Source organism: Passer domesticus, chromosome 15 (assembly GCF_036417665.1).
Source record: "Passer domesticus isolate bPasDom1 chromosome 15, bPasDom1.hap1, whole genome shotgun sequence".
Lineage (NCBI taxonomy): Eukaryota > Metazoa > Chordata > Aves > Passeriformes > Passeridae > Passer > Passer domesticus.
The window spans coordinates 7,031,238-7,256,632 of NC_087488.1; the positions used below are offsets into that span (position 1 = coordinate 7,031,238).

At 38.6% G+C, this 225,395-nt stretch overlaps 6 protein-coding genes and 5 long non-coding RNA genes across 29 annotated transcripts; 5 read left to right on the forward strand and 6 right to left on the reverse strand.

Moving 5' to 3' along the window:
- Nucleotides 1-14,894: 14,894 nt before the first annotated feature.
- Nucleotides 14,895-24,584, forward strand: LOC135281539 (uncharacterized). 2 transcript variants are annotated; one of them, XR_010348145.1, is made up of 6 exons: nt 14,895-15,090; nt 19,671-19,750; nt 21,786-21,872; nt 23,367-23,428; nt 23,536-23,640; nt 24,453-24,584. It is a non-coding gene; the product is annotated as an uncharacterized LOC135281539 (long non-coding RNA). The 2 variants fall into 2 exon arrangements; XR_010348146.1 differs by lacking the exon at nt 23,367-23,428.
- LOC135281537 (uncharacterized) lies at nt 18,206-24,459 on the reverse strand. 3 transcript variants are annotated; one of them, XR_010348130.1, is made up of 4 exons: nt 23,951-24,459; nt 21,808-21,870; nt 19,852-19,933; nt 18,206-18,586 (listed from the first exon to the last, which is right to left on the reverse strand). It is a non-coding gene; the product is annotated as an uncharacterized LOC135281537 (long non-coding RNA). The 3 variants fall into 3 exon arrangements; XR_010348131.1 differs by lacking the exon at nt 18,206-18,586 and adding an exon at nt 18,885-19,309; XR_010348129.1 differs by lacking the exon at nt 18,206-18,586 and having other exon boundaries at nt 19,747-19,933.
- Nucleotides 24,585-24,999: 415 nt separating the features above from the next.
- LOC135281536 (uncharacterized) lies at nt 25,000-30,500 on the forward strand. The gene is made up of 5 exons (XR_010348128.1): nt 25,000-25,697; nt 26,563-26,685; nt 27,462-27,606; nt 29,161-29,235; nt 30,274-30,500. It is a non-coding gene; the product is annotated as an uncharacterized LOC135281536 (long non-coding RNA).
- A 1,118-nt stretch (nt 30,501-31,618) lies between these two features.
- Nucleotides 31,619-34,899, forward strand: SNN (stannin). Its single transcript, XM_064390502.1, has one exon. It carries the CDS (start codon nt 31,619-31,621, stop codon nt 31,880-31,882), a length of 264 nt encoding a protein of 87 aa, XP_064246572.1. The 3' UTR covers nt 31,883-34,899.
- Nucleotides 33,236-60,381, reverse strand: TXNDC11 (thioredoxin domain containing 11). 4 transcript variants are annotated; one of them, XM_064390499.1, is made up of 13 exons: nt 58,834-58,926; nt 56,013-56,087; nt 55,507-55,723; nt 54,688-54,785; nt 52,695-52,824; nt 47,700-47,793; nt 46,443-46,555; nt 45,295-45,495; nt 42,063-42,846; nt 39,478-39,623; nt 38,693-38,802; nt 37,205-37,285; nt 33,236-34,893 (listed from the first exon to the last, which is right to left on the reverse strand). In XM_064390499.1, the coding sequence occupies exons 3-13, from the start codon at nt 55,702-55,704 to the stop codon at nt 34,266-34,268; spliced, it is 2,583 nt and encodes an 860-aa protein (XP_064246569.1). In that variant the 5' UTR covers nt 55,705-55,723; nt 56,013-56,087; nt 58,834-58,926; the 3' UTR covers nt 33,236-34,265. The 4 variants fall into 4 exon arrangements, with proteins under 4 accessions (XP_064246569.1, XP_064246567.1, XP_064246566.1 ...); XM_064390497.1 differs by lacking the exon at nt 58,834-58,926 and adding an exon at nt 57,232-57,290; XM_064390496.1 differs by lacking the exons at nt 56,013-56,087; nt 58,834-58,926 and adding an exon at nt 60,149-60,321.
- Nucleotides 60,382-60,621: 240 nt separating this feature from the next.
- On the reverse strand, nt 60,622-88,368 carry ZC3H7A (zinc finger CCCH-type containing 7A). 5 transcript variants are annotated; one of them, XM_064390628.1, is made up of 24 exons: nt 88,214-88,314; nt 87,214-87,249; nt 81,965-82,068; nt 80,742-80,781; nt 79,793-79,990; nt 79,091-79,249; nt 77,408-77,488; nt 77,280-77,321; nt 76,503-76,530; nt 75,705-75,985; nt 73,807-74,014; nt 72,777-72,841; nt 71,883-72,075; nt 70,081-70,242; nt 69,253-69,449; nt 68,920-69,017; nt 67,746-67,927; nt 67,130-67,206; nt 66,438-66,571; nt 65,934-66,039; nt 65,374-65,482; nt 64,397-64,530; nt 63,900-64,063; nt 60,622-62,607 (listed from the first exon to the last, which is right to left on the reverse strand). In XM_064390628.1, exons 3-24 carry the CDS (start codon nt 82,030-82,032, stop codon nt 62,418-62,420), a joined length of 2,916 nt encoding a protein of 971 aa, XP_064246698.1. In that variant the 5' UTR covers nt 82,033-82,068; nt 87,214-87,249; nt 88,214-88,314; the 3' UTR covers nt 60,622-62,417. The 5 variants fall into 5 exon arrangements, 4 of the variants coding, with proteins under 4 accessions (XP_064246698.1, XP_064246700.1, XP_064246697.1 ...); XR_010348204.1 differs by lacking the exon at nt 87,214-87,249 and having other exon boundaries at nt 64,397-64,546; nt 88,214-88,346; XM_064390630.1 differs by lacking the exon at nt 87,214-87,249 and having other exon boundaries at nt 88,214-88,368.
- Nucleotides 88,369-89,051: 683 nt separating this feature from the next.
- Nucleotides 89,052-117,794, forward strand: LOC135281612 (phospholipase A2-like). 4 transcript variants are annotated; one of them, XM_064390639.1, is made up of 8 exons: nt 89,052-90,291; nt 90,462-90,620; nt 91,752-91,825; nt 108,237-108,641; nt 113,030-113,195; nt 114,676-114,782; nt 117,205-117,343; nt 117,591-117,794. In XM_064390639.1, exons 4-8 carry the CDS (start codon nt 108,437-108,439, stop codon nt 117,610-117,612), a joined length of 639 nt encoding a protein of 212 aa, XP_064246709.1. In that variant the 5' UTR covers nt 89,052-90,291; nt 90,462-90,620; nt 91,752-91,825; nt 108,237-108,436; the 3' UTR covers nt 117,613-117,794. The 4 variants fall into 4 exon arrangements, with proteins under 4 accessions (XP_064246709.1, XP_064246708.1, XP_064246710.1 ...); XM_064390638.1 differs by lacking the exon at nt 91,752-91,825 and having other exon boundaries at nt 89,052-90,397; nt 90,496-90,620; XM_064390640.1 differs by lacking the exons at nt 90,462-90,620; nt 91,752-91,825.
- A 612-nt stretch (nt 117,795-118,406) lies between these two features.
- BFAR (bifunctional apoptosis regulator) lies at nt 118,407-127,708 on the reverse strand. 4 transcript variants are annotated; one of them, XM_064390635.1, is made up of 8 exons: nt 127,288-127,708; nt 123,783-124,113; nt 122,745-122,943; nt 122,307-122,476; nt 121,546-121,690; nt 121,119-121,289; nt 120,460-120,662; nt 118,407-119,585 (listed from the first exon to the last, which is right to left on the reverse strand). In XM_064390635.1, the coding sequence occupies exons 2-8, from the start codon at nt 124,046-124,048 to the stop codon at nt 119,393-119,395; spliced, it is 1,347 nt and encodes a 448-aa protein (XP_064246705.1). In that variant the 5' UTR covers nt 124,049-124,113; nt 127,288-127,708; the 3' UTR covers nt 118,407-119,392. The 4 variants fall into 4 exon arrangements, with proteins under 4 accessions (XP_064246705.1, XP_064246706.1, XP_064246704.1 ...); XM_064390636.1 differs by lacking the exon at nt 127,288-127,708 and adding an exon at nt 125,266-125,416; XM_064390634.1 differs by lacking the exon at nt 127,288-127,708 and adding an exon at nt 125,189-125,399.
- A 148-nt stretch (nt 127,709-127,856) lies between these two features.
- On the forward strand, nt 127,857-170,239 carry PARN (poly(A)-specific ribonuclease). Of its 2 annotated transcripts, none has more exons than XM_064390633.1 (24): nt 127,857-127,970; nt 128,264-128,341; nt 129,196-129,275; nt 129,603-129,670; nt 129,764-129,845; nt 130,498-130,558; nt 131,178-131,343; nt 131,556-131,621; nt 132,389-132,427; nt 134,194-134,236; nt 134,871-134,951; nt 136,739-136,795; nt 137,644-137,721; nt 138,807-138,850; nt 139,337-139,379; nt 141,055-141,130; nt 142,215-142,325; nt 142,409-142,478; nt 146,488-146,543; nt 150,009-150,095; nt 154,528-154,602; nt 162,760-162,949; nt 168,934-169,127; nt 169,341-170,239. In XM_064390633.1, the coding sequence occupies exons 1-24, from the start codon at nt 127,952-127,954 to the stop codon at nt 169,391-169,393; spliced, it is 1,917 nt and encodes a 638-aa protein (XP_064246703.1). In that variant the 5' UTR covers nt 127,857-127,951; the 3' UTR covers nt 169,394-170,239. The 2 variants fall into 2 exon arrangements, with proteins under 2 accessions (XP_064246703.1, XP_064246701.1); XM_064390631.1 differs by having other exon boundaries at nt 127,939-127,957.
- Nucleotides 169,789-171,586, reverse strand: LOC135281613 (uncharacterized). Of its 2 annotated transcripts, none has more exons than XR_010348206.1 (2): nt 171,391-171,586; nt 169,789-171,261 (listed from the first exon to the last, which is right to left on the reverse strand). It is a non-coding gene; the product is annotated as an uncharacterized LOC135281613 (long non-coding RNA). The 2 variants fall into 2 exon arrangements; XR_010348205.1 differs by having other exon boundaries at nt 171,343-171,586.
- Nucleotides 171,587-199,923: 28,337 nt separating this feature from the next.
- Nucleotides 199,924-209,952, reverse strand: LOC135281614 (uncharacterized). The gene is made up of 2 exons (XR_010348207.1): nt 209,483-209,952; nt 199,924-200,540 (listed from the first exon to the last, which is right to left on the reverse strand). It is a non-coding gene; the product is annotated as an uncharacterized LOC135281614 (long non-coding RNA).
- Nucleotides 209,953-225,395: the final 15,443 nt, after the last annotated feature.

Sequence of the window (225,395 nt, forward strand, 5' to 3'; positions counted from 1 at the left end):
TCCCCTCACAAAAGAGGCTGTTATAATGCCTGAAGTCTCTCAAGCGAGGATTGGACATCCCTGCACCACACACACAGTGCTCCATTCATTCCTCTGGAAGGAATCAGCTATTCTCACCCAAACACAAAACAAAAATTGGATTCCCCACAAGAAAAGCACAGTGTATGTAAAATCTCCATCACTGCACTGTGATAACAAGCCTTGAAGAATCAAAAGGCACATACATTTTATTTTGCTGATGGATTGCAGAAACATTTCACTTCCTACATGGAATGCTAAACAGGACTTTGCATCCACCCACACACATACATTCATAAAGACTGTATGTTGTGATACCTAAACTCCACAGAAAACTGGCCAAATGCTGTAGGAAAAGTGAGGATGTGCCAATTTATGGTAAAATCGTATCTTTGTAGAGCTCTTCTTCAACTTTATAGAAAATGGCAATAGGAGACTATTGAAAAGACTTGAATACCATCCTAGAAATTACAAATGAAGGTGGTCTCCTCTTACTGGTCTTCATACATAGACTGTGGTGTTCCCCTGCCCATGAGCTGTGCCTTCATTCCCTGCTTCCATAAAACTCAGCATGGTGGGTTTAGATCTGTGGAGATTCTTACATAAGAGCTTGATTCCAAGTGTGTCATGAGTTCTCTGGAGAAGCCTAACATGCAAACTGAACAAATAAAAGCAATGACTGCACTAGACATTGGCTAAGATATTCTGTCTCCCTCTTTGTCACACCTTGGCTGGGTCGTTCTGAATGCAAAAACAGCTTTATAAAAAACAGGCAAGGAATTTATGGAACAGTATTGTATATGACCTCAGAATTTCTTACAGATTTCAAACAGACACTATTCCCTAATTCTGCTGGGCAGAAAGGAAAGATACTGGAAATAAACTGTTGACATTTTGTAATATCACTGCTGAGAGTGGAAGGGAGGCAGCAATACCTATTGCTATTCCTACCCCAGAAAGCAAGAGCTGCCCATCAGTGGGAATGAGTTGATATCTTCCTTTTTTTTCCCTAATGTTCTGTAAGTCATTTCCAACACAGCCCACTGACCAGCAACAATAGATCCACTAGCAATTATTTTAAGGATGGACATGTCTGGTTTAAAAAAAAATAAATTCTTTACCACAGCATTTGTGCAAAGAAACAAATTAACTCATATCAGCATTAAATTGTAGGTTCTGGTAGTATTGTAAGCCCTGCTGGAAAATCTGAATTGTGCAGTTCAGTTGCTAATCAGATCTTTAGTTTAATAAAACTGTTTCCATTTAAGGTTAATCACATTTGCAATTTGCTGCTGCCAGAGTTTCTAATTGCTGTTAGTAAGGGCTTTCAGGACACTGGGGAACTGCACATTCAGTTCTTGATCTGATCCTATTTTGTGCTCCATCATACAATGGATTGCTCAAATAATTATTTTTAAATAATTCTGTGACTATTCAGCTGGAGTTCTATGTCCCAGGCTATAGGGAGACTGTATGCCCTTTGAATACAGATGCAAGACCAAGAACTCTAGCTGCAAAAATATTTATGGGAAGTGAATTTCAAAGCAATTGCAGCATGCTGACAATCTGTGTGCAATCATTGAAATCACTGAAGTACCACCACAAGATGCTCAATTAAGCATTAGTGCCTAAATGTAGAGATTGTGATTGAAAAATTGGAGAAATAGCTTGGAGCTGTTTCAAAATTGCAGAAATTTTGAATATATACAAAATCACGGAAGTAAATAAATAAACATCAGTTCTGTGCAAGAAAGTCACTATGCTGGGAATAGTTTTTTCAAATAATTGTGTTTGGAATTCCACAAAACTGCAGCATGAGTCTTCCTCTTACACAAAAACTGTGTGGTGAATAGAACAAACACAGCTCTCTTCTGATAAGGGTACTTTTGAATTCAGAAATATTTCTTACATCTTGTGCTTGAAAGTGTACAACAAAAGCAGAAATCAGCCATGGAATTCTGTTGAGGGTTTGCTCAAAATACCAAACTTCTCTATAACTGTCTTACTAAAGCAGTAATACTTGATGCACTTACAGAAAGTAGATGCTGTTTTGGATATACAACTAGTCTTGTGTCAGCAGTGAAATAATCTTCTACTTTATTTTTCCAATTCAGCCTTCAATAGTTGTTTATTACAAGCACATAGCTGTAGAAGACCGATGCTTTGAAACTTGTGAGAATGCAAATATTTCTACAGGACTGCTGGCTCAGCCTATTTACTGCTGTCTTGCATACATATTTCTGAACAAGCAGAGTTTATTTATGTTAGAATCTTAAATTGTGCTATTAAAACATTGAATGTCCTGTGACTAATTCAAAATATTTTTGGTTCCTCATAATTGCAAATGTACAACTTTCTCCCTCTCTCCAAACAGTGGAATTAATTTTGCCCTCAGCTGTATCTATTCTGTTTCCATATTATAACTGCAGTTAGAACTGCCAGGCCTTGTTTTGCTCCACTGAAGTCAATACTAAACCAGCAGCTTAGTTCAATGATAATGTGCACTATATTCAGCCTCAGTCTTTGCTACCTATTGGAAAGAGAGGCAGGGAAATGGGGTCTTGCAGCTCCTGGACCCTCTCCCTGAGGAGCTCCTGCACGACTGCTCACATCTTCAGCTTGATGCCATGGTGACAGGAGTATTAGCAAAGAGATGGTATCAGAGGCAGCCTGTCTCAGAATTCCCTCAAAATGCTTTGAAAAAACTAATGGACTTTCATCCCCTGCACTTAGCTGTTTGATGTACTTAGATATCATCTTATCCTTATGTTTGTGGAGTTTTTCTTAATTTCTTGCCAAGCAAGAAGCTTTAGAAGCTTCATACTAAGTACAAGTGAAGTTGACAGAGCTTCCCGTCTTTTCCCTTTAATTTGGTTTTACTCTGACAAAGCACTTTCAGTACCTGTCAGGTGAAAGTCCCCACACATTGAAAACCACCAAAATATACAGAACAGAATGCTAATGCAATCTTAAAGAGATTAACAAAATCTTGTGAGCACAGACCTCATTGCACTAAACCAGCTGCTAGTTTCTCGTGCTTCAGAAATTATTTCATTGCCACAAAACTACTCAGGATCCCTTCTCTTGAGGAGAAGAGCCAAATCTACAGCTACAGCCAGTATTAGACCTGCCAGCACAAGATAAGCTTTGTCCTGCCTGAAGGAGGCAGCTCCCTCTATGCCTCACGACCTGTGCAGAAATTCCAGAATGTTGATGCAAATATAGGAAGAAGTGACAAACTCAGCAGGCAGAAGATTTTAAAACTGCTGAGAACTAACATGAGAACTTGAGTTTGAGACATTGTGATGATAAACTGCTCCAGCCATTGGGGCTGGTGCCAGACAGCAAAAATAGGCAGGACAGAGAATGAAAAACGAATCAAGTCTTTGGGTCAGAGACAATTCTGCTCCTGCCCCAGGCAGCCTGTGAGTGCAGCACAAACACAGCAGCCTGGGCTCACAGGGCACTGCAGGCTGCAGCTGCACACACTGCCAGCTACTGCTTATCTTCAACAATCACATTTTGGCAATAGTTTTTTTAAGGCTTGTTGAGTACAGAAAATCTCCCTCTAGGAGTGGAACAAGGACACTTAAAAAGATGAAGAAAAGCAACTACACTTTAAATTAAAAGCTGTTGCAATCAGTTCGAGATAATTAGGAAGAAACTAAGACAATTGTTTTACCCAGCCTGAAATGCAGTTTTCAATATATAAAGGAAGTGTAAGAATTTTATTCAAAGAAAATTGCTAGGGTGGTTTTTTTTTCCTGGATTTACATTTTTCTCCACAGAGTAGTGCATTAAACCAAACCAGTGAAATATTTTCTCCACGCTACAAGATGGGCAAAGTGGCAGTGGCTGTATACAGATCCTGCATAACATGCTTGTACCACAGGTAAACTTAGTTCTTGGTGGAGATGGAGGAGAAACAGACCCAGAAAATGGAAGAATATCCCTCGAGCAGCTGGCATTTACAATGTTATATGTAATAATCCCATGACAATGTGTGCAAATGCACTTTCTCTGAGAAAGATTCAAACAGCAGCAGAGCTATTATTTGTAATTACATGTTCAGTGTAGTAGTACAAAGTGCCTAATTTAGAGTTGTTCATTGTGATTTAGTCTGTTGTATTCCTGCAAAGGTTTATTCACTGAAACAAAGCAATGCCAAAAGTTAGTTATTTCCAGCTGTGAGTGTGAGGGTTATCCTCTTCAAAGAGGGAAGCATACTTTCATATCCTTTGCCCATCTGTGAGATACCCACTATCTGCTTACATCAGCTGAAATTAGCTGCCACTTGGGAGCCATAAAAAACTACCAATTACTTTTTCTCTCTTGCACTAAATGAGCTGTGGTTCTTCATATTATCTGAGGAGTAAATTTATGTCAATACATCTATTTCAAGGTGGTTCATGGTTCATATTTATACTTTATGCACAATAACCTGGCTATGATGGTTTGGATGCAAAAATATTTCAAATGTCAATCAAGTTGATTGACCATAATGCACCAGCACTTCTGATATCTAATAATCATTTATAAAAGTTTTGTCAGAAATCTGAAGTTCAAGATGGCTTCACCCTGGTCTTGGACAGTCAGACTGCAGATGAGGCTCTCCAAACTCAATATGCATTTATCTGTACTCCAGGCATGGTGATTACACCGTGTCCCAAAACAGCTCCAAACACTTCACAGTTTGAATGCCCAGGCTCTCCAGCAGGGGCCCATCCTGGATATACCTTGGCAAATTCCAAAGTCCATTGGGGCAGTGTTTGCACCTGAAGCACCATTACTGGTGGCATGTCCTGAGAAGTTAACTTTTTAAAAGCAATACATATGATGATGGATCTATGTACATAATTTAAAAATGAAGGCCTCATTTAAATGGAAAGATACTTTAAAAATGTTTTAAATGGAAAAAATGTTGAAAATCAACCCAAGGAGGTTATTTTGGTGAAGATATAATACAGTGGACTCAATTTTTAATTTTCTTTCCACATCTCAAAAATTAGAAACTCATAAATGAAACTTCAACAAGCTAAGCATGTCTTTTGTGATCTTTAGAAACAATTTGGCAAGTGGTTTAAGGGCTGCCCTTGGCCATGCCATAAATAGAAAGGAGCAGATGAAGATATTGTCCCTTTAGGCACTGACTGAAAGTGCAGGGCTGATGTTACTTTCCACAGAAAGCAAACTACACAGTGATAGTACCAAAAATATATGGCAAACTTTCTCCTTGATTTAAAAGACTCTAGACTCCTTTGTAGCATGGCAAAAATAGAACAAATATATTGATTCTGCTGCCTAATCCTCTGGTCCTAAACTTTTGATTCCTGTAAAGCAGGGCCAGGCGAGTTCTCGGCACCTTCTGCAGACTGAACGCTCTCTTATCAAGTTCTGTGGAGCAGAAAATGCTAATCCATTGCTGGCTGGGATATTTTAGGCAGTGGATGAGGAGAGGGAAAACAATAAAAATAGCTTTATTATCCCAGTCCTTGAAAGGTGAAAGTGACATACAGCAGGCTTAAAAATATTCTGTAGATAAATTTAAAAAATTAAATTTTTTTCTTCCATACCTATTTTTTTGTAACTTCTTTTGGGTTTGCTACACATTTTAAGGTCAGTCTGGCAAGTAATGCCCTTCACAGGAAAGCCAATTCTTTTATACTGGCCAAGTCCAAATTTTCTAGGAATCTTATGGAACAATCAGACTTTCTCCTGTGTCACATGGACACAGGATGTTAGCAGTGGACTCCTTGTTGCTCCTTCCCCCTCCTTTCTGCTGCCCTTCCCTCCATCAGGTTGAAGGGTAGTGATGACTGTCTTCAGTCACAGACTGATTAATGACATTTCAGATCTGTTCTTTCACTGTATTAATGCAGATTGTATTTACAGTTCTGACCTGGCCTGAATGACCAAGAGCTGTACTCTGCAAATGAATTGTCAGATCCAGTGCAGTATTTTAGAAACTTATCATCACAAGACAGTCTTCCTTCCAAATTTATAAACTTAGATGTTAAATCTAGAGATAGATGCTCCCTAAAAATAAAATGAATCAATTTTATTTGAAAATATCAGCATCTGTTGAGACTGCAGCATTAAGGTTTAGTTTGGAACTGGTCCAGGCAAAATAAATCTTTGCAACTGAAGGATAATATGACAGGAGAGGTAGATCTAAGCATTAGGAACCAAATAGTTCTTTTTCTGTAAATTACACAATTTTAGATCTCATATAAGTTCTTTTTGATCTGGACTTCTCAGTACATTTGGAATTAAACATTATATAAACAAGGGAGGAAATGGAAAAATAGTTAATCTTTGAGATATGTTGTTCAAAAAGGCAAAGTCATAACCCTGTAAAAGATAGAATTAAAATACATTCTTGGAAAAAGAACTAACAGAACTACAAAACTGTGTTTGAAATTTGCATTTTATTTTACTACTTTATCTTTGATTTGAATCCTCATATGTTTTAATTAAAAACATCTCCATTGCCCGAGTGCATGAAGGTCTGTTGAACACAATATCTATGTTGGTAGAGCCAATACAGCTTGACCTACCCTCTGTGTGTAGGGTAGATGGAATACAACCAGAAAGCACATTAGAACAACACAGCTCAATATTTATTGGATTCCAAGTCCAATCCAATTCCCTTGTTGCACCAAATATTCTGAAAAACTGAAGTGAAATTGGCTTAAAAACAAATAAAAGGATGCATTGTAAGGCAGAATATTTAACAAATATGAATCTACTGTGCTCAGGACTGAAGTATTATCTTCACATCTATTTGGATGACATTTTTCCTCTACTCACCCTGAGTTTTAATTCCCATAGGTAGGATTATAATAAAGAGCTGATCAATATAATACATTTATTCAGATCTGGTGGTCATTAAGGAACAGGAGTGTTCTGAAGCTTACAACAATTTAGATTGTTCACATTTTATGTGGTCACAGGAGTCATTATGTGCTCATAAAAGCATGTTACCTCATGATACCTATGAAATTAGCATTTGAGTTTGAAGATATTCTTAATATACGCAAGAAACACTAGATACATGTTCACTGAAATTACTGTAAAGCAGTAGGAATACACCTTCCACATTTCATGCATCTGTTAGTGTGGGTGGAGTAACAAGACAAAACCAGTAAACCTATACTTTGTACTTTTAATCTGAAACTTTATAAAAAACCCCATTATTTTATCATCAGTATATTTTAACAAAGTGTTTTGCACATTCCTAATTTCAATGCAAATAAACATACTGGTTTACTAGCACCTCTCAATAACTCCAGGAAAGGGCAACACTGATGGACCACCTGATTTCACCTAAATTCAGGGATGGTCACATAGAGATGGTTTTAGGAGCAAAGTGAGAACGCCTGTTCTGCCTCAGTGTTAGACAAGAGCCAAGAGCCATGCCTCCAGCAGGAGGGAAGGGGGTTTCCCTGCCTTTTGCCACACTTGTAACAGAGTCAAGTTAAAACATCTCTTGGATCAAAAGGGAGGCTTTTTTGCCAGTTATCTATGAACGAGACCCATTTAGGTCACAATTTTTGGAAATATTTAATAAGAGAATAATTTAATTGGATAATGTGCCTATGAGTACCTATCCAAATGAAGAGAAGTGACCTACTTTCACTTTTATTTCAGGCCCCAAGGAAGGATCACACTGTTCTCCAACATTAGAGCAGGAGTAACAATCTTTTCTATTCTTGTACCTCCTCACCAGCAAGGAAGCTGTGGGTGCACAGGAACTTGGGAGGGGATGGCTGATCCCACTGGAGCCAAGGGAACTCACAACACACGTCCTCAGGAAAGCATCCTCTGAAATACAGGTGTGATACCCACACCTCTGTGGGTCACACAGGTTCCACAGTGACCCTGCCTGGGTCATCACCATAACCCCAAATGCTGTGGCCAGGGACGAGGAAGGCCGTGCTGAAAGATGAGTTCCTTTGAGGCACGTCACATTCAGTTCTGGAAACAGAGGTACCCAAGCCATTGGTGGCTTTGGGAAGTCATTTTCCCTGGACTTTTCAAAATCTGACTCCTACTGCACACAGGGACTGACCTGAGCAGCTTGAGCTCAGAATTTCTTAGTGGAGCACATGGAATGTAGAGCTAATGCCACGTGCTTTTGTATTCTCTGTGTGTGTTTGGGGGATCCTGGCTGTGTCTTTGCACAAACACCTTCCCCAGTTCACTGGGACCAGCAGCCAAAATCCTCCATAAGTACCCACTGGACATGAAGTCTTCATTGTTTCATCCTGTCTGAGCCAAGCATGCAGTTTCTACAGTGTCAGCTATAACCCAAATTAAAGAAAGCGAAAACCTAATCAAACCAGCGAACAGCATTATTTAAGAGAAGAGCCTCTCATTACCCTCCCTTGTGTAGAGGAAGTGTCCAGAGAAATCCTGCAGTCTTAGCAGACTCAGACCAGAAATAACACTCTGGTACTTTGACATGGAATATTTTTCTAGACAAGACTTTGCTGTTCATACAATAAATTTCTGCCTTTCTGATGATGATGTACTGATTGCAACGCAGCTGCTTTTCCTAGGATGAGTCTGCTCCCCTGAAGATTTTCCTATTTTTTAAAATAAATTTACTGTTATTTTGATAAGGACAGAAAAATCCTTCACTGTAAAAAGGCTACAGAGGGGAATAAGAAAAGCCTGTGAACATTTTTGAAGGATACATTAAACAAATTACATACACAGATCAGATTTCTGGAAAGAAAAAGTGTTTGTTTGCTTGTCTTCATTTTTCATTCTCTTTTTACCCAGAGAGCTTTGATCATGACAAACTGAATCCAGTTGGATCAGCAGAAAGAAATAAGTCATTAATGAATTTAGATCTTGAGGAAATTCTTCTGGCTTCAAAGGTATTATAGTTGTTGGCAGTGAATGCTCTTATATTGGCCATTATTTGTTATTATTCAAAATTGCTAATTTTTATACATGTTAATCAGATTGCTTTGGATACATGGTAATCAGATCACCATGTATTTTTCAGCAGGAAATTATGCAAGCACTCCAACTCCTGTGGTGGACTGGCTGTAACCAGCCACTGAGAAGAAAGGTCAAACTTACACTGACTTACCTCCTGGGGGAAAAAAGGTAATGGAAAGGGAGAGGAAATGCTGGTAAACAAGTTTGCCTCAATACTCCCTTATACACCCCCATGAGTGCTTGGACATTCAAGCCCAGATGCTGCCTTTATTCCCTTCAGCAAGCACTGCTACAGCCCCAGAGAAAAGTGCGTCATATTTAATGTGTATAACTCAAAGAAGGAAATTGATTAATGAGGTCTAGAGGAATGCGTAGATTTTTTTCCCCTCACAACTGAGTCCTTCTTCTGTTCATTGATTTTTTTTCTGTGCAATCAATTTCATTTTGAATTGCTTCTAGCAGTTATTTTGTTGCTACAGGAGTTTCCACAGTTTTTCTAAGCTGATCTCACTATTCAGCTCCTAATGATAAACCCGTGACACTGAAATCACCTTGCTCCAAATGTTTTCATTTCTCCCACTTTCTTTTCCTTGTCCCTTGCAGCAGCACTATAAAAACCTCCCATGTACAGTGGTCTTAAAACATTCTGGACTTACTTTATTTACTGAATTTTTCTATACTTTTTTTTCCCCTAATATATTAGGGGTATAATTAAAAGTGTCATTTCTGTCTCTATGCTACTGACTTCCTTCAACAACACTTTTTACTCTGGTAGTTTTTAAATGATTCTGTCAAAATCTGCCTGAAAGATCTTTTTTTTATTCTTCTACCGTTATTCTCCAAAATCTTTCCTAATCTACCCCTACCTTATTTTCAGGTCATACTCTCAATTTATGTGCTCCTAGAGCTGATCTGCTGTTTGCTCATGTTGATCTGTTCACCAAGTTTCACTGATCACCTCTGCAGCCTGCTGTTTCCTTCCTTATGTTTATCATGAGCAGAAAGGATTCTAAAAATTTCCTGAGGAGCCTCAGGAGAGAAATGTAAACAATAACTCTCTGCTGCTGTGGAATGCAGCAGGTGCATCTTCCATTGGTCCGTGTGGATTGTTTGCACTTGATGACCAAACACAGCCACCTGTATTGAGGCTGTAAGCAGTCACAGGATTTTGTTGTGCATTCTATTCTGTTCTTGTTCTTTCAAGCCTTCTGATCATTCTTTTCTCTCTGTTCTTTTAGTATAGTTTTAATGTAGTACTTTAGTATAATATATATCATAAGATAATAAATCAGCCTTCTGAGAAAATGGAGTCAAGCCTTGTGTCTCCACACATGGGCTCATCTCAACAGGTATTCTCTTTTAAAAATTGTTAGCTTTACACCCTATGCTATCAAGTACACATTTTCCTTAGCATCTAGCACTTTTTTTAAAGAAAAGGAAAAAAAGTTTCAGCCTTGAAAATTCATTAAAACATATAAAGGATGGAAACACCTCTCATTGAACAATCTTTCCATTGATTGCCAGACTAGACATTTGAAAGTCTTGCAGCTTAGATTACCACTGTGAGTTTTGGCATAGTTAATTTTTCTGTGAATAAGATCTGACAGCCATCAAAAGCACCAGGATATCTGCATCACCAGTAAAGGACTGAAAAAACAATCTCTGTTTATTGTGGAGATGTTCTGGAGTATCATACAGTGCTGCCAAAATGTATCTGTGCTGCCCCTTGGCTGGTTGAATTGCACAGCTATTCACTGAATTATCATCCTGCAATTGCCATATCCCACTTCAGAGCCTTGGGAAGAATTTAATCAGTGTCTCTTCCCACTGGGGGCTCAACATCAATGAAAATGCAAAAGCAAATACTAAAGAATAAAAGGTCAAGCCAGCTAAAGCTGACTCACAGACGCAGGAAAGGGAATGCTAATCCTTGCTTAGGAATTGTCAGTGCATCTCCCTTTCTGCCAGCAGCAATATTTTAGGCCCTTCTTCAAAAAGGGTGCCCTGAGTATGAAAATCCTCCTGCCATTCTGAATGTCTTTGAACTGAATGCCTGTTGGAGCAGCTCCTCACATGCACAGAACCAGACACTGCACTACAGGCACAGGCACATGAGACTGTCTGGCTCACTGCACACTGTTGATCCAACACAGGACAGACACCCCAAAGGTTTCTGGAAACATCTGGAAACGTGACACAGCTACTATTTTTAACCTAGTTACATCCACTACTCTATGTCGTTACCAGTTCAGCCAGGAAGAGTAAAAGATGAGTATCTTAGTATTTCCTCAAAATAAACAGCCTATTGAAAAATAATTATAATTTGGAATTATGAAGATATACAATCAGCTTCTGTACAATGTTGGGATAAAAATTGGTATCAGTTTGATTAGTGATCAATGATTAGGGCTGCCATGCCAACCTCAAAGAAGACTAGCTGCAGAAACATGCAAGAATAAGTTGGTGGATGCTTTTAGAGAATCTGGCAGATTGCAATTTTTTTGTTCTTGCATGATTTTCTTAATTTCATGTATAATAGGACTGCTTATTTTAATTTAACAAGCAGTTTGTGTGCTGAATTGAATGCTATGTAGTCTTTTCCTAGTGCCCATTTAGGTAAGCAGCTGTCCAGGGCAGCCATGGGTCATTGCAGGAGTGTAGGGTTGGAGACTGAGCAGAACTGAGTGCAGACCCAGTGAGAGAAAATCAAGGAAATCCAGTTAACCAACTTCTAACATTTAAAATGAAAATAAAAGTATTGTGTTACTGTGGCAATACTTAAACTCCTCATTATTTTCAGTGAACTTTAAGTTCAGTTCCTTGCAGTCAGGTCATTCCAGTAACATTTATCTCAGCATTTCTATTCCAATAGCTTCCTATTTTAGAGGTTTTATAACTCACCTACCTATAAAAATATACTTCAGACTCACAAAGTACAGTCTCCTTTTCTTGGTATTATGAATGTAGCACAAATTTGATTTTAACCCAATTCCACATTAGTTCACAGGTGAGTAAGAAAAGCAGAAATCTTTAAGAGGGCATTGAAACAGGATTGATTGTATAGAGAGGGGAAAAAAACAAGACATGGAAAAGAGGAATAAAAAAGTAATAAAAATAGGATAGAACAGACAACAAATAAGTAGAAAGGGAAAATCTAGCAAATGAAATGTTGTTCTTTACATTTTCAAAAGTGTTTTTCTTCCCCAGACTACTTGGTAGAAGTGACAAGAAACAATTATTTACATGAAGAGAAAGACAGATTGAAAAGTTTGAATTTAAAGCCCCTGAGTTGGCTTTTCTTCTCTGGCTTACCAGGATGAAGATGTTGCAGAAGGGTCTGAAGTGCCCTTGTGGTGTTTCCTGGGCTGGTACAGAGTCTTTCAAACTGTTTTGCTTCTCTTTGGTCTTCACACCTCCAATCAGATGCAAGTTTCAGGGAAAAGGGAAAGCACTTCCACACTCTGCTCAGTGCAGAGAGGATAAATAAAAGAGGCACTCTGGAAAGCATTTTGAAAACTGACAGTTCAAAGACAGTCAGGATGTTCAAAGCTGCAGAGTCATAAATTAATCATTTTCCATCCAGCACATAAGTGCTATATTTTTACTGTGTTTCTTCATTTGATGTCAGCAGTCTACCATATCTGTGAGGCACAGCAGCACACAAGTTCATTCCCCATGATAGTAATCTGACACAATTCACTTTGAATCCTATTGCACATTTTAGAAATATACAAATTTCACAGTTTCTTTGTGTTTCCATTTTGTTTAAACAACTGTGGTGAAAAGAAAATAGTAAGTTGCATTTCCCTCCCCTCCACAAAATACTAATCTTGGTTTTCAAGTTTTTTCCTCCATATGTTGGTGTTTGCTTTCCCAATTGTGTAACCATTCAGACCTGTCATGCTGTAGGACTCAAGGCATGCATTTCCTATGGAGTCAATTACTTTCCATAAATTTAATCTTCTCTCTCACTCTTTTTAGTAGCATATGAGAGGGTTCAGTGTTATTTTTATGCTCTGTGTTAGAGAAGAAAAATAACTTGCTTTGAAGATGTAAAAAGGGGCAATGGCTGGGACAGTTTTATGTGTATTCTTCTACTTGAGGCCAAACAACTGGAACCTTTGTCTGATGTCATGCAGAACAGGGATGTATTCTGATTTAGAATTATATTGCAGTGGGGTGGATTTCTAGAAGATTTGAGCCACAGAGATATCAGTGGCTGCCTAGGGAGCTAAGAGACCTCAGCAGCTCCAAAACTGAAGAGGGCTGGGGTCTGTAGAATTAAACAGTCAAGCCATTTCATTCATATGAATGTGTGCAATAATAACTGAACTGAGGGTTCTACACTATGACCTGAATCTGAGTCTTAAGTTAGTAAATCCCTCTTTGAAGTCTGTGTTAGAATGTTGTGAGGTTGTTTAGGTTGTTTTTTATTTAAAAAAAAATTAAACCTAGCTGGCATGTGTCATATCTAATAGAAAAGTGTTTAACTTAATTATTCATTAATAATATGCATACAAATAATTATTCATGCAACTGGCCAGTGTAATTTATAACTGTGGAAAAGCCTGACTTCCTTCCCACATAATTCTAATTCACTCTTCATACTTCTGACAACCATGGCATCAGTCTCATTCTAAATGAAAATGCGTGCATTTCTCATTATTTCGATTACTGCTTTCCATGTTTAATCACAGATAGAAGTCATTAGCTGAGTTGCTTAACCTAGCAAAGCAGAAGTCTGAATAAACAAAGACATGGTATATAAATACAAAGAGATTCACTATGCATTTAAACACTTTCTACAGCAAGTAATATCATGGAGCTACAGTCCTGTTTCCCAGAAAAATTTAGAGATTCTGTAGTAATCTTTCTGTCTAGTCTAGAGAGATTAACGATTCATTAGAACATGAAAGTTTGATTAATATTTTCTTAAGCTCCTGTTAAAAAGCCAAGATGTCAACTAGCTAAAGCTGCTGTAAGTTTAGCACATTTGAAAAAAATGCGGGGGAAAGTGTTGTGGTAATCTGTGTCTTCAAGAGATTTTAAAGTGTCCCCACAAACTGTGCTGCTGCAGCCTATTTTTAAGTGGAAATTTAAGACCTAGAAAATTCAATAAAGCTCAAATACTGTGAATCTTTTATATATTTATATATAAGATGCCTGTCTATAGGGAGGTCAGCAGGAATCAACCAGAACCTTTAACAGCTTTAACAGGTACTTCCAGGTATGAACCTTTAGCAGAACGTACCTGGAGGGTCATAAAGAATGCCCCTGTAGCTTAAAAAAACTGTGGCTTAATTCCACCTAATGATCATGGCCAAGGGCTTGTCACTGTTGAAGGCATAACTTGGTCTGTTTTGCAAAGAGTTTTGCACAGATCACACACACGTGGCAAGTGGGGGAGCTCTCCCAGTTCCCAGACCGTGGTAGTGGTGGGTCTCAAAGGGAACTCCAGGCACTGCACTTAGTCCTGTGTGTGATATGTTCCCCACTGACACTGTGTGTGATATGATATGTTCTCCCCTCACACCTCTCTGTTCTGCATGTGTCACCACTTCAGACTCTGGTGATGCACACGTGGCTGGAAATAGCTGGGTTATTTCAAGTTCCTATAGCAGCAAATCACTAAAGTTTTTCACAGAGAAGCTTGGACACCATTAACACTTGGCACAAGGTAGAGGCAAGCTCACTGTTACAGGACATGGAAGTTGGAAATTTCTGTTATTTCATGTAAAAAACCCAGTTATCATCTATATTTGAATGGGTCACATCATGCAGAGTCTCTCATGCTGTGAGGAGAAATGAGCATTTGAAGACTTTTTGAAGAGTTCTGCCAGCACTGCTTTGCAAACTTCTGATGATTCCAGCCATTGGTACAGTTCATGTGACTCCTTTAGCTCACAAAAGAGCTGAGTTCATAAAGAACACATCAACAGCAGAAAATGCGGGTGTTGTATAAAGCATTTTCCAGAAGAGATGGGTCTTTGTGAGGGAACACCAACTGAAAGGCTAACAACATTTCCCTTTTATAATAATAAGGTTGCTGATTGAATTTTAAAGCTGTGCCCTAAGCTGATTCAGCAACAACCAAGAAAGCTGAGCCAAGATGGATTTAAGGTGCCAAGTTCTTGATCTCTAATTCTGCTGTTAAGTGTATCTAGTAATTTGGTGTCCTAATTACAGCTCTTTCCCTTTTTTTTTTTTTTTTTTGTAGGCACTTCTCTGGTATTGGAAGGGAGTAGTGATGCAAAAACTGGGAGGAAGGGCAAATGTAGTATCTACAAAGAATGAAAATGCCTTAAGTGCATTGCCATGACAAAGTCCTTTTAGAACTTGGAAATTAAAGTGGGCAAAAAAACCTCATTTAGAACACAAATATGTTTAGTCTGCCCTGAAAAGAATGCAACAGAGTAGGAGCAAGCTTCCTCCTACAGAAGAGTTTAATTTTCACCAAAAAAACCCCTAATTGAAACATCTGATAAATGTGTATAAAGTTTCTGTGTACACCAGGCTAGGATGGCTGGCTGCACAGTAAGTGCAGCTGTGTTTCAAGTTGATTCTTCCATGCTGCTAAGGAATCTCTTGATTGTAGCTTTACTTAAACATAGCTCCAAAGATTCAGTTGGCAGTTGGGATTTGGAGAGCACTGCACACACCCTCTGAAGAAGCATTGTGTTCAGCATCTCCAGCTGAACAAAACTGGGCCACAAACAGTGACCTAGACAGTGCAAAACTGCGAGTAAAAAAACCCACTGCTCCTCAGTCAAAGGAGATTTGAATTCTTTCTTCTGTTTCCATGGCCACCATTACCTTAGCCTCACAAAGTCAGAGCAAAGTTTTGGTTAAGGAAAGGGAAAAAGGAGGGGGGAAAAGACAGAAAGAAAAAACAGGTTTATACAAGGTAGTTTTAAAAGAAATTTTCACTGGAATACCCTCTCATGACTTCCACTAATGGATTTTCCTTTCCAGTATAGTAAATTAGCTAACATATGAGTGTGGGCCACAGTTTCTGTAACTGGCTGCCACTGTGTAGACAGTGACATGTGGTGGTGTTTATTTTTATTAGACTATCTATCATGTAATCAGAATGCAAATGTAGATCTGGTTTTTCTTCAGTGGAAGGAGAGATCTGGAGGAAAGTAGAAGAAAAAATTCAAATCTCTAGAGCTGCATAAATGACCAATAGTAATCTAATACAGTAGGAAAGGGGATTCTACCAGAACACGTGAAAAACTTTCACAATCTTGCTGTTAATCTTATGAAAATGTAAAAATCCCCGTTTTATTTTCAAACCATGCACTTTTATCCCCTTTCTGCCACATACAAAATAAGTTAGCTTATTTGAGGGAACACAACTAGCCTACACTGGACCAAAAGTGTTTGTGTCAAGAACAGACAGGTCTGCAGAGACAGGAACTAAAGTAAAGAAAAGGAACTCTGGTTATGCACTGACACTCCAGCAAACAGAAGTAATAATGACTACATAAAATAGAAATATGAGAACCAAATAATCACACTAATCACATCTCTATCCAGATATCTGATAAAAAGTTCCAAGAGAAGCCACACACCATATAAAGCTAAACTGCTCACAGCTATAAGAGTGAGCAGATCTAAATTATGCCCTAGTAATACCTTTTATGTTTGAATACCTACGTTTCCTTGATTTTTCTGTTTAAAAAAATGTGTAACTAAATCTGGAAGACTATCCCCAGAATGCCTTCATGTCTGATATCCTATATCCCACCTGAAGCTACAGTCTTTCCACAGAGTGCTTCAACAACAAGTAAAATGGAGAGGAGCAATGTTTGGGATAATCCCCACAAGTTTCTGGGGTGATACTCACACTGCCTCCCAGTGCTCTGTATTCTCCTTTAGCTTTTAAAGTATTTTTCTGGTCCTTCAGATTGCTTACTCTCTGTTTTTCTTACCATACTATTGTTGTTGCTACTATTCTTACCACAGAGTCCTGGACTATTCAGAAGACTACAGGAATTAAGGGAATTGCCCTGTGTTCATAAGTAACTGCTCTCCCAGCAGCAGCATTCACTCTAAGTCCTGTTACTCAATTTGCAATATCCCACAAGCCCCAGTACAGCACATTGTCCTTGCCAGCACTCAGCCAGTGCCAGGGCCAGCTGCCAAAATGGGAACAGCTACAGTGTCTACCTCTGGACAGTCCAGAATATTAGTATATTAGTATAGCTGTATATTAGTAATTAGTATATTAGTATACCATCATTAGTATAGCTGCAGTAATGAGAAATAGCAGAGAAACTTCACAGGAAAGTCCAGTAGACATGAGACTCTTCAAAAAACAAAGAGGTCTCTAAAATGGAGAGATGGTATTCAGATGGGGTGTAAGAACATCTGAGAACAGACAGGGGAAAACATAATGTGTCATTCTATTTAAAGGGTTATATATTTTTCCATGTAGCACAGTGAATCTGATTTCTTACAGCAATTAATATAAGCTTCAAAGAATATGCATGTCCAGTTTTGGAATTCTGAAATGCAGTGGAAGAAAAAAAATGAAATATTCCCTACAAAAGTTGCCTTGCAGGGAATAGCTGCTGACTGGAGACCTCACCATAAGGAATACCATATAGGTTTTCTTTTACAGAAAAATGCAGTGCTGTTTTGAAGGCCTGTGCATTCGCTCCGGGGAATCTCCAGAGCACTTTGCACTGTAAGAAAGATATCTTGTCATTAATGACTAATGACTGGTGGGTAATCCTGCAGCAGAGTTTCTTTATCTGACAGGGCTGCACACATGGATGACTTGCAGCACAATTACCCTACTGTGGTTGCTAGGTGGCAAATGTAGTGCCTAGAAAACATCTGATGCTGACAGTTACTGTAAACTGTTTTGTAGGAACAGCTTTACCACTGCATAAATTCTGCAATAGAGTTTTCTAAACTAGAGCTATTCCAAACAAAAGCACCACAAAAATCACATTTATACTGAACTTTTGAAATATACAACTTAACCCACATTTCTCAGGATAAAAATTTATAAAACCATCATTTTCTAAAAGCTGAGTCAAGAAAGCAGTCAGGTCACTAGAGAAAAGGCTGTTCTGATCCTTCCACAGTTTACAGGCACTCATAGCTCTGCCCTCCCAGGAGGGACTTGGCACTGCTCAAATAAGCATCACAGCTGATGAAACAAGGATGTAAAATCTTACTTGCAAACTAGTCAAGCACCAATGCCCTTCTTGTGTGCTGCTCACCATGCAGAGTTAACACCTTGAATTCTTGGTCTTCAAACTCCCCATTCCCTAAGGATTTGCATATGTTGTTAGCTGTAGTACTCTCCCAAGATACACACCTTGAACTCTGTGATCCTTGCAGCTTTGTGGCCTTCATCAGGAGATGTGATCCTCACACAATGACCAGTGCATCCTCTACCACTGCAAACTTCCATTTCATACCCTCTTCATCTCTGCTACCCCTGTCTAAACTGGTCACAGAATGCTACCAACAATTAAAATGTAGCAAAAAACACACACTCTTACATTTAGGATTTGACACAGCATAATGCAGCTACTGTAGCAGAATCAACCCAAATTATGTCCAGCTGCAGATATGCAGAGGGAGAGTACATCTAATCCTAATAAAGAGAAAAAAAAAATCTTTACTTGACACTTGAAACAATGGCAGTAAATGGAAAAGGGGAAAGTTACAGATAGATTAAGTTGCAGGAGTCTGAGGGAGAGTGAAGGTTTTTGAACAACACCATCAGAACAGCTTATGGCTCAGTGTGTAGTATAGTGAGTAATTGCTGGTATTCAGGAAATTAATCTGAAGATCTTAATTGCAACTCAAACAATTACTCATAATCAGACTGCTGTAATAGTCTTCCCTACTAGTAGATAAAACAGCTCCTTCATGTGTTAAATATTGTCTGTGTTAAATGTTGATTGCTCTGGTGCAACATTCCTATCCTGGGTTTCATAGGTTGTGTTTACTCCCAGGAAAACAGGAGGAGTAAACAACATCCAGGCCAAATTTATCAGGAAACTTGCAGAAAAAAAATCATGACCAGAGTTATCAAGAGACTAGATGAAGCTGTCTGGGTTGATTTGTCAGTTTGGGCTTAGTTTTTCAAATTATTTCCATGTTCCCTTTTTACATCACTCAAACCCCATTTTGTCTCTAAACCATCCCTACCTTCTCTCCTAGCATCAGGCAGTTAGTCCTAAAGTGCAGTAGCAAATGTTTCATTAGATTTCTATTCTGGGTAGGTATCAGCCATGTAGAATTTTCTGGTTTCCCCAAGAGCTGACCACTTGTAGTTTGAGCTGTTTACTATGATTTGTTTTCAGAAGTGCTCCTAAAATTCAAAGCTAAGTCAGGCAAATTGGCACAAATGTTGAAATAACAAGGGTTTTCTTGTTCTCTTTGCTACAGTAGGGAAGGTTCAAACTAGGCTTTATCTGGAGAGATGTTTCACTGCAATGCAATCTGTCACAGTAAATGCAATACACTGGGGGACACTGATTTGTGTCACTGCTCTAACACTGTTTCAGGAAGCACTTGCTGGAAAAAGCAGGACTATGGTGATAAAGTCTAATAAGACTATCAAGAAGTTACTAAATGTTTGACTACTCAGTCTCAAAACAATCCTACTCTAATCTGAATGATGTAAAGACACAAATTTGCAATCTTAACAGATTTTCTTTGGGTTTCCCCAGCTAACACGTCCAATGCCTTGAAGACAGGAAATATGGCTCCAGTAGGGGAAGCAGTAAACAAGGAGAGGGCTAAAAATCTGGTAATGTTCAAAGCCACTTTTTGTTTATTTGATGAAATTCATTAAAATAGTAAACTTGAAAAATAAAGTTTCAGTTTCAGTGTACAGGATGGAGTACTCACTTATGGATGTCTCCAAATTGGCCAAGGTCTAAGATCCATACATAAACACTGAAGACTTCTTTACAATTTGATTTTTTAATACCTGGAAGAAAGAAGTTAATAAAATTAGTTCATATGACCAACTCTTCCAGAAGGTCACTAAATCACTCAATTTTTCATTAAATGTTTCTTCACAAAATAAAGAAAACAAAAAATCCAACCACACACATAATGGTTAGCCATGTCATTTTTAAAGCAAATTTTTATATTTTGCTCCTCTGGACTATCTGCAGGCTATGAAGGTTGCTAAGCTTGTGCTTATCTAATCTTCCATTTTTGCAGCCATTCAGCTTCCTACTAAGAAACCAGTCAGAAGCTGATTGCAGACTGTTTGTCCTAAGAGACTGCATTGCCAAAGGAAAAGCATATTCTGGGCCACACTACTGATGAGAGAAGGAAATAAGAGCATTCTAAGTTCGTCCAGAGTAGGAAAAGGCTGGAACATAAAATATGTGGGGTTTTATCCATGGATGAGAGAAGGAATGAAAATAAAACTTTTTGCCTTTGCTTCCAGTCTTGCAAGAGGGAACAGTCTTGTTGCAAATCTCTTTGTGGCAAAGTTAAATTGAAGGAAATGCTGAACCACTCTAACAAATGTGCTTTCCAAATGTATATCAAGGAATCTATTTTTCAGCATAACAGAGTTACCTATAGTGCCAAGAGAACACTCTTCCTTTAAAGTGAAGTTTGTTACACTGCCAAATCTTTTAACTAGGAAACCATCCCCTCTCCTGTCTCCCACAGATTGGGCCTGCAGCCCAATTACAGAGCAACATTTGATTTTGCTAAAACCTGTCTGTTCCCAAGTTTAAAATAACATGTTTTAAAATGACTGTTGGATGCTAAGTAATAACCTGGAAGGATGGGGAACTGACTGCACCCAGATCCGTGGAGTGAGCCTGAGGTGCTGGCACTCTCACCAGATGTCTTTTCTCACTATGCTTCACTACTCTGGCAGAGAGCTTTAGAAATAACTGCTGCACAAAGGAAATGCTTTGTACCTTGTTCATCAGTTTTCAGGTACAAAAACAGCCTCCAAAACATGAGACAAAGATCAACATTTTGCTGTGTTCAACACAGGAAATTCATCCTTTTGCATATTTTGAAGCCATGGCAGTGAATAGGAGATAACTGCAGCTATTCCTAGGGTTGCAGCAAAATAAAGATTATCCTTTTCATTGTGAATATGATATATAGCACTGTTTCCACCTTTTATCATCTATGGAGTTACATATAAAAGCTGTCTTTTCAGGGCAGAATGCAAGGCATCCAAGCAGAACCACCTCTTTTCCCAGCTTAGGTTCTATGCCAAAAAAGGGCTACAGCCTTCAGAATCCTAAATTAAAGCTTATGGTCAGATGGGTTTTAAACAATCCATTTTTCCTGGACTGGATTCACAGTCTCTCATCATGAAGTACCACTTAACAGCACTAATCAGAATTAGAGAATGCACCATTCAATTATGCTGTCATATAAAAACCATCTTTTGAGGGTTTTCTTTTAAATAGGTATGGTGGGTATTCCCAGCACTGATGCAGAAGTGGATTGATTCTACTGTTCAGATATACAGTGAGTCTATTCTCACACTAATCTTAAAAGTGTTTTTACACTTCATGAGTCATACCCATAATTACAAATAGCTGAGTACAAAACCCAACAGATGCTTTCTTAAGCAGAAGGCTAAGAAAAATTGGTGGGGTTCCACAGCAAAAGAATGCAAGAAAAGATTTGGGGGCATGCTCTGGTAGAGGAAGCAAATCTTGGCTTAGTATTACCCTGAAGTTTTGCAAAACTTAAAAAAAAATTAAACTTTAACCCATACAAACTCTTTATATACTTTCATTTCTCTTCATGCACAGAGCTGGATTAATAATTTCTCCTGCATTTTTTCCCAGGTGAAACAAGAAAATATAAAACCTGCTCAAGTTGCTGGAGAGGGTCAGCTTGATTCCATTTTCTGTGTATGTGCTCTCCAGTGACCTGTAAGTAAAGGTGCAAGATGCTATTTACACCTCCTCAAACAGAGACAGCAGCAGTTTGTCCTTTTTAACAATCCCCCTGCAGACCTGAAAAACTGTTCTGTGTGGTCTCTTTCCCTGATAAACTTTCTAGAGTGCACAATGATTACTGAACACATTGTGCACCAAGGAGTGCTACAGAACAACAGGAAATGGAACAGATATTATAGGTGTAATATGCAGCTGCTGCATATTCTTTCCCAGTGGAAATAGAAGGAGCACATGGTTTATTTTACTGGCCACCATTTCAGAAGTAATACAACATATGTCCCTAATTAAAGGAACAAATATTGACAGTAATTGTTCAAAATTGAAGCATAATGAATATACAAACAATATACTTAGAGGGCACAGGATACAACTGACAGAAGGAAACTCCAAAAATAAGTACTTTTAAAATAGTCACATTAGAAGACAAAGAGTGTGTGATGTGAATTTGCAAACAATGGAAAAAAAATTATTTCTAACAAAAAAAACCAAACACAGGCATATCATAATCTACTAATTTATTTCTCTGGCAGTGGTATAGTCCCTGAAGAGAAACAAAAGAATCTCTATAATTAGCAACACTTAAAATCAACACTGCTGGAAACTATGCTTGGGTCAGAATAGCTCCAGCACTGTCTGTCACAGTGGCAAGCACAAGTGACCCCAGAATTCTTCTGTGGATAATTCCCAGTGACATCTATAAGCACATGTAATGGTTTAAACTCTTGAGTGCTTGTGATATGAAAACATCAAAGCAGAAGTGTGTGCTTTAAATGACAGTATAAATTCAGAAAATAGTCAAATCTCTTTATGTAAGTTATGAATATTTAAATTGTACTGATAAACTTGTAATTATTCTCCAAGGAAGAGAAAAATATCTCCTGTAGTAGCATGTTTACAGTTGTACATTACTTGTGTACAGCTAAGGAGCAACAGTAAATAAATGAGAGAAAACCCTGATTTTTTCATCCTTAGCACAGCTGGAAGCCATATTACTCAGTGGCTTTAACTGAGTATGCTTCAGCAGCTCCTGGTGAAGAATACAGTGGGTTCTTTGCTCCCCCTGTGTGGATCTGAGATCATTAGACCCTTGCTCCTGCTGAAAGCCTTAAGCTTTAACTGGGGATGGGTGAAGGTGGGAAAGTAAGAGGAGCTTTTAAAGCAATTTTGAAGGATTAACAGCCCTGCACTTTCTCCACAACAGACTGGAAATTTCCTATCCAAGCCTGCACAGAGCAAGCAGCCCATTTACAAAGATAAGAAACTGATGTGAATGAACCCGCTTTGTTCTCTGTGCCATTTATTAAATATAAGATACAAAATGACTATTAAAACTTTCTCAAAGGCAAAAAGTTTTCAAATTATACCAAAAAGAGACTGCCAGTCTTTTTCTCTTAAGGCTGTGCTATTATTGGATGGCTTTTACCAGTCAGCTTTGTCGTAATTGCATTCATGATTTTGGTACAAAAGGGCATGACCCTTCTCGCTGAAATGGATTGGGACACTTGGATGGAGACTCTGTCCATTGTTATGTAAGTAAACAGGCATCTCTGGGGAGATCCAAGTATCAAAATGATATTTAGATATCTTATTGAATTACTGGTCCAAAGGCTACCTCTTGCATCTGCTCATGTCACAGGTTACAGCCATGGCCAATGCTACTTTGCCAGACTACTCAGACCATTAGCTACCAACAGTGGAAGTAAACAGTGTCTGTGCTTATTCCTGCACTTCCTCAAAAAAGGTTAGGAGCTTTTAAGGTTTAGTAGTGTTTTGTCATCTCTTCTATGGTGGTTGATGCATAAAGACAGTAGAAACTGATGCTGCACTACTCTTATTAGATCCGAAGCTTAAACTGTTAATCTTACATTAAACAATGACTTCTATAAAAATGTTCTTAACTGGCTGTGGTATCTCAGATATTCCATGCTACCATAAATTTTTGATTAAACAAAATATAGGATGGTGTGCTTGGGGCAGTGTGTACCATGAAACAGTTGCTCTGCCAATGCTGCAAACTGGCTAGATAGGATTTGGGAGCAGTCCAGAGTTACCTGGCATCTTAGAAAGGTCTTCTGACACAGCAGCATAGGTGAAGGGGGCTGTACAGCCCTCAGGTAAACAATGACTTGTGTCTGGATGGTTAAAGAGCAAGTAGAAGAGGTGAGACATCCATAGGGGTACTGGGCCCCATTTAGCTTTCCACTGAATGAGAATGGAAAGAGACCACGCACCTTGTTTCATGCTTATGGTGGACACTCCATTTAAAGGAGGAAAAATTAGTTTTACCCCATAGAAAATTTTTCAGTTGTGCTGGTTTTGGTTAGAATAGAGTGACTTTTCTTCAGTAGCTAGTGTAGGGCTACGTTTTGGATCTTACTTGAAAGCAGGGTTGATAACTAAAAGTGAAAAATAAAATGAAGTCATCTGATTCTTTCCCCCATCCTGCTAATGGGAAGCTTGTTTGCTGACTGGGGTTAAATCACTATATAAACTGTTGTAAAACAAGTTTTTCTGTAAGTCATGGTGACTTCCAAACTTGATCTTCTGTCACAGTCTATTCCCTGAAAACTCATTCTGCCAGACTTCAGATGAACCTCAAACAAGTTGGGATCTCTGTTACCAGTAACTGTACCACATCAGAGGAGTCGCAATATCCTTTTTTACTCCAGTAAAGAGCAACTTCAGCCGAAGGTTGACAAATACCCGTATTGGGTAATTTCCTCACTGCATCACCATGTCATGAATTACCAAATAAAATTTCTGTACTGGGAACGAGACCTTTCTGCAGGTTTGAGGCAGACGCCCTCAGGGCGGCCGGCGCTGTTTGCTCGGGGAAAGGGAAGGAGGGCTGGCCGGGACGGCGGGGCCGTCAGTGCCACCAGCACCGCGCCCCTGTCCTGTGGCTGCCCGCTGAAACGAGAAGGCGCCTCTCGCGGGGCCACAGAGGTGTCTGAGGGCTTTTACCCCGGCGGGGCTGGCGAGAAGAGCGCTGGGGCTGGGTCAGCGAGGTCCGACACCCTCAGAGCCTGGCGGGGGCGGCTGTGCCCTCACGCCCTCGCCTCGACGCCGCGCGGGGCTCAGGGCTGAGGGCTGAGGGGGCGAGGGGAAGGAGCGCGGCCCTTCAAGGGAGCCCTTCAGCCTTCCGCGGGCCGCGAGACCCGGCAAGCAATGTCTGGAAAATATGTCCTGTGGAAAGTGGCCGAGGGAGCTGGGTTTGTTTAGCCCCGATGAGGCTCCGGGTGGACCTCATCACTCTCTACAACTGCCTGAAAGGGGGCTGTAGTTGGCTGGGGCCGGTCTCTTCGCTGTGCTCGGAGTGAGGGGACCAGAGGAAATGGCTTTAAGCTGAGACGGCGGCTGTTCGGGGTCGTCAGGCAATGGAATAGGTTGCCCAGGCCGGTGGTGGCGGGACTACCTCTGGTGGTGTATAAGAGGAACAGGCGTCTGGATGTGGTGCTGGTTCATGTGGTTTAGAGGTTTAGGGGTGATTCTGATGGTGCTGGATTGACGGTTCGACTGGATGCTATTAAAGACCTCTTCCAACCTCGCTGATTTCACGATCCCATGCCTCTATGATTCTCCGACTCCGTGACTGCCTTCTATGATTCCATTCTCCACCTCGCGGCGCGGGGCGGGACCCAGCGCGGCTGTCACGGAAAGGGAGGGAAGGGCCGCGGGCGCCCCGCCCGTCAGCTGTGGCTGCCCGGGCCCCGATTGGCGCCGCGCGGCGCAGCCCGGCCCCCGCTATAAGGCGGAGGCGCGGGCGGGGAAGGAGCTGCCGCGGCCGCGGCGAGGCTGGTGGGTGCGCTGGGCTGCTGCGGGATGGTGACCGCGGGCGAGCGATGCGGGGAGGCGCGGCCCGGAGCCCTGCGGGGCGGGGGTGGGCGGCTCGCCGTGCTGTGAGCCGGGGCGGGGGTCGGTGAGGCGGGCAGGGACCCGCGCTGCGGTTGGGGCCGCCTGAGGTCCCCCCGCCCTGGGCCGGGGCCGCCCCTTCTCACTCTTTGTGTCCGCGCCCGGGTTCCGAGCGGTGCTGAGCGCCCCGCAGGCCTCGCGTGGGCCCCGTGGGTGGCTCGGGGCTCCCCGGCCCGTGCTGTCTCGGCCGGCGCTCGGCTCCGTCTCCCGGCGATCGCAGCCGCCCTGCCGTGCTGCAGTCACAAGGCGATGCCTCACGGAGTGTCGGCGCCTGCTCGGGGCGGGCGCCGGGCTCCTCTCGGCCGGAGAGGCTCGTCCCTGCTCGCCCGGTGCGAGGAGTTCGGTACGTGCGGCAGGGTTATGTCCAAACCGACCTGTACGATGACAGTCCGGGAGTTTTTGGTAACTCATGTTGTTCAAACTGAGTCTTGTTCCTTCCTCTGAGTATCTGCAGTGTACCTTGGCATCTCGTGCACTTCCTTTTCCTGACGCAAGTGTAGGTGTAGACATTACGCTTGTCAGTAGATACTGCTTTTGAATAAACCTAAAGAACTTGAAACCACTTGTGAGACTGTTACCTTGATTAGCAGGTAGGTGAAACAGTTAGGGATCTTTCCCTGACTGCTAGTGCCAGACTGGCACAGTTTAACTACTGGCTGGTAGTTAAACATGATTATGTCACTGGAAAGCCAAAAGTGAAAGGCACTTAGAATGCAGAGCAGCTAGAGACCAATGTGATCACTCTCCACAGGGGAAGAGCGAGAAGGAAGACTTGCCAGACAAGATCCAAAACCGGTGTGACCTTTGCCTTTGTAATAAGGTGACTCAGAAATTCTGTGCATAGAGGACTCCTAGCCAGAGATGCTTGGTGCAGGTACGTGACTGACTCTTGGCATACTTGCTGTCTAAAGATTTGAGCTGTGTGTTAAAAACTGTTTGATTGTTGGGAACATCAGGTGCTGTGCAGCTGCTGTTAGACAAAGATATTAAAAAAACCCAAAATGACACATTTGGAGAGCTACCTTGAATCTAAATTTTAAAAAAACATTGTTTTTATCAGCAAACTTAATGTTGGCATCTCAGTAATTTTTCTAATATATCAAGAATTAGGCTATGCCAGGGGATATACAACATAGTACTTCTGGTAATGGAATGTCAGAAGTGACTCTTATCTTGTCAGACTTTTCATTAGAGCACCATGTGGATGTGACACTGACAGATAAAAATCTGGACTCTGACAGATGTTTTGCCAGCCATGCAATTGCCTCTGAAGTCAACATGGTGTTAACACTGTAAGCCTGTTTCCAGTTCTGCATTAACTGGCTGACTTGCCTGACAGGCAGTTACAGCATAAACCTCCTCCACTTACTGCTGCTGAGGAAGTCTGTCTGCTCTTTCAGCTGTTGTCATGTCTGGAAAACATCTCAGACTGCTACTCTCTCATCTCTCCATCTAGCTGTCTTCTGTAAACAACCAACTTCTGTGTGGTTTACCTTGGTGCACAGCTTTAAAAGTGAATCTAGATTAAGGTACCACTACACCTCATGTGGGGACTAACTGCTGTTCCAGCCAGTGCTGTTAAGTATGAGCTTTTGTTCTAGAGTGTCAAACAATTGCCTGAATGCTAAGTTCTTTGAATACTGTCCACAGCTAATTAGCCACAGAAAAGCCCTGTTCTGCTATTCCTCATCAAAACTACAGGAAGGGTTGGGAAAAGACGATTTGCATTGAAGCCTTCTACTAAACAGCTCCCTGATTCTAAAATAGCCTCTGGCCAAGCCCCAGCTTGTGCAAGGTAATTTGGCATTATCACAAGGAGGTGGTATTAACTGGAGTTAATGAAGAATAACAGTGATGTCATTTTTTATGTGCAAGTGGTGAAGCCTGAGCACCCCTGTATTGTAAAGGCTTTGCTTTCTGTGGGTATTGTGGGTGCTGTACACACTTGTGTGCCAATGTGTAAATGTACAGCACTGATCTTCCCAGTGGGTTCTCCCCTTGCCTTCCATTGGCAAGAAGGATGTTACTGTGATGAGTATGCAGTATTCCTCAAAAGGGATTTTACTAGAGAAACAGGAGAAAGCATTTTTCACAATTAGAAGCATGTTGATATAGAAGCTGTTGTTGGAGGCTTTTTAAGTAAACAGTTTTTACTGATTTTTTTTTTTAAATTAAGCTGAAAGTCACTCTGACAGTTTTATTCTCATTTCTTTACTGTGCCCCATTTAACTTACTTTAGGTAGAACACTATAATACAGTAACACCACCTCCCCCCCCAAAAAAAAAAAAGCTGACAGATTTAATACTTGAACCGTAACTGCTTGATGAGGACTTCAGTATATCTGGGTGAACTGTAGTAAACTTGCTTTTGAAGCCTCTCCCTACAGCTTTGGCTTGAATGGTAGCAGTGAAACATGCCTGCAGGCATTAAAAATAGTGAACCTCACAGCATAATGCCTGTAATAATGAAAAACTTGGTTTAGCAACTAATTTCAGTCTTGCACTGCATTTTTCCCCTAGCAGCCTTCTACAATTCAGACTGCCTTTGTTTGTCCTTTAGTTACAGCTTCTGAATTGGATAATAAAACTTCACAAATGAATTTCTGAGTAGAAGCTGGTATTAGGCAAAAAAGAGAAGCAAGTTAATTATGGAAAAATGGTTTCTAGCTGATGTTTTCACTGCTTGATTGCTGTAAGAACTAAAATAGGCTATTTGCAGTTCACACCAGTCATCTGACTAATCTTCCCTATGAGTAAATATGCTTAGATGCTTGATTTGATAGCAAGTGTGGTGGGAAGGGACACAGCTCTACAAGTGCCACCAGATATGGATGGTGCTGCCACCCCCTTTGAAGATCAGGAATTTACAGCCTCTAATATCTTCCAGTAAAAGTGATGAACAAAGACAATGCTCCTGGTATGCTCATAGGGGCTTTTTAGCTCAGGTAGCCTGAACAATTTGTGGCCTTTAAATGAATTTAAGGGGATCTATAAAATGCAGTATTTCCCTTGTCAAGAAGGGGAGTATGGAGACAGCTTAATCTGGATTCCAGTCAATTGCTGGTGGAAAGAATAGCAAGGTTGGAGTTGTGTGTCCAGAAAATAACACAATCCCAAGAGTTCTCTGGAAGTTCTTGCTAATATAGTTACAACATGCAAATGTGCTGTGCTAAGGGTAGAACTAAGACTCCAGGAGAGCTTTAGCTCTAGCTGTACAGTGACCTAAAGCCAGAAAAATAGCAGTGTGAGCTAGCAACACTATAGGTGCCAAACTATCTAAAGCTACTGTCACACACTATTAACTAGTTTGTGCCATCTGTACAGATGCTTAATACCTAACTTTATATAGGGTGCTGGCTCTCATGTCCCTGAGTGGGAAGAGGATATGCCTGAAGGAAGGATGCCTACACTTTTTCATTGAGAGGTGAAGTTCTTTAAAATTCCAAATGTTTTCTATTTGAGTTAGAGTTCAAAGGTAACCTATGGATTTGGCCAAGAAAATCTTTAAGAGGAATCTGTAAGTTGCCCTGTTGGACTCAAAATTATCTAGTCATAAATCAGTCTCCTGCATCCTGAAACAAGATTGCCAGGAAAGGCTGGTGATGGGAACAGTTTCATACTTTATATAGTTGATGCTGTCTACTCAAAGACTGGCAGAGGGGCAGCATCTGCAATAGTTTCCACTATGAAAAACTATTTTCAGGGTGACAGTAACTGCTTAATGTAAGGCTATATGCTGACCCAAACTGCTGTAGAGGAAGAGTAGGCTGTCACAATAGTGCAAGCTGCAGAAGAAGCCTCAGTGTGGCTTGTGCAGAGTCTGCATGTGAAGCAAGGTAAACTGTCTTTTTGGCTGGATCAAACAGTGCTGCTCTTCAGACCTGCCCTGAGGAAAATCAATTATATGAAAGTCACTCTTAATCACCCTCAGCTGATCACCCTGTGTTGAATAAGCATTTCAGAACCAAGGTGATTATGACAAATCATACAATTCTCTGGCTGCAGTGGGCACACAGCCCTGCTGAGGGTGTGTGGTGTGGTCAGGTTTGGTTTTACTACTTAGGCAAAATTGGGGCTGCAGAACTTGGCTGGTTGTATCAGATACACTACAAGCTATCAATTGCTGTAGTTTACAGGGCTGGAAATGTAACCAGAGTGTCTGCAAGTTAGGTGACACTGGATTCTAATGACACGTGCTGAACCCTGTAGTGGTGTCCTTGCTGAAATGGTGATACACATGGGTCTGTTATTCCATGACACATCAAGGAACAAACTTGGTCTCTGGCATGAGCTGTCTTGGTAAGGATCCTGCACTGTAACTGCCTTGACTGGTGTTGAAATGCAGATGAGACTTTTGGTGCAGTTGGGTGACACTCACTGTAACGCAGTGGTCCTGGGTAAGGGTGGGTTAAGACTGACTTCTTCTGAGGGGCTTTTTTTTATGAAGATGCTGTACTTGCAGCTGAGACTGCAGCAGTGGTGGTGAGGAGCCTTTCCTGGATAAGTGTATGTGACCCCCAACAAACTGGCAGCCAGAAGATCCTCCTGTTACCCCACTGCCAGTCAGTGGGTACAGGTCCAGAGAAAGGCACATGTGTGCTTCGAGCTGGCCTCAGCTCTAAGGACTGCATCTTTTGTACCTGAAATGGCAGCACTGAGCCCTAACGTGATTTTTACAGTAGTACAGAGGTAAGAGATGTTCCCAGGTAGGACTGGCTCTGGTCTCTACTACAGTCTTGCATGAATTTGTGCTTTGTTGAAGAGCTAGGGTAGTAGGAAATAAGCAAGTCACTCATTCATTCATTACCTTTTATGGCCTAGTTGAAGGAAGGAAAGTAAAACTATCACCTTTGTAAACAGTAACTTGGAAACTAAAGACAAGGCTCACATGACTTTTTGAAAATAGGGTTGTGAATTTGGAAGAAGTAGCAAAAGACATTACCTGTATAATTTTTTTTCCTGCTCACACTACAGCAAACTAAGGAAGTCTTGGAGCTCTTCAGTTTCCTGCTGCTGCCTCACTTCCAATTCCAGCTGCAGTCCTAACAGACTATGTTTCTAATATGGTTTTAAAGCCACTAAGAGGAGCAGATGCTTCCATTGTGCTTTTTTAGTCTTAAATACAGCTCTACCTGCTTTTTATGAAAATAGCAACAGATGTTTTATGTGCTCAATGAACAAACAATTAATTACCGTGTACCCAGCCCTTGTAAGCAGACCATTGTTATGGACAGACTTGTAGTAATGCATTAGCACTGCAATTACCTTCACAATTAGCTTACCAATCCTGGAATTGTTAGTATATAAGAAGGTTTGTAAATTTGATTTTAGAAAAGGCCAGGCACTCAAATGTACTGTTTCTGTAGGATTCCTTGAGAAAAACTAAAGGTAGCTGAATTGCTTGCCTCGTCATGGATTAGAGATTTCACTTGCAATACAGCATTTGTATGAACAGTCTTAAATCTCCCTGTGCTAAACTATAATTCCATAGAGCTTTCAGTCTTGTCTTGTACCTCCTAGTGAAGATTATTACCTCTTACGAGGCTGACCGTGTGCTATCTCAAGCATGTCAGGAGCCAAAACATGGTTCTGTGATGCTATGACTGAGCAGCACAAAGCCCTGGAGTGCAAGAGGATCACGTGCCCTTGTGGACAATACCAGCCATGAATATAATCTTGCTGACTGCAGTAAAACTGCACAAATTCATTACTTATTTTTAACCCTGCAGGAGTTTGAAGATGCATCAAGACTGGCAGTGAGGACAGAAAAAATCTCCTGAAGAAGAGTACCGGCTGAACTCTTGGCCATGTCCATCACGGATCACAGCCCCACCACCGGAGTGGTGACTGTCATCGTTATCCTGATCGCCATTGCGGCTCTGGGAGCCCTCATTCTGGGCTGCTGGTGCTACCTGCGGCTGCAGAGGCTCAGCCAGTCTGAGGATGAGGAAAGCATTGTGGGTGAGGGAGAAACCAAAGAGCCCTTTCTACTGGTGCAGTACTCTGCTAAAGGACCCTGTGTGGAGAGGAAAGCTAAGCTAACTCCAAATGGCCCGGAAGTACACAGCTAACTCAGAGCAGCACCTGCAGATGGGCTCTGCTCATGATGTGCAACCAGCAGAAGCATCTCCATACTGTGAAGAACCTGGTCACGTGCACTCTTCAGAAAACACCCTGATGAGAATTAAATAAGCTTTGTTTGCAACTGCATGCACTGAGAAGTTGCACTTTGCATCAGTGTATCCACTTTGTATCCAAATTCCTCTATGGAAGGAGCTGACTCACCTAGTGTAATGTCCATTGCTGGCAATGGGCACAGGGATATACTGGTGTGAAGAGACTACTACTGTTTTTTGTTACTTGAATGTTTTGCTGAGCCTATTTTGATGGATCTGCTACTGCAATGTGAACTACTTTACAACTGTGAACTGTAAATAGGCTGCCAGAAACTTCTTGCTTTGTGTTCTGTAACATATGGGAATATGACACAACTGTGTGTAATACACAGGGACTCCTGAGCCACTACCATGGATGGGACTCCAGAGCTCCAAAACCAGATCTGCAGTTAAAGCTTGCTTCTGCTACTACACTGAGTGTGCAGCCAGAACTCCTCCTTTGAACAGTTTATTGGACTGATGCAGAGAAGTTCATTTAAAAAGAAGGGATAAACCTTCAGTAATATGCTGAAGGAGGAAACACAGGAGCAAGGAAGGATAAGTTCCTTTAGCTGCAGCTATGTTTAAGCTTTTGGCTGCTAGAACCGAGTTCTTATGTAGCTACTGCAAGGAAACTGCCATTTTGATGGGTTCCAACCTGGGAACTTATGATGGATACTGAACCCTCAGGGAAAGTCCAGATGGTTTCCAGGTGTTTGAAATGGCAGTAGAGCAGGCTTCTGTCTTCCACAGGTCTGTGTGCTGAAACTGCATAAGTGGTTACTTAGCAAAACTGGCTTAAGTGCAAGTAGTATGAATTCTTCCTAGAACCCTGGTTTGTGTACTTAGGGTGTATGTTAACAGCCTGTTACAAAAAGGTATTTTGTAATACATACAGCCAGACAACTGTAGAATTTCAGTTAATGTATCTTGTATATAACTTTTGATGGAACTGTACTACAAGAGGAGAAGTTTCAGTCTTTTCTACTGTTGACAGGGGTGTAAGGGTTATTGCTGGTCAGTTTGTAGAAGTTTTTAGAGAGCAATGGCCAAGTCCTTCCAGATAACACATTTCCTGCCCTGTGCTGGAGATCAGCTGTAGGACCGGTAAAAAGATTTTAAATGGGAAGGTCTGGACTGCAAAGGTTTGGGGAGAGGAGAAGGAACAACACTGAGCAGCCAATGGCAGCTTATGTATTCTAATTCTTTGTGTAGGCACACATGCTTAGAGGTTACTGGCCTGTTTTCTATTACTTTTTACATGGCCTCCTTTGCTTATTGATGTTTTTAAACACTTAATTGCCTAGCCTTAATTCAGCTCCAGAGGAAGCATTAGACTTGCTTCCTGTACTTACACTTATGGAATAACTTAAGGCCTAGCAAGCTTGCTTGAGAATTTTAACAATATGCAAGACAAGAATGGCCTAGAAAAACTGTCCCCTTCTTCTACACTAAGATGTTGAATTGCTTTGTTAGTGCTACATTTGCCTTTTTAAAATTGAAAGTTGTAATGTGAAGCAAAAAAATGCTGTTAGTAGTAAAAAGCTCCTGCTGTTGCCTCTTGAGTACAACATTTTGGGTACAGCTGATAATGTTCTTACCCTGACACATGCTTTTTAAAATACCGCTCTCAAGAGACCTGCATGTATTGTCGGACCTGTACACTTAAATAGCTGTATTTGAGACCTCTTAAAAGCAAAGAAAAACAGGATTAATTCAGTAAGACTTCCTCGAGTTTTCAATAGAGAACAGTTCACACATGGCTCTTGTGGTATCCAGTCAGAATACCAGTATACAAAAGTGATACAAAGTGCTGAAGTTTGAGAACAGAACAGTTGTAACAAGATGACTTTGTCCATTCAAGTTTACTGATTACACAAGTGAAGTATCTATTTTAATTCAGCAAAGAGAATGCAGTGTAAAGGGCAAATTTCAGAAATTATGGAAAAGTATAAATCAAAGGTCTGATTTCCCTTCTAGCAGCTTAAGAGAAAGCCAGTGAAAACTAACTGGTCCTTAGTCAGAGGTGCTGCAAACTGCTGCCCCTACAAACCAGTATCTTTCATTTAAATGGGTAGGTGTTTGCAAGTTAGTGCAATAGTAAAGTGCAGAAAGTGTTTTCCATTCTCCTCTTCTCTTAAGATGGGGGTATCTAATAAGTTGTTCAAGTATACAAAAATATTCCATTTGATTTTTCTTTTTCTAGATCATGTGGGGGAAGTCTTTATTTACATTGAATGTCAATAAAATTTGCATAAATACCTACCCAATACGGCATCACTTGACTTTGTGTAAGCAGTTATTCTGTCCTATTTCCACTACTGTGCTCTGTCTCTATGGTATCAATATTATCAATCCTTTTTTCCTCTAAAGCAGCAGTAGCTGTTGAAAGTGATATATCATTATCTTCAGAAAGTGTTTGCTCAGATTGAAGGGGTTCTTCAACTTCATCTTTGCTCTGTAGCTTTCCTCCTCGTGATGCCAACAGAATTCTCAGTAAAGCATTTTCTTTAAGGAGGTTTTCTGATGCATCAGCTAATTCTTGAAGCTTTTCAGCCATTTCTAACAATTCTTGATTCTTCTGGTCATATGTGGCCTGTAACTGCTCACTGTGGAGCTGCAGAGTTTTGTGCTGCTTTTCCAGTGTGTGTTTTTGCTGCTGTAGTCTCTGTTCCTCTCTCCTGGCTTCAGAAAGCTGTGCTTCAAGCTGGTCGTGGGCCTGATGAAGGGCACTGATTTCTGATCTTAACTTCTGAATTTCTCTCTCCAAGTGTGAGATGTGTCCTTGCTGTAGAACTGACTCTTTATGTAGGCATTCTTTGGTACAGGGCTCTGACGAAGAAAGACTTGAGTGATGTAAAATAAATTTCAGGAGATTAGGAAGGTTAACGGAGAAGTCTTCAGGGAACTTCACACTTTGCTCCTTCCTAGAAGGACATAGCAAGTTAACAGTAAAATACTCTGGAAGGTTAAGCATAATTTTACCTAAGCATCTGCTGTTTAACTCCAAGTTGATGCCTCATTTTTTAGTACAGCAGCTAAGAGAAACCTAAACTCATGTAATAGACCTAGATCACACAGACTTTCTTTTGATGTTCCACTTTTCCACATGTTCCAGTCTTGGTGCTCTAAACATCTCTGCATGGGACTGGTATTTGAAGAAAAAATTCTGCTAAATCTCAGAAAACAGATTTCAGTCTTAAAAAAGAAATAGTCATGATCATGGGTTATGAGCTTCAAGTACATAGGGAAACATCACTGTATGATCAAGTACAGTGCCATTACTATTTATAAGTTGAAGGATGATGTTTAAATGTTCTTAACTCTACATATATTATTTAGAATTTAAGTCCAAATACATAAAGCTACACAATGGGAAATCACTATTTTGAATCTGTTTTCCTGGAAGCAGTAGCTTGGTGAGTTCCAGTACCTGAAAGCCATGGCAAGGGAGCAGTTTGCTTTTGAACAGTGAGTCACTTTAGTCAGAAGTAAGGCCCTTTTGCTGTCAAAAAATAAATCTCTTTACTTGTTCCTCTTACTGCTTTGTCAGAGATGATGAAGGAAGCAAACCAAACAAGGTTTCTCTGTTGGTGTTTCCCCCCCCCCCCGAAGCTGTGAATGCTAAGCCCAGCCTATGGAGCAGGTAAGCCTCCTTGCTTTCTACAACAGCATAAACTCTTACAAGAGAGGCCAAGAACAGCACGTACCAAATTTCTTCCTCAAGACTATCAACCACTAAAAACCACCAGCTCCAGCTGTGACAAATGTTACAATTACAGCCCTTGGTGAACCCTGTACACACATATGAGGCTAACTGTCCTCTGAGGACTAGACTGGAACTTGCTCTTGTTCTTCCCTTTCTGAAGCAGTTCCACCTTCAGCCTTTCACTCAGCATGTTCCAGTACAACACAATTTCACTTCTTCCTGCAGCACAGCCACTTCCACCTCAGCCTGTACAACTGGGAAGCCAGCTAATAGTTTATCACCTTGGGTCTGCTCCAGCTTTGCCAGCCAGCAGTGTATTTTTCTCTTTCCTGAGGCAGCCATCAAAACAAGGAAGAAAAGCTTAGTTTGCTCCTATCTGTCAAATATGTTGTCAAATTCATGACTAGAGTAGTGGTAAGTAGCATACTGGGATAATTATGTAAGTGAGAAAAAGGACCGAGAATAAGCCCAAACAAAAATAATTGCAAAGCAAGAAAGCCAGATTCAAGTATAAAGCCTAAAGTCTCCTGGTGCTCCTGTACAACACCATGGACAACTCTTATGTCCCCTTGTGTGAGTGACATCACGTCCTGAATTGGTTACAATGTGCACCTGGAACAGGGGAGTTCCTTACCAATTACACTTCCCACAAAAATACCTTCTGTAAAATCCAACTCCTAAACATGTGGGATATAAAAATGTTTCATTTCATTTACTGAAAACTACTTACTGTACAGCAGGTAGAAGACAGATACCACATTTTATTAATAATTCAAGAACTTCAGTCAGATGAGGCTCCTGCTCATCAAGATTAAGCTATTTCTGGCAGAGTGAGCACCATGAGTTTTCCTCCCCTGCTGATTCCTGGTGATGGACCAAGTTACTCTTGTAATTACCATCAGCAGTTGCTCAGCTGACTATCAGCTCCCATCCCAGATTAATGAATCATGACATAATTTAGGCAAAAAATAGTCTACGCTAAATCAAAATTGACTCACTATATTATGGTAATGTTTTATTACATCATCATCCATTTTTATTGATCAAAACCACAGCATGTATCAAAGAAGCTAAAAGGCTATTTAAAACAAATAGCAGAACAAAATATTAACAGCATGTGGTGGAAAGAAATTGAGAACAGAGTTAATTTGCAAAAATTGTTTCATAAGGCAAATGAATAAGAAGCTACATTAAAAGCCCTAATATAAGGCACCTTTATATCCAAAATGGCAAAACTTAAGGCACAGGTTTAGAGATTTTGTGGTATGTAACTGCCCAGTATCAGTAGACTGAATTCCCATTTGCTGATGGTAACAGCCCTTGAGGGAGAAGGGTGGAAATCTGTGTGGGTTGGGTTATTTTGTTGTTTTCCTGGTGGTTTTTTTCATTAGAATACGCATGTGGTGAGAAGGCATATACAGAAATTAATTACTCTTTGGCTTTTTTCCCTACTAAGACACGTAACCAGATAATTACTGCAGCTCAGTAAAACAGAAGCTAAAAAACCACAGGGAAAAGAATTACATTACCTCTGATAAGGAAAAAATAAAATGGTTGGGAGACGGTCTGTCATAAATTCCCAGGGAAGGTCATTTCGAGTCACATCAATTCTGTGAGGAAAAGACACACTGATAAAGAGAACAGGCAGATAAACAATCTATATTTTCTTGTAAAATACCATTTTAGGGATTGGGAAAAAGGAAATCTAAGGATCTGTGAAAGTAAACGTGTTCTGCCAGAAATACATTGTGCAGATGAGTCAGCAGAATTAATTACCAATATTCAAGAAGATGACTCTCAGTTTAACAAATATTGGTGTGGGTTTTTCTCTAGAATAGTACATTCAATACTGCAACTGCTCTCAGCCAGCAATTAAAGCCCCGTTGCTCACTGTGTACACACAGAGCACACATTGTGTACACATCTTCCTTCTGAGATAGGCACACCAAACATGAGACAAGTTATTCTTAGTCATTAATTTGTTCCTCAAGTACATCTCTTAATATTGTCCCCTCGAGTAGATTTGGGACTAAATTATTTTGCTTCTTCCAAGAACAAGCACATGCTTAAAGGTGCTTTCTTCCCTAAAGCTATGAGTAGAAAGGAACACTTGGTTTAACTGTTTTGCTACTGTTTTCTTCTTCATTTTAGGGCATCTTTTCACAAATAAATTTCTTATTAATTACAAATTATTATAGAACAAAACAGACAATCACATCAGTATACTGCTGTGAAAATAATGGAGCAATGGAGAGAACTTCAAAGTCAGGCAAGAGAATGGGTGTAGCCTTGGGACCAGCATCACATCTGCAGCAATAAAGATTTTTGATTTATTTTTTTCTCTATATCTCATGCTATCTCCTGGAGTAGTTTAGTCTGATTCAAATAAAGATGCAATCAGAGCAGATGTTTTAAGTATTTATGCATTATTATCACATACATGAACAAGAATGTGTCAGATGCACTAAAATATTAATAACCCTGGAAACACCAAAGAAAACAATGCTTTTTTTACATATAAAATGTATTTAACATATATACATTACACACATGCATCTATAGATATAAATGTATTTCTGTAAACTGGTTTGCCTGGGATAGTTAATTTTCTTTATCATAGGATGGAGGTTGCCATTTTAGATTTGTGATGCAAATGGTGTTGCTAACAAATATAAATATATATATATATATAGACACAGACACACAAACAGCATATTACTATTTGCTACAAATCATCACAAAGTTATGGATTCACATGGATTCACTTCCTGAAATTAGGAAGTCTCAAGGTTAATTGCCCAGGTTAAAAATCAATTTTAATGAAAGTGGATAACTACTGCAGTGAGATTGAAAACCACCAAATATATAAAAATGAAAACAAAATAATGCATTAAAAGATAAATTAAGCAGATGACATTCACATCTATATTGCACAGTAGTAGAGAGAAAAAAAATATCTATTTTCTAGGCTGATGACCTCAATGATCTCTGGAAAGATGAAATTAGAATCTTTTTACCTTGCCACAGTGAAACTGTCAGGAGGCAAAAGCCGAGCAAGTTGAATAAAGATGTGATTAAGAGAAGCACAGAATCCACACCACTGTGCGTAATACAGCAGCAAGACATTCTGGAAAATGAAATGGAGAAGAGTCTGATTATCTGTTGGAGGTAATCTGCAGAAAGGAGGACTGGTTTTCACACCATCTAGCATGGGAACTCTTGAAATGTGAAAGCAAGTTTTTTCCTAATATTAATGAATTTTATTGTAAGTTATTCAATTGCTGCTCTCTGACTACTGAGTTAACACACAAAATTATTATCTTTCCATAAAGTCAAAATGAAAAGACATTTAGTTTAGGATCATTCCCTTTAAGTGAAAATGCACCAAACTTTACTACGCTTCTGGAGATTCTTTTGCAATCTTAAATTCCTATATATCTAACACTTCATAATCATATATCATGCACTTCATATATCATACACTTCATAAATGGGGAAAAAACGATGTCCAGACTTCTGCTTTCTGCCTCTAACTGGCAAAGCAGGGCTTGGGGCTGCTGCAGATGCAGACATTCGCTGCAGACTTGAATGACACTGGATTTTCCTTATTATCACACATTTTACAAAATCAAGGCAATTTAACTGTACTCAGGATGACATCTGTTTTCATGGCATGCAATTGGAAAGCTTTTGAATTCTTACAAAACATCATATTTTATGTTACAAGTAAGAAAAGCATATCAATATTAAACACCCCCTCCTTAAAATCTGTGCCATGACCTGCTGAGTGATGAGGGCTCACCTTGGCACTCAGGAACACGGTCTGGTGAAAGGTGCTCGTGGTCACTTCAGTGACCACATGCTCTTCATGAAAATGGACTGAAGGGTCATCAACCAGATGCCTCTTCAAGGGACTGTAGAGAACGCTGAAATTTTTAATGAAGTTCTCTGAAATGAAATTGATACATACCAAAGTTATTATGGTTTTGCAGAGGTGATTTTGGCACTTTCTGCTTTAGAATTCAGAAGAACTTACAGAGAAAATACAAACTGAAATCTGGCTTCACGTCATTAAATTCTGACAGTTTGGTATCAACTCTTGAGTAACCACAACTGATGTGAAAACAGGATAAAGCTTCACTGTTTGTTTTTTATTTTACTCATTACAGTCTTGTCAGTTGCCATACCAGACTTTAATCTTGTGTCAATGTGCCATAATAATATTCTATTGTCCTAATCACACACCTGATAAATCATAAATAGTAACCTCTCCATTTTTTAACTTCTACATATATTGAAAGGCTCCATTTAGTTCTACATTTATTTGCATTTTTTTCTTCCATTTTTAATTACTTTCTCTGCAATTCTTTTCTTTTGACCTTTAAATATCTGCTATTTCCATGCCAATACCACCAATCCCCTTTTGTCTACCAGTGACCACCTTCCTCTTTGTTCTACTTGCTCCTTAATTTTGAGATATTTAGCAAGTAGCTGGCCACTGGTAAAAATTTAAAATAACCTCCAAAGCCCTCAACTACACTACTCTGAGCCTGAACTACATTCTTGAAGTTGTTCCAAGGTTTCAGCAATATCCTTCTTTTCAACTTCAGTAGAGAAATATTATTCTGTGCATTAAAAAATGAATGTATTTAATAATCAGGAAAAAGTTAAAATATTAAAAACATTAAAAATAATCATTTGATCAAATAGAAACCACTTTGTGCTTGTATTTCCAGCATAAAAACTAGGCCCAAGTAAAACTGGCACTTTTGTACTGACATACAGAATACCAGATCATCAAGTTTATCTCTGAAATGTGAATAGCAGTACATTTAGTTCCTTATTTACTATTCAGCATTTCATTTAATTCTCACACTAGGGCAAAAGAGGCTTTTTTTTTCTTTTCAGATCTCCAGACTTGGAATATCTGTGCATGATAAAATAGTAATGAAAGAAAGGAGTTAATTAAAATAAAATAACTATTCCTGAATTTTTAGAAACCATCTATAAAGACTGAGATCTGACAAGGGTATTAAGCACCCATCAGTATGTTTTGATATTATGAAATATTAAGTTAAAATCTTAAGGCATTAAAACAAAATTAAAATAAAAAGCACAAAACCCAATCATAAATCAGAGACTCCTTGATAAAATATGTAGAAGCAGAAGTTTTCTGGATGTTCAAATGATGGAACAGAAATGTACTGAATCTTACTCTGCAGAGAAAGCCTTATCATGCTCAGGAAATCCTGTGACCTAAAAAATGTTTGAGACAGAAAGTACCAGGAGCACAAAGGGGAAGGAAATTTCTATGTCCTCATTCTGATCTTAGTATTTCCTAAGTATCCTTTTATGGTTACTGAGGTTTTTGTTTGTTTTCCCACAGTCTTTTCCTGGGGCTTGGGACAGAGACAGGATACAGGGCTGCATGTGATCCTTAATAAGAATGTGGCTATTTATTCTATGCTGTGCATCTTTTTGGACTTAGATTTATGGCAAAAAGGAAATGTAATTGGTGCTGTAAGAATTAGAGTGATATATATTCTTGAGCAATTTATTTAATAGCTGAATTTTCTTCCATGTTTACTTACACAGCTAACATTAGGAAACCCAGTATTTTCTGAAGGTACACTCAGTTTTGCATATCAGCACAAATGCACACAGGAGTACTTTGTCTTATTCACAAACTTGCAAATAAATCAGAACTGAAATCCTTGAGTGGTTTTGTCAGGTTATTTTTTTTTAATTTTTTTTTGTTTTTTTCTGAGGGTTTTTTTTTCCTCCTCCAATGCAGACAGGAAATAACAATAATTGGCAGATTTGGCCACAACCACTTCAGAGCTCTATCTTTTTACCTTGAAAACAGACACACTTTTCAAAATAAATTTAAAGCAATTTAAGTTGGTTTTAGAGGACAAGAGGATGGGGAAGTCTCTGCTGCTAAGTGGTCAGTATCTCCCAAAATTCTGTGACATTCTGTACACAGAACAGCTGAGCAAACACCAACACTGCCATTAATATACAAACGTCTTCTGTAATCAGGTATTTTAGATGAACAGATTTTTCCACACACAAGTTAATTTAGATTTTACCAATTCCACCAATGCATGCAGTCAAGAATCACACATTTTAAGGTTCAATTCTTATAAAGCAAATTACTTATGGTATAAAGAACTTAGCTCTTACATCACCTAGAATGTGATTCTGTTCTAGCCAACAGAATCATTCATAAATGCATGGTTAACTACTAAATATAATAGAATAAATTACAATTCAAAATGTTAACTTCACAAAGTAGTCTCACTTTTCAAAATGGCATTAAGTTTTCTATTCCTGCTTGGAAACACAATTTTCTGAATGCAAGCATTTGTATAATGAATACTGTACCCAGGGTAGGTCCAACAAGTGACTGATTCTGGTCCAGGACATAGTGCACTTCCTCTTTCAGGTCAACAATGGCAGCAAACTCCTTAAGATGAGTAGATCTTGATGCTCCTAGTCTCTCTGCATATATCCAAAAAAGATTTGAATCCAGTAGATAGAGATTCAAGGTTTTGTTGGTCCTGCAGCTCAGACCAGTAATGTTCGTGCTACTAATATTAAGGTCAGGAATAAAACAATTCCTATCCTCAATGTGAGGAATAGAAAATTGAGTGCTATCTTTCTTCCCATGGGAAGAAAATGCTACTTTGGGGGTCTGAAAGATGGTCTTCTCAGAACTAATGAAACTTAAAAAATGCCTGTTTACTGTCCTGCAACATGCAGTGTAATAGCTAAAGGGACTATAGAAACTTAAGAAATTGCTGCATTCTATGGTATTTGATATTACTTGAAAAAAAGTATGTTCCTGGAGGTAGAAAGAGTCCAAAGCTGCTTCTATCTCTAAAAAGTTACAGTGTGGCACATGGACTTTGTTTGGTTTGACACCAAGAGTCTGGTTAACGCAGAGCTCACAGACGTTGTGAGTTCTGGAGATGGAGTGCCACTGCGGGAGCACCACCGTGTTACAGCACGGGGACTTGGCGATGGGAAACGTCTCGGAGGACTTCAGCTGTGCATCTGTTACAGAGGAATCAAAAGCTGGTGAATCAGAGTCTCCTACGTGCTGAAGAGCTGCCTCAGCTGCCTGGCTTTTATTACACTTGTGGTATTCCAAGGCCACTTTGGTAATCTATGGGAGGGAATAAAAGAGAGAGAAAAATAAAATCAAAACTAACTGTACATAGTTCACCCAAATGCAGTTATCTGTTGCAGGTTTAACAACATTACATGCAATTAGAAATGGAATTTCAGAAACATGAAGCTGAGTAATCTTTGTTCTTAAAAAAAATTACAGGGGGCTCTGACTTGACAACAAAGTTAAATTTTCAGGTATTTCAGTGTATAAACATTGAATATACAGAACAATAAAGTCACTTTAAAGTATTTTCAGTCCACCACACTGATTGAAAGGTCCTCTATGCAAACATTTACTACAGTGCAATAACACTATATTTTATGGCTAAACCCCACTACATGAAGCATCACTGGATAGAGGCTCCTGAATCTCCTTCATTTTCCAACAGAAGGAGAAAATACATTAAAGCATTCCCATATGGAAAGGGAACAGAGATTTCTTCTGGCTTAGGTGGTGCGCAGATTTTGTAACAATCACTGAGAGTGTTGAAGCAATGTTTGTATTCTCCCAACCACTGGCATTTCATTGTAATACTCCAAGTGTACTCTGCACATCGTAACTTGGTGGGAGAAGAAAGGAAACGGGGAAAAACCAACCTGTCCTTCCATGCAAACACTTCTGTGCTACATCACCAGTTTGCTTTTCATGACCAAGGGTAAACAAGCAGAGAAAAAGGGACATGTATGGACCATAAAAGGAATTCCCTTTCTGGGAGACAAGGAACAGAACATGCAAGAAAGAAAAAGGAGAGAGGAAGTTTCCTATCATCCTTATTAGGACACTAAACAAAATACAGAGCATACACACACTGCTCTGTGTGTGAAGAACACTTTGACAGAAACTGTTAAAATTACCAAAGGATGTTGAAATGTCACATCCTGGAGGGCTGTTGTGTCACAGGACCCTCAGTATTAACATGTGGTCTACAGCAATGCTTTGTTACAGTCTTCGAGAATTAGTTGTTAGAAATTTTCATCCTGAAAAGGCTTAACTGAATACTTGAAAAAAATTTGGCCCCTCACACTATAACCTAGCCTGGAGATCTGGACTACCTAGAGAAACTTGAGAAGAGATTATGAACACAAAACCAGATGTGCAGTAAGAAATCTTATTTTAGTGAGCTGTGAGCAGAAAAAAAAAAATTGCTGTGAGATCTTTCAACATTCAACTTGAGAGCCTTGTTCCCTGCAACTGCCTTACAGTCAAGTAGTTTCACTGCTTGATGAAATCCACAGGCTGGCTGCAGTAAACAGCTCTTCCCAGGGTAAACAAGTTGCATAATATCTCCCTGTCAAAGTGAAGCTATACAAGGACAACGGGATTATTTTGTATCTCATTTCACATCTTGATAAACACTGTTATTTAGCAGAATGGAATTTGAAATGGAACATCCACCTTACGGTGCACTGATTTGATAGAAGTAAGTGGTACCTGTTACTAGAATGTTCGATCTGTGAAAGCACCACTGAACAAAGCCTGCCAAACAGAAGACAGGTTACTACAAGAGTAATGGCAGTTCTTCTCCAGGCACAGACTTCCCCAACCCTATTTCACAGCAGTCTAGTGTACCTTTTATTGTGTCTCTTTTGTCTGGCTAAATAGTGTATAATAAGTTACTTTAATTTTTTCCTTATTGTTTCAGACACTGCAATATTAATTATGCCTTCTTGTGGAAACTACACATTCCAGGACACAGATGCCATGTAAATAAATCAGCACTGTCACAAAAACTCAGTCCTGCTTTTGGTCTTTCACAGATGCTTGTCTGTTCCACACTGCTTAGAGCTACATTATCACACTGGGATGTGCAGCTTTTTGTATACTAAATGGGATGATGGCTTCCAACTGAAAAATAGCCCAGGGACAAAAGGCTAGTTTTCATTCAAGTTAGTTTCCCTATGTCATTTCTGCACAGCTCCACAAACTCCTGCCCAAGGCAGTTCAGAGGAAGAGAAAATTGGAAGGTGACTAAGGAACACACAGGATATAAAAATCAGATTAGCTCTGAGTAGTTTGATGGGGCTGTATTTCAAATAACACTGTCTGGTTTTACAAAAGATCCATTCTGCGCTGCACAAGCACCTCTGGAAGGACAGCAGAGGAGAAACAGAATGGGGTGGACAAAACACACCAGTCTTCAGCTGTAGCTGGGAAAGATCTGCATCTCTTACACTGCACGCACTGCAAAAAGCAGGAGGTCAAGGAAGAGTTAGATGCTTGTTCTGAACTGCTGCTGACAAAGAGACAAAGGCACGTTGTGTGGGATGCAAACCAGTGTAAGGGCGGTGTGATAATATGGCTTGAGACAGTGGTTTTAAACAAAACCAGATAACTTGGAACAGGGAGCTAAAATGATGCATCTGTCACAATTAAGCTCAGACTCTTGACCACAGCTCTCATGTTTTAGTATTTTTGAAGTAAACAAAAAAATATTTCACTTACTTCATCTAAGAGAGGATGAATTTCTGCTAGGGGATTATAAGGTATAAATATGAGAAGTGCTGGTCCTTTCTTCAGCTCATTGTTTAGAAGAAGGCTTTTCCCACCATGTGGTCTCAGCCAGCGTATGAGCATCTCCCGATTTTCCAGAGCCCACTTGCAAATGTTCTCAGCAGTGAAGTTCATGATGTCTTTTGGATAGATCTTGGAGGGGGAAAAAACAGTTTTGTCCTCACTTGATTTAGTAACAAATGCAGTTCTTCAGTATGGTATGTGCTGTTACTGTAGTGACTAGAATTTTCTTTTTAAATGCAATAAGCTTCACCAAACGTCAGCATTTCATACAAGATTTCCCTTTGGGAAAGCTTTCCAAATGCTCATCAGATTATAGTAACATCCACAAGCAAAAAGGATTCTACCAGGGAAGCTCCTCTTTCTTTTACTACATCTTTATAATCTTGACTTTGCTCAATAGTGCAAAATTTCTTTGTAAGTGAAAGAGCTTTGAGCTGATATCACCATATATTTTAATTTATGCAAAGGTAGAACATTCTTCCCACTATTCAGTCACCATATTAACTCATTTTAAATTAGCCTTTTAGACACAAACATCAAGGCTGCATTTAAAACTGGTGTTTCTCATTCCTGAATGCAAAGGAAAGAAATATATACTAAAAGGTGTTCACAGGTTCTAGGATCAATTTTAATATATTCAGGCAAGTTTATCTTAAGTAATTAGCACAAAAAAGTAATTTTTATGTGTTTTGTGCTATTTCACCCAAATCCCTGTTTGCCATAGTCTCAACTGAATAAAATACACATCACAATACTCTGTTTGCACAGAGTTTACACTCATGGTGCCAGTGTGGGTAGGTAGTGTCTCTATGCCAAATAGTAAATCTGAAAGTTAGTAATTTCAGCCTTAACTTTTCAAAAAGCAGGGCACATGGATTAAGAGTTATTATAAATTCATTTAATTTGTGTGATTTTTCTAATCAGTGCCATCTTTAAGCCAAAATGGAAGTTTTCACTGTTCCTATTATCCCTCCACAAAATCTCTGTCAATATTCTCATACAAGTAGTCTTCTAATTGTGATCCCTGAGCACCCCAGTACCACATCAGAGTCCCTACAGCACACAGCAATACTCACAAGAGATGTGTTGGCATGTCTGTGCAAATACACACTGCCAGAGTGCACCAGGGAGATCTCCTCTGCCACACGTTTATCCGTGACCACTCCAAAGCGGATTGTCCCAAGGTAATCTGAAAGGGCACGTTGGCAGTCTTTGAAAACAATTACACCCTGAACTCCCCTGGAACACCACCCTCAAACCAGAACACACAACAGTGCTGTGCAAAGGCACAGAAATCTGTGAAGAGCTACTGCCAGCACTGGTCATTATGGCAGAAGAAAGATGGCAAGAAGCACAAACGTGTTCCCCTTCTGCACTCCAGGTATAGAGACCTGTCTGTGTAACCTCAATTGTCCAAATTCTCCATTTGCTTAGGAAATACAGAATCTGCTATCACAGATGCACCTTGCTGTGGTTTACAGCATCTCAAAAGCCATGATAATACACATAAGGGAAAGGCATGAATGTTAAGTGATGTACATTTATAGTAAATATGTACTGTTTCTAAATATACATTCTACATTCATAAATATGTACACATAAAGACTGACTGCTTATCTTTATGTTGCAAAGAACTAATACCACATACAAATGTGAAAATCACAGAACAAAATATAGAACAGGCTCTTTATCACATCAGTGGCAAAAATAAGAATGAGTAAGTATGAATAAGAAAAAATAAGTATGAATCTCCTTCATTTACTGACAGGAAGGAAAATTCAAAAAACATGTTAATTTTTAACTTTACGAAAAGTCGATACCAAATTCATGACTCAAAAAGGAGGTATTAATCATCACAAAGTTTGCATGTTGGAACACAATCAAGAGGGTTTGTATTTTAGATTATCAGTCCAAAATAAGAGGGGGAGAAAGGCCTTCTCAGGCTGCCCTGCAGCAGCTCTGTAACTCCACCCATCACTGAATTCAGTTTCCAGGGCTGACACAGTCCAGCCCATCCCAGTGCCTCTGACACTGCACAGGACAAAGACTCCTGGATTCACTTTGAACAAAACCAGTCTGATTATGGTCCTGGATAGGCTGCAGCTACACGTGGGGGCTTGAGGGAACTCTGTCCTGGTGTAAAGCAGGCTGATCACATTGTAAGCTTTTCATGTAAGCAACCCTCAACTGTAATGAGACAGCCTCACAGATCAACACCAAGAAACACTCAGAAGGGATTCATTCCTAAGTTACAAAATATTGCAAAAAACTACTGCAGCCCTTAGACATAACTCATTCACAGACACCTTAAATTATGAAAATGGAGCTTTTACCTTTCTTTAATGAATGTAATGCTGATGTGAAGAATGTTAAATAACCAGGTGGTTGAGGTGAAGCATTGAACTCAAAAAACCCCACAACTCCAGGCTGAAACAATAAGAATTACAGTTAATTAAGCTATTTTCAAGTATAAATATATGGGACTACAGTAAGCACAACAGACTCTTAAAAGACAACAATGTTTGCTGAAGAGCAGTCACTTTATGCTGCAACAAAGATTTTAATATTAAAAGACTGAATGGAAATCAGTTCTCATTCAAAGAATGAAGCTGTCATTCAAAAGCTATGTAAGAGAAAGGGGCTTTATGGATGCTACATTTCTAACGGTGTGTTTCCCACGGTGAAGTTCACCAAAAACAATCACTATTTGCTTTAATTATATTTTAAACCAGTTCTAGCACCAACGTAAGAAGCATAAGCATCATAAAGATTTTTTTAGAACTGAAGTATCAAATACAGTTTCTCAGAGTACAAAGGGCTTAAGCAGTAACACTTTAATTGTTTATGTGGCACATAATTAGTATTTACATATGAATTCACAAATTTAGTGTGTCAATACTTGAACTACTAAGATAAGTGATCATCTCATCTTTAAGCTACAGTCCCTGTAAATCCTTTCAGTACATCCTGCAAGAGTCAGCGAGACCAACTGCACAAAAGTCTTGACAACTCCAGATCCCATCTGCATATCCATAAAGCTCTTCAAATTGCCAGACAGACAATTCCAAATTTAAAAGACTCATCCCAGAACAGGCCTACTGATTTTTCCAGGCAAATGACTTCCTATTAAACTCAGGAGAGAATCTGGGAGAAGCTGACTTGGAAAAAAGTGGTACACACTCTAGATTTTTCTTTTTCCAATATTTCAGTTAAGCTTTGGTTTTAATTTTTTCAAAATATAATCCATTAAAAATTAATATTAATTATGTTTTTGTTCATCACTCAAATGGGCTTAATAAACTTTCAGGACAGAGTAAGCGATGGCATTTGGTTATTTGGTGTTATTTGTTCCTCAATTCAACCAGGGCATACAGAAGGCATTTGACACACAAAGCAAAGCACTTCAGGGACTGCTGTGGAACAGGAGATTCCAGACTCACCTGGCACCCATTTGTGTGGCAAATACATCCTCACATGAGGACTTTAATTTGGTACTTCAGAGGCTGCTTTTTCTTTTTTTTTTTTTTTTTGAGCTCTACACATAACATTTTAAATTTCTTTTTAAAACAGGAACATACATTTTACCTGTTATTATTAATTAATGAATTAATATTAATTCAGTTATTCATATCAGTCTAACGCACTGATCTAATTCAGTAGAAATTAGCAATTCTGAAAATGCTCACCAATAACAACATTGCCCATTCCAGCTCATGACTTCTCTTTTTAGGCAGGAATCCTCTTTCATGCATGAATGCTAAGCATAAACCCCTTGTTCATAAAGATTCTTTGTGAGGTACCCCAAAAAATTATCAATAACAAAAATTAGTTACAAGCAATTAGGGAAATTTCTGAAATTTCTACCAAGAAGAAAATTAAAACAGAAATAAAATAGTAGCAGAAAAACACAGGAAAATAATAGCACCTAGTGTTCTTTTTTAAACAACATACAGGTTAGTAATTAATGATAATTTTTTTCTTTTAGTTCCAAACTAAGACAGTAAAAAGAAATAATCCCTTCTAAAAGACTTTGAAAGCATTCAACTGAACGAAAATAAGAAGACAGATAAGATAATCAAAATTCCCATTTCCTAGGACCATTTTTGAATACTAATCCTGCACCAAATTAATTTAGAACACCAAACAGTGAATGAAAGAAGAGTCAAAAGTGACAGTAAAATGTGGCAAGAAGCCTGAAGTCAGATGCAGAAGTATTTATAATGTTATTTAAAAGGTAACATTCTGATTCAGAGTGCCAGTTCTGCTTTACACCACCAGAAGCTTAAGATTTCCAGATTGTGAATAATGTTTCCCAAAAGATAATTTTTGTAAATTGTTTTTTCAATTAAAAAAAACTGTAGTTAGAGAATAAATGCTACTACACACTAATATATATTATACTACTATATATACTAGTATTTACTAATGCTCTATGCCTAATCAGTAATCTGGTTAAATAAAGTGCTGTTAATCATCATCCCAGACCACTTAAAGTTTTTGGCCTGTTACAGGGTGCAATTATACACAGGAGGAAAGGGACTAAATTACTGTATTTCTTCTCAAGTGCCAAGTAAGTTTTCCTGCTCATAAGAATGAAGTTTTTAACAAGACTGAATGCTTCCAGGTATTGCAACTAATAACAATTCTTGCTCTGTACAAGTGAGGCTCAAGTTTCACAGATGAGGAATCTCAATGTGAACAAGAAGCTAGGGCCGTCAGATGAGGAATGAGACATGCCAGTTTGGATTACAATGAAACCGTTACATCTCTGCAGTTAAGAAAACAAAGAAATCTGATTACAGGTAGTCACAGGTACCTTGTACTATGGCAGAACCGCACATCTTCCTGCTCACTTAACTTAGGTCTTCCTTAACATTCCAAGATTTTAACTGCTTTCCAAACGGCACATTTTCCTTGCTCTCGAAAGTGAATTCTTACCCGTTTCTAGCTTCACACTAGTACCATTCCACAGCCCCAGGGAAACCAGCCTTAAAGAGCGCCAGAGAATGCAGGAGCTCAACTTTGGAGTCCTCAACCGGGCTTGTTTCATGGGGAGTGAGCGCCCTCTACTGACAGCAACTGGAGCGAACCCACGACCAAGGAACAACCACCACCGGCTCCTGCGCTTCACTGGATTCTGCTCATCAGTACCTCTGCTAGCCTGCTGAATCCTTTTGCTATCAGAACACAGGACTGAAAATTAGATAGTGATGATGACAAATCTTGCAAATTATTTTGAGCTTGAAATTAATTAGCTTTTCAGTGAAATCACAAAGTCACGATCCACCAGCAGAGAGTTGACAAAGTGCCCAACAGCAATCCTTGACAGTCCTCTGTCCTTTTTCCCTTCTGCTAAAAATTAGTATTTTTTTTATACAGAAATATCAAAAGTCAAAGGAAGACACTAACCAAGGGTCTCAAAATAGCAATTAGTTTGTGCCATACATGTCCCAGTTGCCCATAGTCTACTCTATTCCCCAAGCTTTCTCACTTCTTAAACACAAGACTAGCCCCTGGATTGTATCTTCTCCTACAAAATGTATCAATTGCTAAACTCGCAGGGAAATCTTTGTAACAAACATTCACATTTCTGACTGAAGGGATGAAACAATCTGTTTATTTCCAGTTTAAAACTAACTTTTCCTTTGTGCCTATGGTTTTCTCTGCATCCATCTTCATAAACAATTAGGTTTCTTTCATCTTATCTGTATCTGTTACTTTTTTATCGCCTCCTTCCCCTCTTGCATAACTTTACAGAGGCAAGAAAGACATGGAGCACCTCTGTTACTTTTTTTGTCCCCTCCTTTCCCTCTTGCACAACTCTACAGAGGCAAGAAAGACATTGAGCACCTTGAGCCATGGTCTGAGACAGAACCTCAGGCAGGAATGACTGTGGGCAACATGAACAGAAGCAGCCTCTGCTCTTGGGCCATTTCAGGTTAAAAACAAGAACCAACAAATGCTGAACATAAACAGCAACTCAGCTGCTGGAGCCACAGAACTTCAAGCACAGGAAGGGGGGAAAAGTCTGAATGCAGAAACAAAAATATCTGTTCAACTACTAAGCAGTATTTAAAAATATCTTTGTTGCTCCTAAATTTGTCTTTTATCTTAGCCGTTTTTCTTAGAGGTGGAAGTGCACCTCCAACTGTAAAGCAAATTTAAGCTTAATGACAACATGCTCATTGGTAACCTTCTGCAGTCTACCAAGAAGTAACACAAAACCAAAAACCAAGCATGGCTTTCTTCAAATCTCTCTAAGACGCAAAGAAATGTTTTAGAATTTTAGAACAGCAAAACTGAAGGAATAGAAGGACAACAGCAGAAAGTACCAGCACCAGAGACAGGCCACAACTCACTACTCCCAACTCACAGTCCCCACTTAAAGCACTGGAAAACCAAACCCAGTAGTAGTTCCTGGCATGAAGAGCTCAGCAGCTGCCCAGGGGAACTCCCAGTGTGTGTCCCCTAGGCTGTGGCAGCTGCCACTGAGCAGCACAGGCCATGCTCCATCCTGCAGCAGAACCAGGCACTGCAGTGTGCTCCACTCACACAGAATCTGCTCCAGCCCCAGACTGGAGGGTCCCTCCCGGGCTGTGCCCACTGCCACAGCACTGATTTGTTGATCAGGTTTTCCACACTGCTCTCACAGCTTGGGCTTCAGTAAGATTATGGTACTTCTGTACTGTGCACTGCAAGAATCAACAGTTATAAAGGGATTTTAAATGGCTCTGCTGTAAGCATATTTTGTTTAACTGGAAGTTATTATTCCACCAGTATTGCTACCAATCTTGGCACCCCTGAACACAAGAGACAAAAATGAATAAAACAACATGTAGCAGTGGATTAAAAATCATCGTTACCACATACAAAGTGATTAGGAGCTCTTGCTTCAACTGGTTTCATATTTGTTCTCTGTTAAAAGACTTATCCTACTAGAAAAACTTACTATTCTTTAAAAATTAAAGTAATAATTATATATTTCTCAAAAGCTGTCCCAACATAGACTGCAAGATTTCTGTGAAAAGATTTCTCCCTTCTTTCTTGTTGTACGTAGCAGTTTGGTGAGTTAACAACTTTGACTGTTGTCTCTACATACTAAAGTAATGTAAAATTAAGAGCATCACTAGATCATCATAGCAACTATACAGGGAATCAACACTATGAATTTGTAATTTCATATTTTTATGATTTTAACAAATTTATAGGGCACTGATTTCAGAATCCTGAAAATAAACTAGTACTTTGGAGCAGATCAAATTTAATCCTTAAACAAGTCAAACTCTTTCTGAACCACAGTGGTAAAGCTAGAGAAGAGAGACAAGTACCTCATAATTTGAGAGGAAATCTAGTAATTTTGATCGAGACGAGATGTAGAGTAGTGGTGTCATCACCCGGCGAACAAACTTTTCAATATAAACAGCACTCATAGGGCCTTTGTATTCAATTGGTCCAAAACTAGTACCAAAAAAAATAATAGAACATTAAGACTTAAATTAACAGTAGAGTCCCTCCTGGGGGTGGCAGATAGGAGTTAGACAGACAGCATGCTCAGCCTCTAGGGAATTGCTCTGTGCTTTACCAGTGGCTTCTGTAACTGATGAGGCAGTTGTGTTACCAGAGGGAAGCGCCAGAGTATCTGTGGAAGGGGCAGAGTATTGGTGACCTTGGAGGGATGGAGACCCCTTCTGAGTCCCATTAAAAACTCAGTAAAACTCAGATATAAATTACATGACCATACACATATCTTTCCACTTTTTCTGAAGTAAACACATGAGACTTAAAAATATAGATCTGAAAAACGTCACTATTTTCCTTTGTTTTTTAGTGTCTCAAACAGTATGTCTGAAAATGTGCAATATTTTTACACAGGCTTTTATGAGCAGCAATCAGTAAAGCAGGGACAAATTCAGTCCTGCTGATGAAGAGACTCAGCAAAGCTCCAGTTTCCCCCAGCCATATGATAAAAGAGCTCACACAATGTTAGTGCTAAAACGTAAGGTGGGCTGGAGCTTGCAGCTGCCAATTCCAGAGGTTCTCCTCCTAATTATAAATGGATTGGACAAAGCATCATTGTCCCACATAAATCAAACACAAAAAGCATAAAGAATTAGTCCTTTTCCACTGAAGAATTTAATGTGATGCATTTTTAATATAGTTTGTACATACAGATACACTGGAAATTACCCAACTCAACACTGAGATACTTGTATTAAGGTGCTTCAAAATGGTCTCCTAGAGCCCACTAGATCATTCTACATCCTACACCAGTTTATTACAAACCTCTGTCTTCACAGCAATACTCACTGCTCAGCATGTCACATGCCCAGGGCACCACATGTGAGGTTTAGTATTTGAGGCATGAGGGGTGCACTGCCCTTCAGGATTTTATGAAGTATCAATAGGGATTTATACCTCATCTTGTTACAGCTCTGGTTTAGGTTACTGATGATACCAAGTGCATTCATCTACTGTGTCGTAATTTCAAGGTCAAGTAAGTTTCAGTCACAGTACATCCAAGTGGGATCGTAGGGCTCTTTTATTACAGCTTGAATTATGCCAGTGTCTCGTGTCTATTACATGTTCAGCTAACAAAGACCAGGACTGTTCCTCCTCAATGTAAAAATTCCCCCCAAAACTCAAAATCAGCCTCTACTGCAATGAAAGAGAGCTGCAGTTCAAGACTAGTAAAATAAAAAGCAAAATACAAGGGATAAACACTTTTACGTAGTGTTAGAAACTGTGTTTCCTTACCTTCTGCTCCACATAGAGGAAAAAAACCCAGATAATACATACAAATACTACAAAAATCAAAGTGAGGTTATATAAAATTTTGTACAATGATATCTTAGCTTTGGGGGAATAAAAAAGTGAGTACAGAGTTCAAAATTAGAACAAAGTCTTCACTAGGTAGGGCAATTTAAATACACACTTAAATTCCACTAACTTCAACAACCCTTAGGTACATTCTTTAATGCTGTCATAAATTAGGACCAGTTGTTATAATCCATCCAGAGAGCAAGCAGACATCTGAAACTAATATGCAATGGTGAATTATTTTCATTGGAGGCAGAAGTTCCAGGAGATGCACAGGCAACCCAAAATTTCCATAAGGATGAAGAATTGCCCAGCGTGTCATTTAACTGACAGTTACAGCCCTACCTGGCACTTGAGTAGCATACAGGATGAGCTCACCTAGAATCTACCCAAAAACTATTTACTGAAGCCAGAAATGTAACATTTTCAAAATGCAGCACTTTATATGACACCTGTTTCCCAAAAGAACAATAAAAAACCTAGACTGTACATATGTAATCTTACCTCTGATGGTACAAGTGTATCACAGGAAAATAAAAGAAATGCTTCTGTTTCCTGCATTTCCCCTGGTTCCACCAGCAATTTACAGCCACAAACAGCACCTGCAAAGCAGGTAAAAATTCACAGCAAACAAAATACATTACTGTGACCTACTTTATCCAAGGTGTACTTGATGTACTTTTTCCAATCCATTTCATCTGATATTTTCAGGGCCTTTTCAACTCAGTATTCCATCTCTGTCACAGACAGACCTTTTTTTATTCTTTTTGTCATTTTGCAACAGCAATCCTTTTGGTAACTGTCCTTTCTAGCTTTTATGCTTAATCCAAATCTTTCAAATTTATTAATTTAATCATAACCCACATTAATTACTTTTTCTGCAGAGTGGAGCTCAACAAGTGGAGGTTAAGGACAGCTGTACCTGTGAAGTATTCACAGGCACTCAACTGTTTGAAAGCACTGCTATGGTTACAATCTTTATATGATTACCAGTGTCCCCAAGGATCCCAGAACTGGAAGCAAATTCCATGGAATCTCTGTCTGAAGGCAGGTGAATAAATCTGAAAACACTTTACAACATGAAAGATGTAGGCTTCCCCATTTAAAAGTAGAAATAACAGACAGCTGAGCAGGAATCACAGGCTGTCTCCATTTATTCTACCACTCTCTATGCTAAATTAAATTTAAGGTGACTGATGAGTTTCCCTAAAATGTGAGCATTCAAGTCCTACTGTTTCCCACGAGAAGACAGAAATCAGCATTAAATTGGACACGGAAAAGCTACCAGGTCATGTTTAAGATTGGTATTTTCTCTGGAGTTACCTGGTCTGACAATCTGTTGGCCACGTGTTCTATTTCTTCTCTTGCTGCAATGGACTGCCCACACCACGGCGCATAAAAGAAATACAGCACAATTTCTGAATCCTGACGGAGCTGCTCTGCATAGTCTAACTGCCCCCGGAAAAGATCAATCACTGGAGATCTTGTGGAGAAAAAATTCACTGGAAGCTTCGCTGGCATTGTTACATCTTTTGCTCGGCTGCAGGAGAAAATTAAGAGTTGTTATTGAGACTGTACAGCAGTGTTAAAAAAGTGTACCCAAAGCCCTAAGTTTTACTCTTAGCAAGAGTCACACGATGACAAAAACTTTAGAAATTGATGCAGAACGACTACAATTTATGTTATCTGAGTTAGTTTCATGAAATACTATAAAAATCTAAAGATCACCCTTCACAAGCTTTAGAAAGTCACACTCTGATACCATGCACTATGTTTATGGGTAGTTAGCTCACACTCTTATGGCTGCTTGCTGTAGAGCATAAAATTACCAGGAAGAGTGATTTCTTTTGATTTCTTCCCTGGCCTCATCCTCTTTTAACACTTGTACTTTAGGTAACAGCAGCCTGATAAGAAAAGAGATACCGGTCATAACGTTTGGTGATGTGTTGTTTCTATAAACAGAGCCTATTACCACACCTTATGCTTTGTTTTACAGTATTCTATACATACATTGTTTTATATTCTATTAGGAAAAGATACATAAATGTGCACTAGTTTATTTTACTGATCAGAGCAGGGACTGCAAACTGTGGGCACATCAATGTAAGGACAGTATCAACAAACAGAGAGTCCAAATTTAAAGAGATTATGACAGGTGAAGTTTTTAAAGAGAAATCAGACTGGCCAGTAAGTAATATGAAGAAATAAACCAAATACTCAGGAAACCCTTTCTATCCAATCAGCAATCAAACAATCCAGAATTTGGGACATCCCAGGTGTTCAAAAATTGCCATGATACAATATGCCTTAAATGCAAGTGAATGATTATACCCTCTTTTTATATTGTCTTCATTTTAAATTTTTTCCCTAGCTATATTTACACTAGAGTAAACCAGACTGAAAACTGGACAGCACTGTCATGCTCAATTTTGCCATGGTTCATAACAGGGCTAGAAGTTTTAGGAAAAACTGTGCATTTCTTTACTTTGTGTCCATTTCTTTTACTTTCTTGCAATAAAAAGCTAATACAAAAATCTTATTATCTGATATTTGATCCTTGTCAGGTTAAAATTTTATTAATTGTGATAAAATTATTGAACCCTGAACATTGTCAAACTCATATATTAAGCAACCTCCTAAAAACTCTGCCACACTTTCAAACTTTACAATCTATCCAGTTTTTAAGAAGTAGCTTTGTCTTTATAATACAGCAAAAAAAATTATTGTAGCTCGTCTCTCACTTCCAGGCTACTCCCTTAAGCTTTAACATTTCAGAATTGCCCTCAGTATATATCACAAGTTATAAAAATTCTTAATTTGTATATAAGAGAAAATTGCTTCAAAATCAAATCTTCAAAATCAGAATTTTGAAAATTTTAAATGGTTCCTCCTGTTTATAATTCATTAATTCATCTAGTCACAACATTACGTTTTTGCAGAGATTATCAAAAATCTACTTTCTTCTACAGACTTCTACCTGTGCTCCTTCCCTTCTCCCCCAGCCACCATCTCAGCACCTCCTTCCCAGCCCTCAAGCTCTTCAGTCACCTCAGAACCAACACCTCTGGTTCCCTGCCATTCCTGCAGCCCATGCTCATCCAAACTGCAGCTTCTTGCTGTGATTTGTGCCAGGCAGCTGCACAGGACGCAGCTCCAGTGCGAGCCCTGGCACACACTGATCAGCTGCTGAAAGCACCACACTTCTTCAGAGACAGCAACTCGAATTTCTCCTCTCCATCTAGTTCAATGAAAACAGACAACCTCAATATGTTTAAAATCTCTGCTTCCTCTACTGAATTAAAGAGAAAGAGGATGATTGGTTCGAGAATTACAGCATAAGACTTAAAAAATAGAAAATGAATTGGCTCCAAATTTTAAGACTGGGCAGAACACATCAGCAGAAGTCCCGTGACATGAGTGAGTCAGAAACTACATGACAACCTTCAAATATGATAAAAACTCCAGTAACTATTAAAACCCAAAACATAATAAATCAATTGCTAACAGCTGCTAAGTAGTGTCTTCCTCTGCAATACCAAACATAAAATAGAATACCTTGATTAATTTTCCTAAGAAAACCCCTAAAATTTACACACATATAAATTGAGGATTACATAAGAAATGATTACACAAACATAGTAAGAACAAACTGTTTATTAAAACTCTGCTTGTGTTATTTAGCTGCTGCCAGAGCCTACAAAAACTTAAACTTTCTATGAGAACAGCCTGGTAATAAAGGGAAGCATATACAAGTGCCAACAAGACCAGCAGCCCCTTTGATTGCACAATCCTGAGAGTGGGGTTGTTTTAAAGACATTTGCATAGTGCCAGAAATAATTCAGTTTCTAGACCACAGGCTTTCCATACCAACCCATGCTAGGTCAGGTCTCACTTGGCTATTCCTTGAGTCACTATAAACCCGCAAGACATCAAATCCCACTAATGGACTGCCTTACAGTACAGGAATTTTCCTTTTCTGTACTTTTTATCCATTGATACTGAAAGTTATATATTGTAAGAGCAGCGCAGTACCTATGCCCTGGTGCTGTGTCTTGCTAGTAAATCACACTGACATGTGGTGAGAAACTATGTCCTGTATTTATAGTTAACATGTGCAATTAACTATGCTCCAAATTGCACAAGGAATTTTAACACTGGAATTTTCTGTATTTCTGACAGCAACCAAACAGGGAATACCTAACTGATATTAGTCTATTTAGCTACAATCTGAAAAACTGAACCCCTTTAATCAAACTTCTAGATTACAGGGTGGTGAGAACCACATACCAATCACATTCCATCAAATGCCAGCTTTCAAACACAGCTAGCAGTAAAATGAAAGGAATATGCAGGTTTTGAATACAGGAGAGCAGGAAGCATTAAGTACAAAAAAAAGTATTATTTTCTTAGTAATGTAACGCCAGGGAGGTGATTATGTTCAGAAATCCTTCACCATACATTCTGAAATATGGCAAGAGCTTTACAATTTCATCTACACTATCTGGTCACTGTGAAATACAGTCTACTGGAATGGAAGCACAGCCACTCAGAGGCACTCATACACAGACCTAAAATTCATTCTGATTCAAGTAATACACCCTTTGTGGATAGGTAAGCAAAGAAAGCCTTAGCATTTTTCAGACGCATTACCTGTGAATCAAGTGTTTTGTGGAACAAAAATTTGTCAGATGCTGGGGAACAGGGACATAATCAGCACCTTGTAGCCTTCTCCTAATCTCAAAATTAAACCCCAAATGCAGTAGATGTTATTAATATAGTAGGACCTGGAGCATGTAACAGTGACCTTGACCTAAAACCCATCCAAAAGATTTAGATCCTGGTTTATGCTCCAGAACCAGCAGCCTGTGCCCACCGCACACTGCCGCTGCTCCCCGCCCCTCCAGCGCAAACATCTCTCGGCTCCACGTACACCAGCTCCGGGCAAACAGGAACTGGAGAGCCCTTTGCAAAGAAGGAAGTTCCAGCTCCCAAGAGGAGCAGCACCAGACTGGCAGGGAAACCACAAAACACCTTTGTGTCCGAAGCAGGTGCGGGCAAAGGGAGGTGCTGACATCAACACATGGGCCAGGGCAGACGCGTTTGGCCCCGGCGATGCAGACAGCGCTGAGGGCAGGGCAGCAGCCCGGAGCCCCCTCGGCAGCACCGAGAGGTCCCAGGTACCTCCGGAGATGAGCAAAAAGCGGCTCCATCCCAACAACGTGCCTGTCACAGGCCCACAGAACGGGTCAGGTTGGAAAAGACCACAGCAGGTCCTTAGGTTCCACCTCCCTGCTCAGGCAGGGTCACTCCAGAACACATGGCCGAGGATTATGTCCAAATGGTTCGGAGTATCTCCAGAAAGGGAGACTCCACAGCCTCGCTGTACAATCTGCCCCAGTGCCCGGTCGCTAACGGAGGAAGTTCTTCCTCGTGTTCAGGTGGAATTTTCTGGGCATCAGTTCCTGCCCATTGCCTCCTGTCCCATACCCGAGCCCCACCGAGCAGAGCCTGCTTCACCCTCAGACACCGCCCTGCATACACTGATACTGTCCTCAGAAGCGGGTGCCCCCGCGAATCTGCCGCCGCAGCACGACACCCGCGGTGGGGCAGATGTCTCCTAAAACTCTCCGCTCCCTCCTTATCGTTCTTATCGCCCCTGCCTGCCCCGTGCCATCCCGCTGAGGGAGACACGGCGTCCCCCCGACAGGCGAATGGTCGCGGTTGCCCTGGGGACCGCATGTGGTGGGACCCGGGAGGAGAATCCGTCCCCCAGCCCGGGGATGCCCCCGCCCGACGCGGCCCGGCCGCAGCGGGTACACAGCACCGCTGGGCGACCCCAGCCCTCCAGGCCCGGCCGGCGGCTCTGCTCCAGGCCCCGCAGCAGCACCGCCTCTGGGAATGGCGGCGGACCGGCGGCCGCTGTCCCCTGGCCGAGCCCCGGGTCCGCCCGCTCTCCCGCCGGTACCTGCAGGTGACTTTGAGGGCGATGAGGAAGGCGCAGCCCAGCACGATGGCCGCGCCGCAGAGCAGCTCGGGCCGCCGCGCCATCAGGGCAGCGCGGGGCCGCAGTCGCGGGGCCGCCGCGTCGCCGGGGCCGCCGCACACCGACATGGCCCGGCCGAGGGGGGCAGGGCCGCGGGCCCCGGGCCGCTCCCGCTCGCACACGTCTCCCACCGCCCGCCCGTGAGGGCGCCGGGCCGGGCGGGGCGGCCGCTCCGCCCGCCAACCCGCCGCCGCCACGTCCGCCCGCCCGAGCAGGCGCACGGCCGGCCCGGCGCTCCGGGGGCAGCCCGCGGCACCGGGAAAACCGGGACGGGGCGGGCCGTGCTCGCCTCCCGCTCTCCCCTGGCCGGGAGCAGGCGGTGAATAATCCCCCAGCCCCCCGGCAGCTATTCCCCAACAGCCCCACCCCGCAGCAGGAAAGATTTCACACCGGCCTTAGAGAACAAGGATGTCATGTTTAGTTTTGTCTAGAATTACTTCCAATGATTTACAGAGCACTTACATTAAACAATGAAAGCATAAAATTGAAAAAACAATTCAGAAAGGCACACGATACAATCAGGTTTTGTCACACAAATAACAGTGTCCACAGTACTCTGTCTCACACTCACTTTATTACAAATAACGTAAAAAATCAGCACTGCAGCGGGTGGCATTTCAAGCACCAAGCTAGAGTCCTCCAGTGTCCTGCAGCCCAGCCTGGGGGGAGCAGTCACATAGCAAGAGCCCCAAGCCAAGGCTGAAGCACACATGAGGTGTTGGTTTCAAATTAGTTGTGCTTTTGTGAAGTGAAAGGTACACAGCATCCATGTCATGTGTGGGTTATCACTGAACTTTGGTTCAACACTTTTTACATATCCAATGCATGCCCAATGACTACATTTGAACTACAGAGGTCATCGTTAAAGCTCTTGTAATTATGTAAGATCAGCGGGAACAGAAAAAAGTACCGGGGGGAGTGGGGGAGGAGGAGGGAGGGAAGAAGAAACCTAGTTTTAGTTATTTTAAATGAATGGCTGAAAGAAACTTAGTTGGGAAAGAAAAAAAAAAAAGAAATTATCAAACACAAAGAAAGCAGAAAGCAGCATCTACAGAGAAGCCAAAACAAAACACAACAGAAGCTCCAGTGACTGGAAAGCCCAAAGGCTCAGCAGTCACCTCAGCCTGTAACTTGTTTTCCATTTCCTGTGCTGCAGGAAAGGCAATGGGAAGCACCATCCACCGTGCAGCTGAGGCAGTGGTTCATGTCCATGTCCAAGGCTGAAAAGGTGTCCCAGCACCACGTAGCTCCAAACTGCTTGCCTACACCACAACTTACTGGCCATTTCTGTTACTTCAGTGATGCCATGAGCTAATGACAATACAGAACTGCAAACGAGCCACTAGCGACACAAATACCAACTCAGTGAATGTTTAGTTACAGGTGCTCAAGCTTTTGCTAACTGGCAAATCATTGTTTTTACAAAATCTCTATCCTGAGAGGCTACATGCAGAAAACAGCTTTGTGTAAAGTTCTCTTTATTACAGGCAACATTAGTCCATACAATAATACACAATACTGACATACAAGTGTAATCTTTCAAAATCATCATTTAAACAGCAAAGACCAAGAAACAGAATTTTAACTACTTCATTTTCAAAAATTAATACTTTTTTCCTCTCAAGATCCTTTTTCAGTAAATTATATTGAAACATACAAATAGAGAAAAAATACCCATTCAACATATATTGTAGTTAAATGGTTATTTTGTTTAAAATCTTTAATAAGAAAATCATTTTTAGCAACCTACATATAGATAAGTAGCAAACTTTGTTTTAAACAAATCCTCTCCATTAAAAGATCTGAAGAATTTCATCCATCATTTTCTTAGCCACTAACACTCTCTTTTGCAATACCTTGATACCTTAAAGTTTTTCAACTGAAGGTCTGAGACTAGGGGGCTTCCTAGATATTATAACCACTCTTCCCCCCTTCTATTTCCTAACTTTCTGTCCAACAGGAGGTGAGTAAGCACATAATACTTCAGATTTTTTTAATCACCACTCTGTTTCATGAGAGCATAGACAGGTCTGCTCCATCCCCCTAAATCTACCATACTTTGCTGCTCAGGAGGAACAATGTATGCCAATAAAAGCAGAAAACCTGCAGCTTTTCTGTCACATGCTTTTGATTATTGTCAAATTTTCTGGTTTATGCTTCCAGCTGATAACATGTATGTGTCATCTCAGTATTAGTTTAAATCTTTAAACAAAAAACTATATTTTCCAAAGTCATTATCACTGGGAGCAATCAAGTGGTCTTTTCTTGCTTTGCTGAGTTTCATTCTTAAAACTTGTCTTCGTTCTTCCCACTCACGGAGTTCAGCATTTCCATGGGCAAATTTACAGTTGTTTCCTTCAGTGCAAGTACCAGCCATATATCTGTTAAGACAGATTTTGAACAGTGTTTTCATAGAATTACCATGATCACTACTGTGTCTATATTTTCTTCAGGTCGTTTTTCAAATAAACTGCACAGTAAGGACAAAAATAAAATTGGAAGAGTATATACTTTTAAAAGTTAGATGGCACTAACTCTGTTTAGCATTTGGTTGTATTTTTGTTTCCCAGCTGACAAATATATACAGAGGACAACAGATGGCTCTTTTCTTTCTATTCTTCATGTTCCTACTTAGACTGAGACACTTAATGCTTGAAACCATCAAGTTCATCATGTTAATGAATATCTTACCATTTAACTCACTAAGCTAAAGAACGACTGTTGTTTAAAAAATCCAACTAATTAATTAGTTGGATAAACTAAAATTAGTTTGTTAACTAAATTTGAGATTAGAATACAAAGAACACCTTAACATACCAGACTGTATTCACTTTATACTGCATATCCAAGGTCTGTTATGTTCAAAGCAAATACATTTAGAATGCTACTTAAAAATTTAGTCAAGGGACATGTAAGTTTCCATGCAAAGACTGCAAATGAAAAATAACTTGCTTTCTCTGCTATGCAGTTTCTTAAGATCTCCAAGACACTCAAAATCTTCAACTGAAAATGGAGTAACAAAGGCAGCTGTACCAGCAAACTCAACCTTAAACTCCAGAATGCTCAATTCCAAAGCTTTTAGCTTTCCAAAAGGATTCCAACAGTGGAAGAAATTTTCAACATATTTACAAAAAAAAAAAAAAAAATATCTAATGAAGTCAGGTAGTAACAGGCTGCACTTAAGAATTAAAGGGAGCAGCAAAATGTACAATCAGTTCTGGGAAAAACCAACAGATCTTGAAAGTCCTTTTCCACCTGTTCATAAATAATTTCTAGTAACAAATACTCAATTTTAACAAATTTGGTTTGATGCTAACATGATTTCTACTTGCCTTAAGCTCCAATATCACTGTCCAGCTAGGTACTGTTCTTGGGCTCTAATTAATAAGCAGATGCCTAAGGAAACTTGTAATAATACCAACAATATTCACACAGCTGCAATGAACTTGTTACCATTCATTAACATCACACAGTTAATTTGGTTCCAAAATTAGGCACCTTGTCACTCCCTGAGTTCTAACATGTTAAAATAGTTAATTATTTAATTTCTTGTTGAAAGATGTATGCAAATCAAGAAATACTAGAAACTTTGTCAGAACTATATATCTGCCTTAATTATTTAAACTATGAACTTTCATTTTTCAACATTTTTGCCATCTTACAAAAGACATACCTATCACAAATGCTAAAATATCCAGTTGGAAAGCGATACTGCCAGCAGTTCTGATCATCCTCAGTGTGGAAAACCTTCTCCTTATGCTTTTCAGAAGATATGTGACCCTGCCATTGCTTCTCACTATTACAGTTCTTCCCACACATCCAGCAATGAAAATCCACCTGTTTTAACAAGGAATTTGAAAACAAAACATTGCAAATTCAATGCTGTAATGACAGAACTTTTCCTAATACATTTTGAATGTTTTCTTTATGTTGGCCAGCAGGATATTCTTTACCTAAACAGACACAATTATTTAAACAAGCACCTAAAGTTTATGATGTCCCCTGGCTTTAGAAGAACTGAGGTACAGTGTCAATTACATTTAGTACAGTCATCTATGGCCTAAGGAAGCACCAAGAAAATAAGGGAAACAACCTAAGTTACTGACTGGGAAAAAAAAGCCCAACAAACCCCCATATGCTTGGATTTGGATTATACCCATGACTACTTACTGTAACTTCAGCATAGTCAGTTGGCATATGAATTTGCTTCCCATTTTCTCTGTTTGCCTGAGCAGCTGTATCATCTCCTTTTTCTGGTTTTTGAGTTTTTAGCCATATGTCATACAACTGCTCCAAGTCTTGAACTAATGAGAGCAGAAGCTAAAATAAGTAATTAGCAATTAAGGCAAGAGTTTGAGAACACTAGATAAACTACTGAGTTTGTGAGCATAATTCAGTCCCCACCTAGTCTAAGAAGAAAAAGGAAGGAAACAAATGTTGACAGTTACACAGAGATTAAGAGCCAGGGGAAGAGGCATCTCTGGCTACTCACCAAAAGCCCTCTGTGCCTCTTGAGGGGACAGAAAGAGATTACAGGTTTCTGAATGGGCACCCAAATTACAGATAGCAACTCTGCTTCTGCATATCAATTCTGAATTTCAACAAACTAATCTCGTGTGCTACAGCTTTTGGTAAATTTAGTTTGCTTTCTTGCAGACCATGATCTTATCACTTGTGTCATTTATTACTTCTGATTTTTGATGCTTTCTCCCTAGTAACACTGATGGGATAGTGAACTCAGCCACAAAAAGTGAATGGTGATTCCCAGTAAATACACTGGGGAGGATTGTTCTGCAAATAGTTTCCCCCATATGTAATTCCATCAATCCATGTGTGTGCACATGGCAATACAAACACCAACTAATATTGCTGCAAGGATCAATATTTCTAAGACACCTAAAAAAACCAACACAGACTACTTTATTGTTAGAAAACCCATCAAGCAGTGAATACACAATACAGCTATTTTTATTTAATACTATTTTTGAATGCCTGGTCTTGGTTTATTTAAATTCAAAGACAAGGGCACCTGCAAGGTTTACTACAAGAGATAATGAAAGAAATTAGATTAAAAAGTAATTGAAGTACAAGAATGAAAAGCAGAACAGTTGGATTTACAACATGTTAAGATTTACTCTTCTACTTACTGCTGTTCTCCTTCATATAGGTCCACATCTCTCTCTCCTCAGGACTGTGAGCAAATGAGCAGTTTCCATCATACTGACATTTCTTGCCTGAAGCAATATGATTGCACAACTGGAACATGAATTTAAAGAAATCCTTAAGAATATAAAGCAGAATGGATGCTAGTAGAATTCTTAATATTTTTTTCAGTCTTGGATAGTGTTTCCCCTCCAAGTCAAACATTTATATAATGTGAAAAATAAAAATGTTTATTTAAAAAAAAAATTAATTTATAGTTAAAACAGAGAACTGCTGAAAGTAAGTGCCTCCCACCACACTACCAGGCCCCAGATATGTATAAATTATTTCAGAAATATTTACTTCCACTGACAAGTAAGGACTTCAGTAGTAACATAAGATCAGTGCTTTCCTAAGGCTGAACATTGTAGAAACACTGTGAACGTTTTCCTACAAACTCCCATGGGAATTTCTACAGAACTGATGAAACCAGCCCAATTGCTAGTATTTTCCAGTGACTAGTATCTATTTCCTTAACCAAAATGTTAGTTTCAGGTTAACATACATCAAACTGCAGAGGCACTTGTTTCTTTGCAGGCAGAGGACGAATGGTCATCCACTTCTTACGTTCATTAGACATTACCAGCACCACACGGCGATCTTTGCTCCACCTGGAAACCACAAGCATTCAATGAAAGAAAATACTATTAAAAAAAAAACAACACAACTTCTGCACAAAAGCAGAACCAGGGAAGCTCAGACAGTTTGTTTTTAAAGCTTTCATCATATATTTAAGATTTCTTAAAGTTCTATAGAAACTTGACCAAAACACTTAATACAAAAAAAAAAACCTCCAAAACCAAACCACAAACATTTTGGTAGCCATCAAAGTGTTCTCAGTACCAATTACTGGCATACCACAAAGAGATAACTCTGTTCTACTTCAGTATGTTTGGGTTTGTTTGCTTTTAATTCCTGTATGACTCTTTCCTAAGAAGCAACAGCTTCCCAAAAGAGGTTCTAAATGGCTGACAAAACAGTAGAATTTTCACTGTTTGATCTTACTTACGGGTGTCTTGCCTTTGCACTACAGTATTTTTTGTTTCTGTCTGGCTCACTAACTTGACCATTTCTCCAGCACTGCCCACAAACAAACTTCATCTTCAAATTAAGTGATCCATATTTCATTTGATTCCCAAGAATCTTAAGCAAAAAAAAGAATAACAACAACAATAAAAGGAATTTTTTATCTGCAAAGAAATCCATACATAGTTATTAATTACGCCCTACAGCAGAGATTTCAACACACGTTGGGAAGCAGGTATTTCACTGCATGCCTTCTAACAGCTCAGCTTGTCATTTCAAACTAGACATTTCTAAACAAATTCATTTTTTTTATTGAACTTATTTCTGATTTAGGTACATGTGCCCTGAAGTTGTGATAATGTGTACAGACTAAACACATAAAAGCATTACATATTGAAAAGATAATTAATTGCCCTAGAGCAGCTGACTTTGAACTTATATTTACATTTTATGTTCCACCTGGGACAGAACAAGGAAAGCAAAAAAGGAGTTGCACAGCAGCAGAGCAGGCATTTTAGTCTAAGTGAGCAAGGTGAAGAAAGCCTATATTGAAAGAAATAATTTGGAAATAATTTAAAAAGTAATTTCTAAAATAAGCTACATTATATACACACATTAAAAAAGTATTATTACCACAGTCACTGCAAAATTAGTTGAATGGAAAAATGAAAATACCTGTGATCCATGTGCACTAGCTTCCATGTTCTGCCAGTACTTCTTTGATTCTTGAACTATAGTATCATGTGAAATACCTGTAAAGGAAGGGAAGCAATCTTTGAGTACTTATGACTCTTGCAGCCTTACAGACAGGCTCAAAGTGGAATGCTACTGAAGCCCCAAAGCTTTGACCCATTTTTCTTTTTGTGTATTGTGTAAGTATTCACACACATGTGATATACGTTATATACATTTACATCACAGATATGATGTGATATCCATACACACACACAAATGCATACACACACACACACACTCTTAAGAACATTGTAAGGCATCCAAAACAGAAATGTTGGCTGTATCATCCAATGGAAAGCATCCAAGGTTTTTAAATTACAGATTGCTCACCTAAGTTAAGGGGCATCTTCCAGTATTTGAATGTACTAGAGCTCTAATGCCAATGTAATCATAAAACCTACACTGTATGTCCCTCTCCAAAATGCAAGCTGAGAGGCACCAGGCTGCTCCTGCTTGCTTCCTGCACTGATTCCAAGCTGCTGATTTCAGAAGGAGTCAACAAAAGGAGGGAGTGACAATACAATGAAGAGTAAAGTGAACATTTTACTAAACATACCTGATTCCTTTTGCATTATCCAGACTTTAAGCTCTACCAGACTGTGAGCATAAAAGCATTTATCCTCCCGTAAGCAGCCATAGTGCACCTCATGTCTGCACAGGTCCAGCTGACACCGAGCTTGGAAAGGGCGGATCTTGGAATACTTCACCATCGTCTCTCGCAAAATGTGGACAAGGCACCTGTTTTGAAAACAGTCAGTTTTAGACATTCTTTAAAATAACCATCCTTCACTACAGCTTATTCAAATATCCTTTAAACACTTCTTACTTGAAAGTTCCCAGAAAGAGGCCACATCTAAGCATTGTTTCGAGGCTGAGTAAACACTAAACAGCACTGAACAGTACTCTTGGGAATCCAGAGTCCCTCTTCTGCAAAGCATTACTGAATTCAATCCAGATGGATCACTGGTTTCCAAGAAGGAAAGCAGATCATGCCCACTTTCAAGTATATATCCAGATCTAATTAGTAACCCAGGTACTACAAAGCAATATTTATAGAGCACCAATTAAGGAAGAGGTGATGCAGAACAGTAACAGGCTAGCTCTTGCAGCAGCAGCACTTCCTCAATACAGGGCATTGCAATACAAACAAAGCAATTCCAATGCTCCCATTTACTTTTAGATCATACAAGGACAAAAGGTTCTTTGTTCTCCAAAACTTATTTTCTACTGTTACAACCATAAAAACTTTTTAAACTTTCCAAGAACAATTAAAGACACTCCTCTCACTTTTTTATCAACTGAGTTAATAAGGACTATAGTCTATTTTATAGACTGTAATTAAGGTAAACCCAAGTTAAAACTACAGCAAAATAAGCAAAACATCAAAGAAAGAGCAACTCTGGAATTCCTGTTTTAATTTAATATTACCCATCTATTTACAGCAATACAGCTCACCAGGTGGATAAGCTATTAACAACCGGACACCAAATCCCGTAAGATTCAAAGTTGAGGGTAAACACCACTAATTTTGAGTGATTGATAAAGAAATAGCTCACTTTAATTTGGTTACATTTGTCAAAGCTTGCTCTTTATGTCTGTCTCGCCTGCCCTGCCAACGCATAACAGTCAGCAGGAAGAGAAGTTGACCAACAGGTAAGAAATTAAAGTCAGTATTAAAAACTGCCCTTGCTTTTAAATTGCAACTTGTAGAGATGGTATTTCAAACATACTTGTTATCTTCAAAGTCATGCATAGCAGGGTGAGAACAAGAAGATGAGTTATCCTTGTTCCTTTTGCTTATTATTCTGGGCTTGTGATCAAAACATTTCTGGAACAGAAAAACAAGTAATTTTACAGTATATATTTTAGACAATTAAAAATAAACCTTACCCTAAAGATTTTAACAGATACTTCATTTAGTCTCTAATCTAAAGGCAGCTAGATAATTACTGAAATCTGTTTCAAAAGTTACAAAATAGTCGTGTGTAAACCAAAGCATTTCTTTCCACATATTTTAATTATCTATTACCATTTTTACTGTGTTATGAGAAATAAAGCAGCACCTCACAAAGGAACATAAATAATCCGTGGTATTCTTGAAGAAGTTGGGACACAGTCAAGTTGATCTTCCCAGGTCCCCCAAAAAGAGCTTCTCGACTGAAGGCGCCCTTGCGCTCCAGCGTCCACACATCGATCTCCTCCTGGCAGTAGGCAAACGTGCAGTGCCCTGGGTACCTGCACTCCTCCTCAGCAGCCACATCTCAAAGGACAGCATCAAACAGGGCATGGCTTTTACACAACTTTTCTTGGAAATTCATCTTAAAACTTCCACTCTTATCAGTTTCAAATACTTTTAATAAAGAAGTTACATAGATCTGTTTTAATTTTTTCACTTAAATCTAACAGAAGCAAAACCTTATGCTGAATGACTTGGTGGAAATGTAAAACTCCTCCAAACAGTTAATGCACACCTCTATCAACTATCCTGCACTAATCTAGGGCAACGATGCCAAGAACCCAGAACACTCCCTGCTCAAATAAAGCTGCTCATTAGCCCACAAGTCATCTTGCTTACATCCTAATTAGAGGTTCACATTGCAAAAGTCTAACAAAAATGCTTCTTTATTGCTGTGTTTAACAGTAATCATCTAACACTCAAAAGCAAAATTATTCCTGATGGAGAACAGTACAGAAGTACACTGCCTGTTCTCTAAATAATCATATTAGTGGTCAAGACATGGCTCTCCTTACAGCCTCTGAAATTATAAACAACCCAAAATTAACTTCTCCACCTCCCAAAAGCATAAATAAAAATTCCTTCTATACTTCGCTATGGAGAAGCTAAATTGCATTACTCTGAGCATTACCAGGTTCCCCTCTGTAACACCTACCTTTACATATATGATATGGTCCCACATACTGGGTCTTTGTTGGTCTTGGACGTATTTTTTTCCATGATTTATCTTCAGAGTTTTTTATTCTGCCAATTAAAATATCCTTCTTACATTTATGTTCTAAATTGGGATGATAAGCATAATCCAATAATTTAGGACCTGAAACAATCACAGAAAATTGCTTGTATTGGCATAGATTGCATCAAACATGAACATGTCCATACACATATTGGCACAGAAGCCCAAAAGCAAAGTACACAAACATTGTACAAAATTCCTACTTGCACCAGCAGCTCTGAAGAATCAAAAGTCATTAACCACCACACTGAGTAAAATAGAAAACCCAAATACTTACAAAAGGCAGTCTCAGCAAGAAAAAACCCACAAGCTATATTTGGGGAGGGTTGCTGTGTTACAACCTTAAGATTTCTCGGGGTCAGCAAATTGCTGCATTTTTTCAAATTATGAAGTATCAATTTCAGAAACACTAGTTTAACATGTAAATTGCTTATGTATAGTAAGTCAATGCAGGTGAATTCCAGTGATCAGTAAATGGCTCTCTTAACCTTCAACATTTATTTTATTAGGAGAGGTACTAAGCTCAGAGACAAAACACACTTGGTAGAAAGTTCACACGTGCCAAAAAGATAAATGCCAATCCCAGAACCTTGTGATTTTGGAAACAAAAATATGCCTAGCTTCAAACTCTGTCTTTAGGATGGTACTAAATGAAGACATCAGGAAGAGCATCTGAAGACGAGCAAAGTTCAGTGAATTTTGCTATTCATGAGACTGAAAAACAAGAGCATGACCCAGTTTTCTCTGGACAAGAAGATGATGGAACAGTGTCATTTCAAAAGGCAGTAAAAGCAGGAGACACTTAAAGGCTTTAACAGAGATGGAAAGAAACAGAGGAAGTAGATGCATTGACACAAAAAGTGAAGCTAGGAACATGCTAAGTACTCTCACCAATATGTTATAGCTCCAGCTTTAGCAAAACATGTTCTGTGGTTTTTCAAACTTCCCTTTGTGGATTTTTCTAGTAAAAATAATTTAAAACTAGTACAGAAGTTCCTAAGGGTACAATAGTCATCCCCGCAAGGTCTCAATACAATTGTTTATTAGTATACTGATATCAATGATACCTGTAACTTCAAACACAATGCTTATTTTTAAGATTAGTTTTAATAGAAGCTATTGCCTTTAGAATATGGCTCTGTTTAACAGCAACAGCTCAGGCCTAAAAGATTAGTTATATTAATGACCAATACTGGTTAAGCTCCTTTAAGTCAATACAGTGGAGTTAATTATTACTAAGGTTTGGAAGCCTCACGATTATGCTTTAGAATTAGTTTGAAAGAACAAGAAAACAGATGGGATGTGAAGGTTACCAGGTACTTTGAACTGCAGTTCAATTCCCCATGGCCAATCAGAGAGAGTATTGCAAGTTTTATTTAGTCTTGAGCAAAGGTGTCATTCTTCACAGTACCCTGGGGTTTGGGAGGAAAGCGGATACAGAATGTGAATGACCTTACACACAGGGAAAGAGTGTGGTCATTTGTGCTGGGTTTAGAAATCAAGAAATCTATTAGGACAGGAAACAAAGAGAGTAGGAAAGAAGATAAAACAGTGGCTGAAATATTTCACCAATCATAAGATCGTGCTATATCTGCAAAGAACAAGTCAGGATTAACAGGGTTTAGAAGCCAACAGTGTTAAATTATGAACATGAATATTTTAAAGGTATGCTCTTTAATTTAAAAAAACAATCAACCCCATCAACTCAAATAGCTCCTTACCTTTTTTGACAAAACATAACTGGCAGGCCTGTCTTAGCTCATGTGTGCCTTCCAGTGGGTTCCTTCCTGCCAGTGCTGGAGATACAGGTATATTAGCAGTTGTACTGCTAAAAACATTGGAAAAGTCATTTCTAGTTTGGCCTGCAATTCCCATGTAATTTTCGGACCCAAACAGACTACTAGGACCATTTATCTGTTGAAAGAAAGTGTATTTTAGTTGATACACAGAATTTATTTATCTACAATTAAAATTTAACCTACTGAGATTTTTCTTCATAGCCATAATATGAACTTCAAACATACGTCTGAGAAGGGACATGGAGATTTTACAAAGGCCACATACACAGCACAAACTAAGCATAAAACAAGAGCCACTCAGGTACAGGCAGAACAGCAGCCTTTGTGAGGATAATTATTACTCCCTGGCTCCTGAGGATTCAATCCTTCCTGCCACCCTTCCCCACAATCAGCGCCAGCCGCGCGACTGCAAATGCACAGCACGACTGCAACACAGACAGCACAGATCCTCAGGCACACAGTGGCATCTGCTCTGCTCCTGTACTGGGACAGTTCTTCAGGATGCCTAGTGTTTGCTACTCAGATCATAAGGGATTTTATATTAGTTATTTTACAATTCAACAGCATTTTACAGCAAGTTCCTCAAAATGGAATAATGGTTGTGATATCAGTCAAAATCTGCATACATAAAAGAACCTCCATAAATTTTTTTCTTTGTTACCATTCCTGTAAGTTCCCCAAGCCAGAACCCACTTTTAATGGTAGAAGTGCTATTTTTCTGAAAAGAAACTTCAGCTGTAAAAATGCAGATCTGTGTAAAGCTTCCAAGGTGATAACCTTTGAACTGGTGTGAACAAAAACATGAAAGATACGTACAAACAATGGGGAATTATTGCTGTTAAGTGTTGGTGTTCCATCTCTAGAAGCTGAACTTGAGATGTCTAAAAGAATAAAAAGATATTTTGATTAAATGAGTTCCCAAGAACACCCCATGCAAAAAATAATTTATCATTCCTGAGAAATATCAGAGGTTTGGTTTTTTGGACAAGCACCAATGTTTTTTTGTTTGCTACAGTAAGGTTTTTTTTCAATTATGTAAAAGCCCCTTGTAAACGTCTGGGCTGAAAAGTTATTAGGCAATCATCTTCAAAATATACACCTGGTTACCATCAGCAGTACTGGCAGACACTGAAGGCAGATTCACAGGCAGATACTGAAGCAACATGAAAATACTTGTTCAGTACAAAAAGGGGAGCAATATCTGACTATGAAAAAATGAGTTGATGAAAGAGGGGTAAGAGGATTCTTCAACTTTTTATTTCATTTTGTAAATCTGGCTTTGTTCCAAAGACAGCATAGTCCTGTAACACTGATAATTTAAGACAAAATTTTCTCTATTTTATCTTTTGTAGTTTGTTACTTGTATCTTGTTAGTTCACATACCTGATTTCACTACATAATTATAGTCTGTGCAGTTTGAATCCAAGCATGTAATACTGATACCTTTTCAGAGTACACAGTAACATTACCCTTTTAGAACTCTTGTTTATTGCCAAATCATGACAAATGGTTTAAGCTGTAAGAGCAAGATTGTTTAAAAAAGAAAGTTTGAGAGAATAGTATTTCTTCTTTAACCTTATTCACCTGCAACAAATTTACGTAATGGATACAGAAAAACCACACAGAGGGAGCTTGAAGCATGCTTATGCAGAGCCCAAGGAAACAAATACTTTATTTATTAATTCTTATATACAACCAACACTCAAAAACTATTAGCACAGCTCAAATGTTATGTGTTAAATATTACTAACAGTTGTGCAAACTAATTTGTTAAAAAGGAAAACCACTTGGCTCGTGCACAACTCTCATCACCATAAAAGGTTACATATTAAGACTAATTTCTTACCTCTTTTTGGGTCACTGATTGAAAAAGTGCTTAATGGTGAACAGAAGTTTTCCAGAGATGAAGCCAAAGGCTGTGAAAAGATTTCTGAAAGAGAAGCTGAAGGAACAAATCCTGCAGTAACTGGCAGTGTCCCCAATAAAGAGGCAGAAAAAGGTACACTAGGAGCTACATTCCCTGCAGGAATGGGTCCTCTGGCTCCTGTAGTTTGCTGGAAAAAAATGAATTAAAAAAGAATGTTCAGACCAAGCAAGAAAGGCCTCAGGAACACAATCTGCCACAGTATTTATTTTAGTCAAGTTTGTGCAAAGTTTTTGTAAACCTACTGGAAAACATCAATGACAGGTACACCACAGAGCTGCAGTAACCAAGCCCTGAACAATGCCCCAGGTGCAAGGCAATATCCACTGATCAAACACTTTAAAGGTTCAGTTACCAGACACTTACTAAGTCAGTAAGAGATCTGGATTTTTTTATCCATCAGATTATGGCTGAATTTCCAAATTATGGTAAAAAATAGACACCACAGAAGAGTGGGAAGAGTCAGATACCAACAGGATTTGTTTCTAAATAAGGAGACTGTAATTCAATTTTGCTGTTGCACAGCAAAAGAGGTATAGGTTGGCTTTGAGGTAAGCCCTCAGATCCAATCAAATGACAACACGTTCTGCAAAGGCCAGGTCACATTCCATCCTCCCATGAAAAGTAACATATCCTTCTGTACACTTCTGTTAAGGACATACCTAGTGGGGGAGTTTCCCCTCCCTTCCTGCCATCCCAAGGAGCTCCCTCCTTGTCTGGGTGTTGAGTGAGCAGGTCTGCACAGAGTCTGCCCAGTTAGACACTCCATGTTCCCCCAGTTATCAGTCTGCAATTCACTCAGTTCTACACTCCATGAGACTGCAGTCTCTCTTGGAAGACTGCATTTCCTCCTGGCTTTTACTATGGTAAACATCCTAGGATCTCTTAAAAATAATTACTTTCTCTATTTCTGACACATTTTTATAAAGCACAAAGTGCATAAAATAGAAAATAAGAAACTCAAGCATTTTTGATTTAAAGTTTTGCAACTGTAAATCAGAGTTGAATGAGGAATTAAAATCACAACTGCAGAACTGAATGTGCCACAGCCTCATTTAACACTGCAATACAAATGCAATACAAAATAAATACTCCAAATGACTGGCAGGGCCAGAGCAGGGAGTCAGTAACCTTGGTAATAGGTTCAGACATCTCTGCTCATCAATCAGAGCTCTCAGTTTGACTAAAAACTGCAGAACTCTGGAGGCTTCACAGTCTGCCCTAGGTCTGGCATAATGATGTAAGTAGGAACAACACTTCACAGAATTACATTTCTCCAATATCTCTTCTAAAAATACAGAAAAGTCAGACTCCCAATGGTCTATTTCTGTTCAGCCAGGTGGTAGATCTGGACAAAGTTCTGATTGCAGAGACACCAGTGAGCATCCTGGATGGCCACAGCCCAAGTACTACTCTGCTGCAAAGCTTTTTGCTTATGTTTAACTATAGTTTCTACAGCTAGAGGGTCAGCATTCCAACACACTGTTCATGTTTTCTAAGAGGGTTTATTTGCACAGAAAACCTCCCAAAAAGCCACACTAGCCCAGACTTCAAATGTCCAATTCACTTTTCACAGTACTTCCTCTGAGTAGCATTGGTAGTAGCATAACAGTATTTCTGAAGCAGGAGTAGCCCTGCCATCTTCACAGCCACATTTAGAAGAATCTGAAACAAAAAAATCAACCTGACTATGCCCAAAGACAGCTCAATGTAACTAGGAAAGGTAATACAAACATCACCACTAGCACACCTGATAAAAATATGAGATCCCACTCATAAAGAGAGTCTTTCAAGAAAGAAAACAGACAAAAAAGTCTTACCATTACACTTTCATCTGGATCAGGCACAGAATCAAGTAACTCATCAAGTTCTTCTCCAATAATTATATCTCCATCTCCACAATCTAAACATGCTTCTGGCATAGAGAAAGAAACATTCCCTCCATTTGCCAACACGGCAGAAGGCAAAGGAACCTTTTCCATCTGAAGAGGCATAACAGTAGGTAAAGGTGGTACAGGTACTGGTGACACTTTAGACACTTCAGAAACAAAGTTTGATGAAGAAGCAGCAGAAACCATCTCTTGTTTCTGGTCAGATAAATCTGAAATAGGTAAGATGGGAATGACTGGAACCTTTGTTCAAAGATGTCAGAAACTCCTGCATTGCTTTTACCCTGACAACGTGGACGGTGAGAGAGCGAAGAAATGCAAAGAATGTTTAAGCAAAACCACAACAAATGTTTTCAGCTTCCATCAGCTGCCAAATTATGTGCATCTTTATCTCAATGTTTATTTATTACTCAAGCTAAAACAGACGGAAAAAGTTACAGACCTGATACTTTACTAAAGCTTTGGCATATTCTCCCCTCCCTATTTTTTGAAGCTGAAGAGGACATGGAGACAATCACTACAGGAGCAGTTACAATCTTATCAGGTTGAGGAGGCCAAAGCAAAATCTGCTCAGCTACCTAAATATGCAGTTTTAGAGATAAACAGATCAGACTTTTACCCCAGTACTTTCAAATGACCAGATGAATTTTCATCCAGATTTTCCTAATGCAATGGAATATGTATGGCATATCTAGCTCCCTAGCATTAGTAATGTAACACAAGACTCACCTAACTCAATATCTTCTACAGAAGAATTCTGTAAATGAGAAAAAAATACCTCTCAGCCACAAGAGCCATTAAAATTTTTCAAATACATATTTACAGATAAGGAATATAAGCCCTCTCAAATTTAGGTTTTATAAAATCTCAAATTTACAAAGTCTAATGTGTAAAGGTCAAAATTTGCAACCAACCAACCGAAGTGAGAGTGATACTCAGGGAACGAAAGAGTCTAAGTGGTATCTTACATTAACTGTTCCTAAATTTCCTCATCACTTTACACCTAAACTGTCTATATTCCTGTGAAAGAAGTCTGTAAGATAAAGATGAACTCCTCTTCACTACTGCTATTCAGACACATTACAAAGAGCAAGATAAATGCAAGTTCAGCTGCTAACAAAGATCAAGTTTGGACAAATGCATGTAAGTAAAAGGGATTTTATCCCAGCACCCTTCATTTTGAAAATTATCAACTAAATAAAATTAAAAATAAATCCATTAACTTCGCTCTTGCCTCAGGACATGAAAAAAATATATATGCATTGCATTGGATTTAATATTTTAGATAACATTTATTCAACAACGATAACTTGAATAATAATCTTATGTCCTAGTCAGCCATACGTGTCCAGCAAAACTGAACACAACAGAACCCCAAAGTCCCAAATAACAGCCTCTAATATAAAATGTCAATTGCGCTCCTGTCCCTTTATCATCATGAAATTATGAAACAATTATTCCCTGTAGTTTACAGTCAGCTTGCACTTGGAACATGTAAAACCTTACCTGAGTTGATACATCACTAGAAACTGAATTTGACGAGGGTGGCTACAAAGAAAAGACACTTATATTAAATACAAATTTGACATCAAAAGAGGGAAACCTTAACATAAAATGTTAAAGTAAAATCTTACCTTTGCTCTAACATATGCTTTCCTTATTTTTAACCCTAGTTTTTGAGCTAGTTCTTGAGTAAGCTTAATCACACTTTCATCCTAAAAGACATAAATAAAATTTCATAATTTACATGTACTATCATCAAGCAAAGACATCTGTTTATATCTCAGTCTGTATTCTGCAAGATCCCTACATGCAGGATGTCTGAAAATGCAGCTTTATTCTTTCACAAACACAGGACTGAAATCTGTATCTGAAAATATAGCTACCCTCAAGCAAAAACTATGGTGACAGAAAATGGACAGTATCCACTTTCTCCTTTTATTTGGATTTAAAATAATATAAGACTTTCCAAAGCCAGAGAAATTCAAAGAAGTGTTTTATTGGTTTTTTTTGTTTTGTTTTTTGGGGTTTTTTTGTGGGTGGGCATTTTTTGTTTGTTTTTTTTGAGGAAGGCATTTGTTCTTTAAGGGGATGGGGGTTTGTTTTGTTGTTTTGCTTTCACACAAATTGAGTGCCATATTCCTGATTAGCATATGAGCTAGTACATGACACTGATGAATATTTAATGAGCACTCTGTATTTTGGGAGGCATTGCATCATACTACTAGAATTAAAAATGTCATTGTATTTCCCTCAGTTCTGCAGTTATAACTACCTATTTAAAATATTTTAAGATTTAGTATTCAGATCACGCCCTACAGCTAGAAAAAGCTATTTATAAAACTTACATAAAGGCTTATTAACCTTAAGCAAAAACATTCAGATCTGGAGATGCAAAGTGAGGATCAAAGTCCAAAGTTTCACATTCAGATGAACTGTTTATGTCTTTGGAAACACAACTGAAACCTTCTGTCTATCAAGAGGCAAACCTATGCCCAACACTTTGTCTAGTGTCTCACTGTAGTTTTGATGCAGCAAGTCAGTATTTTATCCTGTGATCAGTCTACTTTGAGCAAAGCATGTAAAGATTCCATCAGCATGTAGAGTTCAAATCAGGAATGCATTTCTGAAGTGAAATCTCTCAATCATCCTCACTCATAGCATTTTAGTTTGCATTGTGAAGTGTCCCAGAGAACCAAAGTGGGTTTGGATGTAACTAAAACCCTGCAGGAATGCACTTGATGCACTCCAGCTCCTAAAAAACCCAAACAAATAAAAAAAAAACCAACCCAACTACACAAACGATCATGGAAAGCAGATCCTCAGGACCAGCATTTCAGGGTACAGATCATCTCCTACACCATGCAGGTCTGCTGACACATACAGAGCCCAAGATTCAGGGTGCACTGCAAGTGATTCACAGTGAGAACAATGCACTGTAGCAATGTTACTAAACACTTGGAAAGCTAAAATGCAGTTATCAAAAGAATAAATGTACATTATAATTATGGTGGGGTTCTCTTCACATCATAGAGAATTTTAAACAATTAATTCAATGCTTCTAGTGCTTACTGCAAACATTCATGGCACTTCAACCCCGCTGCATTTCTTCTGCTGAAAAGTTAACACAAGAAACTGAGCTTGGGGACTATAATCTCTGCCCTCAGTCTGCACTTCCACAAGAAAAAAATAATGCTTAGAGGAATAAAAAGTATTTTCTAGCAAAAATTAAAAAAACCCAAACCAAAAGAAATAACCTTGGTCTTGAAATAAGTGTATGTTTCAAAACTTTAATCACCAATACACAATTTACCCACCTGTGGCACAGCAAGAGAACATTTTGCTACAGCATCATAAGCCTTCTTATAGCTTCCCAGTTCATTCAAAGCTTTTGCTTTACGATAGAGAGCTCTGAAATTGTTTTCATTCAATCTTAATGCTACCTCACAGTCCTCTAGAACTTTTTCATACAAACCCTAGGAGGAGAAAAAAAAAAACAAAACCACTAATGAGAACTATTATCATGGAAATAGTGAATTGAACTGCATTGGACAAAGGTATGGAAACACTACCAAACAGTCACCAAGGCCACTGCACAGGGCATGTGTAAGTTTTGCTAAGTCACCAAATTAGGCAACTAAAAACAAGCAGTGCCATCATTACGTAAAATGCAGTATCAGTCACAAGGAAAATGCAGCTCTTTCACAAGAGCCATCTTGTTCCACAGAGAAAGCAAAAGCAGCCAACTCAGTGCAGTCAGCAGTGTAAATGGATAAAAATACAATTCCATCAAATTCCAAGCCCAGTATGACTCTTTTATGTCAATTCTAGTATTAGTAACTAAAATACCTCCATTATACATGTAAAAAGCTTTTCAAGAACGTGCCAAAGAGATTATTTGAAACATGTCAATCTTCAAACTGCAACCAAGAGCTTTTCACTCACTAAACTTTGTGTCTTCATACCCTGTTTGCATCCTGATCTGGAGAAATCCAGATTTAGTTTAAACAGAACCTTACCATATTTGAAAAACACGCGATCCTGTTCACATGTAGCTTCTCTAAAACATCATCAGAAACATGGATTTCTTCTGAATTTGCATAATCAGCTATGTTAATAGCTTCTGTATAATGACTCAGTGATCCTCTCCAATCACCTTCTCGATATACATCATTTCCTTCATGAAAAAGATTTCTAACAAGATCTCGTATAAATAACTGCAACAAAGAAAAGGAAGATTCATCAATAGCAGTTGTTTATCTTCCATACTACCAAGAAAAAATTTAAACAGAAAATTTGTACTTGTAACTCCACAGAATCAGAGTGAAATGTAAAACTTTTGTCTACATTAGTGTTTTTCTTCTGACATTTTTCCTATAATCTCCTATATATATATATATGTTCCATATACTCTTTCAGCAAGCAGCAGCCATAGCAACTGACAAAGCAGGAGAACACAAAAGCTGCTTTGTAAAAAGGGTATTTTCGTCAAAATGTGAATGGCAGCATTTTCATCTAATATGTTCTTAAATCCAGTGAAATCACCTACCACTGGAAAAAGAACTAAAAAGACAAGTCTGAAAATACAAGCCGAAATTACTCAAAATCATAAAATATGCAGAAATAAAATACATTCTGAAGGTTTCTGTGACTGAAGTCCTGTTATTTTACTTTTTCTGTGCTACTCTGAGCTTTACTCAGAATAACACATTGTTTTTTTCCATTAATGCCCAAAATTCATCCACAATACCAGCAGAGAAATACTTCATCTCAACTGCTGTATGAGTAAATTCAGGACACCCAAATATCTGAATACCTGTATCATAATGTTAGTAGTTGTCCAGTTCCAATTTTGAGACTTTTTAAATTACCATTCATATCACATAATCACCTAAATGATGATTAAAACCAAGATTAACTATAACAATATAGGTCCATTTAAACACTCTTCTGGAAATTAAAAATTACCTCATATTGTTCTTGCGTCCCTGGATAGGGCAAAGTGGATCTAGAAAAAAAATTACAAGCTTCACTTATTATACATATTGCTTAAAAGACAATCACACTGAGGAATGCTGGTTCTTAGTAAAAGCAGCCTTGCTTCTGCAACAGGCAAATCTCTGAATATTGCCCACAGCCTGCACTGAACAAGGAAAAGTGCTGTAGATGAGTTTTGATTAAAAAACTGAGTTTTCTTATTACTAATGGCTTACTTTCTTTTGAAGTTACATGGTGAATCTGACTTTGCTGTTCAAAATGTATTGAGATTTTGAATGCTTTGAGAATTTTAGACACACTGTTCTTTAAAAGTAATTTCCATCCTCTCCTCTCCTGTGCAGAGCCATGTTATAGATGAGGAGAACTGCAGTCTTCCAGTAAATACTATAAAATGACAAATTATCTATCAAAAACCCACATCAATTTTAATTAAGTCATACCAATGACACAACAGGAATTTTAAGAGTCCTTTTGTATGACATACAACAGAGATTTTCTCTAGGACAAAAAGAAGGCCTTTACATCTACATTTTCAGGAAGAAAAGCAGGAATCCTTTCCTTCTGCATACAGGTTAACTGAGATTCTGTTTTAAACAGTTTTTAAATGGTCAGGGTTTTGTGGGGAGGAAGTTTTGTTGGGTTTTTTTGTTGGCTGGTTGATTTTTGTTTGTTTTTGTTTTCTAAGAATGCCATATATGAGCAGTGAACAAGTATGAAATTTCAAAATTATTTTAAGACAGCCAGGATCTTAAAAAAAATTGGCATTGACCCAAATGAAAGTTAAATACTCCGATGATTTCTCAATAGCTTAAATTTTAGCTCCAGAAAGTTAAAACATTTAGACAGTCATGAGTAAACCCATTCCTTTCAGTAGCAACCTAGTTTTAGGAGTAGTTATTCTTAAGGTGGATTATCAGGCTACCAACATTTTCTACCCACCAAAAAAGATTAAATGCTATTTTTTCTTCAAATCAGGAAAGGAATAACCTGTCACCTTCAAACTGCTCTGTTTAGGAACAAAGAGAAGTGCTGTCTTTTCTTTAAAGCTGCTCCCTGTTTAACATGTTAGTGCTAGCAAATATTCTAAGGAAAATTATTCTAATTCAAAAGGCCTTTTCCAGAGCCATCCATCTCATAGAAATATCTATAAACATGTAAACAAAAATACAAGAATAAAAACCACAAAATCATACTCTATAAACTGGAGTCCTTTCTTAATGTCCTGTTGTCTAGTGCTTCTCTCTTCCGAGACATTGGACATGTTATCCTGAACATCCACTTTTCGGATATGCCACTCCTCAAAAAGGAACAAAGACAAATGGCTGTTATAATGTGCTTCAGTGTGCATTTGGCCCAGAAGGATCCACTCTCACATCAACACTGAGTCCATTGTACAAAGATGATTCTGCACCAAGCTTCAGAGACCCCTGCAGAAAGTCCTGACACAGCTGAAGCACCCAGAGCAGCAGAGGGAGAAGCCCCAGGGCACAACCAGCATCCCCCCACCAGTGCCCAGTTACACAATATTGCTGCAGAGAACCTTTCTTCCAGTTTCTAATTGATCTTTGGTTTCCACTCACTTCATGCAGAGGATGCAGAGTCCTGGCAGTGTAACTGCACCAAGCCACAAGCCCATCTTGTCAGGGATTACTGCTAAACTGAGCTGCAGTTCCACTGTCCCCTTGTAAGAGCTTTACACTTTTATTTGCTTGCTGAAGTGGAAATAAACTCAAGATCCTGGTATATTTATTAATAAAAACCAAACTGATAAGAAAGGCTATCATGAAGTCTAGTTCTACAGCATCTAATCATCCCCCAGCACTAAGGTGAAATTAGAAGCAAACACTGCTGCTTTATCAATATCTAGGGCTCAGCCAAGAAAACCCTGGACACTGGACCAGTAGCAAAGACTACCTACTTCGCTTGAAAAAACTGAATTACTTCAAGGTAATTCCACATTTCAATTAAATTTGTTTCAATAATTGATTTTTTTTTCAATTTGTGTCTTTAACTGACTGAATTTACAAATGCTCAAGTTAAACAAGATAAAATGATCTGCATAACCTTCAAAAAAGGCTATTTGAAGTATGCTGTCACAATTGTACATTGTTATGCCCAACTGTGATGTAAGAATACAATTTATTTTTCCAAAAAGCTACCAGTAGGACAAAGTTTTAGTCTGAAAATACTCAAGTTCAGAAAAAGGCTTTTAGCTAGAGGAACTGTGTATGCTTTGTGAAGAAAATAACTTTTATGTAGGAATTTAAAGTTAAAAAAAATCTGAACTACATGCAGTACAATTATGTTAGTCTGAAACAAAGTTAAAAAAAAACCAGTATTTTGTGCCAGGTTGCCATTTCACATCAGTCGCAGAAGAATGACAACAAAGTAAAATGAGAAACACACTAACCCCTCCCAGCAAGCTCCACAAAATCCCAACTGAGGACAGAAACATGCTGCAGAAGATACCCTATTTTCTCTGAATTATTTGGAATAAGGAAACAATTAAAGAATCTTCAGCAATAATAATAGTAATAGTAATAATCTTCTCAAAGCCCCTTGAACAAATTTATTAAGTCTAGACTACTTCAAGTCATTACAAGTTATTCCTATTGTAATGCATTCCTAAAATGAGCATAAAAATAAGCAATTTTCTTAAGGTCATTAAACAAATTATTGGAAGCACTCCAAGGTCCCCATTTCACCTCACTTCCCACTGTGACCTCAGAAAGGGCAAGCTTTATAAAAAACATGAAACCAAAACTCAGTCTTTAGATAAATATCATGGACAGCTCTGGTAGTTCACTAACAGGAACTTCTCAGCTACTGCTTGCTTGGGTGTATAAACTGCCCTCAGTAATCTGCTTTCCAGAGAGGAATTAACTGTTTCTCATGACATTTTATGCACCATGTTTTCTTCCATAAGTAAATAATATATACTATGCTTTTGCTATATGATAAAAGTTTTTAATAAATATCAGTGCACCCACGGAGAAATCAAAATATAAATGCCTAAAGGACATTTTATTGGGCATCTGAATGGTTTTTATTTATCACTCATGGATTAGGTTTTAGAATTCAAACAAAGTCTTCTAAGAATAAGAAATTATCACACTAACCAAAGAAAGCAGGAATAGTAGCACATGTTTTCCCTCAGAAGTAAGCTTTGAAAAACACATTTTAGTCCTGTGAATTAACAGCTGACAATGTAATACCTTGCAACACACAAGTATTGCATATGCCACAATCTGGGCAAAATTAAAATCAGCTTCACTAATTTTAAGAAATCCCAGTATTCCATCTCAACTTGCAATGACATGAGAAAAGTCCAACAAAGTGACACCTGCATTTATTTATCACCTCTAAGAGAACATTAAAAAATGATATATTGAACTTGTGGATGCGCAGATCCCATTTCTCCACAAGAATAAAGTTAATGGAAATGTTACAAACTGGCATCGCATACATAAGAATAGCTAGCAAATGATGAACATATGTGAGTGCTGAAATTTATTATTCGAAGCAGTTTTCTAATTTTTTCCTACTCATTTGCATCCACACGATATTCAGGCAAAAATTACCTTTTCTTTGACACTCAAATTGCCCCAATATTTGATAATTTTGTAGAGGATTTAAAATTGTTTCAGATAGCACCTTTAATAGTAATTTTTCCACCCAAATTTTCCTTATATCCTCTGAAGCAACCAGAACATGGTTAAGACTCAGTTACATACAAGGCAAATAACAATCATGTCTTGCCTTTTAACGTCATCCATCCACTTTCCAAGATGAAACCCCTGCCTATGTAGCAACTCCCCTTCCCCATTTGCAGGGAAAAAAAATAAAGACAAATAAACTTATGTACATACATATATGCAAACAGTCTAAATGTTGCTTTGTTGCTTGAAAAATTACAAGAAAAGCAAAGCCTGAACTTTTGTTTTACTCTTTGCGCAATTCACTGAGAGAAACAACCTAAAAGAAAGAAAAAATAGTATGAGAGCTGAAAAAAAAAAGCAGACTAATGTATCACTAATTAACATCACAGGCAGAACTAATTGTTGCATTAAATGCAGTATTTCTATGACTGCTGCTATGAGAGAATTGAGCTATACAAGCTCAATTTAGTACATGTAGTAAAGAAAACAAAAAGCTGCCTAGACATTTTAAAGAACAATTCATCCTGTTTTATCTTCATCACAGGCTTTAACTCACGCTGTTTCTCAGAAGCAGAAAGGACTCTGCCAGGAACCAGTGACACCTCTTGTGACCATGGTCCACCCATGCAAACAGGAGGCACGAAGGACAACAGGTCTGTGCAGTGCAGGCAGGCAGGAACACCTCCACTTCTCTTGCTCCACTTCTCCCTTTCACAAAGCCACCTATGGCTCTCACTGGCTATCTGCCTTCCTTCCAGCACAGGGCAAGACAGTTTTTTTCTGTTCTCTATCTTAGCACTTCTAAGGCATTCAAGATACACTTTAAAGGATGTTTCCATTATCTAGCATATACCAAGTGTCATATTCAGGCACGAGGGTGTTGAGTACAATTGCTAAACTACCTTTGCAAAGCAAATCTCTGGAACACAAGTGAATTAATTCATACAGAAGGTAGAAATTGAGTTTTTCTGTAGAGAGAATATAGGCCTTGGCTATTGTAAAAAGGAAGGTTCCACTGTGTAAAACTATAGAGAATTGAGCCTTTCCATTTCTAAACTGCAAAAAACTGCAAAACCAGAGAGCAACTATGTACAGTTTGCCATGCACACAATTCAGTCCCACAAGACACGGAACTGGGACTGATCCTTTCCCCTCTTGCACAGAGTTTTGCACATTGCTTCTTCAGAGATGAATGGAGAATGCTGTGAAAATGCATAACATCATTTGGGGACAGAACTACTCCCTCTGGGAATTACCAACCTTCAGCTGACCAAATAATTCTGTTATTGTTTGTTATAGATATTTATGGCTCTGGCTATTATAAATGCTTCAATTAAGCATTCTCTGCACCTTCAGGCCTAAATGCTGAAAACAACTGGAAGTCAGTGATCCTTGCTCCACTTCTCTCTCCAAAGAACTAAAACTTACAAAGCAAGGATAGTGTATAGATGTGTTCTTTTAAATTACAGGAGCACATCCTCCTGCCATGAATCACCATGTTCACTATTAACACATCTACAGAAATCTCAAATTTCTATACAGTACAAAGCACATTGAAAATTTTCTCATTACTGCAGCTGACAGATCTCTACCAGCCTGAGTGGTTCAGCTGAATTAGCAAATAAAATTATGCCAAGTGAAGAGACCCTTTCTGTATCCTGGCATCAGCCTTCTCCCCCTCAATTCTGACAGAAATGATCCCACCATCTACACCATCATATGTCAAAACTTTGGTCAGAATCCATGAAACCAGAAGCCTGTGTTATAAAATAACACCAACAACAGTTTACCACTGTTTCTATATAGGAAAACTGTACTCCAGAGAAGAGAAGTTATACCCTAGAATAAAGGGAATACTGCAAAGAGAAGAGCAAGACTGAAACAGAACAGCAGGAGTGAAGACATGACTAAGAGGCAGGCAATATAAATCCCTCTCACCTACTAGAGGCAAAAGCCTGTCTCTGCTGCTACCTCCTGCACCACTAACAGCAGCAACAAGCACAATACATTCAGGCATTCAGATCCAAAAGCTACAGACGTGTAATTCCCACCCCAGGGGCACAGGAAAGCAGAACTCTGCCCCTACAGAGCCAAGTGAGAAGTGGGACACACACCCAAATCGGTTCCTCAAGAGATGCCACCCCCACAAACAGCTCCACTACCCCAGCCCCAGCCCAGCCAAGGATCCAGCTGGACATCGAGCACGAGCCATCACAGAATAAGCCTTGCCAGAAAGCAGACTTGTCAGAGCCGTTTTAGTGCCCATCCCAGTCATATGACAGATTAAAAGCATAATTACAGATAATAAAGTACTGTGCAAACTAAAGCATGCCTTACAGAGATTGTAAACTGCTCATCAGACTTGGACTGGCATCAAAATAAGGAAGGGAAAATAGAAACTTTAATAAAAAAATCTGTACAAAATGAATGCGTTCCTCAGACAGCAAAAGCACAAAAGAGTTTATGTTCATGTTTACGCATCACTGAGCTGTTATATGAGACATTTGAAATATGCAAGATGCTGGGGGAGACAGGAAACACATTACACAACATACATTTCAATAGTCCCAGGTTAACTTCTCTGCTTAATCTAGTACTTCTGGCCACAATCACAGAAGTCTGCTATGTCAGCTCAAAAAACCACCTAACACAGACATAACACAGTTCCACCTTTTACTTCTAAAAAGTGAACTTGACTGGAGTCAAAAAGAAATATCTGAATAAAAGAAAACAGAACATACAGCAGTAATTTAAGACCTATTAATTTCCCACTCTTTACTTACCTTCGGTATTTAGCTGCATCTCCTCCCACTTCTTCCCTATCCACAAAATAATAAGACAGTTTTCAAGATTTATTTTCTATTTTCACGGCTTTGCTACATTTCTTTAAAATCCATGTAAGAAACACGAGAGAACAAATACGCTTTGTGAAGTCATTTCACTTCCCTAGGAGATTAAGAAGCAGGGCTGGAGGACTTCGGTTTCCAGTTCTCTCAGATACTTCAGTAAAGAACAGATCCAAAAACCTAACCGCAGGAAGACCACCTTACCAATAAATCCAGATTTATCAACAGGCTTTAAACCAAGATAAACGCTGATACTCGATTTTGGTCACTACAATCGACAATATTCGCGTTTCGTCGCTGGTTTTGGTTGTGGGGTTGGTTTGGGGTTTCTTTCCCACTTCCCGTAAGGCAGTTCTGACTTTCCGTAAGGAAACACTGCCAGCGCTGCCGCCGGGCTGTCCGGGCTCCCCGAGGGCAGGGAGCAGGCAGCTCCCCGGGGCCGGAGGCTCGGCGGAGCTCCGGGCGCACCTGCCAGCGCGGGCAGCCCCGGAACTGCGCCGGGGGACGCGGGCAGAGCGCGGGCCCGGCCCGGCACTGTCAGCGCTCCGGGGGTTTGCTGCAGCCACGGCGCAACAGGAGAGCTCCCGAGCCCCCGGGCTGTGCTGCACGGCGCGCCCGCCCGCCGCCTTTGTTCGCGCCGAGCGGCCCCGGCGGCCGGGAGAGCCCTCCGGGGGGCCGGGCCCGGCCGCGGCTCCGGCGGCACCGGCAGCGGCCACGGCCGGCAGGACACACGACCCCCGGCGGGAGGGGCGCGGCTGCACCGCGGCGGGGAGCGGCGGCCCCGCGGCGTGGGAAGGGACGGGCGGGAGCGGCTCCCCGCGCCCCGAGCGGGGCGGAACGGCAGCAGGGCCGGCCGCGTCCGGGCACTCCTTCCTCGGGCGGGGGGCGCCGCGGGGGCACCGGGATGCGGCGCGCCCGTCCCTCCCCCCGCCCGTACCTGCTGTGAGGCCGCGGGAGCGCAGCGGGAGGCGGGGCCGGCGGGACGGGCGCGACAGCGGCGACGGCGATAGCGACACCGAGAGCGGCGGCAGCGCCTCCTCCGCGCCGCCCGCGCAGCGCCGCCGCCCCCGCGCGCCCCCTGCTGCCCGGAGGCCGCGGGCACAGCCCGGGGGCGGCCCGAGCCGAGCGCGAGCGGCGCGGGCTGCTGATTGGCTCGCCGCGATTGTTTTGGGAACCGCTACTTCTGATTGGGGGCGGCTGGGAAGCTCTTGGCTGCTGATTGGTTGGCTGCCTGAGGCCACGCCCCCGCGCTCCTTCCCTTCAGCGGGCCGGAGCCCGCCCCAGCCGGTTGTGGCCCTGTGCGGGCGGTGCCGTCTGGCCGATCGTGCAGCCCCCGGTACGACCGAGCTCGGGGCCGCCACTACGCGGAGCCGCTGCGCCCCTTTAAGGCTCCGGTTGGTTCTCCCGGAAGCCGCCTGACGTGAGCAGCTCCCGGGACTCCTTCCGCCCAGTGACGTCACTCCTGGCCGGGAGGGCGCTGCGCGTGCGCGTGGCGCCGTGCGCGCGCCCCGGCGCCCTGAGGGTGCTGAGGCGGCGGGGCCGCGCTCTGCGGGCGGGAGCGAGCGTGAGCCCCGGGGCTTGCTGCCGGCTGGGGTTTGTCGTGTCGGAGCGCACGAGATGAAAATGCCTTTGCCCGGTAAAAGCCCCTGAGTAAGCACGAGGCCCAAGGGGCGCTGTGTTGTCGTTCCTTTAAGCCGTGGCCCGTCTGACCAGCGGCAGGTGCAGGCGGGGACACCTCCCCTGAACCGGGCAGTAACGCTGTCCCTGGGCCGGGCAGTAACGCTGTCCCTGGGCCGGGCAGTAACGCTGTCCCTGGGCCGGGCAGTAACGCTGTCCCTGGGCCGGGCAGGTGGCACACACCCCCTGCCCACGGCACGGCCAGATTGGAGATCTCTTCAGTGCTTCCTCAGATGAGAGGAATTGGGTTTTCCCTTCTCTGGACATAATTGTGTTCTGGATAGAACCATGAGGAACATTGTGATGGGTCGGGAGAGGAAGCCATTTGAGGAGTACCTGAGGACACTTGGCTTGTTCAGCCTGGAGGAGACTGGAGTCAGACACTATGGTGGTCTCGGAGCTTCTTCCTGAGGGCCATGGAGGGGCAGACACTGATCTCGGCTGTGGTGACCAGTGGTGGCACTCAAGAGAACGGCTGAAGTTGTGTCAGGGGAAGTTTAGGCTGGACATAAGGAAAAGGTTCTTCCCCAGAGGGCAGTTGGGCACTGAAGAGGCTCCCCAAGGAAGTGATCACAGCACCAAGCCTGACAGAGCTCAAGGAGTGTTTGACAGGGCTCTCAGACCCATGGTGGCATTCTTGGGGCTGTCCTGTGTAGGACCAGGAACTGAACTCGGTGATTTTGTGAGTTCTTCACATCTAAGGATTTTCTGATTCTGTTTCCTTTTGTTCAGCAACGTTAGTGACAGCAATGTCAGTAGTGCAGTTGACCAGTCTTGAACAGATGCCCCACAAATGCTGTGGTAACTGATGTGGCCTGTATGGCAGGACTCCATAAAGAAATCTTTAGAAGTTCTAACCAGTATAGTATGAAGATTATACTGCCACTAATCAAGACAGGAAGGAATGCAGCCAATTAGTAGTTTATTGGGGGAAGTTATGCTGATGGAAAGTTTGTTGACCTTGTGAGGCCTAAAACATTAATTATTAATAAATTAATGTATTAAACATTAGTCCAGTTTAATTACCCTAGAGGGACTATGTATAAATTGTTGAAGCTTTGCCTTGAGGCTTTTCTCAGCTCCAAAGTGTGAATTACCTCCTGCTGATCTGAGCCCAGTGATTCCTGAGACTGTGACAATTCAATCACAGCAGTCAAATATTAAATAGCAGTGCTTAAGTGTATAGCATGGCATTTAACAGATCCCTAAGAATGGTGAAATTGGGCCTTTGCTTGCTGCAGGATCTAAAGGGACATGAGAGAAACAGAAAAAAAAGATCATGCATAGAAGAACAGTTACATCCATGGATCATAAACCATGAAATAGACCATAAAAATGGTAAGGAGGCTTATCCAAGTCCACATTACAATTGTTTAAACACTAAGCAGCTTAAGAAAGCAAGAAGTATGATCATTCTCATCCAGAACAACAAACCACTGCTGAGGTAAAACCTTTTGGCTGGTAGTAACACGATGAAAATGTTAGCTGTTAATCCTTTTGATTTATAGGTATTACATAAATCATGCTGCTGATTTTTCCAAGCCTGCTGTTAGGATTTGCTGCATATTGTTCACCTGGAGAGAATGGCCTGTTGGGAATTCCTGACTACTTTGGGAATATTTCAGATATAATACAGACTGCAAATCTGAGCTTGAAAATCAAATCAGGTAAAGTTAAATTACTAAAATGTCTATATAAATATGCTGCCTTTCAAACTGTTAGAAAGCAAAATAAATTTTGGGCTAGAATTAGGAGGTTATTGAGCAAGTTCCTGACTTTAAAAGTTACATTCCCATGAAATCTGGAATAAATTTATGAAACAAAGCAAGCAAAGGGACTTCTCTTGACCTCTGAACAGACGTTTGGAGAGGAGACAAAACCAGTCTGACTTTTTATAATTCAAGTATTATAAACTGTTTTGGAACCCATATTTATTGTGTGCTCACTGATCAAGAGGATTACATGGGTGTGAATGATAGTTCCAGATGAGTGGAAGACAAGTACATTTTTCCAGTGTATTCCTTAATCTGCAGCTTGGAAGTCTTTATCATGCAGCACTTTCTGACATGAGGATTACAGTTCACTTGAATTTCTGACATGAATAATATTTATGTGTGGAGATAATTTGAGGAATGTACTTCCTTCAAAACACTTCTGATTTTGCTGTTTCAATTTTTTTTTTTATTTGAATCAAGTTCTTGATCTTTCCCAGGCTCAGAATTACATACTAAATATATGGATGGTGCCATTGTTCTCTTTCCTCAAACACTAGTTATGGAGTATATGGTTACTCCAGATCTGCATGTGTCATGGGGAGGAAGAAAAATCTCCTTGAATAATTAAACCAACAAATTTCCATTTTTTTTTCTTTTAAACATCTCTAAAAATAGTCAGTTGTGATCAGATGTAAATTTATGTTATAATTACCACCTAATGAAATATTCCACAGCAAAGGATGTGTGCAGTCTGTAAATTTCACCAAGACAGAGCTTTATACAAAACGAGAGTATGAAAAGGAGAACCCATTTGGCAAAGTCATACTTGGAGTATTGACCCGAATTAACCACACTGACATACCTAAACCATATTAGAACTTAATGAGAAGAGAAACCTGCAAAATTAAACTGAACTAAATTAGAGTATGCACAATTCTCTTCCAAAGGGGACTTAACCAAAATAGTGGTGTTTAGTCTAGGTAATCATGTGTATATTAAATATAGTCTAGTGCAATCCATTCCGAAAGTCAATTTGCAGTTGTTCAAGTTTGCTGACCCCACCTGACACAGCTCTTTGCTTAGGATGCCCAGAGGTGAGTGAGCATGTGGCACACTCCTGTAGCTGGCCACCATATGGAGGAGGACTCTCACTAAAGGTATTGCCAGTGTTAGGTTTTGTGTCTGCTTTTTTGTTGGTAGTGATGGGTTCTTAATATCTCTGTGATAAAAAAATGGAGTATTGCATGCAAGTTATGCTCTTTGTGGTATTTTATTTGTTCTCTCATGTGCGTACTGTGCTTTTGAAAACCTGACCCACTGCATCACTGAAACTGCAAGAGCTTTTTCTTTTTAAATGCTAATGAAATTACACATAATTTCCAGCACTTACCAGTCAAATTATGGGTTTGAGCCTTGAAAACAGGATGGCTTTTACTTTAGCAGAAACTACATCAGTCTATGTTTTTTTTAAATCCATGCAAGAAAAAGTATCCTATAGTAGACAACACCTGTGTATGAATGAAGAGCTTTTTGTGTTTGGGTTTTTTTGGTTTTTTTTTTTTTTTTTTTTTTTTTTTTTTTTTTTTTTTTTTTTTTGTTTATTCTTTCCTAAACATCTATATATTATAACTTGGTTTCCCTCAGACTTGAGCTAAACAGTTTATCAGTATCTTCCAACTACACAAGTGGGATGTTGCAAAGCTGTGTTTGTGATTTGTCAGTCTAACAACTGTTGAAGTTCAGTTCCTTTTACAGGCCATTCTTGCCCTGGCAGAGATGTGACTTCTGCTGTCGCTGGCAGATTGACCCTGGTGGAGGGGGAGCAGAGTATTTGACAGCAGCCACAGGACAAGTTAAAATGTAACTTTTGTGGTATGAGTCCGAGGTTACCGATGAATGTTTAGTTTCCTTGGGAAACTATTTAGCATTTTAAAAATTAAACTTAGATCTCTTGCATGTTAAAATTTTGTTGGAATTGGTGGAAGGCAGTAAAACACCTGTAGGTTTTTCACAAGAGATAATATCTTGGATTGATTTCAATGTCTCAATATAGTCTGCGGCAAAAATTAACCCCGGTACAGAGCCGCTCCGTGCCGCCTCGCCTGGGTCGTCTCGGCGACCCGAGGGGAATTGCGCTGCCGCGGCTGGCAGGGGGAGAGAGGCCTTCCGGGGCGGGTCTGAGCCGGCCCTCGGCAGGGAGGGACACGGCTCCTCTGCGCTGGAAGGTGCAGCGTTACAAAAGATGGCTTGAATTAAAAAAAAAAAAAAAAGTCAAGCCGTTTCCGTGCAGACTTCGAGCACACAGAGGGCAGCCTGTGGCAGACTCAAGCGGGGCTAAGCTGGAATGTGAATGGCAGCCTCCATCAGGAGCATTAGCTTCAGGCCTCAGGACAGCCTCGGAGGAGAGCCATGAGTAACACACGTTGCATTGTGACAAAGTCAGGGATGACTGCTCTAATGAAGATGTGAGCAGAAAAAACACAAAACCTTTTTTCAAATGGGTAACTGGTTAGAGATCTTCTGTTAGCCAGAAATAAAACAAAAAGGGTGTGGGGTACTGGCAGTCTGTGTTCAAACCTCCTCTAAAGGGTGGTAACAATTACAATGGGCAGGTGGAGATCGATCCGGCTTTTTTCCTCCAGCTAGCTTTGCTCTCTGAGGTACCTAAGTTACTCAAACCTCTCAGTATGTTTGGCAACAAATCAAACTGCACCATCTGACTTTGGCAGGGGGGAGGATAAGAGACAGAATCATTTGGCCGTGGGTGGTGTTACAGCTTAGACTGTCTCCTGATGGTGACACACACACTTGCACAGGAAGAGGGGCAAAACTGAAGCCATTCCTGAAAATGTCTACAGCAAATACCCAAACCATCTCTTCCAGCACGCTGTTCTAAAAATGCAGTATTAATATTTTAATTGTTACAATCAAAGTGCCTAGCTAAAACAGCCTTCCTAAGCATTAGTTGTCCAAAGTAGGTAAAAATTTGCAAATAAAGCTTTTTGCTAGACTGTGAAATTGAAGATTTGTTTGCAGTGCTACACACAGAGAGAACTTTGAAAATGTGGTTTAAAAATGAAGTAAAAGATTCTGTATTGATTTAAACAAGGAACACTAAAGAGTAAATAAATATGAGAGGCTGATACAAATATAAAAGTTCTGTTCTGCAGGCTCTTAGTAGATTAAATTCAGTTTTCTGCCTTATTGAGCCTTGACACTGCATACTCGGAAGATCTGTAAATCTTTTAAGGTGCTTTACTATTTGCTTTAGAGAGGCATACATTTGCAAAATTTCTTACAATTGGAGAAATGTATCTGTGTGGACAAAAAGGCTGTATTTCAATAGGAATCATATATACTTTGCTTCAATTCTTGATTTGACCATAATTTATTTATCCTAGCTATTACAGGTAATGAGCAGTCAGAAGTTCAGCTAGTTCTGAGAGCAGTTCTCTCTTCATGTCCAGTAAGCTAAGGATCCTTTCTGAAAGTGCAGGATAAGCACATAATGTTGTTTTTAGTTTGTCATCTCTTCTTTCAGAGACATTTCTCATTTTGTTAATATTATGTTAGTCTTTCAGTTTCTCTAAAAAAAAACAACCTAGAACTTTTCCTTCCCTTTAAAAAGAATCCTTTTTTCCTAGTTATTTATTTTAGTGAGGAATGATTAAATGTAGCAATCTATGTCCTACATTATTTGATTATTTTGTTTTATTCCATTTTCTCCAAAGTGCTGTTTTATTTGTATGTCATAAACAGGCTTTGGAGATTAAGGTGAGGAAAATTACACCTATTTTCTGACCTGTTTGCTAATATAATATTTACCTCACTGTTGTAACTAGCTAACCCATTATCATGAGCTTCAGCTGTTTACATCACGTCTCAGTTTTATCATTTGCTTTTCTGTAACTGTGGCTGCACTAACTAATTTGGCAATATAAGGTGTGTCTCATTACTTCCTCTGGAAGACAGAGACTGTCACTCCATCCACTGCTAACATGAAACTCAGGAAGTGTTTTATTCAATACATAATGCTCATTGCAGCTGTACTTTAGAGCTCTGTTTTAGTTACCTTCAATGTCTTGATTTTTCACCTGACCTTGTCCATATTGCTTTGCTTTCTATTTAGAGGTTAACTACAACAGGTCTTTAATGCTAGAGAACTCTGCTATAACTGGAAAGATGGAATAGGGGTAAAGTGGATTGGTCTCTTTTCTATCACAGGTTATATATAAGGATTAAATCTGCCCATAAAGATGGGGGAGGAGGAAACAATGGTTTGTTGTCTACTTCAGTTAAAGAATGGTGCTTTGCCAAGTAACACAGCAGCACTGAGGACTACCTCTCTCCACAGGGAGTTTCCTGCCAGAATGAACCTTTCTTTGGTTTTTAGCTTTGCCAAGATCTAAAAGATCTCAATCTCTTGGTAATGTCAAAGGAAAATTAGTGTGCCTTAGGAGTGTATATTTAGTGCAAGCTGTCCAAGAGAGACCAGAGAGGAAGGTGTGTGCTGGTGCTGCTGGTTTTGCACGTGCTCATGCCTGTGTGCAAGCAGACTCATCCAAATGAAGCCCTTTCATAAAGCAAATGGTGTGTAGCTGTCGAATGCTGAGCCTCAGTGCACATTTCAGGGGTTAACTGTGGAACAGCTTTAGTCTGAACACACAGATTGAATGTCGTGGTTGGAGGACACCTTCCTGTCTTATTCCCCAAAGGAGTCCCATGCTCTGAGACAGCTCTATCAAATGAACCAAAGCACAGTGTATGAGGACAATCAGCTTGGCTCAGTTTTGAGCCACAATGATGTGCTAAATCACACACTTGGTGAGATAGATTGCTCTGAGCATGAATGATCTCTCCAAAGCAAGTTTTGCAGGAGACTGCTGAGGGTTGCTTATAATCCTCTTGAAGCTGGCAAACAGATTATCCTTTTTGTAGGTGCGCTAAGTAGGTTAAACATCTTCAAAGCCTCTAAACTGTTTCTCTCGTGTCCTGAGAGCTATTAGTGCATCAGCACTGAGTCTGCTTCCCTGCAGTCTTAGGTCAAAGAGGCTAAATGGTACACCTCTCTTCCCTGCTTAACCATATCCATGTGGCTAAAACAGAAATTCCCAATGATCATATTGGCTCTTATGAATTCTCAACTTTCTACACGTACTATGGAGGAAACTCAGGCCTTCTGTAGAGAATGCCACCATGATGCTCAGTTATAGACCAACACCCTAATTCCTGCAAACAGGATAAACATTTATTCAGCAGCTTATCTTAACTGTCATACTTACTCCAAAAGGTCAAGGAGTTCTCCAAATGGCACAGCATCTTCAAGCTGTCTGTGTATAAAAACATACTTAAGGAATTCTTCATCTTCACCTCTGACACTTTTTGCAAGCAATTGGAGTTTGAAGTCCCTGACAGTAATATTTGCTTTTTGTTTTCTCATGTTGCAGAAAATACTGAAAAAAATAATAATGTCTCCTGCAATGTAGTGAAACAAAAGCCATGCTACAAAACTAATATTTTCTATATACACTGAATAATTCTGAATTTAAATAAAACTAAATAAGGAGTGGCCAGACTTGAGTGGGGTCTTTCAAAGAAAATACCTCTGCAGAAACACAAGGAGAATGAAGTTAATTGACACATTCAGTGCACATACTTTTGATTCTATATTGCTGAGCATCAAACTGATAAGAGCTTTCTTTGTTTTCTTTAAAATCATTACCAAAATACGGGATTCAAAATACATCTTCAGAGGGCAGGGGCAAAAAGATTCCTCCCACCCTCCTAAAACACTCACACTTCTCCAGATTAAACTTTGTAGAATTCACCTTTCATTCCTTCCTGGCAATCTTCATTTAAATTCTTGACTCTTCTTGGGCAAGTAAGTGTTTTAAAATACAAAAACGGTAAAGAGTATTTTAGTTGTTGCTTGTCCAACTAGAAGGATTAGCATTTTAAGGAAATCATATAAGTAGAACAGGAAAACATGAGAATTCTTTGAATGCATCCCTAAAGCATCCTGTGCAAGTGGAGTGTGTCCCTGCCTGTGACAGAGATAATCTTTATTATCTGGAACAAGATAATCTTTAAGGTTCCTTCCAACCCAAACCATTCCATGACCCTATGAATGCTGCCATAGCTACCCTAGGAAAGTATTTGCCATAAAGAATTGCACATTACATCCCTCTGTCCTGCATTCAAATCAATATGACACTAAAATTATAAAATCTTGGGCTAAAATTGATTTGCCATATAAGCAACACTATGCTTGGAAATTAGTGATTCCTCAGAGAATTATTCTGAAGAAATTAATATATCTAAAAATAAAATTAGCACATTTTCTTCTTCTTTGAAAGAGTCAGTATTCCCTAGTAAGCACACTGCCCAAGACTTTTGGGACACCAGTGTGAGCTACTGTTTCAGCACTGCCTGATTTAGTAGTGCTGACATAACTGCAGCTGTCAGCTGGATTGGAAGCATCCCAGTATGTACAGCTTACTCCTACAAACTGGCGTTATCAGAAGTGGTGAGGGTTCCATGACAGTGGGCTAACAGACTAACACAGTATCCATGGCTTCATGGAGTTCTAGTTCTGGAGTATGGAAGAGAATCCAGAAGGACACCCAGTTTACAGTAGCCATTACCCATAGTGGCACTGAGGGAGCAGCAAAGACCTCTCACACAGTCCACACAGCTATTGCAAGGCAGGACATAGGTATGTGGAGTAATGTTTTTAAGAAACAATTGTAGTTGCAACAGAATTGCACTGCCATTAAGATGGAAGTTGCTACAACAGGCAGAGTCCTGCTGTTTCTCATACTTCACTCTAATCAACTTTTCACTTTTTACATGCTTTTGAAATCTGTTTTGTAAATCCATTTTTGTGTTTCTAACAGTGTAGGTTTTCACAAAATTTGAGGTTTGAGTTTGTGTGCTGTAAGACTCAAAACAAACCTTGGATGGTTGAGGTTTTAACTTGAATGCTGCACTCTCAAATATGGCACCCCACCCACTGGCTGCATAAAAAGAAGGTTTTTGATTGACAGGAGAGTTAATGTTCTTCCAAACCTCAGTCTGGAGCATGTATAATTATACTAAAGCAATGTTAGAAGCTATTTTAAAAGGAAATGTTGCCTGCCTTCTGAGGTTTTCCTATATTCATGTAGTCTGGGCATGTCAGCCTTTCTTTAAAACCACAGCATTGTTATTCTTGATCAATAAGCAGAATTAGCACACTTCAGCACAGAAAATGACAAGCAGTTGGGCTCTTCAGATTTTCAGCTTGCCACTGACTTTGTAGAGAGCTTCAGTTATCCTGAGTCTCACTAGTTAAATTTGTAAAATGGGACTTATGCACCTGTGATTATTAATTTCCTTTAAAATGTATTTTTTCTGTAAACTGCTGAATCTTGGGCATTAGATAATTTTATACATTTTTGTTACCTTTTAGATATGTACTGGTTTAACTGAGGTCAGAATCCTACCTATAACAAATGCTATTTATATTTTCTGAAGACTAAACCTTCTCTGACTGTCAGTTGAAACATTTTATTATTGAACTTACTACCATTCCTTCCTTTTCTCAAAGGTCCAAATTATTGCTTATAATAAATATTTCAATTAACAGCCCACCTTTTTTCTGAGGGGATAAAACGTTGTGTTTATTAAATTTTGGTTTTACTATAAAAATATGACGCATTCTGAATGTCTGTAGTCCCATTTTACTGTAAGTCAATCAGTTTTGAATAAATCCTTCCCTAATTAGGTTGGCCTGTCTCTACCTCTGGTGCCTGCTCCATTCAGCCTTTTTCCCGACACAGGCCCCTTACAAGATGCTCTTCTGATAACAGAACAGGAAGTTCTTTATCTTCTAATGTTGTGTGACTCCAGATTTAATTATATGCTTTAAGCAGGTAGAAAATATGCCTTGCTCAAAGAGAAATTACTTGGGCTGGTATAAGAAATTTCAGGGCCTGTGGCATACAAGTCAGATCAGATGATCTATCCTTCAGCTCCTTGAACAAATGACAAGTGACTTTAGAAGCCAAAAACAAAAAGATGATGGGCAGAGGCCAGGAAAAAAGTGATGAAAAACAATTCAAAGACCAAAAACTTGAAAGCAGCAGCACAGCAGTAAGCTGTGACACTTCTTTCGATGTCAACCCTTCTCCAAGGGATTGTGATGCTTGGTGTTCTCACATAGGTTTCTAAATCCAGTATTTCAAGTAAAATTAGGACTGCTGCAGCTCCTCCTCTTCCTTCAATTTGCTGTCATAATGATCGTAAAAGGACCCACCTCATTCCAGTCCTTCCAGTTGTGCACTAATCAGCTAACTATGCAGATTACAGAAAACTGAGGGAGGGGGGATGCAATATATGTGCTATGGTAGAAAATGTTCCTCTCCATACATGAAAGAAGTGATCATTTAGTTCTCATATTATTTAGATCTTAAGATCCATTCCCTCCCCTGGGAACAGGAATTAAGTCATTACAGAGAATTAACTACTTTACATTGCTTTACATTTGAATTCAACTTTATTGTGAATATGCAAAACATGTTTGCATGAATATGCAAAACATGTTTGCACACATTCATAGACAAACTGTGTGTTGCTTCAACAAAAATAAGTACATGAAAAAGCCCAGTTGATGGCAGGGAAATGGCTGTTCAGCAGCATCTCTGCACACAATTATCTGTGAATGTCCATGCATTTGGAAGAGTGACGTGCAGTATTGGCTGTTGGGTATTTTGATAAAAACTATACAGGTATTTTTTTGTGGCTTCAGAAAGAACCAATCTAAACAAAAATTCAATCTAGTACTTTAGAATAAAAATTTTAGAATAAAAAAACTTTAGAATAAAAATTAGGCCTGCTTATGTAATTAAGTTGACCCTCCATTCTAAATAAGACTTCAGCATAAGTGAAGATTATCTGTCCCAGGCAAATCCTTCCTAGGGATTACATGGTCCATAAACTAATAAGGGTTTATCTTTTCTTCTTTCTGAGAGGGAAGATAACTAGAGGAAGATTAAAACATTAATGTGGCATTAAAGAATTGCAAACAGAATTGGGAAATTGGGTGGTTGTGAGCCTCACAGCAGCACCAAATCACCATTACATTTCAGTATGCAGATCCTATGTGCAGACACACAAAATTCAGAATACTCTCTGTATGCAGAAATCTTTTGCTCTGTGAAGTAAAAATGTCAAGTATGCATAAACTGTCTATTTAGAAAAGGTAATCTGAACATGGCCAAAATTTTGTATGTACCATATTATTCCTATTTTTGAGGTATCATAGTCACAAAAAGAAGCTAGACAAAATTTTTATCATTCAGCGTAATTTAGATGACGTTACTTTTGGTTGAGTAACTGAGACACAATTAAAATGTGCTGGTTTACACCCTAAAAAGGTAAAAATATATTTAGTACCTACCAACTGAAAGACTTTTGTGAAGACTGCAATATGGCTATTTGGGCTATTTGAGAAAATGTCTGTTTATTTAAAAGGCTAATCAGGGAATGCTGTAACCTGGACTTGAAACTAGAAAGCTACCAAACAATAAGGCAGAGGAGTGAACTACTTTACTTTGTGAAACCAACAGTCACTTTTGGACTGCTGGTTTGAGATCACCCTTGACTGGATGCTACATATATGTATTGTAGGATAAGTACTCAGAAGAATTTAAATCTGTTTGGTAAGATTCACACCTCTAACAGCTGAAGATAAAAAACCTCATTTTAAAGCTTTTCTGAGACTGGTTCCTCACTCCCTTTTTTCCTTTCTGTCTTGCACATCCTGATGCCAGTTAGCAAGGCCTGGTACACAGTACAGCAAACTCCCTTGTTCTATGTAGTAAATGCAAGGAGGCATTTGGTATATTGCCATTTCATGGCATTTGGCCTTTTCATTTTATTATAGCATTTCATATGCAATTAAAACCTTTTCTCCTTTATATGTAGGAACAATAGTCTTCATACATGTTATTTTAAAGAATGCAGCTCTACTTGTTTAGGTTGGTATGAACTTTATTAGTCACAGGGTCTGTAGATAAGAATTTTTCTAGATGGCTCACAATAAAATTCTGTAAATATAGTATCACCATGAGGAATTTGTTTTATATTAAACCCAGGAAGCAATTTATGTATTTGGATTAGGTCAGAGAATGACAGAATGGGTAAGGTTGGAGGGGACTGCAGTGGGCCATCCAGTCCAACTCCCCTGCTCAAGCAGGGTCATCCTGGAGCACATGGCACAGGATTGCATCCAGCTGGCTCTGGAATATCTCCAGTGAGGGAAATTCTACAGTCACTCTGGGCAATCTGTTCTGGTGCTCAGTCACCAGATTATCATCCTCCTTGTATTTAAATAAAATCAAAAAGAATGACCAAGTCTGAAGACTCCCAAACCCTTGGTGTGCTAGTTTTCAATCTGTACTATGGAAATTATGCAACAGTTCTTCATTTGTCTTTGAAGATTCATTGAACTCTGTAAGAGTTAAATATCATCTTCCCTGAGCACTGTAACATGTAGAAGGCACTGGAATTTCAATTTAGCAGCTTCCTTCACATTCCACTTTTCCTTAACTCTTTGTGGCAATGAGTCTACAAATCTTTTACTCATAAGTGTCCTGAATATGTCTTCTTTTGTCCATAACTGATCTTTCTAAAGGAAATACAAAGTCTATAGAATTATAAAATCTTTCTTTGTTTTAGGAAAATATATTGTTAAGACAGTAATTGATACTCCAAAGAAGCATAAGCTTAACTCTTTATAATTATAGGTTATATAAATAGCTCTAATTTGTTTATCTTGTATAGTACCCATGACATTTGTTGCCTTCCAACACAATACTGAGTCCCCACTTCTCACTGAAAATCAAGCAGCTCCTGGTGCCTAAACAATATTTTATTGAACATTAGCCTTCCTGTTGTGCACTGGCACTTTGTGCATGCTCTCAGCAAATGACTCTTGCATCTTGTGGCTGATTTGAAGTATCTGGTTTATTTCAGGTATAGCAAATCATGATCTTAGTGCTGACAGTTCTCTGGTTCAATTACTCCTCATCCCAACCACTCTGCAAAAGCAAAGAATAAAAATAGGACTCCATTCTACAGAGACCTGGAGATGAGAAATTCAGAACCTACTTGACAAGTGACACATACTCAGTTCTTCAGCACTATTCTGCACCTTTTTGATCTTACATGTCTTAAGATACATGTTTTCCTATACTCACTTTTTTCCTACTCCTAAGTTCTCTAGATAATCCCCGTGTTCCCTACCCTCAGTACTTCCAGGGATTTTTTTGACCCTCAACAAGAAATTTAGTAACTTCCCAGTTCCCAAAGCAGTCTGGGCGGTGTTTAAAGACAGAAGGCTCTTGTGCAGATTAGCCTGGAACAATCAAGGGCTACATTCTGTTCACCTTTCCTTTGATGGACACATTATTTAGGGATTTCATCCTGATGGGTTCAGTTGCCATAAAACTGCACAGATGCAAGACAAGCAGACCAGACCAACAGGGCATTCACTGTTGAGAGAGTGAAGAACAAAACAACTAAGAAGTGAACAAATGAACAGGTAATGAAAATATCTTCATTTTATTTTCAAGCATTTTAAAACATTTAGAGACAGTGAAAAAGCCAGTGGACATGGTAAAAGTTACACAGAACTGTGAATTCATTTTTCTTCTCTCTTAAATGAAATATAGTCTGTAATCTCTGTAAATGCATGTTCTGTCTCCACCCTGGATACTGCATTCAATTCTGCAGCCTCCCCCCAGTCTCAGTAAAAATAGAACTGGAAGAAAATTCAGAAATGGTCAACAAGGACAGAGGGATAGAAATGGGATTTCATAACTGTGAGTTAAAATGGTAGGCAAGTATGAAAAAGGCACTGCTTCTGTTTGTGACAAAGCTGTCTAGATAATAAAAGCAGGCAAAATCTCAAGTCTCTTTGAATTCAGCACAGATGATTTCCCCAGTGCATTTGCATCTTTTACTTGGTGATATATGGAAAAAATTATTATCAATTAATTTGTTATTGCAGAACAGGCCTACTGCCTTCCCTGCCTACAGGCCATAGTTGTATAAAAACCTTTATGCAAAAGGAAGTGATATTGGAGTCTCCTTCCCCGGCAGGGTGGAACTGCTAATTTGAAGATATCTGCTATCACATCACAATATCAGAATCGTGTAGGTGGCAAGGGACTTCTACAAGTTTTGTAGTCCAACTTTCTCCTCATGGCAGGTCCCATTAAAGCAGGTTGCTTTTAGTCATGTTGAATTGAGTTATGTATATCTCAAAGGATGGAGTTGCCATAGCCTTTCAGAGAAAATTGTTTCAGTATTTGATCCTTAAAAAAAAAAAAGTTTCCTATATTGAATTGCTGTAGGTTGTGCTCATTGCTTCTTGAGGACCTCTGGGAAAAATGTGGTTGCATCTCTTGTACACTCTTCCTTTACAAAGTGCTCCACAGCACGATGATCTCCACTCACCATCTTCTTTAAACCTGGGCAAATCCAGCTCTCATCTTCTTGGATGTCATGAACTGCAGCTGTCAGAGCAGTGTGGTAGTTTTGCTTTAGTGTGTCAATGGCTTTCTTAAAATGAGACACAGAGCTCCAGATGTGGTGTGACAAGTGTCAGATGGAGGGGAAGAATCAGTTCCCTCCAAACCTACCAGTGGTACTCAGCCCAGCTGGCAGCTCCAAGAGCCCACGGCTGACTCACATTCAGCTTGTCCACCACAACCCTCAGCTCCTTTTCTACAAAGCTGTTCTCTATCCAGTCAGTTCCCAGCCTGTCCCACCTGGGGGTTGTGCCAACCCAGTTGCAGGACTTTGCATTTGTCTTTGCTGAACTTCATGAGGTCCCCAAGACCTCATTTTTCCAGTCTGACTAGGTCTGTCTGATACACCCTGCCTTGCAGTGTATCAGCCACTCCCCCCAATTTGGTATCACCCACAAATGTGCTGAGAGGTCATTCTATCCCATCATCCTGGTCATTACATCAGCCATTTCAAGAATCCAAGGTGATGTAACCTATATAAAAAAAGCAAGTCAAATATCCTTCCAGAGATATGCTGGAGACTTCAAATTTTGTTTTAGAAACATGCACACATGGCATTGCCAAGTCTTTTTTTTCTCAAGATGTAAAAAATAAGAAGTAGCCCTGGATTCCACAAGAAGCAGACCATGAGTCTTTTTTTGGATGCAAATGCAGAATGTAGAACTTGACTTAGAGAGTGCAAACCTGGAAGGCAGAGATGACTGTCAGAACCTAAGAGCTAAGCAAGCTGTAAGTTATTTATAGAGTCTTTCCCCAGCATCTCCAGTGTGTGCCTTTGCTCAAAGATAGGCAATACATTTCCATGCCATAAAAAAGGACAGAACTGCATGGGTAAATACGTGGTGCTCTGAGGACATTCTTGCAATCTGCCTGCCTGGGTGGTTGTGTGGATGGAATGGACTCTGTGCTAGCAGCTGTTGTACTAGAGGAGCAGAGGGGAGAATGGGGATCAGGGAAAAAAAAACAAAACTAGAGGGAAGAGAAAACTGTAGGAGTAATTCAGCTCCTCTGCAGACATTACAGCAGTTTCAAGAACATTTCTGTAATAACAACCTTTCCAGCACACAACTGTCTGTTATGGGCAGTGACACACTACATGGTGTTTTTGCAGCATGGACAGAGTAACATTGTTCCTAAAGGGCAGGAAAGGACAATGCTGCAGGCATGACCCCCAAAACTCTCTTGGGACATATTGTGCTACTCAGAGACTTACTATCACCAGAGACATTACAAGTTATGCTATAGGCTGGTAGAGTTTTAAAGCTAGATTTTGTGGCGTATGCTGGAACTGCATTTGAGATAATACATGTACATTGCAAAATACTCTAAATCAGCGTAGCAGAATGTTTTCTTATCTTCCACATGGAGCTTGTTTCTCCAAACTTGGCTTTATAACTCTTGTACACTTTGGGACAACATCTCTAACAACATGAGCTGAAGAAAACACTGGTAAACAGGAAGCATTGGTAGTGAAAAGGAACTAAGAGAAGATGGAAGGACATGAAAGTGAGGAAACCCAGCCAAAATGGGAACAAAGGCACTGAATGTTTCCAAACACTCAGATAATTAAGGCTGTTTGGTTTGGTATGTTTATGAAGACAACAATGATAAAGAAGTTGTGTACTACAGGGACGTTCAGTATCTGAAGGAACATACACTTGTAAAGGATATAGTCCAGGAAAAACCTGTGTCCCAATCCAATGTTTAAGAAGATGTGGGATAACTCAGAGATGTTTACCAAGTATAGCAATAAGTAAACACAGTCATTTGACTTAACTGCTGGGAAACAACTCTTCAGTTCCAATTATTCTGATACCCTCACAGTAAGGCACATGCTTCTTTCCTTATTTTCCTCCAGGAGACAGTGCCACAGAAGAACCCAATCTGGAACTTAATCTGGGATGCAAAACATCAAATTCCTGTTTTCCAGCTCTGCTACAACCATCATAAAGAATCTTAAGTAAATCATCCTGCCTCCATTCCCATGTCTGACAATGGGAAAATAATTTCTTTCACCACTCTATTAGTTCATTAATTCAGTGAGGCAGCAGGTATGCCCTATGGCTTAAATGCCACATGCTTAATGCTGTAGGCATTTTTTAGGACTTTGCTTAGACATCTACAGACCCTAATACTTCTGTACTCATCAGCAGCAACACTACATTGGTTCACAACAAGCTAAATGCAGAGTATTTGTAAATTTGACCAAGGTAGGTGCCATGCCTTTTCATTTCTCAGGAAAAATAACTGCTGTTACTAAATAAAAATTTTAATGGAGCTATTTTTACTACAAAAATATAGCTTTTCAGCTGTTAAGTTAGCAGTAAATCTACTGTTACACTTAAGATCACTACCTTCACCTGATCACAGGGTAGTAGATAACTTGCACTTAGATTAACCATATTTTAGACCATTCTAGCACTTTCCATAAACATGTTAATATTTTGGGTTATTATACCCTGCCATTTTCCTGCATGTACATAATCCCGGACCCTGAGAAATGAGGTTTTTAGAACTCATTTAACAGATTTCCAATAACAGTGTTATGCTGTGAGAATGTTCCTCAGTACAGCCATGTGTCTAAATTACATTAATCTATTTCTCAGATTTAAAAACAATTAAAGCAATCATAAGGCACATGCAGCCTTTTTTGAGAAAGTACATTTGAAAAGCAAATGCTTCTCTCCGCCCCTGCACAGCTCCAGATGACAGACAGAAAGAATTCATCAGAAAGAGGGAAAATGCCATTTGTCTCATAGGACTTAGGCCAGTTTCCAAGTGCTTCAAATAGAAGAAAAGAAACACTACAAAAAGAAATATGACAGGTCTACACTGCTACGTAAGTTTTTAATTAAGAAATTTAAACTGAACCAAATCTAATTTTAAAAACATGACTCCATGATTTTAATCCATATTTTCTTAGCCATATGCCTGGCAATTAACTGGACAATCTAGCTCTGCCTCAATAAAAGTATTTCCTTCTATCAGATTTCCTCCCCTCTCACCAGCTTCACTGGATGTTCTCCTTTGAACTTTTACTATACTCACAGGAATCAGAACTCATGACTTGCATTCCTTATTTCATCACTATATACAGTTTCTCTCCCCACACATCTTTGTGTACTTTCTGATAGAAGCAGCTGTAGTCTGAGCATTTCAGTCTTATTTGATTTTTCAGTGGTTATAAGGTTACTTTCCTTTCTTCAGAGAAAAACATATCAGCTGTGCTAACACATTGCATCAGTCAGCATCCTGAAGAACAACATGAAATGTAATTCATCTTGCTCCCTTGGATACTGTTTTCATTGTCATATGCAATGGCATGCTGAATGGGATAGTGTTCAAGTGGAAGTTTCATTAAGCAGCTCTCGGACACCATTAAAGTGTTCTAATAGGTGTGACTTATTGACCGGAAGAGTCGGTAAACAAATGAAGTATAAGTGACAGTGCGAGACCAGAGTAACAGTAATTAGCGATGTGACTCCATGAGTAATAGGAAAATTGTCCTGACCCAGTTGATGGCAATAGCAACAAAATCTTTAAAAAATGTAAAAAAAAAATAATCCCCAACAGATGAGTTGTGTGCCAACACGTCTAAGGGTCGTGAGCAGCCTTTCTGGTTGCCACACAAGCCACTTCACTCGTGTTCCACTCCAGCTGTGCTGGGGCACACAGTGGCAGTTGTGCTCCCCATGCTGGCCAGAGCCACGCACAGGGGTGCAAGGAGAGGGACAGGCTGGCAACATTGTCCCAGCACGCCTCACCTGCAGCTGCTTGATCCTGCAGGCATCAGGGCTTCACAGGAACTCTCCACCTTCCCCTCTCTGCAGAACACCGGCACTCTGGTGGGAACCCTGCTTATCTCTGCCGTGTGGAGCTCCCACAGGCACCCTCTGCCTTGCAAAGCGCCGTGCACAGCCCTGGCTGAGCTGCCACACCTTGCCTGGTGTTCTGCAGGGAGTTGCACAAAGGCCCACCAGGTGTACAATGGCATATCAATATCCTGCCTCCAATCAATGTTCCACGTTTGTCCCATGCTCCCCTCACTTCAGTGCCAACACAAACATTTCAGAGAGCTTGGATTAATGAGAGCATAACAAAAACAAATCTGATCTGTCTGTGCATGTTTGTTGTCTCCTGGAATCACATCACATGATTTTCCACCTCTCCTGAATAAAGACAAATGTTATAACACAGAAATCAGAGTATTTTAATGTAAAAATATAATTATTCCTCAGTATGTGCATGAAAAAATTATTTTACTTCTTTGATGAGAATACCATTCACAAAAACCCCTCACCAAACTACCAGCTTCTCTCCAAGAGTAAGATGACATGACAAATAAAAAATTCTTTGTAAATTCCATAAATAGAACTAGTTTTATTTCTCTTTCCATATCCTAGCAGTGTAGGCCTCAATGGGATCCTATGGGGGTAATATCCTGGAATATAATAATGCCAAAAAATAAAGAAAAAGTATGAGCACCACAAGACAAAACACATGCTCACATAATCAATACTCTATATTTCAGGGCTCCTGATTGCTTGAACAACTGACAGGAAATGCACTGGTTTCAGTGCAATAATAAAAGGTCTGAAGAAACACTTGGAAAGTATGAACACAGAAAAAAATCACATAAAAGCAAGTCATATCGTCTGTGTGTTGAGAGAAGCAATGAAACTGATTGTAATGTATGTTTTACAAAATAATACAAGAGTTGGAAAGGGAATGGGAAAATATACAAATATACAATGTACAAAAAATTACTCACTTTTAGAGTTTCTTTTGTTTGAGGTACAATTAACAAGTTTTTATCAAGCTACAAATATCCGTAACCGGTTTAGGAGTTGGTTGTCCTTTAGTCATCCAAGGAAAGGAGCAATCAGTAGATGAAGTCTGGCTGATACAGACTCCAGATAGAGCACGTCTTCAGCACTGGTTATAATTAACCACCAGACTAACTTACAACACAGTTCCTGCTTTCCTCTTCTAGATCTGGATTAAACTACCTACGAACTGCTGTAATTCAAAAAGAAAATCCAGCTGCCAGAGCAGGAGGTGTGGAGGAGCGGAGAGGCGGCCCCACCAGAGCTGCGGGGTGTGACCCCCCGTGCCCGCGCTGGCTCCGCTGCCCGAGTGACAGCTCGCAGCTCCCGCCGGCTCCTCCAGCGGCAGCTCCTCCCTTCTGGCCAGATGGACAGCGCAGCTTGGACTTGGGCTCCGGGGGACCCGGCTCGGGGCAGAAAGCAGCCTTTTATAGCCGGCACGCCGGGCTGCGGCTCACACCTACACACTGCGCTGCCGAGCAGAGCGGCGCTGCCGGACCCGCACCCCCGCCCGTCGCTGCCCATGGCGCCGCTGCCCCCGCTCCTGCTGCTGCTGCTGCTGCCGGCGGCCGGTGAGTAGAGCCGGGCCCCGCGGGGCTCGGCACCACACGGTCCTTCCCGGCGGGGAGCGCCTCGTCCGGACCCGGCCGGATGGGGCTTGGCAGGTGGGAAGAGGGGCAGAGAAAGGAGCGTTAGGAGAAACGCTGACGGGAGGTGCCTGTGTTCCCACGGAGAGCAGCCCCTGTGACAGGTGGCCAGCGCTCGGGCACAGCTGGGTGGGACTGCCCAAGGGAACCCCGATTTGCGCTGCCAGCGGCGGCTGGAGCTGCCCCGACAGCCCGGCCCGTGCTCGGACCGCGCCGGCACAGGGCAGCGGGGCTGCAGGGGCGCACAGCACTTCTGTGAAGTTCATCGGTGATGTTCAACTCCGCTAACGAAGTTCCGTGTTTGAAATCAGTGTGCAGCTTGCACGTGCAATACCAATCTTTCTATAAAGCCGGGAGCTTTACCCCGCTCTTCTCTGGGTACTGGAGTGAGCTGTCACGGAGCAGAGTTACCAAGCAGTTCAGAAGCAAGAATTGCTAGGACTGAGATCGCCTACAAAACCCTAATTGGGTTATTCTGAAAAATGAATCAGTCTTCATGAATAAGTTATGATGTGAGAATGTAATTAAAGGACCCCTGCCTCACACCTTCACACAGCCAATTAGTCACTTTGCAAATATTTAATTATTTTTTTTGTCTCCTACATCCTATTTATTAATCAGTGTTAAAGACTGGTTGTAACAATTCACAGTCCATTTCCTCTTAGGTTTTCTGAGGTATTCATTAGTACAGTATCTGATTGTACTAGTTTCTCTGAAACTATATCACCCCTCTTTTTCAGATATGTATGTGGGCTGACACAAAAAAGCATCCTCTAATTTTAGGTTCCCATGGTGACATGGTAGAACCCAATTTAACTTACAATACATAAAATTATGCAGAACTCCAACTACTCAAAGCCTTCTAGTTCTACTGAGTGCTGTGGTAGCTTGGTACTCCAATCCCAGCATATTCAGCAGGCTGGGAGCCTACTATTTGTAAACATCAATAGGCATTGTTTTAAAGTGATTAAATTAACCTCATGCTGAACCTTTGTGACAGCTGCAAGGATAAAATCCTATCTTCCAGAATAGCAATCAGCTGCCTTAAGTAAAAGATTCTCTTGCAGTTTTTTTAATACATTCCTACACAGTTTGCAAATTTTGCAAATAGCAGGATCCTAAAGAAAAGAGCCTCAATTAATTCCTACAACAGATTCCAGGCACAGAATGGAGCAGGGTCTGGGGAAAGGCAGTCCTGTGATTAAAGCCCATAAGGTAAGGTGCTTGCATAATGGGGCCAACTTAGGGCCCCCCAAGCTCCCTGCCCCAATTCTACTTCCTGACCTTATAACGCCCTTTGATTCCTTCTGCATTTTGATCATCCTCCAGACTTCATCCTTTGCATGGGACAAACCTCAGAAGACCATTAAGGAAAGCAATGAAATCACAGTTTCTGCCAGCTTGGGGTGCTCATTACAGAGAGGCTGGCTGCGCTCCGATTGCTCTGAGTCAGGCACCTCAGTCACCCACTCCGTGGGCAGTGAGGAGCACGGGAAATGCAATTTACCTGTTTCCCAACTGGTCCAAAGTATCAAAACAGGCAAATTTAACCTTTCAGAAAATTTACATGTGACCAGAGTTTGTGGAGATAGCACATAAGTTGTCTGGGCAATAAAACGAGGTGAAAAAGGCCATTCCTGATGACTTATAAAACAAGAGGTAAAAAGCTAAGCAAAAACTAAGGTTTCTGTAAGGCATACAGTTATTTTTTGTAAGATTTTGGAAATGCATCAGAAAGTCTGCTTATTCCCAAGTTTCAAGTTCTGAACTACTGGAGCCTTATGACTGTATGGAGATATCCCTAAAGGACATTTTACACATATTTACCATAAAAAATGTTTCTGTACCCTCAGTCTTTAAAAGAACAGCTTAAAAATTCTTTTTAAACCCACAAAACAGCATATACTATCATCATATTGATACTCTGATTGTTTCCATAGCTCTGTGCATTCTCAGATGGTATTTCATTGCTTTTATTAACTCAGCTCATAAAGCTGTTGTGACAGAGTATCATATTCAGAGTATCTATGCCATGCTGATTTACAACTGGATGAGAGAGATGCTGTAACACAAATATATTACAAGGACAAAAAGTTTATGTTGTTTTCTTTAAGACATGTGGCATATTATACTTGAGCTCCTCAGGTCAGAGAGTTCATCAGAGAGTTCATCACTTCTACTTGTCATGGATTTAAATCAGGGGACTAGGAATTGTCCCAAGTTAGCAAACAATTCTCAGATGAAACCAGGAATATGATTTGGAAATTCTTGCTTTCTTCTTCCTGACTTGTATCTCTCCTACACCATCCTTCCTAGTTACCAGGAACTGAGACACAATGTAAAAATTCTTCACTTTTTTCAGAATCCCCAAGGTCATGCAGAGCAAACACAGCTTTGCCATTAACCATGGTTCCTCCAGACATTACTGGCTGTCTACAAGAGTAACCATTACTGACACTAAGAGCATAACCAGTTGTCATTGTAATGCTGCAGCCTGATTAGAGGGTTTTCAGCTCAGAATTTACTGAACTTGTACTGACAATGAAGATAACACTCTCAATGCTATCATAACATGAATCTGTTTATAACCAAATGGATGCTTCTGCTACCCAGAACCAAAATGTCACACTAAACATTCAGGTAATGTTCTGGAACAGAAGCCATGCACAACAGACACTGTTCACTGTCTCAGCAAGGAGATTTAGGGCCAACTCAGCAGTTTTGAACTGAAACTGCAATCGACTACATAGCAAGGAAGCTTTTCTTAACTCCTCAGGATATGATTGCTTTTAATCAATGGCCAAAGCTGTATGTGCAAGTTTAAACACCCTTGTTTCAACACTTCTGCCCCTAAATCACATGTTCAAAAAGCAGGAGAGACAAGATCTGGGAGTGCTCACCAGTCAGGAAAGTGATGCTGCCTCAGGATTCTTCCTGAAGTGTTTTTTTTACCATTCTCACTCACAAACCAATTGAATTTCTTACTGAGGTGATTCCATGAGGTGTTTAAATTCCACTGTTTCATGACATTACAAGTGCCAGAGGTCACCAGCATCCCACACGTTTCAAGTTACTCAACTGTGCTGGGACCGGTATTTTTTCTGTCAGATTTTCCATTAACTGATTAGAGTTAATCATATAATCTATTATGATATAATCTATTACAAAAGGTTACTCTATTATGCTATTATAATAGATTATGTGCTTACTTAGATTATATAAAAACTGCATAATCATATAGTTATTTTGTAGGAAAGTAACCATCAAAGCCTTCAACAATGAAGTCTAACTATTTTTTTTCTGCTGTCTCCATCACAGGTATTGTCAGTTATTAAAACTTAATGCCTTTTGGAATCTGTAACCAGTACTGGAGTTTAGGTTTATAAACTGTTCTCCTCATACCAAAATAAGTAATTAGTTTAATTAAAAAACTCTAATCAGAAGCCTTCTAAAACAAGTTTGTTTTGTAGTCATTCAACTTTCTAAAATTTGCTGTGAATAGCTTGGAGCCTGCACTGAAGGAGAGGCTGCCCATTACCATGGGGGTCTTCAGTGAGTTAGTTCAATCTCCAAGCATGACATGAACCCCTTAAAAACCCAGAGTCTCAACAGTTTTCTGCTGCTTGGGACCTCTTGCTTTAGTACTGATATGGGATGATTAAATTATAGTTCCTAAAGTAAATTTTGTTCTGGAGAAATAATAGTGAGAATCACTTCAACAACAACAACCCCAAACAAAAATAAACAGGAAAATAACCAAACCCCACCTTTCTAATTTCCCTGGAAAAAACTCCAAGCACCCATCCATTTCCCTGCCTTACATCCACCACACCATCCCCACCAGTTATTTGGCTTCTTTGTCTAAAAATCAGGAAAACAAAAACCCTATCATAAAGGACCTTTTTCTTCCAACATAAAGCACTACATTCTACAAAATAATATGGGCAAAATTACACGTTAAGTTAAAGAGAAAACACTGCAACCCTGAGGCAGCTAATCTTAGCAACTGGGCGGGCCTGGGCCACAGAACACACGCTGGCCCTCACCAGCTGCAAGGCTGGAAATGACTGCTCTGCCATTGTACACTGCCTCCATGGGAGGAAACCTCTGCAGCTCTTCTCAGGGTTCAGTATTCTGCTCACTGTGGGCTGGGGACAAAGGGACTGGGTCAGGCAGCATGGCCCCAAAGTGCCAAAAATAAAACTGGATTATTTTCAAGTACTCTAATTTATTTTCAATGCTTTAAAAAACCCAAACAATCCCAACTATTTTATATTTGCGTGTTGGATTCAATAATAGTTTTTCTTCCACAGTTTATAAGGGCACTTTTGGGGAAGGCCATCTGAGAAACCGCAGAGGAATTCTGGAGCTGGCTGGAGCCATCAGATGCACCACAGGGCGCTCTCCCTTCGCCTACATGCGCTACGGATGCTACTGCGGCCTGGGAGGGAAAGGATGGCCCAAGGACAGAGTAGACTGGTGAGAGCAACTGTTCAGCTGAGTAATTAAGTGCTGAATGCAGATGACAAGCAAAAGGACTAAAATATAAATTAGGCCTATTTGAGAGAGGGAACTGAGTTTAAATACAGCTCAGATTGCTAAGAAACTCTGAGGCATTCAAATTGTGTTGATATTGATCTATACAATCTTCCCTTTAATTCAAATTCTCGTTGCATTAGTACAGGATTCACAGTAGAACTGTCTTTGCTGTTGCATTTCAGCAAAGAGCTAAATAACTAAAGTTTTGTGGGAGAAGCTTTAAAGTTCAAACATTGAAGCTATCTAAAGTAAAAATTAAAAAACAAAGGCAGTAAAAATCTTTTGATTTTACTATCTTCCATGTTATTAGTATTCAAAATAATACATAAGAATTATTCAACCTGCTGAAAAAGAATTCTAAAACCCAAACCTTTCCATTTAGTACTAAATCACAGCATACTGACTATCATCATTGTAATTTATAATTGAACATTAACTGACAAGAAGATGATTTGGGGTTTTGTTTTCGTTTGGTTTTGTTGTTGCATGGTTTGGGGTTTTTAAAAATTTCTGTGCATGAAAAGGAGTTACTGAGCTGTGTTGTTCAACTGTTATGTACCACAAGATCTTTACACAATGATTTGTGGGGAATGACCAAGTAATTACTTAATAAGCACAGGAAAAACAGTAATTGCAAAGTGAGAGCTCACAGCATTAACTTTTCCTGTTGCAGACACAAGTTTCTCAGGCAACCTAAACACCATCTACCTACTGCAATCTGATGGTTTTAGTGTGCCAGGAGGAAACTGAATGAATGAATGAATGAATGAATGAATGAATGAATGAATGAATGAATGAATGAATGAATGAATGAATGAATACTTTGTGGATACACCTGGTTCTTCCAGCAAGTCAAAAAGAAAGGATGTAATTAGTTTGCAGCAAAAACTTACAAGCTGCATAATTTCAGGTCCTTGTTACCACCTCTCCTTGCTTTTCTGGGCTTGCAGTGACTCCACACCAGAGACACTACACTAGTATATTTTAATGCCTTTTTTAAGCATTAAAATGCCATTAATTCTTACCTGTACTGTTCAGTTTCACAAAGTCATAGGAAGCTTAAAAATTCTTTGTGCCAATTATGACAAGAACAATTTTGAAACAATAATTTTGAGCAACTTTCCAAATTTTCTGATGATAATAAGCTTCATTTTGTGGAAGGGGCTAGGAGAAAAGCATACTCACACATAACTGAGAATGCTCTGAAGATTCAATTAGCTCAATGCATATCAGACATTTTTCTCCTCACTTATTACATGAAAAAGTAGTAAATTTTTCCAAGTGATCTATTAAGCCGTTACCCTGGTTTGGTTCCTGAGCAGGTAATGTTTGTACACTCACTGATGCTGTTTTATTGTTCCACACTGATAGAGCCCACCCAGAGTGTGTGACCATAAACCACCATCTCTGTTCCTCTCAGGTGCTGCTTTCACCACGACTGCTGCTATGGGAGGGCAGAACAAGCAGGCTGTCAGCCAAAGACTGAAAGTTACCACTGGGAATGCAAAGACAATTCTGCTGTGTGTGGTGAGTGAGCACTTGGGAGCTTTTTGGTGCTGGGTTATTAGTTTGGTTTGGTTGTTTCTTAATTCTACTAATTATCTCATTAGAAAGGTATTTTCTTCATTAACTCTAAGATTCTTAGTTTACCATCCTTCCTTTTGTGACTTTTTTTGCCACTGTGCCTCCAGAAAGCACAGCTAAACCAATCAACTGAATGTAGTTCCCTTTTCTTAATCCTCCCTCTGACTGACACAAGCAAACAAAACTGAGCTAGAAGCATCTATTACCTTCTCAGAAAACACAACCATAACCATCTTTTTACATCCAGCATTAACATTTGCTGAGGAACCCATGTTATGCTACTCCCTGCAAGTCTCCACCTGGAGAGCAAGTACCAACAGGAGACAAGAAAATTGGAACAGTTTAAAAAGGAGGTTTTCCCTACTTAGCAGAAAATGACAAATTCCCACTATTTGTAAGTTTATAAGGGACATGTTTTTGACATATTTATCCCTGATCAGTTGCACTGATAGCTGTAATTCATGAATGAACTCATAATTACAGGTTACAGTTTCAAACAATGAGGTAATAAAATATTTGATGAGTTTATTTCTGGAAGTTAAATTAACAAATTTAATTTGAAAATATTTACATAACACAAGCGTACAAACTGCAACAGATTGCTGACCACATCCTGATAAATTTTGTTTGACTGCTCCAAAATATCCTTGCCATGCTGAGGTAAGGGAAGGACAAAGAGATCACAAAGAAAGAAAAACCCCAAAAAATGGCTATCAGGAAAATGCAGCTTTTCTTTTACATTATTTGTTCACAACTTCCAAAGTTTTGGCAAATGCTTTCTAATATACTGACTCATTGAAACTGTAGCTTAGCACAAGCCCCCAGTATTTACAAGGTTGTTTTTTTTTCTTCTTGTTGTCATGTTTTTATTGGTTTTTTGTTTGTGTGTTGTTTGGGATTTTGCTTGCTTGTTTTGTTTTTAAAATCAGGTACTTGGTCAGTCAATTTGCATATAATTTTATACTTCTACTTAGAATGCAAATGAGCTTGAAAATTGATTATTATTTGCACTACAGAAATGCAAAAACCCTTACATAAACTTGTTTAAAACAAGTCTGAGTTTCTGACTACCATGGTTTAAACACAACAGTTACAGAGAACACAAAAGCCTCTCATTTCATACTCAATTTAGAATTTGCCTGACCTGAAAACAAATGAAAGTTTGGACATTACTTCCTTTCCTCCTTCATATTCAATCTTTACTTTGCCCAAGTAAAAAATTCATTCAGAATCTCTACTTGCTTATACCTTCCCCTGCTCCAGATGGACAAAACATCTTCTCTCTCACACTAATTAATCACATTACAGTCCACCCTTATTTGGCTGTAAAGATTTTGCTCCTGACAATATTCAAAATACTGGCCAAGATAGCAGGCGTGGTGTCAGGAAAACAAGTCCCTGGCATAGCATGGAGAAGATAAAGTCTGGAGCAATACCAGGAGAAGAACAGAAGAAGCAATAGTTCTCAGTTAGCATGTTTTCATTTTTTATCCTATCATGTTGTTCATGCTACCTGTGCTATTGAGCAGCTCTTAGGGCAGCTAGCTGCAGCATCAGCACATATACATTAAGAACACTTCCATTTCATGGCAGAATTTGAATTTTCATTCACAAAACTGAACACTTGTTCTGCTCCTGGACAAATCTCAAGCAGTGATTTGGCTAAGCTTTTAAAATGGTAAACACTCAGACAAAATGTAATCAAGGATTCTTCAGTTTACAGACAGTTACAGAGAGAAAAAAACCACACACTTCTGGGTTGGCACACTGAACCCAAAATACGTGGCTGTAGAAGAAAATGTTCATGCCAAGAAGAAACACTCATGCCAAGAAATCTGTTAAGTTACAACACTACAATTATAAAACAAACATGACAAGACATGGATTTATCACACAAACACACTTTACTGCACGCCTTAATAAAAAAAGGTGGGCAGTTTAGGCTGGACATGGAACACCCTTACATGCCATGTATACATCCCATATATCATTTTTAATGCTATATCCTATAGTAGATTATAAAGAGTATGTGAATGAAATTAAGTTTCACTAGAGCAAGAAGGGAGGCAGGGAGGGTCCCATGTCACTTTCTAAACAGAGATCAGTTATCAGAGTCCCTTTATTAAAAAACTGGAAGAGTATTTCAGTCTTTATCTGGCTGTTGCATTTTCACCTGCCAAGATCAGTGGTTACTGACTGATCCACAGGTTCTCAGTCTTACCAAAGCTTACAGTTCCTATTGCACTTGAAATGTAAGGCATTTGTACTGCAAATAGGGAATGTGAGGGAGCAATTCTTGGTAAAAATTCACTGGGGATTTTTAATTTCTTCAGACTAATATCAAACTTACTGTGTTTTCTTTCAGACTCACTAGAAGATACATGTCAAAAAATGGCATGTGAATGTGACCGTGAAGCTGCCAAATGTTTTTCTAAAGCTCCCTACCATAGAAAATACCTTTTGTGGCCAGACTTTATGTGTGGTGAGATTCAGCCTTTGTGCAGGTATTAGATACATGACTCTTGTATATATTTAAATCTAAAATGACTTTTTTTGGCCACAGTAATGACAAGAAATTATTTTTCCCCTTTCTTGATACTCCTTCATTCCACCTCAGCCTCTCCACCTCAAAACAGCCAAACATTTTTCCTGTTATTTACTTTCTCCCATGCATTTATTATTGACTAAATAGAAGTCTGAATTTATCTGCTTAAGAAGTAACTGACAATGTTAATTTTTGTTTATATTCAGATTCACAGATTTTTCAGATTGATCATATCATTTGCTGTGAACTTTTTACCCCCCTCTCCACTGGCTAGAAGATACAAATCAAACTTCTCCACCAACAAATCTTAGCATTTGTTAACTTTGAACTGGCTGGGAAAAGTTCATGAAGTGACAGTGTCAGCACAAAGAATCCTCTCATCTACATTAAACACCTACTACAAAGCCTAATTTAAGTGTTGAATTTCATTCACCTGGAGTAATGCTACCTGCATTGAAGAATCATATAATCAGGTTTTTTCTAGAATTCACTTTTTAAACAGAGTTTTCTAAACAGCTGTTTATTTGATAAGGCTCAAACTCCTTACTCTATGTACACCCTGAATTCCCTGCAAGCACAGGGAGGAATTCTACTCTTAGAACTTCAATCACATTTAAAAATGCAAATGCAAACCATCACCAAAACAAAACATGAAAAAAATGTAGAAGTTGTTGGGACCAACTGGCTTTCCCACAAGTGCATGATCCTACACAGCAACAGTTTATGAAGCTCAGAAGTGTATACACCTCATCAGGTTGTAAAGGTAGGGTCATTTCACAGATATTTGGGAAGAGAAATCAATACCCTGCACTGATGAATAATACACTTTTTTGTATCTGCTGATTCGAACACTTATAGACCCAGAAGTGTTTTATGTCTGCGTTCACCCATCTCAACTTATTCAGAGGTGCAGGGCTAAAGAACAGGTTTGCACAAGTCAAAGCTAATGACATGTACTTCAGTATTAAAAAAAAAATCAAAACCCAAACAAATATCAAACCCCAAATTCTCTGTAGGAATAGTGAAGATTTCAAGAGAGATCTTTAATTGTGAAAAATATTCATAGGCAAATTTAGATCACATTACTGACACAAATGAAATAAACAAAACAACAAACCAATGCAGACTGCAAGGGGACAAAGTTCTTGAAAAAATCTTTTGATTACCTTTTGATTCAGTCAAAGGAACATACATTAACAAATGTCAATCCTGCTTACACAAATAACTTTCCAGTCAATATTTGCTGACATAGATACACACATTATATTGCCATAAGTAATTACAGTGTCAGGTCACATTTCCAAAATAATCCTTTTTAAGAGATATTTAAGAATTTAAGAATTAGCAACAGAATTCAAGAAGAGAGAATGAAAGGATTTATTGATGAAGTCTAACTGAGCTGAATAAAAAATTTCCATGGTAATTATCACATTTTCCAAGACACAAGAAAATTGAAGTAGTCTTTGCCTTCAACTGCAGGAATTTTGGAGCAAACTCTACTGTGAGATTGTGTATAGGGCAGTCACAATGCTACATGTAAAAGAAGACTGAAATAAATGAAGTTCTTTCAACATCAAGCCTATCCAGGAAGGGCATTCCTTTGGCAAACTGAAGTTGAGGAACACATTGCTGGTATGAAATGTTAAGTTTAAAAAGAAAAAGAAAGAAATCACTGTAGCAGTGCAGAAGACACTGACTTTAAGGCAGGCTTGAAAAAAACCAGAATGCTCAGGACAGAATGACGAAATTTATCTGATACAAATAGGGAGAGATGACTGTATGAGTTTTACATGGCTATACAGGAATGTGCTTTTTTTTTTCCAATGGAAAATTCCTTTTTCCTTCATCCTTCAATTTGGAATCAGCTGGTTTAAGAGTAACTTATCTTAAAGCTTTTTTGTATGTTTAAATTAACATAATCCACCATTTTCACTGCCACATCCATAACGAAGAAAAGTGAAGTTTATTTAAAATGTCCATTTTTAGAAGCTAAGAGTTCCAATGCCAATCACTGCACTTGTGTCTCCAGACGCCTTATCTCTGTAACTACAAGATCAATGTTTATAACTGGGTTAAAATACAAGGCCCAGTAAAACAAACAATTGCAGACAAACTGAGGAATAAAAGGCCAAAAAATGGCAACAAAAAGTCCCTGGGTTGAGACTTTCCAGAAATGTCTCCACATTCTGTGAGGAATAGTCCTGTGAAAAAGGAAAGGGAAAGGCTTAGAGGAACTTTGTGGATTCTTCTTACCCAGCTTTAAGAAATCCTAATAGGTGCTACAGCTTTGCACTACTTAGCCCTTACTTGGGTACCTGTAAAAACACCATTTTGCACTCCACGATAAACTTTCCTAAAAGCCAGCAGTAGCAGATTTAAGAGGAAGCACTGTGCCAGTGCACTCAGCCCCCGCAGGCTCCAGTGCCAGCTCAGCCCTGCCTCAGGCCGTGCCCTCTCCCTGTGCTGCTCTGGCACCTTCTGCCCTCTGTCGGCTGGCAAAGGGAAACCAGCACACACCAAAACCAGAATTTCTCCCGTACCATTTCCAAAGATCACACCAACTATGAATGTTAACATGCTTGCATTAAGACTGAGGTAGTAACAGAAAACAGAAATTCTGATATATTACCAGGACTAGTATCAGTACAACTGAACTTATTCATGATTCTGAGGACTAATCCCAAAATAACTACACTGTATCATGGCTACATTCTGATGTATTTAGTTCTCAGCTGACAGCTAATACCAGGCACCATAAGAGGCAGTTCTCAAGGTAAGGTTTAATATCTCCCAGTGGTTAAGAACATGCTTGTTGCCATCTCCACATTTGCTACATCTGATAAGTAAAACTATCTCTAAGAAACCCTTGGAAATAGCCATGTGCTTGGAAGCATGCACAGAAATAAAGGTATTCAAGAGCAAGCAGTAGCATATGTGGGAATGCAGATTCACATGTTATTAACCTCAGGGTTTGGGTTAGACACTCATTTCAGTCAGCAACTGTGAAATTGTAAGGCTGTTACTTTCTAAGGCCATGTACTTCCTACCCTCTTCCACAAGCCCTGTAAGACTTACTTCAGTTCTCTTCTTGACCACAGCCTCCAAAAGGAGAATAATTCCAGAACAGACAGCAACATGGCATTTACAATTATAAATCTTGATGTCCAGTAATGCACATCTAGCCAATCCCAAGCAAATTCAGCTATCAGCTGGTATGGCAAAAATAAATACTTTACAGTGAATTCTCTCCATTGCCTCCAAGAAGGATCTTCAAGGTCCTGTAAATTAGGATAAAAAGACTGTTAATCAATTTTCTATTAAACTTACTTATTACTGGCTTATTTCCACTAGTCTTTTGTTGAAAAGCTGGGGGTTTTATACACTGAAAGCAGTAATTTATCTTTATTATACTCACTAGTAGGTAATACTGTAATGCAGTAATTTCCATTAGATTAGAACATCACTTTCTATAGTTATGTGAACTTCAGAAGAATCAGTTTCACACATTTAAAGTCTTAAAAGCCCAAAATCAATCCTATTAAAGGTAATGGTTGCAACACTGGTGATTGCATACAATAAAATCAAAGAACCACTTACCCTGTAGGTCTGCTGTTTTTAAAGCCATAGTGTAAAGAGATGAAATGATGAATAATTACATCATGTGTTTTTATGCTGCTAGTCTTAAAATGCTTATAACTAAAGCAAGTAGCACATTTAATGTTTTGAATACTTACAAGTAGTTTTGTGACAGTATCTTCATACTTGTCTTCTTGCATAGGACAAATTGTGTGGATGAAAGGTAGGAAAGCTTCTGCATAATCAAACAAATATAGATATAACATACTGAGTCTTGGAGAATTCTTCAGTGCATACAGAAGAAAGAGTGATTTTCCTGGGTTTACAGCCTAAAAGGTATCAAATTATTAAGTTTCAATCAGTAAAAAAATAAAATGAATGGGACATGCCACTTCTTAGATTTTGTGACAATTATTTTTCAAAGGTTTGTTTTTCAAATACAACAGGTCATTAAACTGAGCAGTTTTTACATAGGAAATTCCAGTACTTTAACATTCCTCCTGGTTTTAAGAGAATCTTGTTTTAAAGGTATTACTTTTAAAATAATTAATATACATGACATGACACACATTATATAAAATTTACCTTATATTCCCAAAGGTTCTGTGGTGGTTTAACACCTAAAGTTTTCACACATTCCAGTTCTGCCATAATAGCTCTCCTGTGGTTACTGTTCTCTACACTGTAAGGCTCTTTGGTGAAATCCTCTTCAGTCAGTGTTAGGAGGAGTCTACAAAAGCAGAAGAATTAAGGTGAACAGTGCCTACTCACCAAAAAGGATGACAAACAAATACACAACTCCACACTGAAAAATAAGCTACTGATACAAGGTAGCACCTTCTGGGTTAAAGAATCATAGAATACTTTGGGTTGGCAAACTTTGGGACTTTAAAAGATCATCATCACATTGCATATCAAGTGTTCCACACCAACTGCATCTCAGAGCCTGGGTTTTAAATTTCCTTCTTTTCCAGTTTCCTCTTGCCTGCTTTCAGCGTGGCTCTTGGGTGGAATACATATGCATATAGCACATGCATATTTCCACAAGAAAGGAAAAGTGTAAGGGTGGATAATACATCAGTAGAATTTTACTCTTGGTATCATTTCAGTCTGCATTGTCAGCATTTTAAAAAGTTCTTAGAAAATTTTCAGGTAGCTGACTCTCTACTACTAAAAGTTTTCAACAGCAATTGTTAAAACTTCTTCTGAAATTTATTCTGACACATCAACAGAATATTCCCACAATCTAGGTAACACAGTACAGTCATTTCACAATAAGCCACCCCTAATGAACCTGTCAGTAGTCCAATCACATAACAGCTGTGCTTGACCACAAGGCCTCTCACCTTCCATTGACTTTCTCCAGTAAAAATCTTTCTTTGTAATGTGAAGCCCACGGGCCCAGCTGCTCCAGCCAGAGTATCACTTCCTCAGCAGTCCACTTAGCAACAGGCTTGTGGACAAGATGATCATCTTCAAATTCTCTGCTACTCCAGTGATAGCCAAGTAGAACTACCTACAGGCAGATTACAAAGATAAATAAAGATCCTTTACTTGCAAAGCAAATACATGAATTATATAAATAAACACACAACAAGAGCCTTGACACATAGAATCTTCCATTTCAAGGAGACTAGAACATTCAGGTTTTAAGAAAGTATTTTGAAGTTTTACCCACTAACTTCCATTTGCTGTACACTGCAGTTGTAGTTCCTGACAGACAGCTCTGAAGGCCACTTTACTGACTCAGCCCAACCAGGGAAAACCAACCAGGTGAAACTTACTGCTACACAAGTTAAAGCTGTCAGAACACCTGAGAAGAACCCTCCTCGAGGGTTAATTCTTGCTGTGTTTGGAACTGTAGGCATCTGGTCGTTCCCATGCTTTTGGAAAGTTGCCAAGCTGCGTGCTACATCACTGTTCTGCTGAATATCTTCTTTTCTTTGTTCAATGGCATCAGAGAATAGCTTTTCAATAACATCCCTAATAGGAAAAATATTTGTCATTATACTGTAACCACTGAGGCTTAGTATTCAGAAAAGGGAGTCATTTTTGGATTTTTGTTTTCCAATCTCTTACTAAAGACAATCATCTTTAAAAGCAAGAAAAAATTAGTTATTAAAGCTTAGTAAATTTAGAATTTTATCAATCACTGCAAAACAATATTTTCCTTAGTTTCCAAAGCTAAAATACCACATAACTCCCAAGTAATTTCTTATATAAAATTAGAATTCTGTGTGCCACTGTTATTGTGTGCCAGCCACAATTATTAAAAAATGCTAAACAAAAGACAACATAAATCCTACCATAAATCAATCCTACCATCCATTTATTTAATGTTATTAACCCCAGATAAAGTATTATTAACAAAACAACTTGTGGGTAATTCAAGACAGCAAGTAGATTTTTTTAGCTTTGTTCTGCAATATGATCACATTCTTCCAATAAATAGTTCCTATTACAGAAATTACTACACAATTATCCAAGATCAATCTCACTTAGAATTATTAGAAAACAACCAGCGATATTGAAAGACTGAGGATCCTGCCTCTCCATCTCCCATAAAATGTAGAAGGGGGGAAAGCCCTCCCCCAAACAAACCTCCTCCCTCAAAACAAAACCAACCAACCCATCCCTTAATTCCATGTGCTTGAACAGTTCATGACAAGTGCACAAGCTGAAAGTCTTTGGGATTTAAATTTCTTTGTGACAGTTCAGATTACCAATTATCTAAGAATATCTGCAGCAAACTCAAGAAACAGACAGCAAATTTCTGTGGTTTCATTTATGTAAAAAAGACATTCACAAAACAGTTCACTCACCTGAGGAGGATGTTGACTTTGGGGAATCCTTCCCATTTTTCTCTGCACTCAGGACATTCATTCTTCTTGGACGATACCCACCACAAGGCCAAGCAATGCCTGCAGAAGCTGTGCCCACAGTTCAGGGTGGTGGGATTGATCAGAATGTCGTAGCAGCAGTGGCAGAGGAACTCACTGACTGATATCTGCCGGCCCAGGCCAGGAGCAGCACACGGTTCAACTTCTGCCCTCTCTGTTTCCCCTTGTAAAGTCTCACCTTCTTCCATTTTCCTTTAAGCCTTCCACAAACAGAAAGCTCTCTCAGATCTTCAAACCAGATAAGGCACTACTTCTGAAAAGCAACATGAAAACAGCTATTACAGAAGTTTAGAATTGTAAGCAATGTGATTTATCATTGCACTGCTTTTGACACCCGGATGTTTTTAAATTTTTTTAAGTAACTCAGCCCTCCCCAAAATGAAACATGATCTACTTCTTCAACAATATATTCATTGCCAACTACAATCAAAACCAGATTCTAGATGTAAACAGCTGGGCTCAATCTCCCTATGCTTTCTTCTCCCATGTTATAAAATACATGAAAGTGAAACAAAATAATTCACTATGATTCACATGACTTTTGACAATAGCTTTAATCAAGGTTTTAGTAAAAGAAATCAGTCAAAGAAAATATAATTAAAAAGTATCATCTGAGGATACAAAAATAAAATACCAGTATAATGTCATGATCTAATTTACTTCATCCCTTTTCTTTCCAAGCATATTGAATAAAACATTATTAACAGAGGTCAATGCTGGATATTGCTGGGCAATGTTGAAAAAATATAATAAAAGTTTGATCCACCAAGTCATATGCTTCAGAATCATAAGGGACTGATCTGCACACCTTTTCAGCAAAGGTCTAAACTCCACATAAACGTTACTTGTAGTTACTTTGTCAGCATTACAGAAAATGCATAGATAAGAGTTTAAGATGGTTCCAAGTTTACAAAAAATATATTTGCTTGATGTTCCTACTCCGTTCTCTTAGACAGCAGTATATAGATTCTTAAGAAAAACACTGATCCACGTCATTAACTCATCACTCATGATATGTTAGAAGATATCAAGAACTAGACAATTTTCTCCTCAGACGCTACCAAACCAAAATATGATTGCACTCTCCACCTTGTGGCTCCTGCTTACTACTAACTTACCAACTTGCCATCCAGATCAAGCACGTAGAAGCAAGCACGCAAGCAGGTAAAGAACAGAAATCACGAAAAAAAGCACAAGTTCAAAAACAGAAACCGATAGTGAAATTAGAATCCTTAGACTTCTAAACCTGCATTTCCATGGCACATCACAGGCTGTTGTCTTTCTAAAACAGCACTTGTAAGAAGAGAAATAAAGACAAGATTTTGCACCTAAAAACATTCTTCTAGTTTTCCTGAAAGACAGAGGCAAGAGGATTTCTGTGGAAAATAGAGGAAAACCATTTCACCGCTCAGCCTGCGCCAAGTCAGAGCCAGCAGCAGAACGACTCCTAGCTCCTGTCTGTTGCCAGCTCCAGCCTCCCGCACTCCGCGCTGCCCCCCAGGCACGGCACAGCCGCTCCGGGCCCGGCGGCCCCGCACGCCCGGCCGCAGCCCCGGGCCCGCCCCGCCGCTTCCGCCCCGCCAGCAGCGCGGCTCCTCCCCCGCCGCTGCGCCGGCCGGGCCCGCTGCTTTACCTCCAGCGTGTCAGGTCAGCGGACACCAGCGCTGCCGCACTGCCGGACCTGGGAATACACACACCTCCGTATTCGTGGGAACTGAGCTACACTACGCACCCAGGCAGCCTTCCTTCGCAGAAACTATTCAAGGTTGATTTTACAGCAGAGATTCCAGGGGTAATCTTAGAAGTAAATGAGACTTTGCAGTCCTAAAGCATCGTGCACAGAGACTGTTCTTACCGCATAAGAGTCTATCTCTCCACACATGCACAATTTACTTCTATCAGTCTCTGTTCCCTCACTGAAATTCTTTTCCACTAGTCCAAAAAAATTTGATTCACTCCTTACAACGCCATGGCAGGAGGTTGTAGCCAGGTGGGGATGGGCCTCTTCTCCCAGGGAACAGTGACAGGACTCAGCTTTACTCTGCACCAGGGCAGGTGTAGGTTGGGCATTAGGAAAGGGCGATCAGACATTGGAAAGGGCTGCACAGGGAGGTGCTGGAATCACCGTCCCTGGAGGCCTTTAAGGACTGGACATAGCACTGAGTGCCACGGTCTAAATGACACCGTGGTGCTTGGTCACAGGTGGGACCCAATGATCCCAGAGGTTTTTTCCAACCTAATTGATTCTGTGAATTTTTAAAGTGTACCTCTGAGATGTATTTTTTTCAACTCTTCGACACAGTGACATTTTCTTTCAGGATTTTGTTTCAGTTTGATACAAACTACAAGTCCAGTTCAAATGACATTTCAGTTAATTATTCCAGCCTATTTCAAGAAAGAAAATAGTCTCTCACTGTTTTCTCTCTCATATTATTCATTTTTTTTCCAGAGAACCAATGAGTAGATCTTTAAAGTACTCTAGCATGAAAGAATTCAACCTCTTCCAGATCTGAGGAAGTGCATCTAGATCTACCTTGGTATGCAAGGTGAAAATGCAGCCCAGAATACTTGTTCTAGAATATAGTTTTTTGCTACATTTTTGTGTCTTTTCACTTAGTTTCACATTCAATGTTCAATAAAGTACAAGAACATACAAGTGTTTGATAGGCTGTGCAGCAGACTTGAATGATGTGAAAACATGGCCTTTTTGTTCCAGTTTATAAAATTTTTGACATACAAAAAGCCATAGAATCTCGAACTAACTGCTTGTATTGCCCTCTCCCACTTTTTAGGGGCTCCTTCTGCTTATGTAATACATACATGTTGAAGTAAAAAATGTCTAATCTGTAAAACATAGTGCTTCAATTCCTGTTGAAGCACTTAATTACAGTACCTTACTGTTTGACTTGCAGCTTATTTTGTGGGTGAGGGAAGCAGAGTTCCCAGATTTGTCAGCTGCTTGTGGGAAAATGTCAGGCTTCTAAAACAACCATCAACCACTTTAACGTGCCATGAGCACTTTAATTAGAAAGTGCAGAAATGCATCGTAAAAAACTGAGGAGTAACACGACAATTTTAGGCTTCAGCCAATTTACTGCAAAACAAAAACATCTCTGCCATGTTAACTAATATCTTACTGGGAGCCATTTAATCATACTCAATGATTTCCTGGGAATGTCTCTTGAATAAATTGCTTATACTGAAGAATCTTAAAAAGCTCTCTCCACTAAATCCTGCGTAATTATTTATCTTTTTCTGTATGCAGAAATTACCCGCCCCAATTAGTGGGAATGTTTCATTTGTTTTCATTCTGCTGGAATTCTGGAAAAGATGCTTTGTGAGCCGTGTGAGCTCCAGCCCTGCAGCACAAACTGCGAACTCCTGTGCCGCCCGTGCCCACAACTGCAGCCCCGTGCCCCTGCAGCACCTTCTCTCGGGGGCAGCCCTGCCTGGCACCGCGCTGCTGCGGGCCCATCCCGCCGCGCCCTCCCGCCGCCAGCTGCCACAGCGCCGCCTGGAACAGGAACAAGCTCCTTCTGCAGCACGGCAAGGCCTCCGGTTCCCCTGGAACTATCATCATTCAGGCATCGTCGCTAGCAGTTCTCCACCATCCTCCTGGTGTCTCCTAGGCAGAGTCCCATGCCTTCTTCCTTGCTGGCGCTAGTTCCGTATTTCTGGCTTTCAGGGCAAGGCCCACATCCATGACATTTCACCACACCCCACAGAACGGCGGCTGGCCTAAGACTTCCTTCGCCCCGGCAGCCCTGCTGCAGCCCCTGCGGCCCGCTCAGAGCGCACGGCGGGCTGCTGCAGGCACCGTTCGAAGCTGTGGGAGCCGGGCCCACGGATGGGGCGGTGCGGCCCTGCGGCCCGCTCAGAGCGCACGGCAGGCTGCTCCAGGCACCGTTCGAAGCTGTGGGCGCCGGGCCCGCGGACGGGGCGGTGCAGCCCTGCGGGCTCCGCCCCGGTAGGAAATGGCGGCGGCCCGGGCTCACGTGCGCGCTCACGTGCGGCGCGCGGGGCGGCCCCGGAAGCGCTCGGCGGCGGCGGCGGGCGGTGCCGGGCCGAGCTCCGGCGGGCGGGGGCGCGGGATGGAGGTGATCAGGAGCAGTGAGTGAACACCCGGCCCCGCGTCCCGAGCTCTGCGCCGCTGGCGCTAAGCTGTCCCGGTGTCCCGGCGTCCCGGCATCCCCGCCCTGGGCTGGCCGCTCCTCCGGCCTCAGCCTGTCCTTCATGGCGAAGGGGTCCCCGTTGCCCCGCGCACCCATGAGGCGCAGCCCTGAGAGGGGAGCGCGGCCCCGAGGCTGAGGGGGCGGCGGGCAGGCCCTGCCCGCCCGAGGGGCGCCGGGCTGCCGGGGGATGCCGTTTGTAGTCTCAAGTGTGTTTTAACCCTTTACCCGTAGATTTTAAGGATAATCTGAACAAAGTGTATGAAGCCATTGAAGAGTCGGACTTCCTGGCCATCGATGGAGAGTTTTCAGGTACAGTTGCACCTGTTTTGTCTTTGTGAACTGTTGGCAGTCTCTGAGGGGGGGTGGTTTGACCTCGGTGCCCGAGTTCGCTCCTGTGATGCATCTCAGCGTTGGCTTGAAAAAGGTAAAGTTGAGGCTACCACAAAGTGGTTAAACCACTTGTTACGTGTGCGATAGCAAGGCTTTGATTAAAGGTACATGTCATGTTTGTGCTGCTTGTGCTCCCACAATAATCTTTCAACGTGACAACTGATAGTTGTTGCAGCTCAAGGTAAAAAAACCAGAAGGTTTCTATGTGCCATGAAAGCAATGGATTCGGATAAGTGGGGCAGATCCTGCAAGTGTTTGGACAGGGAAAGGCAGCACTAAGAACCTGTGTGCTCGTGGAACCCTGAGGGTACGTGCAGCAGGAGATGCTTTAGTAGGTATTTCACTTTAGGGATGTAGAGTTCGGTTCACCTATGAGACTAGGTTTTGTTACATGTGGTGTTTGTGGAAGCACAGTTGTTGCATATTGCTTAAGGTGACTAAGTTATTCAATAAGTCTCTGGGCAACACTCCCCATTTTTAGTTTGGCTTTGATCCTGCATTGTGTTGTAAAGCCCATTTACATTAGGGTACTGGTAGGTCTTGGCCTGCTACTGACATGTTGAATAGGAGCCAGAATGACAGAGCTTTTGCAGAACAGTTTTACTTCTAGAACACCCTTATTGGAATGAGTGGCTTATTGCAGTAGTATTTTTCTCAAATTAAATAATTGTAATGCATGCTTTAAGTGAAAGCCTTTTTCTCAAATTGCCAGTTCTTTGCTGTGGTTAATTTTGAAAAGCTTACCCAAAGCAAAATATGTTCTACTTTTTCAGGGATCAGTGATGGGCCTTCAGTTAGTGCATTAACAAATGGCTTCGACACTCCAGAAGAAAGGTATCAGAAGCTTAAAAAGGTAAAGTGTTTACATGGACTAAAATGAAAACTGAAGCTGCTTTTAGTGCAGCATCTTGTTTGTGTGACCAACAGGAGGAAAGAGAGATGGAACTTCCCTCAGTTCTTGTCTCTTTGTGGAAAGGAAGTGCATACTAAAGTCATCTTGGGCCAACAGTAAGATGATTAAATGGGGATGAAAACTAGCAGAAAAACTCTGGTGTGTTTACTTTCAAATTACCAGTGAAACAAACATTGATTAAGAAGATTCACTTTACTTAATTTTGAAATGGAGAGAAATCATATGTGGCTGCAACCTGGTAATCTTTAAATTTCCTTTCCTTTACAGCATTCCATGGATTTTTTGCTCTTTCAGTTTGGCCTTTGCACTTTTAAATATGATGACACAGAAGAAAAGTACGTTATTCTCTTATTTCTTGTTTTCTTAACTGAGGATTTTCTAAGTAATCCTGATAAGCTGTATTGACATGTAACTCATCTTTTCTACAGGTATATAATGAAGTCATTTAATTTCTATATTTTTCCAAAACCCTTTAACAGAAGTTCACCAGATGTCAAGTTTGTCTGTCAGGTTAGTAGAAAAACAGTTTAATTTTATTTGGTTAAGGTATACCTGAAACAAACTTCAGCTTAAAAGGTAGAAGAATGTAAGTTTCTGGGTTGAGGGTTGTTTCTTATAAAATAAGTAAGCATCAGTTAAGACCAATCCCAAAAATGGGAGCTTTAAGGGAATATCCTTGACTTCAGTTTTTAATTCTTGTTATGCATTACATTGTGTGATTTCTGGAATTTGAGATAATGTTCCAGACGTGGCAAGATGATTCTATTTTTTTCCCCTCTTCTCATTGAATTTCCAGTTTCCTTGCTTTTTTAATCCTTTATTCTCATCTTGTTATCTTGCTTTCACTGCTTCCTAGACTTTTGCCAACATTTTTCTGGTCTCAGATTTGTTCTCCTGAACTATATTTTGCTTTCTTTAGTTTTCTCTCTCCACATAGTTTGTTCTTTCATCTTTATCCTTTACCATATTCATCATTCTTGTACCTTATGGAAGTTGAAAATCAGTTAGTAGCAGAGCCTAAACTCTCAGTGGCTTCTTTAGGGTCACAGACTTGGTTGTTCTTGGCTTTTGACTTCGTATAATTTCTTAACAAGTGTGAAAATAACTGAACTGATGCCACAGCTACTTTTGCCAATTGTAAAGCCTTTTTCTCTTGTTACAGAGTTCAAGTATAGATTTTTTAGCAAACCAAGGATTTGATTTTAATAAAGTTTTTCGCAACGGTGAGTTGTTTTGGTTTGTTTTCAATTTCTTTTAATGTCTGCAAAATTTGTTATGACACCTTTCACTGTTTTCTGCAAAAGAAAACAGGCTGCCATCTGTGGCACTGTCTTAACATGTAATGAAGTTCTTGAATTATTCTTATCTAGTTTACTGTTGTGCTGATGGTAACTCTCTTTCCAAGAATTCATGGCATAGTTTAGCAGATCAGAATTCCCACTGACATGAGAGCTTGGTTGGTTTTTTTTGTATGGAGGCAAAGCATGTATAGAGAGTAACAAGGTGTGGAGCTGTGTAATACATCAGCAGGAAAGCCTAGGAAGGGGATCCCAGTGCACTGGGGCTGCTGCAGGCTGTTACTGGTGAGGCACAGAGCAAGGAGAGCAGTGCTCAGTGCTGTAGTGCTGATGTGCAGCTCTGCAGTGCTGGGGCTCTTGGCCTGTGCAGAGGAGGCTGGGGAGCAGTGGTACCAGCCAACCTGGCATCTCCTGGGAGGCTGCACAGACACACATCTACAGCAGGGCACTGAAAGGGCCTGCAGGTGTAACAGGTGCAAAGGCTTGAACCCAGTGCATCCCTAATTAGTCTCTAATTATGATGAGCTTTTACTTTTTTTGTTAGGAATTCCGTATTTAAATCAGGAAGAAGAGAGACAGCTAAGGGAACAGTATGATGAGAAACGCTCTCAAGCCAACGGTGCAGGATCTCTGTCATACATTTCTCCTAATTCCACAAAGTGCCCTGTAACAATTCCTGAAGATCAGAAAAAATTTGTAGAGAAAGTAGTGTAAGTAACACTGTTTAATATCCTCTGATGTTGTTAAAACTAAAATGTGAACAGTAGTGATATTTTTGCATGTTGAAGCCGTGTCTATTATTTCACTGTTTGTAAAATGCTGCTCTTTTTGTTCTGAAGCATTTTCTTGTCTTTTGGAGAGAGCTGTAAACTTCCAAAAAATAAAATACTAGATACAGAAGCAAACAATCTGTTTCTTCCAGGGATCAGATAGAAGACTTATTAAAGAAGGAAGAAAGTGAAAGTTTGGAACTGGAGCCATGTACAGGGTCAGTTTCTGAAATTGCATTTCTTCTAAAATTTTTTTTTAGTTTGGTCGTATAGAATTAGGGGAGTGATAGGGAAGAATATGTTGACTTGGGTTAACTGCAGCAAAATCTACATTTGACTAACTTTTGAATGTTGAGAATACATGGTAATGTATATGGGTGTTGTAATTTATTTTCAGCTGTAACTTCTGCATGTAGTGGCAAAATATTTAAGTATAGTCAAGAAATGTCTTTTATGTGTGAGCTGCCTTTTGTTACTGCTGAAGTGATGCATAAGCATTGGAAATGCATTTTATAAATAAACTTTTCCAATCTATTGAGCTATTGGTTGTTCACAGTTGGCAGTATGTGACTGGTTTTAGTAGGTTTCCTTCCCAAAATTCTATTTAGCTTTGGAAACTAGATATTTGGAGAGTATGATTATTTAAATTTTTTAAAAAAAAAATAATTTAGGAATAGTAGAAAATGGTGAAGCTGGGGATAAGGTACCATCACTGTATCTTTATTGAATCATCATGACTACAGAATACTCTCTGATGAGAAGATCATGTGGGTAACTTTAAACATAGTGTAAATGCCTTTCCAGTTTGGCAGCTGAACATCAGAACTCAGTAAATCTCTTCCTAGCCAGTAGTTCTGCTAGCAGTGACTCTTGCTTTAAAAATCTTTCTACGAATGAGCACTTAGAGTCAGTTTAAACTGGAAATCATTCCTAGGAGATACTCTGTAAAAGGATTATTAGTAACACGATTGTCTTTTGGTTTTAGATTTCAAAGGAAATTAATTTATCAGACCTTGAGCTGGAAGTAAGTTACTGGTAATACTGCCTTACTGTATACTTTTAGTACTTTTGATAAGAAATCTGGGTAAGATATATCTACTTAACCTTGACGTGGTTGATTTAGAATTTATTTTTGCCTTTAAAACAAGACTTCTGTAATGTTCTGAAGATGAATTACATTAAACTTATTTGTGATGATTAATTTAGATATTAAAGCTTAGTATTTGTTTTATCCTATGTAAAATCTCTGAATAGAAGGGCACAGCCTAGAATTATGTAACAAATGCAGCATGCTAGGTTTTTAGTGAGCAGAAAGTGCTGTGCTTATACAGATTGTGGGCTTTACCTGAAAAAATAGTTGTTCTGTAATAGGTACTGGTATGGTTATAGTTTTCTGTTGGATGCCAAGCATAAGCCCTTCTGATAAATTAGTATATTGCCAAGGCTTTAGAGTAAGATTTTCACTGTTCTGACTGCAGTAGTAAGATGTGGAAAACATGCAAGTCTTTTTTTTATAGGTTTACTTAATTCAGTGTTGTGGCACTGAATCTGGCTTTCTGTTACTTACACTGGAAGCAGATAAAATAAAGCTTCTCTCTAGAAAATGGGATCTCAAGAAGTGAGCTCAAGAACTAATCTGAAAAAAAAAGCAGACGTGTTTTCAACAATTTTTCAGTGTAATTTCTTTAACATGTCTCTAGCTTCCTGTAGCATGTAGTTTTGTGTGTTTCTGATGCTTATCCTTGCAGCTTGTCTGAGTGGATGGAAGAATGTGTTCTTGTGTTTTTTTAACATTCAGCAGTGTTGCTTTGCAAGAGTACAGCTGTGTACACTGTATGTGTGTACTGGAGAGAGAAAGCCAAGCTGTGAAGGTAGCATGGAGCTAATTAAAGCAGAAGAATGAAGTTATTGATTGCCCTTGTATTCTGACCTCTTCACAGGTCCTTTTCTCTTTTGAAATATTCTCTTGTGCATCAGTGGTTTGATGCATTCAGGATTTGTGGCATGAAGCAGTTCATAAATGCAATGGAGGCTCAAAACTGTGTGAGGAGTGAGGGTGGAAAGGACACAACAATCCTTTGGAGTGCTCTCCAGTAGCAATTTTAGGAGTAGCCAGAGGACAAGGAAACTTGCTGGTTCTGAAGTGGTTGCACAGTTGTGGTTAGTTTATTATGATGAGATTATAAGAGTAATTGCTACTGGTTAAGCAGGAAAAGGCAATACTCTTTTTTGCTATCAGCTGGATGCTCTATGGCTCTGTGTATGGTGTTATTTTGAAATTAAATGTGATTGTAGTGGTGTGATGACACTTGAGTTAATAATTCCTACTAAAATCTACTGGTAGCAGAAAGTTCAGGGTTGTTAATAAGTCCTCAAATAAGTGATGTATTAAAGAGAAGCTGTCTTCAAAGAAGCTGTCTTGGGGTTAGAAGTAAATGAGAACATTCTTGTTTTGAATTTCTTGAAAGCAAAGATTCTAAATTGTGATGAAATATCTTGATGATGTTTACTTAATATCACAAAATTAGAAATTACAGGTTCCACAACAATAGCATGGGAAATTGTGTAAGTGCCAGTTGCTGTTAGGTAATGTAAGGAGGCCAGTTAAACTAGCCTATTGCTTCAAAGCTTGCTTTATTAGAATTAAAAATAAACTTGTAATGGTTCTTTTACACCTAAAACTTATAGAAATAATGAAACATGAAATTACTAAATTACTGTTATGGTTTCAATATGCTAAATGCCAAGTGAATAACTATTCATATTCACTTTTCATTTGTTTCTATGTAGATATCCAAAAGGTATCCACGTGGAAACTCTGGAGTCAGATAAGGTAACTAGGCCTGTTACTGCCTCTAACATTTGTTCCGTTGAAAGGAAATTATATTTCTCAGTTTCACCATCTCTCCTGATTTTTAGATCTAACTTGAGCTTTTTTATGCAAATTCAAAGCATTTAAAATGAAATACAATGAACTAGTTTCTATCTGACCAACATATGGAGTGTGGGTGTGTATTTTTGTGGCTTAATATTACTTTTTAAAGGGTACTAAAAGGTGTTTTGAAATACAGTGGATCTGATGTTCAGTCTTAGTGAAAAGCTGGTTGTGATCTCAGAGGAAAACCAGCAGCATCACGTGCTGTGTCCTCACTTCCCAGCATAGATCTCTGCTTCAAAAGGTATTTGAAACAAACTGTTTACAAGGAAATGCTGATAATCTTTTTTGAGAAGTAAAAAGAGGGTTTAGGAAAAATTATGTTTGGTGGATGAATAAAATACAGTTTTCTAAAATAGGCTTCTGGGAGTAGGTGATAATGTGGTGCCTACAATAGAAGCAGCTGTGTTGCCAGGTAACTGCTGCTGAGGTATGACAGTTTTCTTTACAATGTAAATTTACAGAAAATTGCAGCAACCTTCAATCTGAATTTCTCAGAGTCATTCCTCAAACTCTACATTTTTTGTTTTAGAAGGAGAGATATATTGTTATTACTAAGGTAGATGAAGAGGAACGAAAAAGAAGAGAGCAGCAGAAACAAGCAAAAGAACAGGTAAATAAATTCAATTCCATTAGTTTATGTGTGAGAGGAAGGATGAGAATCTCTGACTTCACTCAGCAATGCAAAAATACAGGATAGGGTTTGGTGTTGATTCCCTTTGGTTTGCTGTGGTTGGCTGAATTTTTCTAAATTCTACCAGATAACTTAGACCTTGCAACAGATCAAGAAGAGTTGCAAGGCACTCTAAAATTTTTTTAAAAATCAGAATTTGTGGAATACTGAATGAGTATTCTGGAGTAGTGACCACCTTCTTGTATGAATCTCCACACTCACAGAAGTTTGTCCCAGTAAGAGGAAACATCAGTTTCTTGCAGAAATTCTTGAGCAAGTTGTTACATGGTTTGGATTCACAGTCTCCCCTCTCTTACAAAGCCTGCTTGCTGAGTTAGTGTCCTGTACAATGAATGGGTTATTTCTTGCTAGATCCACGCTGCACACTGCTGCTGTGGTAACAAGCTGACCAGGAGGTCACGCCTGGTGTGTTCAGACACTCTCACTGTTTACTAAACTTTGTATTTTGATTACTGAGTGATGTAAATTTCAGGAGGTCATAAGATTTGAATTGTGGGAGTTCCTGATCAAACTCTTATAATTTGTGCTTTCATATACCAAGATGAAATCAGTTTGGGTGGAGCAAATAATACTTCTATGCAGAAAACCTTTTAAGAGGGAAAGAGAATTTAAAGAGACATTAACTAATATGAAATCTCTTGTTCTAGAAGGCAGGTCAGGAGCAATTTACTACTACAGTAGGGTTTTCTGAAATGTTTTTAGTGGGGTATTACTTGCTCAAACTAGCAGCATTCATAGCTGAACTAAAGTAACAGTGAATGTTTTTACTGAATTTTAGTTCTGATTGAATAAAGACAGATAACACAAGGCAGAAATTGCTTTTCTGGACCTGAGAAAGAAAAATCTGTTACAGAACTGTGCTGTAGTCAGGACCCCCCAAATTAATCAAAAGTCATTTTATACAACTACAGTATTACATAATGTGAGTCACATACTTTGATGTTTCTCCTTGAAGAATGTTTCTTCCTCAGTCTGTGGCACCATAAAAATACAGTCTGATTTAATAGGAGTGACAGTCAGGATTCAACCTGTTGCATATGTAACAATACATGTTAAAAGTGCAGCTGAAAACATGTAGGTTAATTTTAATACCTTCTGAGCAGTTTGCAGTGTCACAGCTGCTGAGCACTATTGGAGATCATGTGCTGACAATGAAGTGACTGCAGCTGTTACTGCTCTGCCTGGGGAGAAGTTAACCTTCTTTGTAGCAGTCTGTATTTTGCTGTGCTTTGCTTTGTGGCTGAAACACCAGTGATACCATCCATATGTTTTGTCTGCTGCTGAACAGCATTTGCACAGTGTCAAGGCTTTCCCTCCCACCCTCCCTCAAAAGCAAGGAGGCTGGAAGGGATGGGCTCTCATTATCTTTATCCACAAATCTTATCTGCCTTTGAATTTTGGGTGAGGGGAGTGAGCAAAGGGCAGAGTGTGGCTGCTTGGCTTCTGTCCAGGGGCAGCCCAGGACAGCAGCTTGCCACTCATCCTACTTGACAGTGAACTAGAGCTACATATAAAATGGAAATACTGTGAGCTGCATCCTGCTTTAACCCCTTGTGTCTTCCAAATATTGACATTTCTTTTATGGTCTGTTCTTGGCTATGACTGAGAAACAGTTTGAGGCAAACTGGGGGCATTTGGCAGTTTGCAGATACAGTTGTGGCAGTATTTTCATTTGCTCTCACTAATGTCAGAATCTTTGCTTACAGGAAGAATTGAATGATGCTGTAGGATTTTCCAGAGTTGTTCATGCCATTGCTAATTCTGTAAGTTAATGTGATTTTTAACCTACCTTTGTTTGTAAGAAAAAATAAATACTTCAAAGAGGGTTTTTTGCCGTTACATTTTGGAGGAGAAGATGAAGTACAAGTTTAAGTGACATTTAAAGTTTATGTTGTTTCATGTTTTACAGTGGTTGAGTGTAGTAGGTTAAGTAAGCTCAAACTAAAGAATGATGTGGAGAATCTTACTATCTGTAAGAGTCAAGAATAGCAATTTCTTAGGGCTCTTACATAATAAGCTTTGGTGGATTTTTTGTTCCTCTGTCGTAAAAAGATTTTGGAGTTCTTTTCCTTTTTTTTTCTTGGCAGTTAAAGGCTGTCAAAGAAGGACTGTTGTCATGTCAAATGAATCAAAGATAACATTTAAAAAACTGGTTGAGCTCTTTCAAAGAGCTTGCTTGTACAACATCTGGCATGAAAGGTTCTGCACTGTGAGAAGCCAGACCATGCCCTTAATAACTATTGTATGTTACAACCACAAGGAATATATTGTGTGTTCTTGTATAAGTAAATTAAAAGGCAATGGATGGAGAAATGCCTTAACTTTCATTTTAAATAGATTACATTTGGGAACCAAGTTGTAAGTAGCTGTTCTAGTGCATCTTCTCAACACATGAAGCTGCTGTGAAAGCCTGTGATAAATGGGTGGGAGTAGAGGAACAAGGAGTGGCTGCTGTGGGAGAATGGAGGAGTCTGTGGGGCAGGCAGAGAGCAAATGGAGAGGATTGATATGTTCTTGTTCCCATGTGCCTTTGGCTGCCATCTGGGGTAGGGTTTTCAGATGCCCTTTGCCATGGCCAGGACTGGAAATTTAATTAATGTTATTTTCACAGGGCAAGCTTGTTATTGGGCACAACATGCTGCTGGATGTTATGCACACCATACATCAGTTCTATTGCCCCCTACCTGATGTAAGTAATCTTTTGAGTGTTCAGATGATTAAATAAATGCCTTAATGTATTTGTCTTTTAGTATTATCTCCACACTTTGTTCTGAATGGAAGAATTGGTCAGCCTGGGAACAAGTGTAGAAAAGTATTTTAGAAAAATCTGTTTGGTACTTCTGGGCTACTACCTTATTGTCATAAATATTTTTGTAAAAAGTTTAGTTGGATTGTTCTCCTTTGCATTTTTAAAAGGTTCAAATCAGATAGTAGAATAGTTTTGCTTATGTCAGGTATATGGAACTGACTGACATGTTATAAGATACTGGTCTGGAGCTTCAGCACAATTACGTGGCATTTTCTCCTTTGTAGTTTACAAAATGGGAATGTGTGGTTTTAAATAATATAGTACACTTTCTAAAATGATAAACAGTCTTGTAGCAGGATGATGTTCACTGGGATGAAGAGGTACAATGTCAGAATAATTGGAGGGAGCACACTTTGACTGCAGCAGGGCTGTCTAACAGTTCATGACTGGACTATTCTGTTAAACTGAGCAGTGTGTTGGCACCAAAACCACTGTCTGAGGAAGCCAAAGGTCTCATTGGAAGGATGGTTCACATGGTGTTTGGGGAAAGACATGGTCATAAGATGGGAAAAAGAAGTTTGGGACGAGTTTGGATCTTGTTGGAATGTAAGCAATTGTCAGTAGTTCCTGTATTTTGACCCTTGGCAGATCTAAACCTGTAGGCAGTCCCTGCATACCTGGAGTGACTGTATTCCATTGAAAGGCAAAATGCTGAGAACACTTCAGAACTGTTAACTGGGCTGGAATCAGAGCTAGCCTAGGGTATGAAATAGGACAAGGTGTTGGCAGTGAGAGAACATTTACTACTAATGACAGACAAATCAGAAATACGTAGCCTGTAGTTGTGTGTAATTGCAGGTGGTGTCTATGGTAGTGCTGACAAATACATCTCTTACAGTGAGAATTCAGTTACTGTAGCTCACTTTTAGAGGCTGTTTGGATAATTGTAGCTACTGCTCTCTGTCCTCCGAGACTGTAAACAGTTCACTGACTTGGATTTTATCTCCGGTTTAATGTTAAATTAGGACCTAAGTGAGTTCAAGGAAGTAACGTCTTGTGTCTTTCCCCGGTAAGTTCTTAGTTCAAACTTTCAACCATTTCAGTATAGTTGTAGCAAGCTGATGTTTTTTGTCCTAGCCCTGTACCATAGCTGTTACTGGAAAACAAATTGGGATCAAGTTAGATAAATACAATTTTAAAGTAATTTTGAGCAGCTTTTTTTCAGAAAAGCAGTGTTGTTTGTTCACTTCTTGGCAAAAGATGCACCCTTGCTATTCCCTTGGGTTCAACATGATGTTTGGTGTTTGGAATCTACACTTCATTTGGAACAAAATTTATATGCTACTAGTTATTTGCATCTCTTGCTGTGCCTTGGTTGCTGTCCATTTTCATGCTGAACAAAGCCAAGGAATGTTTTGGCTGTTCCAAATCCAACAGTAATTTTCAGTAGAGTGTATCTGCTGTTTACCAGCTAATACACTAAAATATTTTTTGAGGATTTGGCAAAATGGGCATTCTTCTGTTTCAACCTATTTAGCTCTTATTTTGTTTCTAGGTTGCTGGATACTAAACTGATGGCAAGTACACAACCTTTTAAGGTAAGTTAATATTATAGAATGATTTGAAGATGCAAAATTGTATTAATACATGTATGTTGAAACAAATGATACTTCTTTGTAGAGAGAGATGTTGAATAATGTTCTCTGTGATGTTCTTTTTATTGTAGACAAATGATTTTTCTTTACCCCTTATCTAAACCTACAGAATTTATAGAATGCAAATTTTTACTTTCTTACTAGTGACTTTTGTCACTTTTGTTTGAAGCTTTATGGTAACTTGGCAGCTCTGGATTCCAGAATATGTAGAGTTTTTGCTAGGTAAAATGTGATTAGTAGATTATTTTCTTCTTGTTAAGTAGCATGTCCCCTCAGGATATAAAAAAAGTGCTGTTCATGAACAACTAGAATCTGGAAGCTGCTTGTATATTCAAAGCCTTAGAGTACTGTGAATGCTGACTTAGATTTGTGTGGAAAAATGCTTTATCATCATTAGGTTCTCTTGTGGCCTTTGCTCAGTGGGTAGTCAGCAGGAGGAAAAAAAATTACAGGTTTCTCTTAAAATCTTTTACAGCATGAGTTATTCCTCTAAAGAAGTATTGAGATAAGTGTTCATAAGCTCTTGTTTTCCCATGTGCCCTTGAATTAATTAAAAAACATGCTGAGGAAGCAGCATCTCTCTTTGTGCACAGCTCTGTGACTCTAGAGCATTGCATAAAGAATTGCCATTAAATACACTTGTAGGTATTGTCAGGTTTGTGTTGCTGGGGTAAGAATAGAGGCTTTGGCATTCTGAAAAGTAAGAAACCTCCACAAGTTTGTTTGGTGCAGCTATGTTGATATTTGTAATTCTACAGCAGATGCTTGGGTTTTTAGCCTGTTATGAAACTCTGCTTTTGGGATGCCAAATTAATGCATCATTTGAGCTTGTTCATTGTACTTAGTTCTTGATAACTTTTCAGTCTGCAGACTTGATGAGTGTAAAAAGCTGAGCTTGATTGAGAACCAAAGGAAACCTGGTCCTCATAGATCTCAGACAACTTTAAGAAAGATTGTGTGAGATGTTTTGCTTTCTCTGGCTGTTGATTGTGCATGTTTCCATTGTACTGACTGACAACATATATTTGATTAACAACTTCAGTAAGGAATTAATCTGTAATATATTTTTGTGGCTCTTTATTTAATGCATATAATTCATCAGTAGATTCACTGATGCTACTCAGCTAAGTTGACATGTAGGAGCAACTTTCTGATTGTCAGATTCCTTTCACAGTCTCTGTATTACTTTAAATCAGCAGTATTTACATTGTAAAACTATTCAAGAATGTCCAGTCAGCAAGCACACAATACTCACCTTGAATGCCTTCAGCCATTATGACCAGTATTTAGAATATTTGCCCTGCTGTTTGTGCTACCTCTTCCCTTGCCACATGTACCCTGCAGGAAACCAGATTAAAATAGAAATGTTATTTTGGCATAATCTCTCAATAATTCTGGGCAGCATTAATAAATGCTTATGACTCATTATGGTGCAAGTGAGGCAAGGTAACTGAATTTGTCTTGACACACCTCTGGTGCATTAGTTTGAAATAGGGCTGAGTGTAGATCCTTAGAGAACACCAGGTGGCACCAGTAAATGCTCATTTGATCCTGGTTGATTTCAGTTTCCAGGGAAAATGTGCTTGGCCTTGGCAATTAATGATGCCTTTTCTTGCAGGAGATCATTAATAATACATCACTTGCAGAACTGGAAAAGCGTTTAAAAGAGGTTCCATTCAGCCCTCCTAAAGTTGGTGAGGATATATCAAAATGCTCTTATTTCTGAAATGTTTTGATTATTTTTGATCTTGGTATGAAATATAAATTCCCCTACTAATACTTAGTGTTTTGATGAAGGGACTTTAAATGAGGGCACTTACATACAGTGCAATTATATTTAGAAGTATACCTGGAACTTAATAGGAATCTAGACAGTAAAAGAATGATGAGTTCAGTGAACAGCAGTTTCATCGTCTTCTAATGATGGATTTTTTTTTTTTGAAGGTTGATTTTTGGGGATTAATTTGAAATTTATTTGAAACTCTTATTTGGTGATTGCCCTTTAGATCAAAGCCAGAGCACTCCAGGAGGCATTTGGATAAACAAAACTAAAAAAACTTATACAGCAGTGACCAGTCGAGTGTGTGTGTGTGTGTTCTAAAAATTACTAAAGTTCTTTTAGTAGGAAAGGGGGATTTTTGCTTTGAGGTGAACAGAAGGATATTTAATCAAAGGGCAAGCTTAGCTCAAGGTTCTGGAATTTTTCTTAAGCTGCTGATTTGGAAGAGGGAGAGCAATACTGTAGAGTGGAGTTTGTTGAAAGGGAAGGTTTCAATGCTTGATCAAAATCAAGATGAGCACTACTTTTTTATATTGCTGAATGTGCAGAGCATAAACACCAAGTGCATTTGTCAGTAAAGAAATCTTTAAATCACTCAATTTAATCTTCATTTAAATATCTTGAAAAATCTGACCTATCTGGTTAATAGTAAAGTTTTTAATTAGACTGTTCTCTTAAATGCAAGTCAGGAAAAAAGATACTCTTTGTGGGGAATTCTGCTGTCACTGTCTTACAACTAATACTCCATTTTGGCTGAGTAGGTCTGGGAATTTAGGGCTTTTTAATGGGAAAGGCTTACCATCTTATGAATTTATTCTTATTTAAAAATGCCAAACAAAACTGCTTTTTTAAGAACTGAAGAAAATTCAGAGGTTCTGAAAGTTGTATAAACTTTCCCAAATGATGTTATACTCTGACAAAATAAGCCTGTGGGTAAGCATACAGGACTGTCTTTATCTTCTCTGATAGTGTATTTATAATTGTCTTTTTCCCCTCAGAAAGTGCAGAAGGATTTCCAAGTTACGATACAGCATCTGAACAACTCCATGAAGCAGGATATGATGCTTACATTACTGGACTGTGCTTCATTTCCATGGCTAATTTCCTAGGTACATGTGAAATCTTTTCCAAACCTTCTTCCTGGTGCTCTCTGTTTGCTTATTACATACTGAATTTATTCTTCATTCATCAGGTTCATTCCTCAGTCCTCCGAAAAACCATGTGTCTGCTAGATCAAAACTCATTGAACCTTTTTTTAACAAGTAAGTAGTTGTATAAAAAACCTGCTAAAACAAGGAAGTACAACACCAGCTTCAGCAGATCTACCTCTAACTGTGGAATCAATAGCTTACTGCATTTTTCTTTAAACTGAAGTTTTTTTGGCTTTCTGATTCATGTTGGTAATGCTGGAGAGGCTATGAAGTAAATACCTTTTCTTTTGAGGAGGATGGTTTACTTTCTGCTGACCTGTGAAAGGACACTTAGAAGAGTACCTGGACTGCTTTAATGGGCTTGCCATTATTTCTGGAGTAAGGTTTGGAAGTGGTGAACTAAAGAAAAACTGGTCAGGGGTTCTTTGTTATAGGACCCTCAGTAACTGGTAATAGTGAAAACTCAGAGTGCTCAGCAGTCTGGAAAAACTAAAATATCCCTACAGTAATGTCAGTCCAAATAACACAAAGCATTGGTATTAACATTGTTGGGTAAGCCATTTTTAACATGGCATAAGAAATCTACATGTATGATTTATGGGATGATGCTGTGAGCAGTATTTTGCTTTTGAATTGGATCTTCTTGCAAACTCCTTGAACAAATTGAAGTAAGACTTGGGGAGTCTAGAATCCTTTATGCACAGAGTCAATCCTTTACATAATTAATCTGTAGATTTTACCTTAGGAAACTTCTAAAGATGCTGCAATCTGTCACATAAAGGAAAAGGAGTTGAAATTAAAAAGATTCTAGTTCTTACCCTGTCTGTTTAAATTCAGGAGAAATCCCATCCTTTCAAACCTGTAATACAAGAGTTGGCAAAATTAATTGTTTTAGCTTCAGATGGCCCACACAAATGAGAAAATCATGGTAATCAATGCTTTTGCCTTTCTTTGTTCTGAAAATCATATCATTATAGTGACAGCAGTTATGTAATTCTCTTGACACTGAGACGTGAGCCAGTAAGTCCATATATTTTAGCAGATGCTACAAATATTCCCTAGATGAAACATGGACCCACAGTGACTGCTTGGTTTGGATGTGAAGGTGAAGATAGAATTGATCAGCACAATTTCATTTTAGGATGGATTTATCACTAGGTTGTTTTCAGGAACACCAACACACATGCCAAGTAGTAGGTGCCAATTGAGCAGATTAATTTTTCAGTCATTAACCAAAATTCTTCCTAGAAATGCATATTTGCTACAAGTACAAACAGCAACTTCTAGAGCTGTCAGAATAGTACATTCAATTTAAGCTTTTCAAATTAATTGTGTACTTGAAATGTGACATTCCTCTAGGAGTGACATTTCAAAGTCGTGAGAGTAAGTGAGAGGAAGCCTGCTGTGTCTGTTCTGGCTTCAGGGTTAACTGCCTGACTGTAAAGAAAAGAAGAGTTAACAAGCTGTAGGGAGCACAGCTTCCTTTTTAAATTTTTTTCTTTTTTAAGAAAGAACTGAAAATTACTCTTTGTGAGAAAAGAATGTTTGTCCATTCTGCCATTATTGAGAACTTGTACCTTCTTGTGTCAGAAAAGCTATATATTATTTTTAAATCATGGAAGCTTGGAAGACTTGCCATGTCTTACTTTCACATGATTTTAGAAGCTTTGCCATATTCTAACTAACATCTGCTATGTCACCTAAGTCAGAGCCTAGAGGTGAGACTCTCTCACCTTTTCTTACAGTAAGCAGACCAAGGCTTGTATTTTTCATGCTAGTTTTCTTTCTCCTATAATGTAAAATTAACAAAACAGAATAAGACAACTCTTTTTTAATAAAGAATGTTCAAGTACATGTCAGAAGTCAGAGCTGTGGGGTGTTTAAATGAGCAAGTCTTCTGCTGTGTTCAGTCAGTCCTTGCAGGTCTCTGTGTGCAGCACGTGGTGTTTTTAGCACCTGTAGTAGCATCCAGGGCTCTGCAGTTCAGAGTTCCCTGAAGGTCCCTTAGTGAGTGTGTTGCTGCTGGGGCTTTTTGGCAGCTATGCTCTGGGCTGCCAGCCAGCTTCCCACTACACCTACTTGTCTCTAGTTTGTGGTCTAGACTCCTTCCCTAGCTGAGCATCCTCTCTTCCTGCTGGGGAGAAAAAGCTGTCTTCCTCCTTCCTCCAGAAGTTCTACCTGATCCTGTGGGCAGCAGTCAGAGCAAGGAAACCTTTTCCTTTGTGCTGTAGTCATATTCTTCAAGCAAAACACAAACTATAACATGCAAACAGTAAGCTAAACAAATGAAAGTTACACCTTGTGTCTCAAATTTTTCCTGAAAGAAGCTGAGCAGATGAGTTTAGTGTAAGGCAACTGTTTAGAAGCAATGTTCTCAGTTTGAACTATTATCCAGATAGTCTTGAAAATGTTCTTTAAAACAGACCATGATTCTTTGAGTTGCTTATAAAGTCTTAATTTCAAGATATCTGTATATTAGATGTTAACACTTAACCACAGTTTAGTGATTAAACTTTCACGTCATTGCTAGGACTTTGGAAATGTTTCCTGTTTTAATGGGCTTGTCACTAATGTGATTTAAATTAGTACATTTAAAATGGAAAAAATCAAGCTTTGATTTTTAGTAACTTAGCTTTCAAATGAAGGGAATACTTTTTTTAAGAGTAATTTTGATGTCTTTCATTATGTCAGGAAAACTAGGGAACTTCCTGGCTGGCTGTTCAAGAATGACAGCCAGGATATACATTAATGTTCATATAGGTTATTGATGAACATAGGTAAAATCTTTAGTTTTAGGGCTTTTGTGAGAGTGGAACTGATTAAAAACAGACTTTCCCTTAGGGCTCTTAGGCTCTTCTAGGCATAATGCAGTGAGTTATGTGATAAACAACTCAATAAGATCGGAATTCCAGAGATGCATTTCTGTAATCTTTATGCTGTATTTTATAGACAACATCTTTGAAAAATCCTGTTTGTCTGCTGTGAGTAATCCCCAATGAACATTTATGAGTTGAGATGATGGGACTCTTTATTGCAGTATCTAAACTCCTATGTGTATAATTTGGATATTGTTATTGTCTCACAAACTTTCAAGTTGGTTTGAAATTTTTTGACTGGTTTAGGGCAATGGCTCTTCCATATCTTCCCTCCCCCATCCACAAGCCCTTCACAAACTTTTAATGACAATGTTCTTTTGTATCTCCTTGGGTTGTTTGAATGCTGTTTATTCTTTTGATGTAGCTGGAGGCAGGGGGTGGAAGAGGTGTAGAGAAATGAGAACACCATGTTTTATTGAGCTAATAGCATCATGGTCTGTAGAAATAGAAATTAGCTTAGAAATGTTTTTTTATAAAATGGATACCAGAAAGCAAAATCCATGCAAATCACTTGGGTTTGTGCTATATTTGTAGAAAGTTTCTCATAGGGAGCTATGTTCTCTGGCATGTATTGGAAATCCCTCAGCTTTTCTATATTAATTTAGTTTTCTTTGCAAAATTACTGCAAAAAGAGATTAGTGTGCTTTTGTTCAGTTTGACCAATAGTTTCCCATTCTCACTGCAGGAGTAAACAGTCACTGTTCTTGTGCTTTTATTGAAAGCATTTCTTGAATGTTCTGAGAAACTCTTCAGATACATGTTAAAGAGGAAAAGACTCATCCCAGTTATCTCCAAAGAAGTCATGATGGCTTTGCAGTTTAGGGTTTTGAGATCCATTCTGTCTAAAGCATGTTGAAGTGCTCAGAAAATGGGGAGATTTACGTGTCTTTAGAATGATGCATTTGCACTACCCACTGTGCAAGGGGCTCTTACTGCATAAAGCTGCCACTTGTTAAATGTTCCTTCCCCACTTGTCCTTACTGTTTTTAGCAGTAACAAATTGGGCCTTTTTTGCCCTTGTTTTCTTGAATAAGTAAAATTCCTGGTACGATGCCAAGTAACTTTTGAATCTGGTTGTTGGATAAGAGATTGGGCTTAGAGGGTCTGTTTTGTTTTAACATACCTTAGGATAAGTTTGGGATGGTTAATTCTGCATCTTTAGGAGAAACATGTAAAAAAACTACAAAAAGGAAAAGGTCTTCAGGCAGAAATTTGCTAATGGTTCTTTTCCATTTTGCTTCTAGGCTATTTCTAATGAGAGTAATGGACATACCATATCTCAATTTGGAAGGACCAGACTGTAAGTAGCTTCTCTCATTGTAAAAGTAGTACCATTCTGACACACTTCCTGGAGAAGGAAGTGGAAGGATTAATAATGTATATCTAAAGCAAGGATGTCAGCTGTGTTTAGGTTGTTAGCTACTTATGAAATGATTTAAATATGTCTGCTCCCTTGTTTCTCTTTAAAAAAATAGTAAACCCAGAAATTCTTCAACTTTGACTAGAGAATCTGCATTATGAAGGGGGCTGATGAAAAGAAATTAAGTTAATGTTCCTAAATGAGAGAGTTTGAAATTAACAGCTTTATTGTTATTTTGGTTTACTATTCTTATGTACCATATCACATAAAAAGTGGGATCTTAACACTGTCCTCTCACACCAGCAGTAAATACAGAACCAGTAAATAGCAAATGGTTCTGAAAATCTTGTGGCCATTTTGTTTCTCAATTGCTGTGCAGGAGTACCTCTCCTTAACTTCAGCCTAAACATCAGGATTATTTTGCCACATGGGATTATGATAATGGAGAAATACTGCTTAAAACATTTTTACCTTTCTGGTTACTTCAGTTTACAGACCAGGAGCTGTAATTAGTTGATAATGTATTTAAATTAAAATAGATTCTACTAATGTAAATGTCTTTATTGTTATGGGATGTTCCATTCTGAGGGGGAAAACTTTGGATAAGGGTTCCCACTGTTGCCTTGACTTAAAATGTGAAGCCCTTGAGGTCAGTCTGGTCCTTGATTAGATAAAAGCTTAATTTTATATTGAGGAGTCAGGTACACGATGTCTTTAAAATTATATCCATTTGGGAGCAGTGCTGATGTGGACACATTTTCCACTCCTTGCATCAGACAGCTCAGACTGGAGTGTGACTCTATCAGATGCCAGTGTAATAGTAACAAAATGCAGTTCCAGAGAGATGGAGGTAACTGTTGGAGAGGAGAATACATGCTGTAAGGGCATAAATTTAATTTTAAATTCAGTTAGGTGGTCAGATCACTGAGCTCTGGCTCTGCTGGAATGGTAATCTAATTACATTGCATCTTCCTTCCCCAACTGTTTGATACTGAGTGGAAGAATGGGTAAACACTTTGGGTCATTGAGAGAGTGCCAAAGCTACTAATTTGTAAAGATGCTGCTTCCACTTGCTGGCCAACTTACAGGATTGTTTTGATGCTTTGCCAAGAAGGGTTGCCAAAAAAGAGTCTGCCTCTGAAAGTCTGTCTCTTTTATCTGAAAGCCACTTCTGTAGAGCAGACTGAGGCAGATAGTCTGGGAGAGCCTGAGCCAAGGAGGCTTTCTAAGCCTCAAAACAGAAAGCATTGCAGGGGTGGCATGTTGGGCTGGCTGTTGCAGCCACTTGAGTTGCTGTTCTGAGATGTAAACACCACTGTAGGTTGAGGTAGCAGTCTGGTGGTTGTTTGTGGGGGACTGCTTTGCAAAGAGGCAAAGCTGCCTAAAGAGTACAGCCAGGTTTCTGTGGGAGGTGCACTTGGAGTCTGTATTTTTGAAAAAGAGATGAGGCACAGCTGACAAGGTGACTGTTGTGATTTGTATGTTTCTGTTTGTCAGGTAGTGTGAAACAGCAAGTTTGTGCAATTTTTCCTGAAATAATGGATTTCAGTAACATGTGCTAAGTCAAATAGTATTGAATATGTGAATGTGACTTTAATAATCTTTTGTTAAAATGTGTGTTAAAAACTCATTTAAAAGAATGAAGTTGCTGCACAAAATTACTGAAAAAAAAAGAAAAGAATCAAATACTTTTCACCTGAGTAGGGAGAATTTAGAGATTTTAAGAGTAGACTCACTGTGAATTTAAGAATAAACAGATATGGGAAGATTAGGAATAGTTTCTTTTCTCTAATCCATGTAAAAGGGATGTAATATCTGAAACTGGAGTTGTTCATGCTATGATTTTCTACTACTGGATTACAAATAATTTAACTATGAGTTACTCGCTGTGCAGTAAGCTCTACAGCAATGAATTGATCTTGTGTTGCTGTTTCACTTGTATGATGCAAAAATACTGAATTTTAGTCTTTAAAAAATATTGTGTCCTTTTGTCTAAGTAGCAGATTTAGGGAACAGGATTTCACCTGTGCTCATGCTTTCCTTAACTACTTGTGTCTCTGGCCAGCCTGACTGCACTCTCAGTGCTCACCTGTAATTATCATTAGGGAGTGTCTGGTCAACTCAGACTAATCCATTTGTTAGGTGAAACAAAGTAAAACACTTAGCAATAACAAGTGGCTGATAGTCTGCTATGGACACCTGCTCTATGAATGAGAGACACCTTGGAAAGCTCTCCTGTTCTAATGCTGAAAGCTAAGGAGATCAGAAACCAGAAAAGTTTGTATTACAAAGGAATTCAGGAGGATAAGTCACTAATCATTCACTAAAATGAAAAACAGTCCCTATGTCTCTATAGCAAAAGAGAGAAGATTTTCCTGAGAGTGTTACCAGGTGGTCAGATTAAAATCTGATCACATGGAGCTGTTTGTAGTTAACCCTTGAGTTATCCTGAACAAACTGGAGCACTTGACTTCAGTGGTTCAGCCTCTGTCATCAAATCAAAAACACATAAGATTTAGCCATGTGTCATGCATAACAAAAGAGATCTCTGCAGATACCTGTGGAAAGGCTATCTGCAGATAGTTCTGTAGGAAATTTCAGGCAATATTTCAGTATCTTTGTCCCTGAAAATGCAGTGTTCCATTTGTTTCTTTTTAAAATATGATAGGAATTCACAGGTTATAAAAGCTCACATCCCTAGTGAAAGGAACTTTGGGTAGGAGAAATGTGTAAAAGTAAGGTACATAGTAATAATTTCTGCTGTATTCTTACCTCTTCCAGAAGCTTGATTTGGATTCTCTCTCAAATTCACAAACCTTAAAATGACTTTCAGCAATACACTAAAGACTTCTTCTGCACTTGATGTTGGCCTTGATGAGCTGTCTTTTTTTCTTGGTGTAATTTTCAGTAATAGTGAGAAGTGTGTCTGTTCTGGCTTGTATCTAATATTATATGAAAACTGAGTTGAACATTGTTTCACAGAAAGTTTTTAATTAACAGAAAAATGACAAAAATTGAACCATTGCTAAGAATTTTTTAAAGGTGGAGCATGAAGAGGTTGTTGTGTTGGTTTTGGGGTTTTTTTTTCTCCTTTTTTTTTCTGTCCTTGGACTTGGTTTGGTACAAGGGATGAGAAGGACTACATTTGTGGACATTTCCCACTACAAGAAGTGCTGTTTCAATTTCATAAGCAGATGAGCTAGTAGGATTTAGTATATCTTTCATGCCTGAGTGCAGGCACATTTTCACTGTACCTGATGCAGTTTCATAAACCTTTGCCTGTTTTCTTATTTAAAAAGGAAAGGAAAGAAAAAAGCTACCTGACCACATTAGATGACTGTTTTAGGATATTCTAAAGATACTAGCAGTGACTCTTATTCTAACAAAAAGATTTTTGTTTTGTAGTGCAGCCCAAACGAGATCACGTTCTTCATGTTACTTTTCCCAAAGAGTGGAAGACTAGTGACCTATACCAGCTTTTCAGTGCCTTTGGTGAGTGATATAGTCTGTCTTTTTTTGATTTTGTTTTGTTTTATTATTATTAACAAGTTAAACTTCTGGTTTGTTTTGTTATTTTTAGTCTGTTGGTGCAGACTTATTCCTAGTGTAAGGAATGATGAACCTCTTTTTGTAATTTTTAAATTTGGTGTCCTGTGGACTTTGTAATGATGTGTTGAAAATTACTGTTCTTATTAACTGTTCTTTAGAAATCTTTATTTGGTGCTTGTTGAATATTGTGGATCTTTTATCCTTTTATTTACAGCTTCTCCTGATAGGACGAGTTTGTATAGGTAAAAAGGGTATATAGGTGAAAAAAGGGAATGGTGTGGGGCAGGTTGAGGTATTAGGAACAAGGTTCATCCTGCAGCTGGTAAAGCCAAACTCCAGCATACGTGAGTCTAGGCAAGCAAGCAAACTTGAAAATAACGAGTTTGATTTCCAGATTGTCAACACCATCCAAATGAGAAGAAACAGCAACAAGAGTAGTTAACAACTGAGGACCAGTAGTCCTGTTGTTGCTCTACTAAGTACAAGTATGAAATGTAGGTTAGTTTCTGTAGGCTAGTGTCCAGGTTAGTTACCTGGACAGCTGAACTAACTGATGGTGGTCTCCTGCTCCTGATCTCTTGTGGCGTGGTACTGTCTGTGCAGGGTCTCTGGAGCTGCATCCAGCTCCCTCGGTTCCTTGCGAGCATCCGATCTTCACTGCAGCAGGGGTCAGGGTGGTGGCTGGGACTGCACAGCCCCGGGTGGGCGATGCGGGACGGGAGAGCGCAGCGGTGGCGGGGCTGTCCCGGTGCCGCGGCGGGGCTGTCCCGGTGCCGCGGCGGGGCTGTCCCGGTGCCGCGGCACGGCTGTCCCGGTGCCGCGGCGGGGCTCTCCCGGTGCCGTGGCGGGGCTGTCCCGGTGCCGTGGCGGGGCTGTCCCGGTGCTGTCCGGGCCGGAGCGCGCCTCGGGCACCGCCGCCAGGGGGCGCGCTCACGCCCCGCTCCGGGCTCGCTGTGGGGCTGCAATTCCCGCGCTTCTGATTTTAGAGCTGAATGTTTTCATATTTCCACTTACAAACTCCAGGCTCGATAATTAATCTATATTTTTTAAAAGTCTTTTTGCCGTGGTATCTCAAAACAAACTGCGGATTATTCCTTCCAAAATTCTGGAATGCAGAAGTACCCATGTTTTTCCAGTTGTAGGTGGGTAGGGGCAGAGTGGTACAGCGTGAGGTTGAGTGATTTGCCAAAAGCTTAAAAAAAATAAAAGGCAGTAACAGACATGAATTATCCTTAGGAATTACATCAGTTAAAGCAAAGCATCTTGAAATCAAGCAGTGTTAGTAAAATTCTACAGAAAAAATATTTTAGAATGAATTCAAGCAGAGTTATACTCTTCCATGGAGCTTCTAACAAAATATGGTGAAACAGCTGAAAGGGCTGCAGTGTCACACTTGGAACTGGCTTACATTTGCCACTCTAGAAGGGCTGTTCATGATTCTGAAATCCTTCAGGACTGCCTGCGTACCAAGTGGACACCTGTTCATGCAAGATGTTTTTATGGTCTCAGGGGTGAATGTAGTTTCACTGTACAAGTACTTGCAGCACTATGCAGTCTCTTAGAAGACTTTAAATTCTTAAATTTGCACTGTTTATTTGGTCATGCTGGTGTGAAATAAGAAGTCATTAAAATTTGATTTGCTAGAATACAGCTTTAGTGTATAGCCTTAAGTTCTACTTAAATTAATGTTTTTGGGCTTTTCATTAAAACTCATACTATCGAAGCATTATAAAAACTACTGCTTAATTACCAGTAGAAGTCATGTAGGAAATGTACAAGAACAGAGTATAAAAAGGAAATGTTTCAATTATGTAATCCATCAGTATGATTTTATTCTTAATTCTTTATTCTAATTCTGGACTTAATCTTGTTTGCATGTTTGAGTTAATATATTTAGAATTTTCAAATTTCTTTATGGAAGAAATATATTTTACTTGCACCGTCATGTCATAGTCCACCAGTGCCACCACCCAGTGGCATTCTTCAAAGTATTGAAGACTTGATGTATTCTAGAAGTGCAGAGAGAGAAATGTCCTGGTTTATTTCTCTAGAGCTGGTGTTCCATTACATTGCTGTCCATGGCTTATCTGCACTGGCCTTGCAGTGAGCTGGCACAGGGCTCTGGTGATTGCTAAATACTGTACTGAACTGCATTTGCTTTCCAGCTCTTTATTTGCATTTCACCATACTTTTGAAATGCACAATATTTACTGAGTGCTTAGCAGTATTGCTGAATGATTTAATTTATTAATCTTATCTCTAAATTCTTACTTCTTAATAATGGTGAAATGTGGCAGTCTGAAGAGAGCATTTCTTAAGCATGGAGAGTTGCATAAGAGCCTTTGTGGTTTGCTTCAGATTGGCATTCATTGTCTGCTATTTAATGTTTGACTTTCTTTAAATTGTATTTAAAATGTATAAATCTGAGTATAAAAAGCAAGATATGTTGGCAGGTGTTGAAACCCTTTATTAGCTAAAAATACAAAGTCAGAAGTCATATGGAATGCATCAGCCTTTCTGCAATAATAAGGATCTGATACTGAAATTATGTGCCACCAATAGGTTGGATTTTTATTAATTTATTATTTGCCACTTAGTGAAAATATGGACACTGAAGTCCATTTGAACAGTAGCTGAATGCTGAATTCCGTTATGAGATTTTTTTTTTTGTCTATCACTGACCTTCTTTCATATTTTATATTGAGGGCACAATTGCAAGCTATTCTGGAGAATTTTTCTTTTTATCTTTCAGTTGACTCAGGAAGGTTAAAATTAATAAACTGTACATGTAGGAAAGGGACACAATCTGGACAGCATTTCTGTGTTCCAGAGTTACAACAGGATACAACAGGTCTCAGAAATGATTGTTTGGAAAATTGTGTAATTAGTAATACAAAATTGGAGAACTTCATGCATAAATAATTTTAGAGCAAAGACTTATCAATGCATGTAGAGCAATATGAATTTGTACAGTAATTTCTGTCCTTTAAAGGAAACTTTGCAAATTGCACCACAGTTCTGAGCTGCAGTCACGAGTCAGCTTGGGCCTTTGTTGTGGAATGTTAGTGTCCTGCCAAAAGGATGTTCTCCCTACACCAAACAGCCTTGCCCATAGGCAGCAAAGTCCTGTGTTCTTCAAAGGCAGAATTATTAGAAATTGAATTTATGTGCCCTAAAAAATGTTTAAAGAAATTTTAACTTCATGGTGTAGGCTCATCTTAATAGCAGCCTTGGCCCTTCAGTACAGGGAGATGTCAGAAACCATACTGAATTAATTATGGTTTTGGCAGTGATCAAAATGATTATAACTTAAACTCCTAAATAGCTGGCTACTCAAATGTATAGCATGCGAATGAAATCTATCTAGGCTTTTATTTTTTCATAATTAGAAAATCTGTTTATAATCTGGCTGGATTTCAGAAGAGATTTCTATAACCTTGTAACCTGTAGACTAAATTAGATTTCAATAGATTAAACAACTGAGAATAAATGTATTTTAAGCCCTTTTGCATCGTTGTTTTTAACCTTGTAATGTCTGAAGGTTAAATGGTGGTGTAATGTAACATTATATATAACTTGATTTTCTAGTCTACATGAAAAAAATTGCACCAGTTTTCAATATCTGAATTGTGCTAACAGTAAAGCACTTAGATAAGGACAGGAGATGTAAGCCCAGGAGATGTAAATGGGTTTCAGACTATAATAAGACCTTGTGTCTGGAATGGGAATCCTTTCCTCTGCTTTTGCTTGATTATGAGCTCTTTTAGTGCTAATGTGACATTTTAAGCCATTCACATAGAAAATGCACTAACTGCTTGATGAATAGAGGGACTTATTTCCAGTCACTGTTCCATTGTAACAGCTTCCAAATGAGGTCCATGATTTTCTGCATTTGTCTTCATATTGACTCAAATTAAGTTTTTAGTTCACATCCAGGAAATTATGTATAGTGGGATTCAAACAAATCAGAGGTTGAAGATTTAGTGTCCCAACAGTGGAGTTCTCCATTGATGTGATCAATCCTCTACCTACCCCTTTTGACTGTAATTTTTCATCACTCAAAGAGATGTTATTTATTTGAGTAAAGGGCTGAAATTCCCAGAAAATCACTTCAGTTTATTTTGTAGACTTGCATAGAAGCCATGAAGGGAGGATGTGAGGGCCTGGGGTGTACAGGATGCTCATGCTGTCCTGACTTTCTGAACAGTTCCAGGCTCTTGTGCAACTGGGTATGAACTGCACACCTGTACAGTGGACAAAAGCCTTCTCAAGTGCAGCTACTCTTAGTTGGCTTCTTTATGTCATGTCATATCAAATAAAAATCTGTGACTGAGTCTAAAATAAAAAGTCATACAAATTTCTTTTGATTTTCTAGGTAACATTCAGGTTTCGTGGATTGACGATACATCAGCATTTGTCTCATTGAGCCAGCCAGAGCAAGTACAAATAGGTGAGTGTTTTTCACTTTTATTTCAGCATTAAGACTTTAACTGGCTCCTGCAGAGTGCTCTGAGCCAGCAGGGTCTGTGATTGTAATGGCAAAACCAGTGACTTGCTTGGAGGAACTGGACTTCCATAGCAGCAGCAGCCCAAGCTGAACTTGATTGAGAGTTTTGTGTTTCATTCCATGATCCTCCAAGTACCTAAACCTGTAGGTAGAACAGTGCTGATTTCTTCACTTGGTGCAGTATTTATTGAGGCTGTTTACTGTTACTTTGCACAGAGTATAACTATCAAAGGCTTTTGTAGTCTTCACCTCCAAGTACCCTTTGGACTGATGCACATTAGTTGGGTTTACATTTTCAAGGGACGAATGCAGTGAGAAGCCTTTTGGTGCATTGTAGAACACATGCATGTGCCTACTGTCTGTGTATGAACAATGTGCAGCCTCTCCAGACCTAAGTTTTTAAATTTTTATTTGAACATTTGAAAATATTGCTGATAGTTATGTGGGAAAACAGTCTTGTTGGTGTGTTGGGTATTAGGCTGGGTTTGTTTGTGGTTTGGGGATTTTATGTTCTTTTGGGGGTGGCTTTTTGACTGTAGTTGAATCCACAAGCTCTTCGTGGTTTCTCTAGTTCTTTGGGGCATTTATTTGAGTTCTGACCCATAATCTTACTTCAGGGAACAATGGCTGGAACAATGGCCATTATAGATGATCATCTGGGATATGTTCTGGTAGTGTCACCCCCATTTACTGAAACACTTGCAGCAAATGCTGTGGGGCCAGTGAGAGCAGCACTTGTAATTAACTGGCTAAAATTTTATTGCACTTAAGAGCTATTCAGACAGAATTCCCACAATTAAAAAAAGAAATAAAACAGATTAGAAAACCCCACTGAGTTTATCATCATCTATCCTTACTGAGCTCAACTAAAGAAGCTTTCAGGGTGTGCATGTGCCATCACTGCAGCTCTGTAATTCCTTGTGAACATCCTGGGAGTGTTTATCATACTTGCTCATACATTCATAGCTCTGCAGAGGATTTTGAGGGCTCACCAGCAGCCTCCTTACAGCAATTGCTCCATAGCAGCAAGAGCCATTGTTTCTGCATCCATATATAGATATAAGAATGAAATAACTTCTAATGTGAGGTTTCAGATAAAGAATTATGTCAGTTAAAGCCTTCCTAGATGCTGATACTGTAAATTCCCCACTGCTGTCACCTCAGGTACTTACCCATTGTCCAAATGCTTGGTGTATCCACTTCACCACTACTTTTTGTTGTTGTTGTTAGGTTTGGTTTTGGTTTTTTTGTTCTGCTTTTGTTATAGCAACTAGATATTTTGGAAAGAACTGAATGTCTGCAGAACATTGAAACTGAATCTTTCTGGCACTGCTTTGTGTCTTTTTTTGTGCTTTGACAAGCAGGGGGGCTTGTTCTGTGGCCTACGTGCTGGGAAATGTTATTTGTCTGAAAGCTCAGGTGATTATAGTCTTTCATAGATTTTTATGAAATCAGGTTAGTAGAAATTCATGTACTGAAAGCAGTGAGCCTACCAAGCTGATAAATTAAAGCAACCTCACTTACCAAAAATTGTGTGATTTTTACTGTAATTTTTTTTTTTAAATTCTTGATATTTTGTTGGTTTGGGTATTGGGGTTTTTTTCCCTGTAATAAATGCATTCTAAAATCAATTCTGTTATTCTATTCCCTCATCTTCAATTCTTTATGAATTGTTTTGGTAATAAAAATCCCTGTTTGTACTTGTGATTTAGTGAGATATGCTTAAGTGAAGGACCTAGGAGAAACTATAATGTGGCCTGTTTTTTAACCTGTTCCTATAAATGTCTGCATTTTCTGGACTTTGTAGAAAGCCTTGGAGGACTGTGAAACAACATGAATACAGGCAAGATGTTGCTACGTGTGTACTTCTATGCTTACCTCTTAAAGAGGTTTCTGACTTTGAGCTGGTATTAAAACTTAGAGTTAAGTAAACACAAATGCAACAAGAACATCTATGGGACATAAATGGATCAAGGACATGAAAAGTGTGTGGGATTTTCCCCTAAAATGTTCAGATTTCCCTTACAGAGGAGTCTTAAGTACTGTAAAAACATGCAGACTCACTTTGCATCTTTTTAATAAGGAAATTGTGTGTGAAAAAGCAATGAAAATAGGACTGGTAATTATGTGCATGGAGTGTTAATTTATTTGGGTCTATCAGATTTTGAAACCCCATTCACAACTGGGAGGTGTCTTTATTTTTCTGTTGCAGCAGTGGTTCAAACACTGAATATTTGGCTGAACTAAGGTAAAGTTAGAGACTTGAAGAGCAGATCATTTAAAAACTGATCTGCCATCCTCCCTGGGTGTGCATGCTCAACATAACCAGTCAATGGATCTGCCTGGTTTCTTAACAATTTTACTCCAATAACTTTCAATTTTGTTCAGCTTTATAGGTGTTACAAGAGAACTTGAAATATGATTTGTCTCTGTGACTAGCTTTGTGTAACTGTATCTAAAGTGTAGTATTCAAATGGTGGTACTTGTCTTTCATATTTCAAATAATTAGTTATCCTGCTTAACCTTAACAAATGGCAGACCTCTCAAAATGTGGCACTTTGTGTAAACTGTTGCTGCTGTGCTGTTTTTGTTGTTTCTTGCTCTCCTGGCTTCATTATTTTAAATTGGCTAGAAACTCGTTCATCAGCATCCTGGGAATATGTTGGATTTCTCACTGATTCAAAAATCCATTTTGAACATCTAGAGAATAAAATATATCTCTTCATTCCCCAGTGCTCTTTAAAACAATGTGCCCGAGTTAAGTAATATAATGGATGGTAACCATTAAAACCTAGTCCAAAACTGATTGGTAAAACACTGGCCTGTAAGATTTTCTGTTTATAAACTATACATTTGATTAGCTGAATTTAGCTAATAAGCAGCTCTTCAAATTTCACATGGTAATCAGTAGTGTTTATGTTGCTAGGGAGAATGTGCATTCCAATGTTTTAATTGTTCAAGTGTTACCCTGAAGGACCTATGAATCTTTGCATAATATAAAAAGACTTGTTTTCTCTTCCACTTTATTTCCTCTGAAAAACTAAGTAGGGAAAAGGGCAGTATTTTTATAGGCAATTTTGGAGCAGCTCCTAACTTTCCAGCTGAATATGGCATGCTTTAAAACACACAAACAAGAAACCTTGGGAAACAAGAGTCAAATGCCTTAAACTTCTCATTTTGTTGCCTATGATAATGTCCAAGAATCTTCACTTTATTTGGCTATTCATGCGACTCACACATTGGCAATATTAGGCTTGTTCTTGTATAAAATTATATTTATTCACTCTCCATAGCTGCAGCAGGACAGATGCTAGGGAGCATTGCACAGTCACTCTGCCGTGCCTGTCTGTGCAAGCTGGACCTGGCCCTTGCCAGGGGGAGGCTCTTGGCTTCTGGTGGCCTCTGTGTCACTCCTGCTGTTGGGCTGCCACAATGTCTTCTTAAAGCCTGTAGCAGGTTTATGAAAGTGGTGGTTATATGGCTCTGATTTGTCTTTTGGAATATGCTGTGCTGTAAACTGATTTCCTGGCTACAAGCACCTGAAAACTATAATGGTTACTATAATAAACATAGTCTATGTTCTCTTGGAATTTGCTGTTCAAGTAGGTAATTAATAAGAATTTGTTAAATTGTTGATATTCCTTTAGTTGGACATCTGGGAGACAAAACTTTCTATTGCCAAGTTACACTGCAAGTGGCATCAGCATTTCTGTCAAACATGAAGCACATATTTAAGTGTGTGGCAAAAGATAAACCTGTGCACTGTTAGAGCTGATGAACACAAGAAACTTCAGCACTAACTTTTTGCATACAACTTCTGACTCTTAAGATTGTTGTCTTGCTAAGATTGTTGTCTTGCTAAGTAAGTTTGCCTTTGGATGCTGTTCAGCTTTATGTATTTATAAAGCTGGCTTTTCATTTGGAGAGCTTAGTATGGAGTAAGTACTGTTTCAGTGATCCACTGACTTAAAAGGGTCTAGGCTTCATCCAGATAGTCTGGAAATGGTGGGGAAAATGGGAGAGACTTCAGCTTGTCTTGTCAAGTAAACCCAGTATTTTGTTTCAATGAATAAATTGGTATAACCTGAAGTATTTGTGTTTCAGCCACTTCAGCCCCTCAACTGTTCTGTGCAGTTAACTTGTGAGTCCTCAGTTAATGTGTTGGATTGATGTTAAATCCTTGTTTTTCATTATTCCCTTGAATGTTGCCATCCAGCATTGACTGTGCAGGTTGCTGGTCTAAAAGGAAGGGATAGCTTGAATTCTTTCAGTAATTAAATAACTTAATCTGTAAGGGAGTTAAAGTGCTTTATTACAATCCACATACATGTGCACAGCATGAAATGTGTGCTGTCCTCTCCGTTCTTTCTTAAGGAAAATATCTTAAGCTTTGCAGAGGATCCTTCCTCTTTCTTTGCCATGCTTTGTCCTTAGCACTTTATCTTCCTTCTGTGAAACCATTTTCTTTCACATCACCTGTCCATTTTCCTCTGCTCTCCACCATGGAGGTTCAAAGTCTCATTTGGTTTGCTCTCTGACTTGCCATCCTCCTTTGCAAGGTGAAGATCTGCTTTGTCCCTGCATTGCCCCTTGCTCTGCATTCAGATACCAAGAGGGAGGACAATCTTTGTACAATGCTCTTTTCTTTAGAGTCTGGATAGGCCCCTTCTATCTTAAGCTGATACAGGAGAGGAAAACAAAGGGATGGGCAGCACCATGTACAAATTGGTGTTATCATTTTGGGTACAGCCTGCAGATAGTTGCTGTTATCAAGTATACTTAAGAGACTCTGGTCAATTAGTCATGTGTGTTAACATTTTAATGCCTTGCAGCAGAAATTGTCCTGGTGTGCTTGAAAGACTGAAAACTGTATACAGGTTAACAAAAGGGGCCATTAAAAAATGTTACATTGACAATTTCACTAATATTTAACAAAATATTGAATTCTGCCTACACCTTGATAATGTCCGTGGTTATGTGATCATGTACATGTTTCTTTAGGATTTATGGCTTCTCTGGGAATATATTTGTACATTTGCTGTGGAAGAACTCGGCCCTGAATGTTCTGTAGGGGACAATTTAATTCCATTTAGGTTAATTTAAAAGATGCCCTCTAATTTGGGATGTTGAGTCTTCTGCTTTCTGTTGATAAAATAGGCACACAGCACTGCTGCTTCCACTCCTGAGTTTTACTTTGAAAACTGGACTATGCATGTGCACTTTTGTCATCATGGCAAACTTCTGGATTGTTACATGTGGCATGAATAGCCCTAGTAGTCAGTAAATAAGGCTGTGGAACCATATGGTGAGTATTGAGAGTAAAAGAAAATACCACCTTAGCTACTCACTAATTGCACACTGTTGCTCTGGCTGAGGCAGTGGTCTCATGTTTTAAGTAGAACATGATCAGATAAGGTTAATGCAGCATCTATACAGAGGTCACTTAAAGCCTTCACAAGTGAAATTCTACTGAAGTATTTCATAAGCTTAAGTGTTTAGTGTTGCAGCCTTAATCTGTATAGCTCTGTGTGTTTATTATATTTATATATAGTGGCTTTTCTTTTACCTACAGTTCACCAACATATTTGTCTTTTTATTAAGAGGCTTAATATTGTCAGTGGCCATCTGTCAGGATGTTGCTCTGCATAAAAGCAAGGACTTGACTAAAAGGTATCTTTGTACACATTCCTCTTGGACCACTCAATGACAGTCAGCCTGTTTGATGTCTTCCCTAATAACGAGGGAAGGTGCCATCCTCTAGAAACGCTTTTCCTAAAATAATTTGCAATTGCTGTTATTCTGCTATGAGACAGAAACTTTAGGGCTGCAATTAATGTGAAATGCAGCCACGTGGTGTTGGTTACTAGGTCAGGTTTCTCACAGAAAGATTTGTCTCATCTCTTACAATTTAAAGAAATAACCAAATAGCCCCCCCTGAGTTCTCTTTAGTTTTTTAGAATTCACAGAGTATTCTAGCAGCGCATTTCTTCTGTTGGGAGTGCAGTACAACCTCACTGTATTTGCTTTGTTTGGCAATATGGACAGCATCCATCAAAAAAGCATCAGAGAAAATGTATTAAACTCCTACAAGGAGCTGCTATTGCAAGCTTGTTTTATCTTTGTGGCTCCTTAGACTTCTCCATATGGCTTCATTTCAGTTTTTCAATGATGAAACAAAATACTCAGCATGCAACATTTTATATTAAATATATATGCTATATATGTATATACATATATTTGTGTGTGTATGTGCCACATGAATGGATTGCTGTAAAATTCATGCCTTATTTTAAGAAAGTAGAGTTGACTTTGTACAAAAATACTGACTCCTGCACAGATTTATTTTACAATTATATTTAGACCTCAAATTATTTGTTTTTCTTCTTTTAGAAAGGGCTGAGTTTATCAGGGAATTAAATGGCAGACCCATAACTTTGGCTCATATCTTGTAGCAAAACAAATAATGTTATTGTGTTTTAACAAATGAGTATGTATCAGATGATCCATGGTAACTTTGTGCTTGATTTTAGCGAGTACAAACATGCTTGAGTTTAACTAAACAAATTTTACCCCAAGGAATGTTGGCTGGCATGCAGTAAACTCCAGTGAGCCTTATTAATTCATTCATGATGCCTGCCCCATAACTTCATGGGCAATAAATATTGTCCTAATTCTTACAAACAGATCCTGTAACTTCGCAGTTCAAAACAAATATAAGGGGGATGAAAGGAGGTATGTGTGACACTTGTTGGTTAGTGCAACTATCCCATGGGGCTGTTAATCATAACTACTGCTGTCTGTGCTTGGGATTAAAATTAAATAGTCAGCACTCTTGCCTGGTCTTATGTACGCTGCAACAGCAGCATTTATATACCATGGCAGGTGTTACAGGTATCTCATTTCAGTGTTACACAGCAAGGATACAGAATGGATGATCCATCCTGAAAGAGGAGAAAAAGCTACATCCACCCATCTTCCTCACCTTTTCTGAAATTTGTTGTTGGAGCTTGCCATCTCTAGTGCTTGCACCAGAGGTAGCACAGAATACCTGTATTTAAAACAGCTCAGCTAGAATCCCAAAGTGGGATGTGCATCTGAAATGGCTCTAAAAAATTGGAAGTACGTAATAAAATCAGGATTTTTGTCTTCACTACAATTGCAGTATTTTAAAATGTGCAGAAAAACAATCTGAGGTTGGAAGGGGGTTTGTTTTACTTTGTTTACATTTAAACTGGTTTATTGGTTGGTTTACAATACTTTCTTTCAGACAGCTAGGCTGAAAGCAGCAGAAGACACCAGTTGACAGTCAGTTTAATTTGCTGATTCATCTGTTACAGGGATGGCATCAGGCCAGAGCTTGGCTCGCAGACTAAAGGCTGAGAGCTGTGAAGATGCTGGGACTTGAAGGAATGTTGTTAAATTGTTACTGAGTGGAGGCAGTGAAAAGTTTTTTTCTTCAGTTTTAAAGTGCTTCTAATTTTGCATTGACAGAAATCTTTCTACCTTGAACTTGAAGTGTTTTTTGGTTAAAGGGAGATGAGACAATAGAAAGATACAAGGATGGAACAGCTGGCTGTTAGTTAAGTGCTTCTTCCATGGATATCTTGTGCAACCAAAAATGCAGCTCAAATAAGCTTATGTTTCACAGCAATCAAACAGAGTTTTGGCAGAGGCTTTGCAAATGTCGTCTTTTCCTGGCAGACTTGCAAAATAAACCTGCTGGGTTAAGTAATGAGACTAAAAGGGAAAAAATCCAGGAAATCTTCTCTTGCCAACAAGCAATCTGGAAGAGGGTTACGACTGAAGAACTGATCGTTTCTAATTTAAAAGAAATGTCTTAAGTAGATTTAACTCTTTTTGCACAAAGTCTGACTTTGAGAAGAGCTTTGAGCATCTAGTTCAACATTGTGACTTCTAGAGAATATGGAATTTTGGGGTTTTTTTGTTTGGTTTTTTTAATTGCTAACAATGGAACTAGAAATTGTTTTATGAACAGAGCAAATAACTTGCAGCCTTCTGCTTTTCAAAATAAGCTATTTCAGTAGAGGGCATGCTGTCATTTAAGTGTTTTGTATATAATATCATTCTCCTCCTCCATAGCTGTAAACACCAGCCGGTATGCTGAAAGTTATAGGATCCAGACATATGCAGAATATGTGGAGAAAAAACATGAAGAAAAACAGGCCAAGAGAAAATGTACAGAAGATAGTTGGAAGGAGATGGAGAGGAAGAGGTTAAAAACCCAGTGCACACCTTACGTTTCCCAGAGTCGATACTACTGTGTTAACAGGTGAGATGTCTGCGCTGCCAGCTCGTGTTCTTACTGCATTTCTCTCCAAAATCTAGCAATTTCCAGGTAGTTCTTAACTAATACAGGCCATTTTTTCTGTATGTATTTCTTTGCATATAAATCAGCAGTGGTACATCAGCTGTCAAAAGACGATAGGTAAAGGAGCAGAGGGAATTTTCATCACAAATGTGATCAGACAAACTTAAATGCTGGACTTGAGGGCAGGTCACATCACAGCTTCTGAGCTTGGTGTAGTAGCATCATTTATTGTAACCAAAATTTCAAAATTATTTTCTTTAGTCGTATGACACTTGTGAATGGCTGTGCCATGTTGACACTTAGTTGTCATCATATATTCTTTTAAAGACCATGTTGGTTTTGGGCTGACTTTCCATGGTGCTAATAGTGCCACAAAGAATGGTATAAATTCTCTTCTAGAGCTGTCCTGGTGAAGTTGTCCTTATGCTTCAGAAATAGGATAGCAAATGATGATACTTGCAAGGCTTTAAGCTTTCAGTATAAAACTTGAAAAGGGCTTTAGTTCATTATTTAAGGACAAAATTAAGTGAGGACATGTTCCCTATGTTGCTGTGTGTATTTGTTTTTCCATATTTATCTCCTGATATTAATGACAAGTTATGGATCTGATGGTAGCAGGCAGCTTCTTTCTCAGTCATCTGTGTAGCTGAGCATGTGAAGAGATTTTTCGTGTTAATATAAGTGTATAAGTAACCTATCAAGTTATTGCCATTCTTCCCCCTCCCTTCTCCTGCACTGTCCCCCCAGTGCTATGAATTCTGTATGAGAATAAGTTTGAGTGGAGTGTGTAAGTTACATTTCTCTAAGCAGATGTTTTGCTTTGTTTTTGAGGGGTTTTGTCTCCTCCTCTTTGCCCTGTGGTTACACAAAGCAAATTTGGTGGTCATAAAACCAGTGCTGAGGTATTTCTGCTTTATCTTTCTTGGAGATTAAATTCTAGTTCTCATTATATCTTCCTGTAAATGTTAATTTGTCATGTAACAAATTCACTAAACTTATGATTTTGCAGGTGTGTGTTTTGGCAAGCTGTCAGATGTTCATGGCTTTTGTCATGGTGGGAATTCTAAATGCGTTATAGACGTGTTTGATTCAAAAAAACATATGGAGGAGTGATGATACGATCCGTGTCAAATGAAGCTGGTTTAATGGAACTGTTGTACTCAGGGATCCTGGGAGTCCCTGCTGTGAGGAGATGAGGAGCTTTTAGGATTCTCCTGGAGCAGCCTGCACGTGGCTAAGGCTTAGCTCTATAACTAAGGTGGTAGACTATTAAGTAGTCTGGAAATACTTACTACTCCTTGAGTTTGCTGCAGAAACACTTAGTTCTAGTTTTGTTTCTGCCAGAGGAAGTGTCTCCTCTCATGGATGCTGGAGTTTGGGTACCTCACAGGCTCCAGGCAGATGTAATGATGGCAGCTCATGAAGAGCAGGAAATGCAGAAAGCTGATTTGCTGTTGTCTTGCAAAGAAGTTTAAGATCCACCACAAATGAGTCATTTGGAAAATTGCTGAACAAAATTTTCAGTAAATTTTTTTCCCTAAAAAAATTTGAGATACCCCAGTGAGTTGGTTGTCTGAGTACTTACTCTTCTTGAAAATTTTAAATGTATTTCTTCATCTAGTGTTGTAAAATTCTACAAGAAGTAGGTTTTTGTTTTCATGTGATCAGCATTTTGATAGCCTTGGATAGCAGCCTTTATTTTGTTGACAGATCTCTTGTAATTGATGTTACATAATTTTTTGTTCTCTTATTATTCCATTAATAAAGTGATTTGGTTCTGTCCCACATTTCCTCTCATGCTGGTCTTTTGACATTTTTTTCTTAATTTATTTTTATTTTTTACCAGTTATATTTAATTATTTTGTCAACTTATATTTTGTAAATGCTTCCTCTGAAGTATAATCTGTTTAGATTGAACGTGGAACTGCAAACCATCTTTGATTTCACTCAAGATGAACTCTTTCTTTTCCAGAAAAGGTATACAAATATTTATATCTAAAGGTATATAAAATCTTTCTGTTTTATCTATTATATACAATTACTTTGATATAAAATATAATATCAATATTTATATGAACAGTCAGGACAAATAAGTATGTGTGCATGTATATTTGCCCAGATTAGTTGAAGTCATATCTAACTCAGCACTGTGATGTGTCCAGCAGCTGATCCCTTATAATAGCTTCATGTTACTACATCCTTTATTTATTTATTATTTAATAAACTTGCTGCATCAGCTTCTGCCAAGGAGCACAGCTGCAGGAGAGCTGTTTCTCTCCATGATGACAATGTGTCCTGGTTACTTTTTCATTCAGTAAGGAAGTTGTTGAATATTTCTTGTAAGGAACTTGTCTTAAATTGACAGACTGATAAATATGTAACAAAGGTTCTATAATTCTTGTCTTGTTGATAAAACTGTAGTTCTGTATGGTAGAGGAATTTCTCTTCAGAAAATAAAGTTTAATAGTATTAATAGCAGTCACAAGGTAAAATTATTTATAATTGGTATGTATCCCTTGCATTTAACTTAATACTACCCTTAAATATAAAAATTTATTTCAATGGAAATATGCCTAATTATTAATGTAAGATGGAGAAGTAGATTAAAAACTGCTGCATTTGACCACACTTCAAGTAGTAAATAAGGTGCCCTTGTCCAAATCTGTTGCTATTCAGGACACACATAGGAAACAGATGGAACTGGCTATGTTGTGCTTAGCAAATGACTGCCTGCCAGCTCTGCCATGACTGTTAAATGCATGGCTTTAAGAGCTTTGCCTTAGCAAAATAGTGTTAAACCATAGCAGGAAAAGTCAAATAGGGTATGCTCTATGCAAAACTAGGTACCCTGCTCTATTTGTACTTACTTATGCTCCTGATCATCATCTGGAAAGAGTAGAGTAAGGGCAGTGCCAAAAGACCCGTATGAAGTACAAGGAAGGGATGCAATATTCTGCCTAAAACTGAGTGCTGCATCTTCTGTCAGTTCAGGGTGCTGTTTGTAGAACGAAGATTTGCAAAATGTCTTCATTTTGCCAAAGATCTAATTTTTGAAATGTGCAAATGTTTCTACTTGGTTTATTGATTATGATTATTTTGGTTTATTACAGAAATGCTTGTTTATAGTGGTTTATTACCAGTAAAGAATAGGAATTGCAAAAGCTGAGGTATTAAGGGTATAGATAACAAATATTGCAAGTAAGTTATTATAGTGTTCCTGCATGTAGTGTTATTTTAGGTGAATTCACCCGCTCTTCAGCTGAAATAACTGATTTTTATGATGGATCAGTATCTATTCCCACACCTCAATGTTGTTTCAAGTGTCAAGAGAACTTGTAGTTTTGTGTAAATGAAATTTATTTGAAATTGTAGGTCCTCATATATCCAGGCCAGTTACAAATACCTTGTTGTGATGAAGTGTTCCTTTGAAAACTCAGACAAGCTTTTCCAAAACAGATGTTCAATGCTACATCATCATCATTGTTTTCCTGCCTTTTGCTCCCCTCCACTTGCTGATTCTTTCAATTTAATTACCATAGTACTATTTAGATTGCTACTGTTTAGTATGTCTTGAAATATATTCTCTAGAAAATAGAGTTATTGCCTGGTTAGCTGAAGTACAGGTGTGTTTTAAAACCTAAGTGTTACATGGTGAGAGGATGGTGTAAATCTGTGTCTCTGCATGGTCATAAGGATCATAAAAGAAATCTCTCTGCATTGGGCAGTGACTGAAAGCTATTGCTGTGTTTGAATCTTCAACTTTGTTCAGTTGTTTCTCAGCTGAATGGGGAGGTTGAGGCAGATATGTGGGCACATCCAAAATAACTGTTATAATTAGAAAACTGAACTTTGAGTAGTGCTCTAACTCATCTATGCAACCATACTCATTTATTACTAAGTGCATAACTAGTGTTGCTCTAATCTTTCATCTTATTTAAGGTTAAAGAAGAAGAAGACATAAGAAAATTAACCCTTTCTCCTCTAGAAGCCATGCAATCAATGAATGAATAGAAAATAAAATTATTTGGGAGAGTAATGGTTCTTCATTTTAAAATATGTTTATTTCATATTTTGTGCTGCCACTTTTTGGTGCTGGGCTATGTTTTTTCCCCATGAGGTATCTGCAGGAGGACCATAAGGGCTAAAATTAATTTTTATGTTGTACTTTGGTACCCAGCTAAATGTGCACTGAAGGTCAAGAACTTGTTTCTCTTTATTTGCAATAACTTCACAAGAGTTTTATGGTGGAAAAAATTAAATTCAGCCATAAGACCATTCAAGAAGGAATCTTCTTCCTACAGTGAGTGCAAGTTCCCTTCTGAGAGCCAAGTGCTAAATAAATCCTGAGATCATGATTTATGGTTCCTGAGTTTTTTCTTCATAATGTATTTTTCAGAATGGCTTTCCCCAAAGTAGAATTCTTACAAGCTTTTCTAAACTGTATTTTTAAAAAATAGTAGTTTTTCATTTCCTAATGCTCCTTCTTCCCTAGACATTTTTTCTTTCCAACCCTAGTTTTTCCCTGTTTTGCAATCTTGAAGTGTGTACATAGGATTAACAGTTCTATCCAGCTTTTTATTGGTGGTGGTTGTGGTATGACTCAAAATGATGATTTGTAAGAAATCATGCAAGAAGGCCTTCTGTGTGTGAATGTTTGGAGGAAAAACCAGCTATTCATCAAAGTAAATGGTGTTTGTGCTCCTAAAGTGGATGTAAGAGCATGAGATGTAATCATATGTTTCATCTTTGTTTATTGCCTTTGGACATCCCAGACAGACTCTGTTTTAAGTTGCAAAATGTTCAGCTGAAAAAATTCCATTTCAAAGCCAAAAGTATACTGCAAAATTTAACAGTTCTTCCTTTAGCTGAAACCTTATTGAAACACTTTAATTCACTGCTATTGATTAAAAAGAAAAAAAACCCCTTGTAAAGTTTTGGTTTATAACTTAGTATTAATATTTATTTAGCTCACAGAACAGAACAGGGCTTAGATGCATACAGCCATGTTGTGTAGTTCTAATTAAAAAACAAAAGTTCATAAATCTAAACCTACCCTTTTTAAAATTGGTTGTTCTAAAAGCATTATATTAGACATTTAAGTAGCTGGTGTTTACATATCTAGAAGTTCATAATTGGAACTGGTTTTTAATTAGCCCCTTTGCTACCTCATTCTGCTTTATACTCATGCTAATTTGATTTTAATATTGTCATTTGTCTTCTAAGGAAATTTAACAATAGCATTTCAGTGGAACAAAAGCCTACACAAGGTTATTTCAGTGTGTGCTGAATGGAGTGGGGCTCTGAGTTCATCTTTATACTGTGTTAGTCAGGCTTCATTCAAATGCTACTAATGAAATGAGTGTACAGTTTTTTGTGCTATTTATTTTACTGGCCCCATGAAAAATAGGACTCTACCACTTAAAAGCCAGATTTAAAGTTTATATATGGAGCTTGATGGTTTTCTCTACCTTTATATATAAATGCTTTTAAAGCTACCTGTAGTTCCAGGAGAGAGGTGAAGTTAGCATGTTGACTCCTTCAGTTTCGGTGTGTGGTTTTAAGGCTTCAGTTGTGCATGGTTTGGTGTCTACTGACAGTGCTTTTAAGAGCTTGCATAACTATGAGAACAACATGTAAAACTGTGCAGGGATAGAGAACTGATTTAAATACATTTCAGATGGGTGATCTCATCAGAATAGCAGCTAAGTCTGAGACAGCAGTAGTACAGAAAATGAATACCTTGATCTACGTAAGATTGGATTAGGTAGCAAATTTAAGGAATTTTATAGTTAAGCCAAATCTTTTAGATAATGTAATTTCATGGTACACCACTTAGGACAGTTTATTCTTATACATTCTTAAGCATTTAATAGATGTACAACAACGTGTACCTATGTAGTAGTTACTCTTGACTTTTTCCCAATCATCTTTCTTCTGTGTTCCAGTTTTACAGGTACCAGTACAGTGGGAAAGAGAAGCATGAGTCCTATTGAGGAGGAAACTGTTTCTGATGATATGGAAGAGGGAGAAGGCCAAGATCCAGAAAATGATCAGACAGACCCCTGCGTAGAGTCCCTTCCAGATGGTAAGAAGAGAGCCAAAAAGTTGAAAAAGATCAAGACAGAACAAGTTCCAGCAGGTAAGTGCTAGAACCATGTTAATGCACATGGTTTTCTCTTCTGTTTGGAAGTGTTCTAGGCCTGAACAGAACTGAAATTCTTTTCCTGAAAGTTGTTGCTTCTAGCAGTAACTTACTCCATACGTTCAAATTTCTTCTTGAAACTGAAGACTGCATCATATAAAAAAAAATAAAATCTTGATGTAATTTTTATTCCATGATTCTGTCTTCTAGGAAGCCTCACAACTAGTTCCACTGGAATTTTTGAGGTCCCTGAAACATGGTAGGAAACAACTGCCTTAAAAAGTGGAGTTGATTGAAAGCAGTTGAGAGAATACACCTCTTGGAAGCCATACTTTATTTAAATAAAGTGGTGTTAACAAAACAGTATGTGTCCTGAAAATCAGTTTAATTATTTTAAACTGTTTCTTGAACAATCACTGTCAACTTTGCTCGTGTGTACATCACCTAGTGTATGACTTGTCGTTGATCCTGTGAAATCCTTGCTGTTGTAACTGATGTTAGGTTTAAGAAGCAAGACTCATTGTCCTTTGGTCACCTCCTTTGGCATGCTGGCTGTGAACTGTACAAGAACTGGCACTCTGTGATTTTGTGCTAGGCTGTTTCCTTTGCTTGGGGAGTGAGCACAGCTCTCCTAATATTTAACTGTTTTTTCAGGCAGCTTCAGTATGCTGTCAGCATTCTGGGAACAGGTGGAGCTGCAGTTTTACTTACTGCTTTCTACCTGTTACTTTATCCAGGAACATTTCTTGAATTTCTGTTCTCTACCCCCACCCCCAGTGCAGGTGGTATTCATCTAAATACAGCCTTACACATACTTACCCTGTCAAAAAACTGTAACTTAAAAGTTTCTCAAACATTAATTTCCTGGTGGGAGGTAGTTTTTCTTTGTTTTCACATCTGTTGTTCCCACTTTTAAATCCTGATTCTGTAAAAAATGTTTTTTGGTAAATGTGATGAACCTGCTAACTGCACCAGCCCTTTATTTGTTTAAAAAAAGATCTGCATTGGTAGATTTCAGAAAATGTTTGATATTTAAATTTTTGTATCATGGAAATAAAACCAAAATATGTATTTCCATAACATGAAAATTAAAGACATTTTCTTAGGAACTGGTTTGTTTTTATTTATTAGCGCCTGAAATGGTTTGAGTGAGTTATTTTTTTTATTTTCCGTCTTCCTAGTATAACAATTTTTTGTCATCCTGTGAGTAGCAGACCATTTTGTTCCATGGACTATTTTCAAGATGTTTGTGAAATGTAACCAAGAAAAGCAAGCCTATTGTCATAAGATTTAAATTGCTATGTGTTTCCCTTGGAGGGTGAAAACAAAAGAATTCTACAAATCAGCAAATTCAGAACCATTTCTGTGGAAGAGTGGAATATTAAGGCTTCATTATATCATATTTACACTAGAGTGGGAACCACTGTCTATTAAATGTGGAACAACCTGTTTGAAGCTATGTCAAAATTCATGGGTTTTTAAATGATTGTCAACTTGCATTAGAAAGGGAAAAAATAATTTCAAGATGTTAAATGTGAAATGTTGCATTTCTAACCTTAGAATACTCCCAGAAGTACTATAATTAAATTGTTTAAAAGCAGCTCTATCATCACATTCTCACATTAAAATGTGGGAAAGAAGACTTGCTATTAGTGATGCAAGGGAAAATTAGTAACTGAACTCTTCTGCTCTCCAGAATCCAGAGACTTTTCTTCCCCAAGACTCATGACCTTGGAACTAAATACTTGAATCACTTTCATCTTGAGTATCCAAACCAATTGTAAATTTAGTTCTGAGAATATGTGCAACATCTAGTACAGTCAAATGGAGTCTTCATCTGTCGTGGAGGTGATGCAGGTAAATCACATGGTGTTCTATCCAAATGTTGGAGCGAGTTATTAACTGTATATCCTAAAGAACTGGCTTAGCATGATTTGGGACAGAGCTTGAGTCATGATGACAAAAGGTTACAGAAGCATTTAAGGGGATTGTCAGAAGTACAGGTTAAGGGGCAAGGAATTAGCTGCTCAAGAGACACAAAGGGCCTCAGTGTCACAGAGAAATCCACCTGAAGTCTGTACCCTGAGGCCATTAGGATCTTCTTCACTCTTGAACAGCAATGCTTACATACCTGCAGGGAAAATTCAAGTCTTAATTACATTATAATCCAATGTCTTAAAACTTGCTTCTTCAGAATAGGCTGCATACATACCTGTCTACACTGCAAAGGTTAACAGCTATACCCACTATTTCTATGCACCTCCTCTCAGGTGTCATTTTGAGAAGCTGGATGTTGATCTCTATCAGTAATTAATACCGCTTAAGAAAACAGGGTTCTTGCATGCCCTAGTCTTTATGTGTGTTTGATTTTACCAGTTGACACCTGGGTAAGCTGTTAAACGGTGCTGGATGGGGCTGTAGCGTTGCTGGCACTGAGTGTGGGTGGGTGAGTGTGGGAGTCGGGGCCGGCGGTGTCCTAAGCAGGGACTGACGCCGCTCATCCTGCACCGGACCCCGCTCTTGTGTGGGGTTTGGTCCGCTTCCCCACGCCTTAAATGAAATCATTAATTCTAGAAGGGAAAGAATGTAGCTTAAATTAGATCCACATTTATTTCATAATGTATGTTTGAAATATGTGCATAGAATTTGTTTTGGGAAAGCAAAGCTGTCATCACTAGTTATGATGACTCTGGGGCTTCCTGGTCACTGGGGGTTTGTGCTGTTACTGACTCCAGAGGTCAGTGAATCACAGAATATCCTGAGGATCGTCGGGTCCAGCTCCTGGCCCCTCACCGGACAGCCCCGAGCTCTGCCGTGTGCCTGGGAGCGTGGTACGGGCGCCTCTCGCCCTCGGGTGCCCCGCTCCCCTCAGGGCCGGGCGGGCGCTGGCGGCGCGGCCGCCGCCCCTCCTCTCCCCGCCGGCGTGTGGGGCTGGGGGCTGCAGCCGCCCTGAGTTGTGCTTGTGCCTTGCGACTGTCTGAAGGAGCCGGCATGACCTTGCCCTCGGTAGTGCTGACGTGGAACGTTTTCCTCGGCAGCCGTGCAGCGGCTGTGCTGCGGCGCTGGGTTCCCCGCGTTCCTGCTTGGGGCAGGGTCCGGAGCGGCCAGTCCTCCCGTCTGAGGGGACGGAGCTGGGGGGACGCTGAGGAGGTGTAAGAAACAGCAAGCAACCATGTATAGAAGTGCTGGAAGCAGTCGCTGGAGGAATTGAGGAATTGCCTTGAGAAAATGAGGGAATTTTGTAAGTGTTTAAAAAAAAAAAGGACACTTGGAAGTGTAGGCCTGAACATGGCAGTCTCTGACGAAATTGTGTGGAGAAACGTGAGGGAGGTGAGCTGAAATCCTGCCACTGCACACCAACGAGAATTAGCTTATTTGGCTGGAACTGAGACTTGACAGTGATAATTTATCTGTGGTGATGGAGTACTTCAGTGTTCACCTCAGAAAGCACACTAAAACTGTATTTGAAATTATAATTTTCAAATTCATCTCAAGTACTTATGGGTGGGAAGTGTTAACGAGTCAAAATGCCCAGGATTGCAGCACAGGATGTAGGAATTTGCTGGTATACGAGAAATAGGGATAATTGTCCTGTGGACTAAGGGAAGAGTGTGAGTGTCCCTAAAGCAGGGATTTGAGTGGTAACAGGTAAGAGACTGAATGAATCTTATATGAAATTAAGATTGTGAGTGCAATGGCCTGTTTGTGGTCTCAGATTTGAGCTTATGATTTGGAGCAAAAAGTTAAAAGCTTCAGATGATTCAGATGGAGACCTAAATTTTATGATGGACCCAGTGGTAAAACCATGAGAGAGATAGAAAGCTGAAACTTCTGGTGATTGTGGGAAAAAGTAAATGTTGTAATTCTTTTTTTCTTTAAACTTTTGAGTTCTGTCATGGTGCCCAGAAAATGTCTGGTACCCTGGATGTGTTCACTGTCTTTAAATCATAGTAAATGTAATGCAGACAAAAATGTCCTCTGTGATTCAGAGTCAGGACATAAAGACTCCTGACAATCAAAAGTTCTTGGCTTCTGATGTTTTAGACTACTGCCAGCTGAGCAGATGTGTACATTGAAGAAGATTCCTCAAGTTACTCCACAGTACATTTAGTAAATGAATAAATATTTGCTTGTTTGTATTGTACTTACAGCTTTAAACTAACGCTACATGTGTGCTTTACAGATATACTGCTACATGTTCATTGGATGAGGAGCAATAGATGGTGGGTTACACTGAATTTTATAGGGTCAATGAATACATATTTAGGATGTTCTTTTTGCTGCAATAGGTATGCAGGAAGCTCATTTTAAAAGGGTTTTGTTTTTGTTTTTTTTTTTTTTTTTTTCCATCAGAGTAATTGTTGGCAGCCATGTGCTTCCATGAGTGCAGTGCTGTAGCAGATCACAGGTCAGTCCCAGCTCAAGGCAAACTGGTATGGAACACATCTATTCAGAAATGCAGTATAGAAAACATTCAGCCAAACTGGGAAAAGTTAGTTTCCCTGCATGTATATTAATTTCTGAAAAGAGCTGATAGCTGTATTTGTACACAAGCAGTCAACAGTCTGCAAGTTTTGCAAACAATGTTGTGGTTTATTACCAGAGTGACCCTGTATGATGGGGCAGGTGTGGTGTGCAGCTGAACATGAAAGTCTGGAGGTTGCTGCTGTGCTGAGCCACTTGAACCCTAATCTGTGACCTGTTTTCAACCCATCAAATGACTGAAAATACAATTGTATTAAAGCTGATTGCTTAAAAAAAACCTTTGAAGTTAGCAATTCCTTTTATTAGCCTCAAAAAGCTTTGCACTGTTACTGAGGTAAGAATGGCTATTTTATTTGACTTTAATATGTATTATAACTTTGAATAATTCCTTCAGATGGGGTTTTAAACTTAGAATGTTTAAAGATGACTGAACATGTTTAGTTCGTGTGTATATACTCAGGGGTGGTTTTTTTAATTTGTTGTTCTTTTTTTTTTATTAGATGTTAGGTGACTTAATTGTAGGATACTTCTTACTTCAAAAATACGTCTGCTCCAAACATATGCATATGTCTACAATTTAAAATTTTTGCATTAGGGGAAGTTGCTTGCATCATTTGCAATAAAAAACTGATACATGTTTGCTAACATTACCACAGCAATTTAAAATTGACCCTCCATTCTGTTTAGAAAAGGTCTCTGCTTCAGCCTTTCCTTCCAATTCTTTCATATGCTCGATTTAATTTCAGTTGTCCAATTTTTGATGTGCTGTTGAGAAGCTGCCAGTTACCATCAGAAACCTGCTACAATGGTGTAGAACTGCTGAAAGTGGAAATAATAGTTCAGTTGTTTGCTCCTGTGCTGAGCATGTTGTCTTCAATGAATAATGCAGTGTTGCAAAGAGATGATTTGCCAGAGAATTTCCCCTCAGTATTGCTGGACTCCCTCACCCACAGACTGGTAACCCTTTCTGCTGGGTTGTGCCACAGTCCCCTGGGCTTTTACAGTAATTGTTACTGTAACAGATTAAGGGTGGTAGTACTCAGTGATGAGTCTGTGAAGAAGTTAATGGGAACTGGCAAATTTTAGGAGGTAGATGAGGTGTTGCTTGAAATGTTTAATATTCCATTCTCATAGAACAGATCTGTATTTTTAGTGTACTGTATTTTTAGTGCTTTAATCAGGTTCCTTAACTGAAGTAAATTCTTCTGTCTTGTAGAGGGTGCAGCTCTAAGGTGTTCTAAAGTGTTTATAACATCTTAATAATAATTTCTAAGGTATATTTGCAATTATGTGCAGAAGAATTTTTGAGACTCACACCTTTGGTTTTAAACATGTCCAAGAACAGGAGTTTAAAATGTAATTGTTCATTTAATTCATGCCTAATATGAAATTTAGGATAAGAATGTGTCTGAAGTAAAAAGGAGATTTAGTGGCAGAATCGCTTGTTTAGTACCTTTGGGTCTTTTTATGCCTTCTTTTTGTTTTTGAAAAAAGAACTAGAAGAATTAGACTAAATATAAACTAAATATGAAAACATTTTAGAGTGATGGTTTTGGCAAATACCTCTTTTCCTTACAACCATTCAGAAAGATATTTTGAAACCCTTATGATGACAATATGAGTACTAGTTCATATTGAAATCTAAATTAATGTAGTTTATCCTGAAAAAAAACCATAGCAGCAGCTATACAAATTCTTACAAAACTGTTGGATTTCTAAGAAGACTAAAGAATAGAATGATGCTCAATTTAATATATTTCCATACTAGTTGCACTCAAATATTAGCAGGTGGAGCTGTTTTTTGCCTTGGAAGTAATCTGTAAAAGACACGCATCTGAAATTGCTACTCCAACATATAAAATAGGTCTAATAAGCAGCAGTAAAAAGCAGCATTTTCTGAGTAAAGTGCACTATTTTTCATGGCAAAAAAAGGCTTCAGTGTTCTGAGAGGATTCCCAGTATAGTCTGGCAATTTGAAGACTTGTTGAGTGTACAAACTCATATTTGAAGGGCCTTTTGTGTATATGATGACTAATCTTAGGGTATGTGTGTTACAAGCAAGAGATAGAAGTTTTTGTGCATGGATCCCAGGATCTTAATAATCTTCTTATTCTGGCTTGCCAAAACGAGCTCTCAGGCCTGTGTATTTTGGTGAAACAGATTTTCTGTCAGTAGATGCTTTTCAGTCTAGTGTAGATGTTTTCTCAGTTCATAGAAGGAATTTGGAAAGGTCTGTGTTCTGCTTCTACAGGAGTTCAGACAAGACAACAATTGTGATAAGTTCTGAATTCCAGTTTCTTAATAAAGGTACTTCCCTGCCTTCCATCCCAAGATATCTCAACAGTTTAAGGTAATGCACAACAAATTTAAAGGTGGCTATCACATTCTCATCTATTTCTCTGTACAAAATGCTTGCTTATGTTAAATAAACCAATTACTTTCTTATTTCTTCAATACTTTTCTGAAAAGCAGGCACACATATAAACATAGTATTTAAAAATGCAGTAAAGAAAACATTGAAAAATATTGAAAGTTTGCATTACATAGTTTTGCTTGTGTGTATTTTACCTTTTGGGAGTAAATTATAATAAAAATTCTGCTGTGAAATGAACATGGAGTACCATTTCAAATGTAGTCACAGTTTAAGGTAGATTTGTGAACTGCAATCAGTATTTATTTCTCCATTACTCATTTTGACAAATAGGTTTCACATTGTTTCTCTCTGCAAGAACTGAAATTATCACTGTGTTTAAAATTGCAGTCTCTTTACCTCTCACTGGCTGTTGTATGACTCAGGCAACCTGTGTAATCTCAGAGTGTTCATGGGCAGAGCACTGCATTTCCACGTGCAGAATATTTATGGGAAGTGGAAGGTGAATAATCTGGCATGATGACTGTTTAACGTACTGCAAGGATTGTGTCCAGCCAGGCTGCCACCAGTGCAAGCAGGAAGGCTGGGGGACTGACAAACAGCTCATCTAACAGTCTGAGAATTGTACATTGTCAAACATGATAAAAGCTACAGAAAACTGTGTTTTGCTTGGAAGCTGAAGAGCTAACCCAAACCCCAAAAGATTCCCACAATAGCTGAAAGAAAATGAATAGAGGTTATCAGTAAACATGAGAAGTTAATTAGTTAGTTGTTGAACTCTTGTCTGTGTCTTCACATTTAAGTTTTCTTAAACAGAACTGAAAAGCCTTGTGCAGGTAAGATTTCCTGCAGGAATGCCCTTTGACAAATGTGACACTAGAGTGAAAAAAGGCAAAATTGTTTTCCCGTCTTGTTGAATAGCATGTAACTCTGTGAACTGCCTGGAAGTGTTGGGCACTCAGGGGGACCACAGGACATGGATGGTTCACACTGGGGAAGATCTTACATGTCTTGTCATTGTCAGGGACAACTAATTCATAGTCACTGACATTACTGTTTAACGTGCAATAATAGTGTATGTAGCAAGCTCTAAGGTTGCTACTACTTGTTTGCACAGCTTTTCTATTAAATGCCAATACTATGGAATTTATAGCACAAACCCTTACAAGAATCTACTTTGTTTTATGTTAGCAAAGAAGGCACAAATTTTTAGTCAAATAGACACAGGAAAATGAACAAAATGGTTTGTAGTGTCCAAATTCCTTTACTTGATTCTTTTTACACCCTTAAGAAGAACCCTGGCACCTCATTTAATAATTTAATTTTAGTTTGTAAAGATGATAAGTATTTTCTTATCAAACATTTCTAGTAGGTTTACTATCTGTATGTTTCTTTGAGGCAGTTGGGAGATGCTGTATAAACTTTAAGTTTTTCAGCTTTCTGCTTAGTTTTTCAGTTTATAGGTAATTACTGAGACTGTGAGCAGATTTTGCTAAGACATCACTGTAAGAAGACATGTTTGTGTGAGCAGCCTTTGAAGAGAATATTCCACTTCTATTGCATCCTAGTCTTGTGAAGTCTTGGTTGTATTGCAAGGCACATTCTAAAAATAAGACTCAAAAATGTGTTGTCTAGCTCTAGATGGGAGTATGTAACGAGTGCAGATGTGTATTTGATATGCACAGGAAGAATCAGGCCAGGCATTGGCATCCCAGTACTGTGGGAAACGGAACAGAGTAAGTGATCTTTCTGGCCCATAAATCTGACTGGAGTTATATTTGCTAACAATCCAACTGTAGAACTTGTGGGAAAAAACAGCATGAAGCTGACACTTGTCTAGTGTTCTGAGTAACATAAGTGCCAGCTAACTCATTTTCAGGAAACTTGGGGGTTTGTCCTTTTTTCTTAATGCTGAAATGTATTTGCATCTCACATAGATTTAGAGTTCAGTCTGGCAAAAATATCAGATGATTTTTAAGTTTCCTCGAAGAGAAGTGAGTTGCTTGTCAAGTTTAATGTAGTCTAACCTAACAAAACAGAAAGTAGAAATTTTTACTGTAGTGAGATGTAAATACAAGTACTTGTAGTACTTGTATACTACAAGTTTTCAGGACTTGTCACTTTTATGTATTTTCCATTGGTGCTCTTGCTTTGTGTATTCTGAACCTACCAGACATCAGTGTTTACTCTATAGATTAGGAGAGCCCTACTAAGATCTGTCCATGTTCAAACTAAAAAAAAATACCCATCACACTGAATTTTCAAAGCTTTTAGTGTAAGCAGCACAGAGTTATTATTGTAGCTGAAAAACTGAGAGTGCTGCCATGTTCCAGACTTTTCTGTGGAATAGAAATAAATGTGAATGATCCTGAGAGAAAATCTGAAATGTGACAGTGATCCCTCTGGTTGGGTGGATCCATTTTAGCATGCTCTGGCTGGGTTTTAGGTAACTGAAATTACTACTGGAAATTGGAATGGAAAAAATAGGTAATATAAATAAGTTAAAGCATCCATAATGATAGCTACGCAGTATCTGCTTAATAATAAAACCAAAGCAGGGACTTAACAGCCTTTATAAAATTCAGAATATCCAAACAGAAGAACAAATAGTGAATTGATGTAGTTGAGTTGAAAATCATGAGTGCTTTACTTATGTTTCATTAGAAGAAGGTAATGGCTTAGTGATTAAATAATATTATGCCACATTCAAAAGCACAGTCTCCCACTCCCCCTTCATTTCCTGAAGTTTGAGCCCTGTTTAAATCACTGCAGAACTGCTTGGCACTTAGTCATACTCAGACATGCCAGTTCATGTGTTTCTGTGATCCAGCTCACTCTCACGTGGCTGCAACTGTCTCGCACCTTTCATGCTCTTTTTTTTTTCCTTTTAGCACTGAGCTGAGTGGGAGCTACAAATGCAAGGCTTGGGAGTTTGAGCAGCTGCATGAGTTCCCTTGTACAACACCCAATTCTTATGCCATACGTGCTACTGAATATTATATTCTAACTGGAAGCTAAAAAGATTCAGAAATCATTTGTCTGAAATGAAAGCGATTCTTCATAGAGAGATTTGTCTCTATTCCACCCTGGGATGTTTATCACAATTTTAACACTGAAATTCATGGTTGGTGGGAATCTGCAAGCATTTTGATTTTTGTTTCTATATGTACTTGAGATTTTATAACAAATTTGAATAATGAATTTTTCTAATCCTTTAGTTTATTTGTATTTCCACTGCTCTGTTGAGGATTATACAGCAGCATACAACATAACCAGAACAGTTCACAAATGTATTTTCAAACTTAGTGTACAATATAATACAATTTAAGGGAGCTCTTACTTGCCTTCACAGTGTTTCTTATTCTTGTGACATAATCTTATTCTCAAAAGACAGAAATACTTCTTTTTTGGAACTGTATGTAAGTGGCTATGGCTGGGATACTCAACACTGAGTCAGCCTGCAGAAATTTGAAGTGTTTTGTAAATGTGAATTTAATGCTGTATTCAGCTGAAGTTTTTAGTTGAGGATGGTTCTTCAGGGGACCTGTGAAGATGTACAGCACTGTACAGGGAAACAGTACAGGATTTCCTGTCTTTGCTAGCTCTACATAGAGAATTGCTCTGTCAATTTTCCTGGCACTTCTTTCAGTGTACTATAAAATCATATCACAATGAATTTCACATTTTTACAACAAAATTAAACCAGAAAAATTAATATTCCAATATATCCCAAGGCTAGATCAGCTCCAACACTTAATCTGATGGTCATTGTAGAGCTGTTTTAATGCTACAAACTTACTAGAGGATGTTCTACTTAACTTATGTTTCATTAGTGTAATATAAGTGTGTTCTATTGTCTGGTTTTGTTCTGTTATTCTTCCCTTTAATAGCCACCTAAAAGGAACAGCCACTGAATTGCTAAAAATGAGGATGAATGACACATTGTAAGGAAGGAGGCTCTATGCCAAATTCCACACGTTTGCACTGCCAACATTTATCCACAATGTTGGCAAAGTGGAGAAACACTTCTGAGCTGCTCTGTTATTTATGAGACAGATAATTTTTTTCCCTGGTAGGATGGCGCTGGATAATCTGATTTTTGTCACCATCAGCTTAGCCACCAGCTTTTAGCGTGCCATTGGGCAGCACACTTCAACCCTTCTGTGTCTCTGGTTTCTCCATCTCTGAAATGGAAGGGATAGTTACATATCTGATGTTTCTCTGAGACTGAATTCAGTTAAGCTCCATAAGTATATTTTATTTTCATGTGTGGCATTATTGCATATTAAAAGAATCATTACTTAAATGAATTTAATACTTATTTACTCAGGATAATGTGAATTTTTTTCCTGAAAGCAGTGCATGCTGAATTAACTTATTTTACATCTATTGTAAAGTGTTTGACAAAATCAAGTATGACAGTTTTCTTCAATTCCATTTGATCAATATGACCGTGCACACTTAAATATTCTGCCTCATTTATTCTTTCTGAAGTCTTTCCAGGATCTGTCTGCAGAAAATATGTGAGATACCATGTTTTTGTGTCTTGGTCCTATCACCTTCCCTCTGCCTCAGCAGTGTTTTAATTGAATTGTGTTATTTAACTAACCTCTGTTATTCTGTAGTCTAATTCGATGCATAGGGCCAGTGTTGTTTTATAGAATCTTAGTTTGTGCAGTGATCTCACTCCCTGCCCCCCAGCACCTTGTCCTGAAAAGACCTGCAATGCAGCTTTTCCTGGTATTGTAAACTCAGCTCAGGGCATGGGGTTAGCAATGTGTGTTCATTCGGTGAGGGGGTTAGTTTGAACAATGTGTACCAAGGCTTTGTGCATTTGGAAGTTAATTACTGTGTAAGAGATTTCTTAGAGAAGTTTGTTCTGAGCAGTTGCCTTAGGCAAAAAAGACAAACTCTTATTTTTTGAGATGTCTTCACAACAGTAGGCACTGAAAGCGTGCCCGAGGTCCCACAGATAAATATTCACTGAAAACCTAACCTGGGCCGTTACTCTGCTACCCAGAAACTGGTTTTTTATGCAGCCTGAATGCTACACAGGAATTATGCAGTACTGGGAGGAGGCAGGGAAATTAAGAACAATAAGAATAGCTGTTCTTTGAAATCATAGTCTAGGTTTTCTTGGATAATATTTGTGTATTTGTGTAGAAATGTCTGTGTGACAACACAGCCTTTTCATCTTGATATTTGTAGGAAAAGGCACAAACTTTTTTTAAATTTCCTTGAATAAATACACAAAAATACTTTCCAGTGATATTTAGTATCTGCTGCAGTTCTCTTTAAATATTTTCCTGGTGGGGTTTAAGTATCACGTAAGCACAAAGAGAAGGGTTTATCCTGTTGCCTGTGGTCAGTGTTGTGAGACACTAATTCTGTTCATATCCAGTGCACTCCCTCTTCCCTAACAGATAGACCAGGACTCTAAGGTTCAGGCCACTTATTTGTAATGCTCTGATTGCATTACAAATGGGAATAAATTGAATTTGGATTTTGGTTTGTTTGTTTCAATAATCTAATTATAATTTTTGCTTTTGAGTTTGTGTGGAAGACAGAGCATAGCAAAGAAGAAAGCATGCTTCAGGTTTTTTCTTTTCAACTTCCACGTATGCTCTCTTTGTGTCCTTATAGTTTTATTTCTTGAGTGAAAATTTTCACATTAATTTCACATTCAATTTTTAAGTTTCAACAAAGTTTTTCTTTCATTTTATTCTAATACAGTGTTTTCTCTTGTGCTGTGTTTGGACTTATTACGGCATCTAAGCAAAAACTGAATGTTGTTTTTTTAAAGGTCGTGTCTATGCTGCCAACTATGCACATTGCTGGTGAGCCAGATATCTCCAGGAGAGGGCTTGTGAAGGTGGCTTGAAAATGTCTGGGATTTAAAAACCATGCAGGGTAGACACTCATAAAATACATTATTTATGCAGACAGAGTTCTTTGAGTGTAGAGGAAAAGTCTCTGGAACTCACAAAGAAAGGTAGCAAACAATAAAAAATATTTTTAATTTGCTTAGGATATAACTCTTCATGTAATATATGCAGTGCCTGCAAAGTGCAGTATCCAGCTTTGTAGTAGAAGCACCTCATACTTGAACTTGAGCTTAATTTGGTCCAAAATAATTTAGCCAAGTTGAACCATGCATAAGTCATTTATACTTTTTTTTTTCAATTTACAGTGTAAAGTTTGAAAATATTTTGCTGTGATATCAATGTTGAATGTGTGCAGTAAAAGAGGGACTTTTGTGCAAATTAACTTTAGTATTTACAGCTTCCTGACCTTCACCTGACTTTTTTCCAAGCTGCATTAGATTGCTGCGACAGAAAATCACCTTTATAAACAGAAATAACATAATTAACACTTCTCAAAAGCTTGTGGAGGCCTAGTGGACACAGTGCTCTCAATTTAAAAGGTGAACAATTGTTAGTTTTCACATTATCTCCCTTGCCCTGAAGCAGCAGTGTGCGGACATGCACGTAGCTTTAGTACCACAAGAACTTCTAGAGAAATCTTTCTTGACCTGGGGGCTGTTGGGCCCTCATGTGACAGTGGGACACCAGGCATTGTTGGAAAATGGGTGTGCATGAGGAGTGACTTGACCACCTTATGAAGCCTTGGAGACAAAGAAAGGGGGAATAGGAAAAACAAGTGTGATCAAGACGAATGGAATTGCAGTATTGAAACCCCATGAAACAGGCTTACTTCAGTTTGAGGTTCTTTCTCCTTAAATGTACAAAGAGTAGATTTGTTAATATAAAGTAAAACTACAAATAACTTTTATTTTTTAAAAAAGTAATCTTTAATTTGTTTCTATGTGTAGATCACATAAATGGGATCAGGACTTTTTCCAAGATGAGGGAATATGAAGATGCTACAAACTGAATTGTAGGAATTATCTCCCCTAAAGGAATAGCTGCATCTTGGATGAGCAATTACCATTACACTAAAAGCAATCAGACTAATCTTCAAACAATGCTAACATGAATTATTTGGATTTGATGAGTGATTGATTACATGCAACAGAGCTGAACTTTGTGATTGATAATTCACTACTTTTATATGACAAGTCCCTTAGGATAAAGGTACACATCAAAATGTGTCTGTGGTTAGAACATCTGGGTGATTTGAAATAGCAAGCTTTCCCCTTGGTGGAAGATAGCAGGCAGCAAAAGTGTATTTAAACCACCTATTTAAAATAATTTTGAAGTAGATAGCAAATTTTCCTATACAGTATGGTGCTTAGGAGTTCAAGAAGTGTTTGCACAACGCTCTCAGCATGGTGGGATTGTTGGGGTGTCCTGTGCAGGGCCAGGACTTGGACTCAATGATCCTTGTGGGTCCCTTCCAGCACAGGATATTCTATGATTCCATGAAAATATATAAAAAATAAGTGGGAAATAATAAAATAACATCTTTATTTGCAGAAGAGCCAAGTGATATTAAAAGCTACTTTTTATTTCAGGATGACCTAATTAGGACATTAATAAGGCCAGGGTTTCCAAAGATTCATTGGTTTGACCTTCCTGAAAACTTTTGCTTCTTTCCCAAAAGCACACTGTAATTTCTTTGACCTCAGTTTAAAAATTCTGTAATGCAGAATTCAGTCTTTAGAGACTTCATATAGAGTAAGTACATACTGTGTGTTATTAAATGCATTTTAATTAAAAGACCAATTTTATAAAAAAGACACTCAAACCAAATGTATTCGGGGCTGGGAGTTTTACTTTTGCACAGGCCTATGCAAACCAATAGATGTCTGAAATGCCTGAATCAATAAATAGCAGTATTTAGTGAGATTTTGGTAACCAAATCAACTTCAGACAAGTTAGAGTTCAAACCTTGTGCAAACAGGTGCAATTGAAGTGGCTTGAATGGATTTGATTATTGACATTTCTTGGGAGGCTGAAAGAGACTGAGATGAAGTTTTTTGAAAGGCTGCACACAAGTGACAATTGCCAGTGTGTTTCTCCACGGAATTTTAAGATGTTTTACCTCCTGGGGAAATTTTTGATTTGAAGTGTTATAAATTTGCCATTGTTGCACTTGCCAATCTTGTCACATTTGCAGCATGAAATCTCCTAACTTACTGCACATTAGCTTGAGCTATTTTGCACATATACAATTAGAAATTATTAAATAGGGTTCAGTTAAACAATTTTCCCCTGAAAAGCTCAAGTGGAATTTTATTTCAATAAACAAAACCATTAGGAAGCCGTCTGTTTAAAAAAGATCCAGGACTTGGAATCTAACATTTGTGTCTGCATTATCTGGTATTGCATTGTTGACTCTCGTATTCGTAATTATGAGAAGCCCACACACAGGATATAAAAATATGGGGGTTTATATATAACTCTAATAAATGTTTGTGATTATTTGTTTGCTGCTACAAATTTTCAGGAAATCAATCATTTGGTCTCCTAACTCTCATTTCCCTAAAGAGCTGTAATGTTCACAGTCTCCATCACTTTCCTAAACTCTAATTGTTTTTCGTAAGTTAAGTGGAGAAATAATGTCATACACATGGCAAACTGTTAAAAACCTCATGTTTTCTTATTTTTTACTTAGCAGTTTCCCATTTGGTACTTTACTTTGGATGGTATATAAAGCCAATAAGCAGGTGGAAATTGGGTCATAGGAATATTTCTGGTGCCAAAAACCAACTTAATGGAAATTGTTAAACATGGCTGTATTTTGTAAAGGAGCTTTACTGTTCTCATCTGAATTTGGCATAAAGTTCTGTATCATGTATGTTTGAAACAATTGTAAATTAATGCTGAATCCAGTGGCTCTCATCAGCCCCTGTCAACAGCAATCACATTTCATACAGATATATGTTCACTGGAAATAGGAAGTCTTTTATTTGGAATGTTACAGCTTTACTTTTACATTTTTATGTTATTTAAATTTCAATATTCTTAATTTAGGCAAGAGCTGAAGCTGTAAAATTTATCTACTGAAAGCTGTTTATTAGCTTAATGCTTACTTTAAAAGTTATTAAGTAAAACCAGGTTTTTGAGTAGGACTGACAGCTGAATGGGTAATTTTTAATACTGTACAGCAGTCTTAAATTTCCTGCTATTTGCATACTTGACTGATTATCCTTAAAGATCGATTTTTTTGAAAGTCAGTACACAGCAACTGCTGTTGTATTGTTGCTCTGTGCTTTCAGTATACATAAGTGGTAATTCAGTGAATAATCTCAGATGTTGACTTTGACATCCTGAAGTGAAGGGATATTTTCTATATGGGTACAGAGTTCCAAAAGATATCTGAACTTTGTATTTCACTCAGCTTTGCTTTTCCATGTTCTTCTCCCTTGAGATTCAAGCCTCCAATTCAAACTTTTCCTCTAGTAGATACTCATAAAGAGAAAATAAATTAGAATGCATTCTGTATGATTTAGAGCATTAATTACAGGTCTTAGCTATTTGAATTATGTAATTATTTATTTGTAATTTAATGGGTTTTACATTCAATTACATAATCTCTTTTTTTTTTCAAAAAATACTTCTTTCATATAAAGCTTTTATAGAGTGTATCCTATCCTACACTGAAATAAGTGTGTTCCCTTATATAGCTGAAATAATAAATCAGGTTTTTATCTGCAAGAAAAAAAAAATTGAAATGCCATAGAGGAAATATTTCTGGAGAAATATTGTACTAAGCAAGATTTTACAGGATTTGCTGAACAGTTGAAAGATCAGTTTGCTTTTGAAAATTTGGACAGATGAGATATTTTTTGGAGGACATGCGGATTTTTATTAAACTAGAAATATTTTTCAAAAGAAAATACAAACATTTCATAATCTCTGTATCAGAATTTGTGGCAATGCAAATTCATAATGTATGTTAGTGCTTCCTTCATTAGCTTTGATGTCTAGTTTTGCAAAACGAAATTTTCTATGAGCTAAGTGACATAAATTTTGCCATACTTTAACTTTTTTCTGAGTAATAAACCCAAACCAAGCTAGAATGCTCAGAAGTGACTTACACCAAACTCTGTCAGATTTATTGATACAAAATGTTTCAGGTTTTGTTTGTCAGAGTTAGGACTGAGTTAAATCTGTATCTGGAATTTTAACATGTGAGTCATAGTGAAATCTTCAATAACAAATGTTTTGACTGGGTGTCCCAGGTGGAAAAAAAACCCAGCCACTTAGATCTCACTGAAGAACTGTTCTATAGTTCTCTCTTGACCTCACTTCTTTATTAATGTTTTATTGTTTCCTGTATGGAGAGAAAAAACCCAACCAACATTCACACAGCTTCTTTTATGGTCATGATTCACCACTATGGCAATCGAGCAAACCTTGGAAGAACACTGTGTGGGGCTTTGCCAGTGCTTTGAAGTGCAGGCAGCCAGAGCTGTTTGGACATGGTTTGACTTGAATGTTGTGCTAATGTGTGATTTCCAAAGTTCTTGCTTGTGGTTCTCCACCCAGAAAAAAAGAAGACAATCACAATGCATTCTCATACATTTTTCCTACGAACAAATAAGAAATACATAGTAATGAAGAGGCATTGAAAACACTAAAAATGCAAACTGCTGTCTTACAAATAAATTATTCTTATGAGTAAAGAAGCCAAGGACAGAATTAGTTACCTGTAATGTCAAGGAAACTACTCTGAATGTTGTCCTGACCCTATTTTTGGTATGTCTAAAAATGGCTTGAAATTCCAGTTTAGTAGCTTGGGTGTAATTTTACAATATAGGGAAGAATATAGATTTCATTGGGAACAAGTACGTGTCTCAGGTAGGAAATCTTTCTCTGGCATTTGGCTAAAAACATAGGAAGAATAGACAAGTAACAGCACAAATTTTGTAAAAATTACTTAATGAAGAGCATCTTTGTAGAGAAGAGCCATTTGTAGTTATGAATGCATGGAAGGTTTCCTAAAATAATCATAATCAGGTTAACTTTTATTGAAAGTGAAAATTTGACAGCTGACCTGCAAATTTCAACTGATGCAGTAAAGAGAAGAAACAGGCTTGTTACAGGCTTCATAATGTCCAGTCAGCTGCAGATGGACAGGATTGCTTTGTTTCCACCCTTTCTCTTGAAGCCCACATACCTTTAAGCTTTGTTTGAAATAAGTGGAAAGCAGATTTCTCTCTGGTTCACTTTCCAGTCAGAGTATTTGTCTTCTATTCCTTGTGAGATTTTGTGGCAGCTTGCACTTGTGCCTCAGCCCCAAGGATGAGCACTGACAACTGTGTTGCTACATTCTCTGAAAGATTAAGCACAGATTTTCCTTTTGCCCCCTTTTATGCACTCAAGGTTTATAGAACGATGTGATAGTTGAGGGAGACAAGCTCAGGTATAAAATTTTCGTAAAATCAATGATTCTTTGTATTAGCTGGCATCTATCATACAGCTGAGAAAACACTGTCTATACTGTGTATACTTCCTTTCCTCGCTTCTAATGTTGTTTTGGGCATAGTCTGTGCACTCTGTGCCATCCACTTCTGTACAGAACTTGCTAAATTATGTTGCATACATGTCTGGGTCACAGTTCCGAAGCCAGTTTCCTTCTCATTTGGCTTGGCCCTCAGTTAGCAAAGCACACCTCACTGTTCTTTCTCCATGCACAAGTTTTCTTTCTTTCTGTGATTCATAGCATTTCTCAAATGCTTTAGCTTTTAGGGTTGTAGGTGTTGATCTTCTTTTCAAATTTGGGGGAAATCCGTAGCTTAAGAACCTGGTTTGCAGGAAGAGTTTGGGTGAGTTTGTGGTTGTCTGGCTTAGACACCCCATTGTGCTTTTATGTTCCCTCTATGGGAGCTGCTAGGGTGGGACATTTTCCACAGCCCCGTGTCTGAGACATGGATGACTCAGCCCTGACAGCATATGGCTGATTTCACATCCTCTGAGATATTTAATGATACAGCAGTTTCATAACCACAACCACCATTCCTGCTTTGCACACAGATAGATTTCCCACGTCGGCACAGATGCTTTTTCAAAGGTAGTTTCTTAACGGTTCTGAGTATTTTACCTACAAGCAGTACTGGTGGCATTCTCTATTTCATACAATACTTATTCACCTCACTGCTTCTTATGAGCAGAGTATGTAAGAGGTGTTAGAGTAGAATAAAATATAAAAAGTGAGCATTATCACACCACATAACTTCTAAGTAGAAAGGTGATTTTCAAAGCGAGCAGCTGGTTTATATAAATCTTAAGATATAGCCAATACTTCTCTGTAGCAAAAGAATCTCAGACTGATTATGAATCAGAAACAAGAGAAAAATTAATAGACACTTAGAAGGCTAGAAGCTTGGAAGCAAAATTTCGGCTTCAGAAGTTGTGGCTTCAAAAGCCACATCTTTTTTTTCCCCTGCTGTTGTTTCAAATAGCACTATCTGTTATTTTTGACTTGCACACAGTAAAGGTCCAGACAGAAATGGTCATCTTGATCCTGGCTTCATATTCCTACCTTGCTGTTATACCAGTTCATGGCAGAAAAGAATTCCCTTTTTTGTAAGGATAACATCTTGCTTCACTCCTTGAGCTTACTTAAAAAGATGATCAGGTCTTTCTGACCAGCATCATGTCAGGACATGCTGGTTTGGAGGGGAGGGAATAAGAATGTGTGACCAGACACAAGGGAAGCCCCTAATGTTAGTGCTGAAGGAATTGCATTGCATTAGCTCTGTGATCCCCACTTTCTCTGTCATGTTGAGCATTTTCAAATTAAATTGCTTTACTTAGATTTTCCCAGACTATTGGATATGAACTTATTAGCTAAAAATCACTGTGTTAAAAACTCTTTAGAAATTGAAAGGGCACTGAGAAGGAAGAATTATTAAGAGGCAATTGTGTTCTAATTTTATATCAGTGTACATTATATCTGCTTGTATCTTGTAAAGTTAAATATATTTCTTGCATAGGAAGAGTATAATTGAAAGAAATTTTAAACTTCAGATTCTGCAGAATTAATGTTTTGGCACTCAGTCCAAATGTCTACAAATTCTAAATGAGTACTCCTAGAAGTTATGCTGCTCAACCCAATATTCACATGAGATAGTCTGAGATGTAGTTAGGGTAACTATGAATACCATAGCAATTCTTGAAACAAACAAACACACAAAATCCAAAGAAACTACTTAGTAAACATCTTCAGTTTTTTTTTTAAGTAAGCTAGGGATGTGTGTTCTGTATAGTCCTTATTGAAAAAAAAAGGTCTGGCAACTTTATTCTTTGAAATACTGGAATGGCCCAAAGGCTTGGAATTGAGATTTGATGTTGGCAGGAAGGTGACCTGCCTGTTGAGCATGTGCTTTTTGTTATTTCTGTGAAAAATCTACATATTTAACAAGTTTTAACCCCTTTGGGCATAACTCCTAGTATGATCTCTGCTTGCTAGAATTAAACAGTGAAATCTTTGATAATTTTATTCCAGATTATTTCCATAACTTCTCTCCACATGAAGCATGTGCATACAATGAGCTGTTGGATACACTCTGTCCCCTCACAGGTCTCGGTGTGACTGGACTGCAGATATTCTGGCATAATGAATTCAGAAGTCTTTAACTGCTCTAGAAGGTAATTAGCTGAACCCAGCTGGCTCAGTAAAGTTCCATTTACTGGGGCTTGAGGATGATACAAAGTTAGTAAAAGGGGTGACATCTGAAGATTTATCATAACTGTCTCTGAAGTGTTTGACCAGGGCTGGAGAACCCAGGCAGGTGAATTTCTTGGTTCCAGAGTTCAATTCATCTGTCAGCTCTGCAGCTCAGCTGTCCCATTCCAGGGCTGCAGAACCAAAGGAATTTGTGGTCATTGCAGGTCATGGGTCTGTGTGTTAAAATTTAACAAATAGCAGCTTTATTTCACTTGCTCAGCACTGGACTGTAGATTTCCTCCCCAATTTTTATCCTGAGGAATTAGCATAAAAGGTTATGAACCTAAATTTTGGATGTGGCTAGCATGAAAAAAGTAGTGTGTGAAAGGTTGGCCTTATTTGATATTACCAGCAGTTAATGGTTACAAAGTGTTTGCAGTTACTCAACCTTTCCACCTGCTGCTAAGAGTTAAGAGACATGACAGTTAAATCTGATTTTAATGGTTTAAAGGATGTGTTCTTGTCATAGGTTAAATTTGTAACCATTACAGTTCTGCCCAAGGAATTCTGCAAAACTACTGAATTGCAAATGTTCTGAACTTGCTTTGTCAGTTAGAGATTTTTCTTTACAGAACAACTTTATGTATGAACCACCTTTCATGAGTTACTGTATTTATAAATGAATTATTTGCAATGATTTGGCATTAATTCTGCTCTCTGTAATTCCTGTCACTCCTTGTACTAGTTATTAAATAAGTATGGAGAGTAATGATTTTAATTTTACAGAACTTGTAAGTAATTTTGGATTTATTTAAGAATCCAGATGCTTGAAAAAAGCATTTAAAAAAATAATTCACTGGGAACATCAGTTTAATGTCTTTCTGAAGTCTTTATCATCTTTAAGATTTTTGTTGACTAATTTCTATGATTAGTCTGTTCAAATATTGGGTTCCTGACTGCACTGTGACAAAGCAGTGTAGATGCTTTTGTCTTAAGGTGAGAGCAGAGAGAATTCATCATTCATACAAAACTGTGCAGTGAAATAAATCTCAGGCAACAAAATTCCAATCATCTCGTAAGCACACACAAGTGCATATGTAAAGCTACAAGTGGAGCTTGCAAAGGGGAATCAAGGAATCACCTCTCACTTTGTGCTGCCTCCAGTATCTGTCAAAAATGAATGCAAATGATTGTTAGAAATACTGAGTACAAAATCTTCATTTAACTTACAGTCTGCACACAAATGAACATGTATGACAAGTGTCACAAAGGGGAGAATAAGGCCCCAAAAATCACTTCTTTTAACTCCAGGTACTTGTTATTTAATGCTTTCATTTTTATTGACATAAAGATAATACTTAGAATGAAATAATCTACATGTAACAATTCTTTTATGTTGATTATCTTTTTCTCCTGAGCGAATTGAATCTTTAAGCTTGTGCAGGAATTCTAGAATGCTCCTCAATATTAGGCTTGTCTGCCAAGGAGACTCTCCAGTTGTGCTAAAAAGCTTCTCAGTTCCTGTCAGTTTCTTTGGAAAATCCTATTTTTCTCATAACTCAAAATATTTTGGATAACTTGTTTTCTGATAAGTCAGTGCCATAATTAAACTCCAGTGACTTTGCTGCATCTCTTGCATTTTATCTATTAGATCCACCTTTTTTTAAAAACATCTTTTCAGCAATACTGCATTTCCTGAAAACAGCAAAATTGTTTATAATTTAAAAATATGAAATTGCTTTTACATAATCTTACTTCAAAAGCAGTTAATAATTTCTCCTTTATATCAGTTGATCTATATGGGCAATCTATTAGAAAATTATAACTAAAGAGACAGAAAATGAAATAGTTTTTTTGCCTTTGCTTTTCTTTTTAAACATTCCAATTAGTGAGTAATTATTCCATGGTCTCCCTACTCCACAATATAAGTATTCAAATAGTTTGATATATATTCCAATAAAAATGAAGCAGGTTTTTTGTATGTTAATGGTAGTTTATGGTAGTGAGGAGGACAGTTGTATTTTAAATATGAAGAAAATATAAAGCAGGATGTCTCAATTTAGTGAAAAAAAGAAATACATAGACAATCCTATGCATTGCTGCCAAAAGCACGACTTATAAATGAGTAAAAATAGTGTAAGTGTTAAATTCTACTCCTTATGTTTTCCCTTGGAGAATGGGGTGTTTTCTTTTTTGCATGAGTGGCAATGAAAGTGCATGAATTAAAAAAACAAAAAACAAAACAAAATATAACAACAAAAAAAAAAACACCCAAAAAGAATCCCCCAAAAATAGTTGCAGTTATTTCATAGAGCAACTTTTGGCTCATGGAGCCCACAGTCTGAGCTTTGATTGGAAAGGTTAGATTTTAGCCAGCTGAATTTCATTGAAAACTTGGAGAATGAGAGAAATGGCAGTCACAATGTAATTTATCTTGATAACCAGAGAGAGAGACTCACCACATTCCCACAGTGCAAATATTTGTTTGACTAGGTTTTCTGGTTCTTTTTTTTGCCTACCCTGAGTCCTTGACAGCTTTTCTGTGTGGCTTTCTAATGTGGATTTCTTCTGGGCTTTTCCTAGAGATTTATTGAAGAACATGAGAGAAGCACAAAGATTTTTATTTCTCATGTTTTATTACCAGCTCCTCATTACTTTTACCTGCTGTATTATAAATGCACAGTGAGATAATACAAATAAAGGCACAGCACATAACAGAGGTGTATAAAAAGTTACAGAAAGCAGAGGTTCTAACTGAGGGGCATTATTGTGTACGTGTGATTTGGGACTGTGGAAAAGGAACTAGATGTCATGTTTAAAACTTCTGAAATTACTCAGGATTTTGTGGAGTGTTTAATTCAGATATTTTTATTTCAAATTGTTCAAATCTAAAAGCTAGTTAAAGGACTTTGCAAAGGTATATAATTTTGGCAGTGATCAATTGTATAGAAGAATATATTCTTCAATGTCAAAATAGATTAAAATTCATAATGGTTATATTTTAGTTTCATAAGCTTTTCAGGTAGTGAGAAACAACAAAAACTAAGTGACTATGTGTGGTTTTGAATTAATTTTTAAGATATGAAAATGAATCTTTGAACAGCTGTGGTATGTCAGGGACTTGAGTGGATAAAGGAGAGATAAGCCAAGAAAACTGAGTATTTGTGGGGATTTTAAATATTATATAAATAACATGTGCCATATTTGAAACAACGTTACAGGCTACATCAGAGATATTCAGGACAGATTTGTGCAGTCATTGGTGTTCTTCCCAAGGGAGTTCTTTTCCACACTGCTGCAGTCCATGGCCACGAGAGTGTCCCTGAGTCCCCTCCGTGAGTGTCACCTCCTCTTGAGGAGCAGCCATCCCTGGGAAAGGACACCTCTGTCCCCTGGGTCACAGCTGTGGCTGGCACACACACCTGGGCTGGGTTTTTTCTGACTGAATCCACCCTGAAGTACCAGAATGTGTACACAGCAGCCTCTTAAATCCAGTGTACTCCCAAGAGACAAGATCCTGTTATAAATTCTCACTAGGAGAGAAAAAATGCTGTGCCAGGATCACAGTGCTTTTCCTCAAGATTCTCAGGAAATACTTTGTACTTATTTTAGCAGTGGTAGGCCAACAATCAGATTATACAAATTTGTTTTACCAAGAAGCTAGGCAGGAAAGGTAGTCAGTGTCACAAATTATCTTCTTACCAGATTCAGGTTTGTTATCCCACTTAACTGTTCCAAACTCTACATTGACAAATTCCATTTTAGCAATCTGGAATTTGTCCCCTTCTGAAGCCAGATGAGAGTGGGATGTCTGTATATTTCCAATTATCACAGAAATCTTTTACAGAAATCTTTATAATTCTTTTTTAATTTCCTTTCTATTGAATCCCTTCTTTTAGGAAATTTTATTAATTTGTTTTGAGGGAGTGGGTAGGAATTTAAAAAAACTTCATACTAATATAATTGTATCAAGTGTAATATACTATCATCATTAAATATTAGAATGGAGTAGAGAGGCATTGATAATAACATATTGAAAAACAAAGATTAAAATTATATGAGTCCTACTAATTATTTACAGTCAGCTTGATGTTATCAGAGATTCTCAATACAGAAATTATAGCAGGAATTTATATTTGCAGGACGCATGTAGTACTTACCATCTTATATATTCATTACAGGACAATTCCCAGATACTGTGATGAAGGAAATGGGGAAAAAAAGAAAAGAAAAATGTGCTTTTGTTTGGGATTTTTGTTGTTGTTGTAGGTTTTGAGGTTTTTTTTAAGGAAAAGGTGTAACTTTCCTTTTAAAAAGATGAAAAGTACAATAATAATTATAAAATAGCAGACTTGTTGAGGCAAAGACATTGAAGTCATTCAGAAAAATAACTGCATGACATCATGGGAGAAAGATAGAACCAAAAAAGGATAAGTTTTGCAGGCCAAATAGCTTCTATTCATTCCCAAAGAATTTGTCCTACTCACACAAGAATTGGGAGAAAGAAAAAAAGAAATAAAACCTTCATCCTTGGAATCTCACAAAGCACAAATATGTTGTCCCAGATAGAAAAGGTCAAAAAAGTTAAAAAAAAAAATAAAACAAAGCCATGACTCTAATCAGGAATGCTTACTGAGAAATACTGACATCCTGCTTCAAAAACCCGTTCGAGTTACTCCCAGTAGTCCAAACAACTCCTGGAGCAATTGTGAATCACTATAAACTTTTATTATCTTACATTTTCTGCACACTAGTATTTGCATATTAAAGGATGATTTTTGACACATCTTTCTACCTCTATCGCTCAGAGCAGCAGGAAGAGTTTTACACCTTTCTGAATTTAGCAAGGTGATTCCCAGGTGCTTGCTTGGCACTAGGACATGTCAGAAAGCTGAGCTGCTCCACAAGCTCATCTGTGCCCTGTAGCTTGTCCTGTTCTTAGGCAAATAATCGTGTTGTCTATACCAACGCACACAGTTCAGGAGGAAATGGAGCATTTGGGTTCAGAAGCTTCCAGGACTGAAGCACTGCATAATCTCAGGTTTTATGCCCCTTGACATATCCAGGCTACTTTGAAATAAATGCTGTGCTAAATACCATGAGGTATCTCTTGCTGTTCTGCCACAGGCCTGTTTATCTGCCCTGTTTCTTTACCTGTCCTATTATTATTTCGTGGTTTTCTGTTCTTCAAGGGCATCTGTCTCTGAACAGACACCTGCTCCCTGCCTCTTTGTTGCCTCCACCTTGTCTAATGATGGCCAGTGGCCATTACTGCTCCCTCCCTCCTGTTTGCAATTTTTACATCATGTAGCTCAATCCATTATCTTAATAGAAATCTTATTTGTCCACGAATGTGTGCAATATGCTTAAAAATTAGTGTATTATCAAATTAACATATAAAAGTTCTTGAAATTGATGTTTCTGAGGATGTTAAGCTCATGCACTGTGTTAGTCACAGCATTCTCCTTTAATTAAACAGAGTGAAGGAGCTGCTTTTGTTGAGAGGAAAATCGAACAGAAAGAAAAATGCCAGAAGTTCACAAAAGTAGGGAGGTAATATCAAGAGGGAAGTGGCTGTGTTGTCTGAAAGCTGAAAAGGAACTTGTTTACATGGATACAGCTGGACAAGGTTAAAATAGTTGGGTACCTTTTAGTGCACATACATAAGTAATCACAATTTTTTAATTGAATCCTACTGGGACTACCTTCAGAAGGTGGTGCATCCTAAATGAGTGCTATTGTCATGCAGGCATATAATTTTCAGAAATAACACCTAAGGCTTCAGAGATATATTGGTGCTTAAAAGCAGATCTGGTGGATTCCTGGCATATAGACTTTGATAATATTTATTGATAAAATAATGACATAGAATAGTTGAGACACTCTTACCTTTGTGATTTAAAGCCACACAACAGTAGCCCTGAAGTGCCAGAGCACTAGAAAGGAAGTGCCATTCTTAGAGGAACTCAGATAACAAAAATTGCTCTGTAAGACAATGCAGAGTTTGAAGGCAGCAGTCCAAAACAGACTAAGAATGTGTCTGTAAAGATGAGTCGTGCCATTTGAATGTTTTACAGTATTAATACGAGATTTCTAAACTTCTGGGCGCAAGCTTTGCACTGTGCAAACATGGTGTTACTGTTACCAATAATTTTGGTTGCATTTATTTATATGCATGTGTGGATTTAAAATCACAGTTGTACTGTGGCATGTTATGTCTCTTATGTATTTTCCTAATGAAAACGTTTAAATGTTAAGGTTAAGGAACATTTCTCACTTGTGAAGAATGTAATTCTAATCTTCTCAGCAATTTTTTTTGGTAAATCAAGATGCATACTTTATGTGGCTTTTGGAGGGAGGTGAAATGACATTACCCTACACACACTCAGATGAAACCTGCATTTAGCTGCAAATTTGAAGAGTAACTGTTAGTTTAAAACATTTTTTTTGCTACTGTTATGCTTACAAAAAAATGTCCATAGTAGCAATGTTGTTGATATGAAAGTCTTCAATGCTGCATGATGTGCTACACCATACAAATTGGCCTGCTGCCCATAGGCTTACATTTGGTTTGCAGCTGTCTGTAGTTCTGTAGGATTGCTTCTAGGGAGTAGCCAATTAAAAAAAAACCACCAAAAACCAGTATTAATTTCAGAGCTATGAGCTGTGTGTATTCAAACATCCATTTTTGATGGACCAGTTCCCAGGTAATTTCTGCGAGCTGATTGTTATCCTTGCTCAACTCAGAGATTAAGTTTCTATCTCTTTAACAATGTTCTCACTCCACCTTTTTAAAGATTGGCTGTTCAGTCTCAGCTAGTTACTCTGGAATTCCTAAAGAGTCAGTTCCCAGGGAATGGCCCCTTACAGGTTTTTTCCTGTGAAGAAGCAGGCACTTCTGGAAGGCAGCTTTTCTGCTTTCCATCTTTCCCCCATCTGTACAGACAGTGCAGATTCAGATGAACAATTTCATTGGCGTATCTACAAAAAAATCAGTTCCCCAAATCATGATAGTAATGGTCCTACTTCTTCTGCCTTGTTTTCTTACAACGATAGAAAGCACTGAGAAAGTCTTCCAATTAGTATTTTGTGCTGGCAGAGTCCTCTTTAGAAAGCCTTTGTGAAATATGCATACATGGTAGGAACTAAAAAAGGAAAGACCTTTTCTTTTGCGCTGTCCAGAAAGAATTTCTCATCTTTGTTTCACTCTAAATTCACTCTAAAATGTAATTGAACAAGCCTGCAGATTTACTTAGTAAATTGTCATCTAAATCCACTGAGCAAAGTGTTTACTTGTAATAGTCCAGAAATCTTTATAAATGAAATAGTTAATCCCTTACAATTCAGGCCCAACAAAAATGTGTGCCAATATTACTTTCTCATAACTGAAGCCTATTCATCTTTCTAAACAGATGAAATGCATTTTTCATATTTATCAGGAAATCTAGGGAGAAAAACACAGCCTTCTATCTGAAACTTTAGTAAGAATAAGGGAGTTGTAGGTGGGACATAAAATTTTTTTTTTTTTCACGGAGGTACAAAGAAACACCACCCACAAAGGTAATCAAGGTCTATATTAAGGAATAGCTTTCAAAAGCTCATGGTTCAGATTATTTCAATTGCCAGCACTTCAGAGCCTGATTCCCAAAATGAGAAAATGATACATGGAGAATAAATAGAAGAACATTCAGTGTTTCATTTTTTGGCATTATTAGTACATTTTAGATGGCATGTAAAACTCAGAGCACAGCATTGGAATTTGGATCAAATTATCTGTTTTATTTCTTCCAACAGAGAGAAATTAAAACAAATCCTGTGTGAGCTGGTTTGAGTTCAGCATTTTGCAATCAGTGCAGTTAAGTAAGCAACAGAACTAACCTATACACTCTGTGTCCAATCTTTTCTTATAAACTAACAGATTTGAGTACATAAAAAGCACTTCTTACTGTTATATTCCAAATGGTGCATGTAGTGATACATAAAATAAATATCCATAGAGAAAAACCACTTTAGTTTTTATAGTTTGTAGATTGATGTTAAAAAGAAATCCAAAACCCCCTGCAAATGAATTTTATCCCATAAGACCAGTAAAACAATGGCAAGTATGCAATCTGCCTCACAAAAAGATGGTTTAATGTCTTCATGGCTCTAAAGGAGCTTAGTGTGGCCTTCAATCTCAAAGACAATTTCACCTGTTGCAGAGCTTGCCTGAATTATCCAAACATGTAATAAATAAAAAGTTCAAGGTGTTATTTCTGTTATTTCTTAAAGCCATGTGTAGCTGTAAAGGTTTTGCTTCTGTTCAGTGGAATAGAAAGAAGAGTTTTCACATGACAATATTATTGCTACGGATTTTAGGCATGAACTGATTGTGGATTTTTAAACTATTTTGAAGATAAGCAATATTAGAAACATATTTTAAAATAATAATGCCATTAATAATGTATTTGGTTAAAAAATGGAAGATTTAAAAATTGTTAATAATAGGATAACATGAAATTGAATTTTGTGGGGAATGGTCAAAAAGGAAGGAGACAGCAGAACACAAAGCTGCATTATCCTGTTGGAGTTGTAAAGGGTAGTCAGGCATGTTAAAGACAATATAAGGTTAAGAGAAAAAATGAAGAAACAAATCCATTTTAAATACACTTCATCAAATTAGATGTCTTTTACTATTTCAGACTACAAAGAACAGGTGACTTTTCCTGTAACTTAACTGCAAATACTACTTTTATGCAGGAATCCAACTAGTTTCTCTTTCACTAAATATAAAAATTAAGAAATGTAAAATAAACTAAGAGATAGGCAGTTGTATATTTTAATTTTAAAAACCCTTTTGCAAAATCTCTCAAATAACAGTCTCATAAACCATCTAGGGAAATGCAATCTAGGTCATACATTGGCAACATTGAGGGCTGTGTGCCAGATTTAATTTCCCTCTCAAATTCTGTGATTAAGAACCTTGTGCAAGTAGTGAGGTGTCCCATCTCCAGAAGATGCTTTGTGCTGATGCCACCTCTGTAAAGACGGTGCCTTCTCACACGTGTCCCTGCGAGTTGCAGTGAGCCCTGCTGGCAGGACAGGCACGGGAACAGACACACAAAGGGAGGGTGAGAGCACTGAAACAGGCAACAGCACCCAGAGGCTGAGCTCTGCCAGCTTCATGAGCTCTCCTGATGGCAACTGGAAAGGCTGCTGAAAACTCAATATTTACAGAATGTGGTCTCCTTGGAACAGGTGCAAAATAACTGTGCATCCACCTTCTGGCCTGTCTTGCAGCAAGTCAAAATACACACATACATGTCTGTGTTACTCTTGCTGCACTTTTAGTAGTGGTTGAAAAGTACTCATAATATTATCAAATGTGGAAACCACTTGCTTCTTGGTCCATTGCAAGTGGAACTGCTCAGCAGTGAAAATGTGAAGAGATGTATTTGGAGTCCATGCTGACAGCTTGAGAAATAACAGGTAATAATGAATCAGCGCCAGGAGCTAACTGTTCATTCTCCACTAAACTGTCCAAAGCTTGGCTTAGAAGTACAATAATTAATTAGCTGATGTCAGGATTAGAAGCAATGATCAGCAATAGACCACCTGGGCATATTCATGTCCACTGAAGTCAGTGGATAATGCTGCAAACAGTAAAACAGAGAGCAGGACTGATGCAAGCCAGGAAAGTAAGAGTGACCTGGCTCTGCTTCTGAGTTTTGTTTTGGAGGTAGATTAGTAGCAGAGTTTTCTGTCTGGTGAATTACTCTGATCTGTTACTCCTCAACTAAACAAGCCAACACGGAATTAAAACAAAGGAACTCTCCTGCAAATGAAGCAGGGTGTGGGTGCCAGCTCTGCCCAGCTCTTGCTCCAGAGTGAAGCTGTCAGCCTGCACGTTCAGACAGTTGTTATCACTGTATGTGGGGAAAAGGACTGGGGAAATGTTTTGGGAGCCAGGGCTTTCTGACACTTTTATTAGCTGATCCAGACATTTCTTGATCCAATGTGATCCTATGCAATCTGCTCTAGATGGACCTTCTTCAGGAGGGGGATTGGACTGCACAATCTCCAGGGGTCTCTTCCAATCCCAGCTGTTCAGTGCTTCTGTGTGACAAATGTCTGAGAGGGCCATTGTCCTGCCTAGCACAGCCAGCCACAGAGCAAAGAACGATTCAGCTAAGAAAAGGCAACATTTCATTAACTCATCAGGTGTCAAAGCATGAGGAATGCAGAAAAGCTGTGCAAAGTACAATAAAGCTTTACCAGAAGATCCCAGAGGACTGTAGTAGAGGTGGAAAGTATAGTCAGCCTTTACAAAATCTTGATTAACCAGCATTGGGCTGAACAAGATAAAATGTGGCAACAGAATTATACTGGTATGATCTGGTTTATTGACATACTTGTATACAAATACCTTGACCAGCATGGATAATAGCAATAACTTAAATTTATTAAAAATCTTAGCCAGAAATTGCTATAAGACACTACAATTAATGTCACATTTTAAAATGTTGACAAAACAGCAGAAGTCAGCAAGACTGCTGTTTTTGTAGGATATTAAAGGATAGCTATTAAAACTTTTTGCTCTGCACGTGAGTATTTTGAACAATGCAAATTTCAGTTCTGTGCTTCCCTCCAAAGGTCTGTAGGCAGTAAGATTTCTCTTTCCAAGTGTTACTTTTTTTCTTTAAAGAAATTTTTTAGAGAAGAACCATCTTTCTACTGGCGTATTATAGGAATGAAGCTCTCTCCCCCTTCACAGAAGATGGCACAATTCAGAAGAAGTTGTTTCAGAACATACTCAGTTTAATTACAGGATCAGTGAACACAGCAACATTTTCTTGGCAACAGGTAGAAAAGCTGGCAGTTACTCATTTTCTCTGGAGCAGTTTCTTGGCATTACATCGTTGCATTAGAAACTTGGATTTCATTTCTCACTTTGTTTTTCTGTTCCCCTGCTTCATTTCCTCTTTATCAGTTTTCTCCTAGTGGTACATAAAAATAACATGCTGCATTCTTTGTTATGAAGGAAAAATTAACTCATTTGCTTTGAAATCATGAGCAGTAATGTAATGTGGTAGGAACCTTATACATATACATATGTATTATCTGATAATAAATAAGGTAGGTAAATGAAGATCTTGAAGAAGAGATAAATGTTGAATGTTAAACTGATGCAATTGCTATTGCTAAAATTTTATATTAAAATATATTACATGCATAAGAAAAAATTAGGTTTATAATGTAAATCTACTGGTATATCAAGCAAGAGAAAACCCTTAGGCTAGAAGGAGAACAGCTACCAGCAGTCCTTGTGACTTATGATAGAGTTTAAGTGCTGTAGCCTTACTGCCCCACTGCCCCATGAAGTTCATATCTATTGATCACTGCATATATTAAATTGAATTTAATGCTTGGAAGTAGATATCATGTATTACCAGTAGCATTTTTTCCAGAGAAAATCTATTGTTCTCCTTCCCTTGTCCCTTTGAAAGATTAAACAAAACCAATAAGAGAAGTAACTGCTGACTGAAAAGAAAGATGGTGTAAACTCTGTGTACCTTTACTTTCTTATACTTTAATATAGTCATACACAGACAATATGAAGAATTAATCAACAATCTGCACTGGATCAGTGATGGAGCTCTCTGGGCAAAGATAAGCCACAAAGAATGATACACTTAATAGTAACTGATAGAAGTTTTAGGAAATCATTTGTATATCTGTCTAGCATTCAAAACCATATTGCTTTTTGCTATATACTTACCTTTATTTTTTTTCATTGTTGTTTTAATGCTATCACAATATACTTTTATTAATAATTTTCTCTTCATAAATAGAAAGTATTTCTGCTCAGATACATCATTTTTGTACAGCATATGGAAGATAGATCCTTCTTAGGATCATGCCATGCCTGTACTCTGGCCTTATAATTTTAGCTCATTTCTGTAACTCTACATAGGCTCATTTCTGTAACTCTACATAGGCTCATTTCATCCAAAGGAAAAAACCAGCATTGGAAATGTTTCTCTTTTGTTGTCCTTTGTGATTACTTAATGCCATTGTAGAGCAGCAATTGAATGTGGCTCCTGTCACTGATCTGCATCACGTACATTGTCACGTCTCAAAACAGTCTGGTTCTGCAGTTTCTAGGACTGAAAGGAGTACCAAGATAAGGTAACTTTTTCAATTTTTTTCCTTAGGAAGTAATTTTGCCCCAGTGCCAAAGTAAAATATTTCTATTCCTTTCTGGAAGTCTGTGAATCAGAAAGTAGGGCAGTACTTTATTAGGTTAAGATGTTATGGTGTGTTTTGTTGAAAGCATAGCTTTAGAGTTGGGATTTTTTTAATATGAATTGTGAAACAGTTTCTGCAGATTTGTACACTTCCATAAAAAAAACCCAAAATATTTTCAGAGGTGGTGAAGAACAGGACAAAAAAATTAATAATCAAACAGAACAGCTTCTGGAGAATTTTAAACTTCTCCTCTAAACATTCAGCATAGTAGTAGCCTAAAATTTTAATTTAAATTTTTGCACAATGCCACAAAGTGTTTATAAGACTTCACAGTGTTTTTCACTAAGTCTGGGAAAAAATCAGTAACTTTTTTAGCAGAAATGTTGATTATCTCTGTGTAGCTCTTACTTAAGTGGCTTGAGCTTATCCCTAACAAATAATGGGGTTTTGAGGCAGGGATGGCATAGATCTCTACCCGCAGATGCTAGATTTTCTGTCTGATTTCTGTATACTGTATTCTGTCAGAAAACAGTTACTAGAACTAGAGAATGTTTCTTTTTCTGCAGAGACACCTTCATTCTGGAGCAAGATTCTGTTTATCTGTTTAAAAACATAGCAAACATTACATTCAATGCTCCGTACCCTGTGTCTTCAAATAGTTTATTGAATCAGGCTGGTATTACTTAGTCAGGTCCTGAAGCTGAGTGCTGAATTGTGCAAGTCCTTGGAAGCAAGACTAATGTTCAGCTTCTCATTTGTTCAAGTATGTCACTGAATTATGCCTCAAAAAAGGGCTATACTTTTATGATAATTTATGCATTTAAAAAAATTGTAAATATCTGCATACAGTATCTATCTGAATTTGACTTCAAAGGATTTGTCTGGAAAACATAAACTAGAATGTTATTCCACTGGTTTTAGTTCTTTTTCAGAACTCATTTGAGTGCTTAAAGAAGAACTTTCTATTTAATGCTTCTTTAGTAGTACTCTTCTCAAATTTCAGTACTCTTCTCAAATACTCTTTCTTTGGAAAGAATATTAAAGATGGATTTTCTCTTTTAATCTTGTTTCTTTATTTCCTCTTCTCTGCATTCTTACAGTACAGTTTCTATAGTGATAAATATGAGAGTAACGCCTGCCGATTTTGACTCACTTTAGATGATAAATATGAGAGTAACCACTATTGATTTTGACTCACTTCTGAGTTCCTTTCAGTTCCTTTTATTTTCAGGCTTAATCACTGCTATTGTAAAAATATTTACTGTCTTCACAGAAGTTCCCAAAGGATTTTTGACTATGACTTGGGTGTATCCTGTTATTCATACATATATAATTGATCCACCTATACATGTTGTTAATTAACTGCCAGTTAAGTACAAATCTCATTTTTTCCAAAATAAGAAATACACTTTTTTCCTGTCATGCTGTGCCACACTTAAAATAGTGTTGGAGGAATTTACTTTAGATCTTTATTTAGATACACTTATCCTGGTAAAAGATAAAAAAATATATTTTTGGTAGCTAAACATAATAGGCTTTTAATTGTTCTACTTTTACTAGATTTAGTATCTGAATTTAGCGCAAGAATATAAAGCTTTTCCTGAGGTGCCCAGGATCATCAAGTTTCCAGATTGAAAGTACTTAGAAGTCCAGACTTATTTCAGCAATTTTCTGTACTCTGAATCTAGAATGAATGTTCTGTTTCCACTTTCAAATGTCAAAAAATAGTTTATTTTTCTTTTAAAAGTCATTATCTTATTTATTTCTAACAGAATACTTACTTAATCACAGAGTATTTACTATGACTTCTCAATAGTTTGTGTGCTTCTGCAAAAGTTGCAGAAGTCATTTATTTCCAGAGTAGAGGCTTACTATTAGTTTGGTTATCTTAGAATTTTCTGATAATTAATGTGAGAAAAAAAGCTTTTTCTGAACAAAAATTGTAGTCATGTATAGCTTTTGACCCATTCTAGTGTAGAGAGCAAGCAAATTTGTTTCCAATTTTTCATATAGCTGATTTTCAGTTCAATTTATATTTTTCATAATCCTTTTCATATGTTGTTCTCTTTTAACTGAGTTCTATTATTGCCATTTACAACCCAAATAAGAATAAGGAATAGAGGACATAAAGGAAAAGTAAGAATAAACAACTTACAGTGTTAATAATTCTTAATTAGCTGTGACTTTGGATCCTTTAAACATGGTGATAATTAATGTGGAAAGCTCTGGAAGCCTTCGTAAGCTAGCTTGATCATCTGAAGAATGCCGGTACTTATTAGGGAAAGTTCATGATTCATACACAAGGATCAAGCCAGGAGAATCTTGTGACCTAAGCAGCCTGGCTCTCCAGTGGTAAAAGTGGGATTTTCTTATCTTAGAAAAAATTCTAATTGTGTCAGACAGCAGAGATGGGAGCAGACAGGACACGTTTGGCTGAGGAGCGAGCAGCACGCGGCTGTAGGAAATCGCTGGTTTGGCGTTGCTGGTACCATGACAGAAATACAAAGTTAAACTGCAGCGTGTTCCACAGGGATGAATCAGAACATTCCTGGGAAATGGTAGTGAGGAGAATTGTAACATGAAATGTGAGGGGGTTTTAGTTCAACATCTGAGTTATCCTTAAGAAATTTTTAGTAATTTTCCTGATTGCTCTTCCATGGGATCTAAGCACTTAAATCCAAACACATGAACGTTTATCACAGTGTGGTAGGTGGACAATTCTGGATGTAAGATTTGGAGGCATAAAATGAAATCTAATCCTTATTCTAATAGTAAATATTGACTTGACAGAGTCAGTCACCTTCAATACTTGAATTTCTAAACTGAGTTAATAATTAAACTTTTGATATGTATGTTTAGAGCCTTGGGGAAAAAAGGCCTGTGAAATATGAACAATAAGGGATGCACAGCATAAATGAGCATTGCAAACCAACTCACTGAGACAGTCACATAAACACAGTATCCTTTTGCAGAGCTCATTGACATAAACAATCTTGGTTATATTTAGAAGTCTTGTCACCTCTATTCTTCTCTTCTTTTTTTAGTGCTCTCACTGCATTTGACAAATTGAAGGGGAAAATGGAAGTACAAAAGCTGTAACCTAAATCATCACTTTTTAACTGGAATTTGCAGTCATGAGCATGAGAAAAGTAAAACACATATTGTTTTCATTTCTTTTTAAAAATGGATTAATATAATCAGGCAAAAATGTAATCATTGTATGTAACTGATGATCCTCTTGGCTTCTTTTAAAACCATATTGGCAAATTCCTTAGAATTCTCAATGCTGAGATTTCTGGCAGGCATTTGAGGGTTTCAGTGGTAGCTTTTGTGGGAACTGCAGGGGTGGGGTCACAGCAAACTCCTTCCTGTGCAGTTGTGATCATACAAAGCAGTTATAAAGAATGGTGATGTAAGGGACATACACAGACAGGCCACTCACTTCAGTATTACATCAGGGGGATGGTTTGAGTTCTGTGGAGGAAATACATTTAAGGCTTCATCCAAAGAGATGATGAAAATTTCCCATCGTTACACTCCTGTGCTTAGTCACAACATCTCACATTTATGTGTGTTCACACTTTCCTTTGCCTCCTGTTGAGTTGTGGTTGAAAAAAAAGTCATACAATGAAAACTATAATCCATAGCAGTACAAACAGCAAGTTCCATTGCTGCTATAAATTATATCTTTGGTAGAGATGTTTTATTCACTAGCATCTATTCACATGATCAGTGTATGTGACAGAAGGTGTATGCAGCAGACAAAAGTGGCCCCTAGAAGTTTTGGGAGGATTATAAAGTATTTCAAAAAGCTGTACAGTATTGGGAAAAATATTTAATTCCTATTTTATTCTCATTCCAAAGTTATACTCATTATGAATATCTAAATACATAGAATATACATAATCCTGACACTTGTACAGACATGAATCACCTCACTTTTCAACACAGCTTTAAATAGAATATTTTACCCATAAGAAAAGAATAGCAAAACAAGGATTGTGACAAAATTTAGATTTTTTTAAAATTTTCTCATAAGAATTGTACAACTATAGCAAAATATACTTTTATTTATTTTCTGTTGATAAAAAATCCTCAGTTCTACATGCATTGTGTCCAGGCAATCCTGTTCCTCTGTGGAGTTCCATCACTGAATTATGTCCAGTGAAGATTACAGGGCTCCTTGGAAAATCACAGTTTGCACAGGGAAGAAAAAAACTTAATATATCATAAATAAAAACTACTTCTACAATGTTACACAGGTTTAGGATTTAGATTTTGGAGCCAAAGCCATTGCTATACTTATTGTCTCCTTTGTAATGGGTATTGCCACAATCCATTACTCAAAATTATAAAGGATTTCTTCATCATAGGAAATGGGCTGAACAACTCAATTTTACAAATACCTGGAAAACAGAGATTATGGTAAAAACAATGCTGCATTTTGCCGAGTTTTACCTTGCAGTATTTATTTTGACAACCTTTAAATTTGATGTAAGTAACTGAAACTCAGTCTTTATCAACATGTTAGGAATGCAGTGTATGGACTCTGTAAATTCCACTAGTGCCCTTAAATTCCACAGAGTGGGATTCCCTACAGAGTGCTCTGCAGCAGGCTTGTATCAGAGAACAGCTATTTGCTAAATCTTTTCTAAATATATGTAACTTGGGCATTTTTGTTAGCAGTAGTTGATTTGAACAATCTCATTGTAATGTGTCTTAATCAGGAGAAAACCCATTTTTCCAACTATAAGTCATTTTACATATCGAACCAATCCAGGTTTACAAAGCTCTCATGTTAGGTTGAAATGCATTTTTCAAATGGAGCAGATTTCATTATTAAATCAAACCTTCCCACAAACAGAACAGATAGCAGGAACACTAATAACACATCCATAAGTCTTTCATTAAAAGCTGACGTAGATATAACAATGAGAATTAAAGTCATGTGGTTTTTTAAAAATACTTTTATTTTCAGAGTATAAATATTTTTGCAGTGAAATTATAGTCAATTATTCAGAAAACTGTTGTAAAGGTGATTTTCTTGTAAAAGGGAGAGAGATTTCTGCATTATTTATATACTCCTACGCATGATAAATGGTGTCAGGCTGTCTTTTTTATTAGCATGTCTTTCCTACAGTATTTATGATATGAGAGGATTAATAGTATTGGCTGCAGTCAAGTGCAGAGAGCACCATGAAGGCTTCTCCTGTTTTAGTATTTTAGCTAAACTATTGCATTTTAGGACAGACTCTTAGGCTAACAACTGAGTTTGCCTTTTCCAGTAAATCCTTAAAGATTTTCTATTGCAATTTGTCCATGCTGGTAAAGACTTGAATGCTGATGGGATTGTGTATGTGTATTTTGTTTTGGTGAATAAGTGGTTATCACAATTAATTAAAGGTAGTGAAGATTTTGCCAGAAAACTTCCATCCAAGAATTGAAAGATCTTACAGCAAACTATAATCACGTTGTTGTCTGTCACTAACCACTAGTGATTCATGTAGGTCATTGTTTGAAAATGTGATTTTTACAGTATTCATCTAGTCAAGTAGTTTCTTATGGATAAACCTTATGCTACAGGTAAAAATCTATTCTACAATAGGGAGTAAGAATTACATTAATAATGGGTGTGTATGAGGAGTGTAAATACTGAGTGAAAATGTACACTTGTATAAATGAAACATATTTGTTGTGCAAAGTGTGAAATAACACCTACAAGCAATATTTTTGAATGGAAGTTTTAAAGACAAAATGCAGTTTTCCTAGATGATTTCTGGATTATGCTGCTCATTTGACAGTGTTCTGCAGCTCAAAGCAAGTACCTGAGATTTTTCTCTGAGATTACATCACAACAGCTCTTTATTTGGTCCAAGTACTGAAATAATGCAAAAATAATTTTCCAGTTATCATGCAACATGCTTTTTTATATGTTTCACTTTGGTAAATCATTAGGCATGAAAAGGTTAGAACGGATAATTCCTTCACTTTTGTATTGGTTTCACATACTTCAGACTTACTAATTCTCCAGATTCTGCAAGAATCACGGCCAAAATCTCTCGAGTTTCATGTTATTGCCTGTCACCAGTACTATTTGCTGTGTTGAAATGAAACCAAAATCAGCTTAGGCACACTGAATGCGTTAAAGGGAATTCTGTCTGGGTTTCCAGTTGATTTAAAAGCAAAACAGCCTATTCAAATCAAGACTCTTATTATAGATTGAGATTTGGTTTTTAATTCACACTGATCTACGTGACACTTGTAATTTATAAAAGTGATTTTTAGGGTGAAATATAGAAATAGGGACTCTGAATAAAATGTTCTGTCAAAAGAATATTTTGCTGTATTTCATTAGAAGTAAAATGGTCTCACAAATCTACTTATTTAAAGGGATGCTAAACTTATGGTTGTGCAGATCAGTTTCTGATTTCAAAGCCTTGTAGAGATGTCAGGTTATAGAGACACCTGTTTCTGCTGGGGTTTTTTATGACTCATACCACAGGGATTTTTACAACACAAAATGTTTAGTGTATACTTTTATACTGTAGAAAGTTTTGCCAATATGATAATAATGACATAAAAATTTTACTGCCAGTAATTTTATGGAGACAATTACTGACTGTTTTGTCATTTAGACTTTATCTTTGATCATGTTACTTCCTGTGAGTTAAATGTCTAGTTGTTTTATTTTTTATGTGATATTAGCCTTGTCTAATTCAATTTAGAATATAGAATGTTTATAGGTGGAAATTATTTCTGCATGATAAATGCATTATGTTTTCTATATTCATGCTCAATTTTATTTTGTCATTTGGAGTATCTGTAGGTTGCAGGAATAGACTTGTGCAGTTTATAAAGTAGTGCCATATATAAAATAAGCAGCCACAATGAGACAATATTAGAATACCCCCTTTTCCAGGATTTCTTCTGATCTTGTATGTAAGAAAAATAATGTGCTGATTTTCATTTTTTTAATCTTCTAAGGAACATAGTGACTTTAAGGATAATTAATGCCTCCTTACTTTGGGTGTCTAAAATCTAGGGACCATGATGAACAAGAGGACTATCTATCAGTGAAGAGTAATGGTACTGTCAAAGAGTTATTCAGCCTCTCACATGATAAGCCTCTAAGGTAGGTCGGACTCAAAGAGGAATTTGCTGAGTTTTGAAAGACTCTACTCTAAATCTGGATTTTCCTACAAAACCAGACACCATCCTTAGGGATGTTAAGCTGTTAAGTCACCCTACAGACATTAAAATGTGTGTTTTATAGAAAAGAGGTATTTCCTTTGCACCTCCTAAAGCAAACCATAAGTGTATATATGTATAGCTATATAGAACTGAATAGGCACTGGTTAGGCCTTGCTCCTTAAATGATCATTTGTTGCCATGAGGCAGAACCAGGTACAATGCATTACCTGCATTCTGAAATGTTTGCTCATTATTTTAATCACTTACATTTAGACCTTGGCTAACAATCTATATGGCTGTAAATCTAAAAAATAAGTAGGAATAGATATTTCATTTATAGGACTACATATAATGCACTTCCCATATTATCAAAAATCACTTAACAAAGATTTATTAAATTTTTACAATTTGTCACTTCACTAAGAATTAAACTAGTCATGCTCTGTAGGAATGCTTTCTAATACTCTCCTCAGTTTATACTCCTCTGTGAAGAACTTACCAGCCAGCTCTGTAGTATTTTTTTTTTCCATAGAGGAGGACTATATCCTTTCAGTTCCATTCATCGTTACATTCCATTTGCTGCTTTACTAGGATGTCCTGGTTTTGGGGACACAGGATTAACAGTGTTCCAAGTATTGTAACAGGAAAGTAATACATTCACAAAAATTCTCATTAAACTCCTTATCTTCAAGTTACAAAAGACTGCACTTTTTAATGATTAAAAACCACATACTGAAGCAGCACATACTTAGAGAATGATTCTGACAGTACTTGGGTTGCATGGATTTGGGAAGATCCTCTTTTTGCTATCCCATTCTTGTGTCTTGGAGCTCTTTTACTGCAGTAATAGATACTGAACTATTACTCAGGGACATAATATGTGTTTAGCAATGCCTAACTAACACATCTCTTATTAAAACAATTTCAGTATGCAAATGTACAGTTTTAAATACAGAAGATCAAATTATATTTGGGGTTGTACAAGGTGAGTAAGGCTACAAGTACAATTAAATAGCACCTTTGCATCAAAGGTGCTATTTATTTCTTGCAATTTATATATTGCAAGATTTATGTCTGTTTCATAATAATCTGAGGATTCTTAATTCATACTACATTATTTTTAAAATTCAGAAGGAACTGTATGTAATTGTCATCATAACTGGGATACATGATGTAAGAGCAGACTAGGTGCATTATCTGAGCTGAGATAAACATCAGAGCTTGTTGGGATGAATTCCTGTACAGTGCTCCTGGAGCACCACCTCAGAGCCATTACTTCAGAAGAGTTTCCCCTCCTCCAGGTTCCCTACAACACATTCTGAAATGAGGAGTTTCAGAATCAGGGCCTGCTTCCAATATGCATCCTCAAAAAACCAAACAAATAAACAAAAAAATCCCCTGCTGGCCTATTGTTTTAAATGAAGGGGTTCTTGAAGTGCCTTTGTAGATTACTTTTGCAATGATGTGTGACACCCAACCTAATCTAATAGAACCTGATTTAAAAAGTTAAAAAAAAATCTGCTTTAGGCAGGAAAATGAGTCTAAAGTGCTAGATAAATGATCTTTTATGATATATGTGCTTTATTCTACCCTAAACATTGAATCTGTCAGACCCAATATAAGACAAATATTATCAAACAATATTCTCTTCCATTTTATCTTCATTTTATTAGCTCCTTACAGCACAGACTAAGCAAAATATTCTTAAACCTCAGAAGACAAATCTATCTGTCTGTTTTCTGTGTTTGCCATATGTGATCTATTCATCTTAGGAAATAGCCTCAGCTAAGTTGGTGTGAAGCTGAAAGAATGTTGATTCTTTAAGCAGCGTGATGCTCCTGAAGGCAGCCACTCAGCTCATCTGGGACATTTCTCCTTGTTCCTGCATTCTCACAGGCTGCTGTTTATGATGCAGGCCTGCATAAATTCCCATAACCATCCATTAGTATCCTGCTTTCTTCGTGCCACAGTCCAGGTGCAGTAGTTTCATAAGATGTGTTACCTGCTGATTATCACAACACAGACTTTGACAAAACAGATATCTGCTGATTGACACAACACAAACATCTACTGCTGTTAAATAACACACCCTTTGGAGGAATTTCATTGCACTGCAAGAAGCTTTTAACTTCACAAAAGACTTAAACTGAAATGTACACATTATAGACCATCTTCTCAGACTGCTCACATTCTGAATCTTAAAACTGCTCTTAGCACCAGTTGCTTAATAGTGGAACTGTCTCCTGTATCAAGAGACCTCTAATTTCAGTGCTCTGTTTTATAAAGGCCATATCCCACCCCTGAATTTACATGTACATCACTGTCTGGTCTGTTGTCAAGTTTTAAAATTCTAGACTGGAGAATCAGAGGAAGCAGAATAAGCCACTAAATATGTGAATTTCATAAATAACTGAGGGAAAAATAATTAATTAAATTATTGAACTTATTTAGTTAATTGAAAATATCTAACATGCCAACAGCAATACTTCTGTGCTATTAGCCTCAGAGTAGCTCAACTTCAAAAACAGTAACCCCTAGCTGACTAATATTAATATGGTGAATTAATATGCTACCAAGAAAATTTAATATTTTCAGGGAAGCCAAGCATCTGCACATAAACAATGTCTGCCTTTTAGCAGAATGTGATTTAGTGTCTAATACAGAGGGGGGAAAAGCCCTTGCTCTCTCTCCTTCAAAACAGACAGGAGTGTGTTTACTTTCACCAATACCTGCATGTGTGACACTCTGTCATAAGCATTCAGTTGCTGTAAAACTTTTTATTCTTTCCCATAAACATCCTGCACGTGCATCTCCCATGATGGTGCCCTCAGTAAAGGAGGAAGAAGTCCTAAAAGTCTGTCAGTGTATTCAGTCATGAGCTCCCAGTGGGAAGCCAAGGCAAAGGACAATTCTTATACAATGGGCAAAGGTACCTACATTCCACAGTGCCAAGCAACCATCAAATCCAGAAGTTCCTAGTCCTTACCCTTGCCCTACTTCAAGCATCTGGGAATCATTGAAGTCTTGCAAATAACTGAAAATATTACCTGACTGGTCACTGATCACATCTTGCTAACATGTACATTTGATCTTATCCTAATTTCTTGTCCCTTTTACCCCATGTTGTGAGACAGGATATTAAAATAAGTTCTTATGCCTTTGACAAAGTGTAACAACATTTGCCAGACAAAATGTCAGAATTTTCTCCTAGATGTGTTATTATTATTTCTTTAGAGTCATAAAAATTGGCATACCACAAATGTCACTGGTGCCTTAAAGTCTGTCTTAGTGGGGAAAGGGACTGTAGAATAGTATGGCTACTTCTGTAAGGGAAAAAACTCAAAAAAATTCTGAAATAATTGTTCAATAAAATAAATTATACAAAAAAGTCATTACAGTGTAGGATCTCTTCCTGCAATCTAGGAAGACCTTTTTGCTTATGTTTTTATCATCTGTGATTAACATACCCACATCCAGGTTTTGCTAGTAAACTCTGATCCTACATTGCTGTGTTATCTCTTTGTTTCTCCTTGTTTATATTATACTGCATTGCCTTACAAAAAGGAAACTAAAAGTGCCATTTGGGATGTATGGCAGGATTTTTAATATTTGTTTTGGCAGATCTTAGTTCAAATACAGATTTGGTGACAGCATCAAGAGTCAAACACTATCAGTTTGTTGTAAGGCATGTATGCCTACATCAGAAAAAATAATCAGGCAAGAATTTAATTAGGCAAGTGCTAAATCAAAGGATACTTTAATACACTGTATTTAGTTTTCAATAACTACAACAGACAAAAACATGGAGACGAGATCTCAACATCTACAGTTAATGTGAAAAGACACAAGCAGAAAAGACTACATCACTAAACCAAATTCTGCCTGTTGTGCCATGACTTTAACAGATTTTCTTGTGAGTGTAGAATTCATACTGCTATATCTGTACCACCTGAAAATACAGACCCACAGAGCAGTGGTGTAAGTTTACAAAGGAGGCAGACACATTGAGGAATTTACTACAAATAGAAAGAAAAATTGTCTATGGCAATGAAGGCTCCAGTCACTAAGAATAGAAACCCTTTTTTCAGCAGAACTGTTTTTGGCATTGACCAGTCATTTTTCATTTTTCAGCAGCACATCAGAACTTTCTACCATGTTTATCTCTTGCTCAAATGAACTAATAAACTCCTGATACCACTCCTAATATCCCTTATCAAATTGTCACGCATGGCTGTGTTTGTTAACTTGCAACAAGAAAATGTTTATCTTTTTGCTACAGTCAAAGCAAGCGGCAGAATTGAAAGTTGATGTAAGGAGCAGCTGGCAAGTGGCCTGAAGTCTAGAAACGTTGCTTTGCTCTTCTATTCTTTTGTTCCCATGCCATTTCTCAGCCCAAATCTTTCTGTATTCCTGATGCTAAAGATTGGCAATAATTATTTACAGCCTAAAAAATATTCCAAAATCAGGTACAGGACCTTGAATTTATTATTTCTTCTTTCCAACCTTTTAACACCTGAGTGTTAAATGCATACATCAGGACTGGGAGATGCAGAATCATCATACAGAACAGAAGCAAAGTCCCTGTCTCCCAAATATATCTAAAACTCAATGTTTCTGCCGTAATACTGCAATACTCTGGTCCCTTAGCATAAAGTACTTAATTATCTTCAAGTGTTCTGTAGGCAGAATAGGAAAATATATTTTTCTGTTCTCCATAAAAAATATGAAAATATATAATAATGTCAATACCACCCAATATCATGGTTCATTAGAACTGTTTTTTGGGGTTTTTTTTGGTGCAATGAGATAAAACTTGCTATTCCAGGAATTGTAATATACTCTGTGGATTTGCTATTCAAGGATATATATAATATAGAATACTCTTTATATAATAAAGAGTATATACATAAAAGTATTATGAAGAACAATATATAATACTCTTATAATATATAATACTCTGCTGGTATTAACTCCTAGAGAAATCAGTTAAAACTGTGTCATTAAAGCATGACTGTTTTGTTTGCCAACCAGAGTTGTAGGCAGTTTTTCATTATTCCATTATTAACAGTTATAAAGGAAATTCTCTTTGGGAGTTGGTTGAGATGAAACTTAAGATGCCCAGGTTCACCATCTCTTGCTATCTTGTGGGTGACATCTGAGAAAAAAATCAGTGAAACTCTAAAATAGCAACGACAGAAGCGCAGTGTGCTGTGCCCGCTGAGCCGCCGCAGCTGCAGCACAAAGGACAGAGGCGCAGGAGGGAGCGGGCTGGCCCAGCGCCGGGCCGGGCCTGCGGGTGGGGGACAGCCGGGAAAGGTGGCCTTTGGGGGGACACTGCCTCCAGCTGTGGTGGGACAGCCCGGGAAAGGTGGCCTTTGGGGGGACACTGCCTCCAGCTGTGGTGGGACAGCCGGGAAAGGTGGCCTTTGGGGGGACACTGCCTCCAGCTGTGGTGGGACAGCCCGGGAAAGGTGGCCTTTGGGGGGACACTGCCTCCAGCTGTGGTGGGACAGCCCGGGAAAGGTGGCCTTTGGGGGGACACTGCCTCCAGCTGTGGTGTGACAGCCTGTAAAGGTGGCCTTTGGGACACTGCCTGCACACTGTGGTGTGACAGCCAGGGAAAGGTGGCCTTTGGGACACTGCCTGCAGCTGTGGTGGGACAGCCTGGGAAAGGTGGCCTTTGGGGGGACACTGCCTGCACACTGTGGTGTGACAGCCAGGGAAAGGTGGCCTTTGGGACACTGCCTGCACACTGTGGTGTGACAGCCTGGTAAAGCTGGCCTTTGGGACACTGCCTCCAGCTGTGGTGTGACAGCCTGGGAAAGGTGGCCTTTGGGACACTGCCTGCACACTGCAGTGTGACAGCCTGGTAAAGCTGGCCTTTGGGACACTGCCTGCACACTGCAGTGTGACAGCCTGGGAAAGGTGGCCTTTGGGACACTGCAGGCACGGCCGGGTCCTGCTTTACACGGAAATCCAGAGGCTAGAGCAGCCTAATTGGTGTCGTTTTCCCACTCACACAGCCCCCTCCGGGATGTTTGCAAGGCTCTTATCAGGAATTTGCAGCTGTGGCTCCGTCTTTACTTACCTCTGCTTTTGGGTGGGTTTTTTGACTTCTTGGAACTTTCTGTTTATTAACTAGATAATCTGGAAAGGAGGAGGTAGGAATGGAGCTGGTACAGAAAGATACGGTGGTTAAGGCCAGAGCTGACTATTCCAGACCAAAACACATTCTGGAATCAGGTGGCAGCTGTATTGCTCCTTCTGACAGGTGAAGTGCTGGCACCTGACCCCACCTGGGCTCCAGTCAGGGCATTTGGCACCTCCCTGTCATTTGCCAGAGTGCAAATCAGGGCCCAGACCTTGAATCCAGGACCTCCTGCTGAAACATTCACCTCCTGATGCTCAGACTGGAACCAGAACTCTGGATATATTTTCATTTCAGATATGTTTGAAGAAGGAATTTGTTTCCTTTTTTGTTTTAGACACACCCAGAATTTTAAAATAATAAAATGGTGACATTCTTGTACAAGTTAGAATAAATCTATAAAATAAGATTTTATATGAATTATCAAAATACTAAAGTTATATTTGAGTATGAGCCCAGGTTATATCACCAAGTCCACGTTTGATTCAGGCTACAGTCTGGGGATCCTGTGGGCTCCCTCAGTTCTCCATGTTGCCAACTGCAGTCATGGGATAATTTTCTCATGGATTAGGTCAGCACTTCAGAAATGACAAGCACAGACTCCCTGGATTTACATAGGAAGATCTTATTGCTTCCTCTGAATCAAAATTAACCTGCTGCAATCTTGTTTGGTATTTACATTGTTCTCACAGCTGAGATCTCCAAAAGCCTCAGATGGTGGTCACAGCAAGGCTGTAGATTTTGTTTTTAAAGGAATATACAATCTGTCATTGGAAAAGTAAGGAAAATTTTGAAGTGGCTTCACCTTAAAAAAAAAAACAACAAAACAACCCAAGCCCCAGTAGTCAACAAAATTAATTTTGGTTAAGAATTCCAGTTTTTCAGTAAATTATTTATTGGGTAATCTCACCTGTTAAGTCTAACTACTGAATAAATTAATAATCTCCAAACATTTCAGCTTCTATTTTAATTTCTTAACTATAAAATAGGTCATATCTTGATGAAAGTATTATTATAAAATATGTGGTTTCTTTCAATGATTTTTATTCACTTTCATTGATTCCTTGTGTTGCTAAAGTGTATGTACACAGTTTTTTTCCAGCTATAGCTGAAATTATGTCAGCCATGGACTTCATAACTGACATTTGCACTTGTTGATAATACAATGATAAAGATCCACTTTAGTGAGAATCTTGGCACTAATTATTTGAGTATGGGAATAAAATTGTATACATTCAAAAGTTAAGGAAAAATGAAACCATTTACACATCTTTAATCAGCCATAAATAGCAACAAATTAACAAAGTCTGAAACTGTTTAATATAATTGAGAATTGCAGTAGTGACCATTTATTCCTGGAGCTTATTTTTGTATGCACTTCTGCTTCCATTCAGTGAAAAGCTCCATTGCAGGCTGTGATGAATCCTTCCTTCCCCTTTACTTCTGGTCACAATCTGCTGCTTTATTTTATATTTTATATATTATTCTACAGTTTATTCTATTCTTTACTCTATAGACTTATTTACAGCATGTGAGTAGTGGCTTCTCTCTTGCAGTTGCTGCTCCCTTTGCTATAATTCTTCCCTTTCCCATCTTTTTCTCTAGCCCACTGTGGAATGAGGTGGCTTTATCTGAGCTTTCCTGAGCAGCCTCCTTGTGCCACAGCCCAGAGCTGCTGCCTGTGCTCAAAGCCTGGCTCTGGAGTCACCTCCCTCCAGGTGACAGCACAGGAGATGCACAGGGACCCCTCAGAACGGGCTGGAACACAACTGACATTCTCTTAATTTGGTAACAAACTGGATCTAACACACTGGAAGTGAAATAACCTAGCAAATAAATAAACACTATTTCAATGGATCACCCAAGTTCTGTATTCTGAATCATGTTTTAAATAGTGTACATACAGTTGAGGCAGTGTTCAAAACTTGAGATAAAAATGGGCTTGTTCAATACATAAATGAGATTAACATATCTTATTCAGTCTATTTAATAATTGCATGTCCTTTCTTCTATTTTTGTTTCTCTATTAGGAGACTATTGGTAATCAAATATTTTATATATAATAAAAAACTAAAATGATGTTAATACTCTTCCATTTTGTAAAAGAATCAAAATATTCTCATATTACTCATTTCTTGGCACATAACAAATACACTAATATCTTTTCCACTGTGGAAATTCTACTTGAAAAATTACCTACTTGCTACTGTTCTAAGTTTTAGAGCAATTTGTTGGTTCCTGTTAATGTCTCTTGGCCCTACAATTAAAAGAAACTAAAATCTCTAAGAGGCTAATAGAAATTTGTGCTTTGCTAATATTTAAGAAAACAAACAGAGAAAAAATATTCTCTTTTACAAAATGTTTGACACTGAAACCTACTCACAGCCTATTCCCAATGCGCTGTTAGCTGCAGTGGACAGTTTTACAGATGGGTTTTGCAGTCCTTCCTCTGAGGCTATAACAGATCCAAAGATTTTTGTGACATACTGTTTCATACCAAAATGATTTAAATACTTTAAATAAATAATTTGAAGCAAGTGTTTGAATTCAGAAATTTAAGCACACATCTCAAACTTTATGCTTGACTCTCATTTTCTAATGCTTATTCTTCAGTGATAAAAATGTGTAAAACAAAATGACAGTTATATGCTATTTGCTGTTGCATGCTTTAAAAAAAATAAATTTCTATTAGATACAGAGTATTTACCTAGGAGAGTCACTTGGAAAAAAAAAAAAGAATGCTGAACATACACCTTGGTACTTGGCATGTTTAGAATAAAAACATGCAAAACACTTCTATGATAATATTAATTGTTCTACTGGTTTCATACCTTGTATGTAACTGTAATTATAAAGGCTACATAAGCCTCAAGCCAGTCTGTGTTATACCTTCCATTTATGTCAGAAGGTGCTAGGGATCATCTTGTGATCAGTAGTCCAAGTAGGAGCACTGAAATATTGATATGAAAATTTCATATTAATGTAATGACTGTTTTCTATTCTCTGTCTATACATTAATTTGAAATGCTGTTGCATCTTGCAGTGTTTTATGTTGAAGGACATAATCCAGTAATCCAGTGTGTTTTGACCCGTGAATACAAAATTGTTCAACACTGCTCATTCCGTCCTTCTAGAAAGGAGTTTTCTTGTTACTGTAGTATTTCTCTGGGCAACAAAAGTTCTGAGCCTCAGTCATATCAGCAAGCCTGCTTTGTGACCTGGAGGACGTGACTTGACCTGTAAGATTTTGCTGCGTGAAAAATGAGACCCATTCCTACAGCAGAATGAAGAAGAGCATCTCCCTGGAGATTAAACTTTTATATTAAACTGCTATAGTGAATCCACCCAGTTAGTTTCTTTCCTATGTCACCAAAAATTTTGAAGGGTATTTAAAGATATTAGCAGACCCTGTCAGAGGGACCATGCGACACCATCTATAATTTCTGTTGAGCGAGTCAGTGAAGTCAAGAGTACATTTAACACAAAGCAGTGACAGTACTGTGTGTGCCCCACACTCAGCTACTGAAATAAATGTTACCAGCACTGCACATGTCAAACTGATGATGTATTGCTCTGCAAGACCAAGACAACAACAAACCATGTTTACATGTGTATGTTCTGCCTTCTCCTTCCAGAACTGGAGCACTGCAGGCTCCAGGGGAACCTGCCACCCAGCAGGAACAAACTGTGCCTGGGACATCCCTGGCCATGTCTCCCTTCATGGGAGGAGCCGCAGGGCAGGACTGCATTCCCAGTGGGCTGTGACTTCCTCAGAAGCCTCAGCAGCAGGTATGGCCACACAAAGACCTCCTGAGTTGAGTAAGCACAGTATACCTGACAACCCACAATGTCTTCTTCAGGTATAATCATAATTTTATTTTGAGACTGAATAAAAACATGATTTTAATATTTTGGGGCATTTAAATAAGTGTAGTGAACAGATCTATGAATTTAATAAATGGCCTGATGTGTGCTTCCAAAAGCAGTAAATATTCTGAGGCTCACTTACTAACTTGAGTTAGCTTGCAAAATATCTGTCATATTTTCAGCTACATAAATGCTAAATTCTTACGTAAAAAACAAGTTAGTTTTACCAAAAAAATGAAGCTCTCACTCTTAAGCCAAACCAGACCCCTCTTCATAATCCCATGCAGTTATCAGCATGTCTCTTGGATTTATGACTTATGACATTTATTTACCAACAGGTGGTTGCATATCATGCCATTTATATTTTAAGCAACAGTAAACACAACTAAAAATAATATAAGACAAACAAAATAAAACTCAGTGGTGTTTTAAAGTGTTTTTAGAGAAAAGCTGTATTTATAAGCTAGGTCTTCAAGTAGTTCTCACCAGGCCCAGCAATACAGAAGAATACTGCAAGAGCAATAAGGATTTTTAGGGGCATTATGATAGTGTAATGGAAACACATCTGCCCCCAAAAGTCCCTCATTTTCCCTGCGGTTAAAAGCCATGCAGGATGTGGTGAATGCTGTGGAACATCAAGAATGAAACTATAAAGAAAAGATTTTTAAGTTAGAACAACTTTTCAACAATACCTCAGGATTTAATAATTTTCTGTTAGTCCACTGGATAGTAAAACTGTAGTTATTCAAGGATCCTCTAATTCATTAATTCTGGATGTAGAAAATGGTTCTATCCATGCAATAAAGTGAATTTTGAGGCAGCTATCTTAGAAATACTATTATTGGGAAGCAAAATACATTTTGCATGAAGCCCAGAAAATACAGGACAATTTTCCTTCTTTCAGCTCTCCAAAAGGAAAAAAAAAAAAACCAAAACAAAACCCCAGGATAACCATCATTGACCTGCATTTCTCATTTTTAAGGAGATTTCAGTGACAGAGTGAACATTAGTTTATAGGAGAAAATGATACATAATAGAATTATAGAACATCTTTCATTTTAAAGAATTTTACTATATTTTCCAATGAACAGTCTGGGCAGTTTTCCATATATACATAAGGACCAGTCAGAGTAAAAATACAAAGTGGAATCCCAATTTAGTAGGCTGAATTATCCATATTTATAAATATCATTAGTGAAACAGGTAGCACATTTGAACTTTAAGTTATGCCCATTCAATTGCCATGCCAAATGAAAAGTTGCTATTTTAAAGCAATCCACACTGAATAGCACCTAACAGGCATGTTCTTCACAGATTCTTTTAGTACAGAGCATAAACTATAACAATAATATTGTTGAAAAAAAGCAATTTTTCACGTTACTTAATACTATGTTCTGGGTAATACATTTGCCCTTTGTTCGTGTTAAAATATGAAAAATGAAATAAAATATTTTCTCAGGTTCCAGAAATGTTAACATTATCTCACTTGCGTTTTTTTATGGATGTAAATCCAATGAATTCAGTGGAGATACTTCTGACTTAGAGCAGCATCCAGGCACCTACTGACAGAGGTGTGTGTGCTTTGTGTGAATTGAAATAGGCCTTTGATTACAAAAAAAGCTTTAATACAAACAGCAGCAGCATCAAAGCAGAAAGCCAGATTTTGCTGACCATAAACCAGACATTTTTAACAGCAGCAATGTGTAACATCTAGAAATGCCCTTTCAGTACAATTACTGCATTCACTTATTTTTACTGATGCATGTGGGCCAGTCCTGAAACATCCTGAAATTATTTTTCTCACCTTGTCCTACAACCTTGCCTTGCCAATACATGCCTTGTTGTAGATGACAAAACACATTTTAGACTTTTTGGGGGGATGTGTATGTGTGTGTGTGTGTGTGTTCTGTTTTAATTCTTGTCCTGACCTACAAATGAAAATCTTTACTTAAAAAATTAGTGTCTAGATACTATTTTATATTGATTCATATAGAAAGGCCATGATTGCAGTAAAAGATTTGGACTGACTGAAGCTGAGATATTTCAAATAGCAAAAATGCATCAATACTATATACTTTTGAATTGTAGTCTCCCCCAAGAACAGCTAAATTAAAATTAACAGTATTAACTGAAAATATCAAAATAGTTTTGTTTAAAAGTTTTTCATTTATATCAACAATGTAAGTATTCAACATATTAGGAAATCAGATAGGACCCAAATTTTCAAGACTTATTTTGAGCTGAGCTAGGAGTAGGTATGCTCCAAACAGGAAAAAACCCCAACAAAACTCTGGAGCCTATCTGCAGAGAATTATGATTCCAATATAAAAAAAAATGTTGGCAATTCAAGAGCCTTATATCCAGCAGGGAGTCAGAGATCAGGGGGAGCCTTCTGGAACCAACTGCTAACGTGTAGTCCTGTCAGCTACCTCACAAAGCCAGTTACCTCACTAATGCATGGGGCTTTATTGCTGCTCATATTATCTTTCTTTACTCTGTAGGTGTTTGTAAGAATGGTCCTGAAAAAAATTCCCAAGCTGAATAAAGCCTATCCATTCACACTGGAATACAGAATCAATGCCCTTGCCCCAAACCTTGTGAACAGGAACTATTTGGGCATTTTGACAACAGGCAAAACCCCCTGATTCTTTGTTTTTCCATTTTTATACCTTTACCAAATTCCCTACATGTTTGCACTGTTTGGGACTAGCATATGGCATTGCAGCAAGGGATTAGTGTAGTTATTAACTGATGTGCACTGTGAATTGGGCAAATGATGCTTTAAATTCATTGATTCCACCAGAAGCTCAAGCCACGTGGTCTGAACCACTTTTCTACCATGGCTTCCACTACAGGGGCAGCCTCCAGGTGACAGCAGTGTTTTTTCCCCAAATCTTTTAAACCCATCTACAAAATTCCACTTTGTTTTGTTTTTGCTTCATAGGCTTCTAAATACAATTTCCAGGGCAGGTAAAATTATCTTTTGAGTGATGTCTTTAGAAAATATGCCTGAAGAGGCTGGTTGGTGTTTGCACAGACCTCCCTTGTGGCACGAGGTCCAGCCTCTCCACAGGGCAGCAGTGCTGGTGTGTAACATGGCAGCAGGGAGCAAAGGACAAGGCACAGCTTAAAAACCAGACCTTGGGGGTCTGGGTTCTTGCCCTGGAAAAACTCTGGATAGCCTCCTACGAAAGGACAACTGATTCTGTAGCCTTTAGTAAGGCAGAATTTTAATTGTTCCAGGTCATGAGTTTCCAAACTCGGGGTCGTTATCTCTCTGTCTCTTTTTCTGTGGCTGGATCAGAGGGGAGTCACAAAACTTTTCTGTTGCAACACGGGATCAGGAGGTGGCAAAGGTTGAGGCCTTGCTTCAGAAAATACAGGCCCCAGCCCAACCTCCAAACCATGCCACGGGATCTGGTGCAGATCCTGATCTTTTCACTGCTTTCAATAAAATTTCAAAAGTAAAGAGATTAGGTCATTTAGTAATCCTCTGCTGATTCAGTGCATTTGTGAGCTAGTTTTTAAAGGTTTGCTTAAAAATGCAGAAAAGTAATTCTAAAATGTAGTTTTAAATTTATTCTAAATAGAAAGATAGCTAGTAGGACTTTCAATTTTGTAAATTATAAATGTAATAAATAATTGGGCTTGCTATTTCTAAATATTTTTATTTCAACAATTAATTACATTTTTATCTGAAGAAAATTTAATTTTTATTACAAACAAACCATCTACTTTTTATCTTCTGTAAATTTCTTTTTTCATATCAAATAGCAAGATAGATTGATCCCAGGTATTTAATTATTAATACTGTGGATACACAGTGCACTTCAGGAGTCTCAGCTCTGAGGCCAGCACCCCAAGCTGCACGCAAACCTGCTGGGAAAACCAGTGTGAGGGAAAGAGATCAAATTTTTATAACACAGATGTTTAGGAAATCTATCAATGTTTTGTCTAATCATCATTAATTTAAGTAAAGCATACAAAATGAACATACATTTAAAGTTTAAAAAATATGCATATCTATAGCAGCAGAAAACTGTCGGTTGTACTGCACACCAGAGACAAACAGGAGCTCTTTCTGTAAGCTTATTGATAAGAAAAAAATGTGAATAAAAATAGTGCATGAGGAAGGCCTACAGAAGCGTAACTGTGTTCTTTAACACTGCTCATTAATCATTTAAATAGTGTATTAATTCTATAGCTAGGTTATTGGTGCTAGAAGCGATGCAAGTGAATTTTATATATTCTCAGTAGAGAGCCAGATAGAATCTATTTTAAAAAAGAATCTAAAAATAGATGATTAACAAAGTGTGATCTTTACATCTTACTGGAAGTAGCTGCACAAAATTACGTTTTAATTTAAGAGCTTTTAAGTAACAGTTGGTAAGAAGCAACTGTGGTATTTCAGCAGAGCAGAGCTGATCTTTGCTGATGTTTGGATATGTTTCTCTTTTCCCTTAAAGCAAGATCCTCACATTGATCCACTTTCTCATCTCTGATTCTGTGCTCTTACATTCTCAGAATACTAGAGAAGCGACCACAGGAATTAAACCAATCCAAATCTGACAGCTAGGAAGACTGGACAAGTCTGGAATGTATTCACAAACTAAGTACTAATATACGCTAGTATAAGTAAAAAAAAAATTTCTACAGTTACATTTTTAACTTAATTGGCTTATGAAAATTTAATCTTTCATAAATGCTGCTTCTGAACAGTATTATGTTCATGGAAAATAGTAACTGAAAAGCATATTAGCACCACAGTTCTGACCTAAGCTCCTCCAAATCAGATTTCAGTCTTAAACAAGTGAGGAATTTGTTGCACTGATGTTTGGATACATCCTATTTCACTTTTGTTGCAATTATATTGCTAGAAAATGTAAAATGTGAGAATTCTATAGAAAAATCTTGATAACTCATCCTGATATTCATTTGCATAAATGTACAGATCCTGCATAAAGTCTCCAGATAAATCACATGCCAACAACTTTGCTTTAACAGTGTGTCACTGTCTCACTTCAGGAGAATTTCCAGGCCTTTTTGAAACAGTCAAATTGATTCAGTCTGTATAGGTCAACTCTTAAAATTAACCTGACTGCAGTAACAATGTGATCACAATGTGAATGTCTGGATGTTTATGTGTAGCTGAAGCAGGTGATTAACTGGCATTAAATGTCAAAACTATGACAGACACCTTTACAGCAGCTGAGCTCCCGCATGTATGTTATGTGAATATGCTGTATATGTGAAACATTGTATAAATTACAATTTGTATCATGTGTTCATTCACTGTTAAATATCTGTGCAGTATATTTGGAACCACGAGAAAGTTCAGTACCTCTAACAGTGTTTTCAACACTTTCTAGAATCCCATGAGAAAAGTACAGCTGTGTAACTTTTAAGTAAAAATAATACTTCAATTCTTTAGGATATTGATACCAAAATGTAAATAGTAACATGAATTTAAACAGGTTTACACTGCCTTACTCACAATAATATATTCCACAACTTTTACCAGTACAAAAATCAGCAGTCTTTAAATTGAATCACAGATAAAGACCGTGCACATAGACACACATAGACACACAGAAAGCAACGTTCAAGAGATACACTATAATGAATATTTTGTGAACAAAAAAAAGGAGGCGGGGATTGACAATACAAATGCTACCAGGGTTTAAAATTTTTTCAATGTTTAAACTGCCTCTCTTTTCTAGGAACCGTCTTTTCTCCCAATTCACCTGTATTGCATGACCACCCTTTGAAAGGTGACTTTTTCTTCAACTTTTGCTGTTTTTTAAAGAGAAATACACCACCAACAGTTAGAAAACTTTTCTGTTTAACTTTCAGAATTATTTTATTTTCTATCCACTTTTTTATTGCTGAAGACAACATTAAAGCTAGAACATGATTATTTATTTAAAGTGTATAATAGCCCTTTACTAAGTGCAGCAGAAGTTTACTACTAAGTTTACTGTCCAGTGTAAGAGCCATAATGTGCTGTTTTCTTTTGCAGAACAAAGTGACCACCAAAAGCGGGACTTTGTGGGCCAGTTGGATAAAACATAAGCTCATCTCGCCCCCAAAACCCCGACTCTGGAACCACAGCCTTCCAAGATTCAATTTGTAAGTAAAGTATCTTTGTAAGATATGCCCAATCAACTGATTCATTGCTTATAGAGTGGGTAATTTTCAGAGTAATCAAAAGAGAACGTTATAGCCCAGTCACAATACATCCTCCTTCACTTTCTGGACTGCAGGAATTGCCAACAGATACGAATTGATTTTATTAATATTTTATGAACTATTTATCAAGCAGGTAAGAAGCACCTTTTCTAAGTGTCTATAAAATGACACAGAATAACAGTTATTAGACCCAGCACTCAAAATATCT

Excerpts from the sequence above, each read along its gene's own strand:
- TXNDC11 (XM_064390496.1), bottom strand. The coding sequence starts at position 60,294 with ATGTCGGTGTGCGGCGGCCCCGGCGACGCGGCGGCCCCGCGACTGCGG. Across the intron at positions 45,496-46,442 it reads GACATGCCAACACATCTCTT|ATCTATCCAAAAGACATCAT; the intron begins GTGAGTATTGCT and ends TCCCCCTCCAAG. Across the intron at positions 42,847-45,294 it reads TTCATCCTCTCTTAGATGAA|ATTACCAAAGTGGCCTTGGA; the intron begins GTAAGTGAAATA and ends TCCCTCCCATAG.
- SNN (XM_064390502.1), top strand. The coding sequence starts at position 31,619 with ATGTCCATCACGGATCACAGCCCCACCACCGGAGTGGTGACTGTCATC.
- BFAR (XM_064390635.1), bottom strand. The coding sequence starts at position 124,048 with ATGGAAGAAGGTGAGACTTTACAAGGGGAAACAGAGAGGGCAGAAGTT. Across the intron at positions 121,691-122,306 it reads CTGGAGAAAGTCAATGGAAG|ACTCCTCCTAACACTGACTG; the intron begins GTGAGAGGCCTT and ends CTGCTTTTGTAG. Across the intron at positions 121,290-121,545 it reads AGAACCTTTGGGAATATAAG|GCTGTAAACCCAGGAAAATC; the intron begins GTAAATTTTATA and ends GATACCTTTTAG.
- PARN (XM_064390633.1), top strand. Across the intron at positions 129,276-129,602 it reads GGTATCAGAAGCTTAAAAAG|CATTCCATGGATTTTTTGCT; the intron begins GTAAAGTGTTTA and ends TTTCCTTTACAG. Across the intron at positions 137,722-138,806 it reads TCTATTGCCCCCTACCTGAT|GACCTAAGTGAGTTCAAGGA; the intron begins GTAAGTAATCTT and ends ATGTTAAATTAG.
- ZC3H7A (XM_064390630.1), bottom strand. The coding sequence starts at position 82,032 with ATGTCCAATGTCTCGGAAGAGAGAAGCACTAGACAACAGGACATTAAG. Across the intron at positions 66,040-66,437 it reads AGTGCAAAGGCAAGACACCC|GTGGAGCAAAGATCGCCGTG; the intron begins GTAAGTAAGATC and ends TGTGGTTTCCAG. Across the intron at positions 65,483-65,933 it reads AAGTGCCTCTGCAGTTTGAT|TTGTGCAATCATATTGCTTC; the intron begins GTATGTTAACCT and ends TTCATGTTCCAG.
- LOC135281612 (XM_064390638.1), top strand. The coding sequence starts at position 108,437 with ATGGACAGCGCAGCTTGGACTTGGGCTCCGGGGGACCCGGCTCGGGGC. Across the intron at positions 114,783-117,204 it reads AGACAATTCTGCTGTGTGTG|ACTCACTAGAAGATACATGT; the intron begins GTGAGTGAGCAC and ends GTTTTCTTTCAG. Across the intron at positions 117,344-117,590 it reads GAGATTCAGCCTTTGTGCAG|ATTCACAGATTTTTCAGATT; the intron begins GTATTAGATACA and ends GTTTATATTCAG.